Source organism: Podarcis pityusensis, assembly GCF_964106645.2.
Source record: "Podarcis pityusensis genome assembly, chromosome: 5".
NCBI lineage: Eukaryota > Metazoa > Chordata > Lepidosauria > Squamata > Lacertidae > Podarcis > Podarcis pityusensis.
In genome coordinates, this window is record NC_138032.1 from 65,936,922 (window position 1) to 66,180,714 (window position 243,793).

A 243,793-nucleotide genomic window follows, 5' to 3' on the forward strand; every position below is an offset into this window, starting at 1 on the left:
AATTATCCATGGAAGATGTGGGATTAGTCCTCCCAAACTTCTATTGATACTACTTAGCAGCACAGCTGCCGTGCTCTATCCCATGGTTTAATTACGATAAGACAACATTAGCATCAGCAATCAAGGATTCCTGAGCCAGAAAGTCTTTTCAGCCATCATGTTGCATTGTGGTAGGACTCGGGGGGGGGGGGATAGCCTGAGCAATATGGCCATTTCATACTTTTTTTATAAGCAGCGCATTTGCTGTATCATTGAAATTATATGTTAAAGGAGCCCACATTCCTAAAGCAAAGAGGTAGTACCATTTAAAAGCAGACCTGCCTCCCATTCCCAAGCGCAAAGGGTCAAGAGGCACGTCGGCTTGGTCTCTCCTGCTGAATCAGAAGGGCATCTCTGCCACAGGTATCGTACAGCCCAAACGACCCTATGGAAGGGGATTTTGAATTTGGATGTACAGCCCTGCCAGCTAATAATAATCCTACATGGGCATTTCTTCCCTGTGTGTGTGTATATGTGTGCATACTTGCATGATTGCTGGATTACAGAGGGGTTTGGACTAGATTACCCTCAGTATCTTATCCAACTCTACAATGCTATTATTGTACACACTGACTAAAAGATCCGATGTGGCCAAAGGACAGAAGACCTCTTTTAACTTTCCTCCCCTCCATAGGATAGGGTTCTCTTCTGTCCATTGTTTGAAGCAAAAATTGTAGGTCCAGAGGCTTGTGTCTTGCCCAGTTGCTTCTGCACACCTGTTGTTCACTCCTGTTGCACCCTGCTCCCTTTCAGGTGGCCCTCTTTTGCTTTGTCCATCCTCTTCCCCATTACAGTCCAGGAACAGGTGAGCTAGGCTCCCTAGTTTTAACTGACTTAGAGCACTAGGTAAATTCTTAACAGCAGAGGGGCTGGATTTTCCAAGTCCCAGTTAAACACCTGAGGCACATGAGGTTTATTATCTTGTGGACAATTATTTTTCTTACGAATGATCGGAGCTGTTGTTGCTCGGTGCCATCGGTTTCTTACTAAGCTTGATGCTTTGTGCTGCCCTGTACCTAGTGGCATACAATAACTCAAGGGAAGTAGAGCAGTAAACTTGACATTTGTAGTTCAGTTGCACTTCTGAACAAATCTTGTGATCCGGAAGAAGCAAATCCAAACTAAACAACAACAGATTCCAGGGAAGAGTCAAGTGGGAAACTTTACTGGGAAGATTTGAAGGGGGGGTTGCATTCTTCTTCTTAAGCTGTTGTTTGTTATTTTTTTAAACCTTCTCATTTGTTTTGCTGTCTTTCACTTCTACAGTATATCCTTTGGTCTCACTGCCAGAGGGATGTATATCTTTTGATCTACCTAAAAGAACCTTTACTCTGAACCATGCGTAGATCTATGTCCCATTCCCCACCACCAAAAACATTCATAATGTTCATTTCTACTTTGTGTTAAAATGGGGTTTGGTTGTTGAGATGACTTTTGCTCCAGTTGTTGTCATTTCAGTTGCCACTCTATTCTATTTCATCTAGTTTCACATTTCACAACACTGATACTCTAAGGCAGCTAAGCAGCATCAAAACCAAATACAGTTATTTGAAACAGCAACAACAAAATCAAAAAAGCAGCAGACCCTTCCCCCTAAAAAGTTCAGTACCATAGACAGAAAGCAAAAGGTGCCTTGCAAACAGTTTGTCTCGGAGTTCCAAAGCCTTGAAGCCACCGCAGTAAAGGCCCTGCCCAGGGCAATTCCCTCCCATACTTGAAGTGAAAGAAGGCCTCCAAGGAATATCTTGAAAAATAGGTAGTTTTATAGTGGAGAAGATGGTCCTTTAACTCCTCTGAATGGCAGTCAAAGATTAATGAATTGGGCCCTTTAAAGTGGGCCCAGAAAATGAACTGGGAACCAGTAGAGTTCATCAGAATTGAAATACAGTCATACCTTGGATCCCAAATACCCTGGAACTTAGACATTTTGGGTCCCGAACGCCGCAAACCCGGAAGTGATTGTTCCGTTTTGCGAACGTTCTTTTGGAAGCCAAACGTCTGACAGGGCTTCCGCGGTTTCTGATTGGCTGCAGGAGCTTCCTGCAGCCAATCAGAAGCCGAGATTTGGTTTTTGAATGTTTTGGAAGCCAAACAGACTTCCGGAACAGATTCTGTTTGAATTCCAAAGTATGGCTGTATATTCTCTGTGGTCCATCCTGCAGTTTGGTGGCCACATTTAGTACTAATTGTTCACAAGAACTCTTCAGAAGCAACCATACATCACAGTACAGGATTTGAGTAAAGCATGGCACTGATTAGCTTCTCTAAAAAGAGTGATAATTGCAAGTGAATCTTAATAATGTAAGCCACATAATAATGGAAGTGATAATGGACATTAGTTGTCCTGATAAATATAATACAATTTTCATAGCGTTTGAAATTTCTGGATGTTTTCCCATTGTTGATCAATATTTCTGGCAAAATGAAAAGGAATAGAAAACTGGTCTGAAACAAAAAGAAACCAAATTCAACAGAGAAAATTGCAGAGTTCTTCAGTTAGAGGGAAGGAAATCAATTGTACAAGTATAGGATTTTGGGGGGGGAATACCTGGCTGTGATGTCTGGATCACAGTCCTGCACAACGTGAACATGAGTCAGCTGTGTGATGTAGCATCAATACAGGCTAATGCAATTTTAGCCTGCAGTTAATAGAGCCATGGTTTCCAATACGTAAGAAGTAAAGGCACCACTTTATTCTGCACAGTTCAGAGCTCATCTAGAAGCACTGTGCACAGTTCTGCCTTCACACTTTAAGAAAGATATAGACAAACCAGAACAGGTTCAGAGAAAGGCAACAAAGATGATTGAGAATCTGGAAAATAAGGCCTATGAGGAAAGCTTGAAAAAAATGGGCAATTTGGGTCTGGTGAATTCTGAGGCAGATTGCAACAGCACTCAAATACCCAAAGATTCTCACATACAAGACAGCAAAGATTTGTTCTCTGCTGCCCCAGAGGATAGGACTAAAACTATTGGGCTTAAATTGATATAGGAGGGTGGATTTCAGCTGGAGAAACATCTTAGTAAGAACAAGCCTATAGTCGAACCAGTTATGTAAGGGAGAGATGGAGGTCTTTAAGCAGAGTCTAGTCAAATCATCAGCTATGGGTTTCTTGTACCGAGGAGGGGGTTGCACTAGATGCCTACAAGGCCCCACTGAGTTTGGTCATTCTTTTCCTTTCTTTCCTTCTCCTTGTTGTATTCATTCCTGGATACAACTGCTATTTCACTGGGGCATGCCCTGCCCCTGCCCTCCTTTCTGTGACAATGTGGAGCAGAGAAAGCTGGTCCCAGAAGCGTGCGCCTGGATTCCTCCTGCACGTATGTTCTCTGCAGACAGATTGCTCCTAGGCACTGCCGTAGATGCCGTGCCCCTCTGCATGTCCCTTGAGCAGCTGCAGCTTTGAAAACTGCAGTCTGGCACTGCGTTACAGAGTTCGGGAAAGAGAAATTCTCCCTCTCTCTCTCTCCCATTAACTCCTCCCACACACATACACCATCAGCCTGAACAGGCAGGCTTACGGATCCATAACGATAGCCGTGGTAGCAGATGTCACAGTAGTGCTCTGCATGACTCATCTACTGTACTCTGCGCTCTCCAGAGAGCCCTGCTTTTTTATATGGGCTCGTTTGCAAAAGGTGGAATCAGGCAGGCCAAACAGGCCACCACGAGCTGTCAAGTCTCGAACTGCTTCCTAAAAGCACATCCCTTCCATTATTAAAGAAAGCTCAGTGGCCCACATATGACAGCTGGCTTGCAATGGCTGGAGACAGTTCTTTCCTTCTCTCCCCCCCCCCCCCCACTGCCTTTTAAACAAAAAGAAGGCCACTGGGCATGCTAAATGTTAAAGGGAGCTGATACACATGGGGAGGAGAAACTTTGCTGAGTTTACTGTGCAGTTGGTTCTTGGCTGCAGATCCTTAACCACAGTGGTAGAATATGTAGGGGGAATATCCACTGACTGTGTTGGAAAGGCTGGTGCAGGAGGCGAGGAGAGAAAGACAGAGAGAGATCCAATAGTCCTCTTTCCCATAGGAATGTGTCTGGCCCCTGATAACAGGATGTTGGATTAGATGGGCCTGGCAGGCTCTTCTTAGGCCATGGCTTAATTTGGTCACATCACTTTCCTGTTGGCCCCTGCTCCACACCCTATCTTCCCCTTTTTCTCCTTGTACTAAATAATTTCTTTCCCTTTCTTTCTCTCATCCTGCAGGCTCAGCTATTTGTTCTCTGTAATGGGTCAGTTGGGAATTTCCAAGGGGCTGCTCCCCCCACCCCCAGAATGGAAGGGGAAAAAGAACTAAATGGACGAAAGTATCTAAAAACAAAATCCAATGTTAAATTTAGAAAGTTCAAGGCACTGTATACTTAGATGGTTTTTAAACTATGCTCAGGGAGCAGCAGGGTAAGAGAAGCTCAGCCTTCTCTCACTGTATTTTCAGTTTCATGGCTCCTCCAGACAGTCTGTTGAGCATCCTGATTTGCTTGCACTAAGCTTACAAGGAGGTTGGATTGTACTCAGTCTCTGCCTGGATACAACAATGAGCATTCTGATATGCTTTCAGGGCATTTGTACTCCTGGTTAATCATTCATTCATTCCACGCTTTTCAGTGCATTTCCCCATCGCCTTCCTAACTGCAAAAAGCCTGTTTATTTTTTTAAAAGTGTATTTGTTGTGCTAGGATGGTGGAGTGCTTTAACCCACTTCAGCTATGCAAAAATAAATTTCCCAGTATGCACTTCAGCCCTTCCCATAGATTGTTGACAGCTTGGAAGTTCCCTCGATCAAATATCATGGTGAGCCCTATCACACCACCTTTCTCCAGAGGAAAGAAAAGGGCCTGGGTTCTGTCTGTTCCCTAACTCCATCAACACTCAGCACGCACACACACACACACACACACACACACACACACACAACAGTGGATATTGAATTGGTGCAATAGCCAAGCATGCTACTTGGCATGAAGTGCATATAATGTAAAGCCCTGGCTTTACATGGCTCTGTTGATGGTGAGGATGGGTATTGGGCTTTATATTACGTGCATAAAGGAAAATGAAAATGCAGGCCACTCTAAATTATTCATTGATCTCAGTTAACATGATGCACAATTCCTTCTCTTGGTCTTGCCAGAAGATGTACATTTCAGTCAATATTACAAGCGTATCTCTGATTCAATAAATATTAGACAGCAACATTCATAAATATTGGCATCCATCGCAGTGAAAAACTTAACCACGAAGAGCATAAAATTGGACCTTTTTTCAGCCATGTTGATTGCTTTGTCGTCACATGCAGCCATTAGCATCACCCACGTTATTCATTCCCTTGAGATTTTCAGCAGACTTCAGCAAAAGCCACTTGGGATGTTTCAGTTCACACATCTTGTCAATTTTTATGATACAAAGGCTGATGCTCTTTGTTAACAACTGCCTTCTAAATAAAAGTTTTGCAAAAGTTGGTGTTGCAACGCTTGGTGATAAACATGTATAAGATAAAGCAATAAATGAGTAAAATAAAACTGATTAAGCAGGAATGTCTCCATCAGTCAGGCTGAGCATGATGTTCCTGTGAATGTCTTTAGTTGTTAATTTGAATACGAAACAAGAATGCTGAGGTTTAAGACTTGATGTTGGATTTGCTTTAAGAGTTGTTAGTAATGTTTTGCCTGCCTTACTTTAGTTCTTTTTTACAGTGTGTTTTATTGATGCTTTCTCATATTGTATTTACATTGTGGCTGTTAGCCGTCTTGAGCACCATTTGGTGGAAAACTGGGTACAAATTTTAACACATGAAATAAATAAAATATGCCTTTTATCTGCAAGCTAAATTCAGTTCAGAGTTGAAAAGGGTTAAAGGTTAAAAATTGTTGGTGCCACCGGAGCAGGACTTCGGGGCAAAAAGTCAAATGGCCCCTCTCGGCAGAATGTGGAAGTGGGCCACCAAATGCAGTAGAGCAACCAGCTAACTACATTTTGAGAAGGATGTAGAGTAATACACATTACCATTGGGGGTGAGGGCTGCTATTAGACCATTAAGTCCAGTGCTTTTGTTCAGTCAGAGCTCGCTGGACGTCGGTTCCAGCACCTCTCAGGTGGGTGCCATTGCCATTCTAAGAGAACGAGGGAGGTTTCATGGTGAGTTCCGGCACCTCTTTTTCTATAAAAAAAAATAGCACTGATTAAGTCTAACATTAACTAGGCATATTTGTAAGCATTACCAATGCCATTTTTTTAATTTATTTTTTGACAATAATTGTCAAAGAAGGAATTCAAACCTACAGAAGCAAGCAACCCAGTGCATAGACATTGTCTAGTAATATAGACTGCTACATGACAATGCAGGATTTCTAAAAGCAGACTTTACAGGTTTGCAGGAGTTAATAATAATAATAATAATAATAATAATAATAATAATAATAAATTCTGCTTGTTGTTAGAAGGATTCAGCCATCTCAAGGCTGGGTGAACTTTGCTATGAGTTATATATATGGAAACAAGGCAGCATAGGAAAATATCTTGTACTGAAGCAGACCCTTCCTCCATCTGGCTCAGTGCTGTCCACACTGCCTGGCAGGAGCTCTCCATGGTGTCAGGCTGGGGGTTAAACCTGGGACCTTCTATACAAAGCAGATGCTTTACCACTGAGCTGTGGAAGAGGGGGCATATGCAGAAAGGTCAGGTGAGTAGGCAAGAGGGTAAACATGGGGGTCAAAAGAGGGAGGCAGTAGGTAGCCTAGGAAAAGGCATATGGTAGAAGTGATAGCCAAATGGAGAAGGGATGGGGATGAACAGAGCAGGTGAGGCAAGATGAGCAGGAAAAGGCGGGAAGCAGGAGAAGGCTTAAGAGTGCAGGAGGACAGAAAGCGAGGCCAAGAGGAAGGAAGATGGGGCTGGCAATAGCTTGCTGACTCAGCTGTGGCTCATCTTTATAGCCATACGGCCATATGGCAGGCATCGCTTTAATTCAAGATAAAGTATTTCCGTATCGCTTCTTTCATCTGAGCCAGAGGTTTCGATAAGCAGTCGTTGCTGTTTTGCCCTGTTGACATTAATCTGTGGATGTGTCCCTTTTATAAAGCCCAGGCAAATTCCATATCTGTAAACATATAAACAGCTATTTCCATTTGCATCAGCAGTAATCACAGTCTATGTTCCTTTTTATTTATATTGTACTCTCTTTCTGTAAACAGGTCTATTGATGTTAAAAGGAATCTATTCCACTCCTCTCCTAACAAAGTCAAGGGGGTGGGGGACCACGCATGCAGTGTTTACTTTGCCCAGAGAAATGTAATGCCGTTTCTCACTGTTTAGAGAATTCCTTGACCATTAGCAATATCATAGGATCAACATACATTGTGTTTTAATGTACTTGATTCGGACCACTGCTTCTGTGCTCTCGTCAAATTGAGAGGTGTTTTTGTTTTGTTTTTCATCTTAATAATGCTGAATATCTGCAAACCATTGCTCCAGCCAAATCCCAAATCCTGAACTGATTCTGGTTGACCCAGGATTTGGCCAGAGTGGGTTGGGGCAGCCCCAGGTCTCCCAGATCAATCTGTGCTTGTTTAAAGGGTCGGTCAGGAGGTGAGGTGAGGAAGGAGTAGAAGGAAACACATGCACACTGCCTCCTTCTCCCTCTCCCACCTACCCACCCAATGTTCAATTGTGGTTTTAAGCCCTAATTAAAAATTCTGCAAGGCCCCAATCCATTTCGGGCCCTGGATCAAGGTCAGGAACAGATTAGGGCCACTCAAAAGGGCCAAATGAGGCCCTGAATCAGATTAGGGGCATTCACAGCCATAATGCAAACCTGCACAGTGATAACATGGCTTGTGGGCAGAGGCTTAGGCATGCTTTGTCCAGAGAGGCCTACCTGGATGCATTCTTTATCATCTTTTGGAGCCAGCTGAAAACCTTTTTATTTACCCAGACTTGCAAATTGTACTTAAATCCAGACTCTTAACTTGAATCAGTCGCTCTCAGTTGTAAGGAGGTTTTGCTACCTCTTATTGTTGTGGTTGCTTTTAATTGCTATATCTTGTCTTTTTAACATTGTTTTGTTACAAGTCAAACAAGGCATATTTTTGGTGGGTAGCTATATTAAATCATGATGGTGTTGTAGTACTAGCTGTCGTAAGAAATCTCTTAATTGGAGTCAGAGCCTATATAAGACATGGTGATTCAATCTTTCCAAGTTTAAATCTGTTTATTTATCGATCTAGTCATGCATCCATTTATTTACATTTATATCCCACCTTTGTTCCAACCTGAAACCCAAGGCAGCGTCAATTGATTTTCCCAGGGGGACTCCCATCCAGAATCTTTTTGCACCCAGACCTGCTTAACTCTAGCAGTCATGGGTGTTGTATCATGCAGCTTCAGACTATGCCGAAATTGGTGAGCATAGAAGGCAACTCCCAGGAGCTGAGGTCCCTTCGTCCCCACCCCATAAAATATTTGAAGTGGCCACTCTCCCCAAAAGTTGAAGGGAATTCCCATTCAAATGGTATGCCATGTCTTTTGATCGAATATGCGGGGTGGGACTTACCTCCCCCCCCCCCCCAATATTTTATTCAAGTTGGCACCCATGTTGGCAGGTGCAGGTGAGGCATACCAAACCAACTTGGCTTGGCAGGTGCCATACTGGGGGAAATACTTTTCCCAGAGCAGTTGGCTCACGTGTGCGGCAGCATGCCATGTGCAAGAGAGGAGAATGAAAGACCTCCTTCGATTCCCCCATGAGATCCAGCAAGGAAGGTAAATTTACGAGTGAGTGGAAATGGCTTTGGAACCAGAAAAAGCAGGCTTCGGTACTTTGTATTTTCTTTGAGACAAGTATTGTGTGCTGCTAAGATTCGTATTGACGCTGTTCCAAACTCGGCAACGTCAGTAGTGCAAATGTATTTTAGGCAGATGGCCTTCATGAATTTTATAGAGGTTTCAGTTCCTTTTCCCTTCTCATGTCATAAAGCATTTTACCATAGAATGAAAGAGCACTAAACATGTTTGTTGTGATAGGTGTCAATTATTATTAAAACGAAGGGACTGTTTCTTCCAATTAACACACGTCTTTCCTTGAGGTATGAGTTACTCATATGTCATGCAATATAATGAATAGCTACTTATTTTTCTAATCCCCTCTGTGTTTTGTTTTTTTTCCAGGTTACCAAAGCTTTCCCTGGCAGTCCAGGACAAATAACTCTCCATACGAAACCATTTCTTGTCTGTGGAGGTGATGGATTTATTCATTCCAACTTTGATGGGTGCATAGATTCAGCAATGAGTATTGTGCAGGCTTTGAAGTCCAGTTTGTAGGATTTTTCATCATTTGTTTGTTTGTTTCCTGTCCCACCCCCATGCCATCTTATTTCTATGACGAATTATAGAATATACTAAAGCTTGATATACTTGACCTACTTGACCTCTGTTTTAAGGAAATAAATCATGAGAAGTCTTCAGACGTTTCACAGATTTATTGCAATAGTTGGAAATGTTGCTTATTTATTTGCTCTGCCTTGAAGACACTCACTGTGATAACTTTTCTGGCTTCACAGAGTGTCAGACATACATCAAAATGGTTGTATGCCTTCTGTCTTCACCCACATTCCCCAGCTCTGGGCAAAATATTTCCACCAGTTTTAGATGGGTAAGGGGAGGAAACCGTAGACTACCTCCTTAATTATTATAGGGACCAACCACCAAAGAACAGCAAGCCAGTGTGGTAAATGGGTAGTTGTGTGAGTCTAACTGGGATCAGTCATCTGTATTCACCAGTTTTAGCATCTTATGAAGTCACATGATGCAACCACCATGCTGGATGCAGTGAGGGCCTAGATGGGAGGCCACCTGGAAAACCAGTGGACACTAGATTGAGTTCCACAATGGAACAAAGTTGGGATATACAAGCCATGGTGGTATGGCTTTCCTGCCCATGTTCACATGCTAAAACGGTTCACACGCTAAAACGGTCTTGCAAAATGTTCAAGTTGCCAAATCCTGGGGAAGCCAATATCATGACACAGCTTCTATTTCAAAACATGCTTTGGATGTTTCTCTGTTGCACAGAAATGACACGAACCAGTTCTCTACGCAGTGATGTCAATGCAAAATGGGAAGGTGGTGTGGTGACAGAACAGGAAGTGCAGGGGAACTGATGAAACCTTTTCCTGTGCAGCAAGGTAGCACCCAAAGTCTCTCATAGCACCTCATGGCCTTGCACTTTTTTACAGAACCGTTTTACCATGTGAATGCAAAGGAATGTCACCTCATGGTGATTATTCCACCTTTTAAAATGGTCACCCAAAATCACTATTGCCAAACAAAGGCCTTCTGAGAGAATTGTGGAATTGCATGGTTTCACTGAAGAGCATATATCGAATATTTTGTGGCTTGAGTTTTCCTTGCAAACTTCACTAATTATTTCCCTCAACATTTTGCTTGCTGGAATATAGTTTGAGAATCACTGAACGAGATAATAATGTGTCCTAAAACAATTAACAGTTTGTGATTTTTTAAAAGCCATTACCCTGACTTATTTACCACAGTTCTTTGTCGTATACAGGCAGTGGCTTTGTGTGCACAGTATCTAAGGAATCTACTAGAATGGCAGAGCTATTCAGGCGGCAATTCTATACCCATTTACCTGGGAGTGAGTCCATTAAACTTAGTGGGACTTACTCAATCATAGACATGTAGAGGAGAGCACTGTTACCCCATTTCCTCTTTGATAGTGAATGAAAATGCTTTGCTTTTTCTTATCCTGTATGTTGTCTGGCCAACAAACAATCTGACCGTGCACAATAAGGAAAGAATTAAGAGGATTTGAAAGAAACTTAAGTCGATTTATGTTTCTTCCAGCAATCACATTTTACTCAAATTGTTATCTTGAAGTGTCCGCTAACATATACTCGCTTGCATTTGGGCTGCTGCAACTTTCAGTGTAACAGACAAAAACAAAACCGGGAGACAATTGCAATAGCTCAGTTGTTTGCTAGATGAGTCTGTGATTCTTAAACTGTTGCACAGTCCACAGCAACTTGGAGGTTGCCTCTAAGATAACAATGGAAATAGAGGGAAATGCTGAAAAGCCAGCAGGTTATTTGAAATATGGTAGCTACCTGTATGGTGAAAAAAAAATTAGTTTTGTTGCTGATGGTGTTGAAAATGTGAAGTTGAAAAGCAGCTTGACTCTTCAGCAGCACAAGTGGCTACAACAGAAACATCAATAAAACTTCAGGCCATGTGCCTGGTTCTCCTCGGTAATCTGACTGGTGAGGTAGGGTAGGAAGAACCCAGTTCTTTGCGTCCAGTGCGTTGTGAGGAAAAAATGGCAGCCATGATAGCCACCTCTTCCACACTCTGTGGGTTCAGAAGGGAGGTGAAGGATTCCCACTGTGACTGACACATAACACACAAACTTGACAACAAACCTTGAAAAAATTGTCCCCCAAATTTATCACTAGTGAACAGAAATTCAAAATTTGGAGACCATTTGAGTTTGGCCCTATTAAGCACTTCTATGGCCCTTCCCAGAAACACTTATGAGTGTATATTTGTCTTTTATTGAGAACCTGTCAGCCCATTTCCTAAAAAAACAAAAAACTTTAGGAAATTGACAGAAGCTAATCATTTTTATTTTTATTTTTAAGCATATGTGTGTTCAGCTGGGAAATGGGGTTAGTAGCTGTGTGATATAATGCATGTTGGCTAGTAAGCACAGCCTTTGCTGAAATAAAACTTTACGATGCTGTGTTGGAAAAGCTTAATTAACAAACTGTCAGCCCACATGTCCTGTTCAGGAGCTGAGGATGACAAATGATCACAAGTGAGCAGTAATTTTTTTCCACCTTGAATGTTTTCTGCAAGCAGGAAATTACCTTGCCAAAAAAGAAGGGGGGGGTTGTAGAGAAGCTATTTTAACATTGTTAAAATCATTTGAAAAATAAATGTGTTGTTGAGACCAGCATTGACATTTTGATCTGAGAATTTGGGGGCGGGGGGTCGTCCTCACAGTGAAAGGAAAATTAATCTACGCATCTGCATTTACATGAAGATATTACATGTGGAGTGGAGCTGTTAGAGAACAGCACATCACTCGAATTTTGAGAGGTCTGTGTTGGCTGCCAGTGACCTATCAGGTCCCCTTTCAGGCATTGGTACTAGTGTAAAGGTAAAGAGACCCCTGACCATTAGGTCCAGTCGTGGCCGACTCTGGGGTTGCGGCACTCATCTTGCTTTATTGGCTGAGGGAGCCGGCGTACAGCTTCCGGGTCATGTGGCCAGCATGACTAAGCCGCTTCTGGCGAACCAGAGCAGCGCATGGAAACGCCGTTTACCTTCCCGCCGGAGCGGTACCTATTTATTTACTTGCACTTTGACGTGCTTTCGAACTGCTAGGTTGGCAGGAGCAGGGACCGAGCAACGGTCATGGGGATTTGAACCGCCAACCTTCTGATCAGCAAGTCCTAGGCTCTGGTTTAACCCACAGCGCCACCCGTGTCCCTTGGTACTAGTGTACAAAGCCCTAAATTTCTTGGAACCCAAGGAGAGCCTTCCTCCATATGCCCAGATTTAGGGAAGGCGGACTTCTCTCAGTGCCACCTCTGTGGGTGGCAAGGAGGACAGGAATGCAGCAGAGACCTTTCACTGTGGGAGCATCCCCTCCTCTGGAATTCCTTTCCATGGGAAGTAAGACTGTCCTCTTCCCTGTCTACGTTCAACAGAAATTTGAAGACATTTTTATTTGTCCAAGACTTTGTAAGGAAATAGGTATTGTTAAACTATGGGTTAAACATGACTGTCATGTTAATTTATGGACTTCGGATATTGTTTTGTTTGATTTTATGTTGTTGACATAAAATTTTTATGCTGGAGCTTTTTTGTGATCTAGCAGAGTTCTCCTTAGACTCTTCTTCTTAAGGAAGCCTGCTCCCATTTAGATAGCCCTGTCTTAGTTTCTGTTCCTTGGTCACACTAGAATGTGACATAAGGTTCAGAGAATAAGACAAAAAGTTTGAAGCTGGATTTGATGTATATAAAAATCTGCATTGAAGAAGACCAAGATTCATCTGTGCCTCATTTCCAGAATCTTCTACTGATATTTAAGCACCTGTTCAAATATTAAAGATATATTCCTTAAAGGTTGCAAGTTGCTCTCTGACCTGATGAAGGCTGTGTAGTTTCAGATTATAGATAGGTAGGATATACTTCTACAGATAAGGTGCATATTATTATTATTTTAAGGAAAGATCTTTTGGTTTTGTAATTTTGTGTTTTGTTTTATTTGCATGTATTTAGGTTATGGTTTGTATGTTTAGTTCTGTTTGTATATTTGAGCTATGAAACTTCAAAGAATTTGGGTTTGGGAGGGTTAAAAAAGAGATTACCCCAAAAAAATCAGGGTGGTAGAAGGAAAAATATGGTTCTTGGTGTGGTACACATTTAAGATCAAAGCAGAGGAATAGAATTTCCACAGATTCAGAAACTTGTGGTCTTAACTCACATCCTAGCATAGATTCACTTCCAAGATATTTGTGGAAGATCAAATTCACTGGTGTCATCAGTCATGACTTCAGAGCAGAAGTCCAGGGCCCCACTCAGCCGAATGAGCTAGAGGTTCTGAAAAACAGCAAGGCTGGCTTAATACATTTTAAAGTGAGTGAAATAATACTCAGAACCATCTAAAAAGCCACCCAGGTAAGACTATGAAATCCAGTGTCTAAAATCACCTCTGCTCCTATTATTTGTTAACTTTCATATTATTTATTTACTCTTAATTGTTGAAAATATAGGTGGATTTACCATCTCTACACTGTGACATAGAAGTTTCATCTAGCTATTAGAGAAAAAAAGTAAACTAAGTCAAACTTAAGCTGCGGATGTTTGTTATTCTGCAAATGAACAAGGAAAGCTGTAATGTATGGACTGTAGGCTTCTTTTCTGCTAAGGCCATTCGCAATGTATTTTGGAGGGATGCAAAAGCTCATATTCGCTATTATAGAGGGGTGTTTATCAGTTGTGCATCAGAGCTGCATCAACTTGTCATCATAAATCTGCCCAACTTTCAAAAATGTTCAGAGAAACCAACTGGGAAAGATGAGAAATGTCAGAGAGGGTAAAAATAGAAGACGAAGAAAGATGAAAGATAGTTGGTTTTTAGGTCCTAAACAAGGCTTTGTGAGGGGAGATGAAAACCAACATAGGCCTCACAATGGATTTGGCCACTGAAAATCTTGTTCCCTAAAGTCTTGTTGAAGAGAGATCTTCTCTTACTGCTTTTCTTTTTCTCTTAAAAAAAGGGCAAGCAAGAAAGACACTTGAAGCACACAATATGTACACAGTGACTTAGTAGCTTCATCCAGGTTGAGGGTGCATGTCATGTTTGTCTAGTCTACATATGTGGTGTCTTAAGCAGGCCTGTGAATTCCACTCCAGCCTTGAAACTTGAGACATTTCACAGCATCTCAAATGTGTTACATGTGGTATTTTACACCACCAGCATCACTGAATAGAGCCACTGGGGTGTCATGGCTAGACTGCTGGGGTTCAAAGCCCTAATCAGCCATAAAGTCTGCTGTGTGACCTTGGACCAGCCACTCTCAACCTCACCTAACCTCACAGGGTGGTCGTGAGGATAGAATGGAGAGGGAGAGAAGAAGTATGTAAAACCACCTTGAGCTCCTTGTATCAAAGGTAGAATATAAATGTAGTAATAATAATATAAATGTTTTAAGTGGGTTTCTACTATAAAAAAGAAGCTAAAAAAATAAAGCTTAGGGTTCCATCAAGCTTACAGTCTCTATCTGTGGTTTAATTATGTGTTTAAAAGCAGTGCTCATCCACACTGTCTTCTTCTGTTCACTGCCTTACCTCTCCTTACTAGGTACAACTTCCTGGTATGTCCTCTCCATTTAAACTAATAAATTATTCCAAATTGCCTGCAACAGACTATAGTCTTTTGCAGGCAACTTGGGGTATATATAGCACTGGTTCACATATATGTATACCCCCAGTTCAGTATATTGCATCATCATAACAGAAGTACTATACACCAAATATGGAATCTCCTTAACACCTTGCATAGACTCAAAAGCAATGTTTTTTCAAAGAAGCCAAGTCACACACTCAGCTGCTAATAATAATAATAATAATAATAATAATAATAATAATAATAATTTTATTTATATCCCACCCTCCCCAGCCGAAGCCGGGCTCAGATGGCTAACAACACTAAAATAGTGCAACATTATAAAAACATTATAAAAATTAATTATGGTGGAAGCGAATTAAAACATATCTGTGTGGTGGTTGCTCCAGTCAAGGATGTGAGGATAGAATTGACACACTGAGCCATTTCACTACTCTTACTGAAATCCTTTTGGTTTCCCTTGAAATTATTCTAATGTTTCACCTAAGGAGGGCCACCCCATTTTTTCTTCTGCTTTAGGTGAAATTTCAGGGACAATACCTTTCTTAAACATTAGCTCAACCTCGGTTAGCAGAAGCACACAGATTTTGTAACAGTTGTTCCTAAAATTGCAGGTGGTTATAAACTGGCAAGTTCCTGTTTGAAAAATGCAGAACTAGAAGGCTGATGCGGCACAGCTCTGTGGCATTAGGTCTTGCTCGTCGCATCGTAGAACTGCATGCTCCCTCCCACCCACCAGATTTAACTTCACAAACCAGAAGTGAAATAATGAAGAGTGAGGCTCAAACGCCTATCATTAAGGCACAGTTATGAGTGGGCTAGACAACAGTGATTGTGTCTGGCGGATCAGATGATCTGTTTGAGAGAGAATAAGGGATCTTCTTCCTGAGCCTGTTTACTCTTGAGCTGGCGAGCAGACATTCAGGAGAAATCGGGGGGATGTGATTTCCTCCCCACCCCCCTTTCTAATCCTGGTTCTGATGTGCAGTTGGTAAGCTGCTTTGCTAAAATCCAGAGACATTGATGATGTCACCTTTGGCCACTGCCCCAGGCATTGTATTAGTTGGATAATAGCGGTTTGTTATGGGTTGCACTTTCAGTCAAATCAATCTGTATCCAGAATGGTACCAGTATACTATTTGGGAAAGTAGCTGATATTAAACTGGTTGATAAAGCAGCCCTACATCACACTGCCCAGTGTCAGCTTTGGAATAGTTATATAGTCCCTGAGCCAGCGAGGTTGGTTGATGACCACACAGGGAGATAAATGCTTATTATAATTTTAGTCTGGACCACTAGAGATTGAAAATTGGTGCTAGAAATGCATAATTCTTTGCTGTTGTTAGAAATTGATAGGGAGGCCCTGCAGTGCAGCTTCAGAAATCTAGCCACAGGTAAGCTCAGATGAATGGTTGACAACACAGAGAAGTCAAGTGTTATGATCTGCTATCACCTGTTTCCTATCCCTCCTGAGTTCTTGACTATTTTCCTGATGCAGCCGTTGCAATTCTGCATGCCTATGAACACACTGTTTCAGTATGACTCACACACACAAACACGCTCGCCTAGGTGGTACCAAAGGTACTAATGGTCAAATTTGACATCTTGGCTCCTTGACAATATGTGTGAGTCTTTCTGAAATGGTATACATGAAGGTCTCACTATCGAAAACAATGCATTCACAGGATATTGTTAGGCAAGCATTTGCATGACGAGGCAACATTTTCCATTGATCTCTATGGGGAAATTTCTAATGCGTTCCTGACCACAGAATTTTGACTCTGGAAAGGGGGTGGGGACAAGAAAACCCTGTGAAACCTTGCAAAAGGCAAATGTGGAAATGAAAAATTCTCTAATATGACCATTCCCTCCCCCTTCCTACCTCCTCCCTCTTTCTCTCCATGGTTTCTGGCAAAACGGCTATCACGGACCAACAAAACACAAAAAGTAAGGCTTGTTTAAGGTTGCTTATTTGTGTACAGTACTGCACACAGGTCCAGTTGTTTGGATATCTGAATCTTCAGTGTGTATAGTGAGGTTTGGGTCCTAATTCCTCAAGTTTGGATAAGTGAGATTTGGGTAGCAGGACATGCAAGAACAAGCAGGCTTGCAGCCACTATGTAAAAAAAAAATAGGCAAGGGCTCTAAAGAAAAGGTTATCTGCTGAGTAAGGCTGGTGCTATCCATCTCATGCCAGAGTAAAGCCTGCAAAAAAATTAAACATTCCCGACATTATATTTTGAGCTCCCTGCTGTGTTCGCCATCTACAAACATCTTATTGGGGGAGAGGAGATAACTGTCCCGTTTGATAAGCCATTCAGGGTTATCATTAAATTACAAGTGGAACGACGAGAGTGCATATAATCATAAAAGAAAATTGAACTGCATTAAAACGACCCATCCAACCACCCCCACCCAGCCTTCAGTCTGGGAGGATTAGTGCTAAAAGCCATTTCTGCAATCACAGACGATATCTTAACCCTTTGTACACTACGTGCATCCCACACATTTTAAACATCCTCCTGTTCTTGTCAGTGATTCACAGAATACACCAGAGAAATAGTGTGTAGTCCTCACATGGCATCTTAAATTGCCATTTTAGATTTATTTACTGGTTTATAAGGTTATTTTTGTTTTACAAGCGGTGCACAAAGTATCTCTGTAGCTTATGACGTTTTAATTGTGGCTTTATTTGTGTGTGTGTGTGTGTGTGTGTGTGTGTGTGTGCACTTGTGCATGTGTGTGTGTGTGTGTGTGTACACACACACACACACACAGAGATAACTATAGACACATGTGTTTCCTTTTTTGTATGGTGCCTTAGATTCCATATTGAAGGAAAGGTAGGGCATAAGTCCAACTGATAGATTAAAAAGTGGTGTATAATAAATCAATAAAAGTCATTCCAATAATAATAATATAATCCTAATGCACGAACACAACCAGCCATATAGGCAGCTGAGCATATACTCGCACACACTAAAAGCAACCTTAACATACGAAGGATAAGGAGAATGCTAAGTAACAAAAGACTAGGGCTATGCAAGTATTTAATGAAGTGTCTACAGCTATACAGGAATGCATTCTGCCACATGCCCAGAAAAAGAGAACCCTGGAGTTTTGGTGCCACTACTGAGAAGGCTTCGTTTTAGGTACACATCAACCAACCGCGAGGGCAAGGAACCACTAACAGGACATCAACAGAGCTTCTTTGATTCCTATGATTATATAAGGATCTGGCTTCCTCAAGTATTGAGAGACGACAATGTTCCATTGTCCTTAGACCTGGAGATGGAAGAGTCTTTGTTCATTTCTGGCCTCCGTTCTTTTATAGAGAAAGAGATCGTGCTTGACTCTCATGCTTTCTTGAACTGTGGGAGCACGTACATCCATAATGCACTCAAAAGGCTGCTTATGTTTATAAGTGAAAATTTTAAAGAAAGAATGGGTTAAGCTGATGCAATTAAAGGACAGAAGTTTGTTTGTATTGTGAATGTTCTGCTTAAGCCTAAGTCACAAGGGTTGGGGGGGGGGTCTTAAGCCTTGCAGCAGCCAGCATCTGTAATGCACAAATGACCTCTGCATGCATGCAGAGAGGTTTTGCGCATGGGCACGCCCATATGTGCACATGTCTGCATTTCTCTTACTGTGGGAAAATGAACTTGCTTTCAGTCGCCTTATGCATCTGACCACTCAGCTGATCAGTAGAGCATTGTGGTAAACCACAGCTAAGCTTCAGAGATCTTTTTTAGAACATAGTTCCGGTAGGACTGGATGGTACCTCTTGCATCACCTTGCTCCTGCACCGAGATGGCCTTCCTTCCTCATCTTTTATCTTTTCTGAACATGGTTGCATACTCCTTGATAACACCATTACAACAAACACACATCAAATCTTTGTCTGATTAGCAGACCGATAGCTTCTCAGTTGGGTTAGTTGTCGTGTGCACAACAAAGGATGCAGCCAAGTACACAATCTGCAGCTTAACGAACGACAACAGAAGGTTTGAAAACAAAAATACAGTACGCTGATTAAATAAAGAGGAAAACGGTGTTGCAAGTTGAGTAGGATTTAAGCAACAGCATCACACAAGAGCATCCAAACAAACAAGACTTAGATACATGATTTCTCAGCTCTTGCAAGATCTTACCATGTAAACTACACAAAATGCTTATGTTCAGATATAACAATGCTGCTGTAAATAAATAAATGAGGGTAATGTAAGTAGTAATGAATTAAAATAATAGGGATTCACAATTTAAGAATTTGGTGCCCATGAAAAAATAAGATAAAAATGTACAGGTGTATGTTATGATTTTATGATACTGTATAGGTGGGAAATTTCAGGCCTAGAATCCAAATACAGCCCACTCAGTCATCTCTTATTGGGACCTCAAAACTCCCTCTAGGACACAACCCTCTCCCAGGACCGGGGCAGCTCCCTCAATGGGGCAGAGGTCCCACTGCTGCTTATGTGAGGTGATGGCAAGGCTAGGGCTGCACAGATGCACCAGCAGGAGTACGGGATTGGCTCTGCTGGTGCACTCCCAGTAAACAACAGGGATGCCACTGCCAGGAGGGTTTCACTGTAAGTTCACTGGGTGAGCCATTACACCAGGGGAAATTGCTTTGCAAAAATATGTACATTAGCCAAAATTGCATACAAAAACAAATTGTGATATTAGATATGAGTATCTTAGAGCTTTTCTCCTAGCATTACTTTATGCTGATACATGCTCTGCTGATGCAAAGCACTGCTCATCCAGGATAGAGACAAGCCGGCTGTACAAAGCCGGCTATACTCCTCCATTTCCAGCTTAACCAACTTAATGCAATGCAATGCAATGCTTAGCTCTCTTAACATGCCTTACAGAATATATAGGTCAGCTTCTGCTGGAGTCCTCTGCCTTGTAGGGCTAGCCCCAGAACAAAGCTGTACAACCCAATCTGCACCCCAAATGCTTTGGTCTGTGGTTTATGGCCCAGATCCAACAAAACAAGTTTCTGGGAAGGAGAGCCCTGAGAATGACCATGGGTGGGAGGAGAGGGGAGATCATTCCACCTGGCAAGCTCAAACACTTGAGCTTATGGCACAAACATAATAGCATGAAGTTGAATTTGTCATAATGTAACTAACATCCGAATCTTTGACATATTTCCATGTCCAGTTGCTTCCAAGGACCAAACTAGATGTGACACCATTCGCACAATTAGCAATTACATTAAAAATAAAATTAAAGATGAGGCACGAGGTCCCATATCTGGATCAGGACCACAGTGTGTTATGGTCAAAGGGATGAAGTCTCTTTAAACCCTCCCACCAGAGTCTCCATCTGGACTAGGGACCCCTATTATTTACTTCTTTTAAATAAAAAAAAATGCTTTCATGATACTGCTAATTGCTTGCAGGGTCAATTTGCTGATTGTGGTCAAGTTATGGCTGGTTGGGTTATTTGGACACTTGAGGCAGAAAATCCACCAGGGAGTAGGGAATATAAAAATAATAACCAACAATTTACTGCCCACAATCTGTTGCCTGAGGCAGCTAGCTCACTCTGCCCAGTGGTAGGGCCGGCTCCAATTGTTCGAATAGTGTCACATCTTGTTTGGCCCCCAATATGTGAGCTTACAATGACTGGCTCTAAATCTGCTTAGATTCTAAATATGATGGTAAATGGAGAACTAATTGGCATAATTTAAAACTGCTCAGATCCATCCAGTCCATGTCACTTTGGAGCTTGAAGTGGAAAACCGAAATGGCCCATAAAAACTAATTGGCAGAGGACATGAGCCACCAGAAAGCCCTCTTACAAGAATGAGAGCTTCACAAAAACACATGAGTACTTCCAGCCTAGTTCCTAAGCCTGTGTCTTCAACTATGGGAGTTAAATCAGAGTTCCTCCCAAGCAAATGTGCATAGGATTCCCATCTGAAAAAGCAAGGCAGAACAGAACTATTTGCATGTCGGAAGCACACGTCCTGAATCAAGCATAGCACCCACACGCTATGTCATATTCCCTTTCAACCAGGGATGGGGGGAAACATTTGAGTCAGTTCACACTTAAAGGCAAACCCTCCACCCCACCCAATTTGCATTTTTTGAAACAGTACTTGAACTGAACCACAGCCGTCCTTCAAACTTGGCACTTCTCTAAATTTTGCAATGCACTTATACAGCCAAGTAATGTGTACAGAAATGCATATATTAGTGAAAAGGATATGGGGGAAATGCATTATATCAGGGGAAATTGTTTTGCTAAAACATGTAAACTAGGCTAAAGTGCATGGAAAAACTTGTAACAAGAAATTCGCACAGAAATGCTGGTGTGTTTTCATGAGGACTACTGCGGGGGGGGGGGAGAGTCATAGCCTGCCGTTGGAAATGGGGAGAACTGAATTTCAGGTTAGAAAAATGAGGAACTGAGAGACACTGAAATTGACAGATTTGCCCATCTCTACTTTCAACACAACCGTGTGCCAGGACATGTGAATTGCAAGAAGGGCAAAAAAAAGCCTTGCACTTCTTATTTTTGAAGGGGAAACGAGCAAGGCCAAGAACCACTAACTAGCATCTTAACAACTACAACAAAAAACAGCTTCTTCTTTACACGCTACTCTAGAAGATAGACAGCTCTTCTTCTACATATTAACTACCGACTTGCTAACAGTACTGTTCACATATTCTCTACCATAGTATGAGAGGCAATATTCACTGGGCAGGAAAATGCCTGCCTACCTGTTCTGAAAAAGTTCGGCACACTGTTCCTTACTGAAGTAGGGAACAGCTTCATGTGGTTAGTACTACTGCTGCTGCAACTTGGCCAGGAGAGCAGAAAGAAAGGGGAGCAAAAACATTGGCATCTTTGACAGATAACTCCCGAGCATGTGCAGAATCCTTATCCAGATATTTCTAGAGATTTTACGTTGCACAGCATACAGAATTCACATTGCAATCTGAGGCACCATTCCTACACGGTGCGTGCATATAGTTATGACAGCAAAAACAGCTCAGCAAAAATTTTGCTTTCTTATTCTGGAAACTGGCCAGGAAGATGAAAATTGGGTGTGCCTGTAAAATTCCAGCAAACCTACAACCCTGAAAAGGTGAGAATGGAGAGATGTGGCGGGGAAGGGAGGGAAGTCAAGCGAATCAGACCCTTCTACTGCATAGGGAGTGGCTTTATTTGCCAATGACATATGGTGAAGTAATGGGTTAAATGGCAGAGGATGTATGTGGAGTCTCTATACGCGCACAATAACCAAACTTTTGAAGGCAGAGTCGGTGTCACTGTATGCTGCAGTCAGAGGATGTGGTGATGCATATTGTCATTGGCAACGTCAAAAGCAGAAATTCAGAGGGGACAAGAAGTTTTAAAAAGAGCAGAGGGAAGTTAGAGACAGTCTACAAAAGTACAAAGAAATACAATTCAGCAAAAAATAATAATGATATGTCCTTCAGTCGTGCACGGCTCTGGCTATCCCAGGGGAGGGAGTACAGCTCTGCAGAATCAGAGACAACCCTGCATGCATGGGCATGGACAAACTGCAGCTTGGAAACGTTTAGCTCTCGGGGACTCCTTTGAGAGTGCAATTGTGTGTAGGGGCTGAGGCTGTCTATGGCAGAATTGGAAAGCACTGGCCCCAGGGCCCTTGGGTGAGCCTGCTGCTTGCTCCCCCACCTCCTACACTGTAAGAACAGCCCAATTATTCCTTGTCTTTGCTTCCTGTTGTTTAACCAATTGCAGAACTGTAAAAGAACTAAGGGACGCAGGTGGCGCTGTGGGTAAATCCTCAGCGCCTAGGGCTTGCCAATTGCATGGTCAGCGGTTCGAATCCCCGCGGCGGGGTGAGCTCCCGTCTCTCGGTCCCAGCTCCTGACCACCTAGCAGTTCGAAAGCACCCCTAAGTGCAAGTAGATAAATAGGTACCGCTTTATAGCGGGAAGGTAAACGGCGTTTCCGTGTGCTGCGCTGGTGCCGGCTCGCCAGAGCAGCTTCGTCACGCTGGCCACGTGACCCGGAAGTGTCTCCGGACAGCGCTGGCCCCCGGCCTCTTAAGTGAGATGGGCGCACAACCCTAGAGTCAGACATGACTGGCCCGTATGGGCAGGGGTACCTTTACCTTTACCTTAAAAGAACTAATCCTTCTAGGCCAGCTTTCATAGGCATCTGCTTTATACCAAGTCAGGCCATTGGTCCATACAGCTCAGGGCTGCCTACGTTTGACCGGCAACAGCTTTCCATGGTTTCAGATGGGGGACATTCCCACAGCTGCCCAGAGATGCTGTGGATGGAACCTGGGACTTTCTGACACACAGAGCAGATGCTACACACAAAGATGAGCGATAGCAGTCCCCCAATTTTTTTGTTACCTATGCTAATAGCATTTCTGTAATTCTGTGCCCTACAGAAGTTATTTAACTCCCATCATTCCTGGCCACGGGCTGGGGCTGATGGGGATTGGAGTCCAGCAACATCTGGAGGGCATATTGGCTCCCCCTGCTATAGTTATTATGGGATGTAAAAAAAAAAAAAAAAAGCAGCCCAGGCAAATGCTTTCAACATGCAAGCTAGTGGTTGTTTCGTTTGGGGGTTTTGCTTTGCGATTTGTACCGCAGCCCTCTGCGTGTTTACTCCAAGGTAAGTCTCACTGTGACCAGTGGCGCTTCTCCTCCCTGGTGAGTGTGCAGTCCAAATCTTGGATAGATGAAAGAGAAGGCCTTTTATACCTTGCTCAGAATCCATGCCACTTGGCTGCCTGAGGTGAAGCTCAAGATGACATCCCCTTTCCGTTGCACCTGCAGCGTCCTCCACTACACCTGAGGGCAGTGGACTGTATTTGGGGGTGCAGGACAGATCACGTGGCTTATGCAGCTCCGTCGTCCAGTGCCTTGCTGTGGCTCGCTCACTGTTCTGCCCAATACCTGTTCACTATCCACTCAAGCAGGACTGGCCCTACCATGAGGCAGAGTGAGAGAGGCACCTCAGGCAGCAGTTGCTGGGAGATGTGGCGTGGTGCCCCCCAAATTAGCCTGCTGCCCTCTGTTGCAGGACAGCACCAGAGTCCATGTAAGGTTCAGCTTCTAGTTTGGTCAACTTACGTACCATCTTGTCTTTCGTCTCAGGCTGCAATATTTCTTGTGCAGGCCCTGCACTCAAGACAAATGCAGAAATGCAGCCAGCATTTGTCACATGAGCAGGTCATCACACACCTGCTAGAGTGTGCAGCCTGGGCTATCTTATGCGCACCCAGCATGCCTAATGGTAGGGCTGGCCTCACATATCCCCTACTACTGAAATCTGGAAAATTACCATAGGCACATAGACCATTCACCTGATCCAGTAAAAGCCAACTTTACAGCACTGAGATAATGCCTTCTATTGAACCCAGCCAGTTTATGTCCTTTAATCCAGGTTGCCTCAAATTTCACTAATGTGATTTTTTTTTTCTTTTGTCCCTATGTGTCAATCTGAAACAATCAAATGCTGCACTGTTTTCAGACGCTCGCCTTTTTAAAGGGGGGTGGAGACACACCCTTCCTAGCCTTCCAAACGGCTGTATCAGTTTCAGCACAAATCTGTTCTTCAAACAGCCAGCACATGTTGAATCTTGCTGTCCTCTGAGTTTACAGGAAGAGGCCTCGGATGGGTTAACCGCAGCGGAGCCAACCTTTTCAAGTCATTTAAGGGGGGAAAAAGACGAGTGCTTGCCCCACAATGAGTCGAATCGTCGCCGAGGCTGCAGGAAACCCTGACCAAATAAGTGGGGTGGGGGGCAGTCATTGGGTCCCTGTCTCTCTCTCTCCCCACACCCCACCCCAGGCTAGCTGCGCAAGCCAGCAATGCTGGTTCTTAGTAAGAGAAAACGCAGGCTTTGGGTATCAGTAAACAGTCACATAACCCAGATTTGAAGCTGCTCCTAAAATTACAGCTGTGGAGCAGACATCCCGGCAGTACAACCTGCTCCTGCGTGCATTTCTCCAACTGCAGCCGAGTGATGTCATTCCTCACTCCTAGGGCTCTCAATTATTGCTATTCTTGTTGTTTTCATAACGTCTGGGAAGAAGCTGTCTGTTATTTTTGTTAGCCGAGCATGAGTGTTCTGTAAATTCCCACCACGTCGCTGTGCAGCTGACATATTCCACGTATCTCTTCGACTCCCACTGCTTTGGCTCAGAGGCTGGACTGCCTCCTTCCCTGGGTGGGAGAGGACAAATAATGCACAGCTTTATGGGAGCTGAGGATCAGCCCTAATGAACCCACCACCCCTTGGCAGGGTCGCAAGATAAGAAAGCCCTGTTGTTTTTCTCTTCGTTGCTGTCCACATACACACACATTGCACACAAATTTCAAGTGTATGCTCAGGTGGTGAAACCCCTGCTCAGGAACTCATTTTGATCAGGGGCCGCATTCTGAATTTAGCAAGGGCTGAGGGGCCATCTCTGTGGGTGGTGCTCAAGGCTAAACAAGGCTGTATGTGAAATGTGTCATTGCATCTCACCGATCTGTTGTGCTTTTCTAAAATTCAAATAGCAGCAGAAGGGGTGTTAAATCTCCCTACCCCACTTGCAGTTTCGAATTGGTACTCTCACACACACTGATTTGAAACGGCAATATGGCCTGATAAGAGAAGCTGTTGTTGATGCCACACACTTGGAGGTAAGTCCAGTTGCAACCAAACTTAAGTCCAACAGAATTAACAGAGCAGGAGCTGGAATGAGAATACCACGTCCTTACATTGGGGGAAAGTTGCTGGGTATAAAACAAACATATTTACTGACCTCCACTGTGAATACGCTTTCAGTCTTTCTATGCTGCAATACTCAGTGTAGATGGTGTGACATTTCTAATCATATAAACATAATTAAGGAAGATTACACCCAGCCTCCTTCACTTCTGGAACATGAATTGCCCCAACAAGGTTTCACCATTAACACCACAATAAACCATACACTATAACTATTATATCTACAAAGACACTCGTTGTAGCTAGTGCTACGCTGTGTTTAAGGAGAGGGCTGTATCTTTAACATGCTTTGCGTTTGCAAAAGTCCGAAGTTCAGTCCCTCACTTCTCTAGAGTTAAGGTGAATAGAATGGGGTTAGGAGAGACCCCTACCTGAAAACTCAGAGATCCCCTACCACTCAGTGCAAATAAAACTGGGGGGGGGGGCGGTAAACCAAGGGTCTGACTCAGCATAAGCTATGTTCCTAAGCTAGATCAGGATCCTTCTCAAAGCAGGATCTGAAACAAGCCAAAATTTCACATCCTGAATTAAGTGGTGACCATTGTTTGTGTGTGTTAACCATGGTTAATACTGCTACAGACATGATAGTTAGCAATAGTTAGAGACCCCTGTTTCCCTCACAGAGCTAAAATGCCCAAGGCAGTTTAGCAATCCCACTACGACTGCTTAACATGGTATGATATTGCTTTGAATGCCTAGTAGAGATCAGGCCTCATTGGTCTTTCTAATATGACAGAATAACAAAGTTACAATTTTGGACTTTACTCCCATTTCTATTCCTATTGAAGGGACACGGGTGGCGCTGTGGGTTAAACCAGAGCCTAGGACTTGCCGATCAGAAGGTTGGCGGTTCGAATCCCCGCAACGGGGTGAGCTCCTGTTGTTCTGTCCCTGCTTCTGCCAACCTAGCAGTTCGAAAGCACGTCAAAGTGCAAGTAGATCAATAGGTACCACTCCGGCGGGAAGGTAAACGGCGTTTCCGTGCACTGCTCTGGTTCGCCAGAAGCACCTTAGTCATGCTGACTACATGACCCGAAAGCTGTACGCCGGCTCCCTCGGCCAATAAAGCGAGATGAGCGCCGCAACCCCAGAGTCGGTCACGACTGGACCTAATGGTCAGGGGTCCCTTTACCTTTACCTTTACTATTCCTATTGCTGAGCTGCACACAGTTTCGCATGTGATTTTGAAATGTCTTTTGTTGCCAAAGTCGGGACCCCTCGCCACAGTTTCAGCAGCGGCGATTACAATTGCAGCAGCGGCAAAAGGGAAATAAAAGGAATGTAATTGGAAGTCAGTAACCTGGAAGGCTGGGAAACGCTGGGACATTTCAGAAACAGCCACAAGTGGCACGTTCTCAACAAGCAGAAAACAGGAAGTAGGAGGCCGTCTGCAGCTTCAGAAGCCCCAGGAGGGAAGAATTCTTGCTGCTGACTCAGTTAGAATTTCTCATGGGTTCTCTCCCAGCAGAAAAGCATACAGCTGCCATAGCAACACCTTTCCCCTCTAATTATTTCATGCATTTGAGAAAATGTGCTCCGTACAGCAAATCAAAGCAAATCTAGTAGACTCCACTGATGAAAGGAGGAGATGAGGAATCCTCCCCTCCATCCACCAGCAAGAGATTAATAGTACATCTAACTGCAATGTATGCATTTTGCATCCAGATAATTCCTACACTTTTCTTATATGCAAAGACCTAGAGAGCAAGAGAGGGGGAAGGACAGGGGCAAAAGTTTCTTTGAACATCTGTAGATGATGTATGTGTGTATTGGGCACCCCTGGGACTTTTTTACTGCAAAGGATAAGGGTGACTTCCTTTCAGGCTGTGCTTCCACCAGAAAAAACTAGTTGGACCTGCATTCAGACAATGAACTGTCACTAGCAATGTCAATACATTAGTCACTTGCTGGTGCTATGTGGCACTATTGATAGCAAGGTGGTTTTCTGACACAGAGCAGTACCATCAGTTCATCCATTATTCCTTTCATTTTGGATTAAACCGGTGATTTATTTTTTAATTTATTTTTTAGCTTTTAATTTCAAAACAAAAATGAGCAAAATCATTTTAGAAAGCTAGCAAGCAGAAAAATCTCTTGACCCTGAATTTGACTGGCAGTGATGTTGGTCAACAGGGCTGAGTTCTCCTTTTGGGGTGTAACTTTATGTCCTAGGGCTGATTCATGCATGTATGTTCAACACTTGATAACAGATGCACCAAGTGATGCCATGCATGTTCAGGTAAGTCAAAATACTATAACCAGAAAAGGTTTCTATCACTTTCCAACTAAGTCAGTTCAGACACACCTTCAGCTGCTGGTCAAGTGCCGGAAAACCAAATGCAAGTGTAAACCAGAAATATTAAAGAGATGCTAGCTGATGTCCCTCTAGAACAGAAAGGCCATGATTCAGGACTCAAGTCACATATGGAGTTTTCCCTGACATTGAAAAGAATAGGTAAAACTGCTGTTCGTACTAGTATGCGCTCATTTGGAAGCCAGCAAATGGAACTGAATCCTAGGCTTGAGTATTATCACCCTATGGTCCACCTCCAAAGATATTGTTAGATTCTCAAAATAAGAGGCACTTATGTAGTTTGGTTGACATTTCCATATTGCTGTGACCCATACTCTGAAGCCATATGGAACACAGCCTTGGTTATGACAACAACACATCATAATTGGATGCATGTCATTTTATTATTATTATTGTGGAACTGGCTTTGAAAAGTGTTTGAAAACTTTCAGTTGACCAGAGCTGAGCATGGGGAGTTACAGCATGTAATTTGTTGTTGGTCAAAGTATACTGGCTTCCAGTCACATGTTCAGGTTCAGTTCAAAATACTGGCTATTATTTTAAATGGCTTGGGGCCAGGTTACTTAAAGGGCCATCCATGCAGGCCATCCAAGGAGGCCTCCAGATCCCATTGTGATCCAAAAAACACTCAGTTGGCAGGGACATGGGAGAGGGATTTCCCCACTGGAATGCCCAGGCTCTCCAGAACAGTGCTATCTGTTTTTTGAGATTTTGAGATTTTCAGATGAATATTTTAAATAAATAAATAAATGGTTTCTTCTGCTTTTTGGAGTCAAATATCAAGGTGTTGCAGGATATTCCTAAGCGTTAATTTGTGGGCCACCTTGGGTGGGTATCTGCAACTGAAAGATTAGATATGCACATCTGAGTTAATAAATAAGAGTACCACCCCTCCTCAAAAAGTCAGGGCAATCGGCATGGGTAGCTGTGCCACCTTCTATGCAGTTTGCCCATTCCTCACATTGCCCATGTGATATGGGAGGCAGCTGCATAGAAAAGATAACCATGTTGTTGGTGTTTTAAGAGCTGGCTTTTACAGAGACCTGCTTTTAAACTGATGCTTCAGAGTTCCCTGGCCAAGTACAGAATTAAACTGCAGACCAAAATGTTTGCCCTCACACAGCTGATTTTTAAAATAGCCGGGGAGCAGGGAGCAGAATTGGATCAGAACCCTTAACCATTGACTCTTTCCATGGTCCCAGTTAGAATGCGGGGGGATAGAAAATTGCACTATTTCTAGTTTTGAAGAAAGTTGCACAAAGGCAAGCTTTATGACAAACCTTCACCTCTAGTTTGGCCCTTTGGGGCAAACAGCTTACTTAAAATCTTTATATATCCCCCTTTCTTCAAATCTGCACCATTTCCCTCATCACCCGTTAGCAAAAAGAAAAAAGAAAAGGTCTTGCAGCCCCTGCGACTGCTGTCTATTCTATTGCTCAAAAGGTTGGGAGAAACAGCGGGATGGGATTGGCGGTAATTGTTTACAGACAGCAACCCAAGTGGCATGGCTTGATTTATTATCGGCCCACAGGATTCAATCCCCGGGAAGCCAAGCTTTGTGCCCAGTAAAACTGGTAATTTTAGAAAGAACATCTGTTTGAAATGAATTTTTATGCTGATGACAAAAGTTGATGAGCAGACCCCTACATGTGTGTTGTGTCCATATGAGCACCACACTCTTTCTTGCCTCTAATGAGAAACATGTACAGCAGATCTCAAAAAGGAGGGAAACAGAGAGAAACAAAAAAAGGAAAAAAATGAATATGAAAGAGTTAATCCCCTCCTTTCCCTGTTCCCCCTCCCTCTCATTTCCTCTGAATAATGAAATTAGTTGTTCCACAGTCTCTTGAAGGACTAGTCTTGGTCTTCTTACAGAATAATACATGCTGAGCTCGCTGTGAGAATGCTCTTCCAGTGAACTTTAATCTCCACATCTGTTATAGAGAAATAACTCTTATTCCCAATTGGCCATTACTAGCAGAAGACTCGGAGTTCATCCATGCTTTAGTGTGTGTGTGTGTGTGTGTGTGTGTGTATCAATGTACTTCAGCCTTACAGGCATAATAGATTGTTAGTTGCTATTTATACACCTCATTAAAATGCATCCACAAGTTTTATTCTTTTCATTTGACAAATGGGAGCCCAGGCTCTCATTTTGCAAAAGGTGAACAGTTGACCATTATCCAGCATTACCCTTTGGAACGAAAGAAAGAGAAAATGACTATGAAGCAAGGGAGTGGGGGGGGGATCAGTTGCTTATTGCAGATGTGCAAATGACATCGTGCAAAGACTTTCCTCGGGGCTCTGTTGCTTGATGTTGCTGCTTCGTGTATGAATTAACATTAAGTGTCTTGGGGAAATTGTTGCAGGAAATGATTGATAGTCGCCTAATCTTTCAGGAATAGCTTTTCACTTTCTTGCAAATTCTGTCCTTCTGGCCCCCTGCCAATGCTCTTGCCTTTAATTTGGTTTCGATGAAATGATTGGGACAGAGACTAAAGGCTCAAGTGATACGAGTTCAACTCAGATATTCTCGCTTACTGCAAAGAGCACTGACATGCCTCCTCTTTGTGTATCTCTTTTAAAGAAACAGTTTAAAGAAACATCTCCCAGACTGATTGGATGTGATTTATGATTTTTAAAAAACTGATTTGATGGCCTCTGCTCAATAGTTTAAAGGCTAGGTTCATATTTGATGGGTTCCAATCCTGGTGGAGAGAAAAAACTATCTCCTAAGATTACAAAGGCCAGCCTTACCTAGGGACTTTCAAAGGTGGCATTGACATCCAGGGGGAATTTCCAAAAGGCAGTGCTTTGTCCTGGATCTTAGGCAAGTCAATCAAAATATCACTTCAATTTTGGCATTTTTGTAAAAACAACTTTGGGGTTGGTCTAAAAAAAAGCTCAACAACTTTTGGGGTGTCCTGCCCATTAGTGTAGATAATATTGAGCTACACTCAGTTTGTGGTCATTCGGCGCAGACAGTGCTGAGCTGCACTCAGTTTGTGGTTGCCACGACCCCAACGGGGACCCCTCAGGGTGCCCCTATTTGATGCAAGTCATAGGGCTCCCCCTATTGGTGGTTTACCCTTAGTTGGACTCCCTGCAGATGGGAGGGAGTCGAGATATAGCCTGGCTTCACCCAATGCCTAAGCCAAACCACTCACTTCTGTAACCAATTAAGTTGTGGCCTATTTGAACCCATAAACCTAAATACTCAGGTCCATGTGTTTATTAACTACTAGGGAACTGCGGGTCATGGGGCCTTGGCACGGAACTGAAATGGACAGATCCTTCCATCTCTGTGCTGTGAATCGTCCTAGAGTCGGGTACAGAGAACACGCCTACTTCCCCAATTGCCCCTCTGCTCAAGCCAACAGTCAGAAGATCTGCAGCAGTATCAGGTATCTTTCATGTTGGCTCAATAGACCCATGTCTGAAAAGGCACTCCACAGTTGCTGTTCACCATCATATGAGTGGTTCCAGATTGAACAGAAGGGCTGCAGCAACAGTTGACAGAGCTGCGCCGAAGACATTTGCTGATAAGATGTCACCCACCCCCAATTCTACATGAAGGAGCCAACCAGGCTGATATTGAATCAGACTTCAACAGTGGCTGCCTACACAGCACCTGAGGGCAACAGGTGAGCTTTGGGGGCACATAACAGATTGCCTGGCATGCACACAGCTCTTTCCTTCAACTTCCCTCTCCTCCCGCTGCCCTGCTCTGCCCAAAGGTAGAAACCAGAGAAAAGCTTTAAAAATGGAAAAGAAATCAAACTGATTAGCAATTGTTGATACTTCTTACAGTTCGGTAAGGAATTTTTTAGAAGTGAATCACATATGTAGAAGTAGATTCTTATAGGAACATGCTTACCTTTATGTATGTATTTACTTTTTTATTTTAAAAAATTGAAAAGCAATTTAAAAAAACCAAAAAGATGTTGTCTTTATTTTCAAAGAAAAGGATGCTTTGCTGAAAAGCAGAGAAGCGATTTTAAAAATCAAAAGAGTGTTCTTTGTAATTCATACTGCAAAAAAAAAAAAAAAAAAAAAAGACAAGAGGGTGGGCAAAATGTAAACTACACAGAGAGAGAGAGAGAGAGAGAGAGAGAGAGAGAGAGAAGGGGCAAAACACACAAACGGTGGAAAGATTTTCACAGGTCTCGATTTGTGTATATAAGCAGGTTGTGTTAGTACAGCAACATAGACACTTCCAACAGCCATGATGACAGATGGTGACTCAAGCTGCTGTAATAAAACCGAGTGAAAAGTGGTGTTGGGTTGATGGGCGCTCCTCAAGCGCCACAGAGGCTTCAGATGTTGCATTATTTCTCGGTACAACATTGCAATTAGGAGAAAAATGCCAAATTAACATTTACCAAAACTTCGCTGATTAACAGTCTTGCCTAGACTTGCCTAGAGGGGTGGACACTGCAGAGACGGGTATTTTTGTGCGATAATTGCTCTCGTGTCGCAGGCGTCTCTGCAGTTTGTCAGATGCCACTAGGTGGAAGATCTAGCACCACAGATTTAAACTGTGGCTGCCATTGGAGTGCCAGCTCCCATCCTGTGAAGAGAGTGGGAGAGGTGCGGTGGGGAGGAAAGTGGACGGAACAAGAATAGACCTGCAGAATAAAGAAGAAGGGACAGAGAGAACTTGCGCTGTGCATTCTAGGAAGTCGAAGAGTACCGAAACAAAATGCACCTGCCATTTAAATGACAGGTTCCAGGATAAAGGGCTTCATTAGGAGTATGTGGTTAACAGTGGGCTGGTAAGAGGGTGAACTTATTTGGTGATGAGTAGGAAAATAAAGCATATTTTCTAATATTTATCAAGTGAAATAGATACGTTGGCTGAGCCTTAGCTATCAAAAGCTAGGATTGCACTAACTAACTGCATTGCAAACAGTGCCGATGCCCCTAATACCTTGATGGTTGTCTTGTTGCTTTACCCCCTAAAATATGTGTCAGACTCTGGGGAATTCTCTCCCTCCCCTGGTGGCCGCAAGGAGCAGATAAAAACAAAGAGTTCTTACTAATGAGTTTATTCAATCATCACAGCAGGAGACAAAGAGTGCAGGCTGCCTCCCTTGACTTGATGTTGTTGCTCCAACTGAGCTCCTCCTGCCTCCCTTCCTACCAACAGCACTTCTGTTTACGGTGTCCATCAGGGGCTAATTGTCTCTGAGACCTTTGCTCTTGCACCCTCAATGAACGCCGAGTTCTGGGAGAAGGAGGGTCAGAAATACTCTCCAGTGATAACCTGTCAGCTGGCTGCTCTGTCTCTGTCTCCCCTGTCTCTGTCTTCCCCCCTCCCTTCTTCCAACACCTCCCAACTCTTCTGTTCACCTGTCTCTGAGCTGTGACCTTCCTCAAACCACTGCTGTAGTTCAAGGCTGTCTTCCTCTCCTCTGGAAGCTCCAGGAGAAGGGGGGAGGCAACCTCCACCATTCCTCAATCTTTCCCCCTTCAGTCCAGTCCCTTAGACCCAACAGGTACAGATGACGACAAGTTTGTGGGCAGTTTGTGAAATGTGCCTCCTTTTTCAGGGTATGAATAGCTTTATACAAATTCTCCCATGAACTGAGAACATAGGAAACTGCTATGTAGCTACACTCATAGGAAGTTCTACCTTATTGGGGACTGAACCATCACTGCACCACACCACAGCATACCTAGCCTAATTATTGATTTGGCACCGCCAAGCAGCAAGCTCAAGAAGCTGCCATCTCAACACATCTTAAATTGTTATGCGTCAACGGGGGCTCTGTTGCAGACCCCAAGCGACACTGCACTCGGAGGCCAATCAGCATGCATTAAACTTACAAGAACGTCTCCAACGCGTGGCAAGGATGAGCATGCAAATCATTCCCCCTTACTTAACTTGGGTTTATTTTGCTTATCATCCATCTCAGTTCTGAAAGATAATGCAGAGAGCAACCTTAACTCTGCCACATTGGAGGTTTGTTTTTGGGTTAATTTCTATTGTCCGCAAGGCTCTTAAGTGACATGTGTGTGATAACAGCCTAGAAATGCAGTTGGAGGAGGTAGCGAACCAGACCTCGTATCTGGAGCACTTCTTAAATGTCTACTTGTATTCATATAAATCTTGACTCTGTAAAAAGCTTCATTGTTCCCTATCCCTCTCTCTCTCTCTCCTCAAATTTAAATGCCAGCAATCCAGCAGCCTTATTGAGTAAAACTATACAATAAAGAGCCCTTTCTCACTTTCCATGAACGGCAATGACGGCAGCATACATTAGTCTAATGGTTTATATACTGTAATGGCCTAGTAATGGGGATTGGAAGGGGGAGTCACAAAGACTTGCCAGCCACACTGGTATATGTGGCAACTTTTCCAGCAAGGTATTCTCTATGCCTAGAGCAATGTTTTCCAGCTATGCTTCTGGGCTCCACTAGCATCCCCCAGGAGTGGCCAAAATGTTAGTGCCCACCATGCCTTGAGTTTACGTTTGGTTCATGATATTGGAAGCATACCCAAGATATAATTATCGATGTTGACTTTGCATTATGCAAATTGCTCTGGGGAACTGCCACATGGCTCAGTGGCTGAGCATCTGCTTTGCGTGTTCAATCTCTGGCATCTCCACATCGGGCTGGGAGAGACCGTTGACTTGCAGCCCTGGAGAACCGCTGCCAGTCCTTGTAGACATACTGAGATTGGCGAACCAGTGGCCTAGCTCAATATAGGCCACTGGTTCGCCAACCTCAATATTGTCAGTATAGGCCACTTCCTGTGTTCCTTTGATCCAATTGTTAATCAGATTACTTGTTATACGTTTTCACCTTGTGGGGTGGGTCCGGGACAGGGAGAGAGGGCTGGGGTTTTGTAGGGTATCACAATGCGTTCCAGGGCTTCCTTAAGAAAGGGCTGGCAAAACCACCAGCCTAGAGAATGGACTTGCTAATTGTAGTCAGCCCTGCACCTTTGAGATGTAACCCATCTTATATTCTAAAGAGAGAATGCAAGGCACTTTGCCCTTGGAAATTTCTACTTTTGCTACACCTGAAAAGCAGGCTTCTCTCGGCGGCTTCTGCTGCTAGTCTCTGCTCCTAGGCTGGAGAAGGAACAGTACTTTTAAAACCAACACAAAAAGTCATATTTCTCAGGTGAGTTGCATGCTGCAACAGGAAGAAGAAAGGAAGTTGCAGCCCTGCCACCCAAGAGAGAAACCGTAGAACAAAACTGAACTTAGAACAAAACTGCAGCCTCCTTTCCCAAGAACAGTTTTACAGATGGCTATGATTTATTAATGTGCTAAGTGCCATCAAAGCATGACACGAAAAAGCAAGTGTGGTGATGAGTAGGTGGTGGTGCCATCATCTGTCCTTTGTTATGTGTTTACTACTTGTTTCTAGACATCACCAGAGAGTACTGAAAAAGTGAATCACCCTTGCCCTTTTATTTGCACTTGGAGGCCGGTGTGCAAAGGGGTAGTGGGTGTGCCTCTCCACGCATGAGAAGTCCTGCATCCAGGCTCTATCAAGAGCCCATGCATCCTCCTCTTTACTAGAAGTAAACTTAGGCAGAGGGAGAAGTCATGGATTTTACATGTAAACGGAAGTCGTGTATTTATTGAGCAACCAGGTCAATTTGTCCACATTCATCCCCATCCCCACAACTAGCTTTTAAATCAGCTAACAGAGGATCAATTTGTTTTACCTCCCAGAAATGGTTCATTAAAAAACAAAATCAAACTTATTAAGAGCATAAGCTTCTCTCGCCTCCCTTACTGCCTCCTCAGTAATGCTTTTTAATAGTTTTAGGTATGCTCCGACTAGTCACATGTCTAGCATGTTGCACTTGTATCTCTTCTCAGCTACATCAAGGAGAAAGCAGGGAATCCACGGGTCTAAGGTGATACAGACAAACTTCAAAAAAGCAGTCATAATAGCTGGCGACAATAGATGGATAGACAGACAGACAACTTGCATACTGCCCTTCATCCGAAGGTCCCAGGGCAGTTCACAACATAAAAATACAAAATGAGAACACAAAATACACAACAGATGTTCCAACTCTAGGGGGCAGAGGTGTCGTCAGCCCCCACAATATTGAGTGGGTGGAGAAAGCTGAGCCACTGAGCTTAGTGCGGCACAGCATCAAAGGCAGGCTGCTCTTGAGCACGAGACAGGAGGAGTCGCCCAGCGCCGCACAGCTTCAATGGCTGCAAGGCCTCCTCCCAATGACAAGCCTCCCCTGACGAGGCTGAGTGATGTGACATCACAGGCACACGGTTCATGGTGCACATGTGATGTCACGTGTTTGCCCCGCATCGCTGCACCCCCAGTCTTCAGCCTGAGGAAGATAGAAACATAGGAAGCTGCCTTGGAAAAACATCAGACCTCAGACTCCTGCAGAGGACTTTCCATTTCAAAGAATCTTGGCTTCGTGCAAACTTGGTTTAAAACAAACAACGGCTAGTGGCTCTTGCTGTAGAAGGCAGCTTCCCAAGTCCATGGGATTCTTTTATGAGCGTGCTGTGGGTGACCCAGTTTCATAAAAATTGCCACATGATTTCAACCACTTCTAACCTGTAACTGTATTCAGGATTCAGCTTTGGTCATGCTACCGGTAACCCACATTTAGGGTGGTCTGCAATGGTATGACAAAAACGGAATCCCACATGTGGCGGAATGTGCACATGACAAGCTTGTCATGAGCTGCAGGCGTGGCTGGAGTTAACACAGGGGTCAGCGTTTTCTCAAATGTTTTCGCATACAGCGATGAGTCAAATGACTGTTGGCACGCGCACACACATGCCTTTATCATAAATCTTCCTACAAAATCAGAAATGTTCCTACAAGACCTCAGGTGGGCCAACACTGACACCAGTATATGCCCCTGCAGAACATAGGGCTGAAGAAGAAGAAGAAGAAGCGTTTGGCTTTGATATCCCACTTTATCACTACCCGAAGGAGTCTCAAAGTGGCTAACATTCTCCTTTCCCTTCCTCCCCCACAACAAACACTCTGTGAGGTGAGTGGGGCTGAGAGACTTCAGAGAAGTGTGACTAGCCCAAGGTCACCCAGCAGCTGCATGTGGAGGAGCGGAGACGCGAACCCGGTTCCCCAGATTACGAGACGACCGCTCCGAACCACTATACCACACTGGCTCTCAGAAATGTCTCAGAAATGTCCTAGCAGCACAGCATAATGCATTTATATCTATATACATGGTATGACATAAGGCATGGTTGGTCTGCAGACAAGTCTGGATGCAGTGATTGCCAATGAGTATCTCATATATATATATATATATATATATATATATATATATATATATATCTCCAATAGCAAAAAATATTGGAAGTAGCAGCTTCATCAAATACAGAAACACTTCTTCTTTTTACTATTTAGGGATCCTTCTTTTGGATCAGCTTCAAGCTTATATCTAGTCCAGAAGCCACCTACAGCAAACATTTCTTGCTGCCCCCTCTGGGACTGAAATATTTTTGTCTTACAAGGCCTCTCAGAAAGAGAGAAAGCAGGAAGAGGGGTGTTTTGGAAGGTCAAGCTGATAGCTGCAAAGTGATTGTTTCCACATGTATACTTGGTCATATTTCCTTGATATGAACAAGGACAACAAACAAAAATAGAAGGCATCACCCCACCACAATCTATTAAACCAAGGCCCCGGGTTCCACAAGCCACCTAAAGCCATGGCTGATATGGCCCTTAACAGAAAACAAGTAGAATGTTACGATTGTTCTATTCTGGGTGCATTTCTAGCTGTGTCAGCCTTGTGGGAGAGGGACAGCCGTGTTAGCCAGTCTGCAAATGGAAAAGGTCAGAGTTCCACAGCAAGACACCATAATTCTTCAAAGAAACAGGCATCAGAATGTGGATGTGATGATACCATTTTGCTTTACCCCACCACTTGTTCATGTCATTTCACCAATGTGCTATTTTGTTATTAAGGAGAAAGGAAGGTGTGCTTTGTCATTCAGCTGTCTGCTGAGAAGAATAAACCAGCATTGACTCTCCCCTCCTCCCCAAAAATAAAGCTGTATTTGTGTCACCTTAAATATTTATTGTCACCTGTGCAAAACTAGTGCAATGCCTTGGCAAGAATGGGATGCCTTAGTTTTCTTTCAAAAAGAGACACCTAAAAAAATCAGATGCTGAAAAAATCAAATAGCAGAAAATTATATTGTAGCATAATGAGAGCCCTTTTGGAAGGAGACATAAAGGGAAGTGGGATTTGATCTCTCTGAATTAGCTTTGCTTCAAAAAGTAAATTTCTGGATGATGCTGTTTATAGAACATGGGTGTTACTGGAAGAAATCCAGCACCCCCAGCTTCTAAAACTTGTTCAAAGGTCAGAAATTTCTTTTTGGTGTGCTATCACTGAAAAATATTATCTCTTTGTTTCTCCCTTACCCCTGTCCCATTACTGCAGATGATCTCTTAGCTTTACTTCCTCTTCCCAGAGATCTCAGGAGACTAAAGCTGTGCAAACAAACACCCCCAATTTAAAAGGCTAGCTGGAAAAAAGCAAACATGATTTGTCACTTTTCCTACATAGCCATTCTCCCAGTTGGCTACCATAAGTAACTCAGAATGCTGGGGGAAATCCACAGCCAGGAGCTTAAAGAGTCTGCCTGCAGCTGGTCAGGAGGGTCAGGAGGCAACTCACTAGGCCTCGTTGGAGGGACCTGCTTACAACAAACATTTCACCCATTTTGCCCACTGAGCTACACAAGCAAGGCTATCTCTTCTGTCTGATTCCCATCCTTCATGGAGCATAATTCAGATGAGTCAGCAGTGAGGTTTTCCGTATTATTTTTAGCTTTTCATATGTGGTGACCATATGGAACAGATCACCATTCCCAAGGCCAGCCATGTGTGTGTGTGTTTTATCATGCTCCTTCATTTCAGATACTATTACTGCCCAAAATGATACATAACATGTGGCGGTGCTGGAAGTTTACATTCTGTTCTGACTACACAGATGCACACAGAGTCCTTCGTCTGACAACAAAATAACTCCTGGTTCTTGCTTAGCTTCACAGCATCACCATTAAGTAGCGTAAGTGTCACTATGCTTCAATGAGTTTCTGTCCTGCGATCAAGAAAAAACACACTACCGAAGCTGCATGGGATCCCACCACAAGCCGGTGGCTCCCACCTGGTTGGGTAAAGGGCATTAGAGAAAACATTGACTGTGATATTTTTCCAGACCATCTTACAAGGATGGGGTTAGAAGGAGCTGCTTTCTGACCGTTTCAGGCCTCTTTTGAGGGTCGTTTCCAGGATATAGTGTTGGGTGGGTTTCTTGCTCACCCCCTAGCAGAGCCAGCCCAAGACATTTTGATACCTGAGGCAAAACACAAAATGGCGCCCTCCCTGTCCAGGGAAGAACGGATGAGCAAAGATCTACATCAGGGTTTAATTCAATATTACCTGACAGTTGAAGCGGAAATCTAAAGCCAATAAGGAGGTGCTCTAAATTACAGAGCCCAGGGAACCCCAGAAGGCATCCCCTGCCATTTCCTTCCTAGGGTTGGGAGGAGACCAGCAGCATCCCCTATTTGCTCAAAGGCCATTGTGGGGACAGCACTCAGGGGGTGGGCTGCCGAGGAGGCAGCAAATCTTTCGTCCAGGGAGAGTGCCACAGCTGTTGCTGGTGATGCATTCCTTGGAGGCTGGATCTGCTACCCCTGTGGTTCCTACTACCCAAGGTGGTTGCCTCAGCTTTCCTCATGGGCTGGCCGGCCCAAGTGCCTAAGGCCATTGGCTTCTTGTGTCCCACAGGGCTCAATCACACCCCCATGTTATTTAATATTTGCATGGAATTGCTGGGAGAGATCATCTGGGGATTTGGGGTGTGCTGTGTTCCATCTGCTTATTAGGGACATCTCTCTCCTTTTCAACTTGTAATTGTGGAATTTCCTTCCAGTTGAGGTCAGACAGGACCCCTCTCAACTGAACTTCTGATACTTACTGAAGACATTAAAAGTAATAATAATATAGAAGGCCTTTTAATAGAATTCATATTTTATAGTTTTCTCTTGTTTTTGTTTTTATTGTGTTTGATCTCCTGTGGCTAAGCAATATACCAATTGCCAAAACAAGCAAACAGTAAACAATATCAAGGAAGCTGTAAATCTTATGAATCAATGCTTGGAATCAGTAATGGATTGGATATGGGCGAACTTAATCCTTCAAGGCAAGACAGAAGCGTCATTGGTCAGAAAGCATTTGGACCCTGGAGTAGGAATGTAACCTGCTCTGAATGGCATAGAACTCCCCATGAAGAAGCAGCTTCACCATTGGGTGGGGGGTGTTGCTACTGGGCTCAGATTTACAGTTGCATGATCAGTGGTGGCTGTGGGTCAGGGGTGCTTAAAGCTAGTGAGCCTGCCGCACCCATTCCTGAGGTCAGCTTTGGTCATGCCTTGGTTGCCACATGCTCTACATTAGGCTACTTTTAGAATATCCTTGGAAGCTTTAGCTGGTCCAGAAGGCAGCTGAAAGGATACTGGTGAGCAATCCATTCTCTGCCACTTGCAGGAACAAAGAAACTCAGTGCAATGACATTGAGTCATGCATATATCTTTTTTATTAGGTTTATTTATGGTGGGAGAGAGGGAGGAGATGCAGGGCTGCTGCTTTTGGCATCAGCACCACAAGCCTCTCATAATATCTAGTTCCAGCCTTGGGAGCAAAGTTGTCGAACTGGGTAATTGGTTGGGTAGGCAAGAATTTCAAGAAGCACTAATGCAATTAATCCAATAAGAACGCAAATAGGAGTTCCAAAAGCCAACTACTAATCTGCCATTCAGTCAAGAACGCTGCCTTTGGATCATCCCATGTAGTATTGTTTGTTTGTCTAGCTTTATTACAGCTTGCTTGCAGTCATGTAGCCAAGGACATGAAGTCTGCTGGGGATTTTTTCCTTTCTTCTTTTTTGGTGTTGCCTCCAAGGATTCATTATTCTGAAATATAGAGTCAATAGACTTTCCCATGAATGTTTCCAAGCCACTTTTGACTTCACATACACAGACGAGGGGGCTCTTGCACAACTGGGTGGAACTGGTGTCAGAATTCAGTGTGATGCTGGCAACTTGAAAGCAAGGTCTGGGTCATTCTGGGGGCTTATGCAAAGCAGAGGAGAACGTCTTTCAGGTTTAACAGAAGCCTTTTTTATTAAATGAATTTTAAAAAATAGGAATAACAGAGCTCTTTAAAATGTGGAGACTTCCGGGTTGGCGCCTCCGGCAATGGCGGAGCTCCTCCGATCGGGAGGAACTAGCTCCGCGAAAACCAGGGTCTGACTGCCACGGCAAAGGCGGAGACCCACTGAAATCACAAGCGGGAGAAGCTTGTGAACTTGGGATCTGGCTGGCACCTTTGCGCCTCCCCTATTTGCGGGGGAACCCGGTTTCGGGGATCCGGAGCGACGTGGGGTGAGTGGCACGGTGCTTCGAATCGACTGCTTTTTTCGCGGAGTGAAGCCGCATTGCTGTTGTAAGAGAGCGCTGACTTTTTCCTGTGGACAATTGGACTTTAAACAACTACCCGTGAGTAGAACGCAAAATTGGATCTTCAAATAATTTAATTTGGCACCGAAACGGGGAAGGTTTTAAACAGGAAGTCCGCTTTCCCCTTTTTTGTAAATAGATTGAAGCAAAGACGTTACAGTGGTGCCTCGCAAGACGAAATTAATCCGTTCCGCGAGTCTCTTCGTCTTGCGGGTTTTTCGTCTTGCGAAGCATGGCTATTAGCGGCTTAGCGGCTATTAACGGCTTAGCGGCTTAGCGGCTATTAACGGCTTAGTGGCTTAGCAGCTATTAACGGTTTAGCGGCTTTAAGAAAAAGGAAAGAAACTCGCAAGAACTCGCAAGACGTTTCATCTTGCGAAGCAAGCCCATAGGGAAATTCGTCTTGCGGAACGACTCAAAAAACGGAAAACTCTTTTATCTAGCGAGTTTTTCGTCTTGCGAGGCATTCGCCTTGCGGGGCACCACTGTATAAGCTAAAGTCTTTGGAAGCTTTTGGCAAAGGATTGAATTTTCATCGGTTAAAGTTACAAAAAAAAACCCTGGAAGCAGGAGAAGGGGGGGGATTTTGGACTTAGCGAGCCTGCAGGAGGGAGTGAAAAATCAAATTATCACTGCTCTGAACCTGGAAAAGGGCTGCCAGAAAAAGGGAAATTTTGGGAGAGTTCATTGACTGTGAACAGAACATTTTTGACAACTAGTTATATAAGAGAAAGATACTGTTTCCATTGTCCTCTTCTGCATTTAAAAAAGAGGAAAAGTAACTGGAAAGTGAAACTATTTTTATGGTCTGAATTGTGCTTGAAAGGATTGATACAAGTGGAGACTGTTTCCCTCTAACGGGAGTTTTTGAAACTGTCACAGGACTGCACCAGCTGTATGATAAGTAAGTGTGAGAACTAGAGTTTGACCTTGGACCACTCAAAATGTTGATAGGAGAAACCATTGTGACGGTATTATGTAAGATAAGCTATTCGCTGGAACAGCTCCATAAGAAGATAGATGACACTTCTTTTAAAATTGACAATTTGGACCAAAAAGTAACTAATTGGAGTCAAAAAGTGAGCATCAATACAGGAACAATTCAGGACCTGGCACAAGAAATTACTTTGGTTGGACAGATTGCGGAGGAGAAAGAGAAAGCTGTGGTGGCTGAGCCTAAAGTAATACAAGTGGGATTTTCAGCCATACAGAAGCAAATTGAGGACTACAAGTTGAGGCCTTCTACGATTGAATCTAGAAAAAGCCAGATTTTGAAGATTGGATCCCGGCTTGGACGGAAGAAGGAAAGTTGAAAAGATCCTTCTATGCAGGGATTAACTGACTTTTGGGACATGGACTTGGGTTTGGAGGAGACTGGGGTTTTGGGGGCCTTGGGACTTGGAGGAATATTGAAACATGTCATGAAACATCTTATAGACCTCAGCTTTAACTATGGAAATTTGGCTGACTTGTCCGGAAGGAATAAAACTATTGCTAGGTTGGCGATTTCTCGAGATTTGCTTTTTGGCACTAAAGAATATGAAGAAGACCTGCAGAAGGGACCTGGAAAAGACTTAAGAGCCTCGGACATAAGATCTCCAGGTTGATGGACTATATGGATTTGACGGAAAGGACTGGCAGAATCCGAAACCAGGGAGAGGAGATGGTGGATGAAGATTAGAGATTTTAAAGTTTATATATAGAAATATTGCAAAATTTAATGAATGATAGAAAAATGGTGGAAAGAAATTTTATGGCTTTAGTAGAAATGTTATAAGGAGTTAAGGATATATGAGTATTTAGTTTTTAATGATAAAAAATATGTTAAGATATTTATAATAAGACAGAAAATAGAGAAAGATGGAAAGGGTTTGCTGAAACAATTAATAGAAGTGGAATACAAAAAGGGAGGTGAGAGGAAGTAGAGGAAACAAGGGAATGAAAATAGAGTATGGAAAGGGTGTGATTTATGTTTTTAAATGGTTATTGTTTTGTTTTGTTTAGGGTTTTGTTTAGTTTAGTTCAATGTGATTAGGTTGTGTTTTGTATTGTTATATATTGTATTGTATTGTTCTTTTTTTTCCCTTTCTTTGTTCTTTCTCTTTTGTTTCTTTTTTTCCCTTTTCTGTAATTTTTAAAAGTAATAAATATTATTTAAAAAAAAAAAAAAAAAACTTCCAGGTGGAAAGATCAAAATTAGAAACAGAACTGTTAGAACCCAAAACTAAGAATTTGTCAAGAATGTATAACTTGCTGCTGAAATGGAACACTCAGGATGAAACGGTAAAATCGGCTATGATTAAATGGGCACAGGACATTGGACATAACATTATGTTTGCTGACTGGGAACAGTTGTGGACCACAGGTATGAAATTTACGGCATGTAATGCCTTAAGAGAAAATATTATGAAAATGATATACAGGTGGTACATAACCCCAGTCAAGCTTGCAAAAATTTATCACTTGCCCGATAACAAATGTTGGAAATGTAAAGAAACTGAAGGTACATTTTTTCACCTTTGGTGGACGTGCCCAAAGATTAAGGTTTTCTGGGAAATTATATATAATGAATTAAAAAAGGTATTTAAGTATACCTTCCCTAAGAAACCAGAGGCCTTTCTCCTGGGCATAGTCGGCCAAATGGTGCTAAAAAAGGATAGAACTTTCTTTATGTATGCAACAACAGCAGCAAGAATACTCGTCGCAAAATATTGGAAGACACAAGAACTTCCCACGCTGGAGGAATGGCAGATGAAACTTATGGACTATATGGAACTGGCGGAAATGACTGGTAGAATCCGTGACCAGGGAGAAGAGTCGGTGGAGGAAGATTGGAAGAAATTCAAAGACTATCTTCAGAAACATTGTAAAATTAAAGAATGTTAGAGTGATGTTGGACTGAAAATAAGCGGTTTCCAGCTGTACAGGTTAAAGTTAATGATAGACTAAGATTAAGATTAGGATTAAAAATGTTTAAAGAAATAGAAATCTGACAATTAAGAGGGAAAATTTTAATGTTATATTATACTAAGATTAAAGATCAGGTTTAAAGAAATTGAAGATATATATTACAATATTATATTAAAGTTAAAGATTGGGATTAAAAAAGTTGAAAAGAAATTGCTGGACAGACAATTTGGATTGGAATACAAAAGAGGGAGGTATGAGGAAGTCCAGAAAATAAGCAAACTAAAAAAAACGGAAATGGAAAAGAGATATTGTTTTTAATTGTTATGTTTTTTGTTTTTTATTGTTGAATTGTGTTCTTTTTTGTGTGTTCTTGTTATCTTTTTTTTTATTTTTTTGAGATATGTATTGTGTATGTTTTTCTTTTCTTTCTTTGTTGTTCAAACTTAAATAAAAATTATTTACAAAAAAAAAATGTGGAGTTGTTATTCTTTGTTGTAAATAGTCAGGAGGAGGTGGGATTTGTGCTTTGGGATTCTGTAGGGTTGCACGCTCTACCCTATGCTGTACAATATCTACTGGAAATTGCTGAGCGAGGTTCTCCAGGGGTTTGAAGTGCTTTGCCATCAGCATGCAGATGGCATGGAAGCAATTCTATTTCTCTTATTCATCTGGCTCTGGTGAAGTGGAAGAAAATGCTAGACCAGTGCCTGGCTGAGGTCACGGGACTAGACGAAGGTGTGATCCAACCATTTATGACATAGCACTGTAAATCTCTAGAAATGGTTTAAATAGTTCTTTCGATTGGGGGGGGGGTATTTGTTTAATTTTTATCTTGTACATAGATGCCATGAAGTGCAAACTGAAGCTCAATCCACATAAGACAAAGGCACTATTAGGAGGGGCTCCTTCACCCAGATGGGGTAGTTGCTTCCTCCACCAGCTTCAGCTGAGTGGCCACATGTCCAAAAACAGGTCACCTCATGTCATTGTGACACCAGTGACTGACAGGTGGATGACCCCACCCATCTGTCAAACTTCACCTATTTAGGGCAGGGCAAGAAAAAGATCCAACCTGCCAGTTGGATCTAGTTCACCCACCTTAAAGAATCGTGTTCATGGTCTGGGGGTCTTCAGCTCGTGGATCCATCATTGTCACTGGAGATGCAACCAGCCACAATAACAGTTATTCCCTCTTATTCTTCTAACACCCATCAGCCCCAGATAGCATAGTCAACATTCAGGGAAGATGGGAGTTCAACAACATCTGGAGCGTCATAAGTTAGCCATTCCTATCTAAAGGAACACCTCTTCCCATATGTATCTCTAACTGTGCCCTTAGGTGATCTTTGGAGGCCTTGCTCTGAATGGTCCCTCCAAATGAAGTGCAGAGGGTAGCTATGGGGAAAATGGGCCTTTTCAGCAGTGGCTCCCTGTTGGTGGAATGTTCTCCAGTACTTGGAATGAAGGGGATGTGATATTGGTGAGATAAGCACCATGCCTGAAGGAGGCGCATTCTATTGCATCTACTGCCTGCAGCAACTTGAAGCTCACAGAAGCAGCAGCAGCAGCGAGGATACATGTGGTGGTGAGGCAACTGATCAGCAGTAGGTGGCAAGGCCAGCAAGCCTGTGCCTGTGTGCCATGTGGGTGGGAATTTTTTATTGTTGTTATTGTTTCATGCGTGGGAATTGTAGCTGAGCAGAGAGTGGCAGTGCACCAGTGAGTTCAAGCAGCAGCAAATGGCGGTGCTACTTGCATAGATAGGTCACAAACCACCCACCCATTGCAGGAAGAGATCCAGCGTGGTGTAGTGGTTGGAGTGTCAGACTAGGACCTGGGAGACCAGGGTTCAAATCCCCGCAAGGCCATGGAGCTCAGTGGGGGATCTTGGCCCAGTCACTGCTGCTCAGCCTAACCTCCCTCACAGGGTTGTGGTGGGGATTAAAAATGGAAAGGGATAGCCACATGCACCACCCTGAGCTCCTTGAAGGAAAAGGGTGGGATTTAAAGACCACAAATAAATAACTAGTGGCCTGTATCTGGAGTCTGGAAGAAAATTTGGCCACCACCAATACCTCTTATTCCAAACTCAGCAACATACCCCTAAACCACTGTGGGGCCCAATTATTCACCTAACACTGTGTGTGTTGGTATCTTCTTCTTCTTCCTGTATTTTTTATACTTTAGCAGGGCAATTTGTAAAATTCTGACGGCTGACAAAGATTGCCAAGCACCAAGACTGTGAATTTAACTTTTGGAGGAGGTGAATTAAAGTGAAACTAATTCCTTTTTGAAGAAGGTGAACTGGAAATGGAACTACTTCCTTTTTAAAATGAACTTTCCAAGCACTGCCTAGGACCGAGAAAGCAAACACACATTCCTATCTGAGTACAAACAATAACTATTGCCCTCTTCCAGTTTGCCTCTTTGCAGACTCAGAAAACCACTAGTCCTTTCTCCATGGGACTGGCACCAATTTCCAAAGAGCACCAGCTCAAATTCAAAGTCAAGGGAGTGTAAGTTGAATCAGAAGGACCATAAGCTACATGTTGTTTGTGAGCCACAGATTGGCAGGCACCATACTTCCAGCCAGCTCCTTTGGCAGGGAAGCAGCAACCCTATTATTTGCATTTCATGCCCACACTGTCGACTTTGCTTGCTCATCTTCAGGATTACAAGTCAAAGCAGGGCACATGCTTTTTAAAGGGCATTTGATATTATCTAATGCAATCTTACAAGTTTCAAACCACAGCTTCAAACGAATTGCTTCCCGTAAGAGATTAACATAATTGGGCTAACTAAAATGTGGCCTATTTAACAAACATAGGGAAACCCACTTTTATTTTCCTCCAAGAAACAAATGTTAAAAAGGAAGATTTGTTGAAATCAGACCACGTGTGCAAAATATGTAAGTAAAGATGCTTCAGTTGATAATTAGTGGAGACGCATAATTCAACCTACTTCAAATCTGATAGTAGTAGAGCTCCTGGCTTCTATATGGATTTCAAGTATCACACAATCTAACTGAACATCACTGCCCAAGCATAATTTCCCTGGGACTAGCAGAAACTTGTTAACATATGACGCCTATATCCAAAGGTACCTGAATAAATAAAGTACATTTATCAGGGCCAAATAAATGTCTTAAAGTACTGAGCAAGTCTTGAAGTTACCCATAATGCTTCTTCAGGCTGGATGTTAAACAACTTGGGGCCAGGAAATCTAAGGACCACATCTTTCCCCATGAAGCTTCCCATCAACTATGGCCTTTTTATTATCTGAAATGTAGCAGTACAATAAAATAACTTCTATTCCAAAGGTGTTTGGTCCACATGGAAATTTCAACTCTTCCCACCCCAAGTGCACCCATGCCTTCTTTAGAGAAGAGCTAACATGGTGCCCTCCACATGTTTGAACTACAACTCCCATCAGCCTCAGCAAGCATGGCCAATAAGTAGAGGTTGGTGGAAGCTGTAGTTCAAAATGTCTGGAGGAGACCATGTTGGCTATCCCGGTAAAGACCTTTAAGTATTCTTCCACCCTCTGAAAGTCCTATCCCTAGAATGCTCAAGCATCAAAAGGCACAACTGACTAAATTAGCAAACAAATAGTGAAAGAGAAGCAAGAGGGAAGAGAGAAATATAATTATGATAAAATAATAGTAACAGCACCAAAAAAGGGAGAAGGGAATGTCTGATATTCTCAGTTAGCCACTCAGTGTAAGCAGAAGACCAACACGCCCTCTTAATTCCTGAAGAGGTCAAGAAAGCCCTGCCAAGTATCTTCAGATATAGCTAGTTTCTCCCGTTTCATGTAAATCAGTATCTCATTGACTGCAAGGGCTAAGACCTGACAAAAAAATTGTCAGTTTTGGTTCCTCTCCATTTCTAACTTTTTCATCCTTAAGTTCAGCTTGCCCTCGGCAGTTTAAAAACTTTTCTTAAAGTTTGCATTAAAATGTGTAAGTATTTTTGAGTACGTTTCTTCTAATATACACATTTTTTAAGCAATTTCCCCAGTAAAATGCATTTTTGCATGCTGTTTTCACTAACACGAGCATATTTGTACAGACCTTTCTGTAACATACTTTTTGTACACTTTTTTATTTTTGGTGCAAAATTGGGGAAAATGTGGATTTGAGAGACTAGCTATGTTTTGGTTCATATATGGTTTCAGGAAGTGCACAATAGATACATTTGCATTTAAATGTGAACAAATTCCTCCCCCATGAGACCAACGATCCATATCTCAGCCTGTTTTGTCTTTCTAGCTTTTTCAGAATCAGCCTCTTGGACAATTGTAACAATCTCAAGCTAGAATGCAAGAGGAGTTATGCAAACTTAACTAAATCATGCTGGGTGAAAACATACCAAGAGCTTGCTCACTAATTTGAGATATTTGAATAGTCATAATCAAGGTATTACCCTCCGTCACATTTAGATTGCTATTGTTTTTCTTAAATGGACCACAGGGTCACCTGCAATTTTTGTGTCATCCTGAAAAGTATTTGAAAGAGCTTCTGTCAGAAATGGAAAACTTCAATATAGCATGAAATATGATTTTATAAATGGGAAATTAGGGGTGGGAAGACATCAACAAGAATACATACATATGAAAAACAGAATTTTGGCTGGTTTCTACTCAACCAGGTTACTGTCCTGGAATGACATGATCTGAACTATGTTGTGCAACCAGAACGGCACGTTCAGCTAGCTAGAGAGAAGTAAAATGATACCATCATTTTTATGACTGCTTTAAAAGAATTTGGCAAATTGTAGAGATGATAAAATTGACTAATTTTGTGTGAGTCAGAAGTCACCAGCCATCTGAAAGTTTTAAGGATTATGCTCAGCTACGTCTTGCTAGTATTTGACACCTGCTGGATTTCTTCTTGTTGTTTTATGTGCCTGATATGGGCACGTGTTTCTGTGCGTGATGCTGAGGGTGATCCTGGCATATCTGCCCCACAAGCCAATCAAATGTCAACTGTGTTCAATGCTTAAGTCTCCCACCAAAGTCAATGGGACTTCAAAAATGCCTAATTTTGGCTAGATAGTGCTCTTGGAGTTATATTTGGAGTATTTCCTTTCTTGATATAATGCATTCCACATTTGGATTCTCAAGACCTTATTGGGATGAAGTTATATAATAATGTTTTGACTGCCTGGAATTAATTTGCATTTGACTTTCTTTCATGCCTCCTGTTTAATGGCATTTTATAACTACATTTCTGTTGCCAGTGTGTATTCATGTGGTTATGTTGCATTCCTATTATTAAGAGGTCTTGCTTTTGCTCTATAGCTCTAACGTGGCTGTTATGTGTTTATTTATTTGTTATTTAATAAATTTCTAGCCTACCCTTCATTGCTGTCAAACCCAGGATGGGCTTAACAGCATGAAATCACAACATAAAACAAAAAATTCAGTTACAACAGACAGGAGCTTCTGCGGCATCCTCCCTCCATAAAGATGGGAGTGAGGTAATAGATTTTTGTGTGGTTTTTAAAAATTGGACTCTCCCTGTCAGAACACTTGAGAAGTCTGTTATTAACTGTATGTGGTAGCATTTCTTGATAATCAGCAGCAAGGTATGGCAATTGTGTGAAAGGGAAACTTGTGACGACTTATCCTTGACTCAAAGGCTATGCTTTGGCACTTTTGGAACTAGAACTAGAACTAGAAAGACAGGAGGAGACAAGACCAGACAAGAAAGGAGGAGGAGGAGTGGCATTATATGTCAGGGATGTGTATACCTGTGAAGAGATCCAAGATTTAGAACCTCAAAGCCAAAGTGAGAGCATTTGGGTCAAAATTAAGGGAGAGAAGAATAACAGTGACCTCATTGTGGGAGTTTACTATAGATCCCCAAGCCAAACGGAGGACATAGATGATGCCTTCCTGGAACAGATGCCCAAGCATGCAAAAGGAAGGGAGATGGTAGAAATGGGGGACTTCAATTACCCGGATATTTGTTGGATGTCAAACTCAGCCAAGAGCATAAGGTCAAACAGATTCCTCACTGGCCTTGCAGACAACTTCATTGTCCAGAAGGTGGGAGAAGCAACAAGAGGAACAGCCATTTTAGATCTGGTCCTAACCAATGTTGATGACCTGGTTAGTGGGGTAGAAGTGGAAGGATCATTAGGCGCGAGTGATCATGCTCTTCTGAAGTTTACTATACAGCGGAAAGGAGCAGCCAAGCATACTAGGACTCAATTTCTTGACTTTAAGAAAGCCGACTTCATAAAACTTAGGGAAGTGCTGGGTGAGATCCCATGGACAGTAATACTAAAAGGAAAGGGAGTTCATGATGGCTGGCAGTTTGTTAAGAGGGAGATAGTAAAAGCACAACTTCAGGCAATACCAATGAGACGGAAATATGGAAGGTGCCTAAAGAAGCCAGGGTGGCTATCTAAAGAACTCTTAACTGAGTGAAGATTTAAAAAGGATGTGTACAAAAAATGGAAAAGGGGGGAAACCACCAAAGAGGAATTCAAACAAATAGCCAGCACGTGTAGACACAAAGTCAGAAAAGCTAAAGCACAGAATGAACTCAGGGTTGCTAGAGAGGTTAAAAGCAGCAAAAAAGGCTTTTATGGGTATGTTCGTAGCAAAAGGAAGAACAAAGAAACAGTGGGGTCACTCAGAGGAGAAGATGGTGAAATGCAAACAGGGGACACAGAAAGGGCTGAACTCCTCAATGCCTTCTTTGCCTCAGTCTTCTCCGATAAAGAAAACAATGCCCGACCTGAAGAATTTGGAGCAAATGATTCAGCAGAGGAAACACAGCCCAGAATAACTAAGGAGATAGTACAAGAATACTTGGCTAGTTTAGATGTATTCAAGTCTCCAGGGCCAGATGAACTGCATCCAAGAGTATTAAAAGAACTGGCAGATGTGATCTCAGAACCACTGGCAGTCATCTTTGAGAATTCCTGGAGAACAGGCGAAGTCCCGGCAGACTGGAGGAGGGCAAATGTTGTCCCTATTTTCAAAAAGGGGAAAAGAGAGGACCCAAATAATTACCGCCCAGTCAGTCTGACATCAATACCAGGGAAGATTCTGGAGCAGATCATTAAGCAAGCAGTCTGTGAGCACCTAGAAAGGAATGCTGTGATCACCAATAGTCAGCATGGATTTCTGAAAAATAAGTCATGTCAGACTAACCTGATCTCATTTTTTGATAGAATTACAAGCCTGGTAGATGAAGGGAACGCAGTGGATGTAGCCTACCTTGATTTCAGCAAGGCATTTGACAAGGTGCCCCATGATATTCTTGTAAAGAAGCTGGTAAAATGCGGTCTTGACTATGCTACCACTCAGTGGATTTGTAACTGGCTGACTGACCGAACCCAAAGGGTGCTCATCAATGGTTCCTCTTCATCCTGGAGAAGAGTGACTAGTGGGGTGCCACAGGGTTCTGTCTTGGGCCCGGTCTTATTCAACATCTTTATCAACGACTTGGATGATGGACTCAAGGGCATCCTGATCAAATTTGCAGATCACACCAAACTGGGAGGGGTGGCTAACACCCCAGAGGACAGGATCACACTTCAAAACGACCTTGACAGATTAGAGAACTGGGCCAAAACAAACAAGATGAATTTTAACAGGGAGAAATGTAAAGTATTGCACTTGGGCAAAAAAAATGAGAGGCACAAATACAAGATGGGGGACACCTGGCTTGAGAGCAGTACATGTGAAAAGGATCTAGGAGTCTTGGTTGACCACAAACTTGACATGAGCCAACAGTGTGACGCGGCAGCTAAAAAAGCCAATGCAATTCTGGGCTGCATCAATAGGAGTATAGCATCTAGATCAAGGGAAGTAATAGTGCCACTGTATTCTGCTCTGGTCAGACCTCACCTGGAGTACTGTGTCCAGTTCTGGGCACCACAGTTCAAGAAGGACACTGACAAACTGGAACGTGTCCAGAGGAGGGCAACCAAAATGGTCAAAAGCCTGGAAACGATGCCTTATGAGGAACGACTAAGGGAGCTGGGCATGTTTAGCCTGGAGAAGAGGAGGTTAAGGCGTGATATGATAGCCATGTTCAAATATATAAAAGGATGTCACATAGAGGAGGGAGAAAGGTTGTTTTCTGCTGCTCCAGAGAAGCGGACACGGAGCAATGGATCCAAACTACAAGAAAGAAGATTCCACCTAAACATTAGGAAGAACTTCCTGACAGTAAGAGCTGTTCGACAGTGGAATTTGCTGCCAAGGAGTGTGGTGGAGTCTCCTTCTTTGGAGGTCTTTAAGCAGAGGCTTGACAATCATATGTCAGAAGTGCTCTGATGGTGTTTCCTGCTTGGCAGGGGGTTGGACTCGATGGCCCTTGTGGTCTCTTCCAACTCTATGATTCTATGATTCTAGAACTAGAGCTTCACTTATTTACACTCCAAGAGGGTTATAGCTTAATGGTTACATTGAAAAGGCACAACACTTCATTTCAAGCAAATACTCTTTACAGAGATAGCTAATAACTTTCTTAAAATTCACAGTTGAAACCTGTCTCTAATTAGACGAATTCCTCATATAATGGCTATTGGTCTTACACCACGATTAGAACACCCCCAGCCACTTCTAGGGTCTTTATTTTCCCCTGAGAGAAACAATCTGGGTTGCCCAGTCTAGCAAAGCCCTAACTCAGCCCTAACCAGGTTCAAAACTGATCCCCATCAGCCCTAACTTGGAAAACACTCACTGATCGATAAGCCCTACTTGATAGAAGAACTAACTCCCTACCAGCTTCTGATTGGATGACACTACACCCAGCCCTGATTGGTTTCTGGGTCGCCAGGAAGCTCACCCAGGGTCTGGCTGTGACAGCATCATTGACACAACATTTATTAAACAATCTCGAACGTTTCCACAACACTACACAATTGCACCAGTTTCCATAGGTTAACAGTCCTCAAAGACCTGAGCAGATAAATGTAGCTTGACCTGGAAAAAGAACGAGTGCCAACAGAAGGGAAAGGAGTTCAGAAACAGTGGGGTGCCACCACAAAGGAGGCCCTTTTTGTTTCATAACATTACAAATGTCTCCCCATATCTGGAAGTAGAGAAGGGCCTCTCATGAAAACGTTAAAGATCTGGTGAAATATTTTATTGAGCCTGTGGGAGTTGCTTGATTTCAGTGTGTGTATGTGTGTGTGTGTGTGTGTATGCACACACGTGTGTGCACACAAGCACACATTGTTTCCCATGAAAGCATCTTGAAGCAATTAACAATAAAATCACCAACAATTTCAAATCCAATACAAATACTGTCGGGGGGGGGTAGGGGAAATCCGTTTAAAGGCTTGTTGAAAAACAAAGCTCTCTAACAGTAGAGATGGTTCCTATCTGCCTCCTATGTATACCTCCTTTGTAAAAGAAACTGTGTTCTTCTACATCCCAGTTAATGTTTAATAAAGAGGTTTGGAATCCCAAATGTTAATCAATTGGAATTGGTAGATTAATTAAGTAAAGCTGGATTAATCATGCTTACCTAGGAGTCAACCTCACTGAATACACTGGAACTTATTTCTAAATAAACATGCAAAGGATTGTGCTGTTATTTGTTTATTTGGTGAGGTCAAATTTTAAACTAAAGATTGCCTTTCCCTCTAATAAATGAGGCTTAGGATCTCATACTTTCTTTACTCTACATAAAAATCACCTATATTGAGATTTGTATAGTACAGTGATTTATTTAAATGTGATTTGAAACAATTCTCTGAAATAAAAGGCAGGCAATGAATCAACTAAAATAATTTTATCTGTAGGCACCATTAAGTGATAATGGAGCATTTGCTTACAATACAGTATTCCTATTCCACAGTACGGATAGGACCATATAAAGCAAGGCATCATCACCTTCCCAATATTTCAAACAGCTGACGCTACAAAGGATCTGGCAGCCAGTGGCGTAGCGTGGGTTGTCAGCACCCGGGGCAAGGCAAGTAATTTGCGCCCCCTAAGCTGGTAGGGGCAGAGAGCTGCGAGTGCGAGCGCGCGCCCCCCCCCCCCGATGTTGCGCCCGGTGTGGCCGGCCCCCCCCTGCACCCCCCACGCTACGCCACTGCTGGCAGCAGCTTGAGCATTTTACTCATAAACTTGTTTTGGACACAGATTTTCAGAGTAGCCCATGTCAATGAGAGCACCTTGTGCCAAATGGCTGCAGCCTGTAGTATACATCTCTGGATAAACACCACCACTTGGAAAAGACCATTCAGATATTGCTTGCATCACAACGTGAGGAATATCTGTTGTTGGCATTTGGCATTTGGGGATATTCCTTAACTGTACTGTTTGGAATTTTGACACGGCCCTTTAGGGCAAAGCAATTGCTTTAGTTCAGTTTAGGTTTCAAGCCTGTTTGTTAGTGTGGTTGTTAGTTGTGCCCAGGCAGGAACCAGAAGATTCTTTCTCTGGGTGTAACTGAAGTTCTCAACTCTTGTTCTACTGGGTGTTTGTGGAATTATTACTGTTCTTTAAGGACTTCCATTCACATTGTGGCTCAGGAGCTGAACTTATACTTGTTCCACATGGTATTATCTTATCCCTTAAATACGAAACAAATCTCTGTGCCCTGCAGATTCCACCTTCTCGAGAGGTCCGTCCCACACAATCTCAGAATTGGGTCTTGAGTGTGGCATTACCTAAGCCTTTTGAACTCTTCCCCATTACATATCAGACAAGCACCATGTCTGTTGTATTTTTTTCTGGCATCTGCTGAAGACTTACCTCTTCCAACAAGTCTTCTAAAACAAGATTTTATTTTATTTTTTGTGTCCCAAGCAGGATATGTGCTGGATTTGTTTTCTATGTGTGTGCACATAATTGTTTTAAGTGTTTTTCTGTACGCGTTAAGTGTGTTCAAAAATTGCATTGAGGTGCTTCATAGGAAGAGATGCATAAATGAAATGATAAATAATGTGTAAAATCAACGTCATTTATTTGTTTCTCACACTTTGAATTCCTTGAATAGCTCACAGGACCTTAGGTCTCCATGGCCATCTGAAAGCATTTTGCCATGTGAGGGAGAGGAAGAGCAAACATGGTGCCCCCTCCCATTTCCACATACAGAAGCCAACTAGACAGGCAAGCAGGTTTTACTTCACCACTGCTACTAGTGCAGCATCTTCAACAGCATCAGATAGCAGGCGGCTTACTTAGACACCACAGCCAGGCTATGTGTTGCACACAGTGCTCTAGCCTCCACCAGTCCCTGCCGCTTCCATTGAGACAGCTTAAGACCATTTTTTTATCCAAAGAATAAAATGACAGGTGCAAGCTTATATAGAGAAAGTAGGTTCATGGTAGTAGAGCTTGAGGGAGCAATCCTAATTTATCATACCGGCTTGGTGGGATTTTACAAAGCGGCAAGGCCACTGGCCCGTCACACATGGCAACTGGGACAAAAGTTGGGAACAGGCAGCTCTTTGTGCCAGACTGGAGCTGGTGCAGTGATCAGGCCCGAATAGATGACAGTGGGGCAAATTTGGGATCCAGTGAGAACTACGGCAGCTCAATCATTTCTCCTCCCTGGCCCCAGAAAGCCTGGGGTTTTTTGGTGGTGGTGGGGCTTTCTACTGGATGCCACCAGTCAAGATCTGCTGGAAACATTTCTGGAAACATCACATCATAGCTGGCAGCCAGCTGGAGGCCAGTGGAGCCCAGCACAGTTGGGTGAAGAGACCCCACTACCCTACCCTACCTCCCACAGCCCAGCATAAAGGATGGGGGTTGCATTGCTCTTCCAAATGGCCATTGGAGAAATTCTGGTGCACTGCAACCTTTTCTTTATGTGTCCCTTTCCTTTATGGGCTCACCTAGGCCCTGATTGGCTCCTAAGCCCAGCATTCTAATCAATTTTGATGCTGTATGTTAATGTTCTGAGTCTGGTCTGCAACAATACTGAACATCACGCCAACGAGGCACAATGTTTCTTTCTCCCCTCTGCTTCCCCTTCTTCCTTTGGCTCCCTTCTTTCCTTGTATGTTCATTAGTCTGCTCTACAAATCACTTCCTGGGTACTGCTAATCCTACCTCAAATCTGCTCCACAAATGGTAACGGACACTGTCCCAACATGACATGCACTAAATGCACGGTCGAAAGGGTAAAATAAGGTTGTTCTGAATACACACATCTTTCATTCCCTTGCTTTAGCTATTCTCCCTTCGTGTTTTCACATCTCACCAGCTGAGTTTCTTGGAAGCCTCTGCAGTTCACTTCTTATCTCCTGTGTTCTTTATAGGCTATGATTTGTACCACGGCTATTTTAAAGAGGCAGAGTTGAGCAAGACTTACCAGACGTTTTATGATCTGTTTCTTAGAAAGGTTAAGTATCTCTCAAGAAAATGTTCTGATAAAGTCAGAGAAGTGGATTAGGATCTCACAAGACTGGATGCATTTGAGGACTCTCTGCCTTGCCTCCCACATGAGTGCTCATGGTGAAGTGTCCCAAATGCTAAGAAGCAGCTCTGCAGTCCTGCTCTGAAGGGGAAGCCTTGCTCAAGAAGCCATCTATAAGAGGACTGGGAGTTCCAGTGGGTTTTCCAGAAGAGAACCAGCCCTTTATTACTCTTATTTAATTAAATTGGGGGGTGGGGAGTTCAAGGTAAGAAACATAATGTTGTAGCCACAAAGTCAACTTGTAGACTCAGTTCCAAGATGGAGACTGCAGACTGAATAAGTCCTTCCCAGGATCATAGCTGTCAACTTACAGATTTGAAAATAAGGGACCAGCAGCCTTGAAAATAAGGGACCAGCAGCCAAAATAAGGAACCTGCAGCCTCACCTGTTCCAGGCACTCCAGTCTTCCTGTCCTCCTGCAGTCTGGTCAAACTCATGCTGGTAGCCTCGAGAACACTGTCCAACCAACTTTGTAACCAGAGGTTCAACTGAATAGAATCTGAATCACATGCACCACAAGGGCTATGCAGCCTCAACTTAAGATGGCTCCCCGGCCTGGCTTTGCACTGCAAAGTTTGCAGCAGCACGTGTAACAAAATGGCATCCAGCATTCAAAAAACCCCTCAGCTTGCATTAACTAGCCACACACAAGGCATGCAAGCTCCACCCCCAAGTCGTTCTTAGACTTCTTATTGGGTGAGCAACACAGCCAAGCAACACAGTTGGAGCCTCTCTCCTCCCTGGCCGGCAGGGAAGGAGGGAGAGGAGCTGCTTCCTTTGAAATTTAAGGGACATCATTTAAGGGACATTTAAGGGACATCCATCAATAAGGGACAGCAGCGGGACATGGCGCTGGAATAAGGGACTGTCCCTTCAAATAAGGGACACTTGACAGCTATGCCCAGGATCCTGGACTGCCATGGATTTGGTGAAGGATGGCAGCCATTTTGTCATCTTCTATCAGGCTAGAAAACCGATCAAGGCACTGAACCCCTATGTCAGTGCCTAAGTAATAACATTAATGACTGGGTGTCCTTAATAGTATGCCTCCACTAACATAAACATCTAACATAAACTTCCTCTCCAACTCTGTTAAAAATGTCTTGCATAAGCTGATCCAAAATGTTAACATCCTAATAATGATGGTTAAGGAAGTTTTCTTCTGCAAAGCAGGTCTCAGGAGTTATTAATCCATTGGTGAAGAGCTGGGGTGTGCATGTGTTTTAACCACTAAAGCAACAAAACAAAACAAAACTTTTCAACCACCTGGACTAGGCTCTTTTCAAGCCTATCCCTGCCTCTGATACTGCTTGAAAAGTGAAATGCAATCAAAGAGGTTTTTTATTTATACATTATTATAAACAGGATAATCGGCTGCATAAATGGAAGTTAATGGGAGCAAAGACTATAGGCTTTCACTTTGAGAGTTTACTCAAATCGTACTTTGACTCTTTTCACTTAAAAAAAAAAGACCTGGTGTATGTATACAAATGCTTTTCCTGAGTTTATTTCTGCTGGTGCAAAGTAGGCGCCAATTAATAAAAACCATTGGTTAAATCCCCATGTGACTACTTGGGTGGGTGGGTGGGTGGGGGAACTGGAATATGCTTCTCGGCAATGATGGTAGCAAGCATTAAGCAGCTGCCAAAATGCTACTGGTTGGCAAAGAGGAAGGCATTTCCCATACTTCCAACCTTCCACTCCACCCTCCAAGCCAAGCTCATGGCTCAGTGATACCAGCTCCAAGAATAAATCAATACAGCCCTCCGCCATGCCCCAGATGTCATCTTTATGGTGCATTCATTATTATTTGTGCTTTCATAGAATCAGGCAGTCATACGGGATCCCACTTTCAAAACTCTGTGTATGCACAAAAGTATCAGAGATGCTGCTTCGTTTCCAGTTGGTGCACGTCCTATAACCTCCTGCTGAAATCCTGTAGCTTTGTACACCACAGATATCCCTGTTTTAGTGCAAGAGTGCCCCTCCAGATGGCAATAAAGCAGTAACGTTGGGAAAACATAACAGGACAACTCAAAGTGGAATGAGGTGTGGCCAGTCCAGTATAAATTCACCACTAATGTGCTATGATTGTGCCAATGCTCCTGCACTCCCGGGAAAAGAAAAGAAAAACCAATCTGGGTTGGTCCTATACCTTCTCTACTCAAACCTGAAGTTCCTAGTTGTAGGGGCTCTGAGAAGTCTCTTATGGGGGGGGGTGACTTGGAAGAGTGGATTGGCTGCCACAGACAATTCCCCTTACCTTTCAACTGCTAGGAGATACAGTGGTACCTCGGGTTACAAACACTCCAGGTTACAGACTCTGCTAACCTGGAAGTAGTACCTCAGATTAATAACTTTGCCCCAGGATGAGAACAGAAATCGCGCACTGGGGGCACAGTGGCAGCGGGAGGCCCATTAGCTGAAGGGGTACCTCAGGTTAAGAACGGTTTCAGTTAAGAATGGACATCCAGAAAGAATTACGTTCGTAACCCGAGGTACCACTGTAATTCTCCTCGCTGCAGGAAGTATTCTATTGGGTGGGAAATTGGGTTCAGAGCTCCATCCTCCCCATTCATACAAACCCTGCTTCAGCTCCCTCCCTCCTGCACATTTCTCTGCTTCCCTGAGTTTCCTCCTCCCTGGTGCTTAAAGGTACTGCTGGACTTCCTGCCAGGGAATCAAATGGTGTCTTTGTGTGGTAGGGAAATGGCATTTTGTCCAATGCTTTTGCCTCATACCTTAGCATTCTCCCCCACCAGAAGCAATGACATCCTTTGTATTCCTCAAGCTCTTTGGCACCCGGTGTATCTCCATATGGTGCACCCAGTTTAAAAATGGCGTGAGGGGTGATAGAAACACAAATCTGGCCATTCCTAAAGAACCCTTGCTCCGTTTTGAAACATCCAGAGATAAGATGGCCTTTCTTTTCATTAGCTTCTTTTTCTAGAGGGACATTGATCTGTAAGAAGCAGGGCTGGGAGGTCTTCAGTGTGACACCTGGCTTGAGAGCAGTACATGTGAAAAGGATCTAGGAGTCTTGGTTGACCACAAACTTGACATGAGCCAACAGTGTGACGCAGCAGCTAAAAAAGCCAATGCAATTCTGGGCTGCATCAATAGGAGTATAGCATCTAGATCAAGGGAAGTAATAGTGCCACTGTATTCTGCTCTGGTCAGACCTCACCTGGAGTACTGTGTCCAGTTCTGGGCACCACAGTTCAAGAAGGACACTGACAAACTGGAACGTGTCCAGAGGAGGGCAACCAAAATGGTCAAAGGCCTGGAAATGATGCCTTATGAGGAACAGCTAAGGGAGCTGGGCATGTTTAGCCTGGAGAAGAGGAGGTTAAGGCGTGATATGATAGCCATGTTCAAATATATAAAAGGATGTCACATAGAGGAGGGAGAAAGGTTGTTTTCTGCTGCTCCAGAGAAGCGGACACGGAGCAATGGATCCAAACTACAAGAAAGAAGATTCCACCTAAACATTAGGAAGAACTTCCTGACAGTAAGAGCTGTTCGACAGTGGAATTTGCTGCCAATGAGTGTGGTGGAGTCTCCTTCTTTGGAGGTCTTTAAGCAGAGGCTTGACAACCATATGTCAGGAGTGCTCTGATGGTGTTTCCTGCTTGGCAGGGGGTTGGACTCAATGGCCCTTGTGGTCGTCTCTTCCAACTCTATGATTCTATGATTCTATGTGATTCATTGGCATGTAGACCTCATAAAGTGTAGGTGGGAAGAGCTTACATGCCAGGGCTTCAACATATGTTGAGGAGCAGCACGGAATAACAATTTAACCACATCTTTCATCCCTCTCTGCAGGGGATCCATCTGGACCTGGCACTTTCTCACAGTTCTGGTTCTTAATGGTGGATGTTATTGATCTAGCTGCATAAAGTGAAGTCTAAGACCTGTCAAGGAAAAACTTGAAAATCATCCGTGATACATTTCCCTTTGCAACGGTCCCATACGGGACTTCCAAAAATAACATAATTGTATAAATCACTCAGATCCAAAGAGTCTCTCTCAAAAAATGGGAGAAATAATTCCTTGCTTTCTGGAGACCTGGCCTGGAATATACTGGACAAATCTTCATTGCCCAGATGTGAACAAGTCAGTTTAATGACAATGAAAACTCCAGCTACTGTAATTGCCAGGTGAATGGATTCCACCCTTTTCTTCTTTTTCTTTTATCAATCTCTCTGAGGGTGACTAGACTTTTAGTGGCCAAGGAGCCTCTTTTAATAATAAGTTGAACTTTTTAAAAATTTGGTCTGACACAAGTACCCAAAGGCCTCATATGGTCAAGAAATGGAGACTTCATGTGCTGATATTTAAATGCTGCATGCAGTTTCTGCCTGCTGCTAACTTTGTCCAGATGCGGGTACTCTGTGTGCCCATGGAAATTAGACAGATCTCTTTCTTTTCAGCTTGTCCAAGAATCTTTGCACTCTGACTCACTCCCAAAAAGAAAGAAAAAGAAAGAATGGAAAGAATGTGAGGCAACAGCATTCAGTACATAGTATTTTATTAGTGCAAGGTCTACTGGAAAGTGGGGATGTCAGCACGCAAACAGCAAACAATTGGATATTTTTCAAAAGCATTGGATATTTTTTTCCCAAAAAGAAAACAAAAGATTATGACAAGAAAAATATATTCCCTGAGATGGGTAGTCCCCAAGAAGGCCCAATTATTGATTTCTTATTCATGTTTTCTTACTCCTCTGTAGAAAAATAATTTGTATGGAAGTCCCCTTGAGACCGTATTGCCCTTCCTCCCAAAGTAGTGTAGGGCAGTAAGCACATATTTAGGAAGAATTTGAAAGAATCTTAAAAATATTTCCAAACAATAAAACATTACAAGTGTAAAAGCAGATGAAACCAAATGTGTCTGGATAGGCCTGCTAAAACCTAGAGGTTTTCCACAAGCATCTATAACAGTATTGTGAAGGTGCCTGCCTAATGTGAAAAGTGCAAGAAGTGAAAAGGACAAAATGGACCTCCCCATTGAAAGCAGCAGCTGAAGACATCTCACTATTGCCCGCCCGTGTTATGATAAGTGGCCTGGGGAGGTGGGCCACAGGTACAGTAAGGTCTCAGGTGTTGGTCTGAGCATGTACTGCAGTGGCAATCCTGCAGATATCCTGCAGGTAATTATTGGCTTCAACAGCACTTAGATCAGTGGGGGAACATCAAGAAGTAACAAGGGGTTACTGAGCCCTCCACCCCCCAAATATTTCCCATTACCCAATTTGCCCTCCCAGGTGCGAGTCACGGCATATGTATATTTAATGTGCAGAGCAAATCCTTACTCCCCGAATCTACTAACCTTTCACTCCCCTTATCTGCAACCTTCCCCATCCAGAATTTCTGGAGTTGCCATGATAGAAAGATAGGTAGACACACTTATAATGATGAGAGGGGTCAGGAAGGTAGATGAAATGTCCATGTTACAAGTGGTTATCTATGCAGCAGACTGATAACCTATCAGAAGCAGGTTGCAAATGCTTTGAGGAAGATACTACATGGAGCAGCAGGAAGATACATTAGTCACAGCCGACACCATCAAAAGTCTTGGCAGGGATTGGCGAGTACTGGCTCACGATGAGTGCGGTTTGGAAAGCAAAGGAAATCTAAAGAGTGCAGAGAGAGTCCATAATGAAACCGATACGCACACAAAACGTGATGTGTAGAACTTCTCGGTGTTACACTCCTTGAAAAAGAAAATGCGAGAATGATGGATTTGACTGAGTATGGCAAGCGAGCTCATTAGAACTACAGAAAATGTGGTGGTAAAGGAAAAGTACAAGGAGTGTTCCAGCCCGAAGAGCTTGTTTATTGAGCTCATGGCTTAGTTTACAAGTGCAGAGGCAACAGATACTAATAATACATAGCACTTACATAGTAGAAGTGTTTTATATACATTACCCTAGTGAGTCTTACAATAATCCTGTTATGGATCAGGGAGGGGTGAGTTTGATATATGGCAGCAACCTCAAGGTCATGGGAATTTTCCTCTCTGGAATGTCAAACGTCGACAGATACACTTCTATCGTTACAAAGGCCCCTGAGTAAACCAAGATCCAAACTGGTGAGAGGCAAACCAACTGGACAATAAGCCCAAAGGCTGCTAGTATCACCCAAATGGACGGTGGTGCTAAGGACACAATGTGTAAACTGAGAGATGAACCCCTTGATCGTACCTGAAATTGAAAAAGAAATTGAAAAGCTGCTGTGCTGTTTAGAGGCCTGGGGTGAGTGGGTAGACTCTTAGAAATAAGAACCAGGACTAAAGCTGTGGTTGTTGTCTGAAGAGGTTTATTTTAGAGTACTGTCTTTGCTCACAGATACATGCAGACTGGTGTTCTTCCTTACAGAATTCTCTGTAAGATCTGGTTGGACTCATCTATTCATAGCCCAGAACAGCTTTTTCTAACCTTAGGTCCTCAGGTGTTGTTGGACTACAACTCCCATCAGCCCCAGCCAGCATGATCAATTATCAGGAATGATTGGTTCAAAACAGAGTACTTTAATTGCATAACACAAATATGTGAAACTGGTAATTACTACAGAATTGCGGGAGCAATGTAATTATCTACTAAGAGAATTGTGACTGCAGATTCAAATATGTTACTTCATGCGTACAGGAGTTGCAGCATCGCTGCCAAGACCCTCCAAGTGCCCCCATTTTCCAGGGACAATCCCAGATTTACAGAAGCCAGCCTGGTTTCTGATTTGATCCCAGAATATCCCGTGTTTCCTTAGGACATCCCTATTTTTATCAGAGAAATGTTGGAGGGTATGTACTGCACCTTCTTGTGCCTGAAGTCACATCCAAAGCTGCTCGTTTCAGAAGCGAGTGTAACCCGAGTTAGTGAAAGGTGGCTTTTGCATAAGGAGGCACTGTTCCCATGTGGTCCAGAATGTCTTCTGTTGCCCAGGCACAGCAGCAAGGGAAAGGGCAGCAATGCACATTGAGGTAAAAGGCTGTATGCCAGTTCAAATGTATAACAGAGATCAAAACAGAGAGCCAGTGTGGTGCAGTGGTTAGAGCATAGGGCATGTAGCTTGCTGGGTAGCCAGTTGCCTCACAGGGTGGTTGTGAGGATGAGGGTGCAGGGAGAGAATCATATGCACGACCTTGTGGGAAGTTGAGATATAAATGCAATACTAATAATAATAATAGAAATAAATCAAGTTGAAATACCTGCAGGAGATCCCCCCCCCCCGGCGCATTTAAATGCATGGCCCTCTGGAGTCATGAGAATGGCTTCTAAAGCCCCCAACAGCCCAACTGGAGTAGACTTTTATACATAGAATTTGGCCTTTCCTGCAGCCTCCCAAACATAGGGATATCCTTCTTTCGGCTAAAGCAGATCCATGAAATTTCATGGTAAACAAAAGCGCTCTTGTGCCTTACGAGTCAGGGCGAAACATGCCAGCTAGAAATCTGAAGGTTAAAGTGTAAATTCCTTTTGCACAGTCACATGCCTTTTCTACAACCGCATGTGAACAGTGCTCTGCAAACTCACGAGAGGCAGTTTGCTCTGACGGAACCTCTTAACTTTTCTGGGTTTTGCAAGGATAGGTTTAGCCAAGGGGCTTTGGAGAAAAGTATGGGGGCGGGGCATGGCTTTGGATACAAGATGTGAATCTTTCAGATGCTTGTGTTCAGTTCAGAATGTGAGAGATTAACGCATTTTAATGGTGTGAGGGGGTTTTTTTTATTTAAAAAGTTTATACATGAGGGAACAGAAAAATAAGGAAGAAAAGTGGTGGCGAAAAGAAGGAGAGGGGGAGAAAGATGAGCCTGACAATAATAAACAAGTGGATTAAAAATAACAGATGGCAAGGAAAACGCCCCTGGCCCTTCCAAAACCACCATTACAGCCTCCTACACCCTGGCCAAATTAAAGCGAGTTTGACATAATGAAGTCAAATGCTGCATTTGTGAGAGATATTTTCAACAAAAGAAGCAGGGATTGTAGGGGAGCAGGAGAAAGAAACAGGCTGGATCTCAGTGGGGCTATTCCAGAATGAATAGTTTGGGGATCTGAACGTAAGTAATGAATGATCGGGTTCCCACATAAGCTTTGATGTGTGGGGTTATGTGGGGCTTTGAACTTTTCCTCTGAACCCAAATCGCTCATTTGTAGCTGCACTACAAAGCGGCATCAATTGTATTGTTACATGCCACCCCTATTTCCACAGCAGTGCAAGATTCCAGGGGTCCAGCAGAGACTTTGGTCTCTTTATGATATATGGTTTATTTACACATATATACAACAAGATGGAGAGAGTGCAGAGCATTCACATCCCTAGAGGGTCCTGTTCCTCCTGTTGCTGCAGCCTCAGATTCCAAGAGGCCCCAAACATCATGTCTGACCCTCCCTGAAGCATAAAACTGACTGATTGCCTTGTGCTCTGCCCACCTCCCACCAGCTTGCAAAAGGGGCTCTTTTTTCCTGTTTGTTTACTTTATCACCCACTGCAGTTCTGGAAACTTCCCTCTCCCAACTCTGGTATTATCTTTTGCTAATTACCCAGGTCTCAGGACAGGGTCTCCCTGCTCTGTGTCCGAGAGTCTCTTGCTTTCTTGATGGCTTTCACTGATGGGTTAATGACTGACCATCATCTTCTTTTGCCCTCCTAACAATCCATGTTCAGCAAGCTCTACCAGGCTGGCCTGCTCATTAGCATAAACAGTGCCCCGGGATTTCAGTGCTTGATTAATTCTACTTTTACTAAATCCAGGAATTATGAGGAAGATCTGGCACCCAGAAGCTTAGGAGATCCTTGGCCCCTCAAAAACTTCAAACAGTATACATGTTTTATTTGTCGTGGCTTTGTCCCCAAGAGTGGTTTGTGAGTTTGTGAGGTGCTGGGAGCTCTCCATTAGAAATCTCTACTCCTGTTTAGGGGATTTCAGTGGGGCTTATACCCAAGTAGATGTGCATCAGATTGCAGCCTTCTTCTTAGGTCTGTAAATATTCTTCCTCACACCATTAGAGATTTCATCTTTCTCAGATTCTTCAGTTCCTTCGCCTTCCTTTCATCCAACAGCCAGATCATTGCCAAGTCCTCTTGCTTCAGAGCATGTCAAAAATTCACCCTTTGTTGTATATATCTGTTCATAAAAGATTGTTCTAGGCGATACCTTGGGATCCCTTCCAACTCTCGGATTTCAGTGTGGGTATCTCTAAGACAATACCTCTCAAGGCCTGCAAAAGACTATAGAGAGCCAGAGAGCCAGAAGATAGCTGAATACAAAATAGGTGGTACAAGGAGAAAACTCCTTCCCACTATCCTAGGGAGAGGAGATATACCTGTGAGAAAGATCAAAGCAAGCAACCTGCACTTGTTTGGGGGGGTAGACTGAGTTGAGGCAGAGGAAAGGAGAGAGACAGCTGAGCTGCTCTCTGTAAGCAATATGACAGGGCTAGCATTTCCCCTAGAAATTTGATGGAGCAACAGTACATGTTGGGGGGTTAATGTTGTGAAACCTGCCTATATTTGTGTGTAAATCAATCCTGTATCATAAAATGCCAAAAACCTTCCACAACCTTATTTCAAAGGGAAACAAAACCCTGAGCACCCACTGGACCCCTGGCATTTTCACTGCTCAGAGAATTGAAGTGTGTAAGCCCCTACCATTTCTCATCCCGATCCCTTTTCCACTTTGATTAGTACGCCCACTTGTTGGCCTTCATGTTTATCCTATGTCTTCACTTCAGTCAAGTAAAAAGTGTTCTGCAAATAACTTTCATCCCTGGCATGATGATTGTACTTCCCTTTGAAATGAAACTAGGCAGGCTACCTGTCCCGTCCCCCGTCCAATCCCTACCCTGCATTGCTTTTTGTTTACGATTTTATATCCTAGTTTTGATCACTTATAGTGCAAGCCTACATGCATCTACTCAGAAGTGTGTCCTACTGATATTGATGAAGTTATTTCCAGGTAACTGGATATAAGCTTACAGACACACATATTCAAAGTTACTATATAGAGAAACACCACAACTAGAACATAACACAAATGTAATACTAAATACAGCCAAAATCTTGATAATTATATACAAAGTCAGGCCTTTTCTGATGTGGGGCTCCAACTTTGGAACTTACACCCCAACTAAGTTCAACTGGAACCTCCTCGATTACAGAACCTCCAAGTGTCCCTATTTTCCAGGGACAGTCCTGGATTAACAGAAGCCATCCTGGTTTCTGATTTGATCCTGGAATGCCCCGCTTTTCCTTAAGGCGTCCCTATTGGAGAGATGTTAGTGGGTACGCAGTTATCTTTTCAGCAGTAAGCTGAAACCCTTCTTCATTTGCCCAGAATGTTTATTACGACGGATGGGTTTACCTGGCTTTTAAAATGGTCTTCTGTTGTAATTATGTTTAGTTGTACTTTGAGACAACACCATTTCACAGTTTTTAGACTGTTTTGGAAGCTGTGCACCTGAAAAGTGGTGCGTGTGTACTTCGAATAAGCAGATAAATTAAATCAAGCAGCATCGGGGTATTTTCAGTTCTTCATAACTCAGTCTAAATGCCCAGGGGGCAGCAGGGCAGAATTATCTTCATGACACATCAAGACCCAAGAACTAAGTGATGAGTCACAGAGCCAGACAACCTTTCCAGGAAAAGGGAGTTCTAGGGACAAACTAGACATTTCTTAGATATGCAGCATGTAAGTACATATCTAGGTTTTGTGCTGTTACTTAATTGCTGGCATGGAGGGTGACTCTTACTGGAAAGGCAGCATATAGGGGTGAAGCCTTATTTCAAGGGAACTGGAGATTTCTCACACACACCATGAGACTAGGAGCCTTGCCAGTGGGATTCCCCATTAGTGCCAATGGCTCTCTCCATTCCAAGGGCACTTATCAGATAACAGATAGATATGAAGCTTCATGCTACATACCTAAGTGAACATCTTCTTTGGTTTCATGGCTGTGTGGGAGCAATCACCGAAAAGTCCCTACCTAGCCTGTGTGATCACCTGCCTTACATCAGATGAGAGGAAGGGGAGCATAAAGCTAAGTGAGGAGCTGAGTAAGCAGGTAGGCTCATATGGAGGCCATATTAACTCAGGGACTAAGTACATGTTACCTGCAAGTGTGTTGAAAGGCTCTGTGTGGTAAAACAACAACCATGATTAGTCAGTTAACCATTTCCTTCCTTAAGAACCCTCCTTAAACAGACTTTCTCATGAGCTATGGTTTGCTAAGAAGTCAAATTAAGTGGCCCATTTCTCAGCAGATCCTTGAAGGGAGTAAAAGGGGTGGACTCTAGGATGTTGGAGTAGATGGACTGTCTAATACGCTGGAACGCCAATTCCCACTGCAGCATTTTGCTGCAGGCTCCACTTGTTGAAGTGCAAAATATCCTTACATTTCAACAGGAGGTTAGACTCAATTATTTTGAGCCAATTATATATTGCTTTTCAATCAGTTAGGATTCCTGTATGGAGCCTCTAAAGCCATGCCTCCACAGGAAGAACCAAAACTCTGGGAGCGTAGGTAACTTGCAGCTTAACACACATTCAACTTGTGTGGATTCAGCTTTACACGCTTGGCAAAAATAATAAATAAATAAACAATTAAAAAGGGTCCGGAAAGGAGGTGTGTGTGTGCAAGAAAAAACAGACTTTGGCAATCCCACCCACCATTGAACCAGATATGTTTTGACGATACACAATGTTGGCTTTACACGCTCTTCCCAGAATGTAAGCCCAGCATCAGTTGAGAGTCACCTGTATGATGGAATGGATTGCCTGAATTGGCACTACTCATGTGTAGATGTACATGCAAAATACCCACAGCATCCTACCCTGACGAGAGGCACCCGCCCCTTTTGTTTTGCTGTAAGATTCCTTGCAGGCTGAGGGTCTGAACCAACCTTTTAAAGTACGCCACTTCAGCCCATGTGGTTGAGAGAGAACAATATGAAACCAGTATGCAGTGCAAATGACTGACTTCCCTTTAGGAAAGGCATTGGCTCAGTGGCCAAATATCTGCTTTACATGCAAAAGCTCTCAGGGTCAATCCCTAGCATCTCCAGCCAAGGTTAGGAGACAACCCTGACTGCAGCCCTGGAGGGGCACTGCCAGTCAATGGGGGGGGGGGGGAATAGTGAGCTAGATGGAATAATGGACTGATTTGGTATAAGCTAGCTTCCTGTGTCCCGAAAGCGGGAATACTAGTAGTAGTACTACTAATAATTTAATACATGTATATAGCCGCAATAGAAATAGATACAAACACAATACTAAATTATGGTTTTTTAAAAAAATATTTGCAACTGATATGAGATTTCTCTGCTCTGGAAACTTTCCTTGTTATTACGACATCGTTGCAAGCTTGCGAGCAGATGGTTGTAAGCCTATCTGCTAATGAAGTTGCACAGGACTGTGGCGCCAGTCACTATTTAGCTATTTTTATATATAATCAAGCCCAAAGAGTTAAGATTCAAAAATGAAGAGGTCAAGATAACCTAACACTGAAGTGTGACACAGCCCAGCCAACTAAACACTCAGCTGAGATGCTTCAGTTTAATCCAGCATAATCCTACTGAAATCAATTATTTTGCTTGACTCGTTGTTGTTTTTAAAGTGCTTTTATCATTCAAGAAAATTTCCAGTTCACCAGAAGTCTCAGTTTTCATACAGATCAACAAAAGGTATAGTAAAATGATATATTTATTAGAACAACCCAAAGTTCAGTGTTTTAATTATAAAGTTAAATAAGCATATTTAGCTCCTACTGGCTTCAAAGGGAGAGAGAGAGAGAGACGCATCTTTCCTCATTGAAATTGGGGGTTTCCAGCTTTGGCTCTTAAGTCAAAGTATGCTGAATGTGAGCTTTTAGGTTACACAAGACTGTTCCGCAAGCTGGATGTTCAAAACAATTCAGTAAGGGGGAAATATATTTCTTGATTTAGTCATATATACTATCTGTTGTGTACTATCTAGAACACACAATGTAGGATACCAGATACCAATTGCAGGATACCAGAGAGAGTGATAATAGTTACTCCATACTGTTGAAAATAAAGTAATCCTGAATAAATTTTGTTGTTCTAGAGCAGCGATGGGAAGCCTTCCACGTGGAGTTGGACTGCAATTCCCATCATCCTGTCCACTGGCTTGTTGGCTGGGGATGATGGGTGTTGGAATCCAACACATCTAGGGGGCCAGTGGTTCCCCACACCTTGTCTAGTGACAAGGTGGTGTTGGCCTGTTCTTATATATTTGTCTGAGACACAACATGCAGCTTGTTTTGGTCTCTTAACGTATTATAATGCAGTGTAACTAAGTTGAAGTTTATTGAGAAAGAGAGAGAAAGAACAGATTTAAGAGTTTTAAAAGCACTAATATTTCATTTCTACTCTTTTTTTTTTGCAGGAGATTCTGCAGTTTCTTTTAAAGCACTAATATTTCATTTCTGCTAATTTTTGTTTGAAGGGGAGGAGACTGCAGTTTCTTCATCTCCTTCCTTTGCATGCATTTGATCGCGACAAGCTGTTTTAAAAATGAAGAGTTGTACATAGCTATCCAGTGGGAATGATAACATCAAACTCAATCTGAACACTGATGCAAAACATTGGTTTTCAAATAGCCTAAGGAGTCACTAATGTTCTCGGCTGGATGGAATCTCGCAAGAAATTATGTACTGTCAAATGGAAAAAGAATAGACCAAACCTGTCTTCTGCATAAGCAGCTGTGAGAGATTCTAGTCTGGGCCTGGGCCCTTAGTGTATATGCAGATGTATCTTGGATAAGCAGTTAATTGGTGTGCGCATGCTCTGTATTGTGTATGTGGTTCTCCCTTGAGCATCCTGGCAGGTCTTTAAACAAGCTAGAGCATATGATATTTTGGGGGTTTTAGAATCAGCACTTCCTTAGTGTTTTTAAAATCAAAGAACTGAATTGCTGTTTCTGAATCCAGCCCCCACCCCGGCCACCGCCACAAACTAGATCTCTGTTTGGGCATATCTGAACTGCAACAGAGAGAGCCAACAGAGTGATGGAGAAAGATCAGAGCAGGACTGTGGGGCGAATGCATCAGGTAAAAAACCTCTTACCTATAAGCCTTTGGATTTAAAACTTTTCCAGGGAAAGAGCAGCTCACTATACACACCCAAATAGCAAACTTTTTAAAAAAAATTAAGTGCGAATATTCTATTTGTTGATATTTTTTTAAAAAAAAACAACAACACCTCCTAGTTTAAGATTGGAGTTAAAACTATCTCATGTTGGTTCAAGCCCGAATAAAACGCATTATTAGTTTTCACCAAAACTGAAAAGAAATGCAGAATATACTTTCTTAAAAACTTGGGGGGGGGGCTGTCATTTTCAGCACTTGATTTGCTGGATTCGGTTTGAAAATTAGCACTTTTCTAGATTTGAACAGGTGGATCATGTCTGCCAAGTTTCAAGTTATTAGCCCTACAGATGCAACTCCTATAATCTATAGAATTTTTATCCTTACAATGACAGGACTTGTTGTATGCTCCTAAAGCAAAACAGCTTTCCTTCTGGAAGCAATGCATCTACTACATATTAATTCTGAACTAGAGCCTTAGCTGTACTTGGAACTAGGACCAAAGTATTGTAAAGATAATCCTGTTGCATAGTGCCAAGTGAAGAGTGGATCATCAGGCTCTTGTTTAGGTAATAACTAAAGATGGGCGTTAATGGCTAGAGAATGCCATCTCTGTAGACTTTAACACCTACTAGTTACTAGACATGCAGCTGGAGACATGGAGACATGACTGGTCAGCACTGGAGAGAAGCTGAAACCAGACATGGCAGCTCCCAAAGCTTTTCTAGTGCTACTTTTTAGCAAGTAGCAAGGACAAAAAACATCAGCACTACTTTAATTACAGACTAGTTTGTTAAGCTATGAGCAGAGTGGCCTGGGTTAAAATATCCACATAGCCATGAAACTCACTGAGTGACCTTGGACCACTCATTATTCATCAGCCTGAAAGGGATTAGACCAGGCATAGGCAAACTCAGCCCTCCAGATGTTTGGGGACTACAACTCCCATCATCCCTGACCACTGGTCCTGCTAGCTAGGGATCATGGGAGTTGTAGTCCCCAAACATCTGGAGGGCCGAGTTTGCCTATGCCTGGATTAGACAAATTAAATGGAAGACAAAGCTGTCAGTGACTACTAGTCATGATGAGAATCAGTGGTAGTATGACTCTGAATGCCAGTTGCTCAGGGAAGTATTTCTTGCTCCCAGGGGAGGCAATGGTGGCCACTAACTTAGATGGCTTTAAAAGAGGATTGGACAAATTCAGAGAGGAAAAAGCTATTGGGGACTACTGGCAACAAGGGCTACGCTCTGCCCTCACAGGTGGAGACAGTAATACTTCCGAATACCAGTTGCTGGAGAACACAGAAGGAGAGAGGGCTCTTGTGCTCAGATTCTGCTCATGGGTTTCCCACCGGCATCCAGTTGACCACTGTGAGAACAGAATGCTGGAGTAGATGGGCCATTGGCTCTTGTTATGTTATTAGTGTGTTCATATGCCGCTTGTTGTCTTCCAGTAGGCACCTGGCTGGCCATTTCAAGAACAGAATAGTGGGCTAGAAAGACCTTTGGTCTGATCCAGCAGGGCTTTTCTCACATCAGGCAGCTAGAGGATTCAAGAGCATTGCCTTCATCCTTCGGGTGGGACTGAGGCCAATGGCACTGATTTGGGAGCAGTAGCTGCAGCAGTAGGAACCCTGGTGTAAGCAGTAGAAAATGTGATTATAGCTACTACTGGTTAGGGAGCTTTAGGACATTAGAAGGAAAATAAAAAGGGAGTCAAGGCCAAAACTCAAAACATCCATAATGCAGATTATACCATTACTTCAATTGATTAAGGTTGCTTTATGGTCCCTCTGATGGTACCTATTTCTATTTGGCTTTAAATCCCCAACTCAAGAATAATTAGTTTGGCTAAAGTTTATGATACAGATCAGATCAATGTTTGTCAATTAAGTCCGCAGTCTTGGGGTTTTCTAACTTGGAAGCAAGTTCAACTGAATAGCATCATGATTTGATGACAAGGTGTGTGGGATCTTAATACAAGAGATAAGAGAGAGAAGGCAGCTGTACATGTGGCTATGATGAACAGACAACATTACGCTGACTGAACATCCAAGACCTCATATCTACACCACACACTTATAAAAGTTTTATATCCATTTAATTGCCACCCATCCCCAAAAACGAATTATAGAAATTGCAGCAACAGACGGCATCAGAGATGTACAGGAGAGAAGGGACAGGGTCAACTAAAACACTCAAAAGGAGGGAAGATAGAGAAAGAATAAAGGTCAAGTAAAAGATGAGCAACTGGAGAAAAGAATCTCTGGAGGAAAACAGTCAGCAGCAGGTTCTTTGTGGTGCTTCTCTCTGTGGCAGAAGGAAGAACCTGGACAGAACAGAAGTCAGCTTGTCCTCTCAGCCAGGCTATGATTTACTTGCTGCAGTGTGCATATGGACAGCTGGTAATAAAGTCATATATAATTTTACCAATATGTATCATTTTCATGTGGACTGCTGGTAAAACCAGGTATCCCCCATCTTATATTTGTGCAACTAGTTATTCCTGCTTGAGTACAGAACCTAACATTTGTCCTTACTGAAATCATTTCGTTAGTTTTGGCCCAGTTCTCCAATCTGTTGCTGGGGAATTCGGGAGAGAAAATGAACTAGAAATCAGAAGATGTCAAAATGGTGAGTGCTGCAGAAAAACTGGACTCCCGGAACAAAAAGAAGCTGGAAGCTGCACTATATCAGTGAAGTGGGATGGGCTGACATTGCTAAACCTTGGCTTAAATATGAAAACACTAGCCCAGGTTTCAGGGGATGCATTTTTCCATATCCCAACTGTGCTTATGGTTAATTACTAGAAATGCTTTTGACTTCCCCACCCAGAAATATCTTAACTGCAACTTTAATAGTAATCAGTTTAATTGCTGCTTTTCAAAATATTTAATAAAAACTTGGTTTGTTTTCCCTTGGCCTGATGCCTTTTTTTTTTTTCTTCACCTCAGCCTAATTGTCTTAGCACACTAATACAGAAGCATAGCAATCCAAACTGGGGGCCTGGGAGGGACCAAATGACAGAACCAGCACTACATCTATCAGCCAGGGAGGAAAGTGGCAGTGTTGTTGTTTTTTTAAGAAAATATCTGCTGTGCCAGCTCCAGGCTAGCATAGCCAAGGGGCCCAAGGATCAAACCCTTTGGAGAATTAGTGGGGCTACAGATGACTACACTGTCTGGACTCTGTTGCCAGTGGGAGAACCACCAGTGGAAGCTTACCACTCATTTGGGTCTGCTGCAGAAGAAGCCATTCACTGGTGGTGTGCCTCCCTTCCAGTGAAGGCTAGCAGATAGAAACCTATTGCCCATCCTGACTTTAGTGGAGGCATGCAAGAACTAGCAACATCCAGTTGGTGACATCCAGTGAGAATCATAGATGGTGCTAGGTTAACTCTACAGTAGCCAACATGGTGCTCTTCAGATGTGGTGGACCACAACTCCCATAATCTCTGACTATGGCCTATGCTGGGTGGGACCAGTGGACGATATAGTTCAAAACATCTGTAGGGCACCACCGCATTGGATATTCCTGGGTTAGCTGGCTAGCTTGCCTCCTGTCCTTCTCACTAGGCAGACTACAACCCATGCTGTCACCTCCCCTCCTTTTCTTACATAGATAGTGATGAAAACGTCGGACAAGTTTGTTCTGCATCTTGGTAGCATGCAGTTGATCACTAAAACCATGTATTTGTTGCAGTGACTAACCAAACAAATTTTAAAATCTTATAGCAAAACATTTTGGCTTTCACCTTTATCAGTTGCTCTGATAAAAATGAGGATAAATGATATACGTATGTATATTTCCAAATGGAAAATCAAATCAGAAAATTCATCTTTGCTCGACAGCATTATAAGCAGCCTAGTGATTTTAAAGTTTTCAATACTATTCCATAATATAAATCTGCACACGGAAGAGAAGTGCCATAATAAAATAGGTGCTATGAAAGCACAAAGGAAATCAAAATACATTTTAAATCATTCTTATTTTTATCTTTTTGCAAACTTTCCATGACCTGCAGAAGCAGCTTTAAAACTAAAACAGATCTTGCCTTGGATGGAATAATAATTTGGCTGACCTATATAGGCAGGAGGGGATTTGAGAAGAACATAGTATGATACCACAACCTAAATCTGGCACAAATGTCAACAAACACAAGGGAAGTATCATTCACAAGCAGATCCGGTCTACTATTTGAAAGACACACAGTGTAGACAGTCTTTTGAGGGATCGTGGCCAAGAATAACTGTAGGCTTCAAGCCGTCCAAAACACGAACTTGAAGGAGAAGTCATGAGCACAGCAGTAGTTCAGGGAACATTGGGGCGCCACTGAACCTTATTCAGGTTCCCCTGAGGAGAAGATCAAGAGCAGCAGAAAGCTGCCCTGAGCATCAGCTTGACCAGTGCCCGTCATTACTTGTCCTCCTCAGGGATGCACAGTCACGAGAGAATGTGTTGTGCCTTTTAGAGTGAACTCTCAGTTCATGGCAATAGTATCGCTTTCTGGCTTGTGCCATGTGTAATTGCAGAGTGTGCCCTACAGTGTTTACCAAAGTTCTCTGTAATACTCAGGCTTCCTTGGCATATGTTTAAAGTGCTCCCTGAGAACAGGACATTTGCCCTGATCCTCCATCATTTCCAAAGTCAGGAGGAACAAAAGGCTATTAGAAAGTAAATAGCAACATATTAAAAACTTCTTTAAAAAATTAATCACACCAATAGGCTTTCGTGACACTGCCCTTTTCTGCCTATTTCTCCTGCTCTTCATCTCTGTCTTTTTCTTCATGTGCCCTATTCTTTTCCTTCCACTTTCAGCGCGTACCTCTAGAAGTAGTTCAGAAACCACTTTCAACTGTGTACGGCAGGCTTGAAATGGGACTGCATTTTTCCCTCCCATTAAAAAAGACTTGCAGCACCATCCAACTCAGACTGTCTACTCGGAAGTAAGTCCTACTGAGTAAGTGCCAAGTAAGTGTGTAGAGGATTGCAGCCTTGCTGAACCATTATATGTTCTTTTAAAAATCCGATTATTCAGAGTTAACATCCCATTAATTGCCCTGTACCGTTTGCTGCCAGCTATTCAACTTTTCCATCTGAAGTGGTAAAGTATAACCTATGAAAGCTGATGCTGTATTAATAATTAGTCGAAAAAGGCACAACTCAATTACTTTAATACTGCAACCCAAGACTATTGTGGCTGTTGGAACACACCTCTGGCTTACAGTAATTCACTAGAGGTGAGACTGTCTTAGGGACAAACTGAAATTGCCTCTAGTGTAACATGAGCATACGTAGGTGTATGGCCACTGCTTTAGGATCAGCATTTCAAAACAAGGTATTCATTCATCCTAAAGCTGCAGGAGTCATCCAGAATAAGTTGGTTGCCAATGACAGACAAAACCACCCCCTGCTATCCTTCTGCATCTGTTTGAAATTGCCCATTCATCTCCATTACAGCACAGATTTCATTCGAATTATCTACGCAAGTATGTCCGTTTCCTTTCCACAACAGAAAATTTTATTTTATTGCTTATTTGGGCTCTAGTTCTGCAAGTGTAAATTTAGACACTACATGCCTAAGCACATAGCTGCAGCAGAAACACAATCCTAGTCTATTGCATCCATGCAGCATCTATTATCCCAAATAACATGTTCAATTCGCACGCGCTGCTCATCTAACACCAAATAAATGCTTGCCAAATGACTGAATCTGTAAGTAAACGTAATTTTGAAGGGGCTACATTTGATCTTGATTATAATTAAGTAGACCGTTCCAAGCGATTAGGGCTTGTAGTGACTAGAGCCTTGGCAACCCACAGCTAAGGAAAACGCAAGATGTGTTTCATAATGTCTACTCCTCAAAGGGGTTGGATTAACCACAATGCTGAATAAGCTATAGTGGAAGGCCCAAGCCCAATCCAAGTTTCTGCTGTGGCATAATTGTGGGAGAGTTTCCCATTGTGTGATGATACTACCCAACCTTATCCTTTTTTCATCAGTCTCATGCAAAACACTCTGCAGCTTCCTTATTTATTTGTGGCATTTCTGAGGTGCTCCATAACTGGGGTTCTCAGGGTGATGTACAAATGAGAAGGGGGGTGGGATAATATTTGTGTGTGTGTGTGTGTGTGTGTGTGTGTGTGTGTGTGTAATGATTGGCTCCTCCTTCATTGTGAAAAATGGGAGGTGCAGCTGTTTGCACAGTCCTTCAGCTTTTCAGCTCATACATCCCACCTCCACAGCTAATAGCAATACTTGGGGTAGGTTTGGACTGTGGGGAATAAAAGTTAGACTCTCCTTTCCCTTATGCCATTGCCGCAGTCCAAATCCCCCCACCTCTGTGACTATTTTGGGGGGGGGGGACAGATGCTCCCAACGGGGCACTCCCTAGTCATGCCGCAGATGAAAGTACTGATCTGTGTACCTTTGAGGACACTAGAGAAAGAATGCTGGAGCACAGTTTTAATTGTGAAAAGATAAATATTCAAAGAGAGAATTGCAACCGCCAGGATGATCGTTACAAGCAAGGTGTGGGATATGCTGCGGCAGTTAGTTGTTCATATTATGAGGAGTGAGAAGGGAAATTGTGCTGTCCACAGCAATCCTCACTTGAGGTGGTCGTGGGGTCTGTAATTCTGCACTTGCACCTCACAAGTGCACTAACCAGCACTGGACATCGCTTTCAGCATCCTGGGGATACTAGCCTTCTTTTAAAAGTATCCAGCTTGTAGTTTTTAAGATTGTGAAGAGGGTTTTCTCTTTCTTTTTCTTTTAAGCCTCAAAGTGAAATGCTAAATTCCCAGGGATACTAATTTATGTGCCTCTTCCTGAAGACTTGGGCCCTCAGCTATAGTTTATTCAGCAATGTGGTTAATCCAGCCCTGCTGAAGAGCTGATATTTTATAGGCAACACTTGCATAATATTACATGTGAAGTGTTTAAGAGACTCCAACAGCTTTGAAACAATTGGAATCTTACACAGAAACAGGAAAGGGGCTGTGCACTAAAATATATAAATATCTTGTCATCATATATCAGTGCTTTGGGATTAATTCATCGAGTTGTTTTATGGTGGGGTGTGTTTGCGGGCATTTGCCCGGGACTTGTAGAAAGCTCCATAAGGCCAGGAACAGCAGAAGGTTGGTGGGGGAGTTTTAATGTCATGTTCCTTCACCATCTCCCTTAACTGTCCTCCATCAAGACAAGTTAATAGCTTTATATTGAATGGCATAATCTGCCTTAAACTGCCTTGGGGATCATTTAAATACAGAGGCAGAGTATTCATCTCCATAATAACAACTATTTCACAGTCAAATGGCGGCCGGGGTGGGGGTGAGGGGAGTGGAAATATTAGAGATATTAATCCCTAAAAGTATTTGGCAGTGCATTTTGACAAAAGAGGCCCAAACCAGCACCATGTATGAATATCAGAGTAATAATGTAAGTGACAGTGGATCAAATACAGACTTTCCACATTAGTGTACATGATCCAGATGGGGGAAAGGTTTTATTCATTGTTAGTCAAATGGTAGGAAATGCAATGCTTCTAGCAGGGGAGGTTTGGGAACCTCTGACCCCCCTGCCCCAGATATAGTTGGGTTGCAACTCTCATAATCCCTAACTATTGGCTGATGGGATTTGTAGTTCAACAATAGCTGGAGGGCCACAGGTTCCATTTATCTGTCCTAGACCCTTTATTTTTTCCTCGGGACAATACGCATGGATCTGTGTATTCCAAGCATCTTAAAATGGTCTGGAATTTGTCACAAAGGTCACCATAGCTAGTAAAAAGCCAAATTCTGATTTATTTACCGTATTTTTCGCTCTATAACACGCACCCAACCATAACACGCACGTAGTTTTTAGAGGAGGAAAATCCGTAGGCATGCCACCCGTAGGCATTCCCTCCATAACATGCACAGACATTTCCCCTTACTTTTTAGGAGGAAAAAAGTGAGTGTTATGGTGCAAAAAATACGGTATTTGAAGCTTTTTAAGTATTGTGCTCTGGAATATTTTAATGAAGGGGTAGTTCAGGAGTATTTTAAATGAAATAAAAGACATAAAATAACTTCCTTGGTTGAAACATTGCTCAGCCATAACACGGTGTATTGCCAAAATGTAGAAAAAGTAATAAAATATACACATTTATGTGGCAATGCTATACCTTCTTACCTGGGAGTAAGCCCTACTGAACTCAATAAGACTTACTTCTGAGTAGACACATATAGGATTGTGCTATTAAGAGATGGTAAGAAGCAAACAGACTTTTTGCAGGATGCCATTCATTTTATAAAGGTGAAGAATAAATTGGATTCACGTATGCAAATAAGTCTTTTTCTCTAAATCTGTTTAATATTGGAGATACTTTCTTACAGTCTATATTTTCTATTTCCTGGGAATTTTCCTACTTGTTAAGTTTTCTTTAGTAGATTCTATTATATTTTTTTTTAAAAAAAAGTAAATGTGAGGAGGTGAGGACTCCATGTGCACAGCTGTGCATTTGAAGATCTCAATTCCAAAGTTTATTGGTCAACCAAGTTCAAGTTATAGCCAAAAAGGGGGGAGGGGAGGGGAAAAAACAAATGAGCAAGCAGATTTTGACAGACAAGCAAAGATAATAAAAACATAATAAAACACACACACATAAAAAAGCACATTTGGAGATCCAGCTTGTGCAAGTCTAATCCTTTATGGATGGTGGATGAGTGTGTAAATCACTCTGTGCCTTATAGTCTAATGGCAGAAGTGACCTTGCGTGGCCAGCGTAGAGCAGCACATTCCACTGCCACCTCCTTTCAGAGGGCAACCAGGTAATAGTTGTTGCTTTGGCATCACATTCACAGCCGTCTTAGATAAATACATGGTCCCTACTTCACAGCGTGAAAATCCCATTGTTCTTATTTCTTTTACACTCATTGCTTAAGATAGCATTTGAAAGTTCAGCAAAGGACTCCGAGACCTTAACACACAGCCGAGGTGTGCTGGCAAGATTATTCCTCAACTAGGCCAAGATACGGATAGCACAGTATTTGCAAAGTTTTATGTAGTCCCCAGTCACTCCTTAAAGCCTACCTAATTTATATCATGCGTATCTTTCCCTCCCTTCCCTATTCCTCTTTTTGCAAAAGCTAAAAACAACACACCGCATCCAGAAAGAGAGGGAGAAAGGGCAGCGAGAACTTCTGTGTTTCTCTAACCACTCCAGCAGCTCCCAGCAAAAACTGGCATCAAACCCCACAGAAGTATGCCCCTAAAACCCAGTGGCACAACTCAAGACAGTGAACGGTGCCTTATAAGCTGTCGGGAGGAACATTCTGCCCTCAATTTTTCCTCACCGGGTCTGTTCTAGCGCAAGAGCAAGCCACCAAGACCACAAACAGATGTCAGATTCTGGCATGCATTTTTCTGAAAGCAGCATCTGTTTGGCATCTTCCCATGCTTGTTGTTTGGCTCCACAGCTGGCTGCTGGGGTGGCTTCAGCCCTACCCATGGGGCTTCCACAAGCTTACCAAGAGTCCAGATTATTGTGCCCTACTGAATTGTCTATTCCTTCCCATTCCCCCACCCTCTCCAGTGAATATGGCAGGAGCCTTCAGAACATTTATCTGTCCTTCCAAAACGGTGACTTGCCAGCTCATTCATAATTATGAATTCCCCCAACCCACCCACCCCCCAAAAACAAACTGCAAAGTAAGAATCCCAACAGCAGATGGTTGAGCAAACGCACAACCCTTTAGAAACTCGGGGCAAAAGGTTTAAGATGAACACTGTCACTTTAACAAAGTTTTATTCCTGTTATCAGACGCATGCCAAAAGCTTACAGCACTGGAAGGTTCGTAAACATTAACACATAATAGGCTTGAAAACATCCCTGTCCGCAAGCAAAGCGTGGGCAGAACAAAATAACATGCGAAAGATTTTATAGAACAGAGGGGGAGGGAGGATAAAAAGCATGGACTTCCGTGCACCTTGGGTTTCTTGCGGACTCCATGATCTAAAAACTGAGAAGCAAAAGCTTCATGTTATATTTCTTGGCTGAGTTATATTTCATGTTATATTTCTTCATGTTATATTTCTTGGCATTTTATGCTGCCACTGGTGGAGGATCAAGTGTAAATTGTCCCCCACATAAATCCTTTCCACCTAGGCTCACCCAAGATGCCTGGGGAGAAGGGCAAGATGGCATCCTCCTCCTTCCCCTTTAGAAGGAGACCAGTTTGGCACCTGTATCTGGTGTTGGGAGACTGTCCTCCTCCATTGCATTTGAGGGGTGCAGGCTGAATTAAGGGATACAGACTGCTCTATCCCACAAGTCCTCACTCCTGCTGCCTGATGCAACTGTCTCACTCTGCCCAATGGCCTGGAAAGGGTTACATTAGAAACTTCCCCCATCATGCTAGTTTTGTAAGAACATCCAAACTGCCCATCCTTCACATTCAGTATGAAATGGCAAAGCCTCGGACCACATTGTTTGTCTAAGGAATGTATGCCTCCCAAACCCCCTAAAAACGGAGCTTTTCCCCTCCCCCCAAAAAGCTCAACAACTTTGACCTGAACCCCTAAAAAACAGGGGTAGATCATTGCCAGTTTTTAATTTTGTGAGTAGATCGCAGACTCTTGTAAGTTGGCCACCCCTGTCCTATGTTACCCACAAAAGGGCTTATTTTTCCAGTTCCAGCACCTCTCAGGTGGGCACCATTGCCATTCTAAAAGTGTCCAGAACCTCTAGCCTACCTGGCAGCAAGTCAGTAGGTCCAGTCCAGGGTTAAATCCACATGTCCAAAGTCCCGCAGAGATCCTGGCACACCCAAGCTGAAGTCCTTCAACATGGGCCATTGAGCAGACACAGCACCTCAGCTCTGCTTCCCTTTTGCACTTTGCCTGCTGATTGCAGCATCTGGGCTTGACGAGGCAGGTGACCCTCACCTGTTCCAAGCCTACTCCAACTGAGGAATCTCTCACCTGCTGCCAAAGCTAGCGAGACTCACCTGGCCAGCTAGGGAGCTGGGCTGTGGGCCCTTGCCTGCCTCAATGTACTGGAGTGCCCTGTCTGCTGCTCCCTATGCCTCAGAGCCCCTCTGGCTCTTGTGATGGGTCCTGCTGCTCCAGTTCCTGTTCACTGACACCCCCCATCCCCTTATCATCCTCCATCACCCTGTACTTCCTACACCAACCTCTCCTTCCCCATCCCCAGCTTGCGCCAGCATGTCCCAGTCCTGGTTACACCCATGGCTGGGATTCTCTTCCTCCTCCCCATTGTCCTGCCAGTTCATGACATCAAGGGAGGAGTTCGTGGTGATTTCCGGCACCTTTTTTCCTAGAAACGTAGCCCTGGTCTCAGTAACTATCACCTCAATAATCCGCAATGCACGAGAGGCTGTTTGCACCTCCTGCTCACTTCCTGTTTGTTCTGGCATGGCCTTTCTTTCATTAAACGTGCCCCTTAAACATGTCCACATTTCACTGGATGCCAGGACTTGACACGTACTCTCCCTGCTGTTCTGAACAGAGGAGAGTTGCAAAGAACTTCTTTCTGCAAGTGAGCATAGGGATGACTGATGTACATGCCTTTTTTACATGGGTGGGTGTATGCATTGCGTATGAAGACCCCCAAGACCTCACAAAGAAACAGTTGACACCAATATTAGTTTAAGGTTATTGGCATAATTTTGGCCACAACTTTATTGATTACAGAATGTGAGTGGTTAGGGTTAGGCATTGGTTCGACTAGCTGCACCTACACTGCCGGCAGGGCAGCACTGACAACTGGCAGAAGTCAGTAAGGGCAAACATACTGGGGGAGCATTGGTCCTACCACAGACGCAACCTCACCTCAAAATGCTCCCAGGTGCTCTGGCGTGGCCCTAACCCCTGGAAAGGGATCAGACAAAAGCATGGCGAGCACCTGGATTCCTTTAATGGAATACCCTCTCGCACATTGGGAGGGACAGGTGTGACAACCTTCCCTCACCACACCTTGAACCAATGCCTAACCGCCAAACCTTACAAAGTTGTGACGATTTGCTACGCAGCAGGTGAAACCCAGATAGCACCAGCCAATCAGCCAAATGGGAAAATTCCTACCGGGCCTCCGCCCCAAAAGCAGACAAGCCACAACGGCATAGCAAGGTCATAATGAACCCTAAATATAGGGAGGGTGGGCAAGGTGAAAAGAGGAAGCGGTATAAATAGGTCCCCCGCCTGCCAATTCTCTCAACCCCATTGGCCAGAATTACCCTAGCAACCGAGGGACCCAATCGGGTTGTTGGGGCTATCCAAACGATCCCACCCACACAGACAGTGAGGTGAGTTTTAGTGATCACACTGCAACACGTGCCCTCCGTGAAGAGGACACGATTACTCACACTTTTTTGAGTCTCTGCTCTTTTTTGTTTTCTTTTGAAATGTGGCGGCCATTTTGTGTTATTCTACTGTCCCCCACAGCAGACATTTGGGGTTATGACCCCCCCCCATGGCAGACATTTTATGTTGTGGCTTATCCCCACGGCAGCCATTTTGTGACCAGCACCCACAGCACTTTCTCAAAATTCCAGATATATCCACTTGTCCAAAAAAAGGGTGGTGAACCATAGCTTAATCAATTAAATGCTCAGATCCAGTTGATCCAAAAAATTTAATTAACAAAATAGGTGTTAATTGGTTTGTTTTTTAATTAAAAGCCTCTGTGAAGACACTATCATTTTAAGAGGGTTGTGCCTAAATAGTATTGCCGTGTAATTTTACTTGCAGCCTCTTAATTGTGTGATCAAACATCATAGAATCTTAGAGTTGGAAGGGACCCCAGAGGGTCATCTAGTCCAACCCCCTGCAGCAGTCCTGTCTATTTTTAACCTTCATTAATGACTCCTTATTAATAATGTAAATAGTTAAGAAGGTTTTACAGTTGGTTTGGATCCTGAAAGGTACAAAGGCAAGAATGTGACACCATGTTGAAAGAGGAATTATTCGCACATCTCTCGCAGACCAAAAGCGTGCCTCTTTTGAGATAACCTGGTGCTACAAACTAAGAAAGAAGTATGCATCAGAAATACTTATACCCATATGCAAAATTTAAATCAATAGTTTAATCAACTAAACCTCTTCTGATTGATTAACACTTCTTTAAATTGGGTTGAAGCCTCGTAGAGCCCAACAACAGATTCATCACCTGGGGCTTGTTGGCTGCAGCTCTTTATTCACTTTTCACTGCTTGCTAAACAGAGATGACTCAAATACTAATAGAAAAGCATATGCTTTGTATGCAGAAAGCTCAGGATATTATTATTATTAGAATTAGAATTAGAATTAGAATTAGAATTTATATACCACCCTACACCCAGAGGTGTCAGGGCAGTTCACAGAATAAAATCAAAATATAAAAACACAAAATACATAATCAAAATAATAACAACAACCCAATACCCCCCCACAAAGAGCCACATTTTAAAAGGGCATAGGACGTCAATCAAATCAACCAAAGGCCTGGCACCTAAAGGTGTATAATGAAGGCAGCACGCGAACTTCCCTAGGGAGAGCATTCCACAGATGGGGAGTCACTGCAGAGAAGGCCCATTCTCGTGTTACCACCCTCCTGACCTCTCAAGGAGGAGGCACATGAAGGAGGGCCTTAGAAGATGATCTCAGGGTCCGGTTGGGTTCGTATGGAAAGAGGCGGTCCTTGAGGTATTGTGGTCCTGAGCTGTTTAAGGCTTTATAGGTCAAGTCCAGCACTTTGAATTGGGCCCAAAATCTAACTGATCTTGCTCCAGTGAGCAACCTGGCCACTGAATTCTGCACTGAAGATTCCGAACCGTCTTCAGAGGCAGCCCTATGAATAGCAGTAATCTAACCCTGAGGTTACCAGAGCATAGACAACAGTAGTTAGGCTATCCCTGGCCAGATAGGGGCGTAGCTGGGCCATCAGCCAAAGCTGATGGAAGGCACTCCAGGCCACTGAGGCCACCTGAGCTTCGAGTGACAACAAAGGATCCAGGAGTACCCCCAAGCTATGAACATGCACCTTCAGAGGAAGTGTAACCCCACCAAGAGCAGGTGATCTCCCACCCATCTTCTCCCACCCACTAACAGTGTCTCAGTCTTATCTGGATTGAGTTTCAGTTTGTTGGCTCTCATTCAGTCCATTACCGAGACTAGACACTGGTCCAGCACTTCCACTGCCTCACCTGCAGATGTAAAGGGGAAACAGAGCTGAGTGTCATCAGCATACTGCTGACACCATACTTCAAACCTCTGGATAACCCCATCCAGAGGTTTCATGTAGTTGTTAAACAACGTAGGGGATAGGATTGAGTCTTGTAGGACCCCACATTGAAGGTTCCATGTGGCTGAAAAGCATTCCCCAAGCAACACCCTCTGGGAATGACCAAATAGGACTGGAACCACCGCAAAGGGGTGCCACCCACCCCTAGTTTGGACAGTCACTCCAGACGCATATCATGATCAATGGTACAGAGAAGAATTAACAGGGTTGAGAAGAATTAACAGGGACATGTTTCTCTTGTCTCTCTCTCAAAACAGGTCATCATACAGGGCGACCAAAGGAGTTTCTGTGCCAACACTGGACCTAAACCCGGATTGAAATGGATCCAGAAAATCAGTTTCTTCCAAAAGCACCTGGATCTGGTCTACATAGCCAGCATCTCTGCTTAAAAGGCCCCATATTGCAGGGCTGGAGACTTAGCAGGCCTCCTCCCCATCAGAGTAGATGGTGCTGAGCTTAATGACTGCACACTCTGACTCAGTATAAGGCAGTTTCATGTGAGCATTTGTCCTGCAGTTGCTTCTTGCAAAGTAACTGCAACCACATGTGGTTAGCTGTAAAACTGATGAACTGATAAGGAGGATAGTGGGGAATTTGTAAAATCTGACCCACTTTGTGCCTGGAGCCTCCAGCTGATGACTGGCTCCTCTTACAATACCAGTTGCCTCTCAGTGAACTTTTAAGTGGTCAGCATGGGACGAGCTGTCGCCAGGATTGAGCAATTGAGACACAATGCTAAAAAAATTGCCCCAGACATAAGAGATGTTAACATAGAATGCTTCAAGTTAAAAACTGTGCTCCAGAGCCAGATATTCAGTTGGTGGGGGGAATACTGAGAGGCAAATGAGCTTCTGGGGTAGAGTTCTGCCTTACACATGCAAACTATTAAGAGAAACTCATCTGCTCCTACAGTAGCTGCCAAATTCCAGTTGCACCTCTATGTACCATCAACCTAAGATACCAGAATATAGGAAGTGAGCAGCACATAACGACAGCATGAGCAAAACCAGGAAATTCAGTGGTGTGGTAGCCACAGCTTGAAGGCTGGTTCTAAATTAGGGGTCCTGCTATGATCTATGAGTTCAGGACACAGGCTGGGCACTTGTTGTTCTAGCTCCATAGTTTAAAGTGTCAGGCAGCACGATGCTTGGATAATTGGTAGTAGCCAGTCTTCTGTCCACTCCTGCTATGTTAACACACAGCTCCTAAGCCAGTATAGGCTCAGAAGTGTCAGAGAAATTAGGACACCAAGCATGCACACATGGAAACTAGCCCTAAATCTGGAATTGGCATGCAGCACACACTAACTTGGAGAATCACGGAAACATCTGTCCCCATCAAACACCCTCCAGAGAGCAAGCCTCTTGGTTCCAACCTAGCTTACCGTGCATCTGTGACATCAGAGCAGCTAAGCCAATGGCAACAAGCGGGACTTTGAAATCTCTCTGCTGATTCATCACTATCATCAGTCACTCTTAGATGACTCTGTTACCCCACTGGCCTTTTCAAATAGCACCAGAAACATGACCCTTTTTTTAAAATGGAAGAACATAAATGTAGGCCACTGACTGGCAGTCCCTTCGCTAGTAATTAATGCCAGCTGTGCCACAGGAGAAGAGGTCCATGCTGCATAATTGCCTGCTACCACTTCTGAAGCACCAGCGCCTTTGCCAAATGCCAGGCATGTCATGTGGGCCCCTAATACTCCGCTGGCCAAGGCACATAGAAACATGGAGCCGGGATTGGTTATACAGAAATCTCATGCATTTCATGATATAGATGTGTGGGACTGCAATCCAATTTGGAGTTCAGTGAACTCTTAGGTTTGGGAAGGAAATTACTATTAATGAGTTGCAGCAAAGACATAGGCTCGAGGCCAGTGCAAGGAAAAATCACTTTAATGGGCAGAGCAGATGTTGCTTAAACTCATTGCAAAAGTTAGGCAGGCTAAGAGCCAAGAACTGCTTGGAGAAAACAGAGAAGCCTGCTTTGTTTTGTTTTTGTTTTTTAAAAAAGTAGTACTTTGTACAAGGAGTCCTTTGATGTGAAGCATGATCAGATAGGATGACTAGAAAGGATGGAAGGCTCGGCTCTCCAATGTCAGTGGACATACTGCAAAAAGTTGTAGTGCAAGCACAACAATGCCAACTTGGTTGGTGTGCCTAGAAGGAGGACCTCCTGTGCATTCATCATCCATCTAACGCAGAGGTGAGGAACATGTAGCCCTCCTGTTATTGTTAGACTGCAGCTCTCCTTATCCCTAAGCATCACTGGTCCCGGCGGCTGGACCTGATCGGCAATGGAGTGTAACACTATTTGGAGGGCCACATGTTCCCTATTTCTGCTCCAGCACAAGTCTATACATTACTAGCCATTGCTATGGCACTCTTTACACTCCCATCCTAAAGAGGTTATTTGGAAGATCTTAGTCATTTCCATGGGATTTAATTTCAAACAATATACTTTCAACATGTGAAAATTTGTCCATACAATAATCCTGTGGATTGAGGTCATGGTTTTCCCCACATGACTGTTATAAATCCCAGGTTTGCCCAGAGGGTCTATGGGTTGGTTCCAAAATGCAGGAAGTCTTAGGGAAGTTCAATGGAACACACAGGGCCATAGCTGGGCTTGAACAGAGGTGTGAACAAGCACCACCCCAGGATTTATTTATATGCACGCATCTCAATCCACAAAATTGCTTTTGCTCACATGTATGGCTTCTTCTCTTTGCTTCTTGCAAACTCTCTTTTGGCTTTCTTTCTTTTTTTCTCATCTGGCCCACACTCTCTGGGGGTAATGTGCTGTGTGCTGGTGTGAGTCAGACCTCACCCAAAAGTAGGTGGGGCCAAAGCCCAAAGGGAGGAGGCCGTTCCCTTTATCTCCATCACCTTATTTCCTCTCCCTCACTCCACCACTTTCCCCTCCATTCTTCTCTCACCACCCACGTAAACTGATCTGAACACACAGTGTGCAAAGTATGTTATTATGCTATCCTAACAACTCATTTTACTGCAGCCCACAAGGCCTGAACTCAACATAAGTCATTACCCAAGGGAAGACTCAAAATGTAGTAATAAAAACATGGGTCTAGTTAATTAGAATATTAGACAAAGAACGGTACATATTAAGAGTATGACAAAAACAGAGAAAACTCCATTCCTTTAAGGCAGAATTGCCTTTATTTTTCTCTCCTACTTGGGCAGGGGTGGGGAAATAGTATGTTTCCAAAAAACTTCTGCTGTGACAAACAGCCGGTCAGCTCTTCTGGATTCCATGACAGCAGAACAAAACTCTCTACTTTTTACCACACTACCACAGCCTTGCAAATAATGGCACCACAATTTATCAGACCACGTTACTTGCATGTGTGCAAGTTTCACAGTGTCTTACAAGGTACTATCCCACAAGGAATCCTTAGCAATTCACTTTCCTAACGAAAACAATATGCATGGCTGCTGTACTCAGTGAAGGATGCCCACAAATGTAACACACACCTCTTGTGTGTCTGTGTTTTCCACTTAACATTTTATTGATTTTGTTAAGAAATGTAAACATAACAAAAAGAAGAAAAACAAAGAATAAAAAATTCTTGGAAGGACAAAAGTAGAAAGGTACAGGGCAGCTCCGAAGAAATAGTCTGATTCATAGAAACATTCCCTTTACAAGTAACAAAGTTATGTAAAAATAAAAGTATCCTCCACCTGTGCGTGACATCATTATTGAGAGCAAACGTACCATTAAGTCTTGGACGAGCCAGGCATTTGAATATTATGGTGACACTGAGAGACCTTGTGCCTCAATATACTTACAAGAAATAAAATCATGCCATAAAGCAAAAAAGGAAAAGGGAATGAAAGGTCATTTGAGTCTGCCCTTTAGATATTTTTAGTTGATGAGGTATATTTCCAAAGAGGGCAACGCACGCCACTTATGAGCCATTGTGGACACATGCGCCCAGCTAGCTATGGGTCTCCCCCTACCAGATACTCAACATTCCCCCTCACTTCTGTAGGTGCATCAGAAGCTGCCTTATACCAGGTTTGACTGTTTGGTCCATAAACCTACTAACTGATCCTTGTAACTGGAGATGCCAGGGACTGAAGAAGGGACCTTCTGCATACTGTTGTGGGAATGATAAAACTACAGGGCCAGGAGATGAGGTGGTTGGAAAGAGCCACAAATGGAAGATTTGCATCCAGTGTCAAGGTAGCAATCCTACCATATAAGGTTTGAAGTTCCAAACCATGTGACTGAGGTAGAGACATTACTTTTAATACAGGGTTTGCAACATGCAGCAGGCCTTCCATGGCACCTCCCCCTACCTCCCCCTTCCAGGGTACCTCCCCCTACTGAAATTGAAAGAAACATTCTGTTGTAGCCAATGAGTGTAGCTTGTGGTGTGTGAAGTATGCCCAAATGTTTCTCCAGTGCACAAATGTGCCCATGGGCCCAGAATGGTTGGCGGACCCTGTAAGCAAACAATGCTGTTCTCAAAACACAAGGCCAGTTCTTCAAGGGTCAAGAATGGCTTGTCTTCATGTGACTTTTTAACAGACCCAGCCTCAGAAGTGCTTAGAACTGTTTACAGATTTGCTAATCTCAACTAGACAGTCCATTGGTGCTCACTGGAAATCGGTCAGAACTACTCATACTTCATACTTATACTTGGGGTCTTTTTTAAATAAACTTGCATATTTTAGAATAGATGCACAGTGTACAGACAGCTTAACAGAGAAATTTAGTACATTTATAGATGAAGCAAAATCATGATGTCTACCTGTGTACTTTATTTTCCTTTATTTACTTGGCTTTTAAATATTTTAATCTTTCTGATCTAATTTCCATGCATTTGTGATTTCTCTCTATGTGTATGTAGGCACATTTGCCCTTGGTACAGATCAATGAGATCTTTAAATATGTTGGCTAGTAAGAGGATATTTCTCAATATCTTAATAATAAAGAATGGTTTTAGAATGACTTAGGAGTGCTGAATCCACTCTAAGCACAACATCAAAGAAGATGGGGGAAAATCCACGCTGACCAATGTCAAGCCAGCACTTCTCTCTCCATTAAAGGCTGGGTAAGGACTCACTTGCATTCCTAAATGACTGTGCCTTTGATCTACTGTGTACTATTTGGTTTTGAGGCATTTGTTTTGTTTATTCATTTGTTTTCATCTTTCCTGGTCAAAAAGGCATTTTCCCACATACCCCAATCTGCCTCCAATAAAAACCTGCCTGCTAGCATTCATTCCAGTCAATTTTTGCTCTTTCCCCCTCCCACACCCTTAAATCTAATTTACAGGTCGTAACTCTAATATCTTGTCCGAAATTGCCTGCATACATTGGCTAGGCCCATCTCAAATAACCACTTTCAACTTAAAAAACAAAACAAACAACAGCTAATTTAAAAGTATGGAAAGCTTGCCATACTTGAATCCTCTTGCCAGACAAGCAAGTTCGCAGTACTGAGGAAGCAGAACATTATCTATTCTGAGCAGCGACAAAAATAGGGACAAGGACAAGGAAGATCTTGGGAACAGATGCATTCCATGAAGTGTCTTCAGTGAGTGAGCTGGGATACTAGAGCGGGTTAGGTCAGGGTCACCACCATTGCCATTTTTCTTGGCTTTTTTATTATTATTTTTTAAAACCCTTATAACTCAAGCGTAAACCCTGCCTAAATCCTAAAATACATCAATATTCTCAAAGGGTTAGTGCCTTTCCTCTCTTGTGAGAAGTAACCCGAAAGAAAATGTGTATGTGGTATTGAAAGGTCTCCTACACAACACACTTGGCCTCAGAGAAATACATTCTGCCACCTGAGGCAAAGGGACAGATGTCACCTTTCCCATTCCACATCTGGACTGGCAGCTGAATTTTCCATTAGCGGTGTTGAAGTGACACCATCCATCATACCTAAGGGAGACACTACCTTACAGGGCACAGGGAAAGCCATGGGGTACATATAGCTTTTGGCATCCCCACCCTCCAGTTTATGGCACTTCACTCTGCCCAATGTTAGGGGCTGGCCCTGTCTCAAAAACCAAATCAGCTATCAACACATGCTATTCAGAAAACTCTCCCTCCTGTCAACATGGGGGGAAATGCAACCTCAATCTTCTTGAAGTGATACAGTCTGAAGAGCAGCACATCTAGTGCAGAACCCAGTGCACTAAGGCCTCCCTCTTTCGGAGATTAAGTGGGGAAGGGGCCTTTTCAGTGATGGCACCCTAACTCTGGAATAGCTTCCTAGGCTTCCTATACCTCTTACTGATTTGTGATTTACTTTGTTGCTGGTGAATCATTTTAGATGCTGTCAAAAAGCTACTCAAATATTTTAAAATAAAAGTCCCTCCACAAACAGAAGTTTATCACTTCTTTTGCATGTTCCTAATTGATAAGAAGAGCTTGTGAGACAATGTAATCATTTGAGAAGTGTAAAATAAAAGCACTTTTCAGTTTCCAAAGCATGTTTAGCCACTCATAAAAAGCACTACCATCACTCTTTTTGGGGCTGGACTAATGTTGCCAAGCAAGAAACTATTCAAAATTTATTTGAGGCTGCTTTTGCCATGATGTGCCATGATGAGATTTGAGGTTTCTTCTATATTGCCCAGAGTTATACTGCCTTGCTTTTGTACTGGTTGGAAATTACAGCATATGCAAGGTACAAAGTTGCCCAAAAAAACACTATTTGGAGCAAATTGCTAATAGATGTGCACAAAGCTGGGTTAATAAATGTCAAAGCCTCTTAACTCAGCATGGACCGTTTCCCAACCTCCTTAAGGTTGCAACTCCGATAGCAAAAGCAGTGATTTAAAAATAAGGTTAAAGAGTAGGATCTCTTACTAACTAGATGTGATCTTCAAGCGATGCAATTTTCATCATTTTATTATTCTCAGAAATACGATTATGGTCTTTCAGATTACTTTTCTGAATTATCTGCTTATGCGGTGGGGAAAGCATTTACAGCTTTGAAACTCCAAACTATGCCCACAGGGGAGATATGCTAAAATACCTGTAAGCTGGCATTTGTGCATTTGCAGTCAGAGGATTGGAAATGATTGTTCTACAATGCATTATATTGTTCTCTCCACAGCTTCTCTTCTAAAGAGATTCTTCAGACAGTTTGACTATGTACACATTAGCAGCTTGGACTGCAGCGAGGGCACCCGTTGCATTTCAAGTTGCATTTTTATGCTGATGTTCACACCCGAGCATAGGTGGGGAGGCCTTCACCCAATGCCCTTCCCTGATTTATTTCCCTCACTGAACTCCAATTCAGCGGAATGCTGTGGACATAGTGTATCTTGATTTCAGTAAGGCTTTTTGACAGAGTCCCCCATGGTATTTGTGTGAAGAAGCTGGCAAAATGTGGGCAGGATGAGGTTACTGTTAGGTGGTTTTGTAGCTGGTTCATTGGCCGATGAGTGTTCACAAATGGTTCCTCATCATCCTGGGAAAAAGTGACCAGTGAGGTGCTGTAGGGTTCTGTCCTGGGCCTGTTGTTCAGCGCCTTTATAAACAATTTGGATGAAGGAATTGGGGGAATGCTCATCCAATTGCTAGACGACAGGAAACAGGAGGCGTAGCTAATGCCACAGAATGTGGAATCAGGATTCAATATGACCTTAACAGGTTGGAGAAGTGACCCCCCAACTAACAAAATGAATTCCAATAGGGACAAATGTAAGGTTCTACATTTATACAGGAAGAACCTGCTGCACAAATATAAGACAGGAGAAGCCTGACTTGCTAGTAGTACATGTGTAAAAGATCTAGGGGTCTTAGTAGATCACAAGCTTAACATGAGTCTACAACATGATAGAGCAGCAAAAACACACAAAAACAACCCTAATGCTATTCTTGGCTGCATCAACAGAAGTATAGTGTCCCAATCAAGGGAAGTAATAGTACTGTTCTATTCTGACTTAGTGAGACATCACCTGGAACAGAGTGTGTAATTCTGGGCCCCACAGTTTAAAGATATTGACATGCTGGAACGTGTGCCCAAGAACGTGTGTGGAAACCAAGCCTTATGAGGAACAGTTGAGGAAGTTTGGTATGTTTAGCCTGGATAAGAGGAGGCTGAAAGGAGATATGATAGCCATCTTCAAATTTCTAAAGGGCTGTCACATGGAAGATGGAGCAAGCTTGTTTTCTCCTGCTTTGAAGGGTAGGACTCAATCCAATGGCTTCAAGTTACAAGAAAGCAGATTCTGACTAAGCACCAGGAAGAACTTTCTGACAAGAAGAGCTGTTTGACAGTGGAACAGACTCCCTCAGAAGGTGGTGGACTCTCCTTCATTGGAGGTTTTTAAGCAGAGGTTGGAAGGCCCCCATATTAAATATTTTGCAACTTATGAGAGGAATTTAAGTTAATTTCATGCAGCTTTGTTCAACCCTTTTAATGCTGGGGTCAAATCCAAGAGCTAGGCGATCGAAAGTATGTAAACTGAATCAGACTGAATTTATGGACCTTGGAGTGGACAGTTCTTTTGCTCAAGAGATACACCCAAATATCTGTCAAATATGGTGAACCTCTAAAATGAATAACGAAAGCTGATTGTACAAACTATCCAATCCAACAACAATAATTATCAGGAGTAAAGGAACAGTATATGAATAAAACAAAACTACACAGACAAGAAAAGCACCCAACATGCTTTCTGCCAAAGCTGATGGTAGGATGCCTAGGTTTTTCTTTGCCTCTGGCCTGAGAAGAGCTGAATGGGATATAAAAGAACAGGGGGGGGGGGGAAGCAGCTTATATAATCCTTAAGAGGCAAGATGGCCTCCTCCATATGCAACTGAATGCATTAACTGAGGGCACATGCAACTCAGGTTGATCATTTACCAAAGTGGTGGGGAACTTCAGGCCCAGAAGCATGTCTGTCTGGACTTTTTCCAGGCCATGCCTTCTATCCCTAGACTTTGCCCCTCATGGTCCTACTCTGTACCTTCAAGTGCTTTTTTTCTGGTTGGAATGTGTCCTTGAACTGTGGCAATGCCCCTTGCTTGCCTGGCTGAAAGATGCTGAGGTATGTGTGGGATTTCACTGTATAAAGGTAAGACTCCTACCTAAAGAAAGGAATTTTTAAGATGAGACAGAAGGGATTCTATAGTAAAATAATGCTATCTGTAAAACAATAATGGCATTAGAACTCACTCACTACATCTTATCTAACTCAACATCTCTCATTAGGTCTGATGGAACATTCCCAACGTCAGTAAATTATGAAGTTTACTCAAGACAGAGGAAGGACTGCAGCATTTGCTAAAATTGTGGTTGACAGAAGAAACTACCTTAGTTGCAGAGAGGGGAGGGGAGGCAGACCTAACATAAGAGCCAAGCTCATGCAGCAGCAGTGCAGGAGAGACCCACCAATTATGCAGGACTGTTGGCTGCAGTGGACTGCTTTGCTGATGTGTTCCTGCAGTGAACATGCCAGCATACCAGCATCCAGCAGGATTGAACCATTATGCTCTCTACGGTTCATCAGGAGGTGGGGAAACAAGCTGCAGTGTCATTGTCCCCCAATCCCTAATGAAACATTAGCCCCATTCCCAAACTGATCTGGACCTGGGCTTTATTATTATTATTACTTTGCTAATTTTTATTAAAGCTTTTTTTTTAATACAGCAAAATAAAAAAGGGGGGGAGAAAAAAGGAGAAAAGAAAAGGGACTTCTGATTCTACATCTGTCAGTTACATTAAAAAAATTATTCAAAACATTTGCTCCATGACAACATCCAACTATTGCACTTTCCATAAAAAAGTATTTTCCCAATCTTCAAACCCAAATATTGCACAAAAAGGGTCCCCAATTAATAATATTGATATGTCCCTCTAATAGTTTCTAATTAAACGTAACAATTTTGCCACCAACCATTTCAGCAACCATGCCTCTATGTTAAATTATGATAAAACTTTCCCGCTCTGTGCTGATAAGTTTCTCTGCTGTGAACATATCAAGACAATATTCCATATCCTTTGGGCCACACTCAGTTCTGTATCGTCAATTTCCACTTCCTGTTGTATTTACCATGTTTTTCCAGCCTTCTCTTTTCAGTTTCCATATGCATTTCTTCCATTCTTTTTCCAAAAAGAATACCAGGGATTTAATAGCTCTATCCCCTGGGATCACTCCCAAGTCGTAGGTAAAACTCTTCCTCCCTCAATTCCATAGATGTCAGGTTATCAAAATATCTCTCCATTTTTAACTTCATTTTTCTTTTCCAGAATCTCAGCTTTATCATTTAGTTTCTTCATTTCTCCATACATTTGTATAGTGGGTTCTTCCACCTGATCAGTTGCTCCTTCTAGCTTTGCCAGTTTCATCCCTCAGTCCTAGCTGTTCTTTATCATCTAGAGCATCTATAACATTTCTGATCCCTTTTTCCATTTCATTCATCTCCGGTTTAGTTTCATTGCTCATTTCATTGACTGTTCCTTCTAATCTTGTCAAATTTTTATCTATTTTCCCCCTCTAAAACCTCAGTTTTTGCATTAAGAGACTTTGTTTGCTCTGTCGGCATCTGCTTAAGAATATCCACAGTAAGAAGGGACCCTGAAGATCTCCTTTCTTCCACCGTTTTTCCTTCTGCCTCCTTTTTTCCTTTTCATTCTTGTGATACTCTGAATTTTAATGCTTTCCCTGCATTTTTATATACCCCATATTTTCCCGTGTATAATACACCCCCATGTATAAGATGCCCCCTACTTTGGGGGACCCCAAATTTAGAAAATGGGCATATGCACTATCCGTGTATAAGACGCCCCCAGATTTTTAACCTTATTTTAAAGTAAAAAAACCCTAGTCTTATACACGGAAAAGTATGGTATAGTACTTCTGTCTCTAAACAGCTTCCATCACTACAATTTCACAGCTTGCACCTGCCTCGTTTTGAAAGAAGCATATTCCATTCCCAGGAATAGTGTCAGCTGGCAAAGTAACTTTCAATTTCCTAAACACATATTTGCCAAAATAATAATAAAGAATAATCCACTTCAAGCTGCATAGATTCCCCTTGTCAGGTTAAAACTTTGTCATTCCACACCATAAATCCAGCTTTTCGTCACTTTTACTTGACGCTATAAGCAGTAGCTTTTTCCTTCTCCTTTATTCCAGAAAGCAGTTAACCTACCAATTTTCACTGGCAGACGCAGAAACACTTCCGAGTTGTAAATTATCTTGTTCCGAAGATAATTAAGAAAGGGACGTGTTTGCGGTCAGTGTCCATAATAGGACTGCAGCATGGTTTGGGCAAGATGACAGTCCTTGGCCTCCTGTCACTCAACCCACAAGGCAGGAAAATTTGCAATCTCCCTATCTCACAAAGAACAAACTTTTTAAAGCAACAGTTCCATTCCTTCGTTTCAACTTCTTTTCTGAAGTGAAAACTGACAAATGTGTGTCTGGCTATCATCAAAGGCTACACTATGTCCATCAATAAGAAGCCGATGAGAAACCTTCAGTCTGCCATGATCCCTCCCCTCTGAAACACCCCGGACCTGGGCTTTGTGTATAGCCCAGAAATCAACAAACAATCCATTAATAAATCTTGGAGGCTGTTGTGTTGTTTTGGTTTCTTATCATTCCCAAGCAACACTGGGTTAACTACCAGTTAATTTCATATATTTTGCATACCGGTATTTTATACTTGAAAAGTCTGTAATTTTATCGGGGCAAGTTATTTGTTTACTGTTGCAACAATTGTTTTCTCAAAATGTACTTCCTGTACCATGAAAACCAAATAAAAACATTTTTTTAAAGTATGCAAGAACTTCAGATAAACGTGTCATCAGTGTAGCCCTCTTCACACATTATGTGCATGCAGAAGGAAAACCATGGTGGAAATGGCAAAGGTTTTAGCCCAGACCCCCAGAATTGTGTTCCTCCTCCTGCTCCCATCACCGTGCTAAGCATACTTTATGCAGCAGAGTATCTTTTCTGATGGAGGCTCCTTACAGGGTTTAGAACCTTGATAGAACATTCTGCAGTTGTTAATTTTTCTTACATTTATATCCCACTTCTTCGGTCATGAAATTCAAACCAAATGCGGCTTCTAGGCAGCCACCCATCCAGACTAAGGCCTGCTTTGCTTTAGAGGAAGGTAGGCTCATGCACTTTCAGACCATACTCTGGGAATTACATTCATCACAGTGGAAGTGGAAGCAAGAGAGGTGTGACTTTAAAGGTGGAACTTACAGAATGTCTGAAAAGGACAGCTGTGTCCTCATTCAATTTAGAATGTATGTTTCCATATGATGAAAGGGGAAATTAGGTAATATATAATGAGCAATACATGGGTCTTTTTTCTCTCTTCTTCAAGTGTTACTATCAAAAGCTTCACTACTTGTGGGAAAGAACTGAAAGGTTAGGGATTTTTAAACCAACAGATAAGCAAGCACTCCAACATGATTTTGGGACTATGCATCACAAAATGGAGAAAATCTGAAATGTAAGTGTATCATAAGGCTCAACTTTTCAGTTTTCACTTCATGTAAACATGGAACGGTTACAGTACAAGGCTGCTCTGAGCCTCCATTAACACTATTCTGTGGTTTTAGACATACATTCGTATTATTCTGAAAGTATTGTACAAAGGTCTAGGACAATTAGGAGCAATCTTTGCCCCATACAGCTTTTCACAACTTAAGGTATTAAATGAACACTAACATGGCAACGCTAGAAATTAGACAATCTTACCTAATTTAACAAAAGCATATAGTTTTCTTTCTTCACGCTTTATAAAAAATGGTAAAGCAATATATAGTGTCCACTTTAAGATCTGAATAGGCTATCTTTTGAGCACATTAAATACAAAGAACTAACAACAAAAACCCTTCTGGACCAATGGGAAAAAATTGATTGTTCAGTAGCAGTCACCTCTGAAACAATGCATCAAAGCATTTGATTTCTTACATAGGAACAGGTTGATATAAATACTTGTTTCTGGTGGTAATATTTTTAAAGCTACAAAATTAACCCATCCCGGATGTTCAAGTTTCATTTACGTATTCATGCTGACAGTTTACCATGAAAATAGCTAGGTGTGCAAATTGTCCTGTGCTAGATGTATATTAGAATGAACAGGAATAGTTTAATTGCTCTAGATCTGCACAGATATAAAGGAGCTGCCAAATAACCATTTTAGACCAATGGCCTATTTAGCAGAGCACTGTCTTTCTTAGCTCTAAGGTCTCAAACAGGTTTTTCTCGTCCTTGCAACTACAGTACTAAAAACAGCCATTGAGGATATGCTCTGTATTAACCTAGAACTTTATTATGTAATGCTTGAGCTTTACCCCACTAAGCTATGCCCTCTTTCATGCACCAGAAAAAAGAAGTTCACCATACTGAAGTTATTACAGAAGATTCAAAAATACAAAACCAAATTATGTAGTCATATTCATATTCCTACACTAGTCTATTCACAAATTGTCAAAAACCCACCAATTTTTCCTCCCAATGAAATTTGGGTATAGAGACGTGTTCGTCTCTATTAAGCAATCACCGGGCTTTTAATCACATGTGCTTTTCATTATTTTACTGAAATATAAGTGATTTTATTCCATGTGCTTCCATATAATAATACACCCAACACAGTGACAAGAATGAGACTTTAATCAGTTTTAAGTGGAGTTTTAACACTACGATAAAGGGCTGTTAAACACAATAACAAACGGACATCTGATTTGTATGAGACATTATCCTGTACATGTCATTTTCTTGTTTTGTGTATCCTCGGTGCATAGCATTACACACAGAGCCACTGTTGCACAGCACAATAGTATCTGAAGAGGCTGAATCAGAATAAGGCTGCTTAACAGACTTTTTTTCTTAGTGTATATATATATGTATATATATATAATATTCTATATGAAAACAGACTGAGAATTTTGAACTGGCGGAGTAAAGAGGCAGCTCTACCAAACATTGCAGTTAAAGCCTCCTTTTAGTGCACAGTTCCACCCCTTCCATCTGCATGCATGACACATTTTAACAGTATTTTAAAAAGGTAAACGAGGCACTTTGTGGCAACCACAGGCATCGTTAACATATTGCACGTTTGCTAGAATTTTAAACATGGAACTGCACACTGGCACCCCAAACTCTTTTTCCTTAAAGCTGAAAACAACTGATGCTGCATGTAAACATCCCTTCAGTTTACAATTTGTGCCACAGCATATAACCTTGGTGCTATTTTATACAACTGCCCTTTAACTACTGTGACAAACTATTTTAAATGGGGCTACAGATGATGAGGGATGGCACAGGGCCTAAGAGTAAGCTCCTGTCAAAGTGATGCCTTCAAGTAATTTCAGACATGTAAGCTGCTGCACATCCAAGAATTTAAGCACACAGTCCAGAAACTCAAGAAATTACCTACAAGAATGCATTTTCAAGCTAAATGATGAATACTGTCATAAATAAAGTTTTAATTAGGACTCAAACCTTTCAGTCATAGTAATTCTTGCCATGTTCTATGGGGATGGTAGCTGAAATAAAGTATAGGAGAGTATGCATAATATATATTATATATATAATATATATATAATACCATTTTCCTTTTCCAATGACTATACCATAAAAACGTAAGCAAGGCTTCTCAGAACCACTGACACATTCAAAATCCAAACCCTCATTCAGACCTTCACATTCCAAAGGAAGAACAGTGCAAAAGGCCACTGAAATATTTCCAATCTGACCCTCCCATGTTACACAGTAGAACTGTACAAGACACCGAACACTGTCAACATCCAAACATTTTAAAGCACAAACTTTTTAGTTGGCTAATGTGGCTTTCAAATTGTCTTAACATAAATCAGGCTCAACGTAAGTTGCAGGAGAAAGTCAACGGTGACACGGTTGTCACCTCTCGCCAATAAGGTCCATCTATGGTATTGTAGAACTGGATCGAATCTGAGGAAATCTGAACATTAGCTTTGAAAAAAGTTTACGTAATAGATGGAAGCTGTGATCCTGTGCAGTTACACGCAAGTTCCACTAAAAATAATATGAAGTTATAGGCACGCAACTACACAGATTAGAAAAGGGAGCAAATTTGCCAATGAATGTTGAAGCAGCATGCTGCCCCTTTGTTCGGTATTCAGCCTGAGTTCTGCCTTGACTAGTTACCATATATACCCTTGTTATCAATGCTAACGGACTAGGAAAAATGGATTATTCCAAATTCTTTTACTCAAATGGGACAATAATAAACAAGTTTTACTCCAGTAAACCAATGGGATTTTACACCATGAAATTCGAAATAGCAGTTCCAAATGTTTGAAAGACAAGGATTTTTTTTATTTTCTTTTTTTAGAAAAAATATTACTTCAACATTTATCATCCACAGCTGGGGGCATGGCAACTATAACACACAAACAACTGTGTAAGCCCATTTCTGGTAGACAGCCTCCACATTTGTATGGTTAAGTCATTGTTACGGTGTCTCACATGTAACCAAATTTTCATATCCCTTCATTTGTAGATCTTTTAAGATGCTGTAGAAGGTTCATTCCTGTACCCCTAATACAGAACCACTCCCTCTAGCTGCCTTTTCTAGCACCATTATGCTTTAAAAAAAATAAAATGCACAAACAAGCAGTGACAGCGGCGATTCCTCAAATGTCCAGGATTTATTACTGTAGCATGCTAAAGAGATGCATGTAAGTAAGCTGGAAATGGTACACAGTCCAGGGTCCAGCACAAAACAATCCTTTCTGAGCTTCTCTTTCCACTCTCCTACCCATATTACATGCATTTGAATGTAGTAAAACCCGTTACTTCTCCAAGCCAACTGCAGACTTATCTGTTGCCACATAAGTGCAAAGAAAGGGGCAGGATGTGAACCTGTGTATTAGAAAGAGCTTTACAGCCACTTCAATTGGTGACAGAACACAAAAGGAAAATTCCCTACGTATACACATCAGATCTGTCTCCACTTTTATAAAACTGGAATCAAATGGGAAAGTGCCATCTTTGTGTTTTCCTAATTGAAGTTTAAATGTTCTCTTGACACGAAAAGGTATATACACAACATAGCTACGTAACCTTTTTTTTCAACTGGACAAGAAGTGTCAAGCCCAGAGACTTCATAGGGCAAAATGAGATTGGTCAGGAAAAGAACTGTTCCTACAACTGATAATTGTGACACAATGTCCTATTGCCATTTCAAAAGGTCCATAATTCAGTTTATTCAAGTTTTCTTCTTTGTGGTATTTTTTCCCAAATAAAAAAAATATTCAGACTTTTGTAATTTGCGTATGCTGATCTTCGTCAAAAGGTTCATTCTCTGGATCAGAGTCAGTGGTGTCAGAATACCTATAATGATCAGGTTCATTATCACTAACATCCGGTGTTACTGAAGTTGAGCTGCTAGCCTCTGGGTTTGATGGCTCTTCTACTGTTTTTGTGAAAAATAGCTTCACCTAGAAAAAAAGACAAAAGATATCAGTCCATATTTGCTTGGAAAAGAAGGAATAGGTTGCTCCCTGCATCTGTAGTTCTTTGTGTGGTCATCTGTGCACAGCACTGTTATGAACGAGAAAAGTGAATGCAGAATATTATCACAACCTAGGCATTAACACTAGACAGAAACCCAAATAGCAAGTACTTTATGTGATTAACTGGGGATCTTTAAGGCAGCACCAGTAATTTCAAGGCTTATTAGTATCTTACATTTTTCATTTCTTCTAGAGTGACTGATTCAATCTTCTATTAATATGGGAAAGCCCCATATTTTTAGCTTCTTCGTAGTTATTCTAACAGTTATTCTACTCAGGATCTGGTCACTAACTACTCTATCAAAAGATTTTAGCAAGATCCCGGAAACCTTAAGAAAAGCCTAACAAAGTACCGTATTTTTCGCTCTATAAGACGCACCAGACCACAAGACGCACCTAGTTTTTGGAGGAGGAAAACAAGAAAAAAAATATTCTGAATCTCAGAAGCCAGAACAGCAAGAGGGATCGCTGCGCAGTGAAAGCAGCAATCCCTCTTGCTGTTCTGGCTTCTGGGATAGCTGCGCAGCCTGCATTCACTCCATAAGACGCACACACATTTCCCCTTACTTTTTGGGAGGGAAAAAGGGAGCCTTCTAGAGCAAAAAATACGGTACTTATTAAATGTGTGCTTCTGAAATAGACTTGTAAAAGGAAGCTATTTTTCCCCCTCACATCAATTAACAGAATTCAGCTTGGGTTCTGCCAAAATCAGCTCTTGCTGTATTTGTATGCAGGTACGGAGAACACAAATGAAAGAGGAAAACAAGTCAGTGTAATAGTAGTTTTAACATACAAATAAAACAGTTTAACACAAAATTCTCTCAAATTTGAACATCTTCCTGTTATTGATATTCAGAGGTAGGATTGCCAGAGTAATTCATGCTCTAGTAACTCCCAGTTAGATTACTATAATATGCTTTACATAGGGGTGCCCTGGAAGATGCAGTGCAGTCCGCTGGAAATCTTATGATACTGATTCTGAAGCTGCCACTCTCATTTTATATTGGGCAGGTGGATGTTATTTTTAAGTTGTGTTTTTGTACCATATCCTGGGATCACTTGTGATGAAGAGTGGGCTAAAAGTATTTTAAATAAATAAATTCATTGCTGGGTTGTTACACATTTACCCTTAAGGTATACAGTGGAACCTTGGGGTGTGTACCGTCTTCCTTACGAACGCTTCGGGTAATGAGCTCCGCTCACCCAGAATTAGATGCTCCTGGTTGTGAACTTTGCCCCAAGATGTGAGCGGAAGTCGCGCGGCAGCAGCAGAAAACCCCATTAGCAAAAGCGCGCCTCATGTTAAGAACGGTTTCAGGTTAAGAACGGACCTCCGCAACAAATTAAGTTCATAACCAGAGGTACCACTGTACAATAAGATCCCGGATTTACTATGCATGGCATACTTTCAATCTCTCTGAGTACACTTCAAGTTTCTTTGATGCCTTTGAATATACCTACCTTAAAGTTTGGAGAAAAGTAACGATTTGCCTTGTCTTTATTTGCCTTGTCCAAATCATTTTTTGTTAGTGTAAGTATTAGATATTCCTTATCGTTATCTGAACGCTCTGTACTGAAAATCCCATCAAGTTCCTGATCTCCAAGAAGACTTCCATTTTCTACTTTGTCAGAATTTTCTTCTGGTCCTGGTATGAAGAATGTATTTACCCAGAAATGAAACATTTTGTCCTAGAGACAAAAAGAAAAAACTTGTTTTAACATAACATAAACATGGCACAATATGAATATATTCTATTGAAATTTGGCTACACGAATACATACACAGATACACAAGAAGTTTTATGGTGGGGAGAGTTTTCCCCCATCTTCATTTTTGCACTGACACATATACCTCCACTGCCCTCCTTTCTGGTAGAGCTGCCCCAATGCCTAGCATGATTATTCATTAAAATTTTGTTGAGTGCTTAATTTCAAAATCTTTTCTCCTCTTTTTTACCGCTTGAAAATTGACTGCAATAATAAGTAGCTTTCTAACTGGCACAAAGACCAGATGATCAGTGCTGCGTATAAGGCCTTCTCTGAGAAGAGGGCAGATGACACAATGGATATGAAAAATTGGGGAGGTTACCCCTAATTCCAATCTTGGGGAGAAGGCTGTATGTGTTAGAATTCACTGCATGCTCTTCCCACTCTGAATTTATGTATACCTGTATACACAGCTGTTACATCCTGAAATCTGGTCAGCCAAAATCATGAGATGAAACATGTGAATTAGGAGCATGCTGTCCCCCTAACTGTAACTACCATGGCAAGAATTTTAACACATCCCCACCCCACCCCAACTCTTTATTGGCCTGGGGAACTGAACTTTTTCTTCCTCTTCTCTCCCACTTCCTTAAAAATTGAGAAGTGGCTTCACATATTTCAGGAGTAATTATAAGTTGAACTTGTGATGATTGCATTGAGGTTGTGATGAGGTCACATCATCCTCAGCTTCCCTCATTTTTCCAGCAGAAGGTAAGCTGTATATCCACTTTATACAAGTGCTGGTACATAGTTTACTGGTACAGCATGACACCAGTGTCACTGGAGGAGCAGGAAGAGATAGATCTTCCTTTGCTACTGCTGCAGCAGCCACCACTGTCAAGTGAATGGATAGGTGCAGAAAAAGGTATGGATGGCAGTTGGAAGGGAAGGAGGAAGATTTGAGTTCTTCTCTCACTCATATTCAACCATGAGCTAAAAAAGAATGCAGTGACTGTAATGAGCATCCTCTTTTTAAAAAGCGAGCACTATAAACCAGGGTTCATAATCCAGGCCTGGAGGTTACAAGATGTGGCAGCATCAGATACAATTCATTAGAGGCCTTTCCAACAATTAAGGATCACGTCAACTAAGTACCACCACTCTGTACAAGTACAATTAAAACAGGCCTAGTACAAAACAAAACATTCACAACCTCTGATATGTGTGTCTACTGATGTTAAACATCCATGAAAGTCTGTATGGTAGATTAGACACTGCTAGTGGTAGCTGCAATTGGTAAGAAACGAAAGTACCCATTAACCGAGGAATAAAATTAACGACAATGGGGATACTGAAATTATCCATTGCTACAGTCAAATTCCCTTCAAGAAATGTTTTCCATGATATACTTCCTATAAGAAACTGTTCGTTTTCTCACACGTATATTCTGCCTTTTAAGTTGAAAAAGGAGACAACCTGCTTTTCATCAGTGCAAGGAAAGCATAACAAGTTGCCATATTAAAGAAACATTGTTTTTATAAGGAGTAACTTTGCTGTTACAGTAATGTTAAAGAAGATAAAGAACAAGATGTTGCCTTACACTCCACTAGAAAGCTATTGCCATCCCGTCCCTCCAAAAAAGTTTGTGCTGATTGTTTTAGTCAGATGTTTCATAGTTCTATACAGTGGTGCCTCGCAAGACGAAATTAATCCGTTCCGCGAGTGTCTTCGTCTAGCGGTTTTTTCGTCTTGCGAAGCAACCCTATTAGCGGCTTAACGGATTAGCGCTATTAGCGGTTTAGCGGCTATTAAAGGCTTAAAGGCTTAGCGGATTAGCTGCTAAAAGGCTATTAAAGGCTTAGCAGCTTAGATAAAGGGGGGGGGAGTGAAAAAAAATCTCAAGACTCGCAAGACATTTTCGTCTTGCGAAGCAAGCCCATAGGGGAATTCGTCCTGCGAAGCAACTCCAAAACGGAAAACCCTTTCGTCTAGCGGTTTTTCCGTCTTGCGAGGCATTCGACTTGCGGGGCACCACTGTACTGCTTTTCTACAGGTGAAACTCAGAAAATTAGAATATTGTGGAAAAATTCATTTATTTCAGTAATTCAACTTAAAAGATGAAACTAATATATGAGATAGATTCATGACATGCAAAGTGAGATATGTCAAGCCTTTATTTGTTATAATTGTGATGTTTATGGCGTACAGCTGATGAAAACCCCAAATTAACAATCTCAGAAAATTAGAATATTAAATGAAATCAGCAAAACAAGGACTGCAAATAGAGCAATACTGGACCTCTGAGAAGTAGAAGCATGCACATGTACTCAGTACTTGGTTTGGGCCCCTTTTGCATCAATTACTGCCTCAATGTGGCGTGGCATGGATGCTATCAGCCTGTGGCACTGCTGAGGTGTTATGGAAGACCAGGAAGCTTCAATAGCAGCCTTCAGCTCTTCTGCATTGCTCGGTCTCATGTCTCTCATCTTTCTCTTGGCAATGCCCCATAGATTTTCTATGGGGTTCAGGTCAGGCGAGTTTGCTGGCCAATCAAGCACAGTAATCCCATGGGCATTGAACCAGGTTTTGCTACTTTTGGCAGTGTGGGCAGGTGACAAAGTCCTGCTGGGAAATGAAATCAGCATCCCCATAAAGCTCGTCTGTGGAAGGAACCATGAAGTGCTCCAAAATCTCCTGGTAGACGGCTACGTTGACCCTGGACTTAATGAAGCACAGTGGACCAACACCAGCAGATGACATGGCTCCCTAAATCTCTTTTCTGATGAGAGCAGCTTTTGCATCTCATTTGGAAACCAAGAACCCAGAGTCTGGAGGAAGAATGGGGAGGCACACAATGCCAGATGCTTGAGGTCCAATGTGAAGTTTTCACAGTCTGTGTTGATTTGGGGAGCCATGTCATCAGCTGGTGTTGGTCCACTGTGCTTCATTAAGTCCAGGCTGATTTCATTTAATATTCTAATTTTCTGAGATTGTTAATTTGGGGTTTTCATCAGCTGTACGCCATAAACATCACAATTATAACAAATAAAGGCTTGACATATCTCGCTTTGTATGTCATGAATCTATCTCATATATTAGTTTCACCTTTTAAGTTGAATTACTGAAATAAATGAACTTTTCCACAATATTCTCATTTTCCGAGTTTCACCTGTATATATACAAGGTAGTCATGTATGCAAGAGGGCAAATTACATTCCAAGTATGTGTATTAAGACACCATTGTGATAGTCAGGATCATAACCTTCTAATGTCTTAAATGCACACTCATCTGTGCTTTCAGGGCATAAAGCCAGGCAAGTCCACAAATCTCTAAAGGCAGACCAATATAACTAGATTCCAGAATTATTTAGGAATTACTGATTTGGATAACTGTTGATGATCTGGGTGAAAGATGTTGGCTGCAACTATATCTCATTATTACAGTGGCAGAGGACACTCTGGTATATAGGATACAAGAGGCTGCTAAAAATAGGAATGAAACTTACTAGAAATGCAAATTGTATTCTATTTGTGCTGAAACCGATTATAGCAACATCTTTTTAAAAAATACTCTCATCGTGCAAAAACCAGCAGCAAAGAAAGCTTCCTTTGCAGGTGGTACGACTGTACCAAAGCACAGTTCAAAAGTGCTCCCAATGACCTAGTGCAACTGGGCTGCTTCCATCCCAGAACACATTCTGTTAATGCAATACATCTGAAGCCAGTTCAAAAATAAAAGTTACTTTTGTTCAAAGAAGCTCAATTAGCACAGGCTGAAAAACTGGGTACAGTTGAGCCAACCTTGTCCTACGAAATTATGTTTCAGTGTTTTTGCTCATTTCTGTTAAGAAATGCTGACTGGTAGCCGGTCAGCTTGACATCAATACTAGGAAATGTTGTAGTACAAATAATTAAATGGTCAGTCTGTGAGAACTTAGAAAAGGATGCTGTGATTACTAAGACCCAGCATCAGTTTCTCAAAAACAAGTCATGCCAGACAATTATTATTATTATTATTATTATTATTATTATTATTAATAATAATTATTATTATTATAAAGTTACAAGCTAGGTGGATCAGGGGAACACTGTAGATGTAGTGTATCTTGATTTCAGTAAGACTTTTAACAAAGTCCCTCTTGAGATTACTGCAGAGAAGCTTGTAAAATTGCAATATCTCATGCCAATATCCTCTGACTACAAAGAACAGCTTTTCTGTGGCAAGGGGAATGGACTGTAGCTGTGGGAAAAGGCTGGGAAACCCCAGTTTACAAGCCCAGTACTACTGGTACCACTTGCAATGTTTGGGCTTCAGCCCTGCAATCTCATTTTTCACAAAAGGTTGCTCAGATGATAACAGCAAAAGAAGATAAGACTGTACCAACATGTTCCCTTTTATGCTAAGATTAGACCTATCTTACCCTAATTCTTTACACATAAGTAGGGCAGACATGTGAGCAGCAGCCTGCCATAATATTCGATTTGACCCTCAGACTTGAAGCACTTGTGGGTCCACTGAAGCATTTAGAAACATTTAACCACCTAATTAGCAAGTTGCCATTCTTTCTGATTTGGGCTCAACAACCACCATTCATGAATATATAAGCTAAAGACTTCAGCAACTGATGGTTTGGAAACTTCAGATAGTGCAAAATGTGGTAGTCCACATCTCTAAGGTAAAGTCATGGAAAACAAAGCAGAAATCAGTCATCTGCACTGACTTCCTATAACATTTGATACAATACTAAGTGGGCAGATGGCATATATACATTGTCCCCTTTCACACAATATCCAGAAGCAATGACAAGAAAAGCATAAATGAGTCATATCTCCTTCCTTATCACTTTGGTAGAATGCCTAAAGCCACCAATAGCAGACTGAACTGCAAGTAATTTGGGGGGGGGGGTTGGAATCAATATTTTCTCAGATTAAAACAAACACACCTTTTTCAACATCTTGTTTTGCTTATGGAAGAATTCCACCTTGATATCACCACACACTGGCAATGGCTGAGGGAATTCGAAGTACATGTATTTGTCTTCACGTCTTGGGGGTCCTGAAGAGGAGGTGAATATCTTTACCTTAAGTTGGTAGACCACAAAGTGAGGATCTGCATGATAAAAATAGCCAAGCAGTTCAAAATTAATTTAAAGTCCAGAATTAGAAGGACACTTACTTGAAGCAAGTATTTTTAAAGTGTTTGAGTCATGACTATCAATATGAATGTTGTTATACTAAGCAGTCAACCATTTCCAAGTTAAGTCTGTTGTGAACAGTGACATTTTCAATACATACATCAATCTAGCACTGGATTACTTAAGAGCCTTCTATAGAAGAATGTTTATACAGTGAGCCTCAACTAGAACGCAAGTGACTGGCAATTTAATCAGCTGAATTAGCTAGAACACGTCTAGCCAACCAAGGAACAGAACTACTCAACAGAACCACAGATTTAACATAATGGCCTGGTTTGCATAATGGCAAGCAAAGCTATGGCTTACTGGGACCATGTGAAGGCCAAACTAGTTTGTTCACTTCAGACTCATAGCAGCAAAGTATTGTTAAGAATCAGATATGCTTTTCTAAACTGGGAAGAAAGTTTGTTCTTTATACTTGATCACATACAAGTTTTAATTAATGCAAACAGTTAATATAATAGAGTTGAAACAAATTAAGCTCTTGTCAAATTGTCAAATTACATGTGTAAAGATACTGAATCTCTTAAAAATTAGGTATTCTTGCTGCCAAGCATCCATGTGGCGAGGGAGCTCATTACTTTTCCCATTCTAACACAGCTTGTGCTTACTGAGGACAGAGTTTAACTATAAGCCATGGGTCAGACGACAGAATAAGCCAATTCCAGGCTTGGTGCAGCAGCAAAAAGGACCAGGGAGTAACAAAATAGCTGCAAGCTTCTCTCTTGAGAGCCCATCTTCTCACCTCTAAAGCTACTCACCAATTATGTATATTATCATATGATGTTAAGTTTTTAAAAAACCAGAAAATACAGTAATGAGAATTTATGGCTTGAACTAAAGGCTAGTATGGAAAGGTCTTACCTTGCCTGTCCAAGAATTTGAGCAAAAGCAAAATAAGCTTGCTGACCAAGACAACAATCCTATGCATACATACATATGTGGGAATAAGCTCTATTCAACTCATTGGTACTTATTTTCGAGCAGCTTAAACATGCATATGATTAGGCTGCGTGCCTCTTACATGGAATGTAGAGTGGGAATTTCATAATTCATTCTGAATTACAAACTAAACTTGAAAGGAGAAGCGACAGAAAAAAAATGTAATGAAGCATTTAGGTGAACAAATGAATACTCCAGCCAATTTCTTTAGCAGGCAGGGAGGGAAGAGAGAAAATGGAATTCAACGTTGTACTAATACGATAGTTCCATCAACACAAGCATTTTTACTTGCCAGACAAATGGCCTCCCCTGTCCTGTTTTAGGTGTCTCCTGACCCTCCAGAGACGATCTGAGGGAGGTGGGAGGCACAGAGGAGGAAAGCCCTATTGTGCTAGTATGAGTCCTTACACTAGCTTCCACTGTGCACCAGGCTAGTTGACTCTGACCCTTCGTCTATAGACATGGCTAACTCTGCCAATATTAAAGTGGTTATGAAATGAGAGCAACAGTGAACAGATGTAAATACAAATTTTAGAAGACAACCTCTCACAGTAAAAATGTTTGAAAAGATACTTACTGCAAGTGCCGCCACTAAACATCGGAATAGTTTCAAACATCATCTTATGAAACAGGAGGGCCACTGGTCTGTAATCCAGATGATTCTTTAACAGGTAGCTATAGTAATATACATAGCGCCTCTGACTGGGAATAGTTACTCCCTAAATAAATAAATAAATATCTATAAGATCAAGAATGCTAATCATGTATGCCATTTTTCACGCTTTGTTACTTGACTTTCATAGATTTCTGAATATGAATCTTATCTCTCAATTAATTCCTATGCTCCTTAATATGTACACTTCAAAGACAGTATGAGAGCACTTAAACATTGGCAAGCCTGTAGCATGTTATAAAATTAAATGTAACCAAAAAGGAAAAAAAAAGCTATCAGTAAATGCTTTCCCATTAAATCTTGGAATGGTTTTCTATATATATTCAATGTTTCTTGAACTTCTTCTTTTATAACAGTTTAATTCCATATTCTGTCACTCACTTCCATGATGCTGCATAAAAGACTGGTTGCCTACAACAGTTAGTTTTTATTATTATTAAAGATTTTCTTGGTTTACAAAAGTACGTGTCTTGTCTCTTTTTACAAGTTGTACAGTCTTTTCTACAGATCATTTACCTTTGTTATGAGATATTAGTGTTGAGAACAGTATAAGGTCAGGAAGAAGAGCGGTGGTGGTGAAATTTATATTTTTTTACAGTTTACGTGCGGGGTTTTGTGTCAGCATCAACTAGATAGGTTATCTTTCTATTCACTTGTTACTTTTCCTTGGTAGTGAGAGACCTTGGAGGCCCAGGGTCTGTGATTAGTTGCAATGGGGTGTGTTTGCATGGGAGGGCGGCTTGCTGGGTCAAGTAAGCCAGGTTGATTTGTATTGCTGTTGGTGGGTTCTTGTTATCTTGCTGGGCTATGTATGTGATGAAGTGGAGCCATATCGGGGTGAAGGTGCCCTCTTCTATTTGTCCCCGTGTCAGTTCCAGTTTATTGGTTAGCTTTTCTAGCAAGGCTGTTTCCCATATGATTTGGTACCACTGGTCCATGTTCACCCCGAAAGGTCTCTCCAGTGTCTGGCTATGGGGCTTCTGGCTGCTGAGAGTAGGTGGGTTATAAGGTCTGTATAATGTGAGTGGTCATTATGGTCTTGGAAGGTGCCAGTTCTGGGTTGAGTTCTAAAACTGGTTTAGTTATTTGGCACATTTCTTGTAGGACTGCTGTCCAGAAGAGTTGGATTTGGGGGCGTTCCCACCACATGTGGAGGTATGTGCCTGTGGAGCTGCAATCTCTCCAACATTTTGGTGAGGTTCCTGGGCATATCAGTGCCTGTTTCCATAGTGTTAAGTACCACCTGTAGGTGAGTTTCAGGGTGAGTTCCCTTCTTTTGGCTGAGATGAACTAAAAGGGAGATTTAGACCACATTCTAGTCCATTGGGTGGGGTTAATTAAATAGTGGATTATCCAGGTCCTGTCTTCCATTGCAGCAAAGTTACATGCAAAAATACGTAAGTAGTTCATTATAAGAAGTAGAAATATAAGAAGAAACGGTCAGAAGGAGAAATTTCAGCAGGCCCTGTAGTTCTGATATTTTAAATGGTAGCAGGAAGTATCCACAGAAAGCATCAAGATAACACTAATTTATTCTACTAGACTCCACTGATCTTCTGCTTTTCTCTGCTTTACCATGTATAAAAATACTAATACTAATACAGAAGATTAAGTTCCAGTTCAGTTGTTCAAAACAGACTACACATCACCAACTATCACTAGTCATCATGCTCCTGTTATTGTATGGAAATAAGTACCAGTCCTTAAAACAAATAAAAGTGCAGTCAACTGTTTTAGTCATGGAAATCACAGCTGAGTTGTCATAGTTTATCTGAATATAGGCCTAAATTCATATATATTCCACACAGAGAATAGGATGGATTATTTGTACAGGTCCAATTCTGATCATGAGAGCTGAAAGTTATAGTATAATCACTATCCTTTTCCTTTGCAAACCAATACTGAGAATCGTAAAACTGTTTTCAAAACCAGGACTGTACATTATTTTTCCATTCTGCACTATACTTTGATCTGCATGCACATGAAAGCATCTGCATTGTAAACTATGGAGGCTTTTTCTTCTATAATGAAGTAACTATTTTTCAGAATTTTCTATTCACAGACATGTTATTTTCCAGTTTCTAAACACACCAGTCATTTTTCAGAAGTTTGGAATATAGCTAAATATATTAATGACCGAACTTTGCAGCACATACAAAATATTTTGGTATACTGAAAACAATTTATTTTAAACAAGGGGTAGTTCTCGTAATCTATGCCATATTTGTTCAATACTGTAAGCCATTTACATGGTACAACTCAAAACAAATGTTGATTCTATTCAGCCCAAAATGAAACAAGGTATTTATTGAGATTAGAAACTAGAAAATCATGTTGTTCGTTTTTATTAAATTTTCTGTTTTACAATTTCAAATACTCATTTTAAATCCTTAAGATATCAGTGACTTCCGTTCTTCTCTTTCCACGGTTCATTTTACATATCTTAAATCCCTGCATATTTTACAAAAACTATACCAATCAGTATTCCATTATTGCATCCTTCAAGACTTATTTACACTGTTGAATTTATCTTAATGCTGCCAGCGTTTTCAGCTGTAAAGAATTATTTTACATATGTTCAATAAACGTTTAGAAAATCATTTTGACCTTAACCAGTGCTGAGCATCAATACATTCAGGTATAGTTACGTAAAGTGTTCAGACTCACTCTTGCCAAACTGCATCCAAATGAAACAAAAATCACTGGAAAATTTCTCTCATTAACTTTCACAGTTCGTAACATTTCTATCCTCCAGATTCTTCTTCATATGTAACTGATTTCTTTTTCAAGCTGTAAGTCATTGTTGTTGTCCCCAAACATAAATGCAACACTAAAACTTCAGACAAAAAAAAACCTCAAGCCAGAATGTTGAACCAGGGATATCACCTGTAGAAAACCACTAAATAGCAGTACATTAATGTACTGAAAATGACAACTCAACTCTGATAACACTGACTTAATCATCCACTTCTGAGGGTATATACACAATCCAACTCCAGCAAGGTACCCTCAATTCTGCATTCCAAATGAAGAGAAAAATATTGATACCTGTAACATTCAGAGATTTTCCATTTGTTTTGATGTTCAGCCTACTAAAGCAAGATTAATTCTGAACCTTTTTAGGCGCTTTAAAAAGCAGCTCAATTCTGCAAAAACCTCAAGGCTCCAAGCAAAACACTGTATTTACAATAAATTCCTTATGTCACAATACCAAATACATACATATCCTATTCCCCCCCTCCCCTCCCATGAGCAAGATCAACAGGAAATGTATTGAACTAGCACTACAGAGAACAGGGACCTAAGTGAAAGCATAAAAATGTTACTGGACCCCATGTGAAAAGAAATAGTTGCCAAGTTCAGAGCTACCAGGGGATGGGAAGGTGGAGAGAATTAAAGAGCTTCCAGGTATGCATCCTATTAAGAAAGGTAGCTTGGAGGATTAACCCTGTTATCCTCTGAAATATATTGCAGTGGAGAAGCCCGTATTCTTCATAGGCTGCAATGCTATGGAAGAAGAGAAAGTTAAAGAACTCCAGTTACCTCCTGAAGCCCTTGCTTGCTCAGAGATCATGGGTAATTAAATACGGCTCCTTGGATTTTATAATGCTAGTGCAATTAATGTAAGACTTTGTACAAGAACACTAGCACCATGATGCCTCATGTTTTTCAAGGTGAATCTGAATAGGGTTACTGCTTTTCCACCTCTCAGCAGCTCTATAAAGATTGATATACTATGACGATCAAGCACTGCTATTTCACACACCAGACCATGCCCTACCAGCCTAGGTCTCTCAACTTGCTAATGGAAAGTAACCATGTCCAACTAATACCGAATTGATACAAGAAGCAACCATGCAAGTTCTATACTCTAAGAACAAAGTACTGCAGCACCCAAACTTCAAAGATGCTTACAACTACCTCTGTACTGATCAGATCAGATACAGTACAGGCAGGTCTATCAAGATGCAAAAATGTTGTCTAGAACCAAATAAAGCTGATCAACCAGTAAAGATAATAACAAGTGGAAAGATATTTCAGATATAAGCAATTAGGCATGTTAGTGGCACAAGCAGTTTTGGATGTTAAAATTGAGCTGATATCCCTATGTAGGAACATATGCTAGTTTCCAAACTCTACGGTATTTACAATCAAATGTGTTAAGTTTTGCCATTGCCGTAAGAAATAAAGAGGGAGTGAAATTTAAGGGAGGATCTGATTCTATCAATACTGATGGCTAAAACTTTCTGCAAGTTCAAGCACAACAGCATGTTCTTCCCCAGAAACCTTAGAGGAAGAAAAATGTTGTGAGTAACTGTTGCTGGAAATCATGGAATTAGTGGATTAAAAGCAGGTAAGAGTTAACATGGGATGCAGGTGGCACTGTGGGTTAAACCACAGAGGCTACGACTTGCTGATCAGAAGGTCGGCGGTTCGAATCCGTTGCTCGGTCCCTGCTCATCCCAACCTAGCAGTTCGAAAGCACGTCAAAGCGCAAGTAGATAAATAGGTACCACTCTGGCGGGAAGGTAAACGGCATTTCCGTGCGCTGCTCTGGTTCGCCAGAAGCGGTTTAATCACATGACCCGGAAGCTGTATGCCGGCTCCCTCGACCAATAAAGCGAGATGAGCGCTGCAACCCCAGAGTCAGTCATGACTGGACCTAATGGTCAGGGGTCCCTTTACCTTTACGAGTTAACATACAAAGCTGAAAATTCACTAATATGACTGGCTGAAGTAAGTTGCAAAGCAACAATATTGTAGGGTCACAATTTGTACCCTATCTTAACCATAGGTTCCAAGAGTTTACTTATGACTGATGGAAGAGCAAACTCCAGGTGTGGTACTCAAATTAAATATGACAAGAAAGTTTTTCACTATGGCATATCAACCACAGCATCTTGTCCAGAGGCAAATGGGAAGCCCAACCTGCCAGTGCATGTACTTTGATCAAAGATCAAGATGATTCACTACTAAGTACTATACATAGAGGCACCCTAGGAGGAAAATAATCAAGAAATCCAGAGAGAAAGAGCAGTTTGCACTTAGATAAGCAAACCTTGTGGGTGGAAAGTTTTCAAGCATTAATAAGTATATCCACACTCCCCTCCACCAAACATGAAAGGTGGAGAAATAAGAAGTGAGAGGTGTATTGAAAATAATGGACTTGAAAGAGAAGTGCTTAACTGCAATGGTTACATAACATGACCAAAGAGGTGATGTAGGTGACGCCAATAAGGTCACATGGGCAGGGCCATTTGGTTTTATCCCATCCTCTCTTGCAAAGGTGTGGACACTAAAGCATCGCAGTTACATATGGTACTTAGTGCCTAGCCAAACTGAAAAGTGTCCAATCTTCATTTAGAAGGGATGCCTGCTGTCACAATTTTGAGTGTGTGTTAATGTCACAATAACCATACATTGCTCAGAAGTAAACCGACTAAATTTCATGGGGATGGCTCCCAGATAGGACCAGAGCCTAAACTGTTTAAAGGTGCCAAACTGCTAAAAAAGGTCACACCCTAAACTTTCAGCCCTACTGATAATATAATCCCCACCCCAATGTATTCACTTCTTTGCCTTTCTAGAACATGGAAGGATAATAAATGGACTAGGATGTAGGAGACCAGCGTTAAAATCACCACACAACTATGAAGCTCCCTGGGTGACCTTGGGCTACTCACTATCAGCCTATGTCTCAGTCATAAGGATAACACGTGGAGGAGGAGAATCATAAATTCCAACATAAATTCCTGATAGGACAGAAATAAAGTTGTTTTTATTCGAGGAGATATATCTTCAAAGAAGAAATTACAAACTCAATGCAACCAACTACTGTAGAGCCAGATGCCATTTCCCAAATCATAAGCATTTGAAAGTAACCTTGTATTTGCTATCAAGGGAGATTTAGCGGCCATGGAATTAGAAATAACAAAGAAGGAAGATTCTATAGCTTCAGATCTAGAAAAAAAATATCTCAATGCCAAGATATAAAAAGTAAAATATCTCAATGCCAAAAATTTAAAGCTAATCATCTTAAAAGTGGAAGGCTTGCATGACAACTTAGAGGACAGATGAAAAGTCTTTGAAGAAGTGGACCCTATAGCTTGCATGAACAACACAGAATGAGTGTCCGTCAGAAGAGAATGCGAGAGGGTGTTGAACACAAAGAAAGTGCGACCACATGATAGCCTAAAAGCATTTGTCCAATAAACGTTAAGCTTTCTGGGTGAGTTTCACCATTCTTACTTGTGTCAACAACAGGATTCTCTCCCAAGCAGATGCCATGTAAATGACTCTGAGAATTTACTACTGCATTTGCAGCATGTCTTAGGACTGATTTTGTAAGTTGCTTTGAGAGCCCTTCTGGCTAAATGGCAGGGTATAAACGATGAAAACAATTAATAAAAAATACATAATTTTTAAAGTAAGGTTTCAATTATTACAGAAGCAAGATGAAAGCCACTATGTTGATGAAAAGGTGAACTAAGAGATTCAAACACCACAACAGACTTACAGAGCTCCCAAAGAGAGGTCCCTTTCTGATGCTATTTCCTGTGTGGTCAGGAAGAAACTAAAGCGGAAATCACAGCCTCCAATCCCCATGAGGGAGTGAGTTTACTGCATGATTGGTAGGCAATGCTCCTAATTTCCGAAAACTTTTTAGGTTCCAATGGCAATCTGTACAGGTGTATTCCTACATATAGGACTGCACAAAGCCAATTAGTATTTGGATTAAAATATAGTATGACAGAACCTATAGGGTAACAATTTAAAAAGGTAGAATGTCAAAACATCCTTAAAATTATTGTAGTCAAATCTGTAATGTTTTTTTTATATATTTCTCTAGTGGAGACTGGGCTATTAGGGCTAATGGTCCTATCCTGGTCCTGCCTACCTGCTTACTTGCCTCCAATCAGAAAGGTGGCCCTGCCTGTCAGTTTCCTCCTGCTTACTCTCAGTGTTGCCCTTCTAGAACACAGCTGGGAGGAGGGTGGGGAAGAATTAGTTGGCTCTGCCCTTCATTGGCTCTGGCTCCACCTACTGTGGGGACTGCGAGGCTTCTGTCCTACCAGTCCCAATGGGCACCACAACTACTTTATTTCTCATGCTTCATGCTCAAATTCATATTCTGAAATAAGTAATCATATACCAATTATATTACACTCCATTTGACCATTTGAGCTGCTGTTGGAAGGAAGAAGAGGCTCGGCATCTGTGAACGGAAGACCTACCTTCTTTTGGCAGAACTTGTGTAGATGCTATAATAATAATAATAATTTTTTATTTATACTCCGCCCTCCCCAGCCAAGACCGGGCTCAGGGCGGCTAACAACCAATAATAAAAACAAGTTGATTAAAATACAATTTAAAAGATTAAGATATAATATTAAAACAATTAGGAAGCAATCTCATCAAAGGAGGAGAAAGGAAAAAGAAAAAGGGGAAGGGAATCAAACTGATTCTGAGCCAAAGGCCAGGTGGAACAACTCTGTCTTACAGGCCTTGCGGAAAGAGATCAGATCCCGCAGGGCCCTGGTCTCAAGAGACAGAGCGTTCCACCAGGCCAGAGCCAGTGTTGAGAAGGCCCTGGCTCTGGTTGAGGCTAATCTAACTTGCATAGGGCCCGGGACCTCTAGGGTGTTGCTATATATGGACCTTAAGGTCCTCCGTGGGGCATACCAGGAGAGGCGATCCCGTAGGTACGAGGGTCCTAGGCCGTGAAGGGCGTTAAAAGTCAAAACCAGCACCTTACATCTGACCCTGTACTCCACCAGGAGCCAATGCAGCTGGAAAAGCACTGGGTGAATATGTTCCCATGGCAGAGACCCTGTGAGGAGTCTCTCTGCAGTATTCTGCAACCGCTGGAGTTTCTGGGACAGCTTCAAGGGCAGCTCCGAGTAGAGCGAATTACAGTAGTCAAGCCTGGAGGTGACCGTTGCATGGATCACTGTGGCCAGGTCGGGGCGGGAGAGGTAAGGGACCAACTGCTTGATGCGGCGAAGGTGGAAAAATGTCGCCTTGGCTGTTGTTGTAACCTGCGCCTCCATGGAAAGGGAGACGTCAAGGATTACACCCAAACTCTTAACGGAAGGCAGTGGCACTAATTGGGACCCCGCAAGAGAAGGGAGTTGGTCCCTCATCCCCATACTATCCCGACCCAGCCAGAGGACCTCTGTCTTCGAAGGATTTAGTTTCAATCTGCTCCCACGAAACCATCCAGCCACAGCTTCCAAACATCTGGTCAGTGTGTCAGGGATCGAGTCAGTATGGCCATCCATCAGCAGACAGAGCTGAGTGTCATCAGCATATTGGTGACAACCCAGCCCAAAGCTCCGGATAATCTGGGCAAGGGGGCGCATAAAGATGTTAAAAAGCATCGGGGAGAGGATTGCGCCCTGCCGCACTCCACACACCAAGGGGTGGTGCAACAACTCCCTCCCCAGTGCCACCCTCTGTCCCCGACCAGAGATAAAAGAGCACAGCCATTTATGGACTATGCCTGTATCCCCAAATCGGCGAGGCGGTGGTCCAAAAGATCATGATCGACCATGTCAAAGGCTGCTGACAAATCTAAAAGAATCAGCAGTCCTGACCCACCTCGATCCAGTTGTCTGCGGAGATCATCTGTTAGGGCGACCAGAGCCGTCTTGGTCCCAAAACCAGGACGGAATCCGGACTGAAATGGATCTAAAGCCGATGTTTCGTCCAGAAACCAACTGAGCTGTTCAGCAACTGCTCTCTCAATTACCTTACCCAGATATGGGAGATTTGAAACTGGGCGATAATTGGATAGATCTAAAGGATCTAGTGAAGTTTTCTTTAAGAGCGGACACACCATTGCTTCCTTCAGCTCCCCTGGGAATATCCCTGTGTCAAGGGACAAATTGATAATTTCAACTAGGGGGGTCCCCGCGATATCTGGGCACGTTCTAATCAGCCAAGACGGGCACGGATCGAGGAGGCAGGCGGTGGGCCTACCAACTTGGAGGAGTCTATCCACATCAGCAGGGAGTATCCAATCGAAATGTTCTAACACTGGACCCGAAGACAGTCGAGGGGCCTCCAGTTCTGTCACTGTATCTAAATTGGCAGGGAGGTCACGGCGGAGCAACAGGACTTTCTCCGCAAAAATGCTCGCAAATGCCTCACAGCTGTGGGTCGAATTTGTGCTTAAATTTGGTTGTCCTCCTAAGGACGTTATTGACCTAATTATTCTAAAAAGTTGTGCCGGGCAAGAGCTAGCGGATGCAATGGAAGCTGCGAAGTGAGATTTCTTAGCAGCTTTCATAGCCATCTCATAGGCTTTCATAACTGTCCTATAAGATGTTCTTGAAGCTCCCTCACGAGTCCATCGCCATACTCGCTCTAGCCGTCTGAGATCCCGCTTCATTTTCCGGAGCTCCTCGGTAAACCAAGGGGCCTGGTTTTGACGGGGTCGCAGAGGGCGCTTAGGCGCAATCTCATCAATAGCCACCAAGAGCTGGTTATTCCAGTCCTCAACAAGGTCATCTAATGAGTCGCCAGGAGGAGCAGGGTCCCTCAAGGCCAGGCGGAATTTATCAGGATCCATCAGTCTTTGCGGGTGAGCCCAAATAGGCTCACCACCCAAGCAGGGGAGGAGCTGGAAGTCAATCTTGGCTTTCAGAGCATAGTGATCAGACTATGGCACTTCCACAGGGGGGAGCATGATCACATCTATGCCAGCACCAAAGATCAAATCCAGTGTGTGGCCTGCTTGATGGGTTGGGCCCATAACAAACTGGGAGAGCCCCAGTGTTGCCATGGAAGTCACTAGGTCCAGAGCCTGTGAGGGGGGGGGGGCATTGGCATGGACGTTGAAGTCTCCCAAAACCAAAAGGTTTGGAAATTCCAAAGCCCAGCCTGCCGCCACCTCCAGCAGGTCTGACAGGGTGGCAGCCGGTGCGCTAGGTGGTCGGTACACCAGCCAGACAGCTAAGTTCTCCTTGGTGCCCCAAACGAGACCAACACATTCAATGCCAGAGATCGCCAGTGGTGCCAGAGCTCTGAAAAAGCAATCCTCCCGGATTAATAATGCTACTCCTCCCTCCCCGACCCACAGTCCGCAATTGATGGAGGACAGAGAAACCTGGAGGTGTTATCTCATGTAGGGAGATTACTTCGCCTTCCTGTACCCAGGTCTCTGTCACGCAAACCAGGTCAATCCCCTGTGAGACAAAAAAGTCACGCATGGTGGCGGTTTTATTGCCTATGGACCTGGCATTGCACAACACCAATGACGGAGGCTGGTAATCCCTGCTCCCCCTACCCTTGTCCTTTGGGAAGGGGGGGGGGCGTAGATTGGAAGGGGTTTGAGCATCACTGCATCTCAAAATATAGTGATATTTAGCCCCACCGCCATTCTTCCCTAGCCCTTCAATAGTGGGAGTCCCAGACCCCATACTAGCCTCCCCAATAGAGGGGTAAGATCTCCTCAGTAACAAGTCATCTCATCTCTGGGCCAGGACTCTTGGGTCAGAATGGTATGGGGAAGAGGTGAAAGTTTGATAGGGTAATTATCCCTAGAAGATAAAACCCAACCAACCGCACCCTGAGCAAAGAAGGTGTTCAGTTCCTCTGCCAATGAGACATCAGTCTTAACCATGTTCCCTTGTATTGCCCTTGTAGTTGGTTAGGTTCTGCAGTCATTGCCACACTTGTTTCATGATGTTATCAGCTAAGTAATTTTCCACCTTAAGCTTATACTGTTATTTTTCTGCCTTAATGCCTTTTTTGAGATTTATTCTCACCTCTCTGTATATGTCTATATTCCCTGTCTTAAAGGCAGAATCCCGGATTTTCAGGAGTCCTCTTACTTCAGCAGTCATCCATGGTTTACAGTTCCCATAGAGTCTAATGCATCTCTGCGATGTTAGATGCACACTTTAATATAGGAGAGTATAGCATCTGTGTATCTATGCAGATCTTGATGTTCAAACACACGCCAATCAGTGCTCTCAAAACAATCCTGGAGCTGACTAAGAGCACCCTCTGGCCAAATTCTAACTGTTTTTATAACTGACTGAATTCTTCTCCTGAGAGGGATGTACTTCGGACATAGAAAAACTGAAGAATGGTCGGATGAGCCTATGTGGGGGAAGGGCATCGCCCTGTATGCCTGTTTCAAATTGGAATACGCGAGATCTAGAATATTCTGTCCTCTAGTGGGAAATTTCACAAACTGTTCAAACTTAGGAAAAACCGTCTTTAGGCAGGCTTGATTGAAGTCCCCTGCCACAACAACGGCGCCCTTTGGGTGGATATGCTGCTGCTCAGAGATGACGTCATATAGCTTAGAAAGTGCCGCACTGACATTAGCATCGGATGGAATATAAACAGCTATAATAATTATGACAGTTACTTCTCTAGGCAAATAAAATGGCCGACATGTAACTGCCATCAATTCTAGATCTGGGGAGCAATACTTGTAAGCTACTTTGCTGTTAACACACCAACCATTGTGTATGTAAATACAGACTCCTCCGCCCCTAGCTTTACCAGAATCACTATTTCTATCAGAGCGATAAATTATTTGATTTATCAGCTCAACTGCCGCATCCGGTACTGCTGAATGTAGCCAAGTTTCTGTAATAATTACCACACAGCTCTCACAAAGAAGCTTGTTTGCTGCCATCAGCAGCTGTAGTTTGTCAATTTTGTGGACGAGAGATCTGTTGTTGGTCAGGAAGACGCTTGGCAGTGCTGGCCTCGTGGGTCTTTTTCAAAGCCGGGTTAACAGACCAACTCTGCAACCACGTTTTTGCTTTCGCTCTTTTCTCTTTCGCTTCTTTCGGCACTTCCCCCTCCCGTCAACAATCCATAGAGATCCTGGAGGTCTTACTATGCAGTTTGGTATACAGTGGGACCTTTGAAACTCTCTAGTTATCTCTATTTTTCTTGTGAGCCCGATGTTTACCAGTTTTGTGCGTGAGTAGGTGAGGTATTGGGGGCTCAGAGCCGCAGCGTATGAACGCGCCGCCATCTTGGAACGGAATTCCTGCCCATGACTGCCTATGACTAGCCATACCTAATTACAGGTAGGTAGCCATGTTGGTCTGCCATAGTCGGGGGGAAATAAAAGATAAAAATAAATTAATTCCTTCCAGTAGCACCTTAGAGACCAACTATCTGGAGGTATCTGGAGGTATCTGAAGAAGTATCTGAAGAAGTGTGCATGCACATGAAAGCTCATACCAATAACAAACTTAGTTGGTCTCTAAAGTGCTACTGGAAGGAATTTTTTTATTTTGCCCATACCTAAGACTGAGTTTCCTCTCCCCCAGTCTCTCCCTGTAGCATTTCTAACAAACAGTTGGCAAAGGTTAGTGAAAGGCAATTTGAAGTTAGCTGAATGCAACTGAGAACACTCTATCTCTTTTAAAATACTGTGCAAGCATACAGTGGGGATTTGAAATAATGGCATTACAAACTGTTACAAATAGGAATGCAACATTTAGCCAAATAAGATATTTTGATTGAGTGTTCTGTGTAAAAATTGGGTAGCAGTTATTTTGAAAATTTAAGCATTTGGAATGTAAGTACCTATAAAAGTATGGGTGTCAGTTGCCTTCTACAAAGAGGCATGTATTCCTCCTCTCTCTTGTGGGAAGAAATTACCCTTCTGAGATAGTGCATACTAAGACACAAGCACACACATATGACACAAGTACACTTAATTTAAAATCAATGGAAAGTTTGCTTTCTTCTTCAGATCTAGATTTTATCAATTAGAACTCGTAGAATAAATCAACTAAGATGCATTTAGGTAAATGACAACCCTAGATATAATTAACCAATGAGGCAGGGCAGACATGGTGCTGTGTCTTGCTTTCCAATTGGACCCAGCCTGTCCTCAACAGCTGCATCAGCAAAATTATACTGTTTGGAGCTTCATTTTCTGCTTCTTCAAGCAAGTGAAAACACCCAACTGGTGGTGCCCTAGTGCTAACTCAATAATGTATATTTTCCCTTTTTGATCATCATTAGAGAGGAATGTGGAACTTTTAGGTGCAGGAAACCTGTGTCCCTCCAAGATGTTGTCTGACTACAACTCCCATCATCCTTCACCAACAGCTAGGGCCAATGAGAGTTGGGAGTCAAACAACATCAGGAGACCAACAAGTACTCCATCTCCAGTTTAGAAAATGGGAACTTTTAAGCTTTGGAGACCTAGAATACAAACAAGCTAAAGCAGAGTTGGAGGACTTTTTACTTCCCAATTATTCTTCTAATTACACAGGTGCCTATGTTGTGGATCTTAAGGAATAAGTATCTGTGCTTTTGGGTAAATCGCTAAGTGCCTAGGACACAGCAGGATACAAGTCTAAGTCAGTTAGTTTTTTGCATTCTTCATACTATGCACTATTGCGGTGGAGGTAGAAGCTAAAACATTTATTTTTTTATTGGCAAAGATTGCTGACTACATTTGTGGAAGAAAAAAATCTTTAAAAATGGTACCATTTTTAGAATTACTGTACATTCATGGCATAAACATAAGCATGTCAAAAAAGCAAACAAACAAAAAAAACACCCACCAGTTTCAAGATATCCCACACAACTGATTTACAAATAAAGGCATAATGAATATGTAGTAAAATCAAGTTTCTTACCTTTTTATCTCTGGTCCTTACTTCCCCATAGAAATCTAGGGCTTCTTGTGCCTTCTGAAATCTTCCTCGATGTAACAAATATGCACAAATCATTACACCAGTTCGTCCCTTTCCAGCTTTACAGTGGATTGCTGCAACATGACTGCCATCTTCACTAAGCCATTGGTCAAGATCTTCACAAAAAGGTTTGATAAGCTCCAGCTGCGGCGGATTATGGTCTTCAAAAGGATACTGTGCAACTATAAAACAGAGTGTACTGATTAGTCAAGAGTCAGATTACTGTTAAATCTAACATATCAATAGTAGATGTTTTAATCATTATAGGATTTACAGTATACAAATTACATAAGCAGTCATCTATTACAGGCTTGTGCAATTTGTCACATACCATGGCAAATGCAGCCCATCAGGCATTTATTATGACCTGCCAAGTGTTTGGAAATCCCAGTAAGGCAGCAAAAAATTAAGTCACACGTGGGCTAATATATGCTGTTCATGGCCTACACAGAGTTTGGTGTGTCATAATTTAGTCGTGGAATGAAGCAGAGCAAACTAAAAATCAGTAATTTATATTATCAAAAATTTATAAAGAGACTGCAGTATGTAGAGCAGCCTGTTATAGCCATACTGTTATATCCAAAAAGTCTTCACTACCGTTTAACACAGGGTGGGGTGGGGCTCCTTTTTGGCTGGGTATGCCAGATTTTTATCTTCCTCCATTCCGCGGATCAACTTGACAGGTGGGCAGGACCCACAAGTAATCGTTCGATGTCGTAATGACATCAGGTGACTGACACCTGAGAAAACACAGTGCTTTATGCAAATGACAGACATTGTACTTAGTATCCATACATAGGAATGCCAGTCCTTGCCAAGTACAAGTCTCTTCCAAATAAATTTTGAATGATATAGAACAGGAAAAAATGATTCACTGAAAAGATAAATTCCTTTCCTAATCATTATTTACTGTCTGGGGCCAACACAGAAATTACTGGATATCAAACTAATAGGAAATCTGTGGCTTGCTATATTAGCAACATTCCTCTCTAATCACTTGCAATCCATTTTGCTTCTTGGTTTAGGAGAAATAATATGAAAGAACAGGCATACCTCTGCAGTTAAATTTGGCGGTGTCATAATGTCTTTCAGCACATCTGAAATAAAAGTTGCAATACATTAACTACAAGTTCAACAAAACTACTTACCAGGGAGAAAATTTATCATTTTCAAATACATTTTTAACTAATACTATATCCATATTAGAAACAACACTTCCATTAAGCTTAATATATATGTTTAGCCAGAAGTTTCAGATGTTCTTCAAGCCATATAAATAAATATGTGGTGCATGTAAGTCCACAGATATGGAAGGGAGGGTGAGTCTGTAACAGTGAGGCATCAGACCTGGATCGGAGAGAACCAAATCCACATTTCCATGCTCTCATGAAGCTCAATGGGTGACCTTCACGCTCTGTCAGACCACCAACTCCTGGCCTAATAAGCCTACTTCAAAAAGTTGTTATGAAGACAGATTTAGATAGAGGTTCCCTTTCTATTATATTGCCATATGACATTTTAGAAGACTCCTTTATTTAGTGAAATGTTCCTTTTTTTCTTTCCTACAGTTTTGGGGATCAATTCTATCCCTACTGGAATGACTGAGAAAACTGAAAACCATACACAGATGTTCCTGTGGGTCTATGTGACCCTGCAGACTGCTATGTATTAGCTACTCATTATGTCTACAGATACTTAGCACAAAACTAGTTCTTTAAATTTCTTGTAAAAGAGGAGCATAGAGGGTAAAAACAATACTTTCTAGACAACTTTTTCAATTTCCTTAAGATCACTTCAAATGGTACTGTGAATTTAATAGTACCCCATAGGTTTACAAAACCCAATGTATATATTTGGTCCCCAAAAACTAAATGCTGTATTCCGTCCTCAAACCGCAATCAACAGGCTGCTGGTAAACTGCTTTATAATGGTAACATTCTCAACTGGCCATTTCTGAATTTTAGATTGAAATCTGCCCTGGTGAAAGGCACATTTTTGAGAGTGCTGGGAGCACCAATTATGGCAGTCATGGAAGGAGCATCGCATAACCCATTAGAGAGACAACACCACCCCTGACATGCTCATCACGGGAAGTCAGCTATATGCTGCTGGTCCTGATTCCTGATTCTAGAGACCACATACACAGAGAAAGAGAGAGATGCTGTTGCTGTTTAGTAACAGGGAGCATTTCTCACTACCGGGGGGGGGGGGTGAGGTAGCCACACTAATTACTTTAAAGATACCTGCACATTTTGCTCCACAATTTTTCCTCTAGGAGGGCTAGACTTTAAAAAAAAAATGAAAGCTCTGAGTCTGGGACACCTACTGGGTTGCTGATCCCTGTGCTAGATCAATACCACAGCTGTCATGAAGCCAGTTACTGAAAAGTGTGCAATTTCTTCTAAAGCTAATATGGTTGGAGTTGTAAAAAATGCTTCCATTGCAAGTTGTATATATTACATTTAAGGAAGCCTATGAAATGCAACATTTTGAATCTACCATGGAGTTTTTAAAAAGATATTTAAAAGTTCAACATGTACAGTATCCAAGTGACAGTCCTAAGTACCACATAGGTAAAACATTTAAAGCCAGTAGAAATAGGTGAAGTTAAAACAAAAAGAAGCTCAGCAAATCAAAATACCAAGCAGATTATTCCACCAAATTGAATTACTATTAATGAGTAACATTCTGGAGAAGTAACAGATATTACAGACTTGAACAATAACATGAACCTGTAACACAAAAAAGGAAGAAAGCTTTGCCACTGATATTCTTAGTTAAAACCAATCATTTTGCAGAATTTGGATGTCACTGTGATTAGTTCTAGAGGGAAAGCTTTCAATTTTCTCTGTACATGCACAAACTAGGAAGACAGACAGGAACAGTACAAGTCTGAGGCTTGTGTAGGCTTATTCCTGTAACATAGGGTGGAAAACCTTTTTGGCCCAATGGGCCAGCTCTTTAGCTAACCCCAAACTGCCAGCTAACTTTGACGGAGGGGCATGACAATCAACCTGTCAATCTGATCTCATTATGACAAAAGATGGGTGACAGGTAGGTTGTCATGCCTACATAATGTAGCTGGATAGTACTTCTCAAGTGCCCGACAGCCAGCTGTTTGTCAGGCACCTGAGAAATGCAGCATAAGCAGCTTTGCTGCTCCTGTAGCACCGAGTGGTTTGCATTGAATCTGCTGCTAAAACTGAGCTTTCCCCCTCTATTTTACCAGCTGTTTCAATGGAAACCACTTGACACTATTAGAACAAGACTGAGACATGTTGGTCTGATATTACATCTGGGTTGAAAAAGTTTTATTGGGTCCTACTGAGTTCCCAGGCACAATTCAAATCATTTTGACCTTAGGTACTTCAGGGATCACTTTCTCCCATATGAATGTAAATTTATGTTGTTGTTTTTAATGGGCAACTGATGGCAGCTGCTCTTTTTATCAGTTTTCTTTGCTCTAGCTGTTACATCAAGAAATGTTACATCATTTCTTTTACAGTAGTGCCTCGCAAGACGAAATTAATCCGTTCCGCGAGTCTCTTCGTCTAGCGGTTTTTTGTCTTGCGAAGCAACCCTATTAGCGGCTTAGCGGATTAGTGCTATTAGCGGTTTAGCGGCTATTAAAGGCTTAGCAGCTTAGCGGCTAAAAGGCTATTAGCGGCTTAGAAAAAGGGGGGGAAAGCGAAAAAAATCGCAAGACTCACAAGACTTTTTCGTTTTGCGAAGCAAGCCCATAGGGAAATTCGTCTTGCGAAGCGCATCGAAAAACAGAAAACCCTTTTGTCTAGCGGGTTTTTCGTCTTGCGAGGCATTCGTCTTGCGGGGCACCACTGTATTAAAAATCCTAAACATTGTAACAGCTTGAAAAACATTATAACTTTTTAAAAATGGTAAACTGTTCTGGATTTTAAAAAATCAACTGTTCAGTTGATTAAAAATCAAATTTGGAACATAAGTATCATGTGTGGATGTAGTCATTCTTATACAATGTTTATATATATATATATATATATATATATATATATATATTTTTTCAATTGATAAAAATGTTACTCATACATCTGTTTCTTTCTAGTTTACTATAAGCCCTAGGATCCTTGACATGAAATTTAACTATATAGCAAAATCTGAAAGAATTCAATATATAAAATGTAGCCTGAGAATAGCAAACTAAGGCTTTCCACAAAAAGTTTAATGAAACACATAACAATTTTGCTTCAATGTGACGATGTCATCAAATCAACAAAAGCTGCCTGAATAATTTCACTTTATCATAAGGTTACAAGCTGCAAGGTAGACATTCTACCATGTTATTTAAAACAGCCCAAGTAACATTAAACTGCACCATACCACCACCCTTACAAAATAAGTTCACAATGCTTACATTCAGCATTTTTTAATGTTTAAATCTGTTGAATATCTTTGAGATCTACCTCTCAAATAAAAAGGAACTTAACTTCCTCTGTTAGAAATATTTGGGTCAGTATATGTAAGAAGTATACTTACAGATTGTATATCTTGTAATGGTTTTTATGTTTTGAATCCAAAAACCTTAAAGAAAAACACACACAAGTCACACAAACATATATTTGACATCATTATTTTACATAGTTGCTCGATAAGACATATCTATCTCAACCTAAATGTTGATATCAATTTTGATGTGTATGTAGTACCTACTATTGCTGCTGTCCTTAATTTGCACAAATATTTCCTCACAATTACTAATGTGGGAAAGTGTGTGAAATTAAAATTGCAGTTTACTCCTCAAAGCATTTTTATTGAGAAACTGAAGCAGATGTTGTTCTAAAGATGGCCTTATTGTTCTATGCAAGGGTAAGAATTAGTACTCTTTAATATTGGCATTTAATTTTAGATTTCATAGAATCTGCCTCAGAATAAGGGATTCAACCTCAATTTAGATGAGGAAAACTAAAGCAGCTAAATGAAAGTTAATCACAACTACATTAATTGCCCAATTCCAAATAACTTGCAAAATAAATGCAACGGAGAAAGTGCAAGCCTTAATCTCATATAATCAATCCCTACTCATTGCATAACCAATGAAAAACACTGCCTATTGTTCTATGGACACTTTCACTTTTGCACAATTCCCCAGTACTCTGCTCTCACAAAACAGGGAACAAAGCAAGGTCACAGTGAGGAAGCAAACAAGAATTTAGCAAGGGTCCAAACCATGGGTAGGCAAACTAAGGCCCGGGGGCCAGATACGGCCCAATCGCCTTCTAAATCCGGCCTGCGGATGGCCCGGGAATCAGCATGTTTCTACATGAGTAGAATGTGTCCTTTTATTTAAAATGCATCTCTGGGTTATTCGTGGGGCCTGCTAATGTTTCTACATGAGTAGAATGTGTGCTTTTATTTAAAATGCATCTCTGGTTTATTTGTGGGGCATAGGAATTCGTTCATTTCCCCCCCAAAAAATATAGTTCGGCCCCCACAAAGTCTGAGGGACAGTGGACTGGTCCCCTGCTGAAAAAGTTTGCTGACCCCTGGTCCAAACCTTAAGCAGAAAGCATTACAGTTATTGGCACTATGCCACTTTTGATATGGCTCTTTCACTTACAGGATAATAAAGGCCACTGAAACCAACATCCCTGATAAAATTCACCAACTTATTTAGATAGATACATCTTGCAAAAACATCACCTACCTTTATGAATCAATACCTCTAAAACTCTTTTTTAAAAACCCTGATACCTGCATATCACTTAAGTACCTGCAATTTCCTTGACCATTTCATGTTAAAAATATGACAAGAAACTCACTCTATGGTTTCAATAGCAGCCAAATTTTCTCCCTCCCCTGCTCAACTGCATCTTTCACCAAGTAGTCTGATGAAGAGTTCTGGAGAACTTGAAACCTTGCAAAATATTTTAATATGAGCTGTTTTTTGGTTGGTCTACTGAAAGTGTTAACAAAGGTATTGTGCTAATATTTGCAATTTTCTTACCTTTACTTTTTGTGTAAAAAAAATTTTTAGAATAGTTTTTAAAAAGAATTAACTCATATGTGGCTATTCCTTTCTAAATATACAGAAGTGCTCCATTGAAAAGCTATTAGATAACCAGCATATCAAACCACAACTAACTAATAAAAATCTAGGGAACTGCATAGTAGCCACCAATGAGGACATGCAAGCTCAGTAAGCTATCGTGATGCTCTGCTCCATACATTTTTCTCACACAATCAACACCTAACCTTTATTGGCCAGGAACATTTTGTGTATATGATATGTGAAGGAGGTATGTGCTAGAGGTTGTGGTAGGTAATGAGAAATTAGACGAAGGTGGAAACACCTGAACTACTTCGTGAAAGGTTGTAATTTTATATACAGATGCAACTGCAACATCCAAAGAGTGCCAAGTGTTTATACATACGCCAGTGCACTGCATTCTCCTACCGCCCCCCCCCCCATTTTTAACAGGTGAAAATGAAATGCCTATGTTGGAGATAGAGCATGGACTTTCATATTTCAGAAATCATCAAATTCTCCTTTAACTCAATTGATCTCATAGAAGCATCTACTTAGCTTAAAGATTAGTAATAGGACTTACATGCTTATATCCATATTTAATATTAGTCTAACATGTAATATGATTCCCCCCCCAAAAAAAAGTGGGTTTTCTTTTAAAATAATGTTTTTATTAAATCATTGATCTTATTTACCATGGTTTTAGATGAGTTTCACCTTTCAGCACTAAAATATGATACTTCTCTATCACCAGCACTTTGTGTAGCTGCCTTTCTGCAGCTTTTAGATTATAATGCTAAAATAAATTGTTATAGTCACCCTTGAAATCATTTTCAAGGAAAATTTTGGGAGGGTAAATACTTGAATTACAGTTTCACAAAACAATTACAAAAAAAGGAACAAGACTATATAAAATCATCATGAGGTCATTCCTGTTCTGTCATCCCCCTCCCTTTCTTCCATCTATTGTATGCGTCTGAACTGCTATCTGTGGGCTGGCATGGAAGGAGGGGGTTAGAAAAAAAAGTGAAGGGGATTGGGATTGGAATCTGTTAATGTTACACCTAATACGCAGACTTCACATACTAACAGAGATTAAAATTAGAGAGGCAAACATTCACTGAAGAGCTGGAGAATTAACAACCAAACTTGTCAACTAATTTCTGCCTTACCCAATATGGCTATTAAGTGCATAGATGAATTCAGAGGTACTAGATTTGCTGAACTGACACCAAACTGCAGAATTATACAAAAATAAAAATAGTAACGATGAATGCACTAGCTAGATTAAACATAATGCTGATATATTGTCATGTAAAAAAGTAATACTTTAGTTAATTACCTTAAAATTTCAAATCTTAATATTTGCTTTTGTTTCAGATTTGGCAGAGAAAAACACACTGCATTGTAAAAGATACTAAAACATTGTTTTAGTTCTCATTTGAATAAAATATGTGATAATCTCAGAAATGGGGAACCCTGTGGAAGGGAACATAGACATTTTGTAACATTTTGTCCCCAAGAAATCTCATATTTATACATTTACTCCCAGATGACATTAAGATGTACAGACACAAATTCTTACCTCACAACGTCATCAATATTGTTTCTGTATACTCCTTCAAGTCTTTCTGCAGGAAAACCCATTGCAATTATATTTGGATAAATATCTGAATAGTCAAGTTAAGAGAAATATTTACAGAGTAACATTGTGAAATAGTACATAAAGTGTTAAATATTTCAAGCAAGTAACTATAGAGACTGGATTTAAGCAACCATTTCAGACACTTTCTATAGAGAAAAAGGTTCTAGTATTCCACCATTAGGGAAACAACTGTTTGGCAGGCTAAGAAGAACAGGGCTGGGAGTACAGAGGGGCAACAGGCAGTGGTTTGCCAACCCATAGGGAAGGTCTTTGAGGGCCTTGGATTGCTCACATGTAATCTTAACAATTACTTGGAAGCAGAATGTTCTTGTTTTCAATAGAGAGAAATTAATATCTACCATTTTGAAAGATCAAGCAGTGTAACAACAGTATTATATGTCATATAACTCACAATTTTATTCAGTCTACCTTTCAGCTTGAGGGTCAAGAAACCGTTTCATACCCGTGCAGCCCCTACCATCAAAACAGCCACCATGGATCTAGTGATTTATGCATAGTCGACCACTAAGTTTGACTTAGTTGCTCTCTAGTGTTTCCTAGCTGCCAAGACACAGCCTTGCAAGGATCAGATTACTGAAGAGGTACAGAATCTCCACATCCAGGGCGCTTCCTTCCCTTCACCAGAACCTCCCAAGTTGCAAGCTTGCTCCAGTCAGACCATCTGTGGAGTACAAACAGAAGCAGTCTGTCCATTTGGGCTACTTCGGCAAGCTCTGAGTATTCAGAGACTGGGTAGCTGCATATGCTGCCAAGAGATATAGAACATCTCCTGTTCCTGTACCACAGCATCATATGGCTCCAAGCCTCTCACACACAACACAGGGGAGCAGAATGCAAGTCCTGGGAGCTTGAAAGCTGTCCTTCAGCTCTGTTGTATGTGTGAAGTTACATATAAATCTGAATATAAACACAGGAAAAAGAAAATGTTCTGATTTGTTAAGATCTAGTCTCTACTCCAAAAGCCATCATCCTGTCTCTCACCAGAATAATGCACTCAAATCCAGCTCACACTATTTTATGTACTCCAAGTTTTACAATTTGTTAAACTCTCATTGTTATAAATAATTGTTCATAACTACCAAACTAGACTGACACTTGCCCTTCCATCATCTGCAGCAAAATGCACCTGCTCAACAGATACCAGCTGTTACCTCCAGAACCTTCTGTATAGTATATCCACTGAGCCATGATGCTCACTGGATTACCTTGGGCCAGTTATGGTCTCATCTACCTCACAGCCTAACCCACAGCATAGGGCTGTTGCAAAGATAAAATGGAAAGGGAGAGACCTGTGTAGGACACCTTGAGCTCATTGGTGTAAAGGCAGGATATAAATGTAACAAAACAAAAAAACTTTTCCATGCATGCCACTCATTTTAAACTGATGACAGCAACTCATTTCACCCAATCAGAGAATTGTGATTATTATACATGGTAGGAAACAAAGCCAGGATCGTGAACCATATTTTGAAGTTGGCTTGTTTCCCAATATCATAGTCAAGTCTAACTAAACAAAAGCAAAAACCTTCACTTGCACCTGCAAGTAAACAAAACAGGTAATTACAAACCAAAATAGCACTTATCCAAGTGGTAAGCATCCATGTTGTTTGGTTGATCATGCTAATTTTTTAAAATTTGCAACAGTAATTCATATAGACACACACAAACTGTGTTATGTAAATAAACAAATACACAAACACCTTGTCCTCAGAAGTAATTTTTTTCAAAAAAAATCTTCTACACAGAATTTCATATCGTATGCTTGATAGAAATGAGATTCATTTCAAGGTAAATGGAGAATTATCTGATTTTATATTTTAAAAAAACAACCTGTACACTATCTTGTACACTAGTAACTTTTGTGTTGGAGTAATTTGCAAGACATCCAGAAAGAGAGTAAGTTCTTCTATTCTACACTTTTCACCAGATTATACATAATATGATTTTAAATCAGTCTTTCGCTGATTTCTGCACTTCATTGGGAACTTACATAAAAGAAAGTGAAATCTTAATTCCACCGAAGCAATTTACATGATCTAAGTACAGGTATAGTTCAAAAATAATGGTAAGCTACGTTCTGACATTAACATGCCTGGGCCTTAGCCTTGCTGACAGGGGAGATCCCTCTCTGCCCTCCTGATGTAAGGTAGCCATGATGTTCCATTTAATCCAAACCAGCAAATATATGGCCTTCCTTTGCCCTACTATCTAGGAAAGAAGATCTAATTTTTAAGTTGTTGTTGTTTTTTTACAACACTTAACCGTGTTGAGAATTTTATTTTAGTATATACATATATATTAAAAAATAAAGCGAGGGTGGAGAAAGCACATGAGGCCAAGAGTCCAGTCCGGCTCATTTGCATAATTTCAACCATCACAGGCTACACACAGCCTACATTCCTCTTAAGTAAAACTACAGATAATTTTCTATAGGTTCTCAAACTGGATCTTTTTATAGCCATCTCATCCAGGAATTGAAATAGCATAAATTCAGCAAACAAATAGAAGCCTCACGTTAACATTAGATTGTCAGTAAGTACTGTAATAAAGAAGCAAAGTATCATATATTTAGTATATATGTATCATATATACTATACTCTATCAAATTACCTTTGCATAAGCACTTAAGCCTACTCAAAGGAAAGGAACCATTTTTCTTGCCTGAAATACGTTTCTCAGATGGCATGGTGGGCTATGCTACCCATTTTTGCCCAAAGACACAAAACACAGACCTTTCTCTGTTCCTTGCTCCTCCATCTCTTGACCAGTCTCTTTCATTACTCATATACAGAACAAATCACCAAAGCAATGCAGCACAGGAGAAAACCTAAGAACATAAGAAGAGTCTGCTGAATCAGGCCAATGGCCCATCTAATCCAGCATCCTGTTCTTACAGTAGCCAATCAGTTGCCGGGGGGAAACCAGAACCTGTGCTGGACCTGAACACAAGCGTATTCTCCCCTTTTGTAGGTTCCAGCAACTAGTATTCAGAAGCATATTGCCTCCAACTGTGAAAGCAGAACAATCCTCCCTTCATTCATTCATTCAATTTATATAACACGCTTCATTATAAGATCTCAGGGCAGTTCACAGAATTAAGCATTTATACAGCCTGCCAGTCATCCCCAAAATTCAAGGACCTACCATGTGTTCAATGCCTCTGAGAAACCCCTTTCAAGTGAGAGCAAGGGTTCCTTCTCTAGAGGTGCTAATATATGGTATGGTGAGATGCACTAAAGCTAAAAACCTCTCAGTGGGAACCATGCGACAGTTGCCTATTAAATAACCTGCTGGGGGACTTCCTCACCAAAGCAGCCTTTGCTGAAGAACATTTATCAATTTTGTAATGCCTAATGAATGCTGTTGGTGTAGCCTGCATAGCCACTCTGCATACCTTGCAAAAAGGCGCATTTGCTGAAAAAAGCTGCTGAAGTTGTCATGGTTGAATATGCTGAGATGTTCTGGCACAAATAACTTCAGTGATTCATAAGCTAATGTGATGCACGCTTTAATCCACCTAACTAAGGTGTAGCTTCTTACTTTCTATCCCAAGGTGTTAGGGTGGAAAGAGTTTGTTTGCCTTAGTAGTTTGTTCTATTAACGTATGCTCTAATAGCTCTTCACACATCTAAAGAATGCCAAGCCTACTCATGGAGAAGTGGGATAAAACTTTGGCAATATCAATTCTTCTTGTTGCTGCAAAATTGAATTTATTTTAGGCATGTCCTTAGAACCACCCTGCCTGAATGTTTTGCTACTGAGAGCTGATACATCTTAAACTCTAGAAGCAGGAGAGACAGGGTACAGCTAAACAACTTTCTCTTCAGAGAAGCTGAGTGAAACGAAACAAACAAGAAATCAGATTGTCTGAAAGGTTAGGAACAATAAATTAATATCAAAAAGTATTGCACACATCAAGAGACTGCCAAACATTCTCAGAAGGTTAGGATGTGACCATGTGGAGATTCAACAAACTTTGTGTAGCGTATTATTTGCAAAAACTGCAGATACTACCACCAATCTGCAGAGTAAGTCATAATGTTAGATGGAACAGGTAATTTAGAGTAACCTTTCCCAACCCTATGTCCCCATAGGTTGTTGAGACTACAATTCCCATCATCCCTGACCACTGAGCCATGCTGAATGAAGCTGATGGGAGTCATAGTCCAACAACATCTGGGGGACTCAATGGTGGGAAAGGCTATGTCAGAGAATATGAAAGCAAGGAAAATATAGCCTTTTATTCACCTTGCTCTGGTGGACGCTCCCCCTGCCACTTTGGCTGAAAAAAGTTAAAGAAAGCCTCTGACTGCCTAAACTGTTTGGTTCCCAAAGCAAACCTCACAGCTCTTCACACATCCAGACAATACCATGCCCTTTCCAAGGCTGGAAAGCAACAGGTTGTAAGGACAATCTCCTGCTCCTGCTGAAAATGGAAGCATGTTTATGAGATGAATGACAAATTTGTGCAAAGAACAACCACCATGACAGACTGAAGTGATGACAACTAGGGGTTAAAAAAAAAACCAATCTGAGAAACAACAAAGACACAGATTTTAACAACTCAGATGGCAACTTCTGCAATGCTGACAAGGTAGTATGAAGATGCTGCAGTGATCCCAGGATTCTTTAAATGCAGTTAACCTTCTTTACACTGTCTAGGAAGATTGATCATGCAGAATGATAAATGCAGAGCATGGAAGGATACCTGGATGACAGAACGGTACCTACCACTTTAGGTGGGCGGCCTTTAGGAGCCTTCTATTCAACTTCCAGGCAGAGACATTCAGCCAAGGCAGACTGGAATGCAGAAGCATACCTTGAGACATGTTCTTCTCAATAGTGGCATTGGTGGAAAAGTGAAAAGGTGACCTGATGGCTATGGTGAGTGCAGAGCAGTGGTCTAGAATGGTGCCTGCCTAGAGAGTGTTAAGTTTTCTTAACTATACAGGTAACTCACAACTTATGTGCATTTAACTTGCACGCATTCAGCTTTACACAGTAGGCAATTCTTTATTTTCAGAAAATTGAAAAGGAGTCAGAAAGAGGGCAGGTGTCCAGGAAAATATTACTTTGGCAATCCCACCCACCACTGAACCCAAAATGTGTTTTGACTATATGAGATTTTGGCTTTATGCACTATCCCTGGAATGTAACCCCCGTGTAAGTTGAGTCACCTGTATAGGATTCACTCCTTTGCAATCAGCACTAAGCTCTCCCTGATAAAGAGGCATGGAACCTGACAGATATTTGACTACTTGCTGAAGAACCCATTAAGCACTGCACTGCAGAGTCACCTGAAAACTTCAGAATTCTACTGAAAGTATAAGCCAACTGCACTGTTAAGGCAACTAGAAGTGAAAGTGCACAGATGAAGTCTTGAGTCAGATAAGCAATCAGCACTGGAAGAAATTCTGAAAGTTGAGCACTTGAATGAAAGTAATGTTCTAGCGCAATTGTCTTCAGAAGCCTATCAGAGTGCCTTGTGGAGCTTCTGGCATTGGCGGAAAAGACAACACACTTCATGGAATCCACGAACGGTGGGGAGTTCCCTTCCTTGACAGCCTCTATTATTATCTTGAGGCTTCACATGTGTTTACATACTTAAACAAAGAAAATGGAATAAATACTCCAAAACATTTCTGGCTCAGTACCTGAACTACAACCAGAATACTGGAATAGATATATCTGCTCAGCATCCTGCAATCAGAGGAGGAAGAGAACCACTAATGGGCAAAAGAAACAAAGCCCCACTTTAAAGTCAGTGAAAGAAAGTAGTATCTTATCAAACCTCCAGGCAATAGCAGAATATTGTCGTGCAATAAGAACTTGCACAGTGCTAGTAATCTTAATCTTAAACTGCTATTTAAATGGACACAAAGGAGCAGTATAAGACCCAGAAACCTTATTTTTGCTTTAATTATACAATATAGAAAGACTCATCTATTTGTCTTTGATTCTAAAGTACTGACATCTTCAAAAACTATCCAGAAGACTATCTGTCAAAGAAACGATTAAAGCCAATTTAACTTACATTTAAAGTATACTTACTTTATTACTGTACTGTCCATATATACATAGTATTTCAGCTTGCATCTACCATCCTGTGTAAACCCTCAGCCAAGTCACTCAAATTCTACCAAGAACTAAGTACTATCAGAGGTGTCATTTGTTTTAACTGTTTTAATGTTGAATTTTAAACTGTTGTAACCCACCCTTCGGACCTGATGGTGAAAGTCAGATAATAAAAGCTGAAGAAAAATGATGTTGTCGGAAAACACCAGTAAGGTAAAACCTGGAGGGGGGACTTCTGGCAAGCAATACAAAACACAGATCAGACAAAGACCAGCCACACACACACACACCGACAAAATGTATTTAAAACACTAACCACAAGTCTGAGGAGTAGGCAACTGAGGAGTACACACACACCTCTGCTCCTGGTCAAGACAGGAAACAGACTGGTCAAGAGGAGGAAGGGAGCTATTAATGGACAAAGGTATGTGTTTCCTGACTTTCAGCACAAGAGGGCAGCATAACCCACTATGCCTTGTGTTCACCACCTCTGCACAATGAGATATTCAGCAGTGAAATCTATTACCGTAAATTACACTCCTAGAGATTATTCCAATTTCTACTTATCAAGCTTTCCAAAAAACTGTGGGGGGAAAGATTAACAGTAGCATTGTAGTTTCCAATGAGTATATGCATAAAAGAGTAGCACAAACACTTCTGAAGATTAGAACTCAAAAATATTATATCTATAGGTACACCTAAAGTGCAGTTATGACCACGAGAGACAACTGCAAATACCCGTGGGTATGAGGAGAAAGACCAGTGAAACAATTTTACTAAATTGCATTAACAAGGAAGCACAGATAAGCAAAGGCTACAGTCAAAAGAAACTTTATCTAGCCATCCAGTCTGCAACTTGCGAGGGATAACCAGTCACTGTCCCCAGTCTTAGGTTGCATCATACTTACTCACCGTACCCATCCACTATTGCTGCTATTCCTGAAAAGCTATTTTAGGAGTCAGGTGTCAAAGTTAATTGCTGCACTTCTCTACCTTTTTCATATTTAAGGGCCAACTAATATAAAAGCCCGCAATAGAGAACACAGGCATGCAAACATACCAACAACCAGAGTTCTATACTGTTTCACCTAGTTAGGAAAAACTGCAGCACAGTGCTCTATTACCTGTCAGTTCTACCTCAACCTTCTATCACCCATCTATTTCAACCACAAGTGTTAAAGACTTACGAATCCAGATATCCTAACCATGTAGATTTGATACTGAAGTCCAGTTATCAATTAACCTGACTTTTAAGCTCATGGTGAAGTCTCGCAGCAACAGGAAGATAGCATGTTTATAGTAGGGGTACAATAGTAGAGGCAGGATGGGGAAGGATGAAGGAGCAGCAGCACAAAGTATACAGGGTTAGTTAGCGCGGGCAAACATTCCCTGTGTAATTATTTGCAAAGCTGCTTAAGATGTTTACATAGACTAAGGAGCAAACCAGACATCATGGCAGCAAACCAGTGTCCGATAAATCTAGTCACTGCTGATTTCCGGGGGTGGGGGGTATAGAAGTGCAACAAGGGCAGGAAGGAGGTTTTTTTCAGTTTTTTCAGTCATAAGAGCTGCCCAGCTGTTCTTCCCCAGGCGGGGCTGTGTATAAAATGGAAGGACCAAAAAAAAGAAGCTAAAATGTAGATGGTTTCCAAGAATCACTGCAACCTATTGTACTTTTCTACCAGAGACTTACCTTTGCAATAAGAAGTCTAAACCAGTGGTTCTCAACTTCCCTCGCCCTAAGAACACTAGAAAACAGCTGATGGTCTTGGTGGACAGTTTAATGTTTTTTCTGCCTGTTGTAGAGAGTGTATGAGATATACTGTATAATTTTTTATTGCTATTTTTTTGTTTCTTTTAAAAGAAGCAATAAAAATGCAATTAAAAATCAGTATGAATATTTAATGGTGGACATACCAGACCACCTGAATGAAGATCACAGACCACTGGTGGTCCATAGTTTGGAAACCCCAAGCCTAGACTCTAAACATCAGCAACTGCCAAATATTATATATCATTTATGCATGCCCTACTCAATGTGGTGGACTGTAGACTGGTGTCGATTTGCAAGCCATCAGCTACTGGTCCCTGATGACTCTACCACAGCCCAGTTTGGGTGGGACACTTCAGGGACTGGTCCCTGGCTTATTTGAATGGGGAGAGTTTGCAGGTCCACCACATCAGATAGCTTGAGAAGCACTGATTTATATAGCCTATAGATGTGGACTGATCTCCAATTTACAAATAAACTACTATCAATTTTAGGAGGTTTAATGTAATAAATAATTAATTTATCAGCACTCCTGGAAGAGTAAGAAAAAATAATTGTCACTGCATAACGCCAGTGTGCCTTAACATTTTTTTTATGCTGTACAGCTATAATGCAAAGAGGTTAAAAGCTTGTTTTAGAAGTGGAAGCAAGCTATAGTTGAAGACTTATGGCTCATTAGCTATTGGCAGTGAATTTGGTTTTGCTATTCTACCTGATGTCCAGCATTCCTCTTTGCTAACATTTTAGTACAAAGTGATGGAATGGGAGAGCAATGAACAGAGCAGGAGGGGAACATGACATCAGAAAACATAAACTCATCTTTCAGGAACAACAAGTTCTGACTGACCAGCTTAAATATGCAAGTATTAATCTCCAGGAAGAAATCATATGTGCGCACCCTTAGTCACATGCCCTATTTCTTTCTCCAGCACTTATCAACCCTGCAAAAACCTCTTTGTAAAAGGCCTCAGCCATTGCATACTTTTAAATACCTGGCATTTTAGGAGAGATCTTACTCCACCTCTCTGCAGTTGACAGCAAGATATAGTTACGTTCTGGCTGGAGGTGTCTCAAGTAAAACATACAAAACCAATACTCTTATGTTGAAGCTACACAGTACAGCATAGGGCCTGCAGAAAACACAAACTTGTGTCCTATCCACACCTATTTCAGAATAGTTCCCATTGAATTCAATGCTATTTTCTTCCTAGAATTCTTCAGAAAAAGACACCAAAGGATTTATTATCAGTGTGCACTTAACCTCTGAAAATGCTGATCTAGGAGCAGGCCAAGGAACAGCTTTCCCCCCTCAAAGCTATCTTGTTGAAGGAGACCAGCCATCTCTGTACAGCCATTAATTTAAAAACCTGCCTCCTTAGTATCTCATGGTTTGATAAAATCAAAAGCCTAGTTTCCCCCATATTGTTTCTTCTCTAGTAGAATGCAAATTACTAAAGAACTCATCTAGCAGCAGCAAATTTCTAGAAAGCATTGCTCAAATGCCTAGGAATGATTCAAAAGAACCAAGTACCAAGGAATGCTTCAAAAGAACCAAGTACCAAGTCATATGAATTAAGCAAAAGGTATGCAGTGCAATGTGACTTAATTATGTAAGGAAAGCTATTTATAAAAAATAATAAATCATAGGGTATTTCACAATGGGGAGGGGGACCAAGGGAGAGGAAAGGTCACAGATCATGGGTTTTAATTTGTTTTAGTCTGTTCTATTGTGCTTTTAACTTTTTGTATGTTTTAAATTATGATAATAATTTTTAGTAATAATGTCATTGTTTTATCTTTTTTGTAAACTGCTTTGAAGTTTTTTTAACAATCAAGCAGTATATATCTATATCTATATCTATATCTATATCTATAGATATATATGAAATAAATAAATAACTCTTCACCATACTCTTTTTGTCACCTGCTAAAAACACTCTTGGCTGGACAAGCCTACTGAGATACTTAGACAGTTGAGGTAATTTTTGATTTATTTTAGTATTTTAAATTTTCTATGTATGATTATGAATTTTTCTCAATTTTATTGTTTTATTTTTTGCACCCTGCTTTGAGGGGTTTTTTTTACCATCAAATGGTATATAAATAACCAAAGAGGAAATCAAAGAAATATTGGAGAATGTAAGCATATTCAAGTCAGCAGGTCCTGATGACATTCACCCAAGGATCCCATGGGAGTTACGCTGGTCTCTCAGAACCACTAGTAATTATGTGTGTGAACTCATGGAAAATGGCATGGTCCCAAAAGGCTACAGAGCAAAAGTAAAGTGCATCTTTTTTATTTTAAAAGGAAAGCAGAAAAATTATTCTGGCTTCTGCATTTTAAAATTGGAGCACATACTGAAGCACAGAGAAGAATATGAGTGACTAGCATTCAATGGTTATAAATTGTACTGACCCAAATGAAGTTGCTTTTTTAAGAAGCCAGACTGGATTAGGTAGAGAATAACCCACTGATATATCTTAGCTATGCCGAGGCTTCTGATCTCCGTCTTCATGACAACCACACCAGAAGTTATTTGGGAGGGTAGCAAACAAACAACAAACTATTGCAAGAGGGATATAATTTGTTGAAAAACTGCACAAAGAAATAAAATAGATCAATATCAAATTGTAAAGAGATTTCCAGCCGTGCTGGTAGTTCTCTCTTCAATTTCTTAATCAACACAGCAGAAGATGACCATACACCATGTTGGATCCAAAATAAAGGGATTGCAAACATTAAATGTTAGATGTATCTATGAAAAATGTGAACAGCAATATGATAAAAACAAAAAAGTTGTATTTTTTAAAACAAAGAACTGTACAGAAACACATACAATACTGTGGGCAGGGGAGACGAGGGAGAAAAAATTTAACTGGGTGAACAGCTGCACTTCTAAAAACTTCAGTTTATAGGGAATAAACTGAATGAGTCAATGTGATGCAGTGGAACAAAATAGCAATGCCATTATAGACCACATTAAGAGCAATACTGTCTTTAAAATACAAATGAATAACCATAGCATTCTATTCAGCACTGATGAAGATCTCATTTGTGTTCAATTCTAGGCAACAGAAGTCAACAACAATGTAGATAAACTGCAAAAGATTGATAATATAATAAGAGCAGCTTTGCTGGATGAGAACAAAGATCAATCTAGTTTAGCATCCTGCTTCTAACACTGCCTAGTCAGATACATCCAGAAAGCATACTACCAGGTCATGCAGGTAACAGCCATCCCCTACTGTTCATCATCCCCCAGCAACTAGTCTTTATTAGTTTACTCTGATGGCAATATTTTCCAAGTAAAGAGATAAAGGCAAGTAGGAGAGCATGGGCCCTCCTACATTATATTCAAATTTAAAATGACAGCACTAGTTAGGAACCACCACTTTCTAACTGAACTAATACATCTTATGGCAGACTTACTTGGCAGTAAACCTCACTGAGTTCATTGATATTTATACCCAAGTGTGCATGTATAGATTTCAATCTAAATTCTTAAAAACCTTAAAGATCAAATTCCAGAACATTAGTGCATGCATGTAAACACCAACTTCTGGGAGGAAAAAGTTCTGGGCATTACTTGTTTTGAAAATCACTCAATTGGAAAGTTCTATGCATACATCATGTGAATAAGACATAATAAAACACCCTTGTAGGTGTTTTTATTCTACTGTCGCCCTATCAATGTAAGGATTTTAAATTTGCTAGAGACTAAGGACTCATTTTCATTTAGTTGGGGAACACACAAATGGCCTGTTAAAACAAACAGCAAAATAGTAATGGATTCTTACTGCAAAAATGGCATTTCTCTGAATTTTCAATCAAGTCTTCTTAAAGCTACTGAACTGTATCATTAGAATATTTACCAAAGCAGCAGTATGATGTTATTAACCACTGATAACTCATATATATGTGCATAACACACACATGCAAAAAGAAGAAAAAAATGCCTGCCAGGAAAAATACACTTTTTAAGCCACACCAGAACTATTTTATAACTCATTATTCCTTTTGCATATTTTTTTCAGAGTCATCACTACTTTCCCTAAAAATATGTACTATCACAAGGAAACTTTTCTGCATTAAAATATTACTGTATTCTATCATTATTGTTCTTGAGATAGATACAGAAGCATTTTTTTAATCCAAAAAAATACAATCCACTGAGGATGTCAAATATATGGTCTTAAACTATAACACTGCTCTTTTCCCAATGAACATCTGGCGCAACTTTCAGAACATTTATGACCCGACTTAATTTATTTCATAGCAGAAAAAACATTTCATGCATATTCTGCATCTACCCATCAAAAAAGCCTGTCTAGGGAGCAGGGGCCCCCATAATGGTTTTTCTATGGCAGAAGAATAAAATTCCCATTTTACGTGAAACTTGTTATATTGGGTCATATGAACATTACTAAATTCATAAAAATCCGGGGGGATTAGAAGCATAAAAAATGAGTAACAGCTTTCACATACCAATATATGGCATGGGATGACTGTATTCATTGCACCAAAGGAATCAATTTATTTATTTTACTTACTTATTCATTCCATAAAAATTTATACACGTATGATTATAAAAAATCTCAAAGCGCTTTACAGAAAACAAAACTGTAAAATCAAGAAAAAAATTACAACCCTACATTAAAACCTACAAAAGTTAAAGTAATAAAACAGATTAAAATTATCTCAACTTTCTAAGCATTTTAGTAGCCTTGTCTAAACAGGAATGCTATTAGCAGGTGCCAAAGAGTATGGTGAAGGTGCCTGCTTTATCTCAATAGGCAGGGAGTTCCAAAGTGCAGCTGCTGACAAACTAAACAATTTTGTTCAAATAGCACTGAAACTACCGTACCTTTTTAAAATATTTAACCCCACTGCTTTTTAGGTATTAGTAACAATATACAACAAAAAGTGTGAGCAAAGGACCCATACACTGCAGGAATACCGAGGGACACAATGCTTCTGTAAGCTATGTTAGCTTACAGTTAGAAGACTACATGACATTCTTCTGCAAGAACCGTGTTAGTGGGGGCCAAGTCACATAATATTAAAAGAAACTGTGCTTAATTTGCACTGACCAGTGTTGCTAAGCACAAAGCCCATAGGAAAGGCATTCAGCAGTTTTCAGGAACTAGTGGGAAATGCAGATAAATATCAGATTTACAATAGAATTATTTCTGGTTTCTTTGCTGCCAAGAGTAAATGCACATTGTACATAGTGTCGAACTTTATGAAACCGACGCATCCTTTCTGAGAGGAAGTGTACAGATTAGAAACATTATTTAGCCTTGTTTGCCCAACCACTGGAGAAATGGGAAGGTTCTGCTATTCAGAACTCTTCTTCCCCACCCCATTTTCTTTGGGACCACAAAACTAATGCCTTTACCAGTGTACCCCTTCTGGATGAAACTTCATCTGCAGAACCAATATTGTTCATGTACATCACATACTTGCTTAATACACACACACACACAGAGAGAGAGAGAGAGAGAGAGAGAAAGAAACACTGTATTTTAAGTTAGATATATCTTACAAATGGAGCAGCTAAAAATCTACAATCTGAAGCATTTTGTTTTAAGACATATATGTATGTGTCTATCTCTGTGCGCACAAACAAACACAGAATGAATCCAGTTCTCAAAGTGAATATCCTTACATAGCAAAAACAGGATCATACAAACCCCAGAGAGATGCATCAACAGGCTTGGGGGGGGGGGGGAACCAAGTTATGTAGAAGTAAAAGCAAATTAGGAAATCCCTAAGGTGGGGGTACTCAAAAATCAGGACAACGACTGAGCATGCTCAGCAGCTATAGAGTGCAGACTGACTGTTGCGGGGGGGGGGGGAATACAAATCCTAGTGGTAGGCTAGAAAGAGCATGGTGGTTGGCTGACACCCTGAATGGGAGCACTCCATGCTGCAATCTTGTGTCTTCTATTTTAAGTGCCTGTCATAAGAAAGTGCAAGTGCATACATGGAAATAAGCATCAAAAGTGGAAAGGTCTTCCAAACACTGCTTCCATTCAAACCCTGCCTTTCATTCTGGAACAGATTGTATAGCACCCTATCTGTCAGAAAAGACATACTACAATCACAAAAGTCATTGTGGTATAGTTAGTGGCAAGGATATTTGACTTATAGGAGAGAAGACATAGCTTCGGATCTCTTACTCAAAAAAGTCACTAGGTGACCTTGGGCAAGTCTTTCTCTCAGCCTAATCTATCTCAGATTATATACTACTCTATACTGCTAAAGTATAGCTAAGTATTGACAGAAACATGCATTCAATTTAGCCAGTCTAATAAAAAGGCAGGTTATTTCTGGATCCGTTTTACACAGGAATTACATTTTAGGCTGGTCCAACCTAAATCCACAATACCAACACTTATAGGTTGATTTACATTCATCATTGGCCTTAATATTTTGAACTCTTTACGCAAGATAAAATTGTCATACTAAGAATAATATTTCATGATCTTCACAAATACAAAAGTTAAACAATCTTATTGAAGTTAAACAAAATCCTATTGAATCAGCTGGCCAACTATAGCCAAAAGGCAGTTCATCGCTGCACAGCAGCAGTGTTGCCATTTTGATTTTGCCTTTTGTGGTAGGATGCAACCGGCTATACCCATACAATTCATGATGCAGAGGGAAGCTAAACTCCCAAGACAAAAAGCAGGATCTGTCTCTAAAGGCTAAAAAAACATGAGAATCAACCACTCAACCACTCAAAATGCACCTATCAAGACTGCATGACCAACAGTCAATTCAAATGGAAAGCTTTGCTACTGAAGGGGGGGAGTAACTACCTGTTGAACCTACGCTGAAAAAACAGAGACAAAGCCAAGGGAGTTCCATCTCTCTGGAAAACTACAGTAAGCCACTGAGCATTCCCAGAGGCAGAAAGAAGTCCAGATAGAGAAACAGTCTCCCAGAAGCCTGCATTATATTCACTAAATTAAAAAAGTATGAAAAAGATTACTACTAGAGATGATGTGTTTGTGTTATATAATCCAACTGACAAGGTACACTCCATTGCAGATTACCATCTACTTTGTGTGGTACTTGGCTCACCTCAAAGCAAGTAAAACATTATTTGAGACCCAAGACAGCAAATGAAAATGTGCAGTTAACACCCTGAATTTCTACGAATTTTCCATCTTTGAAACACTTGTGTTAACAAGGGACACTACTGACAGAGTAAGTCATTCTACTTTCTGCACACCATAATCTGGACATTTGCAAACTAAAATGTTTATTTTATTCCTAAACTCTTAGGAATATGGGTATAGGGAAATCCTGGGGTAGACTCACCTTTAAAGCATTTCTATGCAATATCTGAAAACCATGATATTTATAGGTATCCATTATATGCATCATTACTATGAAATAGTGGTTTTGTGTCAGAATTAGTGAAAATAAACTGTAGATGCCAAAAAATTATTTTCAGTGGGACATGGGAAGTGTACTCCTTACCCACCAGGAAGGACAGAAAGTGGTGTTTTCCATGCTACTTGACAGATGCTGAAGATGCTTATGAGTGCACAGATTGACTTGTAAATTACAGATATTAAATGTGTAATTTGTAACACAGTTCAGAATCTAAAGAGATTTAAAATATTGCTGTAAAAATGCATTGTTTCTCCTACATCTAAGATAAAGCCTCTGATTAATCTATCCTCAATATGGGAGGAGATACTTTAAAAAGCAGTTTGAAGTAAGTTTATAAAGACAGATGCACAAGCATCAGAATATAGCACATTTTGCATTCATAAAGGCCCAAAGTTCAAAACCTAGAACTCCAAATAAAAGGTGTATTCAACAGTAAGGCTGAGAAACACCTTCCTGAGGTCATGGGGTGCCACTGCCAGTCCAAACAAGCAGTATTAATCTAGGCAGAGCAATGGCCTAACTTATACACACTCACAAAGTCACAATCAGGAAAAAATTCAATGCCATTTTCAGTGCAAATTAATGTATAGGTTACTCGCCATTTCAAAGTTTCTACTAAAACACAGATCATATAGGTACTGCTTGTACTACAACTATTACTGACGAAAAGAGGACCAAAAGTTGAGACTTAAACTGTGTACACAGTAACACTTGTTAATTGTTAACTTCATGTTTAACTTGTATAACTTTACAAATCTGCACATTCTATATACAACTTTCTAAAACACAAGTTAAGTATTTCCAGCTGAAGGGGATGCCATTCCAAATCACTTGAAAGAACCGAGGAAAACTCAAAGAAACTACAACAAGAATCAATCAGGTATTTAAATTTACCACTATGTACCAAAACTATATGATCTCACACGTACACACAATAAGAGAATCTATTAACTATCTATTTTAATGACTTTCAAATTGGCAAAGTAGAGTAATTACACCTTTTGCAAATAAAATGTAAATCTTAAGGAAATTAAGGTAAACTCTACTACCTCTTTCAGGATCAAATATCCACTCTTATTCACATACTATGACTTACATTGTAATCATATACAGAGTAACAGCTAATTTTTAAAAAGCATGCAATCTTTCAGATTAGAAATTCTACCTATTTTAGGCTGCAGTCCTAAACACATGGACATGTAAACTGCATTGAACACAGAAGATCTTACTTCCATGAAAATATCCACAATTACTCCGTTTATCGGGTATTTGAAGTGTACAGCAATTTAGATTTTGATAACAATGCTCCTCCTAAAAAGAGAGGATGAAAAGACAGATATACTACAGAGACAGAATTTAAAATATACAAAGTTATGTCTGAGAAATCAAGACGTCCCATTCTGTTTTCATTAAAGTTAGGTAACTAAATTTACAAAATCCAAACTACAGCACTGCCTTAATCATATCTACTCTGAAGTAAGCTCTATTTAATTCAATGAGACTTATTCACAGGTACGTGAGTTTAGGACTGAAGTCTCCCAAGCCCACTTACCTGGGAGTAAGCCCCATTACATTAGGTATTACATTCCACTGAAAGCAATGGAAGAGGAATTACAATATGTAATTCTAAGCATGTATACTCAAAAGTAAAGTCTCCCCAAGTTTAAACAAGCTCAACCAAGTATGAACAGGATTGCAATTAGCTGCAACTAACTTCTGTTTGATCATGTACACTGTCTTTCATATTAGCGAACAGGACATATAATTACTTGTCTCATCAAGTTAAGTAGGAAGTACAATTTTCTACAAATGGAAGAAGTGAAATATTTCCAGGCTACATCCGAGGAAGAAATACCCATGCCACAGCACAACTACAATCCTTAGGTAATTGATTCCAGAGGAGTAATTCTGAAATAGGTATTTTCATTTATTGCTTTTTGTATATATGACTAAGAAATTCCTTGTGCAATATTTCTATGCTTTCCAATAGGTTATTTCTATATATGATTTGATTTAATTTAAAATCTATTGGCTTAACAAATGGTTTGGATTATTTTTGTTTGTCTAACAGCACAGCCATAGGTATGTTTTCTCAGAAATAACCCCACCTAAGTTCAATGGGACATGCAACATAACACTATACATATTTCCTTGGAAGCAATCTGTGTTCAGCGAAGCTTATTCCCAGGGATAAGTTTGCAACCTCAAGCTCTAAGAAATGTTGCTAATATTGCAGCCTAAGACAGTGGTGGGCAGACCTCAGGTTTGCAGAATCTACTTATTTTTTACCTTAACTCCAAGACCCAACAACTAGAGCCAGGTACAAAAGACATTCACTTAGAATTAAAGAAAAGGATGTCTCTGAGCAGCTACTGATCAAAAGAACCAAAAATGAGTTCAGTTACTTCCTACAAAAATCTATTCTTGGTTACCCAAAGGTTTGCTTATGTCAGCAACTTATTTGGGGAGGGGGGCACTTTGTTCTTATTGTTAAACAATTTGAGACTCAGATCTTTGGATTATTGCAGTAGATCAAGAATAGCCATCAGTAGATTCTGATCTAACTTCTGCCTGTGCCTGGCCTAAGAGATTCATTTTAACCTTGTGATGTGTGAAGAGATTTCAACTTATTAAATGGCTGGAGGATTCTCCAATACACTGGTGACACTTTACTGTTCCAGTATCAAATATTTAACCTTTGGATTCTCCGTGCTACAACTTCACACACACTGTCCAACTGTGAGTTAAAAGAGCTGTCTTTCAATTATGTATTGGAATAAGAACTAACTAGTTTTCATTTTTAAATATTTTTAATGCTGTTAGCAGAAACACCAGTGGCAAGATAATTTGAATTTTCTTGCTCTATGATCCAAAATCTTACCATGTAAAAGCAGCTCTATTATTCATATATTTAAAATGATCAGTGATATAATTATCACTTTCATGCAGTGTGAATTGCTTGCTACAATATCAGCAGCACAAATATACTATACATATTTACCTGGCAGTAAGCCCACTGAACATAGCCGTACTTCTGAGGAAACATACACAAGTACTGCAAATGTGGTAAACTAATTGAAAGATGGAATGTAATTTGAGCTAATAAAAAAAATTAAGTTTTGTTGCTTAAACGAGTATTTTATTATAAGAATATGTATCTTTCACCAATTAAGAATACCTAACATTCAAAAGATTAGAAAAACCACCAAAGGGTTAAGCAGATGTAACAAACCTTTTGGTAAGCAGTTCTGAACACTTGAGATTCCAATTAGAGAAATCTAGAGTAAGACCACAGAGCTTCTCAATACAAAATCTTTACAAATTTAACAGCCTCCCACCCCATAAACCACCTATCTCATCAGTATTCCTTCTGAAGAGATATTAGCCTAATACTGGTATACAGTACTGAAAAAGTGTTCCCACTTTCATTGTTTCTCAAATTTACTAGGCTACAATTTAACACAGAATCACTTCCCTATAACATGCTGTTTCTATTGGGGGAGGTGAAAGAATTCACAATGTTAAACAATGTAGGCATTTGAAGATGCAACATAAACTATTGGATGAAAGTTTTGTTAAGAACCAACTTCCCAGTTCTAACTGCTTTGGGGTCATATTATTAATGCAGTTATTTTAGGACTGTTATAGAAAATTGTCTTCTCATCCCTATGTATTTAAAGTGATGCTGCCATCAACCATGGGTACATCAACCACACCAACACTTTAACAGAAAATAGTTACTGCAGTAATAGTCTGAATCTTATTAGGTACTTTTAAGTAGGACGTAACACCCCACATTAAATGCATGTTAAATAATGCCACGCAATAATTTTATTCCAAATGACCACTAATACTCTTTGCAATCATACTTTAAAACATATAAATAAGCATTAATCTATGTGGCATTATCATTTAGGAGTCTTATTTTACTAGCTATGATAAAACACAAAAATTGCAACTTATGAACAACCCTCAATCTACTCATTCTACAGGCAAGAAAAGGAACAACACTAAGTACTGTAAATTGACTCAGTGTGCATTTTCTATACTCCAAAAAGGAGCATTTTCCAGAAGACAAAAGGCATTACAAACTAACCAACCAGATCTTTGTCACTGTAACTGGTAAAGTCTTAAACAGACGAAGCTGCAATCCTAGATTGCACTACACCATGTATCACATTATACAAAAGACACTGAAAGAAACATGCTAGATAATCGCTGCATAATTCTGATGCAACAGCTGTATGTGCACTACTGCTTTCCACTTGAATTTCATCTCTGCCTTTTAGTGCCAGGCCTAGGCCTGAGCCTGCCAGATTCTAGCTGCTGCAAATCAGCGAGGGGGGAGGGGAGGCGAGGCGAGGGGGGAATCACAGCAGCTTTTTTGAAAGAAAGTATTACCTAATGGGGAGAGAGAAAGCGATGAGGGACAGGGGGACACAGGTCTTCCTTTGAGGGTGGGGGTGGGGAATACAGGGAGGGTGGGGGGAATTTAAAACATATGGGTTCCACCTCCCCTAAGGAAGAAGAAAAAATGAAAAGCGTCCCCGGCCCAGCCAGGCTAGGCCTGCACAAAATTTGGGATACAGGTCAGGTCTAAATCGAAGCCATCCTCCTGGTATCGCCTTTTGTTCCTGCTGACGATCTCTTTGATGATGGCGGTCATGTCTGGGAGCCGGGAGCCGCTCAGGAACAGCGCGGATAGGCACGGCGGCGGCTGCAGGGCGCAGATGGCTCGGAGCCTCGGCGGAGGAGGCTGTTCCCCCACCTCTCCCCGCCGCCGGTGATGAAGAGGGCGGCCGCGGCGGCGGCTGGAAAGCGATGCTGCTGCTGCTGCTGCTGCTGCTGCTCCTTCTTCGGGCGCTGCGAGGACGGCGGCACCGCGGACAGGGCCCGCTGCTGCTGGTTGCGGCGGCAATTCAGGCGAAGGCCCCGCAGCGGCACAAGGGCCCTGGCCAGAAGGCGGCGGCTGCTGCTGCTGCTGCTGCTGCAAGGAAAGTCCTCCTGCCGCTGCTGCAGCTCCCGCCACTGGCGCGGCTCCCCTCAGCTCAGGCAGGCTATACCTTGAGCGCGGCGGCGGCGGGGGAGAAATGGGGCCCCGAGTCTCCTTAGCGCTGCTGCTGCTGGGCGAGAAAGAGGAACCGCCGCCGCCGCCGCGCTCCCTTTCCCTCTCGCTCGAACGGCGGCGCTCCAGCACAAACGGTGACAGCAGCTCCGCGGCCGCGGAGGGGCTCTGGGCCCCCGGCTGGCTTCCTTCTCTCCGCGCCCCCCGCCGAGCACCGCACCCCGCGTGAACCGGGGCCGGGCGGGCGGGCGGGCAGGCGAGCAGGCTGAGGCTTTTCCGCGGAAGGCGGCCGGCTTGAAAGTTTCGGTGCTCCTTTGGCTCGCACCTCCGGTGGGGGGGGGGCAGCAGGCGGGGAAAGGGGGGGAAGGAAAGGGAGGGGGAGGCGGCTGGGCCTGGAGGGAGGGAGGGAGGGAAGCGGAGAGGGAAAGAGCAAGCTCAGGTCCTGAGGGGCGCGCGGGGCTGGAGGCTGCCCCGTGTCATTTTCCTTTTCTCTGCTGCCGCCGACGTTACAGTTCCTTCTCCCTCAGTCCATCGGGGCGAGCGCGCTCCCTCGTCGCCTCAGCGCCAGATCTCTGTCACCGCGAGCGAGCGCCACCCCCCCTCCTCCCTCACACCGCCGCTCCCGCGTCGGCGTCGTCGCCGCTGCTGCTGCCGTCTCCGCCGCGCGCCCGGCTTCCACGAGCGTCACTGCCGTCAGTTCGTCCGACCGTTCCCCGGCCGTTGGGCTGTGGCTCCCGAGCCCCAGCGCCAACCGCCTGAGCTTCAAACTGCCATCATGGCTGCAGTTTCCGAGAGGAGGGGGGTGGAGGAGGAGGAGGAGAATGAGGGAAGGGAAGCAGGGAGGGGGGAAGGGAGAAGAGGGAACGGCAGCGAGAGAGGGGGAAAGAAGCGGGTGGGGGGGGAGAGAGACTCAGAGAGAGAGAAAGAGAATCGGAGCTACGACACCACTCCTCGCTTAGGTCCTTCCGCCGTTGCTGCCGCCGCGTACGAAAAAATTAGTTCTCCACCGCCACATCACCGCCTCCTCGGCTCCAGCGAGCTCGCTGCGCGCTCTGGCCAAGTAGCAACCCCCTCCCCCTACCGCCGCCGTCCGGGTTCCTTATAGAGCCTAACGAGAGGAGGTTTGGCTCTTCTCACACGGAAGGGTCTGGCCGAGACATAACCGATCAAACGGGGGGGGGGGGGAGAGCGGGAGGAACAGGGAGAGAGCGCGCGCGCACACACACACACACACGTACTGAGTGGCGGAAGGATACAATAGACTATTGCCTCATTTCAATGACGGGCTAATTCCCTGCGGAGTCACGTGACGAGCGCTAGGAGCGGGGGGACTTCCCGCTTCCCTGTCTCCCTAACCACCGCTGCTGCCAGCCTCGACCGCGCTCCTATGCAGCGACGGGGCTTTTTTTCTTCTTCTTAAGTGGTCAGGTTTTTTGTACTTTAGTAACAGGGACTGGAGATATTAGACGTTGGCCGTTGCAAACCTTGTCGCTGAAGTCCGGGCCGTTTGCAAATATGGTAGCCAAAGTGACTGGGGGGGGGGGTAGCCTGACCTCGCCTGCTCTTGCGCTTTTTGCAGTAGTTTGGTTTTTGTAGAAATCAGCAGGTGCAAGTTTGCAACGGTTATCGCCTGATAACGTCTGCAGATATGTGCGTGTGTGTGCTTTAATGTTGGTAAAATTAACAGATTGGGCCTTGGAAATCTGGTTCCTTCAGCAGCATTGTTCGATAGAAAGCGGTGGGCGAAATGGGTGGCTGCGTCGTCCTTTCAGCCGGGGCGTATTATGTGCAAAGCTGAGCGTTGGATCCTTACAATGTGGCTCTTAGCCTCCTGCGTGGTGCTGGATCTTTAAAAAATAAAGTGTTCTTTCTCAGTCCTGTAGACACCTGTAAACTTTTAACAGGGAAGGGTTGCCTTTCGTGGCTTTGCGTGCCTAGTTGCTGATGTCACTCGGCGCTCAAAAAACTGACAGTAAAGTCGCCCTGGTCACAAGTGGCTGCAGGAAAAGAGGAGACAGGCCAGGCGAGTCGGGGCGATCGTGCAAGAGCAAGTAGTGATCAAAAGCCGCGGGGCGAATACAGGGAAGTGCCAAGAGCAGCCCTGAACGCGGTGGCCCCCAGGTGGCTGCAACGCAGCGCGAACTATCAGCAGCCACCCTTCGCTCCATGGCTTCCGTCTGAGCTTGGTCTTCAACAGCGAAGCATGGCAAGAAACGGATGCAGCGGTCGCCAGGGCTGCTGCGCCACCTATTGCCTTGGAAGAGGAAACCGCAGTTGCAATGAGCGCACACAACGCCCGCCCTCACCCCGCCGCTGTCCTGCTCCTCAAAATTCCCAGGGCCACCGGCCCAGTCGGCCCCACCCACCTCTTGTTAGGGCACCCAAGCTATGCTTCAGTGCTTGCACGAAGGGGTGGGGAAATACTCAAAGCCAAACAACAGCGAAAAGCAAAACTGATCACACACCTCTGCTTTCCCAACCTTTAAAAATGTTCTTCATTATGTGGACTAGAGAAGGCATTAAAATATTTATCAGTTCCTTAGGATTCCATGGTATTATGAGGAATTTTATCTTGCACATGCTGCAGATTGAGGGTTGCCAAGCGATAATTTTTAGCAAACTAGATCTTGTGTCTTTTACAGCACTGTACAGTACTTTGCTTTGCATCAGTTTACAGTCTCCCCCCCCCCCCCCAGGCTGATGAACATTTTTCAGCTGATGGTCCTTCACCATCTCCCTTTGTGAGGACAGATGGGGAGAATTCATTAGCTTTTCTGCAACGTTCCTGCCTTAAGTGGTTGTCTCATGCCTTGGTGCTCTGGTAGCCTGGCTAGTTCTTTGGTAATTTTCCTGCCTTTGGTGAATTTTAATGTATCTTTCTATCATGAGAAAGTATGAGCACTTGGATTTTACTCGTTTTAGTTATTCTGTTATAACCTGTGGCTGTGAACCATTAATATGCACACTTTAGTTTTCCTACTTCCCTTCCAGGAACTCCCTCATCAAACATCCCTAAAAAGCTTTTAAACTAACTTGAATTTTAAAAAGGCTAAGGTGCTTCTAAAAGGGTTCACAGAACACTCTAGAGAACATGCACTATTTTTAAACCCTGATTACTATCCTACCATTTTTATTACTAAACTCACATCAGAGTGTAATGAAGATTGTGATTTCTCCCCTTTCTCCAAAAGATGTAGAAATGTATTTTATTCATTTATAATAATGGTTGCAACTTCCTACCAGCTAATAGTTTGCTTATGGAATCCACTCCACTTGGGGCTCCGATAAAAGGGGGAGAGCACAGTGGTTTCCTAAACAAAACTAGTGGAATTGCATCTATTTCCTTATTTTGCACATTAGTAGCTATCTCATTGTAACTACTTTCACAGACTTATTTCACTTTAGAATGAAGGAGAAACCTTTAGGACAGTAGATATTTAAGTTGATGCTACACCATTTATGAATGCCATGCCATGCCATGCCATGAGACTGCTTTGTATGACAACAATATTGCTGCACACCACTCCAATCCCCGAACGGTGCAGGATTCCAGGCATTCCAGGTTCCATGCTTACACGGGGTGCATGTTTCCTTTTGGAAATGAGGCATAGTGGAGACCGTGGTGTCTTTATGTTATGTGGTTTATTTACATATATATTCAGCCCAAGCCTGCAATGGAGGGGTTCACAGCATTAACACCTCAGAAGGGTCTTGTTTCTCCCATAGCCACAGCCTTGCATTCAGCCACAGCGCTCTCTGCCTTCATCAGCCAGCAACCTTTTTTTCCTTTGGGTCACATTACAGCCAACTCTCAACTCTGACCTTGTTGTTTTCGCTATTTAAAAGCTGGAGGAAGGGCCCTACTCATTTGGTGTCTAGCACAGAGTCCCCCCTCTCCTTTGCTCTCTTAATGGCCTATCACTTTTCCTTTGCTCTTTTCTTAATGGCCCATCATTAGGAGATTGCCTGAAGCTTGCCTGGTTTATATTTTTAGCACTTTTGGATACAGGGATTTAAAAGGTCTGGCATCCAGTTTAACATCCCAAGCCCTGATTAAATTCTAACACTTCCTGGATCCATGTATTATAGATGTCTGGCACCCACAAACTCATAGCATTATGCTCTCGTGAGGAGAATAGCTATTCTGAGTATCAGTCCACCAGTCTTTATTATTGCACTAATACCCCAAGTCCATTCTTACTGTCGTCAAAACATCATTGCTATAAAGGAATTGTTTAGACAATAACATTTGAGTTCGCTCACAGTCCAACTTTATTGGACTTGTAAGTAGAGTTCTAAGAATATTTTTTGGGAAAGCCCACGAACTTAAGCTCTTGAGAACTGCATGTAGATGCTACATGTAATAACGGGTTCAAAGAGAAGATCCAACTCCAACTTCTGTGCCTTGAACATATCGTGTGAAATTGCTGTGGCGTGTACATATCATAATTGGAAACTTCATCACCATGCATTTCGGAAATAATTGCATGCTCACATACATTTTGTTTTTTCTAAGGCAACTTCAGCTATTCCTAGGGAGGTGCTGGTATACTTTGGTCTCTATTGTTCTCCTACATCCTCTCTACCTCCAGATGCTTACTGTGAGAATTGTGCAATTGTGTATTCATTGAAATCATTTGTACCTGCTTTAATTAAAAATGGTTTTGCATTTTCAAGGTTATTTCCTATCTAGGAGCCTCTAGAGACACATTTAATGCACGCCTCAGATTGCACAAGGGTAGAAAAGATTGGGAGGGGGGAGATTGCTTCACCTTGGTAACAATGAATCGTTACGGGGCAGGAACTAAGGAGGGGGCAAGAACAGAACAAGCTGGTCACAGATGAGGCCTCTGGTGTCCCATTTGCATATTTTTGTCTACAAACATTTCTGAAGTGTTTGAAGAGGGGAAGCCCCTATTCACAGCCGTACTGTCTGATTTTCTTTGCAGTAACACAGCATGTTGACATCACAGCTCAAGCAAGGCAGTTCTGGTACATCATTTATAACTAGCTCCAAACAACCAGCAGGTTTCAGAGGGAGGTTGAATGCACTCCACATCCTCCTCAATGGTTGTATATGATTACTGCAATAGAATGAAACTGGCCCATACTAGGTGCTTGGCTCATCTGCGTAAGTGCTACATTTTTTTCATTCTTTGCAAAAACTCAGCACATCTACAGTGAGGATGTAAAAGTTAAGTAACCTCCTAGCGCTTGCTTCAGCCTTTCAGCCTTTTCAAAATCACTGTTAGGCCAAAATATGTAACCCAATTATTGCTATGTACACCTGTCTTCCCTGCTTTTTACCTCCCAATTATTTCCCTATATAAAAACTAAATCCCAAAGCAAAAATGATGGAACAATGCTACCAGTGCAAGCCATGCTAGGTAGCATGTTCCAAACCAGCAGCTGAAGACCGTTAACTGATAGTTAAGAAAACTGAGGTATAGCGAGAAAGCAAATACTTCAGAGACCTATAATGGGCTATATAGCCCGCCACTTGAAATCTGTCTCAGTACCCACATTAACAAAGGCAAATGGCTTTAATTTCTAGGCCTACTTAATGTTTGTCTCAGTTTAAATATATTATCATCCAACAGCTCAGCCTGTGCTGGACATTAGGTGCAAAACCACGAAACAGTAGAACAAACATTAAATCAGATGTACAGTGTAGGGACTTACTACACATACTTGCCTTTAAAAAAAATTAACTTTGCTAGGGGCAAAATTGTATCAACTCAGGATTTTCTCTTACAAGTCACCTTTAGCAGCAGCTATTTATATAGCAAGCTCTTCAGGGTAAAGAACACATCTTAATCTGTGTTTGCAAAGCACAGTGTAAATTTAAAGTCCCGTAAAAGTGGAATGTCCAGGAATAATAAAGCTGTATGAGCTTTATAATGAACTGTTTGCCTCTCAAGTGGGATGAAATAGAATCCTCCAAGCCAGTTTTTGTTTGGTTTGGTAACAGCTCCCCCATCATTTTCCCCCACCCACTTTACAGAACACGACAAGATGAGTCACACAACTCTCTTTTCGGGAATGTCAACAAAAGAGACTAAAGACTGTGCAAAATTACATAATAATAAACTATATTAAATGGAAATTAGCTTGCCATTTGCAAACTGCAAGGCTGACAATTTTCATACAATAGTAAGACCACTGTAGTTAAACCAGTGTTTTTATTATGGAGTAGCCAGGAGTAGCCCTCCAGATGTAGTCTAGCAGATGTAGACCAGTGGTATGTAGGCTTGGTCGGATGGTAGGTAGTCCAACAACATCTATCAGTCTCCACCAAAAACAGTAAAAAGCCTGCCTGTTAAAAGCCACATCTTAACAAGACAGCAGAACAAAACAGGAAGGCTTACTTGAGAAGGGTATTCCATAATCCTGACATGGCAAATGAAATGGCCTTCTTTCACAAAGTCAATGGTGGAACCCAGTGCAGGATCTCTTGAGTTCTCAGGAATGAATTTATAGAATATGGTCCCTAGGCCATTCAGGGATTTTCCAGACACCTTGAATTAAGCCCCCAAACAAGCAGAAAATCAATGGAAATTACAAAGGGACATAGTAATGTGCTCTATCCAAACAGCCCCAGACAAAAACCTGACAGCAATCTTTTGGACCTCATGCTTTTCAATGGCAGCTCCACGTAAAATTTGGTAAAGGTGACTAGTTTGGAGTTTTTAAAACATGGAAAAGTCATAAAGGTTTATTTATTTTGATTTTCATATCCTACTCTGGTTTTGGGAGGTTGTGGGAGCTTATTACAGAATTTAATTTTATATATTCCACGTCTGTCACAAGACTCAAAACTGCAGTGTATAAATTATCCCAGAAGGAAAAGAGGAGACTAAAAGTTGGCCAAGGCCCAACTCTCATTAGTAAAGCTGCTTAACTAGTACTTATCCTAGTTCACACTGTGGACTCCATAGAAAGCTCCATCTTATTGCAGCTCAAGTAAACTAACAGTCCATCCTTCTGATTCTTCAAATTTCTTCCAATACGTTCAGTAAAAAAAAGACAGGTCACATGATTACAAGGTCAGAGTTAAGCAAGCCTACCTGGTATGGGGAGGAAAGAGTTATGGTGGATGCACTAACAAATCTGAAATAGAATTGGGAGCAGGCAGTGTTTTTCCTCCCCCCCTCCCCCTTTGCATCCGTGGGCCCCCTTCACTCAAAATGTTCCCTGCAATGGTCCCAGTGAGAGGGAAAATTAGTAAATCAGCTGATACTTCCGCCCCCTGTTTCCCCTTCTCAGGATTGAGAGGACTTTGGGATCCAGCATTCCCTTTTTTTGCCATTACAGCATGACAGCAAGAAGAGTGAAGGGCAGTTCTGAACATGCAAGAGGGAGATTTCCAAGGACAAACGTTTTCATTCATGGGTCTCCCTCTTCACAAGCCCCATAGGATCGTTCTATAAATCTCCTATTTAAATAAATGGGACTTAACTTTGGCTGCATTGTGCCCATACTGTACATAATATTCATATCATAATATATAGCTTTAACAAGGGGATCTGCAACAAAAGTTGTTGTGTATAGTACTCCTATTCAGGGCACAAACCACTCAGGAAACCCATCTGCTGTGCCTTCCGCCACCCACGCTTCTGCTTTTCCTGTTCCCCACCCACCCAACAGACAACCGACATTTCATAGCCACTGAGCATGCTCACTGAATTGGTATATTTGGGGTAGGGGGGCTGCCCCCTTAGGGTCTTTTTTTTCTAAGGGTGGGATGTTTCTGCAAATCTTGGGGCTTGTACAAGTCTGCTGATACCTCTCTCTTGTACCTGGATGGTGTCAAGGATCAACACTCAGAGAACGAGTTTGCTATTCATATATCATACAAATTTGCAACTAGCTGGTACATTGTAGTGGTCAGACAGTGTCAAATTCAGATCTGGGGGTATCTGGGTACAAATTCCCACTCAACCGTTAATTTCACTAATTGATCTTTGGCCAGCCATTGTCTCTCAGCCTAACCAACCTCACAGGGTTGTTGTAAGGATACACTGGAGAGGGGAGGCAGACATCTATGCCACCTTGATTTTCTTGTACAGTAATAAAGAATATAAATATAAATAGGATTAATGCAAGAGTGTTGCAATAATTCTATAATTACTACCTAGTTCAGTTTGCCATAGCTTTCCAACCACTCAGAAATAAAATGAAGTGGTGACATACTGTTTTACAAATACATTCAAGGGCATTCTTCCACATGCAGGTAAATCAGAAGTTGCAGGTGGCCTACTTACAATAACATAGCTCCGGGTTATAGAGATAGGGAAAGCGAGCACAGCTGAACAGTTAGGAAAACACAGCATCTGGAACCATTTTATGCCTCATCTATCAATCTGCTTTATGGGACTGGAGAATTAACATTTCAAACCACACATCATTGCTTCATGACTGATATATCCCAGAACTGTGGTCATTACTTCACCCCAAAGCAATGCGGATGGACATCTGCAGAGGTCACATTGAAGGATCATGGGTAACTACCTTCCAATGTCTTTCAATTAAAAGTTGCAATAAAATTTTATATGTTATAAAGTTAGCAGAGACTGTAAGAAATATTCCAATATAACCCCACATTTCCACATCTCCAAAGGTCTTTTAAACATCTCAGTAAGCTTATATTTCTCAGTGACAGCAGGGGGGCAAAAAAACCCCATGAATACCTTCAGATAAATGCAGCAGTGTTTTTTTAAAAAGTCATTTCAAAGTTAAGAGTTTCTGCACAACTTAAGAGGCTTGGTGTCATACAGTGTAGCTCTTGTATTATTTGATAATTCTACCCCCACCCCCTACCCCCCAAAAACGAAGACACATTTAGGAAGTGTTGTATTAAGAACTATTTGTCATGCTGGAACAGGTTGGCCAAGCTATAGGAAATATATTCGATATACTGCTTCATCCCCAATCCCAGCCCACTATTTCACCAATGTAGCGTTGAAGTTGGAGAAGGGCAGGATCTACTCTTACAGGGTTTTATGGTTCATTGACGCTGTAGAGATCTGCACAGTCCTGCATCAGCCACAGGGACTGGAGTTTCCAGAGAAGCAGGGTAGTCTCAACTCGCTCAGCACTGAATTCACCTTCACTGGCACAAGCCACTACTTGCATAACAGCAGCTTAGGCCAATAAAACAAGGTCAAGGTGCTACATAGAATGTTATCTCCCAACGAAAGGTTTGCAGAATGTAAGGGTTTGTCTATAAGGCAGCAAGTCACATGTCAAAATTGGGTACAGTTGCAGCTGATCCCAGTAGTTATACTTGATACTAATCTGGGAGGAAAAATACTTATACCATAGGGACAGTGAAGTGGGGGCAAACAAAGCACCCACAAATCTGTAGACAGTCTTTTTCATACTAGAAAGTACTGATTATGTCATGGGGCAGTATTCTAACAAGTCCCGTCAGGATTTCCTATTGCGCAACAGAACTTCCCTTTCTCTCCTGTGGTGAGGCCTATGATGATAATGAATGCCATTGTTAAATTTTATGCCACATTTACTCACTGCTCAATTTTTATTATTGATTCTGTGGGTCATTCTTCAACCTTGTATTGCCTGTTTGTACTTGGGAGGCACCCTGAGAATACCTTGGGTGCTTTTCAACTAAGTTTTACTCAGAGTAGACCCATTAAAATTAATGGACCTAACTTAGCCATATTCATTCATTTCAATGGGTATACTCTGAGTAAAACGTAGCTGATTACAGTGGTACCTCGGGTTAAGTACTTAATTCGTTCCGGAGGTCCGTACTTAACCTGAAACTGTTCTTAACCTGAAACACCACTTTAGCTAATGGGGCCTCCCGCTGCCGCCGCACCGCCGGAGCACAATTTCTGTTCTCATCCTGAAGCAAAGTTCTTAACCTGAAGCACTATTTATGGGTTAGCGGAGTCTGTAACCTGAAGCCTATGTAACCTGAAGCGAATGTAACCCGAGGTACCACTGTACCAACCTTTATGTTGAAGGGAGGCATAAGTTAGGATTTTAGTTTATAGACTGCAGATTAAAGGCTAGCAAAATCAGCTTCAGCTCAACGTATCTCTGCAGAAGACTGACACATTAGTCAAACTTTAAAGATATTCAAAATACTACTGTTTTATGTCTGTGTTGCTCCCATACCTACTGTATTATTATGCGTGTAGTAGTCACAAGACCATTGTATTATGCATGTACAGATCACACATCCTTAACATGTGGCCTTGCTGATTTTTTTAAACCTGTTCAATGCACTGTGTAAATGTCTTGAAGTAGATTAGGTATAATGTACTGTGACTATATAAACAATCTAAATTTGCAAATAAAGAAGAAGGATGGGATGAGGAGCCAAAGCAAGAAAATGGGAGGTGGAAAAGGGGATTCACTAGTTAGTTTTCTCAACTGTTAAGACAGCAAGTGATTATACCACTTAGAAAAACATGGACTCTTTCGGTAAGGCAAGAAATATCTGAAATATTGTTTTTTCCCTTTTACTGTATCATTTACATACGGGCAGCAAAGCCGTTCAATCTTTCTGAGTTGTATCCAGGTAAGTCAGATTAGACACACTGATTAAGTTAGTCAAAGCTATTGATTTCAATGAGACTATTCTGCATGTGACATAGGCCGCAATCCTAAACCCAGTGATTTTTTCCTGCGGACACTCAAGGGTACGCAGTACCTGCACCTTTTTTCTGGAAGAAAAGCACTGGTTTAAAATGTGGCACTTAGTGTAACAACTTCATGGTGAGTACTGGCACCTCCTCCCCCCCCCCCAGAACCCCACTGATTGCCTAAACCCCACTGGTTTCAATAGGACTTCTGAGTAGACATGATTTGGATTTTGCTGCTAGTTGGCTACAACACTTCGATTGTAGAAGCACTGCCATGAGTGCATCCATTTAATATTGTTGTACACCAACCCCAATCTCTGAGCAGTGCGAGATTCCAGGGGCTTACCCAGGGTCCATGTTTCCTTCAGAAATAAGGCATAGTGGAGACTGTGGTGTCTTTGAAAATACATGGTTTATTTAACATATATACAGTCGGAGCCTACAATGGAGGGTTTCACAGCAATAGCATCCCAACAGGGACTTGTTTCTCTCATAGCTGCAGCCTTGGATTCAAAAAGAGATCAAACATTACTCTGACTCTTTCTCGAGCTTGCTGCTTTACTTCTAGGTCACATCACTGCAACTCTCAACTCCAAAATCTGGCTTCCTTCTTCTAACTAACCACAAGCTGGGGTCCCACCCATTTGCTGTCTCACATAGAGCGCCTTTCCTTTGTTTCTTTTAATGGCCCATCACCTTAACACAGGAAGATAGCCTGGGTTATATTTTAACACTTGCTGGATCCAGGAGTTAGAAGGATCTTGCATACAGCCTACTTCCTCTATCCCAAACTCAATACAATATGGATATCCCACCTCATCCGATTTGTTTGTGACACCTCAGACTCCTTACATTAAGACAAGAATGAGTTGACAGAAAGTAGATTTTGATGGTGGGGTACCATGAGAATCAGGACCATGTTAGGCAAGTTCAATGAAAATAGATTTCTCTATAATATCTTATTCTGATGGGTAGTTGTAATCTTTCCTTAAGATATATTTAAGATAGGCTACAATATTGCCAGGTAGAGTCTAGTTCACAGTAGAACAACTACAAATACAAATGTCCATATATTTGCATATATAAACATGCAGCAAATGGTGTGGACCTCTTGTAGAAAATCTATTTTTCTCTCATGATTGTGGAGAAATGGTAGGAAACATTCACGAAACCCAATCCATGTCATTAGTCCTTATAATTTCATTCATTATTGGGCCCCACACCGTTAAAAATACAATTCCATTTTGGAACGTCATGCCTGTGCAATATACTGTGTAATTAAGATCATCCAACATGTTTGCTGGAACTGTGATATTTTGAAAGCAAACCAACTTTAAAATAGGGATTTCTGGAATCACATAGCACTCGCCCTGGGTGACATCTTTGTATCATGTACACTGTCAGGGTGTGAGACCACGAAAGCTTAAAAGGAATGAATTACTTCCTTTTAGAGACCAGTTGGTAAAGTATTGGTATTGCTCCTGGGAAATTTTGACCTAATCTCATTTCAGACAATGACTCATTTAGACAAGTCACTTTCAACCTCAGTTCCTTAATTTGGGTGGGGATTTGTAACATTAGCCAACCTCACCAAATTGGGTTTTTTTTTCTGAGGGAAAGCAATAAAATAATGTAACACTCTTCATAGTAGAATCCTAGGCATGATTACTTAGGAGTAAGTCCCAACATGTCCAAAGGAATTTAAGGTTGCAATCCTGTGTACACTTACCTGAGAGTAATCTCCACACACACAGCAGGACTTCTGAGAAAACGTACAAACAACTGCAGCCTTAGATTGTAGTGTGCATGTACAGGATTACACCCTTATCCTATTAAAAATATAAATACTTTGTGATAATTAGCATTTAACTAGAGCTCAACTCAATAGCCATACAGTTCCTACGCAATCAGATCCTGTGCCTCATTCTAAAATATATCCTCATTCCATGCAATTTATCACCTGACCTGCATTTATTAAGAATAGCCCACTGAAATCTAGAGGATGTAGAAATGAACTAAGAACACCAAACCCACCCCCAATAATCTACTTTTAAAATCTGACCAAACTATAAAAGAAAATGTTTTTTTAAAATAATAATAACAACTTGTTTGTTTAATAAAAGGCAGAGTAGAAAATATGTGTGGGTTACATAGGGTTGCCACAGCTCCCCACCCTAATGCCAGTGATTCCCATCAGCTGCCTGAAAGAGACCGCTTTTCACAACTTGGAAGTACAGTGAAAGTAAGAACTTCACTTGCTGAATTTCTGCTTGTCGGTGCCAGTGTGGTGATGTAGTGGTTACAGACAAGGTCTGGTTAGAAGACTAAGGATTGAAGCAACCCAGGTGTGATCCCAAATTCAGCCACGAAGCCACTGTATCGTGAGAGTTGTGAGAATGAAACGAGGGAGAGAAGGGGGAACCATATGGGAAGCCTCGACCTCCTTGGAGGAAAGTCGGGATGAAAATGATTTTTTGATATATATTTTTGCAAAGCCGCCCAGGGTGGCTGGGGGCGACCCCGTCAGATGGGCCCCGGGTACCAATGATAAAATCATCATTTTTATTATTATTAGCCTGAGCTCTTGACTTCCTGCCTCAAGAATGCGCGTCCCCACCCCGCAGCGCGCGCCCAAAGTCAGAGCAGGGGAAGTCCTAGTAACGAAACCACCCCCGTTCGCCGTTGCCACAGCGGCAGCTCTTCCCCCTTCCGTCTCGAGCGGAACCTTTGCGACGAGGCTCCGGGGCAGAAGCGGAGGGAATTCGCAAGCGGCCCTGGCGCAGGCGGGGAAAGAGGCGAGGCCTACAAGGCACTGGCTGCTGCTGCTGCTGCTGCTGCTGCTGCTTCTGTTGGTGCCGCTGGAAACCGCTTCCTTTCTCGTCGCTGGCTGGCCGGTCGGGGTGAGTGTCCCTCGTGCTGCAAGCCCAGTCCCCTTGGGGGCGCCGCGCCCTGCTCCTCCTTTGTCCCGGCTCCGAGGAGGAAGAGGAGGAGGCGCTGCAAGGGGAAAGGAAGCCGGGCGGGAAGGTCACCGCGAGGGAGCCCGGCGGCGGTGGCCGCTCCTTTCGCTTTCGTATTGCTTCTCGGGCTCGTCTGGACCGTGTAAAGCGCCTTCCTGTGCAACCTCTTTCGAGAGGCCTCAGACCCTGGGTGACTTGGGTGGGGGGAGGCGAGTCTCTGGGAAACTCAGCCAGGTGAGCTGGGTCTCAATAATAAATTATTATGATTATTAATATATTGTGTCCTCCCCCCTTGCCTTCCCTTTTGTGCGCTTGCCAGGCTCAAAGCCCACCCACCCCGCTTTAAGGTCAGTCTCTCTATTCCCGCTGACCCAAGGTCACCCCAGACATTGGTTTCTCCATTTCCTCCCTCCGCATCCCTCCACAAAAGCTGCCTGTACGGGTGTCGTTAATACCGCTCAGAGCACTTGGCATCTATGCATTGCTTTGCAAGCAGCCTTCCCCAGCCTGATGCCCTCCAGAAAGTTTGGGCTACAACTCCTACCCTCCCTGACCATTGGCCATGCAGGCTGGAGGGGGGGTAAGGCGTCCCTGCTGGTAAACGGGCTCCAAGCTTTTATGGGGATTTATATGCCTTATGAGGAACGGCTAAGGGAGCTGGGCATGTTTAGCCTGGAGAAGAGGAGGTTAAGGGGTGATATGATAGCCATGTTCAAATATATAAAAGGATGTCACAAAGAGGAGGGAGAAAGGTTGTTTTCTGCTGCTCCAGAAAAGCGGAGACGGAGCAATGGATCCAAACTACAAGAAAGAAGATTCCACCTAAACATTAGGAAGAACTTCCTGACAGTAAGAGCTGTTCGACAGTGGAATTTGCTGCCAAGGAGTGTGGTGGAGTCTCCTTCTTTGGAGGTCTTTAAGCAGAGGCTTGACAACCATATGTCAGGAGTGCTCTGATGGTGTTTCCTGCTTGGCAGGGGGTTGGACTCGATGGCCCTTGTGGTCTCTTCCAACTCTATGATTCTATGATATACGGATAGCAACACCTTAAACTGGGCCCGGTAGCTAAATTGGCAACCAGTGCAGGTTTCTGAGGAGAGGTGTTGTATGCATGCATGCATGGTCTCATTCCTTTCAGTAATCCTGCTGCAGCATTTTGCAGTCATAGAAGCTTCTGGTCCAAGCTCGAGGGACGTCCCGTATAGAGTGCATTGCAGTAATCCAGGCTTGAAGTAGCTAATACAAGAACTACTGTGGTGGTAGTTTACCAGTTGCAGCTAGTAAAAGGTCTTCTAGCCACCGAGGGCTCATTCATACTTCTGCTTGTTCTCTGCTTTCTAGGCACAGGTTCAAGCTGTTTTGCCTTTGCCGTGCTGCTTCCTCCCTCTGGAACACACTGCCAATGGAAATTCAGTGGGCGCCTTTTGTAACAACTTTCAAACGCCTGTCAGGCCTATGCAGGCAATTAAGAGTACATCCCCCATAATTGTCTACTGAAGTTTGTTTTTAATTATTTTCCTTTTAACTTGTTTTCCTTTTTTATTACTTTATTGTATGGTTTAACATTTTTATATTGTTGTAAACCACTGTGATATTTCTATGATACAATGGTATATAAATTTTTTTTTTTTTACAAATAGCACTCCCTGCCTTGCTTCTCTGAGTGTTCAAATAGTTGTCCAAGGCTGCAGTCCTAATTCCCATTTACCTGGAATAAGTCCCATGGAATTCAGCAGGACTTCTGAGTAGATAGGGTTAGAATTGTGCTACAAATGTTGTAACGTGCTGTTCATCATGTCAGTGCTTCTCACTGAAGTTGGAGCTATCACAACGCAGGTTAATAGTACTGTGGTCCTGGCTCTTTTAACTCAGCTTTTTAAAGAAACTCAGAAAGCAGGTAGAGAATGTCATACAATACCTATGCACTTGGCACATCTTAGCTAAGCAGCCTGGCAGCATAGGACACTGGTGATATGTGAGGTCTGTCACGTTCTTGATGAATCCAATTTTTGCGACCCTGAGCAGGCAACAAGAATTGTGACTACAATGCACCTGACAGGCCACAGCTTATTGATAATATTCTGTATATGGCTTGAGGGCTTCAGCTTTTGGCTGTATGTGGCATACTAGCTATGGATGCTTGACCACTTTCTGGCAGATAAATAGTACCTCTTGTAGTCTACTGGCCTTACATTTGATTTGTATTTGCTTCTATGTAAATGTTTCTATTTAAGAAAAGAGAAGACTTAAGAGTGGTAAACTTAAATGTAACTCTTTAAGTCAATATATAATATTGAGTGATGCAATTGGCTCAACTTTAATGAAACTACAGTATTCTCCTTTTCACTGAAGAGCTAGAAGAGGCAGTTAGCTGTTTGTTGACATTCCCATTATGTTATGGACAAACATTTAGAGCTAAGTTAACTCAGTTGTTTTGAATGTAAGAAGAAACACTGAGATAATGTAAATTTCCTTCTGTCTTCTCAAATATCCTCGTTGTGGGCTTTGGTGCTCTTCGCAGGGGGGGACATTTTCCACCGAAAAAGCTATTTTTAGTACCAGAAGTTCTGCTTATAGTAAATTAAGCACTGTTGAAAGGGGGGGGGGGAATGACGCATGTTATGAGAAAAAGATAAAAAGGTTGTGTTTAGTTGACACAAAATATCAGTTTGAATTAAGATTAGGAAATATGTTTGGGCATCAGGATTCAGTCTCTGTGTGGAATTGCTTTGCATTAGTTCAGAATGCAAAATTATCAGTCTTGTTGGTTGCAGGGAGGGAAGGGGGACCACAGAGCAGGGTATGAAGTAAAGTGACAATAGATGAATAATTCTGATCAATAAGTACTTGTAAGAAATGCAGGCATAATATATCCACAGGGCAAATAATCAATTTGACCCAAATACCAAGTTGACTGCCGTGTGCCTCTCTCCAGTTATTCTCTTCTGTTGCAGTAGGCTCTAGGTTAGCCTACGGCTTGAAGCCATTGATGTGTTTTAATTGCAATCATTAGTTGGAGCATAAGCTGTATGGAAGCAGAGTGGAAAGTGAGAGCAAAGACTCTTAATAGGTGCCTTCTTTGTTTTTCTTGGTCTTCAGCTCCTTCCATGTATGTGAGATTTGGTTGGAACTCCATCCACGTTGTATGACTTTTTTGTACCGCCTCTGTCCCATCTGTGGTGTAGTACATTTTTGTATCAATATCATATATGAAGGTAATACATTCTCATGTTTTATCTGGAGGATCCATTCTAAGGGCAATGCCCACAGGTCCCCAAAATTATGTAGTTCTGGGTCCATGTATCAGATCTGGCTCCTGGCAAGAGTTTGTACCTGAAGAAGGGCTGAAACATTTTGTGTGTGTTCAACTGATGCACAAGTCCTTTTGGACCCAGAAAAGGGTAGAACAAGGGGTGTAGCAGGCTTATGCATGCTCGGCCAACACATGCAGGAGCCAGGAATGGAATCCCCATGCAAATTAGTTGCCACCTCTGTTTGTAAAGGCAGTAGTAGAAAGCAGCATTTTCACAGTGCAAGGCCTATGAATTCAGGTGATGTTTGCAGTTTGCAATTCCCTCTAGTATCCAGAACTTAGCAGCTGTAATTCTTGCTTGGTGCGTCTAAGGCTGAGGACATTCTGCAGGCTTCATACAGTGGTACCTCGTTTTGAGTCTGCCGCATCGAGTGTCCATTTTGTTGAACATCCGCAGCAAACCCGGAAGTACTGGAACGGGTTACTTCCGGGTTTGCCGCATGAGCAGAAGCGCAAACCGCTGAGTGCGCAGAGCGGCGCTTTGCCGTGTGTCCTTTTCGTCTAGCGTCCGGGGCTCCAGAACGGATCCTGGTCGCAAAACAAGGTACGACTGTAGTGGTATAGACTGTTTTTAAATACTGTATATCTTAAGATGGGAACAGTGCTTCAGATGACTGCAGTTCCTTGATAGCAAGTAGGAATAAAGACGCATGAGCTGAACACATCAATAGTCTTGCCACTTTGCCAGTTAAACACAATATGAAAACACCCTTTTATAAGAACTTTCTCTTTCCTTTCTTTTGTCGTAGGTGAAACAGGCAAAATGGTACATGCTGAAGCCTTCTCTCGTCCTCTTAGTCGGAATGAAGTTGTAGGTTTAATTTTCCGATTGACAATATTTGGTGCTGTGACCTATTTTACTATTAAGTGGATGGTAGATGCAATCGATCCAACAAGGAAGCAAAAAGTAGAAGCTCAGAAACAGGTAGAAGCATATAATAAAATATTTCTTCTTAAATATCAATTATTCAGAATGTTCATTTTGGAGCATAAAAGCCAAGTGGGAAGGCCAAGTGCTCAAGGACGTTTTCTAAATCCTTATTGTTGTCATTAATGGCTGCTAATATTTAGACTGGGAGTGAGGAACTGAATGTGGCCAATGGTGGGCCATTTTTAGAGGAGGTACAAACTAGTCAATCATCTGGTGTCACTGTGGTGTCAAGTGACCAATTTTCCTATGTGCTGTAGTGAATTAAGCCACGCTAGAAAGGAAAATCCAAGCCCAAACAAACAGGGCTTTAAAGTGACTGCCAGTGTTACGCTCCACTTCTTGCTAGATCTCACAAAGCTTAAAGTCAGTACCTGTCAGCTGAGAAGTTTGGAGCCTGGACCTTTCACATCCCTGGTCTAGGATTTTTTTAAGGAAGAGGGTAAGCAGTAAGGCACTTGCCTGCTTTCCAGCTTGACTTTCATGGGGCATTTCCTCAAATTTGCCCTGAGCAAGTGGTGGCAAAGCAATCAGCCCCCCGCCCCTTTACCAGGTCAGTCAAGCCACTTTTTGCTATGCCCGCTGCTCAGCATGGTCTGAGACGCGAGAGCACATTTGATTTGCTGCCCCCCTTCAAGCTTCTGGAATATACTTGCCACATTTTTTGGATTTGCATCACTAAAGGCGGAAGAAGGAAGGAAAAGCAGAAGCCAATTTTACATGCACACAGTGCCTTTGCTAGAAGCCTGATCTGCTTTCCCATGAATCACTTCCCTCTTTTTCTCATCCACACACAAAAAAATCACGAACCTGCATACGCACACCATCTAACTGATACAAAATCAGCTGAGGAGCAGCAAGAGGTGTGTGCACATTCATATGTAAGTGTGAAGTGGCTTCACCCACCATGGACATGTGGCCGACGGCCAACTAGCCATGAGTGAGTGAAGCCCTAGGGCTATAAATGGTCCTAGGTTCCTGGGCTAGTTAGAAATATAGGAAGAGGAGTCAGACCATTGATCCATCTATCTTAGCATTGTGTGCTGACTGGCAGTGTCCTTTCATACAGGAGTCTTCCCAGTCCTACCTGGAGATACCAGGGATTGAACCCAGGACATTCTTCACACAAAGCACTTGCTCTGCCACTGTACTATATCCCTTACCCAAGCGTTGATTTACTTCTGCCTTGCATCAGTTGGTCTTCTTACGTGGTTGTTGCATTGTTCCTTTTTTGAAACCACAGGTGTTGTTTTTTTTTGCTGAGGAAATATTTCCCCCAATAGTGTATGTTGCTGTTTTAATTCCTGCATGAAAGTCAGCTGAGTTTTTTGTCACAGCATCTCCCTCGAATATTGTTCGTAAACAGGGCAATGGAAATTTGCATCAAGGCTGTCCCTCCCCCTTTTTTCCCCCTCCTGCCCCAATCTGTTATGTTTTGATAGGATGTTGTGCTGCTGCCTTACTCTAACAGTAGTAAAATGCAATTGGGGCTTGCCTTCATTTATCACAGAAGAAGACCCTGAGACACTGGCCTCGTTCTGTTTACTTAACCTGTTGGACAATTATCAAATAACAGAGGAGTCACATTTTAACTAAAAGGGGTTGGGGTGAAGTCACGCTACATTCAAACAGGCGAAAAATTTGATGGTTCTGTGTAAAGATCTTCGAATTTCAATTCTTTGGCTGTCTGTGTTTTCGAGTAACAACACACCTCCAAATTATTAACTTTAAAAAGTGAACGGTGTAATGTTACTGAATGTTAACTTTTTTAAAAAAACTCTTTATAGGCAGAAAAGTTAATGAAGCAAATAGGCGTGAAAAATGTGAAGCTTACAGAGTATGAAATGAGCATTGCTGCACATCTCGTAGACCCTCTTAGCATGCACGTAAGCATCTCTCTCACTTTTTCTTACTCATTTAGAAAAATGGTGCTTCGGGGAGATAGTAAAGTGTAGTATTTGGGATAAAACTTTGTAAAATGCAGCTGCTGTTACTCATGCAGGGATTACACTCTAATAAATTAAGAGTTTTCCTAACTTAGGAAACTTCCAAGTGTTCCTGACTGTTTTCTAGCAGGAAATCATCTTCTATGTTTTCCAGAACAAGACGTGGGTCAGGAGACTTTACTTCAGGGCCAACTATAATCTGCTTTGCATATCACAAAACTAATTATAATTGCAGTCAGATCTGTACAATACAGATAATGTGATCCTATTCATGTTTACTCGGAAGTTAGCCACACTTAATTCAATGAGATGATTTAGGATTGCATCTTAAATTGACTTAAAACATGATAATCAAAAAAGTAATACCACAGATCTTACTGTGGCTCCACTCTTATCTGCTATATCTGAATACACACAATTACAGATAGCCATAAACTTCTTTAGCTGAGAATGTGACTGTTTTCTTACTTGATGATGACTCTTTAATATTGTATTTGTGCCTCAGGTAACATGGAATGACATTGCAGGTTTAGACGAAGTTATTACAGACCTGAAGGACACAGTAATTTTGCCAATCAGGAAGAAACATCTGTTTCAGAACTCCAGACTCTTACAGCCACCGAAAGGTAAGTATGGAGAGGTCATAGAGGATGTTTTCTTGAAACTGGCCATGGTAGATTTCACCTGCATTCAGACACTTGTATCTCATCTTAATAAACGAAGACATGAACAAGCCTTTTCAAGCACACACATAGAGCCCATTTTCAGAGCAAGTGAGCAAATGAATCGGGAAGTCTTCTCTTAACTACAATTTTCTTTCTTCCGAACCAGGAATCTGGTTAATAGCTTTGGCATGAGCCATGATTACCAAGCCATTATTATGATTAACACTTGCACTGATTGTACATAAATTAAAAGGTAAGATAGACCCTTCCTGCAGGCTGGTAATCCAATAGACATACAAAAGAAAAAGAATGGCAAGGGAAGAGAAAAGCAGGCACTAGAGCAGCTGTTCTTTCACTGGCCGGTGGAGTGATTGTTCTGCCCCTTGCCATGATATTCTTCTGGAGAGGCAGGGGCTAAGATTTCAAATATTCAATTAGTAGTAATCAAAAGGTTTAAAAGATGTTTCCTTAACAAAAAGCAAGAACCCTTTATGTTGAGAGTTGCAGAACCTGTATTTCTTCAGGTGTTGCTAGACTACATTTCCCATCACCCCAGGCTGGCCGGGGCTGATGGGAGTTCCAGTATAGCAATATCTGGAGAGCCGCAGGATCCTCTATTACTCTATGTGAACAGAAGAATGCAGATTGAAACATTACTACCATTTCCTATGAATCTTGGTGAAACTAAGGCACAACGCTATGTGTATTTACATGAGAGCAACTTCCAGTAAACTCAGTGGGATTTATTTCCAAATACACCTTTAAATGCTAAGCTATATGGAACCAGTGCTCTTTAACTTTCAGCTGAACAGATCTTAGTGACAGTTTATGCCTCTGTTGCTCCCTTTTTTCTTCCATTGAGATCACTTTTGTTTTTACCAGAAAGATTGTAGCCTGGACAAAGTAACATGTTCAGGATTCATTGAGTATGGGAGCCATATATGAATGGCGGTGCAAATCTTGAGTATCCAAAGGCACTTAGGAGCAATTTTATTCATAGCAAATGTGACTCTGTTGGTGTTCATGCTGTGTCTGTCAAACCAAGCGGCAATAAAATGTTAACAATGTGTTGCTTTTTAGGAGTACTTCTCTATGGCCCTCCAGGCTGTGGTAAAACCTTGATTGCCAAAGCTACAGCAAAGGAAGCAGGTTGCCGATTTATTAATCTTCAACCCTCCACACTGACAGACAAATGGTACGGGGAGTCTCAGAAGCTGGCTGCAGCTGTTTTTTCTCTTGCTATGAAGCTTCAACCTTCCATCATCTTTATTGATGAAATAGGTAAAATGCGTACTTTCTGTATGTAGTCATAGGAAAATATAATTGCATTGAAGTTTTAAAAATGAAATGAATTTCATCAGGTATGCATGCCTTATTTGGCAAAATATCAGTGTTAAGAAGGCAGTCACTCTGAAAATAAGGAAATGCTTGGTAGCACAAGTTTAACTTGGTTGTAGCCAAAGATCTTTATTGCTAATGCCAAATATATGTGTACTCAGTATCTGGTGTTTACTGCAGGAAGAAATTGAAAGGTTTTCTGCTTTCATTTGGATGCAGATATTGATGATGTAACAGAGTTATCTCACCCACTTCAACCTTCATTTACACTCACTATGAAGCTACAAATTTCAAAAGTAATGTACAAATTAAACCTCTTTAAATTTTTGCATATTTTAATTGTTTAGCTCTTAATTTATTATTTACATATTGCCAATTTGGCTATTCCAGAAGCTGAACAATTAAAATATGGTGGGGGGGGGGAATTAAAGTAACGTTTGCCTAATGTTGCACTTAGGTGTGAATATTATATGTTGTATGCCACTTAATTCTTACAAGAGTGAGGCAGGAGGCATGCTAGAGGGGGGAGAATTCTGGACCAAGCAAATACAATTTATTTGCCCAGAAGAAATCAACAATAGTTTGTGTTAATCAGTTTAGTACTGTACATTTGCATACTTCATTCTTTGTTGAACTTGCACTTTTTCATTCACTTTTTAAAATAGTAGTTGTGTGTTGGCAGATGAATGTATTGTTTAGGAAAAATAGTTGGAAGTGATGCTACTTAGAAGATATGACAGATTCTTCTTTTTTATGATGGCACATCCAGTTCTCTGAGAGACTAATCCTTTTCATCTAGAAAAATGAACAGCATTAGGTGAGGCAGCTTGTATTGCAGGATCTGAACAAAATTCACTTAGTTTGACATTCCTTGCAGTCTTCTCTCCATTCTTCCCACATCATAGTCAGAAGTAGTTTACTCTATGGCAAGAGAGGAACTGTGGGCTTCTTGCTTGAGAAACACCAGCCAAGACCCCCCCCCTAAAGTATATATAACTAGTTGTGTGGTTTCTGGGAATCGTCTAGTGTTATGTAGTTGGTGCATGTTTATTCAATAATGTTCAATACAACAGCGGTAGCCAGAATAATAAGATAAAATAGCCATGAGCACACACTTAATTCAAACGCTCTCTTAAAATTCAGATTCCTTTCTACGAAGTCGTTCAAGTTCCGATCATGAAGCCACAGCTATGATGAAAGCCCAGTTCATGAGTCTCTGGGATGGCCTGGACACCGACTATAACTGCCAAGTAAGTAATAATTTTTAAGAGAAAAGGGCAGAAATTTATATGCATAAAAAGGCCAGGACAATTTAAATGCTGAAGAGCAAGGACGTGCAAAATTCATCCGTTTCTGCTAGCTGCAGCTAAACTGGTATTTTATTTTACCTTTTTGCCGTTCTTTGAGCTCTCTTTTCCTTGAGATCAAGGAATTAACACCAAGGTTCACTTTCCCATGTGGAGGTTTTAAAAGGTTGGAAAGGAATGCCCCTCTCAAGGCAGCTACACAAGGCAGGCTCCTGGGACTTTGGCTTCAGTATCCTGTAGACGGCCACCAATCTTTCCTGAGATGATTGTCATATTGGGTATTTAATTGGATTCACTCTTACTTGGCTTGGTCATGTGTGTAAGGAAGCCTTACTTCATTCAGGAAAAGGGTAGATGACTCTGGCAATTGAGATCTGTATCTCTGAAGCATCTCAGATTAAGAAACTTGAGGTGGTGATCTCATAACCACAGAATTTTGTGGTTGCCACCACAGAGATCAGAGAGGGACAAGGCCTCAAGTCAGCTTTGCAGGAGGGAAATTGGCGTGCAAGTTACAGATAAAGCCCCTCTGTCCAATATAGGCTTACAATAGGAAGCCTCCAAAATTTCAATGAGATCTCATATGCTCAGAGGCTCTGGTGATATCTTTGGCTCCCACTACTAATGACTAGTGTTGTCCTGTTGGCAGCCAGTACCTCACTTTCTCCTCTGCATAAAGGGGAATTCTTTTGGCATGGTTTGTCTTTTCAACTCTAGAGGGCAGTCTCGCTCTCTCTCTCTCTCTCTCTCTCTCTCTCTCCCTCTCAGAGGAAATACAGCAATATTTCGAAGCAGGGCTCCTTTAGACATTGCATTTTTCTCTGTATAGGGTTGTCTGTGGCACAAATGTGTGTTTGTCTCATTGTGGGTGTTGTACAAAAAGTGATGATGCTTGGAACAAATCTAAGCCAGTGGCATTTGCAGGGCAAGGGTACAAGACTGAGAAAGCAGTATTTGAGGATGAATGTCGAACTAAATGAATTAAAAAGAAACCCCCACTCCACAAAAAGTCTTAGTATTTATGCTTGGTCAAGTTCAAGTTTGGGAAATGGTCGCTGGGAGATACGTAACCTAGAATGGTTAAATATTACTTTGCATCAGTTGTAGATGTTGAACATTAGAACTTTTCATTAGAGCTATTTTATATCTCTGAAACCACATGCAACTTTGAAAGTGTGACAATTGACTCCAGATACCAGTTTTGTTACTAACAGATAACTTTTGGGGTGGAAGGCTTCTAAGACTATTCCCCAGCAATTTATTGATGGCATCTTTAATCAGCCTGTTTCTTTCATTGTTTAGAGGAAATATGGTGGTATTTTCTCAGGTTTTTGAGTCTGACCTATTTTGCTTCATATTGGGCAGGAGAGCTTTTTAAACCAATTACACCAAAGCACTTTAGTACTTGGGGAGAATTCTGGAATACAGTGGTGCCCCGCAAGACGAATGCCTCGCAAGACGGAAAACCCGCAAGACGAAAGGGTTTTCTGTTTTGGAGGCGCTTCGCAAGACGAATTTCCCTATGGGCTTGCATCGCAAGACGAAAGCCCATAGGGAAATGCTGGCGGTCGGGAGCAAAGACTTTCGCCCACAGCCGGCCTTCAGAAGAGGACCTCTTCTGAAGGCCGGCGGGGGGCAAAAGTCTTTGCTCCCCCCCGCCTGCCTTCCCCCCGCCTGCCCCGGGCGATCTTAAAATGCTGGCGGGCGGGAGCGAAGCGTTCACTGCCGACCCCCAGCATTTAAAAATCTCCCCCTGTCCCGGGGAGATTTTAAAATGCTGGGGGTCGGGAGCGAAGCGTTCACTGCCGACCCCCAGCATTTAAAAATCTCCCCCTGTCCCGGGGAGATTTTAAAATGCTGGGGGTCGGGAGCGAAGCGTTCACTGCCGACCCCCAGCATTTAAAAATCTCCCCAGAGAAGTCTCTGCTGTCCCGGGGAGATTTTAAAATGCTGGGGGTCGGGAGCGAAGCGTTCACTGCCGGGAACACCTGCCCCAGGGAACAAGTGGGGCGGCTGGGGCAGGGAACACCTGCCCCAGCCGCCCCACTTCGGAACGCTGTTCCGAAGCGGGGCGGGGGGCCGGGAACACCTGCCCCAGCCGCCCCGCTTCGGAACGCTGTTCCGAAGCGGGGCGGGGGGGGACGGGAACACCTGCCCCAGCCGCCCCGCTTCGGAACGCTGCTCCGAAGCGGGGCGGGGGGCCGGGAACACCTGCCCCAGCCGCCCCACTTCGGAACGCTGCTCCGAAGCGGGGCGGGGGGCGGGAACACCTTCTGAAGGCGGGCGGGGGGCGAAAGTCTTTGTCCCCCCTGCCTGCCTTCCCAGGGGCTTTTAAATCGCCCCGGACAGCGGAGAAGTCCTCCGCTGTCCGGGGCGATTTTAAAATGCCGCCCGCCAGCATTTTAAGATCGCCCGGACAGCGGAGAAGTCCTCCGCTGTCCTGGGGTTTTTTAAAATGCTGGGGGTGGGAAGAAAAGCCCTTGCCCCCCCCCCCCGCCTTCAGAAGAGGTCCGGGGACAGACTGTCCCCGGACCTGGTCTGAAGGCGGTTTCCCTAGGAACGCATTGATTGATTTTCAATGCATTCCTATGGGAAACCGTGCATCGCAAGACGAAAAACTCGCAAGACGAAGAGACTTGCGGAACGAATTAATTTCGTCTTGCGAGGCACCACTGTATATTATGGAACATACTGCTTCATAAAGTACATTGAGCTGAGCCAAACCTTTTAGAATCTCGATTGTCATGCCAAAATTTGCATCCTCAGCTGCGGTGAACTTTTTTTGTCTTTCAAAACAGGAAGTGTATCTCTACTTTTCACCCAAATCCTGGGCACTAATCACTTTTGGTTTTAAATACTCGTGGGAGCTATATATTCCCTGAGCTTGTGTGGCCTGTGTTGACTTCTGATTCTGATTCATCTTGCAACAAAAAACCTTTCTGCTCTTCCTTCCTTTTTTGACTTCTTTTAGGTGATAGTGATGGGAGCTACCAATCGCCCTCAGGATCTTGACTCAGCTATTATGAGAAGAATGCCCACACGATTTCATGTCAATCAACCTGTAAGTCATAGAAGATTCACAGCCGTGAATTGTATGGCCTGACTCCTCAGTTATCTGTTGACCATTATTATTTATTATTTATAGCTACTTTTCTGACCAAAGGATCCCTAAGACAGTATACAATATACTGATAAGAATGTAATACAATCTAGGAGTTTAAAAAAGGTTAAAGTTCCTTCCCCTAGAGTTTATTGTCCCAGCCAGTCCTAGTTCTTCCTTGAAGAGGGAAGGGAACTTTGGGCGCTGCTAATGGGGGGAGAGTAAAAGCCTATTGCTTCAAGGGGTAGTCCTCACTTACTTTTGAAGATTGTGAATACATGACCACTCTGCTGTCCTTCTGTAGCCCCAGTGACACGAATGGGAATTGCACAAGCGTGATGCCGTGCCATTACAGCACATCAATTTCTGTTTATCCAAAATCAGTGAGAATGCTGACACCCTGTTCTTTGTAACAAATGTTTTGTTCTCAATTTAAAGGCACTGAAGCAGAGAGAGGCAATCTTGAAGCTGATTTTGAAGAATGAGAATGTAAGTCGGTTGTTTCTTATGCAGCAGAACTTGGAATGGTTTGCATTATTGGAAGGGCTGTAGTATCCGTAATGGCTTCAGCCAGCTATTGCATCCCAGTCATGGTGCTTAATTTTCTCTAATGGATGCTGGTTAAGCTGAAAGGGCACAGCTTTCACTGTGGGTTATACCCATAGCCTTTTGTTGTTGCTGCTGTTTGCTAAATTCCATGTTGGAACAGAATCGGTTGTGATAACGTTTCTTAATCCTCCTTCAATCTGAACCGCTGTTAGAACTTGGTAAAATGTTTTCAAGGCATTCATATGCTGCTGCTTGTTTGCTGGTAGGTGGACAGGCGTGTCGATCTCCTTGAAGTTGCTAAGGAAACAGACGGGTTCTCAGGAAGCGACTTGAAGGAAATGTGCCGTGATGCCGCGCTGCTCTGCGTCAGGGAATATGTTAATTCAACATATGAAGACAGGTAACTTTCATTGAAACTACAGAGATTTTTAATATGATCTCTAACCCGGTGTCTATCTTTAAAGTGGTTTTTTAAAAACAGAAATCATAGACTCATAGCATTGTAGAGTGGGAAGGGGGGGAGTACCAAGGGTCATCTAGGCCAACCCCCTGCAATGCAGGAATCTTTTGCCCAGTTTGGGGCTCGAACCCAGGATCCTGAGATTAAGAGCCTCGTGCTCTACCGACTGAGCTATCTCAGGATGTTGTATTGGAGAGTACAACTTCACATTTAGTTAAATGTACACAGAGTACAAAGGGACACGGCTGGCGCTGTGGGTTAAACCACAGAGCCTAGGACTTGCCGATCAGAAGGCCGGGGGTTCAAATCCCCGTGACGGGGTGAGCTCCCGTTGCTTGGTCCCTGCTCCTGCCAACCTAGCAGTTCGAAAGCACGTCAAAGTGCAAGTAGAGAAATAGGTACCGCTGCAGCGGGAAGGTAAACGGCGTTTCCGTTCGCTGCTCTGGTTCGCCAGAAGCAGCTTAGGCATGCTGGCCACAAGACCCGGAAGCTGTACGCCGGCTCCCTCGGCCAATAAAGCGAGATGAGCGCTGCAACCCCAGAGTCGGCCACGACTGGGCCTAATGGTCAGGGGTCCCTTTACCTTACACAGAGTACAACAAAAATGGGAATGACATCCTTCCTATCCCTTCACTTTCCCTGGTGGGATCCGTGTGCGCCTGAGGCAGGAGCAGTGTGCACATCTCTCTGCCTATGGGAAGCAGAATATTCACTAATTCCACATTGGACTTTACAGAGAAGTTCAAAGAACAGGAAGTGAGAGTCATTCAAAGCACTCACCTTTTATATGTACCGTGTTCTTTGTGTGTTTCCTTACTGAGGATTAAACTACCATACTTGTGTTGCACAGCATTTAAATCCTCTTCATGCTTTTTGGGGTTTTTCTAGTAATGAAGAAGATGAAATTCGACCCGTGCAGCAGAGGGATCTGAACCGGGCAATTGAGAAGATGAGGAAGTCCAAGGATGCTACAAATCAGAGTGTTCTAATGCATGTTAGTTTAGATTAAGGCTAAGGAATGCCCTCACACGGTCTCATTTGGTGACTGTTTTTTGTCGTTTAGATAGTGGAAATGAATTGGAAGCAGAAATATCCTTTTAATAAGTGTTGACAGAATTGTTTTTTTATATGCAGATATCTTAAGTTATTGAAATCTGATAATATTGCAAAATTGGATATGGCCTCTGTAACAGATCATGACATGGGAGAATGTAGTCTAGCTCAAAAACAATGTCTTGCTTCATGGTTTCAGCCTTAAAAGCCTGTTGGTTGGTTCAAGTATGGCACATTGTTTCTTTGGGGAGGAGCAAACTCAGTTCATGTACATATATGTATGAGTGTGTGTATGATATGTATATATATATATATATATATATATATATATCCACACAGTTTTTATATATAGACATAATGTGTAGATAACTTGAATATGAAAAGCCTTCTCTCTCTTTTTTTCTTTTCCCTCTTTTCCCTTAAAAAAACCAAACTCATTTTCAGGATCAAACCAAGTCAGGGGATTAAAATATTTCAGTAAACATCTATTTTTTGTGTAGTACCTTAATATAAAGGAAGAAAACCTGCTTCTGGAAAATAAATTTCTGGAATGCAGACAAATTTGACTTCTTCCATTTAACTTATGGTATCCGCTGGTGCCAATCAGTTTAGGTAGAAAAAACACATAATGCCTCGTGAACCTTTTGATTTTTTATGAATCCAATACTTGTTTTTTTAATAACTTTTTTTATATGGTCACATGATAAGCATTACGGAACATCAGTAACTGCATATTACCAAAATTTATTTTTCTATTTCTGAATTTCTGAACTTCAGAGACCTGGAGGGCTCCTATTGCTGAAGTTCCTTTATCACTGTAAGACTATATTGTCTCACTTGCTGGTATCTGTAAGTGGTCACAACATTATAACATTAAGTACAGTGATCTTAAACATTTGCTTCATTTAATTTCTCCCCTACCTTTGCTCCATTGAGAAGCTCTCCACAGGTCTTCTAGTGGATAGAGGGAATTACATAACATTCAGATATTCTTCAGTAATGGTGAGGTGGCATTTCAGCATTAAGAGTAAAATTTTGTTCACCCTTAAAGCTGTTCAATGGTCATATGAATCCACACTAATCAAAGTAGCCAATTACCCAAAACAGTCACAGCCTTCATAAGTTGGGGTTTTTTTTAGTAATTGAAATGAGTGTTGAAAAAGATGCGTAAAAAAACTGATGAAGGGAATGATTAATTCTAGACTTCCCTCAACTCGTTTTATAACTTGATTATGGTTATTCTTGCAGGTGCTATTTTGGGCACAACACGTTTATATAAAATGCAGAATGTTCCTGCATCTCTGCTCATAGGCTTGCATTTTCTTTCAAGGAAGGAAGTTAGCAAATGGTTTGTGGCTAAATAAAACCAAGTGCAGTGCAGGTTTCAGGTCAGGATCCAGAGGGGCTTGTGGGTGTGGGTTTATAACCTGTGTTTACATCACTTTTTCTCAGTTTTCTTCCCAGAAGGAGCCTGTAAGAAAATCCCCAGATCCGTTTTACTATTTGGGTTAGATTGAATAGGTGTTTGAGGTTTTGCATGAAGCATTTCCTTCTTTAAGGGGAAATATTGCTGCAGTATGTGATTTCTTTTACTCTGTTTGTCTTTCAAAACCTCTCTCATCCAGTCCCAAAATGGTTATTGGAGACGATTTTGTGGAACAACTTCTAGAGGAAAATCCTGATGCTTATTTATGTGTTCCTCTGGATTTCAGCCATGTTTTGTCTGAAATGTTGTTACTTGTTCTTGCAGCTAGTATCTACCGATACATCTGTGTTACTGAATCCTTTTAAGAGCTGTTTATGTGAGCTGCTTTTGCAAAACTGAATCCTTGGACACTGGAGTGCATAGGTAGAATTATGACAAAAGTACTGCTTTGTACAGTCTGTCACCTGTCAGTTCCTTTTGATAATCATGAGTGTCTATATTTTGAAAGAGTGAATAGCATTTTTCTGTTCATGCCCTTCATTTATTTTTTCTGAATTTCATTAAAAGCACAGAATTCAAAATCAGTATAATTATCTGAGCACCTCATAGGCGTGCTGTTTGTTTCTACCATTTCCTATTGCTTGTGAATAAAAAGGTCACACAAATTGAGCTAAACCTCCAAATAATGAATTCATATCAGAAAATTTGTGCCTTAAAAAAAAAAAAAAGAATTATGACCATTTTCTGCAAAAATAAGAAGTTGTCAGTGTATTGTTCCTGCTTGCATTCTACCTAATATGTTAATTTACAATTTTGTTAACTCAGGCGCAAAGCAGCCCCAAATAATAGAAGGTGTGCCATTCAACAGGAAGGTTCCCCCCAAAAACCAAGTGAAAGGCTTTATTGAATCCCTTTTTCCAGTTATTTTCAATTGCCAATTTTCCTGAAGGAAAATCGAATTTCGTTTGCGATTGCTAGGCTCCAAAGGTAGTAGCAGCTCAGGAAACTCAGCGGCGTCTCTCTGCATGCACAGAAATACTAAGTGTCCCTACAAGTCTCTTTGGATCCTGCTCAGTATTCCTGTGATTTCAAACAATAGAGCCTTTGAAACAAGAAACCTATCTATATCACTATATGTGATACATTATTTGGAAATTTCAAAGTGTTTGTGTCCTGTGTCCCCTCCCCCACTGCTTCTCCCATTGTGCTTGTTTGCTGGGCATGATTTAGACTGGTTGAGGGCAGTAAACCATACAAAGATTTTAAATTACTAATGCAACATAAATTGGACCATTCTGCCATAATAATTCCCAGAACAATTCTTCGGGCATTTATCCTTCCAAATAATTCTTTTATACTTATATTTCTACCTGCTTTGTCGCTGCATGTTCCGCACGTTTATCTCTTGTCTGCCGGTATGTCTCTAGCTTTCCAGCCAGTGACTTAATTCTTCACTATACATGTAGATTCTGAAGTTGCTATACTAAGTTGTTATTCGCAGCATCCTTTCCCCACCCTCTCTCACTACAAAGGATCAGGTTAAAGTTTCTGGTTACTTCCTCAAAAAGGAGAGATGCCCCAGTCCAGCAGATGTCTGCCTGAGTTTTGGGTACTTCTCTCTCTCCGTTAAAAATCAGCCAAATCACATTTTCTCTGGATTGAAGTCTTTACTGTGATAACATTGTTTTATTTTTTTATTGCTCCCTCAAATACCCCAGTAAACCCTAACAATGTTTTTTTGCCTTTTTGCTGAAACAACTGCCTTCACTGCAACCAAGCCATCTCTTCCTTACATTAATTTCAACTTAATGCTCAGCTCGTTTGCTCCACGTTTTTCAAGGCTCAGTCTTAAGCAGTATCTAGTCACTTATTCTGGAGAAATCTTTGTGGAGCTTTTCAGCCCACTTGGGATTTGTTGGTGGTGGTGGTGGTGGTGGCGGTGGAATTGTCAAGTTATGCTGCTTCATGGCTTACCCCACTTCTTGGAACACTGTAGATTGATTCAGCAACCTTTTTTTGCACAGTGAAAAAACGTTTGAACACCTTTCCCCTGTACCATGCACTTAACATGCAAGGTTGGGGTTCATTGTGTGCACCTCTTGGAAAAGAGACAGAGAAAAGATCAGGTGTACATGTCATGTACCATGTAGCTCCTGCCGTGTGTGTGTGTGTGTGTGTGTGTGTGTGTGTGTGTGTGTAGGAGGAGGAGGAATAGGAGGGAAGGAGTCTATACTTGTTTCTCCAACACACAAAGATGTCTAAAGTGGACCTGCGAACAGTAGTTTTGTGGGTGGCCATTGCTTATCCTTCCTCGTTTTGAAAGCTGAAAAGTTGTCTTTCTTTTCACAATTTTTTCCCATTTGCTTGAGGAAGCTTTGCTTTGGTGAGTTACCGTATTTTTCCGTCTATAAGACACCCTCATGTATAAGACGGCCCCTATTTCTGGGGACTCAGATTTAAGAAAATGGGAGGATACATCCGTGTATAAGATGCCCCCTAATTTTTGACATTATTTTTTAGGGGGGGAGACCTAGTCTTATACGCGGAAAAATACGGTACTTAACATATAAGCAACGAACAAAGTGCTTTGTCTGTAAGGCACACCTGCTCCTACCTGAATGCAAAGCAGAGTTCCTTGGGTCTCAGGAGAAAACAATACAGCGACTACTGTTAACCAAGAATTGTTATCTGTATGGTCCCAACCCCCAAATCCCAAAAAAATATGTTGTGACAAATGAGACTGGCCTTGGCTGTGTTTAAATGGATGACGAAGCAATAAGCTTGATGATGATTGTAGCAAAACATTTGCAACTGTGCTTTTTTTCCCTGTGTGCTGCTGCAGCAAAAACATTTTCCACATGGTTTTTAGGATCAAGCAAAAGTACACGTATTAATGGTGAAATGTAAATGAGGGGGAAAGAAATAAAACTCTTATCTGGCCTCCTTTCGAAGTCCAGCTCTGTCTTTGTGTTCCATTTCATTTCCCAAGAAGATTCTTCCGTTAGGGTGGTATGCCCCCCCCCCCCAAGTAAGAGGCAAACTGCACACAAATGTAATGTTCATTTTGTAAAAGAAGCTGTGGGTGGCCTTGGGCGGAGGTGGGGGATAGAGGTCTAGCCCTTTCTATCTGTGTTGCTGTGAGCTCTGCTCCAGATCCCCCTGCTTGAGTTGCTGCTGTTAGTGTGTTCAGGATTACAGGCTTCAGCCTGCATGTTTCCCCTGCCATTGCAAAGGTGTAAAGTTGGTTGAGCATAATAAGATTTTGCAGTGCAGCTTTATTCAGTAGTAAGCTTTTCCCTCAGTGACTAGCAAGACTAGAGCAGCACCTGGTTTAGCACGGCTCTCTCCCTGCTGCCATTATAATCCAAATTAGGAAGTCCCATACCTTTTATAAAAAGAAACTTGCATTGGAGTGATGGCAAGCAGAATGTTGATGGATTTGAGTTAATGACGTTTTGAATTAAGTTTGCCTCCTTGAATGCCCGAGCATAATTTGTACGACCCTTGTAGAAAGTTGTAATGTTGGCCTCCCCAAAGCCCTTTGCTTGTCTTTTCAAAATTCAGGAGAATTATTGGTTTCCTTTTGCAACTTATTTCTGACCCTTTATTTAAGCTCATAGTGTTTCATTCAGGCTGGAGGACTGTCTCTTGTTCTGAGTGTTACACTGTGAAATTCGTAAGCAAACTGGAATGGATTGACAGGAGAGCAACAAAGATGGTCAGCTGCCTGGAAAGCGAGTCTGATAAGGAAAGGCTGAAGGAACTGCGTGTGGTTTTCCCAGAGAGGACTAAGGGAGACTATGATGGCATTCTTAAAAATACTTGAAGGGCTGTCTCATAAAATAGGCTTTGTTTCTGCTACTAGAGGGGGCAGAGTAGATCTAATGGACTTAAGGTTCAGGAGGGTAGCTTTCAATTGACCATTAAGTTCTCCTATCCGTAAACTCAGTTCAACAATGGACCAGTTGTCTAAAGGGATGGCGAAGTCTGCCTCACTAGAGGGCTTTAAGGTGCATCTGGACAGCCATCTCTTGGGAGATGTTCTAAACCAGCTTTTCTCAGCCTGGTGCTCTCAGATGGAGTTGGGACCAACTCCCATCAACCCCAGCCAGTGTGATTAATGGCTGAGGACGATGGCAGTTGTAGTCCAAAGAACGTGGAGGGCACCCAAGTTGGGTGAGGCTGCTCTAAGCTGGACTTTCCAGCTCCAGCAAGAAGTTGACAAGATGCCCTACAAAACTTCCTCCAACTCTAATCTTACCTGTATTTATGGCCCGACACAGCAGTTTTGCCTGGGTTCATATTAATTACATGCAAATGCTATTTAAATCCTGCTTTCAGAGTGCAGGATCTAATATCAGTTCCTCTGGATGGAGACCAAAAGCATAATGTATGTTCTTGTGCCAGTAAATGCTGTTCTTATCAGCCCTGCCTTGTGATTTCTGGAATCTCAGTGAACTTGAGTGTTCTAGGGCTTGCCAGGCAGCTGCCACACCCTGCTGCCTGTGCACAAGCAATGCCAGCAGGAAGGAATTTGGGGTCTTGTGTGTTGTTGAGAAATCAGGTCACCTTGAGTGGCACTCCTCTTTTAACACACTCTACTAGAGTTTCCTGTATACTCTCTGTCCTAAAGGAAAGTGGGGGTCAGTATCACTCTTCCGAATATTCCTTGTTTCATTCTAACACTGCTTCTGAGTGTATCGCAAGATCCAGACACCCTAGAAAGGGAGATATGTTTGCATAAACTTGTTTGAGCACAATCTTCAATTTAGCCCCCATTTTCTCCCTCATGGTAGTAAGTGCCAGATGGTACTAAGGCCAGATGCCTGAGTAAAGTTCACAAACATACCTACTTCTGGTCTCAGACATCCCTTGTAAAGAAATCTGTGGTATTACAGAGCTCTAGAGCTTAAAACACTTAACCTTGTCCAAAAGGTGCTTGTTGTCCTTCAAGTGAGCAGTTAAATCTCCAAAGTGTGTACATGGAAAAATAAATTCCACTCCCCCCCCCCATCTCATTTTTCATTAAAGAGGAGCTCTTTTTTCTCCCTTAAAAGAATATTATATGCCACTAGAGGTCTTGGACCATTTCATGCTGATTTGCTGTGTGACTTATACATATGGCAAGGCACAAGAGCAGGGCTCAGGTTAGCACATCTCCCCTCACCGTATGTCAAAAGCCTACTGCCTGGATTGGACTTTTAGGTACATCCTTCCATGCATCTATGCCTCACCCACCTGTGGTGGATGACAGAGCATAGGGACTGGACATAGCTGCATGCATGGTCCAAGCCCAGTCCCTTCTGCTGCCCAAGTACAACCTGTCATGTGCAAACTGGTCGTTTTAATGTGAGACAAGTGGGGAATAAGTGGAGAAGAGCTGGGTTTGTAGAACATGTAACCCAATTTCAGTGCAGAGCCCTCCCTACCTGAAGCTCCAGTCTCATTCCATATAGCCATCTTCCCCCTTCAAACCAGGTTAAAACCAGGTTACTTCATTCCAGTGATAGTGTTGCCATAACGAAGCAGCAGGGGAAAATCAGCTGCCAGAGGTTTCTGTCTCGCCTTTGGGTTTTTTCCTCAGCTCTCTCTCTGCTTCTGCTCAGTACTTCCGAGACACTTCCATGGAATCATCTTACTGACTCTCCTTTTGATTTAAAATACTTAACATCATGCTTTTTAGCAAAAGCTTGCCATGTGATTGCTTCCTATTCTGTTCTCGGCCTTCACTCTGCACAATGCGTACACACACCCTGTTTGTTCCTGCCTCCATCATGCCTTCCTGGTAACAGCACATAGCTCTTCTGCCTATGTAAATGAAGCTTTGCTTTCTTCCAAGTAGGACTCTTGACAACATTCTGCTGCTGGCAGCTTCACACTGAGCATGACACAGTGCCACACAGAACATTCCATGACATCACAGCATCTTAGCCAATGACTTTTGGGGTTGCAGATAGTAGGCAGCAGGTTTTAGCCTTCGATAAATAAGAAATGTCGGGAAATAGTTAAACATAGAAATATTTATTGATATTAAAAGCAAATTCTAGTAGTAGAATACGAAATTCAGAAGACATTTTAATCAAGATATATATATATCAGTTAAGGCATACATTCCAGTCTCATGTCTGTAATAAATATGCTATAAAATATTACAGAATATTCTTCTTTAACTATTTAAAATGAGTAGTACCCCATATATATTTGAACTGATGGCAATGGATATAGTAGTATAAGGTTAAAAAGAAAAGAAATATATAAACACTATTTAAAATATCAATTAAATTATAAAAAGGCAAGATTGTTTCTATCTTCAAGGTCCCTTCCAGAGGGCTTGGATATAAAAGGCACTCTTGTTAATATACATTAGCTGATTTTCGATCTCTAGTTAATTCATTGCAGTTTACTGCAGATCCCATGCAGCCTGTTGTACAGCAAAAACAGTTGATGCTCTCTGCCCAGTGGCTGCATTTGTTTCACACAATTTGTAAGAACACATGGGCTGTATCTGACCAAGTCATCCCATCAGCCCAAGGACTTCTGCTTGCACAACGGAACTTCCCCTTCCTCTTCCTGAATGCTGCCGCACCCAACCACAAATCTGTTCTGGAGTTTTGGAGGAGCCACCAGAACAGATTTGGGGTGCACAGGGGGAGCAGGAGTTCCAGTGCACAATCAAAAGTCCTTGCGCCAACAGAACAACTTTTGGATGCAGCCCTACTATACTTTTAGGGTTTTTGTCATGAGGATTCCAAAACTTTAAAAGCTGGAACCGTTAAAAGGCATTCTCAAATACAATTTTGAGACGGTAAAGATGTGTTTGTTGCATGATTGCTACAGGAAATAAGAACATCATTTCACAATCTTTAGAAAGCATATTATTTCATTCCTAGATAAGACAGATGGAAAGGCAGATCTTGTTTTTAAGTTTGCAATTTGTATTTGACGTAAAAACTTGGCCAAAGTTTGGGCGCAGTCCAGTCCATGCCCTGGCCTAGGGCCTCTGTTGGGCCAGCTCAGCTCTCAACATATGGAAGGAAGACATCAGAAGAAGAGCAGGAAGGGAGGGAGTCCCACATATGCAATCTGCTCACATGGGAGAAGGGTTTGGTCCCCGTGTACTGTCATTAACCTGTTATATTCTTAACCTTTACAGCAACTTTACATACACAAGTACTGCCTGTTTCTGTGCTCTGTCCCTTGTACGACTAAATAACATTCAGATCAGGTGGATTTGGTGAAATTGACTTCAATGGGTTTGTGTTATGTTAAATCCAACTACTACTACTACCACCAGCATTTTGTGAATTCTGCAGATAAGCTGTCCTCCTCTCCAAGACAAATAGATGGGACTCTCTCTGCTTACAGAAGAGCATCTGGTTCCTCTTGTAAATATATGGATGCTTTTCATGACCAAAGCACATGCTACGGTTCCAGAATCTGTAATTTGAATGTAAAACCTACGTGGGCTACAAAATACATTTCTCTTTGTATTCCATATGAACAATGTTCACATGTGGAAGAAATTAAGGCAGCAATCCTATACGCACCTGAGATTAAGCGGCACTAAACTTAATGAGACTTCTGAGTTAGCATGCATAGGAATGCACTGTTAAAAAAGGCATTTTTAGCAGACAAGGGAAATATTTACTTACTATTCTGAAAGAATAAGGTGGACTGATACCAGTGTGCCAGTTCTCGTGCCTAGCTCAGTGTTGGGCTTCAAGTGCCTTTTTTATTTTAACTACAGCAGTTAAGACTGAAGAGAAGGAATATATCATGCTTTCTCCCCCCTCTATGCTAAAGGCTCATAATAAATTTAATATGCAGTCACAATCGACTGAAGCACTGGCGCAAACAACCACTGCTTTTGTAAGCGTATTAATATAACAAATCGTGTTTGCACTCGCATGCCTAGATCACATTTCGGAAGAACCTTAGATTAACCAGAAACCTCAATGAGGTTTAGTGCAACTATTGCTAAATTGTGAGAATATGACTAGCAGCTGGAATTCCCATACAGCCCCAGGGATGGCTGATCTGTTCTGCATTACAGAACAATCTTTGCCAATACAACATCCAGTCTGCATTCATGAAGGCTAGGGATTCACTTAAAAAGCTTGGATTCAATAAAAGTTCCAGGCTGTTCCAAAGAGCTTCACATATTGAATGTGGCAGACAAACCTCAGCAATGGATTCATGGTATCAACTTCAGACCACAACACCCTAGTTCCCTCACGGCACCTGCAATGATTACCGTCCAATGTGTAAAAATCTAGGAGTTCAAAAGTAGAACAATGATCAAACCTGCAATGTTGGATTTATCAGCATCATGCTCTAACCAACTGAGCTGTACAGCGAATTTTCTGCCTCAGGTGCCAAAATAACCTTGGATACGATGGCTTTGGATACAATGCACTTTGAGCTGGAGGGCAGGGCACTGTTTGCTGTTCTGCCTCAGACAACAAAGTGCTCTGAGCTGGCCCTGCAACCCCTGCTAAGTGTTAAATCAACTTCCCAGGACTCTCCAAATTGCTTGCAACAGTTTGAAAATTGATTTGAGATGATGGGAGAAATCTGATGTGGAATTATGAGGGTTTCTGCAGATGAATCAGGATGCTGGTGTTTATTAATAATCACCATAATTTAAAAAACAATGTCGCATCAACCCGCTAAAAGAGATATGAAAGGCCATGGCAAAGTTAGGCAGAAAGTAAACTTCCCATTTAGTGCTGCTCAGGAGGAGGAGGAGCAAAAGTCCTACTTCATCCCCAGCTTGCTCAATGCAATTAATTAAAAGCAACAAAGAAGAACAGATAAATAACTCCAAATTTTTCAGCTGCATAATTCTGCACAGTTCAGACAACCTCTTTCGAAAGGCTGTGATAAATCAGTATATGGCTTTGGACTCCCATAATCTTTCTCTTTTTATATATATATGTACAATAAAATCTCTTCTATGGCTTTCCTGTGAAATTAAGAGGAAATTTCCTAATAACTTCAGAGGGGGGAAAGCTGGGAAGAAAATGCCCACAAACAGCAGAAAATTTCAAAGTAGAAGATTTAGAACAGCATATAAATCAATTGAAAGAGCCCATCTTTTAAAACCAAGATGCACTTGGATAAAAGCAAAATTAATTATTTTTCCCCAGTGACATGTAGTACTCAGTTAACACTTTCCAAGCTTTTGGCGCCATGAATCCTTCAGGGGGGTTTTCGCCTTCACGAGCCAGCTTCCTCATGCGTGTGCCAGAAATGAAGTCAAATTCATTGTGCCTAGTAAGCAAAAAAAGTTATCCACGAAGACATTACAAATACAGTTGAACCTTGGTTTTCGAACAGCTTAGTTCTCGAACATCTTGGCTCCCGAACGCCACAACCCCGGAAATGAGTGTTCCGATTTGCGAACTATTTTTGGAAGCCCAACTGACGGGGCTTCCACGGCTTCCCATGGGCTGCAGGAGCTTCCTGCAGCCAATCAGAAGTCGTGCTTTGGTTTCTGAATGTTCTGGAAGTTGGAGAGACTTCTGGAATGGATTATGTTCGACTTCCAAGGTATGACTGTAGAAAGAATGAAATACCAGCAGCAACGCGCAGAAGTTGCAACTTTTCTGTTCATCTTAATGAACATACAAATGAGATGAATATGGTTGCAATGGCCTCTCCAACAATCCTAGAACTGAAACCCAGATTTCAAGATTGCGCTTCACAATATCACGCAGGAGCAAATCAAGCCCATGAACCAGAACATAATGTTCGCCGTGCTATTTCTCTATGGGCACTTATCGACTGGGCAGGTCTTTTTGCAAACTCTGATTTTGTAATATTCCAAAATGAATTTTGGACAGAGCGAGCTGCCACGCAGCTACAGGCAGTTATATTTCAACATCCTGGCTAATCCAAAACCCAGAAACAGATTTTTCAAACATTTTTACATGCTGCAAAATGAGCCTCCCCACAGTTTTGAGCAATTTGAATTAACAACATACACTTTTTTCATCTGTGAGGCTTCAATTGCCTTTCAACATACCTCATGCCATTTCATTTGAAGTCTCATCATAGTTCATGTGGAGGAGAATGTGGAAAAGAACCGTTTCTGATGCACATGGGCACATAGGCCTAGGTAAGCCATTACAAAACCACTAAGCCTCTGCTACAGGTGGTCATTTACCGTGTCACTTACCTGTCTGGATCATAGAAGACCATCGCCTTTTGTACTATGCTGTATGCTGCTACTCGGAAGGGAATGATTTCCACAGAGTTCAGTCCTGGAGCCATGCTGAGCACCTTCCCACCTTGTGTGGGTTCGTACAGATCTTTCTTGGTCTCTGGGTGAGGCATACCGGCCGGATCACGGCCCACAATGTAGAAATTGGCTCCAGCAATCATCCGAGCCCGACAGTGCCACTGGACCTGAGGAAGTGCCACAGGATTAGAGTTTGACGGATGGATGGATGGATGGATGGATGGAGTTTGGCTGGAAAAACTTTGAGGGATCACAGAATGGTAGACTTGGAAGTCCACAACTCTCTGCAATGCAGGAATCTCAGCTAAAGCATCCATGACAGATGGCCATCCAACCTCTGCTTAAAAGCTTCCAAGGGGGTTGGATGAAAACCCATAACAAATTCATGGTCCTCCCTCAACTTTCAGCAGCCATTCCATCACACTATAGGAGAGGAGAAAAGGCAGGCTACAGGACTTCTCCCTCGGCTTTGCTGGAAGATCAGCAATTTTACTCCCCTCTCCATTTCCCCCCAGCTCCATATGCTCACCACAAAATCCCTGTAACTAAGAATTAGTGCCTGAACTTGATTTTGCCTGCTCCCTCCCAACCCCTCTTTTGTGTTGCATCTCTTAGATAGTGAGCTTGAGGGCTGCGACTGTCTTCTCACTGATATTTGTAAGCCCTTTTGAGCTTACAATTGTTTTGCACCAGTTTGCAATGTTTATCTCCAAAGAATCCTGGAAGTAATAGTTTAGGTGAAAATCCTATACACATTTACTTGAGAATAAGCCCCACTGAACTAAGTATGCACAGGATTGTTCTCTTAGTGAGGGCATTGATCATGTTCTGTTGGAGATTTGTAGTCCCCATCACTGCAGCTACAATTCCCAGGGAATTCCCAAGACTTAAGAGAAATAATTTAAAAGGAAAAGAATCCCATTGTAGGTATTTCATGTACCTTTGTACTATATCATTGTATATTTGAAACGACTTTACCTCTGTTGGTCCAGCATACAACATTGGAGAAGGAAAAATGGCCACAATGGTGGACTTTGGATCCAGCACGTGCTCCTCCAGCACTGCAGCATGCTGCTTCATGCGCCACTCGAGAGGCACATCATCATCCTTGGTCCATCCCCCGAGAGGGTGCAAGAGCAGCACAGGATGCTTATAGCCCCTCTCAAGGAGGCGCCGTTTGGTATCCTGCATCAGCAGGGCATGTCCGTTGTGCACAGGGTTGCGCAGCTGGAAAGCAAACACCGCATCTGAAACATAAGAAGTGGGAAATGCAGATGCAGGAGGATCCAGGACATGCAAAACTGCACCACGATGCTAAGCAGTGAAAAGTAGATGGTATGGACCTACATTAAACGCAGCAGCTTTTAATATTTACAGGCTTAATAATAATATAAAACATATACACACAGATCCCTAAACCAAGGTAATAAAGTAGGGATGGGGAACCTGTGCCCTTCCATGTTGGATGTTGCTGGACTGTAATTCCCATCATCCCTAACCGCTGGTTGGGGCCAATGGAAGCTGGAGTCTAGTGACTTCTGTAGGGCCACTGGTTCCTCATCCCTGTTAATAAAGCCAACATCAGCGTTGGAATTCTAGCTTGAATATCATTCACTCCTGGGAGGCCTTTGACTTTCTATAGTAGGAAACTATTTTTTTTCTACACGGCACGATCCAAAGAACATAACTTTTCGTTCTCTCCCCACCCCCAATGAAAGAGAGAATCATATTGTTTTCATTTCTAAACATTTTATGGTCCGCCTCATTTTCAACATCTCTTGACTTGCACAACAACAAAAATCCTAATAAAAGAACAATAAAGCCATCACAGAGACACTTGCAAATCTGCACATCAGAAACAATAATCCTAATAAGAAAATTCAGCATCCTAAATCAGAACCTCTCTTAAACATTGCTCTCCAATAGAGCTGCTCAACGCCAGCTATGCGCTCAGGAAAACTCCTGTTTTACTGCCTTTCTGAGGCTTCGAAAATGCTGCTGTCCTATCATTTGGAAGGACAGGACAGTCACCACTGTGTTAGTCTCAGTGGACTATAGAGCAGGGTCAAACCATCTGCTTCGGCAGAACTCCTGGAGGGTGGGAGTAGATGAAGGCAGGAATTGGTGTCTGGATGGTGCAAATCTTTTAAACATGTTACCTTAGTGGGGGACTCCACTTGGGCTCAGCATCAGGCAACATAATGTCTTGGATCAGTGTGGTTTATATATGTTCCTTAACACTTGCAGGACATCTAGTTCCAGAGTGTTGGAACCACCAGGGAGAAGGCCCTGCTCCCTGCCACATGGTACAAGCATTGTTGCAAATGCAAACACTTACCAGCATTCATTTCTGCGAACTTCTGCCTCAGCTCCAAGGGAGTCAAGCGGTATTGGTCCAGCCCATCATTCCACTTAATTCTATCTAATACAAGGAGGTCTCCACCAGCCAACCAGTCTCCACTTTCCATCACCATCTATCAAAGGACACCACAGTTAATTAAGGCAAAATGATACTTATAATGTAACTGTGGGGTTGCAGCTGCTATCCATGGTAAAATGATGGAGGGACCTTATCGAAGAGGTTTTGTGGTGCTGACTACTTAAAAAGCAGAAAAGTGGCAGGAGTGGCAGGCAAACTGTGGCTTCCAGGCAGTTCAAGAACGTTCAAGATAATTAGAAGCAGAGAATGACAACTTTCGCTTCTCCTTTCCCAGCTACATGTTTAGGAAAACATTGCTTGAAAATTCTGATATCATGGCCATATTGCCATATACTTAGATCTCGGAACTTTGCCTATTTACAGTAGAGATTGTCTACTGTTGCTAGCTTCTAATTCATAAACTTGATTTTGCAATCAGTTCAGTAAGATTTTCCAGGAACTAGGTTGGAAGGAGGGACATATGGAGCCCTGAGCATGCCAGGGAGGGCAGATGCTGTTCTCACTGGTGCATTCTAATCTGTCCCCACCCCCCATGCGCTGCCATCCTTTCAATTTTTCAATTTTCAGGCAGTGCTTAGGTGAGAGGTGCAAAGATTCAGGCTTAGCTGGAAGGCACAGCCTTCAGCAACCCCAGCAGCCATTCAAAAGGCCAGGGGGTGGGAGGTGGACTGGTGCAAAATAGCCATTGAGACTTCTGCATACTTCCTTCTTACGAAACTTGCTATCTTTAGCTCCTAATACAAATATGTATTTATTTCAAACCTTGCCAACCTTCATTTTAAGAAAAGAAAAGCTCAAGGCATTTAGAAACCCAGTATTAATAGCTACAGTAAACAACAACAACCATGTGTTGTATTCAATGTAGCGTTAAGCATATTGTTCTGTCAGCACAGGCATTTCTCACTGTGCAACGGAATGATCTCACCCTCTCCTAAACCCCCTAAATCTGATCTGGGGGGTTCCACTAATCCTCCAGAGCACAAGTGGAAATGATGTAAGTGGCACGTGGGGGGACGACCCATTGCACTAGTGCAAATCCTTGCACTAGCACCATAATTTAGTTGAAAAGCGCCCAGTGTAATTACAAATGTGACTGTATCACCCTTCTCACCTGCCCCAAAATATAAATGTTGTGAGCAATTAAAAAACATAGCAAGCGGCTACTAAGACCCCAAAGTTTTCCCTGATAAGTGAGTGAGCTTTTACATTGCCATAGGAGGAAGGTATGCAACTACATCTCTTGAAAGAGTCCTGGGGCCACTCCCGAGGAGGCCCTAGTTCTTGCTGCAGCAGAATTTATGTTTTCTATTGAAGTGATGCAGAGCTATCAACCTAAATAGGTAGACAGGTTGCTCATATTCACTGCCACAGAAATAGAGGAACTTATTCTGTGATCGCTTGCCTTTACATGCGGGTGCTTTGCACATGTGGTCCCCCAAACACGTGCGCAACGTTCTTCTTTCCTGTGCTCAAAAAATTCTGGATTTTGCAGTATGGCCACCCTCCGCCCATTGTACTCCAGTGTAAATGCATTGCATCCTTCCAGGCGTTTCTTGTCTTCCGCAGTTATTGGTAGTACAATTGGAATGGTCAGGTTAATAACACCATCTGTTGAAAGAAATTTTATTTCAATTAACATATATATATATATATATATATATATATATATATAAAAGTACATCAGGGATGGCTCCACAGATGTTGCTGGGCTCCAACTCCAGCCAGCATGGCCAATAGCCACTGATGATCAGAGCTGTGGCTCAACAACATGGGGGGGGGGCACACAGATATGTGAAAAGGATGGTTAAGTTGCTCATCTGGAAGCACTGAAATGAGAAGGTCCTTGTCACCAATTGTAGGTTTTGGCGATTGACTTATGTAATCAATCAATCTATATATATCATGCATTAATGTTAAAACAAAACACCCAGGGGAGCTTACAACATAAAACTTTAAAAGAAAAGAAAAGGGTGGGACCCCCAGGATAAAAACAGCAGCAATTCAAAACAGATCCAGCAGAAATTGATATGTAAAAGAGAGAAAAAAACTTGTCCCCATCCAATTTCTCCATGCCAAGACACCTCCCAATCAACTGCCCCAGTTCACAGTCTAACAACCATATTTTGAACTAATTGTAGTTTCCAAACAGTCTTCAAAGACAACTGCACCTTTAACATATTGCAGCAGTCTAATCTGTAGGTTAGCAGAGAATGGATCACTTTGCTAAGGTTGTCTCTGTCCAGGAGCTGTCACAGTTGACACACCCAATGGTGAAGGGTGCTCTGAGTCATAGCACAGAGATTAGAGGTGAAATGTATTTGTTTTATAAATGAACCTTTTGGTGTTTCTGCTCCAAGGGCAATTTGCACTGAAGAAATCAACCCTTCAAAATGCAATAAAAAACCATTTGCAATAATTAAAGCACCGGAGCAATGAAAAACATTTTACATTAAATCTGTGATTAAAACCAGGTTAAATAACACCAAAGTACGGGAAGTCACAAGAGGGTACACTGGATGGCATAATCTCATACTTTGGACTTAACTTGAACTGACTTGAAAGGTTGAACACCAAATGAGCTACTAAATAAAAAGTTTATTCACCTTGTAAAAAACAAACACCCTTTCATACCACTACAGTTTGTTGGTACAACATCAACCTCAACAAAGATGTTAGAGGATGCACTATCTACCTCCTTATTGGACTTTCAAGTTGTTGCTTTTATTTCGAATGTTACAGATCCATACACACTGTTCCTCACATGTTGCCACAAGGCATGAGCATTCAGGTGCAAGTAAGGATTTCTTCATCCACTTCAATAGGAGGAGCTCTGTGTCAACATCCCTTTATGCACACAGTACTGTGCCCTCTTATTGGAGCGAATGGGGAAAAACACACAGGAACACTTAGGAGTGACTGTGCAACTCCTGGATCCCTTAGTTCAGAACCAGAGTTCAGAACGATATGATGTCTTGTAATGATTACTGGTTTGTTTGCTGATTGCTTCCAAGACTCATATAATCGTTAGCATTTTATATGAGTGACCTTCAGACCTTTGCTCTTCACCAGTAGCTGCTCTCTTCTTTTTTAAACTAAGGTTTGTTTTCTTTGATTTTGCAGCAAAATTTATCTATAAATTTGTAGGGATGCCATATTTTGAAGAGCAAAAAAAGAGGAGACATTGGCCAACTTCTACTTTTAATTGTGGATCTCTAGGTTGACTCTACCCATGAAAAAGAGCAAGTGTCCTGGAAAAAGAGGACATATGATTGCTACACTGATCAAATGACATATATAGCCATAAACTCTGCACAAATTGCTCCTTCAAGTAGGTGACTCAGTGGAGTCACAGCACAGCCATAGCAAGACTGACAGTTCAGTTCAGTTCAGTTCAGTGCGCTCTCAAATCAGCAGAGTGGCCTGCTCAATTTCTTCTGCCACAGCTGTATTTTGTCTGCAGAATTAAGCAGCCAACCAACAAAGCTTTTTCAAAGTGTTTTTAGGTCTGCCTCAGACTCAGTCCAGGCTTATATTTGGTCTGGTCAACTGAAATGCCTGACTAGGAAAAAGAGGAGTTTAGTGAGCAAAACCAAAAGGGATTAATAAATTATTAGGGAGTTCTCTGGATTACGGTAGTTCACTGACTGGATCTCCTCTGCCTGTCATACCCAGCTGAAGTTAGATATTTGTCTTTCATGCAATGGGGGAAGGAAAATGGTGAGTGTAGCACTCCTCCAAGATATGTATCCATACATATATACATACATGTGAAATATGTTTTCATTAATGAAAAATTGGGCCACTTTGTGCTGAGAGTGTGTACTCCATGGATTTGAAGGGCAAGGTCAAATTCTTTGTAGGGTCATCAATTTGCAATAACCCTTCCTCAATCCTCACCCATATATTTGCTACCAAAACCCATCGTGCCAGCACCAAAAGGCTGGTAAGTGCAAACACTGGACTCAAAACGAAAAGCAGGACCAAACTATTTGTGGAAACAAAACACTTCTAGCTATACATCCATTACAATATAACATCACTATAACATCAAAATATATAATAGAACATCAAAACACCAGCTGTTTTTGCATAGACTGAAGAAGGAACACAGGGTGTGAGACAGGCCTAAGGCACAAAACAGGAGTACTTTGAGAGTATTTACAAGGATGCAAAGAAGCATTATCTTCCCAAAGATGAAGGTGCAGCAAAGGAGGTTCTGGCCTCAAAGAAAAAAGTCTTTTAACACGGTAATATGGAAACTCAGTGCATTCTTTCCTTACATGATAGTGTTCATATTGCCTTCAACACAGTAAAGTGCTTAATAAACAAATATACCGTATTTTTCGCCCTATAGGACGCACCGGCCCATAGGATCAACCTAGTTTTTTGGGGGGGAAATAAAGGGGGGGAAATTTATTTCCCCCCCAGGCACGGGGCTGGGGCAGGGGAAGCCCGAGCTTCCCCTGACCCCAGCCCCCAGAACAGGCAGCTCTCCGCAAGCCGTGGGAGCCCAGCGCCGGGCTCCCACGGCTTGCGGAGAGCTGCGCGAAGCCTGGAGAGCGAGAGGGGTCGGTGCACACTGACCCCTCTCACTCTCCAGGCTTCAGCGAAAGCCTGCATTCGCCCCATAGGACGCACACACATTTCCCCTTCATTTTTGGAGGGGAAAAAGTGCGTCCTATAGGGCAAATAATACGGTACCCAACATGTCTCGTCCCTCACACCAATTTTTCCAAATGCACATTATATTTCCAAATGCACATTATTTTTCCAAATGCACATTTTCAAAATGCGTATCCACCCCCCCAAACACACACACTAAAAAACCCTGTCACTCATGCTCTTGCTCATTCCAGTATGTGCAATACTGGGTAATACCCAACATCAGACCTACTCAGAGTTATGTAAATTCATTTATTTCAATAGGTCTACTCAGACTGTGACTAATGTTGGCTATCACACGTTGAGTTTATGCCACTTCTTAGCATCAAAATATCACTTTGCCTTTCTGTTTTGTTGTGCATCCAGTGTTCCTATGCCAGGATATTTACAATCAGTTTTGTTTTGTTGTTGTTCAAACACATTTACTTTGTAAAAACTATACCCTCTAGTAAACTTACCCAATTATTTTTAGCTGGTGGTTGTTTTAAAGCTCGCAAACATATTAAAACTTTTTTTTTAAGGTTTCAGTTCATAAAAAATATAATCAATGACAAATTTGAAATGAAGTATCATGGCAGTTTTAACCATTGAATGCATGTGATTTTCATTACAATTTCAAAGTCAAATTTTAATGGATTTGGTGATTATTTGCACTACTCTAACTATCCTTGAGATTATCCATCTGATCATCTTGGTTATGGGTTGGATCCAAAGACGCACTAGCAAAAAGCAAGTACAGTCATTAGCACTGTTCTTTGAAGACTTTATTTAAATCCTTTACATTGGGGCAAAGCAAGCCTTAATGGCTGGGGTACAAACTGAAGGTCTAATCCAATAAAGTATCTTGGACTACACTGCAGCATCCAAATAAATTGTGCAACTACATTGGACACATGCCGTTCACCCCTGGAAAGTATGGTGTCATGGGTGGAGAGCAAACATGTCCCCATTGAAAAGTGCTTGCAATAGCCACTTAAAAAACATTAGGAAAGCCAGGCTTGCTTGGCTCTTGGTGCTTGGGGATTTTAAATAGCTGTGTTGGCAAGTGGCTGCTGTAAGTGCTTTTCTGCATTCCAGCTGCAAGGGCTTGCTTTGCACATATGTCAGGGATGTAAAGTAAAACCAGTTAATGTGTGGAATCCAGAGCAATAATAGCAAATGGTATTGCGGAAACAGAAGAACTGTTCTTGTGCAACGCTCTTCCACAGCCCTTCCATGATCAAAAGAGGTTTTCTGCTCACGGAGGGGGAACCTTTGAATCCAAGCCACTGTGCAGATTCTGCTGACCTTATTTTAAATTTTATACTTACCAAGTCTATAGGTCACCCATATTTAATCCATGCATAATCAGGAACTTTTAATATGTTCATAGTGCAATTCAACCAGATGCATTTTTATTTAAGTCTTATCGAAAGCTCTTTGGAAATATATAGATTTTAGAGATAAAACTGTGGATTCTGCCAATGGCCTTATCGTCAAATATTCAGCGTATGGGACTGGAGAACTGGAGAGCTGCATGTGGGTCAGTGGCTGACAAGTTGCACATGGCTAATATTCAGTGAGGAATCGCCTTAAACAAAAGAACTGAGTGCAAGCCTGATCCATGGAAATTAATCAGAGCTTTGCCAGTGAGGGCTCAAAGCCAATTAAGACATATCCTTTCCCAGCCAATAAAAATGCTTGAGGAACCTTGTACTGGTAACTGGTTGGATCACGAATATACTCGTAACGGATTGCAGACCTCTACATCAAAATTTTATTTCCATAACATACATTTTCTAACTTTTTAAATGAAAATCTCATAACTGTAATTATTTTCATACCATAGTGGGAGAAGAAAACAACTGAATACGTACCAAGCTCGGATATATCAACTCTACCCCTTCCTGGCAAAATATAAGCACAATTATCAACCATATTTTAACTGGCCCACCCCCCCACCCCCAGGCAAATAACTTCAATTTGATGTTCTAACCCTCAACATCCTCTTGCTTCATTCAGACCAATGCAGGAAGAGAGAAAAAGGTTCTCAAGGCTGCAGCTAACGCAGGTGCAGTTGTGCATCCTGTTCTGTATTATGATGCTGGAACCCACTGACTGAATCTGTCCTTTTATGCAGGTGAGAATGTAGGTTTTTATTTGGGGCCACTAGTTGCACATGGTAAGGGCTCTGAGGTTTTCCTATTTTATGTTAATAACAACAACTCCATATAGTAGGCAAGATTAAAAGATTGCATGTGTTATCTCACACAGGTTCTTTGCAAATAAATATTATGGCAAGCAGTGGAATAGGACTTAAGTGAGTAGGGCTCCATTCCACTTTCCTAAGATTTCCAGGTTGTGTATTCTTTCAAAAAAAAACAAAACAAAATCCGATTTGCAGGGGGCAATGGTGGGACATAAGAAATGTGTGCATACCCCATGGGAAGTAAAGCATCCCTTAAACGACTTTCAGCTCTAGGTTTCAGGGGAATTTAGTTACAACTAACTTTTGTTGCATTATGCCCAGTAAGTGATCCAAGATAACTGAGTGAGATTCATGCATGTGGGAGTTTGAACCCAAGACTTCCTAGACCAACACTCTATCCATTACATCACAAATAGCATTTTAAAGCCCAACGACTTGGGAAATAAGAGGAAAGCTTGTAAGACTGCCTGAAATGTTTCCCCAAAACAAAGGCTTAGGCTTTGTGCATTTTCTGTGGCCCTTGGGAGTGAGGCTAGGTCTAGTTCAACTGGACATGCCCAGAATCTGGCATGGATGCACCTGAGTGTGATCAGCAGGTTTTTTCACATCTCCCAAAACAGCAGTAATGTAAACTGTTTCATTCAAAAGCTATGCTCTAGTCATCTCTGCTGAATTTCCCGCAGTGTGCATATAGGCAGGCAAAAGCTCTAAAGACAAAGTGTAGGAACGGGCAAATCATACCATCAAGCAAGGTGCCAAAATGGATAACTTGCAAGTATTCTTTCTCCCGCATAAACCCTTTCAATGGGCTGGCCCAACCTTCACTTAGGACTTGAACCCACTGTAGATCCAACTGAAAAAAAGAGAACACCATATGGCAGATTTACACCACAAGTAAAGACTGCCTGTTTTCACACTTTTAAGTATTGCAAATTACTTTCTAATTAAATACAATGGACTCTCCCCAATTCTTGTTTGGCCCCCCCAAAAATATTTTATTAGATAAAATAATAATAATAATAATAATAATAATAATAATAATAATTTATTTATACCCCACCCATCTGGCTGGGCCTCCCCAGCCACTCTGGGCGGCTTCCATAGAAACCAAAAATACACTAAAATATCACACGTTAAAAACTTCCCTGAACAGGGCTGCCTTAAGATGTCTTCTGAATGTCAGGTAGTTGTTTATCGCTTTGACATCTCGTGGGAGGGCGTTCCACAGGGCGGGCGCCACTACCGAGAAGGCCCTCTGCCTGGTTCCCTGTAGCTTTGCTTTTCGCAATGAGGGAACCGCCAGAAGGCCCTCGGCGCTGGACCTCAGCATCCGGGCAGAACGATGGGGGTGGAGACGCTCCTTCAGGTATACTGGACCGAGGCCGTTTAGGGCTTTAAAGGTCAGCACCAACACTTTGAATTGTGCTTGGAAACGTACTGGGAGCCAATGTAGGTCTTTCAAGACCGGTGTTATATGGTCTTGGCAGCCGCCCCCAGTCACCAGTCTAGCTGCCGCATTCTGGATTAGTTGTAGTTTCCGAGTCACCTTCAAAGGTAGCCCCACGTAGAGCGCATTGCAGTAGTCCAAGCGGGAGATAACCAGAGCATGCACCACTCTGGCGAGACAGTCCGCAGGCAGATAGGGTCTCAGCCTACGTACCAGATGGAGCTGGTAAACAGCTGCCCTGGACACAAATTTGACCTGTGCCTCCATGGACAGCTGTGAGTCCAAAATGACTCCCAGGCTGCGCACCTGGTCCTTCAGGGGCACAGTTACCCCATTCAGGACCAGGGAATCCTCCACACCTGCCCGCCTCCTGTCCCCCCAAAACAGTACTTCTGTCTTGTCAGGATTCAACCTCAATCTGTTAGCCGCCATCCATCCTCCAACTACATTTCCACTACTAAAATACAGGCCCAATTACTAAAAAGTGTAAGTTACTTATGACCAAAACAAAAGGCATAAAACATCATAACCACATGTTTTTTACTAGCAGGTGTCAGTCATTATGATGGGCAGGTTATGTTGTAGGGAAACCCATATACTGTGAGCTGTATCTCCCCAAGAGATTTCTCATGGTTCATAACCAGATCACACAATGCCAGCAATATTGGGAAACCTTTGCTACAATGCAATATTATCCCCACATGTAATTCCTCTCCCTTCAGTAGCAATACCAACCATTCTCTGATACAGTGGTACCTTGGGTTACTTATGCTTCAGGTTACATACGCTTCAGGTTACAGACTCCGCTAACCCAGAAATAGTACCTCGGGTTAAGAACTTTGCTTCAGGATGAGAACAGAAATCGTGCGACAGCAGCGGGAGGCCCCATTAGCTAAAGTGGTGCTTCAGGTTAAGAACAGTTTCAGGTTAAGTACGGACCTCCGGAACAAACTAAGTACGTAACCAGAGGTACCACTGTATAGGAATAAATAAAAGGTGCACTTGGATTCATCATTAAGGCAGTAAACCCGGCAGTTCTACCCGGGTAGACACTGTGTAGGAGGCAGGTTTTGGATCCCCCTCACAGCTCTGGAAATTTACTGCTTGCTTATAGCCAGTTTATATCAACATAGCCCCAACTCAAATATATACGAAGGGCATGCAATTAATAATAATACACACACAGCCCTCAAAAAAAAAAGCTAGCATTTATACAGAAGCAGCCAGATATTAATTTCTAATCATGCAGTTGTAGAAGCGTAAATGGCTGCACCTGCAAATATTAGCCAGTAGATGGCCACAGGTGTCGTCAGAATCATTTTGAGTCCAATTGCATTGGGATCAAAAACATCAAAGATAAAAGAAGCCTGGAATAAACTCAGTGTTGACCAACAGTTGTTAAATCTTCATTTTATGTTTGTTTTGTTTTTTTTAAAAAAAGAAAACAGCAAGGGCATTGCATTTAAAGAGATCTATTCTTAGCTTATACAAGGAGTTTCAAACATCTTGCCCTCAGAGAATCCTTTCTAAACTGATTTGTCTGTAAGTCGGCCACAGGACACCTGTATGTAGCTGAGTACCTTAAGGAATGTTTTAGACCCTGGAATTAGCACAGGGTGTGGACTGGGGCCACTGGGCCTTGGTGTAGTCCTGGCTGAAGTGAATGACTAACCTAGAACATTGGTCTTCAGATGATGAAGTTCCCTCACACTTACATGGTTGTGGCCTGATCTGAAGTGGGCCACAACAACAGCACTACCACCATACAGATACACAGTAAAAATAATAATAACAATTAGGAAATGGGTCCCCAAACTCACAGGTAAGTTAAAAGTTGGTGACCTAAGAATACATCAAACACTCTCCTTTAGCAACTTAGTGCATTCTAGAGGGAGACTGGCAGTGGCGAACAAGCAGCCTTTTACTCCTCTTATTATTATGAAAGTCTGGATAAGCTTTAGAGGGTTCCTTAGAATATGGTTTGAATATTATGGAACTGGGAAAACCTGAGGTATATGCAGGATTTTGGATTCTGGCTCCCTGAGGCATAATGACAACCCATCTTGTAAACTCTCTCATTCACATGTCCATGACACATAAGGGGGCCAGCAACTTCTGCCAGAGTTAGCTGAGAGGAAACGAGTCTTTCTGAGGAACCTTTCCATAGTGTAAATCAGGAAGGGAAATCCTTAATTCTCCAGATGTAACTCCCAACAAGCCCAGCCTGCATAGCCAATGGTCAGAGATTATGGGAGTTATAGTTCAACAAATAGTTCCTCACCCCTGGTGCACCCAGTGATGACACTAAGGCATAAGGTAGCAAAGAAATGTTTTAAGTACTGATTATATATGACTGTATTTTACTGAACACACTGAGAAGGCTATGTATATTTAGCTGGACTCTGATTTCCCTAGGTCTACAATAGACAGAGTGATATGGATGATTATCTGGAACAGAACTATTTATCCAATTTACTCTCGCATCTTGCATTTGAATAAGTAGATCCTAGTCTACAAAGGCATATGCCACAGTGAATGTGTCAGTCCTTAAGATGCCCTGGGAATGTTTATTTACCGCCTTTGCCAGCCGCCTCTCTACCAGGTAGGTGGACAAGGTGATGGGCAATGAACTTACAATAAGTTCATAATTAAAATCTACAAAGATCACTTCCAAAATGCAATACAAACAGGAAAACAACTATTTTATAATAAATATATATCCATTAAAATCCAGAAGTAGTTAAAAGAAGCCAGTAAAAATCTAGGATTGGAAAGCATTCAAAAGGCAATCCAAGAGATTTTGATACCCAATGCAGAACGTTCAGATGGCACCCCTCCAAGAGTAATAAAAATATACTAAACTATAAAATTGGCAAGCTGATGCAGTTTGCTCGATCGGCTTGATGGCAGAGCTAGTTCTGGGTCTTTTTTTTGTTATCTTCTGATAGAACATATATAGAAATATGGATTGGAGAGCCTTCTTGGGAATATACTGCCACAGGCTTTAGTCCCATCTGCACTATACATTTAAAGTAGCATCATTTCACTTTAAACAGCCAAGGCTTCTCCTCAAAAGAATCCTGGAAACTGTAATTCATTAAAGGGTGCTGAGAGTTGTTCAAAGACCCCCATCCCCTTTACAGAGCTACACTTCCCAGAGAGGTTTTAACAATCAAGCCCTCTTCCCAGGCATCTCTAGGAATTGTAGCTCTGTGAGGGGGAATAGAGGTCTGCAGTCCTAACAACTTTCAGTGCCCTCTAGCAAACTACAGCTCCCAGGATGCTTTGGGAGGAAGCCATGACTGTTTAAAGTGGTATGATGCTGCTTTAGATGTGAATGAAGACGGTGGTGAAGTGGCACCAACAAGAATTAGTGGCTCCATGCACTGATAGACCTCCCTGATGCACAGTGCACCAAACAATGCATAATCCTTGGAACACAGGAAGGAATGTAAGGGGGAAGAAATCCACTACCATTGGATGGTTTTGCTACAGCAGATTAACACAATTTCACTCCTCCAGGTTACTACTCTCTTACCTTGGTAATCTTCACAGAAGGCAGTGTATTGGCTTCAGCCCGAGCTTGTTCAGCTTTATTTTCAGGGACAAACAGTTCAAGGACATCTTTGATCGCAGTTGGTGGAACAATGTTCTAGAGGATAAAAAGAAGATGTGAAGGCCCTTAGTGACAATATTCATTTTTTAAAATGGATCTGGGAAGGGGGGGGAGAGACATTCATGCTTTTCTAGGTTTCGTTACTTAAACAGTGTACCTGATCTTGCAAGAGGTCCACAATCTGCTGGATGCATTCAGTGACAGAATATATGTTGGTTTTCAGCACAATTTCAGGCGCTTCTGGTTTCTCATAATCTGAGTCAATTCCAGTGAATCCTAGAGTGTGGAATATTCATTTACATAAACAATAGCATGGCAGTCAAGTGGTTAAAAAGGGCAAGGAAATGTGTTCTCTTTCAGGACACCCATGCTTAGGAATGGCTTTTGCATCTTTTGCACGAACTGCTGGAGACCTCTCATCAACTACTTAAGTCAAAACACTACAGAGAAATTGCTACCTTCCAAGGCAGCAGAGTTTACTATCTAGCGCATTGGGTTTCAAACAGGAGAATGTGTCACCAGAGTGCCCCTTCCTTCCTGCAACACAGCTGTGTCGGGTCCATAGCTGCAGTTAGCCATGGCACAGCCATGGGAGGCCCCTGGCATCTCTCAGCTGGGTATCTAGTAACACAAATTCAGACTAGGGCAGAGTTCAGCCAAAGCAAGTCTGCTGCTCAAGGGAGACTTCTGGAAGAAGTGGGATGGGGGGTGATGTGAACTGGGGATTCCATGTGGGGAATAGAATACATTATCAGTAGATGCAAAAACTGGCATACCTTTTATTTCTCCAGCTCGTGCTTTTTTATAAAGGCCTTTCACATCCCTGCTCTCACAGATATTCAGGGGAGCATCCACAAAGATTTCAAAGAAAGGAAGTCCAGCTGCCTCATGAATGTTTCTTGCATTCTGGCGGTCCTGTATAAAAGGAAAGCAGAGTAAATAATAGCATACTAATGCTAACATTTGTTTCCTTTTATGTTACAGTACAAACACTCACACAGAGAGAGACATGACAGGACATTGATACAAAGCGCTCTCTCTCTCTCTCTCTTTCTCTCTCTCTCTCTCTCTCTCTCTCATATTATTTGTATATTTGTTTCTAGGTATTTATCCTGCTTTTTCAGGCCATCTACCCACAAATAGCAGCAAAACAGCACGATACGTCAGCATTAAGATAACATTTAAAATAAAAGAAGAGATATACCCACATTTAAAATGTCAACATCAATCCAAACACGGGATGTATCCAGACCTACAGGGCACACAAACATAGGACACAGCCCCTCTCTCTCTCTCTCTGTCAGAAACATGCTTATATTTTATAAACAGAATTCTTTTGCATAATGCTGAATAAAAATATTGGACCAACCTCCTTTACAACACCCCTTGACAATGCTTTACATGGAAACAATATATTTAAAGGACTGTATTTTTAGCCCCCAAATGTTGAAAGAGGAAGAAACAAAGTGAGGTTTGGCCAAAGGGGTTGGCCTCTTTCCCTTGGCCTTTGCCCCACCCCCAGCCGGCCGTCCATTGTCCTCCCAGGCCGGGGGCCGGACAATAGCCACCCTGACCCAGGTGGGAGGCACCAGACCAGGTAAGCCCGCTCAGTGTCGCAAACCCCACCCACCTGTTGGGAAATGAGGGCGGAAATTATGTAGTATCTTCTTTCCACAAATATTAGTAAAAGTAGCTTTTACAGCATGGGAAATATGTTGTTTTTCTTGAAAGGTTTACCTTTGAGAATGGAGAAATGAAACTTGTTATGCAAACAAGTCCGGCATCAGCAAACAGCCTGGCAACTTCAGCAATGCGACGGATATTTTCTTCTCGGTCATCAGCAGAGAAGCCAAGGTTTTTGTTGAGTCCGTGACGAATGTTATCCCCATCAAGGGAGTAGCAAGGGATGCCATGAGACACAAGGTACTCTTCAAGTGCAAACCCAATGGTTGTCTTGCCAGCACCAGAAAGACCTGTATTAATAATAGGCAGTACATGAAATCTGTGATTTTTCATGGGTTCAAAGGACCCTTCACATTCACAAATATGTCATAAAATAAGTTCTCAAAGATCATGCAACTAAACTCATTTAATAAAACATTTTTATTCCTTTATAAACAAGGAACAACAGGAACATCAAACAACAGGTATGTGTGTTTGTCTTTGGTCATGTATGAGTCTCTTTATCCATTGACTGAGCTGCTGGGAAATGTTCACAAACATTCTAACTGCTCAGGGTAAAGGTGTCTACAGTGGAGTGTTGACTAACAGAATGGTTTGTGCAAAGCTTCTTTCAGTCCATTTTGGCTACAGATAGACACACACAAAAAAGCTCTAGCTGGGGAAATCAGAGCCAGGGAGCTGCTGTGGTCACCCAGGACTGCATGCGAACAATGGCTCTACATGAAGTCTCAATTTCTGAGCATCCAGTGACAGTAACAAATACGTTGCCTCACATATGCGCATATGCCACACACAGATACAGGGCACACAAAAATCAGCTGACACACAGAGGTTGTCACCCCCTCACTATTTGTCAGATGAGCCACACTACTGGCAAGGTTGGTGGGTGTCTGTGGCAGGAACAAATGAAATAAAAATAAAATGGTTGGAGAGCCAGGCACAAACCATGGGCCAGCAATTCACCACCACTGTATTAAAGCATTTAGAACTCACACCTCTTGGCCATGCTGAACTGAACATTAAACAACACCTTTTTCTCCTTATATGTGACTTATAATAATGGACCCATCAGTTGCAATACAGTAACTTTGTCCACTTGCTGAGTTAATCATGAGTACGATACCTGTGAGCCACACTGTACAGCCTCGAAAGCCACCTCTTGAGCCCACGACTTGCCCTCTCTTACTCCTGCTAACGTGGTGAGCTTGGTAGACCACATTGGTGGACCTATGGAGATTCTAAGCACACAGAAACACACACAAAAAACATGAAATGAAGCCATTTATGCCATGACTGACAGTAACAAAACAACCTGAATGTATCATAAAGCAAAAATAATAAGGAGGAACACACATTACTGCGCAACCACAGGGCTATGAGACTTTACAAAGGGGTTTGATCCTCAGAAATCTTCAGCCCTCTCAAGTGGGCTCTGGGAACAGAGCCCCCACCCCCATGCTTGCAGAACGTACTTCTGTTCATGCGAGAGAGGACACTATACACTGAACCACTGTGCTATATCCCATACTGTTTGGGAGCACCCCTCAATCCTCAGGAGCAGCTTTTGGGCTGGGGCGCAGGTGGCTGAGCAGGGCAAGGGGTTGGAATCAGTGAAAACCAGGTTCTCAGCCATGCACAAGCAGAAGTCCTTTCAGTTAACTTAAAGGTCACCATTGGACAACCCTTCCTTATCTCAGTAAGTCTTACAACAATCCTGGAAGTCAACATCCCCCATATTTTGATTCCCATACCGCAGAATCAGGGACTAAGGCTGCCGATACATTTAAAGCACATTTCCACCCCGAAGATTTCTAGGAACTGTAGTTTACAAAGTTACATTTCCCAGCACCTTAAACTAAATTTCTCAAGTTTTGATGTGGCAAGGTGTGTGGTTTAAATGTATGGCGTGTACACAGCCTAAGAGTCACAGACAGAAGCTTCCTTATTACATTGAAGAGAGATTTGAAAGGAGGACTTTGCCTATCGCACTCTTTGAATCTTCACTATAGCATCTCCCAAAACTCTATAAAATTCCAACTAAAATCCTTTTTCCTTTATCACCACGGAGTCCCAAGTAAGAAGCTTGTCTTTATAAACTCTAGAAACGTTCAAGGTTTGTTTAGCTCTGTACCCTGCTGGAATTATTTAGCTTGCAGGAAATACCAGCATGGGCCCAAACTCCCTTTTGACCTGTTCTTTCTTCGCCTTTTAGCTGAATCATTCTTAAAGAGACAAAAGTCCCTGGCAACTGTGTTTTGTGCAGAGTAAATCCACAATCTCATTCATCACTCCCAACAAATCTCCTGGTGTTTCAATATGCATAAGTTTCATATTATTACAATCAAGCAACCTTATGAACCTTTTTAAAAAATCAGATGGGTCGAAAGCAGTGTTCGAAACTCCCATTGTTCTAGGTGCATTTTGCGACTGGGAATTTCATTAACGCGAGCAGTTTCTGAGCTCTGGGTGCAGTACTGTGCTTAAGATTTCAGATTAAAACTGCAGAGTGGAAGGAAAGGAGGAGCTTTTTCTGCCTCCCCACTTTCAGCCACTCTCTGAAGACTGGAGAAGAGACCCTCTTAAGAATATTAGGGGGGGTGGGCAGGAGAAGGACTAGACCATGTGAAAAATGAACATAGTATTTTAGCTGTAGTTCATTCATTTTCAGCTTGGTATTCTTATTAAAAAAATGTGCCTAGACATTCCGTTGTTGCACCCATAACCTAAGCTTAAGATGCCATTTAGCTCCTAGCTTTCATATCTCAGTTTCTAACACTGGTTGAAAGTGGGCTATACAAGGTCTGATTGTTCACCAGGACATACCGCCTTAATCCACAACCATTCAGAAATGTAAACAGCAACAACTAGAGTACAGCCAAAAATGTCGTCATCAAAACTCTCTGTATATATATCAGACATTTGCGAATGATTCCTAGAAGAAGATTGCAACTCTATAATATAAGCATAATGTTGCTATGCTTTTGTGCTACAAGTTGTAAGCAGAATATATCTGCACTGTTGGGGGAGAAATGTTTATTAAAATTTGACAAACGCGGAAAGCTGTCTTTACCAGTACTGTACATATAACTGAAATCTATCTTTCTGATCTAAAAGAAATCACAATTATTCATAGACCTTATCAATCTAATGCAAATATATTCTAGAGAAACATGTACATTTACAATGCCGTTGAAGTCCCAAGTCTTCAAAGAGAGAGTGACAGCGTTGGTTTTTCACAACACATCTGCATCCCAGATGAAGCAACCAATCTAGAAAGCATGAAGCAGTATGCAAACTGCAGACTACGAACTACTCACCCACTTCCTAGGCTTCAAACTATAACACTGCTAATGTGCAAGGCAAGTGGTGTTGGGAATGCTGATACTTTTGAAAATCCTGTTTCAGTGACAAAAAAACCCTCCAAATTAACATGCAACATGCTTGTACCTACTACGGCATCCTAGGTAAAGGTAAAGGACCCCTGGACAGTTAAGTCCAGTCAAAGGCAACTATGGGGTTGTGGTGCTCATCTGGCTTTCAGGCCGAGGGAACCAGAATTTGTCCACAGCTTTCCAGGTCATGTGGCCAGCATGACTAAACCACTTCTGGCATAACGGAACACTGTGACAGAAACCAGAGTGCACAGAAACATCGTTTACCTTCCTGCCACAGTGGTACCTATTTATCTACTTGCACTGGTGTGCTTTTGAACTGCTGGGTCGGCAGGAGCTGGGACCGAGCAACGAGAGCTCACTCCGTTGTGGGGATTCGAACCGCCAACCTTCTGATAGGCAAGCCCAAGAGGCTCAGTGATTTAGACCACAGTGCAACCTGCGTCCCACTGGCATCCTATCGTGATACAGAGATTTCTTCCAAAGTAATAATAACATACAGTTTCTGTTCTTTGTCAATTTCAGCATTCACACTCTCAACCTAGCCAGTGTTGGTGCTGGGCACAAGTCCCAGCAGGGACAGAATTAGAGCCTGAGAGCATCTGCAGAAGAACCAAGGTGGAGCAAAGGTAGCTGAAACCAGCAAGACTGTTATTAAGAGGCAAAGGGAACACCTGCTTCCCGTCAAAACTTGCTTGTGTTACTTACATAGCACCAGCAACAAGAGAAGAAGAAGAGGAGTTTGGATTTGATATCCCACCTTTCACTCCCTTTAAGGAGTCTCAAAGCGCCTAACATTCTCCTTTCCCTTCCTCCCCCACAACAAACACTCTGTGAGGTGAGTGGGGCTGAGAGACTTCAGAGAAGTGTGACTGGCCCAAGGTCACCCAGCAGCTGCATGTGGAGGAGCGGAGACGCGAACCCGGTTCCCCAGATAACGAGACTACCGCTCCGAACCACTACACCACGCTGGCTCTCAAGGGCAGAGTGCAGGTTCAGAGCCTCTCTAGACCTCCCCCCTTAGTGCGCATTCATGATGATTTGTGCTGCTGATGGCATTGAGGGGGTTAAATGTGTCCCTGCTGTCGATCCTGTTTGCAGCTGCAAGGGTTTGGGGCAGTCTTAGTGCTTTGTTTTCAATCAGCGCATGTCCCATAACTCAGAATAGGCCCCATAACTTCCTGATGGCATCCTTTTGTTTTTCGCCATAGCTGGGGTGTGTGGCACTAGTGGGGGGGGGTTTTGCCCATGGTGAAGCTGCACCATGAAGCTCCCAGCCTGTGCGTGTGTGTGCAAATGCACATGGGAGGTGACAAACTGGGTCTTTGACCTGGGTGAAATAAAGCCTAGTTTTGCCCCTGCATGAAAGACATTTGGAAAAACCACAGGTAATCAGCCTTTGGAAGAGGGCAAGGACAGCAGGCGTGATCACTCCCTGCAACACAGAGAGAGAGCATACATTTTGAAATATTTTTAAAAAGAACAACAGAAAGGAAACTGTTTATCTGCGTCCCCAAGGAATGTGATGAAAACAACTTTATCCTGAATAGAATTAAGAGTCAGCAACTGGAGACTCCTGGGCCAAATCTGCCCCGCTATGAGGCAAAACTTGCTCCCTCAAGTGCCGATGTAGGCCCCAAAATAATGTGAAATAAGTGTGGGAACTGAACTTGCCAGCAGGCCCACTTAGGAAGCCAATGGAGGTGAGGAGATGAGCTATAACCCCTCATTCAGTTCTTAAAGTGGTCTTCCAAGAAAGCTAGCTGACAGCCAGGGATCTAGGTTAAAGTTAAACTTTAAAGAATAAAGTTTAAAACAGAGCAGCTTGTTACAGTAGCAAGTCACTAACAGTTGTACACCTTGTACCTTTTGAGGTTTTTCAGGGAAATGGTGGAAATGCATATTCAGGGAATATTTTAGATAGCAGGGCATCCTCCCTCAGAATAGGCAGGCCACTGAACAAGATGTTCCTTTAGGAACTCTACAGTTTGTGTACACGCTGTCCTCATTCACTCCTGCATAGTGCATGATTGAGCAGGGTATTCCTGAGTCCAGCCTTAGTCCTCAGTGTCTCCAGTGCCAAAAAGGCTTCCTTGTAGCCTAAAAAGCAGCAGTCTGACATGGGGGTACAGAATCTCCTACATAAATACTCATTTATTCCATGGCCTCAGCTATAGTTACCCACCAGTGCCAGAGCAATTGCTCTTTCAGAATCTCATTTTTCATTCAGTGCTCTTTGAGCAAACTTGAGAGAAACCACTTTTGCCCACTGGTACAATCTTAGCACTTTGTTCCTGTTAATTTTGGCACTAGTACCCCAGTCTTTCGCCTCTACTGGGATATGTAACACAGAAGGTTTTTTTTCTCCCAAGGAGATCCACAAAGACAACCTAGTTACCTCAAACAAGCAGCCATTCAGCTTGGAGACAGACAGACCAAAATGCCAAGGTCTCTGAACTGACAAAAAATTTCCTCCTCAGCTGCTAGCCCAACAATACTCTAGCTGTTAAGAAACCAAGCTTTCATGTATCATTCAACATAAAATGCAGCACATAAAGCTCATTTTAATATACCTAGATCTTTCTGTCTGTGGAACTGCAAGTGCTGTTACAATGAGGCATAATCAGAACCAATTAAGAATATACAGTCAAACGCCTTGCAAGTCAAACGTTTTGGCTCCCGAACACCGCAAACCCAGGAGTGAATGTTCCAGTTTGCCAATATTCTTTGGAACCCAAATGTCTGACGCAGGTTCCGCGGCTTCCGATTGGCAGCAGGAGCTTCCTGCAGCCAATCCGAAGCTGCGTCTTGGTTTTGGAAGTCGAACAGAGTTCCAGAATGGATTCCGTTCAACCTCCAAGGTACGACTGTATTTATATAGGTGTTTATATGTCACTAGGGACATGGGTGGCGCTGTGGGTTAAACCACACAGCCTAGGACTTGCCGATCAGAAGGTCGGCAGTTCGAATCCCCGTGACGGGGTGAGCTCCCGTTGCTCGGTCCCTGCTCTTGCCAACCTAGCAATTTGAAAGCACATAAAACTGCAAGTAGATAAATAGGTACCGCTCCGGCAGGAAGGTAAACGGCGTTTCTGTGTGCTGCTCTGGTTAGCCAGAAGCAGCTTAGTCATGCTGGCCACATGACCCGGAAGCTGTCTGCGGACAAACGCTGGTTCCCTCGGCCTATAGAGCGAGATGAGCACGCAACCCCAGAGTCGGTCATGACTGGACCTAATGGTCAGGGGTCCCTTTACCTTTACCTTTACCTTATATGTCACTGTGTTTCTGTTCACTAAATGAGTAATTATCCATACTTCAGGGACCCATCAGGAATATGCCACCCATTGAGGGGAAAGAAAGGAATCACAAAGCTGTGACAAAGTGGATATTTCATATTGGTTTTATTGATTTGGCTAAAACATTGCTAAAATGTGACAAGGAGAAAGTGGCAGTTTCAAGATTTGTTACAAAGTATGACAAACCTTATGGATAGTCTTCCCAAAACAGAGAAAAACAATGTGTTTCAATCACATAGACAAAAGAAATCCACACTGTTTTGTCCTCCTGCAGCAATGAGTCAGCAGTTTCATTAACAAATTTATAACTCATTTTCCATAGTAACATATAATAAAATACAACCTTTCCCCCTTCTATTACTAATAAATTAAGGAAGTAATTTATAGTCATGGTAAATTATAGCGAAATGAAGGAAGCAATAATCTTTCGACTGTAAATCGTCACTTTACAAGTGGAGATTTTTCAAGAGATCCTTAATCATTTGAGGCAGAGCGCAAATTTGTTCTGAAGTTCCACAAGCTAAAAGGGTGCAGCAGGGCTAACTAATACGGTGCCCTCCTTATGTTGTGGGACTACAACTCCCATCAATCCTGCCAACGTGGCCAGTGGCCAAGGATTATGGGAGTTGCAGGCAGCATGTGGGCACAGGTGCAGTGACATTGGGAGAAGCACTCTGGCAAGATGGTGGAATGGGGCCATCATGGGAAAAGCATAATGGCAGCAAACCCCTTTAAATCAATGGCCACAACCCCATGGATGGCACAACTTTATACCAACCCCAAATCTGGTGCAAGAAATCCCCCCCCCCCCATAAAGTCAACATGAGGGTTTTTTAAAAAAACCAAAAACAAAGCAGTACTCTGTCAACAGATCTGCTCACGTCACCATGGCAGAGCCTAGATTATCGTGTAACTCCACATGCACCCTATGAAAACACATTACAACAAGTATGCAAGCCCCACAATGGTGAGACCACTTCTCTGATATTATGGCACGTGGCATGGAGCTGTATATCTCTGGCCCCATCTTCTGCACAATTAGACCCTTGCACAGCAGAACTCTGGTGATGGAAACCCGGAGAAAGGGCACTTCGCACAAAAAAGGGATACCTTTGCACAGAACAGTCTGTCTTCAGAACACACCTCAGAACTTGAGCTCACTGCTACACTTCTCTGCCTACAGCTCTAAAGCACCTCAGCTCGAGACTCCAGGTACAAATACGCCATACCAAACTCTATGCCGCTCCCAACAACTGGGGGTGCCAGGCAGGACTGTGTGTACTCTGCCCCGGGGGAGCTGCATGGGTGCTGCATTGTACAGGCTGTCCTTCCTCCCCTTTGCATGTTGGGCTCATAAAGCAGTGCTTGGAAGGAGCATAAGGGGGCTTCAGACCACTGTCTGAAGGGATGCTTGGGGTTTGGCAACAGCAGACTTGTTACGGGCTGAGTCTGTAGGGCCGATGAAACTGGGGCACTGCAGGATTGTCTTGCATGTTGTGTATATGGTGGTGCAGGGATGTGGGCTGGGGGTATATCCTTATCACATTGTGTTGGCTCTCTCAATGTGTGAGCAGCATTGGGTGTCATTGCTGGCACAGTTCTTGACTGGTCCATTGGCAGCGTTTCTAGGGATGCTGGGGAAAATGCCTGTCATTTTTATGCCATTTTTGTATTTTCTAGCTGTATGGTTTTTCCATCCCCTCCCTGAGTATTCATCACAGCAGCAGTATAGCTCCAGTCCTAGTGAAATGTAAATATGTGTGCCCTTGGGTAAATGGGAATGTGTGCAATGCCCATTTTCCAACACAGGAAGGGCAACTGCACATAAATAAGATTTTAAAGCACACAAGAAAAACTTGCAAAACAGAATCTTTAAAGTTTGTAGAAGTTAACACACCATCCTGCTGCATTGTAAACACACAGTTCATATACTGTATATCACACTATTTTCCTCTCAGTGTTGAAATGAATTGATTATTTTGAGTCATTTCTGTAAACTGATGAAATTTGTGTAAAAGGCTTGAAAAGTAAGTTTTGCCAGACGCCTAGGAATTATTACCCATGAGCTGGACAATACATCCAGAGTGACCCTGCTAGCCTGAGAGACCAGTGAAAACATTTAAGGTAGTGGAAGATGATACAGCAAATAAACAAGACAGAACACCAAAAGTTACACATGAGGTTCGTGCATTTTTATTTTATTTTTTAAAAGAGAATTGCAAAAATAAAAATCCAACTGCAATGCTGAAGTTGCTTTTGTTCACTGTGGCTGCTTTTGAGAACTGCCACCAAAGTTACTCTAAACACTGCTTTTAATTAAATGGACTCGAGTTGAAATGGCAGCTAGACAATAATGTCTGTTCATTAGTCCAGCAAATTGAAGGGTTCCACTTAGCATTAGTTCCACAATCTAGTGAAAAACTAGATCAACTGATTTCCGATCCTATGTTGTGACAATAATATAGAGGGAAATCCAATGTTGCAGGAGCAAACCTGCTCATGCAATCGAATTTTCCCTTCTTCCACTTGCTCCTACAGTCCTCCCCCCCCCATCCCAAAATGTGCTCTTAAAGGTTGGGGGACCCAATAGAGCAGCCCATGGGGGTTGATGGGACCTACAGGGAGGATTTTTTGACAGACCGTCTCTTATTTTCAAGTTAATAAGCTACTCCAAGTAACCTTTAGGGTTCCTCAGTTTGACAGAATAATTACTTTCATGGTACTCTTTTAATGAAAGTGACTAGGTAAAAAAAAAGTTAAGCAAATATGAAACATAGGTGGAAAAGGTGGAATAAATCTCATTGCATACATTTCCCCCAAAGCAAAGTGAATGCAAGTTTCTACAAAACAATCAAAAGGGCCAATGCACATGAATAAAAAATGGGAAATGCACTTGAATGTTTTGTTCCTTCCAAGATCAGCCAGTGCCTGTGTATGAGTCTTTTTATATTGTATTAGACACACTTTTCTTCCATTGTCATTTCCTTTAAAACACATGCAAAGATCACGCAATAGCCAAGGTCCTGGTTTTACAACAGCTTGCTGACCACTAAGGCCATTTCCCATTTTTTGTGTGAAGCCCTAGACAATAAAGTGGCTATTTCTCCATCCCTCAAGGAGAGAGTTTATCATCTGCACACTTCTCAATTCACTTCTTCCTGATCTTCTGAGCACAGGAACTGAAGAGGGTGGATAATTACGCCATAGCTATGGTTCAGCTTGATGAGCCCTTCAAACAACCATCGGCCCTGAACAACTGCCCTGCCTTTCCAAATGCCATTACCAGCCATATTCCTCAGGCAGAGCAAAAGTTTAACCCTAGACTACCTTATCCTAGCTTAAATTCACATATAAAATCCTGTCTAAGCATCTACAACAGCAGGCAAAAAGGAGCTTTGTATTCAGAGTAAGGATGGGTTGCCTATGGCAAGCAACATGAAATTTGCACAACACAGGCAAACTATAAACATATCCAAATTGCTATGGAAGGATCCATAACACTGAAGGACAACCAAAGCTGAATCCTGAGCAAATTCATCATATTTAGATCCCACTGGGCTTAAGTTGATAGTGACCAATTTTCCACAAATAATGAGCTCCAAGCGCATGTACTATACTGTAGCAATGGAAGAGCAGGTTTAAAGTTCCTGTTTTAAGTTACTACCTCAAAGTTGTAGCAGGACATAGTATGTGGGCTTTCTAGACTTTGCATATATGTGAAAGTAGAAAATGCTTAGGTACTATTTCAGAGCACACAACATACCTTAAGCAGCTGCCTTGCACCAAATCCAACTGTCACTCCATCTAGATCAATATTATCTACACTGCTCCATCAGGCATCTTTCCCAGCCAGACCCAAAGATGTGGAGGACCAAACCCGCAACCTTTTGTATGCAAATCACATGCTCCATATGGCCATTCCCCTCTCTTCTTCACTACCTTAAATGAACCTGGGACTCAACTCAAGTCCCTTCTGTCCAAGGGGGAACCATAAAAGAACATTACCTTTGTTACTGCTGCACTGGTTCAAGATAAGCAAGATAATCTTCATCATCATAGATCATAACACAATCATCTGTGTTAACTGCAAAGCTTATCTAAAACTGATAAACCCAAGATTAAAAACAGAATGTCTCCCACTTTTAAGGAGTCATATTGAAACATAGTTGTTCTCAAGTTAATGCAAGCTTCAAAACCATTCTGATGAACCAAAACATAGCTCTTGATAAGGTTGGGGAAATTTCATTCTTCTCCATTTTCCTGCTAAAAACATATGACCTCCAGCTCAAGAATTTTTATTTATTCATTTGTTAAATTTGTATACTGCCCTATAACCATAGATCTCAGGGAGGTTCACAATAAGGAATCCCCTTGCCAACAAAGGTCCGTATAGTTAAAGCTATGGTTTTCCCAGTAGTGATGTATGGAAGTGAGAGCTGGACCATAAAGAAGGCTGATCGCCAAAGAATTGATGCTTTTGAATTATGGTGCTGGAGGAGACCCTTGAGAGTCCCATGGACTGCAAGAAGATCAAACCTATCCATTCTGAAGGAAATCAGCCCTGAGTGTTCACTGGAAGAACAGATCGTGAAGCTGAGGCTCTAATACTTTGGCCACCTCATGAGAAGAGAAGACTCCCTGGAAAAGACCCTGATGTTGGGAAAGATGGAGGGCACAAGGAGAAGGGAACAACAGAGGACGAGATGGTTGGACAGTGTTCTCGAAGCTACCCGCATGAATTTGACTAAATTGAGGGAGGCAGTGGAAGACAGGAGTGCCTGGCGTGCTCTGGTCCATGGGGTCACGAAGAGTCGGACACAACTAAACGACTAAACAACAAAGTCCACAAAGCTAACCGGCACTCCTGTTGCTGTGCATGACGTTAGCCCCGCCAGACAGATCAGTTAACAGGGCTGATCATCTAAAGAAGGAGAGAAAGGAAGTGCCTGAAGTCAGACTGGTGCTGTGAGGGTCCAGGTGGCTAAAGCGAAGAAAAAAGGATTGGATGAAATAATACTTTTTATCTGAAAAGTTAATATTAATATCAGTCTCCTGAATGCCTCTATAGCAGCTGGCTCTCCGTGTGTGTGCATAATCAAACTTGACAACCCAGTGCTGCTCAACAAAGCAGATAGCGTTAAAGTCAACCTAAGGCAAGTATTTTACACATTAAAGTGCTGAATAAATAAATTTAAAAATCTGCTTTCCATATTGAGATGCATACTGGACCTGAAAGATATACTGAAACAAAATTCTAAAGCAAAATGGAGTGTCGTATATTTTAGACAATGTTTATTTTGCTTTACAAGGCTACAAAATCTCTACTAACTAGAAATAAACCAGCTGTATTTCACCAATGCTGTGTAAATTAATGGCATTATATATCACAGCTTGGAAGTAAACACACTTGAGGAAAAAATGTCAAGGGGAAAAAATCCATCATGTACAATTGCAGTAAAATCACTTTATTGCTGTGTTGGATGTTAACATTTCACTATTATTACTTTTTTAGTATCTGTGATTTCTTGAAATGTGCAGAGCAAATTTATAATGTAGTTACTGGCCAACCTTATGACATTTCGTGCAACCTTATCTAAATATTCATACCATTCACGACACATTATAAATCTCCCTTTTTTTAACATTATGGTTTCAGCTCAAGATGTTCAGCTAATGCAATGTACTTAATTTCTGCAATAATACAAGAACATTGTGTTTGTTTAAAGTAATTGCTCTTATCCATAAAATGTTCTTTGATAAGCCATTGTAGAATTGCAGTCTCTTTGACCTCAGTCTAGAAATATTTCAGGTGTTAAACTCTGGCGTTCAAATTCTGATTGAGAGAGGAACCCAAGTTAGTATTTAACATACTTAACATATTTGCTGAAGTAACATTTTACCACTGTTAAGAAACAAGGAAGAAACTTGCCCCAAGGCAAATCAGATTAAGTAATGAGAAGCAAGGGGTGGGATGCAGGTCGTATTCACACCAAACATCCAATGCACATAGCTTCCCCCAAAGAATCCTGGGAACTCTAGTTTGCTCAGGGTACTTGGAATTGTAGCTCTGCGAGGGATAAAGTGTGTTTCCCCTTATTCTTTGGGAGAAGCCATGTGTATAAACAAACAAAAGAAATTATATTTGCCATAGTCCTGCCGTACTCATGCAGGAATTCAAAGTTATGCTAACATCAGGTCTAAATATTTGCATCAATGTATTGGTACAAACGAGGCATTAGGATGTTCTGACAATGCAATTATTTGCACACTCCAGTCTAAGGTCTTACTGCACGTGCTCTATTCTTAACTATTAAAAAGCCACTTCCCTTTGAATGATAACCTGTAAACGTCACAGTACAGTCTTAAAGCAGCCAGTAAGGTGGAATGTAAAGAAATGGCTTCCTTGCTTGCTTGTTGCTCTTTGTAGCTATAACTCTTCAAAAGGGTTGCAGACATACAACTATTATACAGTATTATAATGTCCAAAACTGGTTAGAAGATCTCAGGAAGCTCCAGACTTAGGGCCAAGAAATAAAGCACAAGAGAGGTGATGGTGGGGAGAATGGCAGAAAACTTCTGTTATAACAAACAGATGTTACTTGGCTCTAGAGTTGCTCATTGAATCCAACAAAATGCCTTTCTTTCGCCAAAAATAAACTAGAAAAGAAAAGAAAACATTCACTTGTGTTGCATAACCTTTCTGCAGCCCTAGATCACCAGTCTTCTGAGTTCTTAATGGTTTGGGAAATGAAACTCTTCTCCCCTGAATATATACATGAGAATGTATTTCAAGCACTGTTTACATTCACGACCAAAGTTTTAAATGAAATAGGCTAGCTTGCTGATCCTGCCTCCCATACTGATAGCAGCTGGACTACTGAACTGTTATTTGTGGATCAGTTGTAACAGCTTGTTTCTCTTCCTGTCTAGTATCTTTTTATTGGTGCAGATGTACTCTGTGTATCTTACTCGATTTGTGTTTTCTGAGCGGCCTTGGTTTCGTGCACTTTGTATCTAGTGAGTTGTGTTTGCAACTCGATTGTTAATGGACAGCTATAATTCTGTCTGTCTCTTTCTGTGTGTAGTATGTTGATCCATTTATTTTCTGACACCTGCCACGACTCTTGGACAGTTGGCAAGCAAAAGGCATGAATTCTAACTTGACCACTCTCAGCATTGCTGCTGCTGCAAGCCTTTAAGTTTGCAAAGATTAGAGAACTATCCCTCAAAACCACCTCATCAACAGAAAGCAGATCCCATCCTCTTCCGTAACATTACATTGGCATTCTATACTTAGTGATATATGTGGGTGAAATGTTTTCATTAAGCACCTAAGCCCTCCATCAACCTATTAACCTATGGTGCCTGAGAAGAAACTAGGTGTTTGTGACAGAGAATAACATAATAAAGGAGAGCAGTAGGGAAGAAATAGTTATTTTTCTACTTGAGGGAGTTTCTGTTATGAAAATAAGAATCCCTAGTGTAACTCTTATCTTCTGGGGGAAAAGTAATTTCCTTTTTTGGTCTCCACTGGATAAGTCTGCTTTGTATAATCTGGAACCAAATTAAAGTTTTCACATGGCAACAAAGTCTTAAACCTTAATTTCCACAGCATCACAATGTTTACACCTCTAACACATAAATGGGGATCACAGGAGAACTGTACAAAAAACTTTATGACCCAGTTTCTCACAGCTACACATAAAATATACCAGCTGCATTGGATGCCCATACATTTTTTGTTTGAAGTTACAGTGCTGGTATGGACTTTTAAAGGGACCAGGTTCTCTGAAGGGCTGCCTGCACTCCTATGAATCTGCCTGGGCCTTGAGAGAAGCCTCAGAGGCCCTGCATGTGTACCTGTAATCAAGATCTACTAGACTGAAATAAAAGCTGTAGAATTCTGTCCAATTTCAGAGATGGATGGGACCAGGATACTATCTTCCGCTTGTAGGACAGATGATTTTTAGCTTGTTTTGCATGAAGATCTGGACAAACTGCTTGGAGTTTTAAGACCTACAACTTCCTTGCTTGACCCTTGCACTTCATTTTGAGATTTGGGGGACTGGGTTGTTAATGCCACTTTGAGAGAGGGAATGGTTTTTTCCTACCTCAAGGAGGTGACAGTGAGACCACTCCTTAAACAGCCAAATTTAGAACCTTTGGTAATGAACAACTACCATCTAGTCGCTAATTTGCCTTTTTTTGCCAAGGGAATAGAGTGGGTGGTGACTTCAAAACACCAGTCATTTCTACTCATAGGCCTGCTGTACAAAAGCCAAATACTTTTGATGATCATTCAAACATGTAATTAGCTACTCCTCCGATAACTTGGGGAGACCAAGAATTCTGTCTAGTTGACCAGGCTTGGAAACTTTTGAAAACTTTTAAAAACTGACTATAATTCTCTCTTAAGGTCCCTCACATTCCAGAAATAACTAACGTGTCTTTGTGTGGCAATACTTTCAAAACCTAGTTAGCAAGGCAGTAACACTAACTATCTGTACAGAATAGTTTTTAAGCACATTATTTGAAGTACAACAATTCTGCTGTTTGGAATGTTGGGCATGTCTCATTCTTTAATTCCAAGGAAACGGTTCCGTATGGCCTTATTTGAGCTGTTTTAGCGTATATAAAGTGTCATGTGCAAAATAAGGTACAAAATAGTAATGAAGATTAATCACTGCAGATTTCTGGATTCCAAACGGGCTTTTACCAGTAGGAAGAAAGAATGTGGAATTATTACAATGAAAGACACACAGTCATACGTTGACCTAATCTACAACGGCCTTGCCATGATTACACCTTGCAGTTTTCTAACACATCTTGGCACAGGACACATACAACTGAGCACACAGCATAAGCTAACCAGATTTTGCATCCTTTGGACTATGACAAGTCCCATGAGGATCTCTCTCTAATGATTTATTTCCAGCCAAAGAACTCCCCTAATGAGTAGTGACTAGGAAACAGCACAATTAATGTGGAAGAACAACAAAAGCAATGCAACATGGTTTTGCTGCCAAAAAGGACGTAAATATTACTGTAAACCGTCATCTTATGCACACTCTGTTGATTTCATTGTTGTCTGAGCATGCATCCACTCTTCTAAAATTTGCTAAAGTCGGTTTATGTGATTATGTGTCAATTATCAGTAAAAAAATTAAATGCATTGCTGTCTGAAGCAGCCTTTCAAATACTGTTGAAAACCCACCCAGTTCCCACAAGTCATTTCTTCCCCTGCCTAGCTGCTCACCATTTCTGCATTCTGTAGTATTTCCCCAGCTCAAAAAGAGCACCAAAGCACAAGTTCACATTTCTCTCTCGGAGTAATCCCAGATGAGCAGCAAACCATACCTTATGGTTCTCAAGGTTTTGATTTAAAACAGGGATAGCACAACTCTTAAAATAATTGAGTTATCTAGAGCATGTCATTTGAGGACAGCAGTCCTGGGTCTCAATCTACAACATGTTTGCTTTAAAATAAGATCCATTGGAATCAATCAGTCTACTATGGAGCAAGCTGAATAGCTAGAAGCAGAGTAAACGTAAGTTAAATTTCAGGTTTTGGGGTCCCCCCCCGTTTTTAAAAAGGAATAGCAAAGCAGAATGCAATTCTTACTTCTAGGTCGATTCCTTCATTGACCTCTGTATTGAAAATTTTAAACAAGTTTTAAACCCAAGGTTTATTAGCTCACAGTCCTGAAGTGTACATTGACAGATTTATGAGCTTGATTCAGTCTGCCTTGCCAGTACATGTCAGCCATGAGTGGCCTTCAGACTCTGCTCCCAATGTGAGAAAATCATTCACTCGCCAAGTGTATTGTCCTTTAACTTCCAGGCTGCCAACAAGGTTATCAAGTTAACATTTATTATGGCAGCAAGTCCATAAGGTTGACAGCTTATCCACTCATGTCCTGCAAGATTATTTCACTTATATGTATTACAGAGCTGTTATATAACATTCATCTAAGGAATTTCTAGAGGGCAGAGTAAGAGTCTCATCCATCCTGGTGACTCCTACGTAGAACATTAATCCACAATGAAACTGTTACGATTTTGAAAAATAAGATTGTGAACTAGTTAACAGTGTTTAGGTGACCAATTTCCTGGATTTTAACAAATTAATTTAAATGATTTGCATATTACCAATCATATTAATATGTCTTGTCTGCATGCAAGGAGAAGAGCCACAGCTCAGTGGTAGAGCATCTGCAGAATGTCGCATGTTCAGCTTCCAGCATCTCTACGTAGGGCTGGGAATTGCCCCCTACCTGAAACCCTGGAGAGCTGCTGCCAGTCTGCAGACAATAGATGGTCCAGTTACAGGGACGCTTGCTCTGTCCCAGCTTCTGCCAACTGAGCAGTTCGAAAGCATGCCAGTGCAAGTAGATAAATAGGTACCGCTGCAGATTAGTACATAAACAATGATAACAGCTAACTAATCTACATTCTCTGAACTACAGAGTGGTTATTCCAATGCATATTAGTAATGCTGGTAACAGAACAACAGTATCCCCCCTCCCCAGGTAAATGCACCCAGAATGTAAGGAAGCAATTGTCTGACTACACTTGCTATGCAGAAAGCTGTCCGTGGACAAACGCCGGCTCCCTTGGCCTGAAGCGAGTTGAGCATCACACCCCATAGTCACCTTTAACTCGCCTTAATCATCTAGGGGGCCTTTACCATTTACCTTTACACTTCCTATGTATAGTGTTTGTACAAATAGAGCTGTTAATCCAGGAGAAGTGTTAAAAACACTTATCCGATTTTTACTCAGGATTTGCCTGTGAACTTGTGCATTACCCATGTTTACATTCTGCACCTGTGTATTTAGGAAGCATGACCAAGTAAAGATGGATACCCAGTTATATTGCTCAGTATCTTAAGGTTTAGTCAGGTCAGGTGGCATGGGTGGTCATTTTGAAAGAGGCTGAAAGTGAGAGGAAACCTGGGAAATAACAAGTCTAAACCCAGCTCACTGTGAGGTAATGGTAACTCACAGGCAGTCTGAGTATAGGTTATTTCCTTTTTTTTTTTTAAAGATATTTATTGAGATTTTCAAAATGTTACAAAAAAGAGAAAAAATAAAATAGAAGCAGAAGAGAGTACAAAGGATAAAAATAATTGACAAAATAGAAAAAAAGGGGGGAAAAACCTGTTACCATAAAGCACCAATGCTGCAGCAAGCAAAGGCTCTAGCAGCTCAGCCAGCTGCTTGTGGCTGGAAAGCCAGACAGGATGTTTGTGACTGTTGCCATGGGAACAAAGGGGCAGTCCATTCTGTACTGAGCACCGGATGTTAGCTCAGTGTGTGTGTGTCATATGACCCGTACTGGATGTACTTGGGAGGAGTTTCTTCTTGCTGTTGTTGAGTGCAGACATGATTCTCTGTACTGATGTAAGAGGCAGAAATAAATGATGTAAATAGTTTTCTATCTGCTTCTTTCCCCTCCCTGGGGACACCAAAGGGGAGAGAGGAAGAACGGTGTGTTCCTCTCATACATCTGAGAAGAATCGCCGGACCTCGCCTGCTTATCAGCAGAGTGGAGACGCGGGGAGGTCGACAGGAATATCTGCCGGTGCCCACGCTGTGGCACATTCCTCTGACCCAGGCAGAATTCCAACAGTGGCAGCCTTCGGATGGTTGCGATTCATCGGACATCTGCATGAGAGGCTGGTGGATTGTCCTCCTCTGCTCCAAGGAGGAAGAAAAGCGTCTGAAAGAAGCCAGAGGCTCCACAGACAGCTGGTGGAAAGAAGAAGTGTTTTCCAGAGCAACAAAGTTCAAGGTATGCTGCATTTCGGGCTAAAAGTGTGAACGCAGGAAGATTAATTCCCTGGTTCACGGAGCTGCGTTTCAAAGAAAACAAAAGCTCCGGAGGAAGAGGCCTGCAGCTTGAAGGCTGAAGCCTGCATTCCACAAATTTTTGTGGTAGATAAGATGTCCTATTGAAATGCATTGTTGCTAGGTAACGGTCCTGGAAAGTTACTGGCAAAGGGGCTGGACTCTGAGTGTGAGCCTGGGAAAGCGAAACAAAATCAGAGAATGTTTCGGCTACAAGGTTTACGAGCTCTTGGAAGGGACTTTTCAATAGCAGCCTGAGTTTAGCTGCCAGGTGCAAAGAGCGTAAACAATTTGCAGTTTGCTGCGTGAGAAAGGAAAAAACAACTGTTGGATTTTACAGTTTGTTTGACATTGTGAGCTGGAGGCTTGGCTTCAAGATGGATGCCAAGAAAGGGGGAGGTTTGCCTTGCCCACCTCCCTTAACCAATGACAATTATTCATCTTGGTCTGTAAAGATGAAGGCCCTGCTGCAGAATCAGAGGCTTTTTGATGTAATTGAAAACCCCATCCCTGCAGCACCAACCAGAGGTTGGGAGTCACAGAATGTAAGGGCCAGGACTGCTATAATTCTGTGTGTCTCAGATGATCAGTTGGTGCATGTTCAGCATTTAGAAAATGCGAAAGAGGTATGGGACACGCTGCGTACAACGCATCAGAGAGATGCTGGTTCTTCAGCGTTGCTGTATTTTGAGAAATTGACCAATCTGAGACTTGCGCCTGATGGAGATGTTCAAGCGCACCTGACAGAAATGAAGTTTCTGCGTCAACAGATGGTGGAACGCAATTTCCGTCTTCAGGAGGAAGTGTTTTGCTTCATGATGATAAACAGCCTTAGCCGCACCTACAAGGTTGTTGCCAGTCAGCTTGGTTCCCTACCGGCCGCGCAGCTGACCGCGGAGAGAGTTTGTGCTGTCGTCCTGAATGAACACGACAGACTTGCTGCACTGGAAGAAAAAGACAGGGGGAGGGAAGAACAGAGTTCTAATTCCCCCACTGCTGATGCTACTGGGAAGCATGGAGTAGCATTGAGTGCTGTCCGATGCTACAATTGTGGACAGACTGGGCATCTACAGCGAAACTGTAAGAAGCCGCGCCAGTCAAGAGGAGCAAAGAGCAGCTCTACGAAGCCTGAGGCGTCAGGCAAAAGCCGTTCCAAGTGCCAGGTGAAACCTGCAAAGGCTATGATGGCGAAAGGAACCACGCCAGATGTTGGGAACTCGTTCATAATTGACACGGGCGCCACGGTTCACATGTGCCCGCACAGAGGACTGTTTTCGACGTTGAAGAAGCAAAGCTTCACTGTGAAACAGGCCAACGGTCAAGAGTTGGAAGCGACTGGAATTGGGACTGTGTATCTTGAGAGTCTGAACTTGACTATAAGTGATGTTTACCTGGTTCCAGAACTGAGATTTAATCTGCTGAGCGTGTCGCAGATTGCAAAGAAAGGACTGAAACTGTCCTATGATGCTAAAAGCTGCAAGATCTACAAAGATGGAGAACTGTTTCTTACTGCCAAAGAGAAAGATGGACTGTATTTGTTGACTTTTGATCAAAGTGATTACATGAAATGTAATTCCTCTGTTTCTAACGAAATCTCTCTTGCAGGTGTGACCAGTGTGAGCACCAGGAAGGTGACTAAGACCAAGAAGGTCGACAGAGCATTTCAGCGGGTGTATGCTGATGTGATTGGTCCTCTAGAACCATCTAGAGGCGGTGCAAAATATTACCTTTTGTGTGTGGATTGTTTCACTAATTATTCTTGGGTTTATATGATGGAGAAACCGCAAGAAACTTTAGAAAAGTTTCAGGAGTTTTGTGACAAGGTTAAAAGTATGCATGATGCTAACATTGATTGTCTTTTCACAGATGACAAGCAAGTTTTTCTGTTACAGAAGTTTCAGAAGTTCCTGGATGGAAAAGGGATAGACCACAAAGTGGCAGTTTCGACCGAAGCGTGGAACAGGGGGGTCTGTGTAAAAGTGAACAAAGAATTGCAAAAGGGAATGAATGCGCAATTGCTGAGTTCACATTTGTCACATGAATATTGGGCCGAATCGCTAGCGTCCTATCTTCATGTGTGGTTGAGAAAGGTCTCAACAGAGTTGGGATGTTCTCCTTTTGAGAAGCTGTTCAATAGAAAACCTTCTGTTGCCTATTTTAAGGTTTTCGGGTCTCATGTGAGAACAGAAGCTCCAGGTGGAGTAAAGAATGCCAGAGGCATTTTTGTGGGTTATGAAAAGGGTCTCTACAGAGTAATCTTGTCTGAATCTGGTCAGGTGATTCTCACAAAGTTTCTAGAGAGTGCTCCAGAGCGAGAGCGGGTTGTAGAACAAACATTTCCCACAAGTGACAATTCTGATGATGATGATGATGATGAGTTTGATCTTATTGAGTTCAGTAGTACTGATGATGACAGCGATAGCTCAGACAGCTCAGTTGTCACAGTCATTGAGAGGAAATCTCACATAATGACTAGACCCTCAGAAGAGGAGGATGAACCATTGATTAAGCTTAGTACTGGTTCTCCAGAGAGTTCAGAGGCTGAACCAGAAAGCAGAGAAGAGCAGCAACTTTTACGTAGGTCTGAGAGAGCAACGAAGGGTGTACCACCCAAGAGGTACTCAACGGAGTTTGCTAACCTTGCATATGTTGCTATTGTAAACGACCAAGGACAGATTGAAGCTGTGTCTGAGTCAGAGACAAAGGCACAACAGAGAGTTGTTAACCAAGGTAATGCGAAGTCACACAACCAGAGAGGTACATTGGTTAAACCAGTGGCGGGTAGTTCCAAGGGTGGAACTGAAACAACAGGGGACTGTTATAAATATAACAACTGTTTGTTTTCTTCTCTGGATGACGCTTTGCTCGCGGCACACATTGATACTTTAGGGGGAGTATGTTACCATAAAGCACCAATGCTGCAGCAAGCAAAGGCTCTAGCAGCTCAGCCAGCTGCTTGTGGCTGGAAAGCCAGACAGGATGTTTGTGACTGTTGCCATGGGAACAAAGGGGCAGTCCATTCTGTACTGAGCACCGGATGTTAGCTCAGTGTGTGTGTGTCATATGACCCGTACTGGATGTACTTGGGAGGAGTTTCTTCTTGCTGTTGTTGAGTGCAGACATGATTCTCTGTACTGATGTAAGAGGCAGAAATAAATGATGTAAATAGTTTTCTATCTGCTTCTTTCCCCTCCCTGGGGACACCAAAGGGGAGAGAGGAAGAACGGTGTGTTCCTCTCATACATCTGAGAAGAATCGCCGGACCTCGCCTGCTTATCAGCAGAGTGGAGACGCGGGGAGGTCGACAGGAATATCTGCCGGTGCCCACGCTGTGGCACATTCCTCTGACCCAGGCAGAATTCCAACAAAACCAACCCCTTCCCACCATATACGAAAAGATTCCAAATGAGAAAAACTGACAGAAAAAAAGAAGAATGCAAAAATCACAAAACTTTAAAAACATTTAAAAACAAATTCATTATTTTCAAATCCTTAACTGTCATTACCTTCTTTCTTAGACCTCCTCCTCCTCCCTTTCTTTGTATCCTAGTTATTAATTATCCCAGCAAATCCTTGACCTTATCTTTCTATAATAAAATAAACCTTAAAACTTAAAACTTAAAACTTATCCTTACCAACTTCTCATAATCATAATATTCTTTAAACATCTTTGCTAAAGCCAAGTAATTTCATTCCAACATTTTTCTATCATTCATCAATTTTATAAAACAGTTCTAATGGTAGAAAAAAGAGGTATAAACAGATCCAGTCTTCATCCAGCGTCCCTTCCTCCTGGTTCCGGGTTTTGTCAGTCCTTATTCCTGTCAATCTAGCCCATTAACCTGGCAACCTTATGTCCGAGGCCCTCAAGTCTCTTCCATGACCCTTCCGCGGCTCTTCTTCATACTTGTAACTGTATTTTCCCTTGTCTCCTGCTCGTGGTAACTCCAGCTTGACAATGTTTTTAACCCTTCTCAACAGATCAGCCCCTTTTCCATGTTCAACAATGAATTCCATGTAGTATTTAAAAGCATGTTTCAAAGGCCCTCCAAAATTGAGAGCCCCCACAGTCCCAAACATCTCACGGCCCGTTGCCGTATTTGAAAAGTCCAAACATCCCAGCATAGGGGGGTCAATCCAGCCCCCCATTTCCAAACCAAGCCAAACTTTTCCTTTCCAGATATGGCTTTTTCCAAGTTCATTTGTCAAATCCAAAAAATCATATTCCTGTTGGGCCTGTTCTGTCAAAACACACTCCTGATTTAATGTCAAAAACTCCTGTTCTGTCAAGACACACTCCTGATTTAAATCCCACTGTCTGTTCAAAGTTTCCCACTGCCTGTTCAAAATTTCTAGTCGAAGTCGCCATCCAATTCACCTTCTCGTGTAATTGTTCCAGTAGATCGTTTGTTTTATAGAGAGCATACAACAAGGCTTCTGAATACATTGTCCTACAAGGTCAGATACTTGTTCCCACGGTTGTAATCTGTAACAGCTGTCGACTCCCTGGAGTTAGTTACAGTTTCACAGTTACAATTTCACAGACTCCCCCTAGGGGGAAGACTTCTATTTATTCTTGCAACAAAGTTTCCTTTTTTAAGATACTTTGTCCATATATAATCCTTTAAAATGCGAAAGGGAACAGTGGAATCACTAGGTTTCTCTTCTTTTAGCCATCTGTCAAAAACACTTGTCTTTGGTTAATGAACTTCACGCGTCAGTCCTGACAGCCCGCTCCAGGATCAGGACGGAGGAAAGTTACTTCACTTTAAAGTCACTTTAAACAGTCCAAAAAGATCCCCCCCTTCTCCTACTGTCGAAGGGGGATTCCACAATTTTAAATGGTGAAATCCAATCTTTTAAAAGCGATTTCCTGAGCTCTAGTTTAAATTGCCTTTGCTTTATTCTGTTTACAAAAGAACGGAAGGATGACTTCCTGTTTAGACCTTCCTGTTCCGTACCAAATTCAAGTAAATTTTTAGAGTCCGATTCTTTCCTACTCGCAAGTCCTTATTTGATGTCCAATTTTTCAAAGTCTATGTACTCACGGGTGCTTATTTTAAAGTCCAAATTGTCCCAGGAAAAAGGCAGCGCTCTCCGGCAACAGCTATGCGGCTTCGCTCCACGGAAATAGCAGTTGACTCACAGCACTGCGCCACTTCCCCCTCTTCACTTCGGAGCCAATTAGTGGGTTCCTTAGCGGGTTGGGGGGGCACTAAAGGTGCCCGCCGAGTCCCATGGTCACAGGCTTCATCCGCCTGTGATTTTTAAGTGGGTCCCCGCTTCGCCGTAGCGGAGAAGACCCGTTTTCCGCGGAGCTAGTCCCTCCAGTTCAGAGGGAGTCCGCCATTGCCGGTGGCGCCACCCCGGAAGTCGGTTATTTCCTGCCTATACTCCCAGAAGTGAGGTGCAGGCAACTAACAGGTGCCCTATGTCCTAGGTTGCAATCCTATGCACATGAGGGCTTCTAACTATCCAAGAAAAAGGGGGAGTGGCATTCTTGTGTGCCTTTCAGAAAAGCTGGATACGCAGAAAGCAGCACACAAACCTTTTGACAGCATGCAGAGAGACATCACCATCTGATTGTCAGTGTTTGAACATCATTCTGCTGTTACAGGCAAAGCTACAGTGGCTGGCTGGTTCAAAGCCAGGTAACCCCAGAGTACAGTGGTACCTTGGGTTACAGACGCTTCAGGTTACAGACACTTCAGGTTACAGACTCCGCTAACCCAGAAATAGTACCTCAGGTTAAGAACTTTGCTTCAATATGAGAACAGAAATCGCGCAGTGGCAGCACGGAGGCAGTGGGAGGCCCCATTAGCTAAAGTGGTGCTTCAGGTTAAGTACAGTTTCAGGTTAAGAAAGGACCTCCAGAACGAATTAAGTTCTTAACCCGAGGTACCACTGTACACTTATTTGGTAGAGCAACCCTAGATCATGCCGCACACTGACTCAGGAGGAGGAGCAGCCTCCACTGGAAGCAATAGGACTTAACTTTCCAATACAGTGGTACCTCGGGTTACAGACGCTTCAGGTTACAGACTCCGCTAACCCAGAAATAGTACCTCAGGTTAAGAACTTTGCTTCAGGATGAGAACAGAAATCACGCAGTGGTGGCAGCAGGAGGCCCCATTAGCTAAAGTGGTACCTCAGGTTAAGAACTGTTTCAGGTTAAGAAAGGACCTCCAGAACGAATTAAGTTATTAACCTGAGGTACCACTGTAAATAGGACTGGGATCAGGGTACATAAAGTAGGCTGAGGTAAGCCCCAACCCAAAGCTAGGCACTTTTTAGTCTCATTGATTTCCCATGCTTAAACAAATGGGACTTGGTGGTACTGAAAGGACTTTGGCTGCAATGAGCCCTTAGTTTCAACTTTTAATATCCTGGCAAAGTTCCTATTACCAAGAATTGTCAAGCAGTTCAATGTAGATTATATGTAAATACACTGGGTATTTTATTTTCAGACAAAAACAAACAAACTACAATACTGTTTAAAAGCGTGCATTCCACTCACCCAGCTCTAAACATTTTTAAAAGCAAGGGGTCACTAATTCTGCTTTGTCTGTTGTCATCAGGTTTTCCCCCCTTGTTAGATACAATACACCAACATATCCAGAAAACATGACAGCTGCACAAACCCTGAGGTGTCCCCTGTGACAATGTTAAGCATTTAAACTGTTGTGAGATGCAATGTGCCTAATTGGCTGTGATTAATGTTGGTGAGTGAAACTCTATATCTACACATCCATTCCTGACATTTGGAGTTGTTTCTTAACAAGCACAGTTCAGATCTAAGCCAAGGACATGAGGTTCTAAAAAAAATAACAAATAGTTATGTAAGTGTAACATCCAACTAGGGAGAAATGGGCTTCTTTCTTCTTTATTTTGTTTTCATATACTGAAAGATGACAATCAGCTAGAGACAAAAGTAATCATGGTTTATAAGACCCACCCAACCTATGTTGGCAACAGTGCTACAAGCTTTCACGCTTCGTAGTTCTCTTCTCTTGTAAACAGCTATGTGAAGTCTGAAAGTGTACACACTCTGATTTGGGGACTGCAAAAATCCCAGGCACATCAAAATATTATGTTGTTTCCTGGGCATATATGACATCTTTATTCAGGCTTTCTATAAGTCTGGGTCCTACAAACATGATTCAAAAAGACAAAGAAAAGAAGCAAACTTCATGCAGGTATAAAAAGAGAGTATTTATTCATTCAATTACATTTCTGAACACATTCAGGGACAACATTCAGGGCCACATTACTGTTTGGTGCTGTCCTTTGTTGTTGCTTTCCCCCCCTGCCCCTAAACAATTTCAAATATTTTCCCATCACTGCTCACCCAAAAGATATTAGAGCAATAAAGAGTTACATCTTCTGTATTGTCACTTCAGTCCTGTGTACAATAAGATTTTTGAGAGAACCTTCAAACAGCCTAGGAAACACAAGTCAAGAGTGCCAATTTGTCAAACAATGAAGCTGAACGTTAAAAAGGAAGCAAATGAGATTAGAGAGCTTCCTAGGCTGCAGCAATCACAATATGAAGAAAAGCATGATAATAGTGGCGGGAGGGAGGATCTTACAGTGTTTCCACTCTCCTGTCATTTTATATCTCTTAGCTACCGTACTTCCTCAAGAATGCATTGCAGTTGAAGCAGAATATATGCTACCAGCCGAGTAACTCTGATGAAATAATGTAAAAAATACAGCGGGATCACCTAGCTACAGGATATAAGACTATAATCTGGGCTCCAGCATTGCCACAGAGATGTCTCTCTGTACCCGAGCCCTGACACCAGTTTCTGATTTATTAACATTCTTGAAAGAACCATATAACCCCAGCCCAGCCACAAGATTATATGCTCAGTATCTGGCTAGTCTCCTAACGGGCACAGAGGATGATGCTGTAACTGCTAAGCATTTCAGAACACTGGCTTTTCTCTTTGCAGTTTACACTGCTGGTGGTTTTCTTGCCCGAGCCACCTAGGTGTGTCTTGCTAATATCATTCCTTCTCCTGAAACAACCTCTGGCTTCCCGTACTTTGGGCCCCTCTTTCTCTCTGCTCTAGAAACACTGCATTCTGGACCATAATTACTACAAGGAAGGAACTTTCCAGCATTCTGTGCTCAATGAGGACATTTCCAGATACAGAAGTTGTGTCCTGCAATCTAACTCTACTGGCACCTTGGAAGAAATGGCAGACAAAGTAGTTAAGGTGGTCACTGTGGAAACTTTGCAAAATTTGCTGTACAAAATAACTCTATCTCCCTAGTGGGTTTTGTTAGGTTCCCCACCCCCACCCCCGGAGTACCCCCACCCACTGCTTTTCAGTGTTTTGCTATATCAATCAACTGCAGTTACTGTAGCCTGGTTTTAGCTGATCTTTATCATTAAATCCAACACAACTGATATTTATTGCTTGTAAGCACAGGTCATTGCAAATACAGTAAAATGCTAATTAGCACAGACCTAAAATGTGGATGGGGATGCGGGTGGCGCTGTGGGTTAAACCACAGAGCCTAGGACTTGCTGATCAGAAGGTCTGCAGTTCGAATTCCCGTGACGGGGTGAGCTCCCATTGCTCGGTCCCTGCTCCTGCCAACCTAGCAATTTGAAAGCACATCAAGGTGCAAGTAGATAAATAGGTACCACTCCGGCGGGAAGGTAAACGCTGTTTCCGTGCGCTGCTCTGGTTTGCCAGAAGTGGCTTAGTCATGCTGGCCACATGACCCGGAAGCTGTACGCTGGCTCCCTCGGCCAATAAAGCAAGATGAGCGCCGCAACCCCAGAGTCGGCCACGACTGGACCTAATGGTCAGGGGTCCCTTTACCTTTAAAATGTGGATAAATTATACTCCATTTAAAATGCAACCAAATTAAAGTACATCTTAAAACATCCTGGGGTTAGTCTTAGTTCTGGCTTTTTCAAATCAAGAAGTCCCCTTTACAAACCCTTGACATTTGGATCAAGTGTCTCACTTGGATTTTCTTTGCCACAGTTTCAAATAGTGTAATGTAATTTTATGGAATCTGTGTCTTTTGCTGCATCCTAGTATCCAGTGAAATGAATCCAGAGTTATAAATGCTCTTAATTAAATAACCACACTTCTTTTTTAAAAAACAGTTTTATATCTACACAGCGTGACTTAACATATTGTTATCACTCGTGTCTACTATGCTGATGGACAGGGGACCACATAGGTTAAACTTTGGGTTCTGTGCAAAGAAATGATGCTGGGTACTGAAAGGAAAGTTAAACCAGCTAAATCACCCTGTCAGGTAAATGTCTCAAATACATCCCCCACCATAGCTAAAGCCCTATGCAGTCATGCCCTAAGCATCTTGACACAATACATCAGCGCCCCCCCCCCCCCCAATACTATGGCACCACAAAACAGACACTTCCAACTTAGGCAGCTTTCACAAGTCATGCCAAGAAAGTATTTGAATCTATAATTCATCACACATGTATGTTCCTGTTAATGCCAGGGAGAATGTTGAAGGAAACCACTTTTAAATGGAACATATGTTTCAGACAATATAGAATTTGTACATAAATTCCCACGAGTGTAGGAAATGCTAATAAATCAATATTAATCAAGCACCTCTTTTAAAAAACTTGTTATTTTAAAATGTTAATCTAGAAACTTTCAAGCAAGCATTGAACTGATTTAGGCTTCAAATCCAGAATCTATTTTCAAAGCTTTTGATGCACAGAAAGAGACTTTTTTCCTCTGTCCATACGCAGAGTGCTTTCGCCCTGTCACTGAATAATCACAGGTGCCACAGTAGGCAAGCAAGAAGCATCATCAAAATTCCAGGATGCATTCCAACCAAGCAAAAGCACTTAGGGTGTGAAGCCGGACCACTATGGGGTGTGTGGCCTGAAGAGAGTTCCAGGGGCCAGATAGGGGGACCTTGGGGTCACTTGGGGGCCATGGGTGCCCCATCCTTGGCATAAACAGTCCATAACATACCACTCAATGAGACAGGGTGATTGAGAAGAGGCAGGAGCAGCTGCTGCATTTCCATATAATTGCTCAGACTGTTCTTCTCTTGACAGGAAGGATCAGGCAAAGGATGGCTACCCCAGTGCCTCTCACTGCTTGCACATCCTTGCTCCCTAGGCTGTGCAATGGAATGACTGGGCCCCAAAGAAACCCCCGGATGAATGAGTGAGCGAGCAAATAGAGGAAATGGCCACTGCTTCTAAGAAGACAAAGCCCAATCTGCTCACTCTCTTACTTGCTCTCTACAGGTGGTGAAGCACAGCTGAAGGTCAGGGAAGGAGCCGCCACCTGCCACTTGACCACCTGCGCTCTCCCTGTAGGCGGAACTGTAATGACACGGGCATCATGACTTCAATGCCCTCTCACACTCACACACCAGCCTAGCGGACTCAAAAGTTTGCTCAGCTCTCATGGCCAGAACCATGGCGTTTGGGAAGACACCCCAACCCAACCCAGCCCCAAAGTGCCAGTTTAACTCTTAGCCACAGGATGCTAACGCAACCTACCTCCTCCTCTAACAAGCTGCTTATTTGGAGGGTCTCTCTGACAAAAATCACCTTTCTGGCGGCGCGCAAAGAGGACTAGTAAAGGGAGAGGACATCCCCTGCCCCGCTGGTGGTAGACCCGGGGGCTGCTGCGCGGACCAGAATGGCATCTTCCAGCTGCGCCCTGGCGCGGCTGCCTCTGCCCCAGCGGAGAAGGGGGCTGCAGCCAGCCGCCCATCAGCGAGAAGAGAGAAAAAGAAGCGCGCGAGCGCAGCTTGGCAGATGCTTTAAAAAAAAAAAAAGGCGCCTCCCGCTGGGCGCCGGCACTATGCCGCTGCTGCTTCTGCTTCTGCCGCCGCGAGAGAACTGCCGAGGCAGCACCTACCATCCTTTGCTTCTTGGTGTCGGACATGTCGCCGGCTTCGCGGCTCCTTCGGCTCCTGGCAGCAGTGACGGGGTGGGGTGGCGGGCAGGAAGGCAAGCGGCTGGCTCCCGCGGGCTGCTAAGAAGCTGCGAGGGGAAGGGAGTAGGTATAAAAGCGGCCGAGGAGACACGTAGCACTTCCCGGACCGCCTTTCCAGCCCACGGCTCACACCCCGCGCCCTCCTCTGGCTCCTCCCCTCGCTGCTTGCTCTGCTCCCGGCTGCCACAGGCGGGAAGAGTGCGGGGTTTTTTCCCCTTCCCTGTGAGGGGAAAGGGCTCCGCGAGAGTATACTCACAGGAAAACTTTTCTCCTCTCGTGCCTGCGTCCTCCCTCCCCCCCCCCCGCGCCAGTGAGGACCCGACCCGCGCTTTTTTATTGTTTTAAATCGCCTCAGACGGCGCTCGCTTAACAAAAACGTGTGTTCTTTCTCCGATAGGGGACACCGTCTCACCCACGCGTTTCCCTGGCTATAGGTTTGCAGGCTGGTGCTGGACGGAGGCGAGGTCCAACCCTCGCCAAGAATCTCCCCTTTGTGCAACGAAAAAAACAACAACCCCGGGCTTTCCCTCGTCTTAAACGCTGGTTTAGGGAAGCCTGAGAGCAAAAAAGCAAAGTACTGTATGTGAAACGACACTCTGGGCATGATAGGTGATTCTGGGCTGGGAAAGTGGCTGCCTATTTTGTTTTTATATATAAACCCTGCTTCCCAGCCCAAAGCAGCTTGCAGTGACAGAGCCACGCAGGCAAGTAAAGGCGCGATATATTAGGGATACTTGGAGGTGTTTATAGCACTTCCTTCTGGTCCTCGGCAGTTGTTATCATAGCCTATCACAGCCAGCCACATCCGCAGCACACCTTTAAAGCACTCTGATGACACTTGCAACAGTCATGGAGTATCAGCGGTTTGTCAAAGGCTGCTGACCTTAGAGAACTACAGTTCCCAGCACCCGCGGAAAGAACATTTCCCAGGATTCTCTATGGCTGCTAAAGTGGCATAAGAGTGCTTCACATGTGTTCTAGAAAGAAGCGTGGAGACATGGGTCGATGGATCATAGTAAGAATAACAACCCAACGCTGTGTTTCAACCCTACAGGCAGGGCGTGAGATGGCAGTGCTACCAGCACATTTAAAACACACACACAGCTTTCAGGCACAAAAGCAACACCGTGGCAGCTTCAGGCAGTAGTGCCATGAAAAGTCCTCTCCTCCATAAAGGTAAAGGTGACCCCTGACCATTGGGTCCAGTCGTGACCGACTCTGGGGTTGCGGTGCTCATCTCGCTTTACTGGCCGAGGGAGCCGGCGTACAGCTTCCAGGTCATGTGGCCAGCATGACTAAGCCGCTTCTGGCAAAGCAGAGCAGCGCACGGAAACGGCATTTACCTTCCTGCCGCAGTGGTACCTATTTATCTACTTGCACTTTGACGTGCTTTCGAACTGCTAGGTTGGCAGGAGCAGGGACCGAGCAACAGGAGCTCACCCCATCACGGGGATTCGAACCGCCAACCTTCTGATCGGCAAGTCCTAGGCTCTGTGGTTTAACCCACAGCGCCACCCGCATCCCTCTCCTCTATACACTTACCTTAATTCTTCTGTCCTTCCTCGCCTCCGCTTCAAGCCAACTGCATCCCTGTATTTTCTTTCACTCCAGCTGCAAAGAAGCAGCAGTGCTAGGAGAAGCTCACACCCTTGAGACAATTTCCACAGGGGCTGCTCTTGTTAGCCTGTTGCTACATAAACAACAGGAAGCTTAAAGACGGGCAAATTTTATTATGGCATAAGATTTTGTGGACTGGAGCCCACATCATCTGACAAGTCCACTATATATAATACAGTATAGAAAGGGCAGGGATTCGTTGTTGTTTTTCAGGAATCCCTAGTATCAGAGCAGAAAGCCAACAGTGCAAGATACACAGCCTGCCTTGACCCTAAATTGTTAAGTGTTGCCTTGGGGAGACTGGGAATGTGACACTGAAAAAACTGAGTAGCTGTGTGAGCCATGGAGGTCCAGATGTGTGAGAACTTCAAATGTTATAATAATAATTTATAACAATTTATTATTTATACCCTGTCCATCTGGCTGGGTTTCCCCATGTTGGCCCCAAAGAGCTGCTGCAGATGCATTTAGGAGCTCATTCTTCATTTACTGCAGTGAGAAAGGCAATATAATTGGAAAATAAATTGATGACACCTGTTCTTTCTTCTTGTCGTGTGTAAATAGTCAGGGCCGGCCCAAGACATTTTGGCACCTGAAGCAAACCGCAAAAGGGTGCTCCTTTCCCCGTCAGGGAAGAATGGGAGAGTAAAGGTCTACATTGGAAACAGGGGGCGGAGAGAGAAAGCTCTACATCAGGATCTGCTGCCCCTGTGGATCCTGCCGCCTGAGGCAGTCATCTCACCTGGCCTCCTTGGTGGGCCAGCCCTGTAAATAGCATTATAGTGTGAAGGTAAAATCGGCACACATCTTGTGGTTCATTGCACTAAAATAAACCCTTTGTACAGAACAAGCAATTGCTCTGTCACACATTTTAAGTGATATAGAAGGAGAACATGCTATACTCTGTAAGCAGCTGATTACATAGATAAGAAAATGTAAAACCCAGCCATAAAACGTGAATAGCTAATCCACAGATAGGTACTTATGGTGTGATAAAATTTCCATTATGTCACACACACGAGTTTGAACCAACAACATACTGAGAGTCTCTGTACTCATTTGGAATATAATCCATTGAGATTTGTTTGTTTGTTTGTTTGTTTGTTTGTTTATGGCTACAAGAGTTAAAACTGGGCTGGAAGATCCAGCAAAAACTTTAAGCATCACAAAGGAAATTGAAGTAAAGTGTTAGAATACTATATAACTGATGTAACTCCAGGTAGGTACAGATAAGCAGAGAGCCTTTTTTCAAAAGCAGCACTCTTCTCACTCCCTTCCTCATCGAACTGGAATCTGTACACAATATTTCCTGGATATCATTTTAAACTGTTTGCTAACAAATATCTAAATAGAGTGAATATGTTGGCCTGAGATATTTCTTCTTGAACAAATAAAAACTGCCCCTCTGGCAACACAACACAGCTCCCTTCTTGTAATAATGAGGATTAGTACAGATTAGTATAAATTTACTACATTTATTATTCTATGCTTCTGTTGTTTCAGAAGATTTACTTACACACTGTGAATTCTCTCAGGGTTGCTTTTTGTCCTACAGCTGGTGAAAAATAATATCTCATGAGCACATATTCTCATACTTGTGACAATGAGCTTCCCTAAGACCAGAAACAATATTCAAGCCTATTCAGGTATTAGTAAAATTAAGATGGCTGACTGGGAAACTGGGAAAAGTGGGAGTGTGTGTTACTTCCCTGCACACACATCCCATGTCTTCTAGCAGTTCATAATTTGTCAAAAAATAAAAATAAAGTGTCCACTGGTAAGAGCAAGGGAAGGGGCTTGGCCTTTTGCTTTTTTTGTTTCCATACAGTGGCCCAATGTAGTTGCTGACTGTTATTCCTAAATATGGTTTGTTCTCTTAGAACAATAAATTGCAAAACCTGAAAAATGCATACTGAACACTCATAGGTAATAGAGTGAAACTGGTTTACAAACAACGGTCCAGTTTGCATGTGAAGCCGAGCTAAACTATGGTTAAGCAAGAACACATGAGTGTGCAAGTACAGGTCATGACCATTTTGCGGGCATTCAATTGACACATGGGTCATTTTGGACCCAGAAGAGGGCAGAACAGGGGTGAAACAGCAGCTAATAAATACCAGTTATCACCAGGGAACATAACGCAACAAAAACAAACTCACACCTCAAACAAGTCAAAGGTCTGCATGAAGAGGAAAACCCAAATTGATGTTTGTTCCGACTGAGTGCTTTCCCCAGGATTGGGCGGAAGCAGTAGGTCAAGAGGAAGTGTGGATAAACCCACAGTGAGTGCACAGTAAATGGGAGTGTGAACACAGTCTCCACAAAATGAAACCAGAGATCCATCTCACTGTCTGGAGCGGGAGTTTCCAGGTTTTTATTGGAAGTGATTCAACCTCCCCAAGGTTGGAAGTGAATGCTACCCATGGAAATCAGTGGAGAACACCAGCATCTTAGTAGTGGCTGGGCAGCAGCATGCCTACTGCTGTGCAAAAGTATCAGCAAAGATAGGATTTACTACTCTATTGTCATATTCCATGAGAAAAAAACATTTTGAAATAATCCTGCCAATGAAATGCCAGTGCAAATATAATATATTATTCCCATATTGCTGTTTTGGAGGTTGAGAGAGAGCAAGAGAGAGGTTCACAAAAGCCATGCAATGGAGCCAATATCAATACTGCAGGTTACAGGTCAAATGCTTGTGAAGTTTGTCCTTGCATAATAGGTTTTAGGAAAAATAACAGGAGCTTTTTAAAAAAACAAACAAATGTGTATTAAGTTAAGCATGTAAAATACACTCCTGATTTGATGAAGTGTTGAAATACCCTTGTGTTTGCCCAAAGGAAACAGAGTACTGTACTCATCTTTAAAGAGGTTTGTTTCCTACCCCCTAGTCTGATGCTGAACATCCATAGTAACTCACGGGATTTTAACTTTTGCTGGGCTGGTTGCTCACTCATGCTAGATTCGTTGCTTGCCCAGCCAGTAGGGACTGCCGCTAGAAAAGCGGGGATATTGCTTAAGAGGTTGCAAGGCTCCAGAATCCTGTGGATGGAAGGAATCAAGGAAAGCAGTCGAAGTACCTGAGGCTGTCTTTCATGGGAGAATACGGTAACTGGGGGGGAGCGACAGGCCTAACACACACACACACATATCCCATTTGTTGCAGTGCTTCCCAGGTTGAACAGACTGGCAGGAAAAGTAGTAATGTTTGCTCTTGAAATAAGCTGGCTGGGGCAGGATGAATTTTACAGCCTGAGGGCCACATGTCAGAGGCAGGTACGGCCTGAAGCAAAAGTGGATGGAACAATTAAAAGTACAGTTTACCTACATACAGTAAAATAGTTTCTGTACATCCTCCTGCACCCTCTCTATCAGTGGAAAAGAGGACCCACATATACCTGGAAGGGATGAACTTGTTGGTATATGTGGGCAAAAATTAATAAATTGCAGGGGTGAGGGGTTGACAGTTTCTTTACTGCCTTTTCCAGAAGTGCCTCTCTTTGTGTGCCACAGGCCATACCTTAAAACATTAACTGGCAGCCCAGGCAGCCCAGGAGATGGGAAACTGCAAGCCTCAGCTCTGCCTCCTGAACTTGCAGAAGGAGCACAGACAATTGGGCAGGCTGTCGAGGAGGATGAAGAACTCTTAAGCCACATGTGTTGGATCCACCCTTAAGGTGGGGTGTGCTAGCCCTGCTGGACAGAGTGGGGCAGCAAAGGGAGGGGATTGCGTGGGCAGGTGGAGTCCCCCCAGCCCCAGGTGACTCCCGAGTGGAATAACGACTCAAGACAAGGTGCTATGGGATTAAAATTGGCCACAGCTTTATTAAAGTTTCAGATGTAGGGAGACCTTGGCTTAGGCATTGGGAATTTATTCCTCCCAGTCCCTGGCCGGGGATCTGGGGGACATCAGGGTTATCCAGACTGTGTGAGGATTGGGCTGGCTCTGGAGAACATATGTTCAAGCAGAGAGCCCGCCCCCCGTTTTGCCACCATTGGAGGGAAGAGCAATGACATCCAATTGGCGTATGGCCAATGCCTCCCCTCAAAACAACCCCTTTAACAGGGAACCCTGGGATTGCCGCCGCAGGGGGGGCGTGGGTCACCGCTTCAGGCCCCCCCCCCATTAAGGGAAGATAGACTAAAGCATTCCCCCCAATGCCTGAAACCGCCAAAGTTGTGACCTTTTGCTATGGGGAAGGCAAAAACTGCCAATGCAGGAAAATTCCTTTCCGGCCCTTCAACAGCGACCATGATGTAGCAGCGCCCGTGTACCTGTGGAGAAGAGATTAACCTGCAAAGGAAGGCTTAACTGAGGGAGGGCAGGATGGGAGAAGCTCTGGAGCCAACTGACAATTCCCAGGTAAGATCCACCCTCTATTGTGTGAGTATGGCGGTCCCTCCCCCTACCTGGCCAGGTCCCCTGGCAACGCCTCCCCAGGTGGGATTGGGTAACTGCTTGAGGTAGGTGGAGACCTCCAGATATCCAGCCTGGGAAGGGCAAAGCCAGGCTATATGGCTGGGAGCCGCATAGGATCACGCAAAAGGCGCCCCCCATTTGATGTGGGGAGCGGTCATTCCTGTCTTACAATCTGTGGCACTGGTAATGATAAGTTTGGAGAGCGCTGCAGGGTCAGGGAGAGGTGTAGCATTTGGCAATTGTTAATTAGAATTTACAATTTTTAAAAGGTTTCAGTTGTGTTCACAAGCTGCTTAACACCAACCAATCTAAGCGAGTGTTAGTTAGGCAGCTCAAATGTTTGCTTAAT

At 42.3% G+C, this 243,793-nt stretch overlaps 4 protein-coding genes and 1 long non-coding RNA gene across 9 annotated transcripts in view; 3 read left to right on the plus strand and 2 right to left on the minus strand.

The window, feature by feature from the left end:
* The window catches only part of RNLS (renalase, FAD dependent amine oxidase), a 106,656-nt gene extending 97,154 nt beyond the window's left edge, over positions 1-9,502 (plus strand). For 2 of the 3 annotated variants that reach the window (XM_081004624.1, XM_081004625.1), the window contains exon 7: positions 9,207-9,502. In XM_081004624.1, the coding sequence (XP_080860750.1) occupies positions 9,207-9,359 (153 nt within the window). In that variant the 3' untranslated portion in view covers positions 9,360-9,502. The remainder of the gene's footprint in view (positions 1-9,206) is intronic. The other variant, XM_081004626.1, reaches the window with a different exon arrangement.
* An 89,370-nt stretch (positions 9,503-98,872) lies between these two features.
* PTEN (phosphatase and tensin homolog) lies at positions 98,873-152,296 on the minus strand. Its single transcript, XM_081004569.1, has 9 exons — positions 151,489-152,296; positions 131,567-131,651; positions 128,493-128,537; positions 125,034-125,077; positions 123,924-124,162; positions 110,197-110,338; positions 108,426-108,592; positions 103,237-103,464; positions 98,873-101,700 (listed from the first exon to the last, which is right to left on the minus strand). Exons 1-9 carry the CDS (start codon positions 151,565-151,567, stop codon positions 101,515-101,517), a joined length of 1,215 nt encoding a protein of 404 aa, XP_080860695.1. The 5' UTR covers positions 151,568-152,296; the 3' UTR covers positions 98,873-101,514.
* LOC308476791 lies at positions 144,119-148,848 on the plus strand. The gene is made up of 2 exons (XR_013986099.1): positions 144,119-147,781; positions 148,651-148,848. It is a non-coding gene; the product is annotated as an uncharacterized lncRNA (long non-coding RNA).
* A 9,903-nt stretch (positions 152,297-162,199) lies between the features above and the next one.
* Positions 162,200-184,580, plus strand: ATAD1 (ATPase family AAA domain containing 1). 2 transcript variants are annotated; one of them, XM_081004622.1, is made up of 10 exons: positions 162,200-162,421; positions 169,602-169,777; positions 171,568-171,666; positions 172,232-172,352; positions 173,472-173,672; positions 174,873-174,979; positions 178,008-178,097; positions 178,575-178,625; positions 178,952-179,085; positions 180,034-184,580. In XM_081004622.1, exons 1-10 carry the CDS (start codon positions 162,409-162,411, stop codon positions 180,152-180,154), a joined length of 1,113 nt encoding a protein of 370 aa, XP_080860748.1. In that variant the 5' UTR covers positions 162,200-162,408; the 3' UTR covers positions 180,155-184,580. The 2 variants fall into 2 exon arrangements, with proteins under 2 accessions (XP_080860748.1, XP_080860749.1); XM_081004623.1 differs by lacking the exon at positions 162,200-162,421 and adding an exon at positions 165,345-165,482.
* Positions 184,581-187,626: 3,046 nt separating this feature from the next.
* Positions 187,627-237,484, minus strand: PAPSS2 (3'-phosphoadenosine 5'-phosphosulfate synthase 2). Of its 2 annotated transcripts, XM_081004562.1 has the most exons (13): positions 237,327-237,484; positions 209,027-209,141; positions 207,958-208,193; positions 206,997-207,135; positions 206,378-206,496; positions 206,143-206,256; positions 201,899-202,010; positions 200,826-200,855; positions 195,710-195,915; positions 194,206-194,341; positions 192,846-193,114; positions 191,805-192,034; positions 187,627-190,897 (listed from the first exon to the last, which is right to left on the minus strand). In XM_081004562.1, exons 1-13 carry the CDS (start codon positions 237,351-237,353, stop codon positions 190,756-190,758), a joined length of 1,875 nt encoding a protein of 624 aa, XP_080860688.1. In that variant the 5' UTR covers positions 237,354-237,484; the 3' UTR covers positions 187,627-190,755. The 2 variants fall into 2 exon arrangements, with proteins under 2 accessions (XP_080860688.1, XP_080860689.1); XM_081004563.1 differs by lacking the exon at positions 200,826-200,855 and having other exon boundaries at positions 237,327-237,482.
* Positions 237,485-243,793: the final 6,309 nt, after the last annotated feature.

Bases quoted from the DNA above. Each gene is read 5' to 3' on its own strand.
- PTEN (XM_081004569.1), bottom strand. From the start codon at position 151,567: ATGACCGCCATCATCAAAGAGATCGTCAGCAGGAACAAAAGGCGATAC. The intron at 110,339-123,923 runs GTAAGAAACTTG...TTATTTATTTAG, and splicing joins TAAGGACCAGAGATAAAAAG to GGAGTAACTATTCCCAGTCA. The intron at 108,593-110,196 runs GTAAGTATCTTT...TTTATCATGCAG, and splicing joins GTTTAGTGGCGGCACTTGCA to ATCCTCACTTTGTGGTCTAC.
- ATAD1 (XM_081004622.1), top strand. The intron at 169,778-171,567 runs GTAGAAGCATAT...AACTCTTTATAG, and splicing joins AAGTAGAAGCTCAGAAACAG to GCAGAAAAGTTAATGAAGCA. The intron at 179,086-180,033 runs GTAACTTTCATT...GGGTTTTTCTAG, and splicing joins AATTCAACATATGAAGACAG to TAATGAAGAAGATGAAATTC.
- PAPSS2 (XM_081004562.1), bottom strand. From the start codon at position 237,353: ATGTCCGACACCAAGAAGCAAAGGATG. The intron at 202,011-206,142 runs GTAAGAGAGTAG...TCTTTTTTTCAG, and splicing joins CTTCTGTGAAGATTACCAAG to TTGGATCTACAGTGGGTTCA. The intron at 193,115-194,205 runs GTAAGTGTTTGC...CTTATGTTTCAG, and splicing joins GTTCGCAGAAATGAATGCTG to ATGCGGTGTTTGCTTTCCAG.